This window comes from Argiope bruennichi, chromosome 6 (genome assembly GCF_947563725.1).
Source record: "Argiope bruennichi chromosome 6, qqArgBrue1.1, whole genome shotgun sequence".
NCBI lineage: Eukaryota > Metazoa > Arthropoda > Arachnida > Araneae > Araneidae > Argiope > Argiope bruennichi.
In genome coordinates this window covers 85,760,047-86,048,404 of record NC_079156.1, presented here as the reverse complement: position 1 = coordinate 86,048,404, position 288,358 = coordinate 85,760,047, and the positions used below count along the sequence as shown (strand labels likewise).

The 288,358-nt window shown below is 29.4% G+C and overlaps 5 protein-coding genes across 8 annotated transcripts; 4 read left to right on the top strand and 1 right to left on the bottom strand.

Moving 5' to 3' along the window:
• Positions 1-20,477: 20,477 nt before the first annotated feature.
• Positions 20,478-71,432, top strand: LOC129971204 (acetoacetyl-CoA synthetase-like). Of its 2 annotated transcripts, none has more exons than XM_056084775.1 (18): positions 20,478-20,774; positions 47,313-47,453; positions 49,560-49,663; positions 49,798-49,915; positions 51,033-51,143; positions 51,255-51,352; positions 51,666-51,780; positions 53,255-53,336; positions 55,695-55,848; positions 56,937-57,014; positions 57,283-57,475; positions 58,966-59,088; positions 60,512-60,625; positions 61,163-61,288; positions 62,355-62,424; positions 66,737-66,795; positions 67,506-67,708; positions 70,802-71,431. In XM_056084775.1, the coding sequence occupies exons 1-18, from the start codon at positions 20,660-20,662 to the stop codon at positions 70,946-70,948; spliced, it is 2,151 nt and encodes a 716-aa protein (XP_055940750.1). In that variant the 5' UTR covers positions 20,478-20,659; the 3' UTR covers positions 70,949-71,431. The 2 variants fall into 2 exon arrangements, with proteins under 2 accessions (XP_055940750.1, XP_055940751.1); XM_056084776.1 differs by lacking the exon at positions 20,478-20,774 and adding an exon at positions 40,606-40,770 and having other exon boundaries at positions 70,802-71,432.
• A 39,363-nt stretch (positions 71,433-110,795) lies between these two features.
• Positions 110,796-169,742, top strand: LOC129971205 (acetoacetyl-CoA synthetase-like). Of its 3 annotated transcripts, none has more exons than XM_056084777.1 (20): positions 110,796-110,940; positions 124,650-124,738; positions 127,186-127,305; positions 133,848-133,951; positions 134,664-134,784; positions 136,453-136,563; positions 138,074-138,171; positions 142,323-142,437; positions 143,216-143,297; positions 145,386-145,539; positions 146,675-146,752; positions 152,123-152,315; positions 153,707-153,829; positions 155,355-155,468; positions 156,854-156,979; positions 158,859-158,928; positions 161,421-161,479; positions 163,593-163,795; positions 166,030-166,192; positions 169,512-169,742. In XM_056084777.1, exons 2-19 carry the CDS (start codon positions 124,663-124,665, stop codon positions 166,180-166,182), a joined length of 2,100 nt encoding a protein of 699 aa, XP_055940752.1. In that variant the 5' UTR covers positions 110,796-110,940; positions 124,650-124,662; the 3' UTR covers positions 166,183-166,192; positions 169,512-169,742. The 3 variants fall into 3 exon arrangements, with proteins under 3 accessions (XP_055940752.1, XP_055940755.1, XP_055940754.1); XM_056084779.1 differs by lacking the exon at positions 110,796-110,940 and adding an exon at positions 123,074-123,212; XM_056084780.1 differs by lacking the exon at positions 124,650-124,738 and having other exon boundaries at positions 110,841-110,940.
• Positions 169,743-176,506: 6,764 nt separating this feature from the next.
• On the bottom strand, positions 176,507-178,056 carry LOC129971810 (piggyBac transposable element-derived protein 4-like). Its single transcript, XM_056085786.1, has 2 exons — positions 177,984-178,056; positions 176,507-177,903 (listed from the first exon to the last, which is right to left on the bottom strand). The coding sequence occupies exons 1-2, from the start codon at positions 178,054-178,056 to the stop codon at positions 176,507-176,509; spliced, it is 1,470 nt and encodes a 489-aa protein (XP_055941761.1).
• A 2,722-nt stretch (positions 178,057-180,778) lies between these two features.
• On the top strand, positions 180,779-196,275 carry LOC129972704 (XK-related protein 4-like). Its single transcript, XM_056086932.1, has 5 exons — positions 180,779-181,363; positions 182,423-182,640; positions 186,690-186,975; positions 189,498-189,729; positions 190,846-196,275. Exons 1-5 carry the CDS (start codon positions 180,912-180,914, stop codon positions 190,996-190,998), a joined length of 1,341 nt encoding a protein of 446 aa, XP_055942907.1. The 5' UTR covers positions 180,779-180,911; the 3' UTR covers positions 190,999-196,275.
• A 27,558-nt stretch (positions 196,276-223,833) lies between these two features.
• LOC129972459 (histidine-rich protein PFHRP-II-like) lies at positions 223,834-228,043 on the top strand. The gene is made up of 2 exons (XM_056086601.1): positions 223,834-223,915; positions 227,269-228,043. Exons 1-2 carry the CDS (start codon positions 223,904-223,906, stop codon positions 227,875-227,877), a joined length of 621 nt encoding a protein of 206 aa, XP_055942576.1. The 5' UTR covers positions 223,834-223,903; the 3' UTR covers positions 227,878-228,043.
• Positions 228,044-288,358: the final 60,315 nt, after the last annotated feature.

The following is a 288,358-nucleotide window of genomic DNA, read 5'->3' as shown; positions in this document are numbered from 1 at the left end:
TGGCAGCATTTTCATATTGTCATAGAAGTTGGTGCATCATAAAATTTGCCATCAAAATTTAAAAATAAACAGTGTAATCCCTTTTTAGGAATTACATAGTTCTTTTTTTTAAATTTTGAACACAATTTTTTTCATATTTATGACTACATGAAAATGTCGCCACTGCGCAATCACAAAGAATTGAAAAGGGTACAAAACATACTATAACACCATTTCATGTTCCTGTGACTATAATTTTTATGATTAAGTATATGTTAATTATATAATTTTTATGTTATAGACATAAAGTGAAAAAGACTACGGAAATTTGACCATCTGTTCAACAACCTGTCTGCTGCTTTTTTTTATAGGCAAAAGAAAGAGGGAGATTTTGGCATAGAATTTTCAAAAACAGAGAACTAAACTGATCAACAGAACTAAATTACTGAAAAAAATTAACACAATACTATTCTTAATTATTGGATTGAAATTGTAAAAATATTAATATAGCCTAAACTAATGTATAAAAAATGTACAAATAAAGAATATTCGACATGAGAATGAATATACAAAAATGCAAGAGATACAAAAGGAAGCAAATAAAAAATTTAAAAAAAAAACATCAACATTTTAACTATGAATGTTGATAAAATGTACTGCCAAACACAATCACATTTACAAAAATAATCAAGCAGATAAAAATGAGAACTAATTAAATGAGAAAAATTAACAACACGTAACAAAGAGCAGATAAAAAAAATATGCCCAAAGGGAAAAACAAGGAACTGTTTACATAACCATAAATCTTGCTGATGTTCAGGATTCTCAGCATCACTTGACAGCGCAGATGTCAGCTCTGGGCTGTTAAGGTCCAACTGAAGTTTTGCTTGGGTGTAGAATATTTATTAATTCTAATTAGCGATTTGATGATTAATATATGCAAGGCTAGGTCAAAAAATCGTATGACGAACATCATCAATCTCACCTGCATCGATAATGATTTACCACATTTGCAAGAACATGGATGACTAGACATACATATTTTCCTTTGACAGAATTAGTGCGCTATTTGACGTAAATCTTCTGTTTGGGTTCTGAAATTGCATACGAAATTTAATTCGTTTTCTTATTACGATTTTGAGTGACCGTATTTACTAACAGAACTATTATTCCAAAAAATGGAATTTTCGGGTTTAGGAACATCTACAATCTGAAGAACCATCATAATCCCGATTTAATATTTTATTATTAAAGCTGTATTTTTTATATTCGAAAAAGTCAAATTGTGCTAGTAAAACTTAGCAAACTAAAAAATAGTTATATAAGCATTTTTTTATTAAAAAACTCTTTGAACAAAATGATCTGAGACTTTCATGTTGGCGGAAATATTTTGGAGATAAATATATATTTGCCTTTCAGTTTCCTATCCCATTTTACCTCGTTCGATACGCATACGATTGCCACCCTTTACTACGACCTTGATTGTGATGAAAGCAATATTTAAATCCAATCATATCTCGAATCTATTTTGGTAAACGCCTTTGGATATTTTTAGCTGTATCAAGAACTTCATTTCTTTCCCACAAGGATAAATTATTCATTTTTGTTGTCATTTGTGACATTTTTACAACAGCATCTAGGCGTTTTTCTTTCAAGCTGATATAGCAAAGGGCTAAAATGCAATACTTCTTACAATATTTGAAACTCGTTTAGTATCTGTTTTTCAAAAGAATTCAATTTTAAACTTTGAAAAAAGTCAGCATAGACCACTGGTGGGGTAAGCAGGGCGCTTATCTTGTGAATAGTTTCCAAGGGCGCAAAATTAAAGAATGAATTCTTTGTATTTAAAATAAAATTAAACTTCTAATAAAATCTTATTCCCAAGATTTTTAAAAATTCAAATGATTTCAAATAAATGAGAGAAAATTGAAGATTTTCAAAGACGATGGTTTTTCCTTATTGAGTATAAAGATTTAATAAAAATTTGTGGTTATTTTATGTGTTAGACAGATAAATTATAACAAAACTCATGTTAGATAACTTCATTTTTTAAAAATAGTTTTTACATGAAAATTAAAGTGTCGAGGTTTTAAATCTGTCGGATTTATGAAAAAAGACTTGTGTTTATATACTTGCAAAGCGGGAGAGCACTCGACAATAGCACAAATAGAAACTGTATGCATTTCCAAATCATTCAAGAAGAGTATCATATGCATTTCAGAAAAACAGTCATTTTTTCAAATATTTCAAATATATCTAAAAAAAATAATGAATGAAAAAAGACACATAATAAAACTAACTTTTCCAGCTTTTTTTTTTATTTGGAGTATCGATGGAAGAAGGGGAAAACCCGTGGCACCAAACTAGATGTGTATAAGCCTGAAAGATTACACTTACTTTCATTCATTGAAACCTCTATAATTCAGTAAAAAAGTTTAATAGTATTCTGAATGACTAATTTTTTGGAATTTGAACTAATGTTGAAAATTATTCATTGGAATAATTAAAAGGACCTATAAAAAAAGTTAGTAATTTAATGTGTTCTTTTACACCTTAGAAAATTTAAATGTGCATAAGAGATTTAAAATCTAAATATATTCGATCTTCATTCGAAGAATATTAAAAGCATATCAAATATTTAAAAAAAATTAATACATAAAAAAGCTTTGAATTAACTGGAATTACATTTTAAGAACTTTACATTATCTGGAATTCAAAAACCGAATATAAACATTCTTAAAAACATTAATAACTCATTGGGAGTTAAGGAGTTAAATGCATCGAATCTTAATATTTTTATAAACACATTTTAAATTTAAAAATTGTAAATAAAAATTTGTAATAAAAATCTGTAAAATTTATAATAAAAATATCCAATTACATATAAAAAATATCAAATGCGCCAGAAAACTCATTGGATATTTTTTTAAATTTATCTAATGAGAATTTATTGAGATAATTAAATTTAATAAACTCATTATCAAATAAGCTGTTAATTTTAAAAGTTTTGGCTGGTACAGCGAAAGGAAATTACCTTTTTATAAACCTGGTTTCAAAGTAAAAGTTCGAATAATCGTTAACTGCATTCAATTTAATGCCGTTTAGAAATTCATATTTTCAGCCTTAATTTTTTAAAAAGCTAATTAAAATATCCTTTAAAAGGAATAAGATGGCAAAATTTTCCAAATAATAAATTTTGTAAATTCCTTTTCGATTAATTTTATTACTTCCCTTAATGTGACGAATCATTTCACGTTGCCAGTCGCAAAACCAAGACGGTTACAAAGATAAAGTATGTAGTAAAGCAACTATAGATAAAGATAAACTAATTTATTAGAGAAAGAAAGCATATAAATTTAAATTTTGAACTTTTTTAATTGGGAGGCTTTAGTTAGCTCTATTTTCATAACGCGGCTTTTTGAACTTTAATTAACAGTCATTGCTCTGGCTCTTTTGAATTCTTTATTTTTCTTTCTTAGTCTCTCCTATCAAATAATTGAAAATAAAGATTCTGAATTAATTAACTGAATACAAATGCGGTAAGAAACAAGTTAAAAGAACATCAGCTATATTCATTTCACGCTTAGTGCCCTTCTTCCATTACTTTATCAACTCCTTTAGAAAAATTCACTTACCTTTCTTTTATTTCTCAGTAATCAGTAGCATATAGAAATTTCAAACTGAAATTGTGAAAAATTAATGAAAAGTCATTTGATTTAATAATAAATTAAAGATGCTAAAATGAACTGTGAAAAAAAACGATTTCAAAAAGCTAAAGAGCAGACGATTTTCATTACAATAAAAAATTCAAAAATTATTTAATTAATAAAGAAAAAAGAAGAAAAAAAAATTCTTCTTGAAATTCATTTCAAAAAATAAAGATAAAATGTTTTTACAATTATTTAAAGTAATCGTATTTAAAAGAAATAAGATTGAGAATTAAATTTAATTTTTAAATCAATAATTATGTGTTAATGACTTTTAATTTTATGTTTTCTTAAAATTCGTGCAGTATGTATACAACTCAACAACGAAGAGCATTATCCGAAAAATTACTGTGGAATTACTCCACTTCATTATTTGGGTAATCAAAATGGCAACAAATCTAAAATTTAAAAGCAAAGCAAAAAGTAAATGTGTATCATCAAATTGTGCAATGTATAATTTGAATCTTGATGAGAAAATAATTCACGATACATAATTTACGAAACGAAATAAAAAATATCTTATTTTAATAAATGTGAATATAAAAACGAATTTTAATTGTATCAAAATGCATGCAAGTAAGAAGCTATTTTAATAAATCAAAGAAAACAAACTATATGATCTTGTTGATTTATAATTTAATCAAGCTGTCTGGAAAAGCATCAAAATGTGAAAAAAAAAATACATAACAGCAATTTTATTAGTTCGAACTATTGAGTAAACAGTGAAAAACAGGAAGAGGGGATTGAAATTGTGACAGCGGTTTTCTGTGTTTAAATGAAAAGCAATTATCTGAGAGGAAAACTTTGAATTGAAAATACATAAAAAGTATTTTGTTAAACGCCTTTCATTCCTGTAACACGCCAGGAGTAAACTAAAAACTGTAAATGTGTTTTCATGTTTTAAGAATTTTGGAATTCCACTAATACGCATGTTACATAAAAAGTAATAACTGTTAAAAAATTCAGATTGGTACTTGCATTCTTGTTTTTTTTTAAACATTTGTTGGAAAACTATTTATTTGCACTTTCCTGACAGTCTTAGCGGAAAATAAAGTAATGTTTTAAAACTGTTATTCTACAATTTCAAATAGTATCAAGTTTCTAAAATAATGGTGAAAATTAAATATCAAGCTCACATTTTGCCTAACTTATCAAACCTGAATTTATTTTCCCCGATTACCATTTTGCTTAGAATCTCTAGTTCTTAAATTTTTCGAAAATCAATTGCTACAAAGTAACGCTATTTTTCTTCTTCAAATTTAATTTTATCATTTTTTTTTTAAATTTACCCACAAGATACGATCTGAAATCGCAAAACAACACTTTTAGAATAGGAATATTTTTTTCAATGGGCGAATTTTTATGCATAAAAAAGTATTTAAAAGTATATTTCGACCACCTAATATTTTCCTACTGAATCGAATATTTGATCTGAAATTTTCAATAGTTATAACTTTCTTTATAACATGTAGTTGTAAAGTTTAATAATTTTTTTTTAATTTAAAAAGCAAAAATCTGGTGTTTCAACTTCCGTCCTTCATTCCGCTCTTAACCGGTAACATATCCGAGTGCAAAGTTACAGGCTTTCATTGAATAACCAATTCAACATCTTAATTCATTAAAATTTTTGTTATAGTTTTTCAATATCAAAATCTCAAATGGATTATTATCAACACTTTTAGATATCTACTCGCTACAGATTTTTTTTTACCAATAATTGTTCAAAATAAAAATAGTAATTTTCATAAGAAAAAACACACAGATTTTGATTTATATATAAAAATTTTAACGAAACCAAAAGTTCTGAAATACATTTTGCTACTTAATTTGATGATATAACCACGCATGACAAACTAAAATTTTGTTTAATTTTTACATTTTTTCAAATTTCATATGGTAACTTATTAAAAAGAAATTTAAAATGAACCAAGATACGGCAAGATAACGAATTCTTAAAACTACTTCCTGCAAATTTTAAACTTTTCTCTTAAAAACTTTTGAAAAAAAAAGTTGCAAGCAATTCGATGTTTGAAATAAGTTTTGAAAAAAAAATCATCAAATTCAGGAGACAAGATTTATATTTATTTTAATGATGACATTTCGGAATTCTTCTATCTCACATTTTGTATGATATATGTGTGTGTGTTGGGGGGGGGGTAAGATTATATATATATATATATATATATATATATATATATATATATATATATATATATATATATATATATATATATATATATATATATATATATATATATATATATATATATATATATATATATATATATATATATATATATATATATATATATATATATATATATATATATACAAAAGTATTAGAATCAAGTTAATAGGAAAAACAAAAATTCCAAAAAAATTATAAAAAATATAAAAAAAGAATCCGGCCTGAAGACTTTTTCAAGGGTCACCCTCAGGCAGGGATTCAAAGAAAGGGATTTTTTTTGTGAGGAAATACAGACATTGTCTAATAATGATTCCTCGTGACCCGAAAATCCCCTGAAATTATGCTCAAGAGATATACCATTTTAACAGAAAGGAAATATAAAACAACAAATAAGAAGAAATTAACCACAACAAAGTAAAAATACAACCACAAAAATAACAATAAAAACAAAAAATAGCACTATAATTAAAAATTAAAAACGAAAAGGCCAGTACATACCATCAACAGTCAAGAAAACTTTAAACTATTGATTGTGATTCCCTGTTTTTAAAAAACTAGCGGTAAATTATGTAAACAGATGTAGGCTCCCAGCGCCATCTATTGAGTGAACCAATATGCAAGGAAAGTTCTATTTTTATTTAAGCCAAAGGATTAATCCCAAACCATACCTTGTTTAATTAAAAAATTGACATTACAGTAATTTCTAGGAAATTCATTTTTAATTAAATTTTTAAGGAGGTTGTTTGATGCTTCAATATAAGAATTTTTATTATTGCAAACCCTTTTGATCCTGTTAACTTGTGAGAAAATTAGATTTTTGAAAATTTTAGAGTTTAGATTGGAATGGTAGTTACATAGTTTTGTTATTTTAAAGTTGAAATCATCCCTTTTATCGTATATACCAACTATTTTTATATATATATATATATATATATATATATAAATGCATAGCTTGATGAAACAGGAAAAAAAAGAATTACCTGACTTAACTATAGAATTAGACATAACAATAGGTGATAATTTCAAAATTATAGAATTAAAGTATGCAATTCTGAAAAGTGCAGCTTATGATAAGATGTTTACTAGAGAATTATTTACGGCTATAATTAACGAATGAAAGAAAGGGGTGGAAAGGATTGCAAAGGAAAAAGAAAGAATTGCGGAGGGAAGAGAAAGAAAGAGGTCATTTAAGTTAGAAAAGCTTAGATTGCAATACATGATTCAGAACAGTGAAAGTGTAAATGAATCACTTTACAGAAACTAAAAATGATTTTTCTAAATTAGAGCCCAAAATAATCGATCTATGATTTCAAAAAACCACATCCTTTCAAACACATTTTAATCCAGACAAATTGTCTCAAAAACAAAGTACAAATCGCCTTTCTCTTTATATAGCTAAGGAGAAAGCATTGTATGACTAACTTATAATTTAATGATATAACAAATTTATTTCCTATGGAAACTGGTTAAGGTACTTAAGATTATGAATATGTCAAAGAGTTGTTTTTGAAACGAAATAAAATAAGTGCAGATAAATTCTAGTTTTTTTTTCTATTTTTTTGCAAAATTGGAATAAAGTTGATATTGGTTTTTATTTTGAAAATAGCCGTCTTTGGCGTTCATCTGCTTTGTCATGGATATTGGTTGTGCTAAAATTTTAATTAAATCCTTTATGTCTAATTAAATCTGTGCTCATGTTTCTTCAAAAGTTATTTTTAAGCATAAAAACTGTGTTATATTAATAGACTTACACCTGTTGTGTTAGTTATGTATATAAAAAATTCTAAAAGACCCAGGTCGCAAGAAATTATACAGTATTAAAAACATAACTGTCCATACAGACAATCTTCCAACTTTGGAGGTCCTGTGGTCATAACTTTTTTTTCATACTCTTCGTAAATGTAGTTCAGTAAAATATTTTGCGCAACTATGTCTTAATAGATCCCTTATCAAAATATTTCTAAACTTCAAATTTTGGTAGACATATAATTCATATCATTTTAGCGATTTTACATCTTTCTATTCATTGCATTATGGATTTCCAAAATTTTCTCTCTAAATTTTTAGGCAATTAATAATATTACAGGGAAGAGCAGCATTACTTAAAAAGTGGAGGCATTAAAAAACCATTGCTTGTTTCTGAAGTTAAACCATAATTGTAAAAATAACATAATTTCCAAAATTTTATTAAAAATATACTTTGTATTGTAAGTTACTCACCATGGTTTAAAAAAAACTGTATCTTCACATCCTGTTCATCAACCATAGAAAATGCGCCAGTATGAATGAAATATTTGAAGAAGCAGTGAAATTGATTTCAATTTTATTTCAAGAATCAAATACTGTTTTAAAAAACATTTAAAATACTTTTTTAAATTTATTGAAAATGAAAAATAATTATTCATTGAAAAATATTTCTTTAATTTTAAAAAGATGCAAAAGACATTTCTGTGCTGCAACATTTTGCACAGATAAAAAAAACACCTGCCGAATTCCCGGCAGATTTTAGATTTAGAAAAAAACGCAGAATTTCTGTTTGATTTTTAATTAATTAAAATTTTCAAAAATTTGTTCGGACATGCACATTTTTACCTTCTAAAGTTATATATTCTAAGGTTGCTATTTTTAAGTCAAACGCTCTGTAAAGCGCCAACATACTCGGAATTACTCAATTACCATGTTTGCCCAATTTGCAGATTTAATAATGCGGATGAAATAAAGAACATATATCTCGTTTGTACAAAAAAAACATTTTCATGATATTTACCATTATTGACTTATGCCATTGGAGTTAGAATACATGACTTCAACCCTTAGTTCCTGTACGGATGTTGCAATCCAAAATGCTTAAATGTTATTTTTTATTATTGTTTTGCCTAAAGATGAATGTTAAAAGTATACAATTTGATAAAATTAATATGTCCTCGTGTTCTATGCAACCACATCGATTTTGAATTTTTATCTTTATGTGGTTCTGTGGAATAGCTAGTGCTGGCACAGGAATTAGTCACTCATTTGCCGGAAAGATGATATACACGTTTCATCCTATGAATGAAAAACTAAAACAAAGAGGAAGATAATTTATTAACGTGTATATTGCTAAAAGAAGACAGAAAATTATTCACGCCTTTGGTACAAACATAGAATCCTAAACGAAAGTTAATTTCTTGCTACTCCGTTAGTCGAATAATCTTTGGATTTCATTATTTTTGCGAGATAATGGAAACGCACATGACATTCCAAGAAAACATAGTATTTTAATGTTAATTTTCAAAAACATTCAATTTTGGTGTGATTCCGTTCAGGAAAAGGGGGCAATAAAATTCCATAGCTGATTTATTGAACTATTAATATAAAAAATATTGTAGAAAATATAAAGAATAATGAATAATATAATCACTAGAAGTGTCGATCCATTTGTAGTGTCTATCTAGAAGTGTCGATCCATAGGTACAAGAATATGGTGTTAATGAACCTGAAATGAACTCAAGTATTTTGACATAGAATTCGTTGGTTTCAAAAATGAACCGAGAAAGAAGTATTCAAAATATTCTTGAATATCCTATAGTTTTAAAACCCAAACTATCTGCCCTAAATGAGAACTTTTATGAAGACAATTGATCGAGACCCATTTCGATGAATACGCAGATAGGAAACGCACCACAGGATTTTACCCTGGTGATCGTTCTTGCGTAGCAACACGCCCAGTTAGTAACGCTCGACAGAAGCGAAAATGAGTCTTATTTAAAATCAAATTTTAAAAATATACCATTTCTGACACAAAATCTAATCTAATCAGGCTAAAAAATTTATATATTCGTCACGTTTTTACTCTATCTCCTAATTCCGATACTGTGTCTTGTGAATTCCCAATGTGGATTCACAAGACTCAGTAATTACCTATCGCCTACCAAAGCTTTGAAGTCATTTTAGGGTACAGAGTTTTTATAAATGCTAGAGTCTATCAGCCTGCGTGATAGAGGACAGCCAAGGACTAATCTAGGAGGAAGCTTTTCAAATTTTAAACTTTTTCCAGAACACAGGGAAATGTACAATGGATTTAAAGGCTTCTGCCTATGCATATACGTGTCATGCCTCTGCATTTCATATTAAATCACTATCATTTCACACGTTTAAATCTCTGCATTTTTGAGTCATCGTGCTTACATGATTATAAAGTTACCAAACGACAGAAGGACAGCTCCTTGATGTATTTGGTTCTAAATTTGATTAGTCCCTGCACTTTATATATTAAATCTGTATGCCAAATCTTATCCATCTAGCTCTCTTTGAGTTGTCGTTATAGTGTTAATTTACATTCGAATAGCCGGATAAACAGACTTCTTTTGGATGGATTTCGCTATAATTTGACAGAAATCTACAAATTCGGTTTTTAATGTTTTCAATGCTTTTTCTGAACTTCATATACGAGTACAGTCCTACTTGTGGCTTTTTAAAATTTATTTCCTTATCTTTTAAAAGATTGTCCTTTATTATAACAGCTCTTTCTTTCCCCCTCTTTGCAATATTGGTTCATGGATGCTTCCGTCTATTTCAATTGCAAATTTCATTTCATTTTGCATTCAGCGAATGGCTTGTTCACCAAAAATTCTGATTATGCTTAATTTCATTTTAATCAGTTATGAATTATTTGGTTACTTTAACTAATTTTAAAACCATATTGTGAAAGACATCTAATATGTAGATTTTTAGCAGATATACATCTGCTCGTTTCGTTATGTACAAAAAACATTCTTAATGTAATCAAGTAATTGTGTCTGTCGTCTGACTGCATGTTGTTGGCATGTCTTAATCTTCCTGAAAAACGTGCATTCGATTTCAGCAATGAAATAGCATGGTCCATTTTATGCCCAGCATCTTGTTCACTACATTAAAACGTGCTGATAAAATGGCGATCATAAACTTTGTTCTTAATGAATATATTTTCTAATATACTTACTATCTAACAACATTAATTTTACACATTTTACAAAAAAAAAATTGATGAAGTAAAATCCATTGAGGTATTACCATAGCTTTCAAATATTGAAAAGAAACATTCGATTAAGTATTTATATAAATAATGGTTTGAATTTCAATTTGACAATGAAAATAATTTCATTAAATCCCATTGATGTTCTAAAATGCATACAAATATTTAGAATAATTTATAAAAACTAAATGAAAAAAATGGAGTTACAAATCAATACCAAACACTTGCATTATATCTATACCGATATCAATTTAAAGAGAGTGTAAAAATTATAGTTGAGTAATTTGATTTTCTCGTGTTATGAACAAAAAATGCCGCATTCTGTTTAATTTTTAATCAATTAATGAAACTTCAAAGAAATCCTCCAAGGTTAACATTCCTAACCTCCAAAATATATCTATGTCAAATTTGATAGCTATAGATCTGATGGTTAGTCAAGTAGATCCAACAGACCCTTAGACACATACAAACATTCAGTTTTACTATCATAGACATTGGGAGAAATTCTTGGGAAACACCAAGACAGTCGTGAAAGAAGGTTGTTTGATTTCCGGTTGCTTTTTGATCTGATAAGCAATCGATATCTGATAAACTGAAGAAAAGTGCTTTTTCTCTACGCATTCAGTGTTATAAATAGCTACACGCCTTGAAGTTGTTTCAAGAATGGATGCGTAACCAATAATATTAATTTATAAAAGGTGAAAAAAATGTTATATAAGCAACGCTTTCTCTCCTAGCCAGTGGCGAAGATTACCCTTCATTTTTTGACGTGGCTTTTCCAGTGAAATGAAATGCGGCCTTCACGTTTCTCGTTCGTGATGGAAATACCAAATAAAAGTATAAACAGACAAGAAAATTAAAGGTCTCTCAACCGATAAAATTCGGATATATCATTGTAACGAACCCGCGAGGCTCATGTTAAATGGCAGCAATGCTCTACGATCGCAAGCCGCAGAATAAATAAATGCCAATCAAATTGAAAGAGGCATGCCCTTTGGCTTCGGATTCATATTAGCTTTATAATTATGCTTTGGTGATTATTAATTTCTGGTAATTAATTTTTAGGCAACTGATGAAAAAAACGTCTAACATTATTTGGTGAGGAAGCTTTTATCAATAAACCAACAAAATAATCTTTTATAAAAGTTAATGTAACAGCACATCGGCATTTGTTTAGGACTTTAATATTCATCCTCTGAAATGACAACCCAACATCAAATCAAAACGTTTATAAACATTCAGCGTGTCCACTCTTCATTCCGTTACAATTCACAGAACACATATTTCAAGATAATAATTATTTATAAGTTTAATGCATGCCCTTTGGCTTCGAATTCACATTAGCTTTATAATTATACTTTCATGATAATTAATTTGTGGTAATTAATTTTCAGGGAGATGATGAAAAAATGCCTAACATTATTTGGTAGGAAAGCTTTTATCAATAAATCAGCAAAATAATCTTTTATAAAAGTTAATGTAACAGCACATCGGCATTTGTTTAGGACTTTAATATTCATTCTCTGAAATGACATCCCAACATCAAATCAAAACGTTTATAAACATTCAACGTGTTTACTCTTCATTCAGTTACAACTCGCAGAACAGATATTTCCAAGATAATTATTTCTAAGGTTATTGCTTTTTCTGTATTCATTCCTTTCTTCCATTTAAGTTATCAGACCTGAAAGTTTTCAAAATAGAACTTTTTGAAATGCATTAAGACAGGATATCCTCCTTACATTTTAGAAAATAAATATAAAAAAAATGAACTAATATTCGAAAACAATTTCAAGGAGATTTTCGGGAAGCATCGTAGCATAATAATGTTTTCAACTTTATTTATCTATGTTTATTTTATTCTTAAAATATACTCTTAAATATACAGCAGTCATGACGTGTACACAAAAAAAAATGTGTTTATTATCGAAGCAACTTGCATTTATAGAAACCAGTAATTAAAACACTTAAAATATTGTTGTTAAATGTATTTAAATTATTTTTTATTTATTAAAATTAGAGTTAAAAGTTCTACAAGAATTAAATATATATCATTGAAAAGTTAATTTTCTGAATTTAAAAGTGATATAAAAAATTTTGATGCAATAATATGCTCTGAAGTTATTGAAGAAAAATGTAATTGGTAAAATGTACTTAGTAACATTATTTATATACAAAAGACTCAATTGAAATTTTATGAAACGAGTAATCCTGGTGAACAAACTGGTTAAAAGTAAGAATCTCATTTAATAACATTGGGTTTATTGCTATGTTCTTTCTTTTCAATTACTTCAATTTTTTACAAAAAAATTAAATGATTTCGTGGAGTAATCGTGGAAAAATTAATGATTTTCAATGATTTCGAGTTATTGTGGAAACGTTAAAAGATGATTAATATTTTCACTTAAAGAAATGCAAACATTCTTTTGATTTAATGGCACGAGCAGCGGAATCAAACATGTAGCATACCATTGATACAGTGAGAATCATACACCACCACATCAGAATTTGTTCCATTTAAATACAAATTTTAGTTTTATTTCAAATGAGATCGAAGGAAATGTAATTTATATTTGAAAAGGGGTTTTTCGAAAAGACAGTTTTGTATGAAAAGAGAAGACTTTTAGCATGAGAATTTTCACGAAATGAAAAGGTTATAAATCTGTAAAAGAAAATTATCCTCGTCCCGATGAGGGAAAGTAATCCTTCTTTTGAGGTAATGCTGATGAATAATTTATAATAATTTGAAGTTCGTGTAAATAATCGCTATGCAGCACGTTTTGAGCATACTGGAAATAATTTTTTTAAATCATTCAGATTTTGCAACTTTAGTATGAAGCGTCAGATCTTCTCTTAAATGATGGTGTGGTGAATAGCATATAAGCCAGTTAACAGCTCGGCTACCCGAGCAATTGTTTTGGTATCATGGTCATGTTACTGGACTGCAAACCACAAGGTCTCAGGTTCTATCCTCGCGCATCGCAATACCCTAAAATGGAAAATGATTGAATGAATGTTCCAAAAATGATGCCGACATTTTTGTTGCACTTCAGCTAATAAGATCATTTGCAGTGAAGAAGTTGAAGAAATATATTGATTGATTGAAGAAATTGGTTATGGATTTGATAAAGTTTTGGCATACATTTATCTTATTATTGAAGTATTTATGATACTTCCTAAATAGGTTCAATTTCAAGATTGCTATGCAAGACTTAATGTCTGATCTACTAAGCAGAATTTACGATTCGCTATAATGCTGGTTTAGAAACATTTACAATTCCCTTAATTTTGTGATTAATTCTACTAATGGGGAGATCATTGAGTAAGACTGGTCGGAGGATTTGTAAAGTTTGTTTTTGATTTCTAGTTCATTCACTTGTATTCAGCTAATATTTGATTCACTTGCTTCGAAATATGAGTTGACTAATCTATTGATCTTGAAAAAAAAACCAAACCTTGACTTTAACAAACAGCTTAAACTTTTTCCCAAGGAGACGTAAGTAAAAAATTCGTGTAATAACACAATATTCAAAAATATACTCCTTTTGCTTCAATATAATAACAACAAGTGAATATTTAAACGTGAATTATTTACGAATGCACCTATAAATTTTTTTGGCAAAATTGCGAAACCTTCACACAAAGTCAATGTTTTATAATATCTGTCATCTGTTTAGACACATCTTTCATTTTTAAATTAAGGTATCTGAGTAGATTCGAAGGAGATCCCCCCCCCAAAAAAAAAATATTTAAATGTTCATATGATGTTTTTATTATTATTATTATTATTAACATAAGGATAAAATGATGAATAAAACTGAAAGTATTTATCTATGTATGTAGCTTTTGAGGAAAAAGCATATTTTAATGTAAATTTTAACATTTATTTACAAAAGCTAGAATTTTTCTAGAAAAAAAAACTTACAGTTTTCCATTTTTCTTTGTAACATTTCATTTGTAACATGTCTTAGAGTGTAACTAACTATTATCTAAGAACTATATTCAAAATTAAAATTTTTGCGTGTAATATATGAAATTATGAATCAAATTTTACAATTTTTTCAACAATATTTACATTAAACAATTATAAATCCAATTTTAGATCATTCAATATCATATCCACAATTCATTACATTTTGCATAACATAACGAGCGCTAATTATAAATGTCATTAATATATCTTGATTATTATTTTTTTTTTTTGATACACGCACCGTAGAATTATGAAAAGACCCGTTCTTCAGAAAATGCGTTTAAAGTTCATTAATGCTTATAAATAAGCATCACTTACGTGCCAATAGTTTGCTATAACTTGGCTTTTAATTGAAATAGAGACAAAATAAAAATATCTCTGGAAACAGAAACGTACCTATTTTTTGGAACTGCAAAAAAGAAAATAATAATAAAGATGCGAATTTTCATCCAAATCCTTGTTTTTAACCTAGTTTGACCTAATTATTATGAACTGTAATTTTTTTTTCTTTGCTTCCATCCGTTGACTGAAATCAATTGTTTTATTTCTGTTGGATATCAACATTTTTTAAAAGAAGATGAAACAAGAGGAGTTTTCAAGCAAATAAATACCAAGTTACGATTGTTCAATTTTTGAGGCATAAAAAGAAAGACGAAAAGTTGCAGAAAACATACCATCAAAACAATTTAGGTGCAAAAAATTATTATATCAAGATTGCAATTATTTTCGGAAACCTGCTTCCGAAAATAATTGTAAAGATAGATCTTATGCTGATTTTGATTCTTTGAAATGTCAAAATTATGGATGTAAGTGTAAAGATTATGTAGAAAAAATTAGATGTAGCAGAAGAGGCACCATAACTTTGGCAGCTGACGCCACTGAATTTCCAAAATCTACATTATTCTGAATTTTGAAAAAAAAAACCCTTCAAAAGGATTTTCGAACATTATCAAACCATTCTTAATGAAAAGATTAAGAAAGCAAAGCTTCACAGCCAAGGATCAGATCTACAAGTTTAAAATATAGTAACAAAATTAATCAAATTATATGAAGAAAAATCAAGAAACTATATGAACACATAGAATAAAAATTAATTTATTCTAGTTATTTTATTTTAAAAAAATGTAGCTCTTTATAATTTTTTTCTGATGCTGCTATTATTATGGAGCAAATTAAATTCACCAACCGCAACTTATTATAGGGCAGATTTTAATTGGACGTGTGGGGCAATATATAATTGAAGACAATAATTAACCAGCAGGAGTGGTCTTCCGAAAACGTTTCTTGCATACTCCAATAAACTTGTTATGCCAGAGAACGCCTTGCATGGCAATGACGTACAGTAGTTACGAAATATTAATTTTTGGCGCGAATTTTGCATTTTTACTTAATCTATCAAGCCGTCATTTGAGAGTTATTAGGAAATTAATCATTGGCATATGTTAACGGTATCTAAAGTCGGCGTCCTGGCCTAGGGGTAGCGCGTCTTCCCCGTGAACTAGGCGTTCCGGGTTCGAATCCTGGTTCGGGCATGGTTGCTTTCTTCCTTGTGTTCTCCCTGTGAGATGCGTGAATGAGCCTCCCTATAAAAAGGGGTTGTGCAAGCGAGCGTGTGTGTGCTATCTTCATTTGAGCTAGGAGTCAGACTTCTGCCCTCGGTTGCTCAGGGGTCTTCACCCTCAGAAGCTACTGCGCGCTTTGACTTAAAATAGTCACACGACAAAAAAAAAAAAAAAAAAAAAAAAAAAAATGGTACCCGAAAATTGAATTTGTGTTCTAGACACGTTTTTCTCAATCGATTGAAAGAAAAATTTGATATAAAGCCGCACTTGTCACAAAAGCTCAAACCAAATTTGATACACTTAAGTTATCGCGCTTACATATTTCTGAAAGTACAGACCGACAGATGATCAACCCGTAGTTGGATTTGTCTCAAAATTTGACAGGTGTCTACACTATAGTTGTTAAATCTTTGTACTAAATTTTACCTATCTAGCTTTCCTCGTTTTGTAATTATCGTGTTAACGTATATTCGAGCAGCCGGGCAGATAGACTTCTTTTGAACAGATTTGACTCAGGATTTGACAGAAATTTGAAAATCTGGTGTAATGGCTGTATACCAAATTTCAACCGTCTGGCTCAAAGCGTTTTTGAGTTATTTTTTTCCCAGACAGACAGAGAGACATTTTTCCAGAAATGTGTTTTTCGAATTCAAAGTAGTCTAAAACTGGATATTCGTCAAGTTCGAATTTATTGAAGATTATTATATTTTCTTTATACTATGTATACGTGAAAGTAAAAATCAATAAGGTATTTTTTTACCATACATTTAACCATTCATAACAAAAATTATTTTTAAATACAAAAGCGGTTTTCTTATCTTTATATTCTTACAAGAAAAAAAAAATTAGAAAAAATAGCTATTCTTATTTATAGATTTTATAAATTTCAGCTAACTATTTTTTCACTATGTTCTTTGTCTACAAGCAAATAAATTCAACTCAGTAAATGTAAAAATATTTCTTCTGTGAAATTTTCCTGAAATAATGTTAATGGCGTATATTCTTAACTGAAGATATTTTATCCTATGTCCTTCGTATTTTGAGTGATCCGCTGAAAAGGTTACAATTATGCTATGAAGAGACAGGATGTTTAATAGCATAAAGCTTAACCAACACAACACTGAAAACAGATGTCAGAATCGAGATGCTGAAATAACTCGACGCGCGATAAGGAGGCGTGACAGCTACACGTGTGGCATTTGTTTTTCGCCACTGATTGGGCAGACACGTTTTAGTTCATGTAGCATGGAAATGTCAGGTCATATTAAGATCATTTTCACACGGTCTTAATAATTCATGCTTAAAGAAAGACTTCTCGGATTAACCCTAGGAAATTCCAAATTTTGACTGTTAGTTCAATAATTTATATAGTATCCAGATTACTTTATTTTAATTAAACATATCGCATTTCCAAAATTTTATTTATAAGTAAATAGAACAAATAATTAACGAGATTTAGTGATCTGAAAATTAAATAAGAAGTTAATTTAAACTTAATGATTCCTTTTTTCCGATTTTGCTAGTTATAGAAGGTAACCAGGTATTAAAATTGCGAATTCCATATTGCCTTAGATTAATGAGGAATAAAATTGCCACAGATTAATAAGGCAATCCTATTTTAGAATAATTTTTTTGTGAAACCGAAAAAAATATTCCTAGCTGGAATTAAATGCCTCGGATTGTCCCATTCCTTACATATTAATAAATTTTATATTAAATAGATTAGATGGATTTCGATTTTTTAAATATTAATTTCTGATTAATTCCCTTTTCCAACTCACACTACACATGAAACATAGCCACCATACTTTGAATAACCAGAAAGAATAGGCGTTTGTAGGCAAAATTGCAAAAATAATACAGAACATTTTATTTATATTTCTATATCCCTTTTTGTTGTTATCAATATTTTTACCAATTAAACATGTTATTATTTCAGGATCTTTAAAATTATTTATCTATTCACGTATTTTTTAAAAAAATTTTCAACTATCCATTTATTTGCGTTTCAGTCTGATGTTATGAAAATATGATCACTTCTTATGAAAGCGAAAAAAATTCATATTTATGAATCAAATTAAGAAGAATTATTGTTTTTCAGTTGTTAATATAAGAAAAGAAAAATGCACTCACTAATTCAGCATTACTTGAAAATTTGAGAATTAATAATGACCCTAACATAAGCTACTTCCAAATGTTTACTTCCCTAAAAATCATCCTTATTTTAAAACGACTGAGGGGAACTCTTTTGCTTCAAGTCTTATTACAATTTCGAGGTGAATCGAATTTCTTATCAATTTACACTTTATTCTTATTCTAAGTGGCTTTTATTAGCAGCTTTTTTGATTAATTTCCCAACTTTATCACAAGGAAATATTTTACTTATAAGTGAGAAAAAATGCGTCGATACTGGTACCTAAACAAATATCTAAGTCAAGTAAATGCATAAGCATAAAATAATAATCAGAATGAATTAATAATAATTAATAGGCATAAATAATTTTTAATTTGTTAAATGCTTAAAAGAAATGATTTGTACGGACAAATATTTTGATTGCATATACAGGAATGAATTTTACAAGAAACCGGCAATTATAAGTCTTTATTCCCACTTTATTTAAAACTGTAAACAGCTATGCACTATTCATTTAAATTAATGCTTATTAAAGATTTTCTTTATCTGAAGATTGTCCTGATATGATAGGCACCATATATTTAAATTGTTCGGCTTTTCCGCTATGCATAGCTAAGGAATGATTCATCAAGCACATATTATGAAAAATGGGGAAAATCTCCTTTTTAACTTTGTTAATATATGCGCGAGTTTTTTCATCATATATTCAGTACTTCAATACTACTGAAATAAGAAGATTCATAATAAATTAATCTTGCTTTATAATGCAAATTTTAATAATAGTATTTTTACATAAAAAAAGCAAATCGATTTCTTAATTTGATGGTAAGGATAATTATACAGCATATATGCTCACATGCGAGTCAGTTTTCCTTTAAAATCTTCTGAGAAAACACTTACTTTCACTCATACTTCTCTTTTTATCTTGAAACCTTCACTCGAAAAAATGTTTGTTCTAAGAAGAATTACAACCAACATCAGAACTAATCATGTATATTGAATACTGATAAATGCAAAATAAAGGTATTAATTTAAATAAATCGAAAATATTTTTAATAAATTTGAAAAAACAAATCAAAACCGTCACCAAATAAAATAAATTTTCTATCCATTACAATATAATAATAATAATAATTTGAATTTCACTACAAGCAATGTTACAAAAATATCAACTTTTATAACATGGTTTTTATGTATTTTATTGAATATCAAAATTAAATGTGCATTAATTCATATTTCCGAAAAAAAGTTCTAAAGATTTTCAAAAACATTACCTAAATTGTCCTATAATGAATTCAAGATTTATTTTAGCTGTAAAAAGAACATACATTTTGAAATATATTCTACTAGTTTTATATTATAAACTATTCCTGAAATTCTTGTATTGTTTAAAGTAAAACAGTGTAAATTATAAATTAATATTTTATCCTTAAATATTTTTAAATTAAAAATAATGGCATTTCAAAATATCAGTGCATGTGCTATATTCGAAGAAAAATAAACAACAAAGCACACAATGGTGTAGTATAAAGTAAACGAACAACATACCATTGTTATGAATGGTTAAAAATGTCTTTTTCTATGACCTCATAACACACCTTGAATCATGAAAAGTTCAAGAAAACTCAAGGAAAAGAATAAATTAAATCGATTTAATAAAAGAAAGGAAACGCAAACGATTATTAGTGCAAAAGTTTATTTTACAAAAATCCATTTCTTCTTCAAATCTCGCATCATATTTCGATTAATTGCGTCACCGTCGTATTCCATTAAAATTTTCCACAAATATCAATTGACCAACAGGTTCTGAGAACCGCCACCTTAAGTTTTGACTTTTTCAATTCCTAAGAGTTCTAGTTCTTTCGTATGCTTTCCTGTGGCCGTACGTATTCATTCGCTTTCGAAGGCAAACTCCTTTTTTTACGTGTTTGTTTAATTTATTGTGACATTTTTTTCACTGTCGATGATCGTGTTATTAGAAGCCTTGTCATGAGCGTTCTGAATCTAAAATTAGATGAAATTTGGCCTTTATATAAAGCTGCTTCTATAATTAAAACTCTTTTACTGTAGTTGGCGTTGGGAAAGTTTGGTAGAAGGAATACGCCTTAACTAAAAATACTATTATGTTGGGTATCAATAACTTTAAAGAAAATTTTGGAACTAATACAATGAATGAAGTCAACGGACAAAATATAGCGAAAGTTAAAAATTGCAACTGGAATATAGAATGTCCAAATGGTATGTTGAATTCTTCTTTTGAACAGCTTTATTTTTGAGATAGTGACAAAAATTAATTTAAAAATTTATATTCATGTCCACGATGATAAATTTAATCTACTTATCCTTTTAACATTTTTTTTTCACTTGATTTATTCTAAAGAACATTTTGTTAAAGTTTTCTTTATTCTAAAAGAACTTCTTTTATTAATTTATTCTAAAAGAACATTTTAATAAAATATTCTTTTCAGTAATTTATTCTAAAGAATATTTTTATGAAATATTCTTTTTATTAATTTATTCTAAATCATATCTTTGTGTACGTTAAAATTAATCAATGAACGCTTATTAAGAAAAAAAATCCACTGCTGTGTTCGAACAATTTAACAGCAGATGTCAGCCAGAATCAGTTCAATAAAAGTGTATTATTACTTTAGAAGAAAATTTAGAATATTTTTTCATAATTTTTAATTAATAAACTAACGTATGATTTATCTTTTTAAAATCATGGAAGCAAATATCACTAAAATTAGAACTGTGTAAAAGTTTTAGAAGATATACTAGAATGATATTTTTATAATGATTAATCGACAAATGAGCGCATAGTTTATTTTTCTTTATTTTGTCTTATTTTTTAAATTATAGCTGCAAATAGCAACAAAATTATTGTTTTCCGATAATTTCAGAAAATAAGAATAGTACTTTTCATAATAATCAGTGGATAAGCTAATACATCATTGATTAATTTTTACATTTTAATCATGTAATTATCATCTAATGTTTTTTCAAGGATAAATATATGCTAAATGATATATTGTAATTAAAGACATTTTGCTATATTTTGTAAATTCAATTTCTCAGTATTTATTTGATATTGAAAATCTAAAAATTTGAAAATTATTGAAAGAAAAAAAAATTATTATTGGCAAACAATTAAAAATGTTTAAGTAGATTGCGTTTTTAATTGTTCATTCATATTCAGAACTTTATAATAAATAAATTTTGATTGCATGTTTTATTTAAAATATCAAAGTGTCAAAGATATTTTATAAAACATGACTTATAAGAAAGGGAAACTGTATAAAAATCTTACAAATTAATAACAATAGATTTATTGATTAAAACAATCTAATTCTGTATGTCATTTAAATTGTTGTTCCGTTTAGAAATATATGCCTAAATCTAATGATTTAGGAATTAGGTATTTGAGCCTCGTTTAGAGACGAAACCTGAATAATGTAAAACAGTATTATGCTGAATACATAATTTCAAGATTAATATTTTTGTTTCAAAAGGTTTCAAATTTCTAAGAAGTGTTTTTCTTTCGATAAGCGATGATGTACGAAAATATTTATATTTACATTTAAGAATTTAAGAGGATAATTTTAAAAAAAAGATATCTAATTATTTTTCTATTTGATGCAAAAATTATTTTTCTATTTATACGCAATTTACATATATTATATCATCCTGTTAGAAAAAGCTTATGAATTACTTATTTACTGTCATGAGATGGAACACATAAAATTCATGTCTTAGTTTAGCCAAATCATATATACAACAAGTTTTTTAGAACGCTGCATACAAACAACGATTAGCTTCATTACCAGATTTGATTGCATTCGTCTGCATTGCATAGAAATAGAAATTAAAAATAACCTGCTAATATATTTCGTAAAAATTTCAATGTTCTTTATATTGAAGCTAATTTCTGTATTTTATTTTATTTTGCATTCGTTTGTATTTTCTTCCAGATAGAGTAATTTAAATATTAAAAACCATGCAAGATAGATTTAACGAACGGTACTTCAACAATGAATATTTTTAGCTTTGAAGCAAAGTAAATCATTCATGCATGCAATTTCTTAAGACTATAATAAATGAATGCTTTGCAAAAATTTAGTATGACTGCTTTTTCAATGAGTTCGTGCACTTTTCAACACAAGAAGTTTAATTTAAAGGAAAATATTTGAAATCAAAGCAAAAAAAAATTCAATTTTCAAAATTCCCAAATGTACAATGAATTTTAAACGAAAATTTCTTCTTTCACTTATCATAATTAAGTATTATTTTGCTTTTAGAATTTACGTATATCACTAAATATTGTAAAAATTTTGATTTTTCAAATTTTTTAATATATCCCCGCAAACATTAGCCAATTACTTGCAATTCCAGATTTTTCAGGAACTTTAAACAATTAATATCAGCAAATTTTATTGTGAATTGTCGGTCTTGACATTTATTTTACTAAAAAGTACTTTTTATTAAGAATTTATATTTCTAACCTACGAATGTTTTTATGCAATATTTACAATAGAAGCAATTGATATTTATTATATATTATTATTTCGTATTATTGCAGTTTAAGTACTTATTATTATTATACTAGTTTCAAATTTTTATTGATGTACACTTGTTCCAAGTAATCTTATTTTCACTGTGATTCATATTGATGGAATATATTTAGATAAATTTCAAAAAAGTGAGATCAAGTATTCTCATTTTTTAAAAGAAATCCAGGAGATCCATTTGTACTCCATTCAATGAAGAGCTCAATATCCAAAAGACAATTTTTTTTTCTAATATTTGCAAAGAAATTTCTGATATTAAAATGAAAAAAAAAGTTAACTTTTGAGAATTTTTTATGTTTCTCAAAAGGAAAATGTATTTGGTTTACAGTTCATTTGGTGCTAACTATGCATCTTATATTAACCCTACAATGTATTACTTTTTTTAAAAATATATGTGTATTTTGAATAGCTGTATGTAATTCAAGAAAATTATTTTTAAAGAAAATTTAAGATATTTTTTTCGAGAAATTAAAAAAATAATTAAATTGTACCAAAGGGTTACATTATAAATTAATCAATATCCAGTGGCACAAATCACATTATAATAATTCCGCAATAAAAATAAAACTCTCTTTTTATCACTGTATTTTTTACGTTGAAAAAAAAGTATTTTGATTATATTTTTAATAGTAAATCTATTGATACAACAGCCGTACTGGTATTTTTCCAAGTTTCCAGTTTAAATCTAATTCTGGTACCGCTATTATAATCTATCGGCCTTTTCTACAAATTCTTATCAAAAAGCATTTAAAAAAGAATTTCAAAACATTCATTGTTATCCTTTGAAACAATCATATGAAATTTATAAATGGAAATAAAAACGTGTAGCCAAACTTCTACATGATGCATTGAAGGGTTAAGAAATAAAACTATTTTAAAACTATTAAAGAAATAAGAATTTTCTTAAGAACATGGGACTAAAAGCTTTTTCCATGGGAATAAAGTTTTTGGAGCCATGGAAATTGTGGAGGCTCGATATTATCTCAATGACAAGATCACAGAGTCGCTAGTCTAAGACCATTCTCATTCAATCCTTCATCATAGATGAAATATCTTCACAGTGGTATGCAAAAGCTTGAAAAATCGGATACTCCTTCATATATAGTCCATATCGTTTAGAATTAATGAAATTCATTATAATATTGCTGAAACTACTGTTTTTCACAGTGGTATGCGAAAGCTTGAAAAATCGGATACTCTTTCATATATCGTCCATATCGTTTAGAATTAATGGAATTCATTATAACAGTGCTGCAACTGATGTTTTTGACAGTGGTGTGCGAAAGCTTGAAAAATCGGATACTCTTTCATATATAGTCCATATCGTTTAGAATTAATGAAATTCATTATAATAGTGCTGCAACTGCTGTTTTTCACAGTGGTATGCGAAAGCTTGAAAAATCGGATACTCTTTCATATATCGTCCATATCGTTTAGAATTAATGGAATTCATTATAATAGTGCTGCAACTGCTGTTTTTCACAGTGGTATGCAAAAGCTTGAAAAATCGGATACTCTTTCATATATCGTCCATATCGTTTAGAATTAATGGAATTCATTATAATAGTGCTGCAACTGCTGTTTTTCACAGTGGTATGCGAAAGCTTGAAAAATCGGATACTCTTTCATATATCGTCCATATCGTTTAGAATTAATGGAATTCATTATAACAGTGCTGCAACTGATGTTTTTGACAGTGGTGTGCGAAAGCTTGAAAAATCGGATACTCTTTCATATATAGTCCATATCGTTTAGAATTAATGAAATTCATTATAATATTGCTGAAACTACTGTTTTTCACAGTGGTATGCGAAAGCTTGAAAAATCGGATACTCTTTCATATATCGTCCATATCGTTTAGAATTAATGGAATTCATTATAACAGTGCTGCAACTGATGTTTTTGACAGTGGTGTGCGAAAGCTTGAGAAATCGGATACTCTTTCATATATAGTCCATATCGTTTAGAATTAATGAAATTCATTATAATAGTGCTGCAACTGCTGTTTTTCACAGTGGTATGCGAAAGCTTGAAAAATCGGATACTCTTTCATATATAGTCCATATCGTTTAGAATTAATGGAATTCATTATAATAGTGCTGCAACTGCTGTTTTTCACAGTGGTATGCAAAAGCTTGAAAAATCGGATACTCTTTCATATATCGTCCATATCATTTAGAATTAATAGAATTCATTATAATAGTGCTGCAAGTGCTGTTTTTCACAGTGGTATGCAAAAGCTTGAAAAATCGGATACTCTTTCATATATCGTCCATATCGTTTAGAATTAATGTAATTCATTATAATAGTTGTTGTAATTTATTATATATAGTAATAATTTATTATAATAGTTTTTATAACGTGGGATAGAATAAATGGCTATTGTATTGCTTCAAATAGAAACAATAATTTAACAAAACAAATCCCTTCAGGCTCGCATAATTGTAATATTCTAAGAGGAAAAATTCCAAAAATGTTCTGTAATAAAGCATGATAAAGTTTTAGGCCTTTTTCGTCAATCGTTATTTAATTTTCAAAATTTGCTTTTGATTACATAGTGGTGAAAACTGAAACGCATGCAAAAAAATATATTTAATATCATCACAACGCGTGTCAATATAAAACTAGTGACTAAAATAATGAAAAACGTTGCTATAAAGTAGGCGTTACAAATATTTTTTTTTTATTTATTAAAATCAGAGGAAGAAACTGTGCAAAAAATAAGTTACCACTAAACAATGATAAATATTATTTTTCCGAATATGTGAAGGTATGTAATTTTGTGTGATGATACTATTCAAAGTTATAAAGTTGAGAAAAATATAAAATTTTCAATTAATTTTTTATTAAAAAAAACCTAATGAAAAGTTTGAGAAATCCGTTATTAGTGGGCAACTGCTGTTTTATAAAGAATTGTATACCAAATTTGAATAGATCTATATTTAAAAAGCATTGCCCTGTAAAAGCATTTTAAATAATATTGTCATCATGAGTGCCTCTATTTTTATGTAATGGATAGTGGCATGAAGTGTTAAATGATGATAAAAATAAAATGGCTCTTTTATTAAAAATTGGTACATGACTCAAGTCTCAACAAAATTCTATGGCACACTATATAAAGTTTTATTTTAAATATTTGACTGTAATTAATTATAATTGGAGACAATTATTTTATACCTGATCTATTAGTAACGTGATATACATATATAATTTTGAAAATGTTCTTAAGCAAATTTCTAAAATTTGAATTGCTATTCTAAATTTTATGTCCAGTTTGATTTAATAAATTAGCTATTTTCATATTTATTCATCTGAATAATATTTTTTCGTGCATAAATGTATTTTTAAGGTTTCCTTGAAACGCCTTGTGTCAGAATTTTTTTTACTGCAAAATACCGGAACTTCTGAGATTAAAATTAAAAAAATAGAAATAAGTTATGACGACCTCCAAATCAAGTCTAACGCATTAGGTTCAGCATTAGAAATGCTTATCAATCATTATATGGAAGGAAAAACTTCTTTTTTCAAGCACCGCATGAAATAATATCAATGTTACAAAAAAATTTGTGAACTATCTAGAAAGTATTAATATGGAGCAGTCTGCGCATAACTGACCTCATTTCGATCATTTAAAAATCTGTCACGTACATGAGATCATGTACTGCTTTATAAAATATTTTTAAACATATAATTAATTTCGTATGTTCATGGTACATTGTTCAGATTATATCTTATTCGAATAAAAAAGTACATATATGGTATTTTAATAGTAAAAAAATAATAAGCTACTATTGAGGAACAAGTGTACGTTAGATTTTCCTCAGAAATTGCTGTTGGTAGCGGAGATTCAAATTAAACAATTACGAATAAAGTTTTAAAATTATAAATAAAATTATATCTAAGTTTAAATGAATTGCACACTATTTTTCAGTGGGTAACAAATAAATTAATTTCCTATCCCACAACATAAAAATTTTAAGGTTACATATTAAAAAAATTAAATTTTGTATTATTTTGCAGTCAGCTATTAATTAGCCTTTTGTTCTTGTTCTGTTGTTAATTATTAATTATTTATTACCAAGCAATATATTGCGTGATTCTAATGTTGCACTTTTTCTATCGTTTAACTATTTAGTAGCTTCTTATTAATTAAACTCCTGTTCTGTTGTCAGCCGTTGATAATTAATTTGTAATATCTAGAAGACCAAACTTCACTCTATAGTTTTTTCTATTTTATTTTTTATTTATTTATTTATTTTTAGTTAAAATCATGGGGTTGGGGGTTGGGGGGGGGGAGTTCCCTGAGAAAATATCTAGATACGAATCACATACTGATTATATATATATATATATGAATTTTTTTCAATGTTACCTATATATAAACTGGTCATTTATATAAAAAAAATCATGAATGCACTTAATTTAACATGTTATTCGAAACACTCTGTTATATTATAGTATTCATTTTACATTTTGTCTATCATCGCTTATTATTTTGAACTTACACTCAGTTTTATCATGATGAAATCGGACAAGCGATGACACTATATGACATTGTCAGCATGAGAACAGATAGGAAAAGGTTTTCTAATAGTTGGTTATAAAATAAATGGGTTTTTTTCTGTGTAAAAGATAAGATAAGATATGAGATATTGTGCTAGAATAGGTGAATTACTCCTGCTCATTTAACTGGATTTATTTATGTGACATCCAATAAATTGTCATTAAATTGTATTGATGTTTCTTAGTAAAAATTCAGTTTTAAATCGAAAATTTTGATACTATTCAATTACAAGTCGAAAATGATGACCTTTGACGAAAATGATGAAGAATCAGCATTTTGCAAAACTAACGGCTGTGTATTTATAACAGACCGGAACTTACCGACATAATAATTTTAATAATTATTATAAGTTATTCAAAATTATTAATACGATATCTTAATTTAATATTTTAACTAGCAAATTATAAGTCCGATATATTATTTAGTCTGATGAGATGAATTAATGTGAAGTTTTGCATAGTCTGTATATTAAATGTATGCTTTAATAATTTGTGTTGAAAAAAGATAAAAAATGTTCAAGATGCGACAGGATGAGGTTGAATTTAAAATGTTTTGATGTAAATGTATGCAAATATTAAAAGTATTCTTTTCAAATATCTATAAAATTGACTTTACACGAGATTCCAAAGACGCCGTTTAAACAAATTAAGACTATATGTTTATTTATTTCAACTCTGTAAGAATATACTCTGTAAGTATTTTACTTACAGAGTATATCCTCTGATGAAAGTTGACTGCTTAGTAGACCTTTAAAGTATATAAATAATTTCAACTAACCATTACTATAAATTCATTCAGGTTGAATAAATAGTTAAATAGAACTAGTAAATCCTAGTTAAACTGAAAAATAAACCATGCCTGACTAAAATTGTAAATACTTTCCTTGGAATTCTAATTCTTTTTTTGTGTGGCATACATTCAAATATCTAAATATTTAAATACTATTTTACTGTGCTTTTAAAATGGTGTATCTTGTTTAATGAAAAATGAAGAGCTTTAAAGCATTTAGCTGTATAGATAGGCATTCTATATGTGATAATTTCAGAATTAAAGAAATAAAGAATATAGCTTTGAAAAACACAGGCTATGGTGAGATATTAATGGAAGAATTATTTACGATTTTAATTTAAAAAAAGGGGGAGGGGAGGAAGAACTAAAAATAAAAAAAAATATTGCTAAAAAAGAAAAGAAAAAAAAAACTTGATGGTAAAAAAAAGTTTCATATTTATATATATTTACATCAAGCCATTTAAATTACCCTCACCTTCTATCTTCTACGTATTCTAATCTTTTTCACACGTTCCCAGTCCTTATCTTTAAAATTCGTACACGTGAGTTCATCGAATCTGAATGAGCGATATGTCGTACTTCGGTTCTTTGATTACAATGTGAGATATGTTAACAAAATGTTATTAAACATTTCTTTTAATTATATGATAAGAATTCGAAGATTAATTTTTTAAACAATTTTTTCCAACTAAATTGACTGTAACTATTTATATATTTTGTTCACTTTGGTTTTATGCTTTTTTATTATAATAAAAAGTTAAATAAATCATATTATGATCGAGTGAAAGCGGGCTTGTCAGGAATACATGAGCCGGAAAATCTTTACGAAAATTTGCAAAGAAAAATAAGCATTTTTTTGTGATACGCTACTATAGATAGTAATTTATCTAAAACCATCAGCACAAATATTATAATCTGATATTTCCACAGATATTTTACGTAGGAATATTTGATTTTTAAACTCCCTCTGCCTTATTTATCGCCTTAAATTACACGTAAATACTGTATTTAGATATCTCAAATTTCACTTATCATGTATCATGTATCAAATTTCACTTATTTAATTCACCTCTTTTGCGATGTCATCTTGTTCACATATAGACATTCGTAAAATAGTTGTTTCAAGTTTAGGAATGTCTAAGAAGTAAAGATTAGTAAAAAAAATCACGAGGCGGAATTTTATGAGGGTTACAATACTTAATAAGTATAATTTTTCATATTCACTAAAAAACAATATGTACAATTCTAAAAATTCAACCACCAACCATACTGTGAATAATTGATCAACTTCAACGTCAGAAAAAAAAATCAAGAAGTGAAATTTTATGACGGTTTATAATACTTACTGGCTAAATAACCGCCAACCATACTGCGTATAATTCTATATACATAACCGTCAACCATACTGTGCATAATTTTGTAAATAGTCGTCAACCATACTGTGTATAATTTTTTAAATTCGACATTCATAAAAAAAAATATCGAGGTGGAATTTTATGACGGTTTACAATACTCACAGTGTATAATTTTTCATAATACTAAATGGAATAATATGATATAATCTACAGGAAATAAACTTTGTTACAAACTTCGTCGTAAAGATGAACTTATTTAATTGCTTTTAGTACAAGAAGTATTTTTAAATTCTAGATTGAATGGTTTGTATTAAAAAGTAATGAATTAAGGCAAGCAGCTGCTACATTAAAACAGCATTGATTTTTATTTTTTTTTGCTTCTATTTATAACTAATTGCAAACCGAAAATAGATCCATGAAAAATTATCATTACTCAAATCAGCGAGACAGGAAACATCTAATGAAATAGTGACCTCTGTCGCAGATAACACGTCCTTTGCCGCTATTTCCCCAAAACATCAACATCAAAGGAAATGGGGGAAGAAATGGAACATGGAGAAAGAACATAAAAAGAAATGTTAAGTACCGCACTCAGTGTAAACAAAGGATTAATTCAGTACATTTTATGCTTTTCACCTTGAAAACTTGTGTTTATTAAATGGGTTGGGAAATGAAAAAAAAATCACCTCGATTAGGTAAATAAGGAAATAAAAAAAAAAATGCTTCGTTTTTCAGAAAAATATTTCGAAAACAGCGCGGTTATTTGACCTTAGCTGGAATTATCTTGCGGATTTTGATTTTTAGACGACACTTTCTCCGTCCTCGCATTTTGGGACTGTAATTATGTCTTAATCTCGATTATCCGTGGTTCCTTATAACCGGAATCTCTTATGCTTGGAGGACCTTAATTTTTGGAAGAGAACGAGCACCAAATTGGTCTATTTCTTCTAGAAATATAATTTATTGGGTTTTTATGTATGAAATAGAACATATATTCTAAATTTAAAATCTAAATTTTTCATAAATTTCTAATGAATAAAAGATGCATTTGTAAATATTTATTTTTTTATAAGTTTTTAAATGCATTTTCTTAATTTCAAAATTTTCTGAAACTTTTATTTAATAGCCATGTTATCGCTAAATATTTGTATTTTTTTTTTTTTTTTGAGAATTTTTTTCCCATTTTTATGAAATTAACAGACTGTGATATAAATGTATAACATTTTCTATGCATTATATAATATCTATTAATAAGGAATCATTATAATATCCAAGTAAAATATGTTAGGCCCAAACACTGCTCTATTTCTATGAATTTTTCTCTCTCTTTGTGATCTTAATTTGAGTAACTAACTGTAAGATTGTATTAAAAATCATGTATAATATTCAAGAAATTTTATTGATTACTTTTTGAGTTATCGCCAAACACTTATTTATAATTTTTATTAACTCTTTAGTTATTTATATGAAATTAATAAATACAGGGTGTTTATAAAGTCCCGGACCCATTTTGATGTTTAATAACTCATAAAATAATAAAGATAGATTTAAATTAATAACATAAATGGTTAAATAAACTCAAAAAGTTTCATGACCCTTGTCAATGAACTTCCACGTGTGCCCCCTTCGTCGCACGGAGAATATCAAGTCGATAGTCAATTTCACGTCAGGTAGCGACAAGCATGTCGGCATCCACAGAGCCATTTGCGCACATTATGGCGATTAACAATGCCAGAAACATGAAAGGATGCTTCATCGGAGAACATTATGCTCTTCAGAAAATCAGCAGCATCTTCTATCCTCCTTAGCATATCTGTTGCAAAGGCCATCCTCCTAGGCCTATCGTTCGGTTCCAAAACTTGAACAATTTGAACTTTGTATGCATGCAGTCTTAATTTTTTCTTAATAACCTTGTACACCGTCAAAATTGGGATATCCAATTCTGTTGCCGCTGATCTCACAGATATTCTAAGATTGTGTAAAAATGTCTCTTTGACACGCTCAACATCAAAATCACTTGTGCAAGGACGTCTGGAACGTTTCTTATCTTCGATACTTCCAATTTCTAGAAAATTCTTTTTCCACCGCAAGATGCTGTTTTTGGATGGAGGATCTTTTTGGTAAATTCTTCTGAAATTTCTCTGTGCCTGCACTATCGATTTCATTTCTATGAACCACCATAAAATCTGTTCTTTCTCTTGTGGTGTATGCATTCTCCTTAATATCCGCTAGAATAAAACATCACATACAAAAGTACTACATGGAACAAACACATCAAAAGTAAACATAACATTGCAATAGTTGCCAAAAACAAAAGAGAGAAAAATGCAATTAATAATCAGACAATATTTAGAAAAGTACAGATATTTAGACTGGAAAATGAAATTATCTGAAATTAACCACACGTGCAGACGATATTTACAAAAGTAAAAATATTCAAACCTGAAAAGGAAAATACATGAGTTATTCCATCAATAAATGCCATAAGTTTGTTTATATCTTTATTATTTTACGAGTTATTAAACATCAAAATGGGTCCGGGACTTTATAAACACCCTGTATTCTCAGTCTTTTGACATTTAGGATCTTGTATTTCATATCATTTTCGACTGACTTTTAATCTGGCAATTTCAATTTCCTATGTACCACTTTCCTATAAACTCTAGACTAATAACAATGCTTTGTTTGATCAATTGTATGATAAATATATTGGTCAACTGTTTAATAAAGGCATCTTTTTTTCATTTAAAAACAAATATAACGTTGCCTGCTATGAATATAATGATTAATTTCATCAATTTCTCCTTTTGTCCTAGCTAATTGTTATTATAAATCCAGAAATTTTCTTCAAAAGTTTAGGATTGCTAAAAATTGAAGATTTAAATTTGATGATATTTCGTGTATTTACACCAAAATGAATTTGTTAAAAACATGATACATAAAACATCTTTTTAACCGAATAGAGTCCATCATTGAATTTTAATATTATGATTTTTATTCTAAAACAATCCATATAAGAGATAAGTGTTTTATTTTGACGTAGCAAATACTTGATATCCGACTGTTCAACATTCTACATAGCAATTTGCACAATCAATCTGACAAAAAATTGAATCAAAATAGTTTTAAAAAATTGACCATGAAATTCGTATTTTTATCTTGAAAGAGGTTTATCTGTTTTAGCCATTATTTCTTATTATTCTGAAACAACCAGTTTTTATGTAATGTGTACAATATAATTGCTGCATCATTTCTGTTATTCTGCTACGGATAATAATAGATCATTCTAGACAGCGATTAAAAAGTGAGAGGATATTTTTTTTCTTCAAAATTTGATAAGAAAGAATATTTTTCGAAGTGTTATCAGGAAATCACTTTAATCTTAGATATGCTTTTATCATTTATCAAATTTTTATTGCACACGTTTTTGTCCATACAGTCATTTTTATTTTTTCTATATAAATATTGTTCAGTCTCTATTTATCGAATTTGAAGATTCCTGAAAAGAATAGAGAAATATAGAAATTTAATATAGGTATATAGAAATTTGAATAACACAAGTACATATTGTAAATTTTTCGAAATTTCTTAGTAAAAATATTTATACATACCCCAATAGAGTTAATGCAAATTTAATTGAATGAAATATCAAAGCAAGTTATTTAAAAATGTATCTAAATTTTCCTATATTTTTGAAGCCATACGTGTTGACAATTCATATTATTTTACTTCTTCTTTATTTTGTTATCCTTCTTTCTGTGTCTTTTATTCAGCTGAATTTATTTTTAAACTTAAATATTTCATTTATGGGCTATATTCGCTATAAGAATTGTAAAACTAAATTAAATTTAATATAAAGATCTCGTTCCAAGTTGGGACAAAGATTCATAGAACAAAAGTCAAGAAAGAGATGCGATTCACTGGCTGGAATTTAATCCTTTAAGCGATTAAGCGATTTTCGATCTTCTGAGAATTTGTATTGTAGTAAAAATCAGTGAAATAATTTATTTCGTTATTTGATGTATATTCTATACTCTGAATGGGATCAGCGACTAAATTACGTAGTTTTTTGGCTAAAAAACGTATTCTTAATTTAGTCGCGTTGGACTAAATGGCGAGAATTCTTGCACTCACAATAGTTTATTTGTACATTCAAGATGAGAATGGCACATAAATAAAAATACAAAAAATAATGCCTGCAGCATAGTAGGCCATGGATATCGAATTCTTATTACAACAACGTTGCCATTCATAAAGTGGTAAATTTGATGGCATCAGAATTAAAACTGGTTGCCAGAAACAATAGCATAATAAAATAATAACAAAATACAAAGGAATAATACAAAAATATAATGACGGTAAATATAATTAAAATACAAATTTTGTCAAAATACAAACACATTCAAACATAATTTGCAAAGAAAAAATTTTGTTCTATATATAGAAATTTTATACGATATAGAAAAATTGTGTTCATTTGAAAATCTAAGATTCCTGAAGAACGTTTGATTTATGGAGAATCCACTATATATTAAATTTATAAGGAACAATCCTGATAAATTTAATTTGTAAGATATAATCTTTCATCACGTGACCACATAATTCCATGCAGGAATAATAAATAAGGACTACAGGAATATGTATATATTCTATAAATATATTACTATTTTAAATACGAAATCTTCAGCCTTGACTGCACTTACCAAGAGGACACTTGGAAGAAATAGATGATTAGCTTTTGTTTCTAATCGAATGAATTAAACTATCACATTAATCTTTGATTAAAGGCGATAGTTTAATTCGTATTTATTATATATTAGAGAATGCAAATTTTCTATTTATTTATCTTATTTACAATTCATGAATAAAATCAGGGGACAGTGGATTCTATTAGGATCAATATAATTTTTTTCAAACTAGATTAAAATTTCAATTCTTGGCAATAATCCTTAAAAAGAGAAAACCCGAGAATGAGATACTTTTTCAGCAAACAATTATATCTTTTTGAATTTTTATCTATAATAATTTAATTAATAATCTAAATCTAAATATTTAGTTCAAACATTGCGAATAACATGGCGAATTGCATTATTATATATTTTGTAATGAGCATTCACTCATGGTAAACATATGAGTGTACTAATTTTTAAAAAAATCATTTACAATAAAAATGATGCAATTTTTCTCATCATTTATTTTTAAAAAAGAAGAAATTTTAAATTTTACTTAATATTATCTGAATTTATTTGATACATTATAAATGATTTGCCGTTTTAGCTCAAACTCTATTTAGGAATAGTTCCTCCTCATTTCTAATAATAAGATATTAAATAGTTTATTTTTGTATTATATTTTTGAATAGTATATTTTATTTTCTGATCCATATATATGCGATGCGAAATTATAATTAATTTTTCCAGTTACCATTAAATATTTGAGTGAAAAATAAATAATCGGTCATGGCCTTTTTCTATGGTAATCTAATTCTCATACTTAATATCAATATAAACTTTTAAAATTCCAATTCATGAAACTAACAGTTATGAAGAACTTAAATGAGGAAAATGTGACCTTCGATGTCAAGTTTTTTACGATTCATTTATTTTATCTACTGTGAAAAATGAAAATAGGAATATGTTTATATTCTATAAATATATTATCATTTTAAATTTATTAACTTCTTTTCAGTTGCCTGTTAAATTGGCTGGTAGAGCCAAGTTACTACATACGTTTGTCCTTCTGAATTCAAAAGAAATCCGAATAGAAAGTAGGAGTCTAAAAGATATTAAAACGTCAACTGATTGCCATTATCCTATTTTCGTATATATCAATGACCCTTTTACGTAAACTTTTCCCACAAAAAAAAACTAATATACATTTTATTTTAACCATGAAACTATATCAGGTGCAATAGTTTCCTTACATTTGTTCAATAACACCCACATATGGTGATTCATTTCATTATCTGTTTCAGCTATATTCATTGAAATTAATGAAATGCAAACATAAACTGTAAACACGTTTTGAATTTATATTAGAGCATCTCAAAAGGGTGTTGAATACTTTAAAAAAAAGATACAAATCCGAGACAACGCCTAGGAAAGCAATTTATAGAGATTATTTATTTTTAAATACTTTCTTGGAAACAACAACCGGTTTTCAGCTGAGTAACTGCGAGGAAACGAAGTCGATATGACCAACCCACAAGGAATTAAATACATATCAAAGAAAGTAAAGCAGCAAAAGGGTGAAACCTTGACAGCAAGAGTTTCCTTTTGGTTTCTATCTGTGAGATAAAGGATTTGGTTTTTTTTCCTGGGATTTGAAATCTGAGAAATCTAATAATGCTTGTTTTTCTTTGACATCATCAGATGACATTAACGCTTGATTTCTGCTTTTTCTGAAGAAAAAGTAATAAGTATTTTATGTGAATAAATAAAGTATTAAAAATAATCTTCGTCTGCGTATGAAAAATATGCAATTCCATGGAAATTATAAAATGTTTAAGAGTGACGCATGTATCGGTATATTAAAAAGAAGAAAAATAAAAGTCAGAAATGAATTCGCCTCTAAAAAAATTAAAATATTAATTCTCATCGGTGGCAACAAAATAGATATGACGTATAATAAATAAATGCAATTGCGTATTTCATTTTACTTCTATTTATCCAATACAAATGTAAAAAAAAAAAAAAAAATTATTTTAACTAACGGTGAAAATTTTTCTTTTGGCGAGCGAGTTTCAACTAGTTCTTCAAAATTTAAAAAATAAATACTTAATCGCTTTTTGCCAATTTGAAAAACGCATTATGTTTCTTTATTCCTAAAAATATATGTAATATTTTTTTCATTCATAATGGTTTTAGTTTCAAAGTAAATATATTTTTATGAAAACTAGCGGGAATTCCCCCCCGGGAATTTCCTTCATACTCTCCAATAAAATGCTCATCTTTGCCCCCCCCCCTCCTTCCCTATTTAAAATTGCGTGTTTTGGCTAAAATCACGAAAGCGTTTTCACAGCATTGGCAAAAAATATTAGGAAATATGGATTTTTAGCTTGAATCTAGCTTTTTCACTAAATTTTGTAAAAAATGTATTTTGAATGTCTTTTTTCGACCGATTGAAACCAAGATTTGATTCGGAAATACAGTTGCAGTTACGAGATAACATAACGAATTTCATTGATTTAAATTCTTACGTTTGAGTTATTAAGTTAAAATACATACGATTATACATATTGGCAGATGATCAACTCTTTGACAGATTTGATTCAAAAGTTGATAAAAATCAACATTTGAGATGCTAAACCTATGTACGAAACATAAAAATAATTCTAAATAATGCGGGGTTTACACTCGGCCAATTATAAGACGGCAAGTCGGCAGCGCATGCGTAGAAAGGGACTGATTTATGTTTTCCACAACTTCATAAGATAGATTCAAGTATTCCATGCATGGCTATAAATTGCCGTTATTTGCTGAATTTTTCTTTTTCACTGCGTATCGTATTAAAAGGATGGATATTTACACAAAGGAAGATTATAAAATAAAAAATAAAAGTCAACATACCTACATTTGGAAAACTATAGAAAAGAAATGGCGAATAAAATGAAAGAAAAACACAACCTCGCACCAGAAAGAACAAAAAATGTCGAAATTAATCTTCGATAAGTAATTAATTCTTTCACGCCAAAAAAAAAAAAAAAAAAAACGCCAAATTTAACAAATGGATGCGCAATAAGAAAAAATATAATATAGCGGCTTGTAGTTGTCCCGTCGGAACAATTATTTGCCATGGACAGAACAGTATTTTTCAGCCTTTCTACGCATGCGCTGCCTACTTGCCGTCTTATAACTGGCCGAATGTAAACCCGGCATAATTCTAAAATAATTTCTGTGTTTATATATCTAGATCTTTACGTTTTGTAATTACAACGTTCACCTCTACTCGTACAGCCAGACAAGTAGACTTCGTCTAAATATATTTCGTCCAAAATTTGAATAAAGATCTATAAATATGGTCAAACGTCAGCATACCAAATTTTATCCAACTAATTAAAGCATTTTTGAGTTCTTATAAATAGAAATAGTATTAGAATTATTTTTCCAGTAATCAATTTTTAAACCGTTAGAGATTGATATATATTTTCGATTTAAATCAGGATTTGTATGTGATGAAGAATTACTCTTATGTTTCAATCAATCAATGCACCACTGAAAAAAATTGAAATTATTAGTCATATTAAGTAAAATATCCATAGCATATAAATATATCAAACAAAAAAGTCCATTCTTTTATGACTAAGAATAAATGTTTTAGATTTTATAGATGTTTATTTTCATTTTCATATTTTTAACATGGATAATGTTTATCGGCGACAAACTTTCTTTAAATTGGTTCATGAGACACGTGTGATACAAAATGGCATAACAGTGATGAACAACGAAAAAAAATATAGCTTAATGGGATAAAACACTTTAAAGTACAGATATTTAAACATAAAGCTATCAAATCTGGCACGCGATTACTTTTTAATTCGTAAATGCTCAAAAAGCAAATATAACTCCAAATTTTAATTAAATTTTTAATCAATTAATCAAATTTTGACAATTTTTCTCAATTACTTACAGGTATATAACTGCACAAAAACCATTTTAACATCACTTTAAAAAAAATCAAAATATAAGCTTTTTAATGAGGCCAATTTTTTTTGTACACTTTTTCTCTCCAATTTTAATTCTAAAACGTAATTAGAAATATAGTTGAAATTTCACACAAATATTTTCCATTGTTTTAGTTATTGGATTTATAATTGGCTTTCATAATGGCGATATTATTTGTGTGAATATATTGTAGTGTATTGTATTGTTTGTGTTAAAATATTTTTGTTGCTATATAGGAATAAATTTAAAAATTGAATTTGAATAGACAAATCAAACATAAACATTATCGTGTTCAATATATCAGTCTTGAGGTTTAAATTTCTTTTTATTTATTTATTTTTCTACATTCAGAGAAATTTGAGCATCATATGCAAACTAAATCCAGAACTTCACTATCACTTTCTTCTTTTTTACTTCCCCTTTTAACTTCACCTCTTTTTCAGAAACACTTAGTCTAGAGATACCAGAAAGAATCGAAATACTCTTGAGTAGGTGTAGTGTAGTTTAACTAAACGATTAGAATTGCGTTCCACTCACAGAACAAATCCTAATTAATTCTAATCACTCAGCAGATAAATTAATTTTCCTACCGTATTTACTTAGTGAGATGGCATAAATCGAACATTAATGAAGAAAGTCGTGGATAGTAATCCCGGTGCTATGGAAAGGTGAGAAGGTTTTTAATTTCAAGTTATTCGAAATGAAAGAACGCATCTCCTTGTTTCTGGCAGTATTCTTTGTTTAATCAGAATGTGCCATATTTCTTTTTGCCTGTCATCTGAAGGATATTATTATATGCGGTCAGAAAAGCTTCAAAATTTAAAATTCTTCTTGAAAATTCCCATTTTACTAGAAGATTTCAAAATGTTTTAACCTCTCATTTAAAGAAAGTTGTTCTCGGACTAGGCTAAGCTCCTTTTCCGAAATCTCCTTTTTAATAGGATGTTCAGATTTCATTTAACTTCTCATTTAAAGAATGTTGTTCTCGAACTAGGCTAAGTACTTTTCCAAAATCTCCCTTTTAATATTAAGATATTCAAATTTCATTTACTTCTCATTTAAAGAATGTTGTTCTAGGACTAGGCTAAGCTCCTTTTCCGAAATCTTCTTTTTAATAGGATGTTCAGATTTCATTTAACTTCTCATTTAAAGAAAATTGTTCTAAACTCTTTTTCTGAAATTTTCCTTTCAACTGGATGTTCAGATTTGTTTAACCTCTCATTTAAAGAATGTTGTTCTCAGACTAGACTAAGCTTTTTTCCGAAATGTACTTTTTAACCCTATGAGCCTGATATCGCCTTGTTCGACAGGGGCCTGACTCAGGCACTTGGGGCGGTTAATTGAGTTTAAGAGGTGAAAGGTATTTCTCTACGAACGCTCATTTAACCGTCCAAAGCGCCTGAGTCAGCCCCTGTCGAACAAGGCGATATCGGGCTCATAGGGTTAACAAGGTGTTCAGATATCTTTTAACCTCTCATTTAAGGAATATTGTTCTCGGATAGGCTAAGCTTCTTTTCCGAAATCTCTCTTTTAATAGGACCTTCAGATTTCTTTTAGCCTGTCATGAAAAAGGCAGTTTGCTTGTACAAATCAAGCTTTAAATGCCTAAATCATTATTTTATTAAGATGCCTCGAATTTCTCTTTAATCTATTATCTAAAAGATATTATGTTCGATATAGATCAACCTCCAAACGTCGAACCTTTCGATTCCCAAAAAAACTAATCTAAATTCAGAGGCCATGAGTCAAAAAAGGCCAGAAAAATCATCCTGCGCACATGCGAATGAGCATTATATAAGCCGAATAAAAAACAATTTAAATCTCTCACTCCATGTTTGTATAATTACTGCTGGGGTGCATTACAATGCCATGCAGAAACACGTGCGATAATCTAACCTTTTCGCCGAAAAACAGACCATGTGGTAAAGAGGGTTTGTTGGAGCCGTGGCGATTTTCATTGCCGGTCTCACTCCAGTGGAACGGACCGTAACATTTTATACCGTTGCATTTCGCTGCGTAAGATAAAGAGAAATGGGAAATAAGATACGGTAATCACAATCAACAACAAAAATAAAAACAACAGATACAAGATTACAAAAAGTTTCGCGATTAGGAGTGAGTGGACACTTTTACCATCTTTATCCGCGGTGACTGGGTATAATAGATTCTTCGGACAGGTCGCACACGCTCACTTCCATTAGAAATTCAAGTCACAACACTACTCAAACATGCCTGGTGTCGCTGTACCTCATACCTATTCCACTAAGTTGGGTTCTCTGGGTGTACCCATGAAAGGTATTTTTTAGTTCTATAAAATTATTTTTCTACTTTAAGAAAAAAAAAGAAAACACTTGTGTAAAGGTCCATATTAAACTTTTGTATAAAATATTTACATAAATGTTTATATTTTCATACTTTTGCTTGTTATAACTCTAGTTATTAAATTTTATTCAAATTATTATTATATTTAAATGATGGTTTAGGAGCTGTTGTTGCAAACTCATATTGATTTGATACACATTTTTAAAGATGGAATTTTCTAATCTAATTTTCTTTTTGTTTGTAATATACTAAAGATCTGACATTTTTGTCAGCTTTGTATTCCCGATGACAACATAATATTTTAATGTAATTTTAGATATTTCTCAGATAGATATTTAAATATTTAGTTGGGTCTTCTGTGTGTACCCATGAGAGGAAAGGTATTTTTTTAGATCTATAAAATTATTTTTCTACTTTATGAAAAGAACAAACACACTTGTGTAAGGGTTCAAACTAAATTTTTATATAAAATATTTTCATAATAAATATTTTAATAATATAATAATTATTATAAATATAATTATAAAATAATAAATAATACATAATAAATATTTTCAAATAAATATACGTAATAAATGTTTTCATAATAAATAAATAAATATACTTTTAAATAAAATATTTTCATTTCATTCCATTTATTTTGCTTGTTAAAATTATATTTGTTAAATTTTATTTAATAAATGATACTTTTGGTGCTGTTGCAAACGCATATTAATTTGGTATAAGTTTTTAAAGACAGAATTTTGTATTCGATTTTTCGTTTTGTTGATATTATACCAATGTTCTGAAATTTTTTCCAGTTTTGTATTACAAATGACAACATAATATTTTAATGTAATTTCAAATATTTAATTTTAAATAAATTTTGATTCACAAATGAATTTGATAACGATTTTGAAGAAAAGTTTTTATTGTATTCCATAACAGTTAAAATAATGAATGCGAAATTCTGCATTAAAGGAGAATAATGTAGAACGTAGGGAAAAGAACCAATATTTAAAAATAAAGTAATAAAAAATTATTTAGGTTATCTTTTGAGGTTAAACTTTAATGCATAAGTAGAAATTTAATTTTTTGTTAAAGTTGCCTTAAATTAAAAATATTTGTCATGGGAAAATAAACCGAATCTTCTTTTCTTGGTCAACAGCAGTGATTTCAAAAAATAATTTGAATCTCCATAAATCGTTAAAAACAAACAGTCAAATTTTGAATCAAACGGGAATATTCAAAACAATTTTTTATTTAAAGAAACGTCCTCAATATAAATAATTAAAAACCCTTATCTGGATATTTTTCTTTCCCAGGTTATGAACATCTTAAACTTACTTTATTTAACAAATATTAGGCTTCGCCATGTTACTAGCTTGGTAATACAAAGCATGCCTTATGGAAGTACATTGTTTATTAATAACAATTAACCATTTATTTACTAATCCTGAAATCTTTGCAAAAAACTATTTTACATTTCTTTGTATTTGTAAATAAACTCTGAAAAAAATTAATTGAATAGTTCTTATTCTTATAAGTAACAAATAATTTCCGTTAGTTTTATACATATAAATTTTTTAATAAAGATAAATATAAAAGTTGATTTGATATCATAACAACACGCATGTGCATAATTAAACAAGGAAAACCTGATTATTAAAACAAGGAAAGTATTATTCTATAATATGTTTAAAAATATTTTCAAAGTTTATTAAAATTGGAGGATATAAATTTGTGGAAATTAAATTGGCATCACTTTTTGATTATTTCAATATTTATTCAAATATATCTAGCACTTTGAAGAAAATGAAACTATTTAATTCTTTTAATTCTTTTATAAGCAATCGAATAGAACAGTAAATAATCATTTTGAAAATCGCTATTCTTCCATTGTTTAATAATCAGAATCTGAATGGAAAGCTGAAAATGTTTTTTAGTACAATTGTAATTAAATAACTTTGAATCTTGTAACAAAACTTTTATAATTTTTTTTATCTAAATATACGATTTACAAAATAAATAATCCAAATGCCACTATTTTTGTTTTAATAAACTTTATTATTTATTATAAATTTTGATTAAACTTTATTATTTATTATAGCTTCATAATAGGAGATATTTATTAAATTTAACAGAAAACTTAAGAAAAATGGATCAGCTGGCATTAAATAGATAATGCAGAAATTGTTCTTCGAATTTATTTTCTCGCTCAATTAGCCGTATTTTCTAATTGAGAATTCTTGCATAAAAGCGATCTAATATACCTACAATAGTTATTAATTGAATGTTACAGCATCGATAGTAAATAATCTGCTATATTTTTAATTTGTTCCAAACTTTAAATATCGATGCATACACATGATAATTTTGATAACTACTTGAAAATGAAATTGCAGTTGGGCAAAAGAGTAGTTTTTAATTTTGCTTTTTCTTCTGCTTTTGTTTTGACTAATAAAAAAAATTGGTTTATATTTCTGGAATATGCGAATTAATTAAACATTTAGTTTTATTCGTAGAGCAATCCAAATGCCACTATTTTTGTTTGAATCTTAAATCTGGCAATAAAATTACAAACAATCTAATAAATTTTGAACCAAACGATTTAATTTATCTTACTTGAAAGAAAAAAAATAATTTTAATTGCAAAACAGAAATACAGAGGATAATAATTTCATTGAGATTATAATAAGTTAAAAACATTTGAAAGAGTTAATAGTTTAGATTATTTACATTAATATTTTTTAATTGTTGATATTATTATTATTATTGACTTCAAAAATTCCCAAAGATATATAATAAAACATATTCTTAATCTTTACGCAAAGTATTTTCGGTATCAGTAAAATACTGTAAAAACATTTTTCGTAATCATTATTAGACATTCAGATTTGAATATTTTTGCTAACAAAAATATTAATAATACAATAAAATAATTCATTAGTTATGCGTTTAAAAATGAGTTTATACTTTAATTATTAAGATGCATTTTTTTTCTTTCAATAAATGATACATTTTTTTTTTCCCAATTGCATATTTTTTACATTTTAGTTTTGTTATTTCATTTCCAATTATTTGTTATTTTATTTGCAATAAATTGCAGCATCACTTTACTAACAGAATTAAATTCTTTGTAGCAATTCTAAATCATTATAAAGCAGTTTAATTTGTTAAGTGAATTGATTAACTTTTATTTAGACATTGATTTAGTACCAAGAAATTTAACATTTTCATTCTTTTTTAAAACCGCATCAATTTCAATTGAAAGTTTGGATTATTTCTTGTTACCAGTTTCTTTAAAACGTCTTATTCTGGTATATATTCAGAACATGTCAGTTGTATATCGTTCTGAGATCAAGAAGCCAATGAGTGGGGGTAAAATGTCTTATTGTTTTATGTTTAGTAACCACTGCTGTTTATATCCCCCACTCCATAGAGATATGAAACTCATTTTTTTCTCGCTCTAAGAAAGGGATGATAAATTCCAAATGGATTTCCGGTGTCATTTTTGAATGCATATTCTTTTTCATCACCTATCTTTCTTTCCCTCTTGTTAAATTTTGAGGATCAGGGAAATGAAGAGAATTATTTTTTTTTAAATTGAATAAAGGAACAATTTAATAGTTTAGAGAGATTCTAGGACACTCTATAATAATAATAATACCAATTTATGCCTCTGCAATTAGACCCTTAAGGTTATTTAACCCTTAAATGCATGATTATTTGTTTTTAATTTTAAAGAAAAATAGTTTATAATAGCAAAATAGTCATAGGTTACTTAAAAAATAAAAAAAATCCAGGTAATAATATGGTATATTTATTTTGAAAAAAGTTGTATGTAGACTTTTTGCAACATACAGTTTTAACCAAATGTCAAGCTAATATCTAATACAATTTTCAAATACAACATCAAACATTGATAGCTTACCTGACGAGAGATGAGGAGTAATTTTGTAACAATTAGATAAATCATTCCTTCATAGGTAACTCGATAACAGAAACTATCTCATCAGGTAACACATTGAACTTCATCACCCACCACCTTCAAATAAAAAATATATATATATATATTATCCAGCCAAAAGTAATGTCTACTTTTTTTTCTTTCACACATGGTTTTTTGTCTATGGTTATCAATACGCGTTCGGAAATGAACAAACTCAATTTTTTTTTAATAAAATAAGTGAAAAGGGATGTAGGCAATTGGCAATAATATACATTTAAGGGTTAAGCAGTATCGTGAACATAAAATGAAAGACGTAGGATATTTTAAAAGCATATTCTATGAGCTAAAATAGTAGCTATTGAGAAAGCAGAGACCGTTATGCAAAGATGGCCACTTCAAGAAAAGGTACTTGGGTACTTTAATGTAATTGTAGAATAGATAAATCTTTGCAACATGGGTGGTCCTCGTCCATTACCATTTTTACTTTTGAAAAATCATCTACCTTTTATATTTTTTATGTAAATGCATTACAAACCATATATTATTAAATAACCATATCTTCAAACGTAAATGCATTCAACCATGCACTCTTTCATTAAAGAATAAGAGATTAAATTATTCTTGGTGCAGAGAGTACATTTATGTTGCAATAGAACAATGGAAGAGAGAGAAGGTTTTACGCCTCATAAATTTTGAAATTATACGTTGAATGCATGCGCATCTAAAGAGAAACTATTTCCCAGGAAAATAAAAGTTTTTATTTTTCATAAACACACCCTGAATTTGTTAAAAGGTATGATTTATTTTTTATGAATATGATAACATCATCGTAACGAGATTAAGAATTTGAAGTCTGGTCACGCTTAAATGATATTCTATTCCTTTTATTTTTCATATGTTTGGTTTTCAAAATAAAATTTGTATCGTAAGTGTTTTATGTTGAGAATATTTTAAAAATTTCTATTTTATCCAGCCTTTTTCAAAAATATTTACTTTTATTGATTTATTTGTTTGAGAATATGCACTATAGAAGAAATTTAACTGTAGTATTACATGGCAACACATACAAAAAGATATAATATACAAAGTACACACAGGTAAAAAAATATACAAAATAAGCTTATAAAAAATACATATACATCACAGAACAATATAAATATCAATTAACTAAGAATTTATGAACTTAAAATCTGAAAACATTTAATCTAAAATCATTCAGAGACATATAAACAAAGTTGAATATTTGTACCGAATCAATCCCGTTATTAATCCTTTTATAGAAAGCATATAATGAATATCTCTGCGGAATTTCAAACTATGAATTTAATAACTTTTACGCAAATAAAACTATGATATATGCATTTAAAAATTATTATTTGTCCTAAATAACAAGTAACGCAAGAATTCATTTTTTTCATGAATTCCATAACTGTTTTGATTCTGTATTCTATGAGTGTGATCTTCATACAAAATTGGTAGAACTGCGTAAGCTGTAGCAACCACTTTTCTAAAGGTGCTTGGATTGACTACTGCAGGTTTTCTACTAAGAGAAGGTCAATTAAATTTGAGCTGGGTCAGACTTTTGGTTCAGAAACGTCCTAGATGCTACAAAGTAACTTTGACTAATAGAAAATGCCACATTTTTTTACCATGAATTCTAAATTTTTCACTTGTTTAGATATGCTAAATTTACTGGGGTCAGAACCATCATCAGGTTAAAAAAAAAAATGATGAATGGTTGATTACATTCTTGTTGGAAACACCTAGAGTTCAATATTTTCTAAGTACATACTTTATAAAATGAATGTTTTTAATTAAGAACGCTGGACGATCCATGTTGATTTAAATAACACTGGTTTTGAAGCAAAACTAAAAAAAAACTGAGAGTTTTGTTTTTGAAGAAATTGATGCATTTTAAAAATCATTTCAAAAATAACATCTTTATGCTCAGATTTCTTTGAAAAATTCTAACAACTAAAACTAGTTCAAAATAAATTTACTGTGAGCTTGAAACTACATCGCAGGTTACTGAATAAAGTTTGTAGCCGTTCTTGTAACACATACCATAACTAACTATGATGACCTCAAAGACAGCGCCCTCTGTGGCACTATGACTCAGTTTAGATCTAGCGATGGCATGTGCTGTATGTTTTAATCCTTGCTCGTATATATTATCTTAAAATTTTTGAAAACTTTTATATGTAAATTGTCTGTGTGTAACGTAACCTGGAAATAAATAACTGTTAGACTAATTCGGACTTTTTACTGAACCTCTTAACGACCCCACAAATTCAATTTCGAACCATTTTCAAATAACGTTAGGGCACTTCAAGGAATAATCCATGCTTCAAATTTTCCAAGCTGTGTAAACAGATGTCATAAGAATCATTTGCGAAACACACAATTCTTCACTAATCAATCAAGAACTTTGCCACGAAACACCGTATCCAAGCAGCTAAGAAAATTAACAAATTAAGAGTATTTTCTATCAGTTCATTTTCAATTCAAATTTCATTAAAGTATTCAATACTAAAACTTTGAAACTATGAACCATCTTTATTTTATCTGAATGTTTATTTTTTAGGATGTGCAAAGAAAGCCAAGAACGCCAAAGAAAGCCAAGCTAAAAGCAACGTACCACCAATATTATGGAATAAGAAGGTTCCAAATACTGCATTAGAGAAATTCAGAAAGCATATCGAGGAAAAGTACCACACACGTCTTGGTGAGTTATTTTACTACTTTCTTGAATTCATCCAGAAGTATTTAACAGAAAACTTTTGATTCAATCTTTTAATGAAGCTCGCTTGGGGAAGCATAGATATCAATAACGCAAGATTGTAACTTAAGCGGTCGAGAGCAACAGGGCGTTTTTCTTCAGGTTCAGGTCCATCGAATAGTGGTGTAATTACTTGATCTTTCTCTTGTTTGTTAAGAGCTTAATGCATATAGACACTCCCGTCAATTCTGATAAGTATCTCGCTGATTCAGCTATCTCAAGAGAAACGCCTGGTTTCAAGTCTACTCAGATCAAAATTAATGGTGTGAAACCTGTGACGATATTAATTGCCGTAACGTTTCCCATCTTTACGATTTGCTGTAGAAACGTTGACTCTTAGATATATGTTTTTTTTTAATTATATTATTGTGATTCTTGTGTTTCATCACGGTAAGATACCGCGGTTTACAGCCAAATATTACAAAATTTTGCCAATTGTCCGAAAATTCGCCAAAAATCCACCATCTTGATTGACTAAACAAAACGAAAACAAATGCCTTTTAAGATTGCAATAAAAAGTGTCATAATTCCAAATTGAAAAAAATAATCGTCAAAATATTTCATCTTTGGTGAATAGGCTTTTTTTCTTAAGGTGAGCCTTCATTACTTCAAGACATAGAAACAACCTCCCCTAACGCTTCGCTACTTGGGTTATAACCACGCATTTTATGAAGATTTTTGCATATCTAGATGATTTTATAATTCCTTAAAATTTATACAAAGACTTTTAAAATGGTATATCGCTATAAAAATTGTTGACTGGAAATTTTTAGTTAAGGTTATGAGACATTTAACTCTTTTCCTTCCATATAATCTTTTGGACATTTGACATCAGTTTATACTATAGGTTTCATCTTAGTAAAATGTTATGACGAATCTTTGAATTAAAATTATTAATGCGATTAACTTCTTGAAGATTTTGAGTAACATAAAAGTACTAAACTAGTATTAAAATTAACTGAATGATTCATTTGTGAAAGTCTCATTTCGCATATAAAGATGTTTTTTTTAAAAAATTAAAATCGATTTGCTGAATTCTGTGATAATTTTCTATCACAGCCTTATAATGAGTTCGCAAATGAAAAATTCTTTACTAAATTTTTGACTAAGCTTTTAGTACCTATGCAAACATATTGATAGCTATACAGACTTGTGAATTTTGGTTCACGGTAGGTTTTCTTTAAACTTATTATTCGCTACTCTTTTCGGTGCAAAAAAAAAACAAATTTGTGATCCTGTTTTAACTCAAGATACCTCCATTGAGATACCAAAACTAGAAATTAAATTGTTTGAAAATTAACGATATTGGTGTAGAATAAAAAAATAAAATTCAAATTATAAATTAAATAATAAAATGAAGAGAATTAACTGAAAATTATTTTTAAACACGAGTTTAATTTAAGGGAGTAGCCGATGCAAATTTTGAAAAGTGGTATCAAAATAATAATAAATATTATTATAAAAGTTGAAATATTTTAAATAAATTTTAATAGTATTTAATATAACCAGAAATATGAAGAAAAGAGGAAAGTCATTCAAATTACATGCCCGTTTTTCTTCATGATACCACATGACACAAAACGTGCCACACTGCTGTTCATTTTGGAATTGCGAAACCCTCCTCGTTTTTGAGCATGCACTAGGGCGTGCTTATTTAGTTAAAATAGGGGTGAGTTGAAAGAAGAAAAGAGGAGACATTTACATTTAGAAAAAGGGTAAATTCAAATTACTAGCGGAATCAAGAGACATAATAACTGCTCATCCTCCTGCGAACGACCCCTTAGCAAAGTACAAGCATCGAAAAGTGCTAGTTTCAGGATCCTGAAACCTACAGTATATCAATGTGTACTGCTTGTTTATTAAGTTCCTTCTTTCGCAACGTAGTGATGCGCTTTGGGTCCTCTATATTCTTCCCCATATATTTAAAAATGTCGAGGTGAGTGTTCTTCTGCTTATTTGGTTCTAAAAAAATGGTTTTTACACTCATTTACAGTCAATGGAATGTAATATTTAATACTCTCTTTATAACGATGAAGTGTTTTTTCTGAATAGATTCTTACTGGGATCTTCACAAATGGAGTATCGAGAATTTTGTGAGTTTTTGGGAAGAAATCTGGCATCATCTGGAAATGATCTCCTCAAGTCCTTATGATCAAGTTAGTTTTTATTTTTAAACAGCTTTTCAATAAAATAAAAAATTATTTAAAATCAACTTGTTTCACTTGAATAACAATAAATTAACACTCATTTTAACAAGAGATTTTTTTTATTATTATTATTATTTTTGCAGGTATACCGAAAAACTGGCGATGGTTTCCTCGATTGTGATTGGTTTCCAGGTGCCAGATTTAACTTCGCTGAAAATATCATGCGCATTAGGGATGACAGAGTTGCAATTATATACGCAGGTATACAAATTATTTTACTTGTGTGATGAATGCTTGTTAGTATTTACAAATTATTATACCAGCTTATTACACTTAATTGTTATAACTGAAACATAATAAACAAATAAAGAGAAATAAAGGCATAAGTGGAAGGACTTAATGTCTAATTTCTTTCCTTGAATAGTTTAAAGCTTCGAAATTTCAACTTTTGCTAATGGTGGTGTGTCAAAGGAATAAGAATTTATATATATATATTTTTAAAAAGTATTGATTTTAATTTATAAGGCAAAATTCATTTATTTTTATTTAAACATTTTTATATTGAGCAGAAAGCTTTCTATTGCCTTTTGTGACAAGTATCCTGCATTAGGACTTCAACTATTATCATAGATTTAGTGGAGGGCCGTAGTGCCCTGGTGGTAAGGTCTCGGCTGTGTAACTAGAGGGTTTCAATTCGAGACTCGATTCCTCCAAAGAACCGTAAGCGGGGTTGGTGCACGGTAAATCCATTGGGCCCAAACGTCCTCCTGCTAGTGTGGTGGGGAAGCTTGTAGAGAGGATTTTCCAGCTCAGGTATCGTCCTCTTCATCTGATCGTGGTTCAAACTTACGAGGTCCATCCCAAAGTAGCTCCAGCGTTGCTTTAAAATGGGCCGTTTGTGTAACTGAACAGCACATAGATTTAGTGGTCAATATTCTTTTACAATTTGTTAATCATTAAGACCTCGAGAATAGATTTTTGGTTTCGTGATGAGTATTGTTTGGTAAACAAGGTAAAATTTCCAAGTTCTTTTTGTCAATTGTTATACAATCGAGAACAAATTTTAAACAAATAATATCTGGAGGAACATGTTCGTTACTTCAGTCTTACAGAAATGTTCAAAATAGCTGAGAAGACGCCGAGTTCCTTTTTAAAAAATCACTTTCTAAATTTCAAATAATTTTATAATACCAAAACGTTACACATAAAACGATTATTAGACCTTTTATTTCTTATTTGATCTTTAAACTTTTATTTCTTCAGATGTTTTTAAAGTGGCCTTTTTACAGAATAATATTAATCATTTCAAATTAATAGAAATTATAACCATATGAATAATCTCTCTTTTTTTAAATCAATTTTACCCTATTACTTTTAGATGAGTACGGTACTGAGGAAACTGTTACATTTGCCGAAATGTATGAAGAAGTGAAACTCTACGCCGCTGCTTTTAAGAAAAATGGTTTGAAAAAGGGAGATCGTGTTGCCTGTAAGTTTGGCATGCTATTTTTTGAAAAAAACTTGCCAAAAGTTGCCAAAACTTATGGTAACTGAAATCACTGATGCTACTAAAAACATTGACGTTGACATTGTCTTTCAGGTTATATGTCAAATAGAAAAGAAGCAGTCTTTACATTCCTTGCCACTGTTAGTATGGGTGCCATTTTTGGAGGTCCCCAACCCTACTTTGGCGCTCTTGTAAGTAAATTTAACTTTTCCTTATTATCATAAATCAGTTCTTTTTATGCTTCTTAAACCTCTTCTTCGACCAATAATTTTTCTTTGATACAATTTTATTCATTTTATTTTGAAGAGTTTAAGTCAAAATCATAAATATACTAGTTAATCATCTCAAATATATCAATATATTTTTTTTTTCAATATTTTAACAAATCCACTTAAAATACGACTTGTAACTTTTATATGGTATTTTATCGAAAAATATAATTAAAAGGGATATATTTTATAGTAAATTTTTAGTCGGATTTTTAATTCCTTCTTTCTGTTTTAGCCTGCTACAAATATTGTTCAAAAAATGGAACCAAAGTTTCTAATCGCCATCGATCACCACCTGGACTCTGGTGTTGAATATCACAATATCGATCATTTAGAGCACATTGTAGACAGTAAGTATTTCGTCTTACATCTTTTTATGACATAGTACACTAAGTATATTAAAAATATTAATTAAGAATATTTTCGTGGATATTCTAGATATTTTCTTATAAGAAAATTATAAAATCAACTCGGTCTTGTTTTAAGGGTTAGAAGTATTTTAACATCTTAATATCTGATTTCAGATTTTCTATGACTCATAATTATTTTGGTATGGATTATGGAAAATCATTGCAATATCGTAGCTACAAACTTTATAGAAATACTAGCCGCCCCTGGAGATCAACTTATTGGATTAGAATATTAAATTTAGTGGCTGTTAAAATAGGAATTATTTAAACTCTCGCATTATTATTTAATAAAACTGAAATTTTTAAATTAATTAATTATTTTTTTTAATTTTTTATCTTAGTTTTAACTGCCAAAAGCTTGATTATTCATGATTTGATGGAACAAAGATATTAGTGTGAATTCCATTATAACAGTAGAAACATTTTCACAAATTGTGCAGCCTAATTATTTTTTTTTAAATTATTGAAAGTGGAAAAAAAATTTTAGCTAGTAGAATTAATTTCATTAAAAAAAATTTTCAATTTTAAGATAGTGTAAAAATTATTTTCGCGAGTTTTTAATTAATTTGTATTTTAATAAACTCTTGTACTTTAAAAAGTTGATGGTGACTTTTTTTACTTTCTCTTATACGAAGTAGTAGAGTAATCGTCAAAAAATTCGAACTCGAGATTTTGGAGGATCGCTACTGTTTAGATCTCCTTGAGTTCGAAAACACATTTTTGAAAAATGTCTTTCTGTCTGTTGATCCATCTGTTATGTGACAAAAATGCTTTCAGCTGGATGGATGAAATTTGGTTCATAGATTTAATATCTATAGTGCAGTCGTCTGTCAAATTTTGAGACAAATTCAAAAAGGGGTTGATCGTCTGTTGGACTACAATTTCAAAAACATGTAAACGCGATAGCTCGAAAACGTAGTCATTTAAATATATGAAATTTGGTACGTGATTTTATAGTTACAAGTGTGCATTTGTGTAAAATTTTTATTTCAGTCAATAATTAAAAAATTGTCTGAAACAAAAATTCGATTTCCGTATATTATTAATCACATTCAGGAAAAAAATCCCCTCTCCCAAAAAAAAACTCGCCAAGGATAGATTCAGTAAAAATGAAATTCAAGCCAAAAAAACATTTCATAATTATTTTGCGCCAATGCGGTTCAAGGTATTCTCTGGGACAACAATTTATTAAAATATGCGTGAAAGTTTTGGGGAAACCACTCCCGCTGTTTGATTCCGCGCACAGCGCTGTCGCCAAATTTATTTAAATATATTTCCCTATTTTCTGTACAAATGCTGCAGAGATTTGTTGTTCATATGACCATTGGATTATTTTTACCATCAAATTCTTTATTAATAATTTACTTAAAATGTATAAGTCATTTCAGGAAATAACATTTTTCAATTATTTCAGGCACTCCATCCTTGGAAAAAGTCATAATCATTCCATCGAAGTCTGAAACCTTGTCTCGAGATATTTCAAATATCAGAAACAGGTAATATATATTTAAAAATGGTGCTTGTCGGTTGTAACGGCGACCAAAGAGCGCCAAGAAAAAGTTTTGCCAATTTGGCGATTTCGATCGTCAAACTATATAACATGTGAATCGCACGTTTAAAATTGTTCATTATGATTGTGATTTTGGGGAATTATGGATTTTATCGGACAGTCGCAGTGCACTACAAAATCTTAGTGCTCTGTGGGTGATAAATTCAGTGTGTCTGTCTATTCTGTTCAAATTGAGGAAGAACCACTACATCCACATCCAATGGATCCCATCATACATAAACATTAGTGATAATGAGGTAGCTGATAGATTGCCCAAAGAGGGTAGTGAGAATGAAACGGCCACTGGCTCTTTCCATGCTTATCAAGAATGCTCAAATGAAAGATGTAAGCTGAATTTCATATGACGTATTCCACCTACGCACCCATGGTACACGGGAACATCCCCTGGCACTCTGCTGTAAATCAAATGTGTCCGTGGCTTCCAGATTGCCCTGGCTAGACTAAAAATTGGTCACCTTAAGTGCCTTTCCTTTGAAAGTGGTAGAAAAATCCATCCCATTTGTAAAAAATGCTGTGACCATTCAACTTCACCGAATCCCATTCTGGGTTGCATCGACTTTCTAAGGGAGACTTAACAACATTTAATCCCCTTATTATTATGGATTTTTTTGGCGGTCAACAACCTACTGGAGCTGATTTGACCCATGTCAGATCTTTTGTAGATAAGCAACAACAAAAACAATTTTTTCATAATAGATAGAAATGCACCTGAATATATTTTTATAATTTGGCGCTTTTTGATCGCTGTTAATACCGAATTGTACCTTAAAAATTATATTTCTGTTATTTTTTTAATCATTGCAATTTGCATTCTATTTCTGTTCTTCTAAGAATATTATGATTTCTATTTCCCGGACTGTTAGCTTTACTGAAATAATTTAGCTGAATATTCCAGGAAACAATCCACTTTTTGAATATTAACAAGATATTAGTATTCAAAGTGAATTCGTGAATGATTTCGGTTTTATCAGAAAATCTTTACGTTTCAAGTACTGAGATAAATGCTACAATTATTTCTTTTATGCTGTGTGATTCTAAATTTCATCAATGAAATGAGTGCAATTTTTAGAAAATTATTCTTTTCTTTTGGTGAAGAAACGTCAAATTTCTTAAAAAAAAATAAAAGCATTCATGACAAAAATAAATTATCTGAATCCTAAAATTTCGTTAAATAGAGAATTATTTTTTAAAGAAATGATAATAATATCTTGACTTAGATTATTAACTTAGATTTTTTAAAATTTTATTTTAATAAATTTGAAAACTAATTCATGATTCGAGAGGTTAAGATTAAAAAAATAAAGCATAAAATCATTATTATCATTTAGAGTACGTAGAATTTATATGAATTAAATATTATTCAAATAAAGATTTTAAATAATCAATAAACTTTAAAAAACAAAATAGAATCAATTCCTGAAAATAAAACATTACTTTTTTATCCATATCTAATTAGGTTATCCTGTTATAAATCTTTAAGAGAGTTATTTTGGAAAATGAAATGTTTTTCTATTATAAAAAAAATATATTACCAATAGCTATTTACCGAACTTTAAATCCAGTTTAACATTAGAACGTCCCCTCCTCGATTGCAAAATGAACACATATTGGGAGTATATTTTCCCTAGGATTAAAATTTACACTAACAATCCTTTAATTCAGAAACCGAGACATTGTCGCCAGCTCTTTGATTACAATTTAAAATTCATTGTGTATTATCTCTTTCTCTAAATATCTCTTTTATTCTTTCCAAATTTTTTTCTAACGTAAACCAACTGATGAAAATTTTCAATGAAACTGATCCACAACAGTTAACTACTTTTCAACCTCTTAGTGTAAAACTTTAAAAATGTTCATGAGAAAATCTTTATAATATTTTGATGATCATTCACTCGCCAAATATCATTTGCACTTATCTGGTACTTAACTGTGCGTTGTCTTATGCTGTTTTATGACCTCATGAAACAGTACCTTTTTAATAATAACTTTACATACTTTTTTTTTCCTACTGAAAAAATAAGATACAAATGGCTAAAAAAAACGCGAGTTATTTTTTATACCTATCATGTAACCATAAATTGACTCCATTTTCACAGCTGATTAAAAGCATGCAATTTGAAATAACATTTAAATTTAAAGAAATTAATATTTTTTACTACAATCATAAATGTATAATTACAAAGCTATGTGCAATTATTTAGCAATTTGACTTCCAATCATGTTTTAATAATAACATGGAATTAGCTGATTTTAATTGTAAATATTTTCCAATCTTTTCAAACAGCTGCCTCTTGGAAGATTTTCTGAACACTGGAAGAACTGCCGATGGCAACGTTCCAGACTTGGAATTCGAACAACTTCCGTTCGATCATCCAATCGTCATCAATTTTACGTCTGGGACGACCGGTCTTCCAAAGGGCCCCGTGCATTCAGCTGGTGTAAGTGACTATTGATAATTTATTATAAATAAAAAAAAATGTTTTTGATCTTTTCCTTTTTGCGGTAAAGAAGAAATAATAGAATTTAAACCTCTCTGGACTTTTAAAGTTGTTATATTTTGAAGTCATTATGATTTTTCCTCTTCTCCGACAGAATTACTCTGAAGAAAATTTAATTCCCTTATAAATAGTTTCATTTTTCTATACTTCTGAATTATTCCTTTTACAGATGTTATATATTATAAAACCGTTATCATTTTTCAACTATTCCGACAGAATTATTCTGAAGAAAATTTAATTACCTTTTAAATAGTTTTGGTCTTCTGTACTTCTGAATTATCACCAATTCAGTCAATTAAAGTCAATTAGTCAATTCAATTGTCAGTTAAAAATAATAAAAAACAAGACTGAAAAAAAGAATATTAATTTTTTATATCCTGTTTGAAAAAAGAATATTAATTTTTTATATTCTGTTAATTGAAGAGAATGTTTTGCTTTTTTTTTCCCTATAATAATTTTCGTCATAAAAACCTATTTTCAGATTTTAGACAGCCGTTATCTAACAGTTTAAGATAAAGATATTTTCATATATATGCGTTACACTCATATTTTTTATTATATAAATAAATATAAAATATTCAAATGTTGTTTTTTTATTCAAAGAAAGAAATATAAAAGGATCTATTTTTTTCGGATGAGAATAAAATATTATACTATCTCAAAACATGATTAGTTGTTTACATAAGAAACAAAAGCTTTAAAAAATAAGGGATGAATTCTAGAGATGTTACTTTCAATTTTTGATTTTGATTAAATGAATTTAAAAGGTATAATTCATTGCCATTATATTCCGTCCGTAATATTCTTACCAGTACTGGATCATGACTGGTATTCTTGCTAGTGGCTTAAAGATCGTGACTGTATTCTTACTAGTGACTTAAAGATCGTCACCGATATTCTTACCGGTGGCTTAAAGTTCGTGTCTGGTATTCTTATTCATTAATATTTTGCCGCTTTTATTACTTCGTTGCTTTTTATTTTGCCAGTACTATCTTTATTACAATAAATGAATTTTTTTTTCTTATCAGTCTTTGCTGTCACATTTGTCAAGTGTTGTCTTCTACTGGAATCTAAAATGCGGTGATGTGATTCACACTTGCTATCCGGTGAGTAATTTATTGTACTTTGTTTATTTATATATTTTTAAATGCACAGTGTGAGCATATATTTTTCATCACTGCTAAAAGAAAGAATATTTTAAATAACGTTTAAATCATTAAGAGTTTGAGAACTAAATCTATTAATTTATTTTCAGCAAATAAACCCAAAACAAAATATCATAAGTTTAGATTTCAACTGTATTTTTGATTGATTAATTTTTTGTATTTCCAAAGATGAAATTTTAAATTTTCTAATTCGTAATTAATTTTGCAGGTTGGATGGACTCTTTGGGATACCTTTGTTGTGTGTCTGGCTTGGGGTGTGAAATTATGCTTGTACGCAGGGAATCCTGTTTATAACTGGAAAGGTTACAACTTTTGGGAAACTCTCTCTAAATTCAAAGTTACATACACATTTTTGGCAACAGCTTTGGTCGACAAACTCGAGAAACAAAATGTCGTCCCTGGTAAGTCCTGAATAAAAATCAATAAGTTTGATCCTTTTTTCCCTTATTAATAATTTAATATGGATAAAGAAATTTCAGAAATGAGTAAAAAATTTAAAGTAATCAGAAAAAAAATACAAAAAAAGTAAAGAAAAAGAATAAAAGCCGCTACAAAATGAAATGTTATGTATTAACATAATAATACAATTGGTCAGCAACTTTCTTTTCTTTCAAGTTTAGTAGAATATATTTTAAATGATAATTCTTCAAAAATCTTCTGTAGTTATTTATTTATTCTTCTAATGCCTCAATAAATATTAATGGTATTCTAAATTTCCTTTTCGAATTTTATTTATAATATTGCTCTTTTTGAATAACTCGTACGCAATATTATTCAATATTACATATTTTTCTAGTTATGGCTATTAGGATGCCATAATGCCTCTGTTGAAACAAGATGCTTATTCTTTCTTGTAAAGATGTGGGCACAAAAATGTTATTTTGCTCACTCTGACTTTATTTTCATCCAAAATTGACGAAATGATCTTTTAAAGTAATTCTAATTCTCCGTTATTACTCTGTCCACGTATGTTTTTATGTTTTTTAGGCTATGAAATATTGTTATCATTGTTCTACTTCAGAAAAATAGTTTGCTCATTGTGTAAACAGCTTGTGTGCAAAATAGCGTGATCAGTTAAACATTGTGCTGTTGTTCTAGAGTAATAATTCGTAAAAACTCTTAATTCACGCTCCTATTTCAGCCACAAAAAAAAAATTTTTCCATCCATCTCCACAATTTAGTATGCTTTAGTATTTTATTTGAGTTTATTAAACTTAAATTATCCTGTTCAGTTGATTAATTTATAGTAACTAATTTTAATTCAGTTAATATTTATCCGTCAGTTAAAAAGGAAAAAAAATTGGGTCATTTTTAGCTTTCAGTTTGAAAAAATATACCATTATATTATTATTCTAATTTGGTACCGCTTTGTGATGATCGTATGATATCATATTACGTCTTCAGTTGCAGAGTTTCCTGTAGTTAATTCCTGCGCCATATACAGCATGCAATGGAATGTTTGAATAGTTTTATTTACGCTCTCTTAATGTAAATCTTTCATAAAATAATTCCTGCAATAATTCTGAAATTTGAGTTTTGAGTGTCATTTTTAGCACACGATAAATCCAATATCCGTCTAATGAAAATAATTTTAATTTTCAAAAAGAAATATTAAGAAGAATATTTTTTTTTAGTTTTGTTCAATAGCAGTTTTGGAATTCTGATTTGCATTAAATGTTACATCCCTTTGATATGGTATATAAAATAGATTCACAAAAATTTCTTTTTATAAATGACCCTAAAATTTATGCATGTATATTTTTGTTACTTTTTATATTTTTGTATACATCGTGAAAGTGCATATTCTTTTTGGAGAAAAATGAGTGCTTTCTTTTTTGGGGATTGTTGCTTTTATAGACTTGTATTATGATATGTTATCTATATATTTCAGGTCCCGATACAAATTTGGACAGTTTGAAATTCGTTACCATGGGTGGCAGCCCTGTGAAAGCGCAGAATTATTTGTATATCCATAACAAAGTGAAAAAAGATTGTTTTGTCTGCAGTCAGTATGGTAAGAGCGTAAAATCTTCTGTGTTACTATTCACTTTTGCCCACAGAACACTCCTTCCCATAAATAATAACATATTTTGAATAGAACTTCATATAATTCTTTAAAATAAAATAACATTTGTACTTTTAAATACTTTAAATTCGTTTAAAGGAACAAATAATAAGCAAAAAGAATACTGGCATATATAAATATTTTGCCATTTATTAACTTTATCACATCAAAAATTTAATGTTTATTGAAGTCATTGCAATGGGGTAAGCTGCTAAAGAATATCTCACTAATTCAAACGATGCAAATAAAAAAATATCCCACAAATTTGTATACTATTGACGTTCTGCATCTGAACATCTATTTGTTCAGATGCAAAATGTCGATATGCATACATCGTTTTCAATATGTTTATGCATATGGCGTTCAAATGTCAATATGCATATGGCGTTCAAATGTCAATATGCATACATCGTTGTCAATATGTTTATGCATATGGCATTCAAATGTCGATATGTTTATGCATATGGCATTCAAATGTCAATATGTTTATGCATATGGCATTCAAATGTCAATATGTTTATGCATATGGCATTCAAATGTCAATATGTTTATGCATATGGCGTTCAAATGTCAATATGCATACATCGTTGTCAATATGTTTATGCATATGGCGTTCAAATGTCAATATGCATACATCGTTGTCAATATGTTTATGCATATGTCATTCAAATGTCAATATGCATACATCGTTGTCAATATGTTTATGCATATGGCATTCAAATGTCAATATGTTTATGCATATGGCGTTCAAATGTCAATATGCATACATCGTTGTCAATATGTTTATGCATATGGCGTTCAAATGTCAATATGCATACATCGTTGTCAATATGTTTATGCATATGGCGTTCAAATGTCAATATGCATACATCGTTGTCAATATGTTTATGCATATGGCGTTCAAATGTCAATATGCATACATCGTTGTCAATATGTTTATGCATATGGCGTTCAAATGTCAATATGCATACATCGTTGTCAATATGTTTATGCATATGGCGTTCAAATGTCAATATGCATACATCGTTGTCAATATGTTTATGCATATGGCGTTCAAATGTCAATATGCATACATCGTTGTCAATATGTTTATGCATATGGCGTTCAAATGTCAGTATGCATGCATCATTCTACATCTAGTTACATCACATTAACGGGAGAATTTGTATCTGAACATCTGAATCGTCGAAAGTAACATTTCCTTCTTTAAATTGCTTTTTCAAAATTTACCCCACATCTAAAATAAATTTCAACTTGAAATATGATTTACTGCAGAAAAAAGAAATCAAAAAAAAAATAACTGCAATGATATATAAAATTATATTATGCTTTCTTAATTACTTTATATTGATTAATTATTCCAATTTTATAGGATCCTCGGAAACTTTTGGAACCTTCTCCGGATTTGATTTGAACTTACCCGTTTATGCGGGAGAAATACAAGCCCCGGCTTTAGGAATGGATATCCATTGTTACGACCAAGAAGGTATGTTTCATTTTATTAATTTTCTAACGATTCAACAATGAAATTCTATGAAACAATGTAAAAGGTTCGAATTTCACTTTAAAATAAAAATTATTGTTCAATGTTTTAAAAATATTTTTAGAAAAAATTTCAAAATTCAAGAAAAAAAATTATATGATAATAAAATTAAAATCATAAAAAAAATCATTTTTTTAGTTAAAAAATTATTTTTTGTCTTATTAAAAAATTATTTTTAACTTATCACGGTGAAATGCTCAAATATTGTTTAAATTTTCAAAAATATCACTCTGAGCATCCTTTAAAGTATATCTGTGTCAAATTTGACAGCTTTAAATAAAATGGTTTGATGAATGAAATATATACACATAAGGATCACGTTCTCCTTTATAAATGGTGGAATTTACAACTTTACAATCTCTTCTTAATTCAAAATTTCAGTTTACTTAATTTCATATTCAGTTTTTTTTATATTTTCTATATTTATATGAAGTTTATATTATCATTTCTTAAGTCCTATATTTATTTATTCATTTACAGGAAATTCAGTTTTAAATAAAAGAGGAGAAATGATTTTAGGCACACCAACACCTGCCCTGCCAACTCACATCTGGAAAGATCATGATAACAGTATCATGAAAGAAACATATCTGACTAAATACCCAGGTGAGTAGAATTTTGAAAAATAATTCCTCGTCTGAAAAATATTTTACAATCTATAATTTAATAAAATAATGACTCGCACGTCATTGTTTAGTATTTTAAATTAATTCGATGATAATAAAGATTTATTTAAATTTTTCCATGATTTGAGAACAGTTTTCAAATTGGATTTTTTCATCGGCTTCTTCAGCAGTTATAGTAGAGAGTAAATTTTGGCGCAATAGACTCTTTTCTATCATTACGCATAATGCTAAATAGAGATTAAATGCGCCTAATACGGCAACTTGATGTTTAGAAGTTGATAAGTAACTGCTCCTTTTATCGCATTAAATTGTTGTACTTCTCCTTGGCTGACTCCTCTTTGACTATTACTGCTTAAACTAAAATTCACTGGAAAAATGTTCGTTCCTCAAAGTACATGAAATTTAAAACCAGAAACACTTTATTTTTAAAAAATAAATAAATTGTCTAAAATAGTAACTGAATGCGATGCCTTATTAATATAAATTATATTAGCCTAAGGTTTCATATCTGTTTCAAAATTTTTAGTACTCTTTCAAAAATTCTAGTCAAATTTTAATTTTCTTTTCTTATTTGTTTTTTTTTTTATTTCAAAATCTTTTGGAGTTCCACATTTTCAAATCTGGAAGCTTTCAGCTCCAAACTAGTTTTATTTTTATTAATAAATAACTATAATAAAAATTTTCGAGAGAAACTCTTAGCCTGTCAAGGTTTTCAGCTCAGATTTGTCTTAAATGACAATGTGTAACCCCTTTACTCTACATGAATATTATTTTTAAAGACTCTAGTTTTCTAACATCAAGCGTCTCTTTACTTTATAAAGACAAAGAAGACAGCAAATGCAAAATAGTAGAAGACCATCGCCACTACTTCTATATCATATATCGGCTGAACGTCCCACTGACCAAATTCTAGTATATATCATGTCCATCTTAAATTGTAATTCCTATATAATGACCAAAAACTTTGAATATAATATGAATAACTTGAAAAAAATATTCTTAAATATATCATATGCTTTTCTAAATTCTATTATTTATTTTTGTAGGCGTTTGGTGCCAAAATGATGAAATCTGGATCAATCCCGTGACCAGAGGTCTTGTCGTGATAGGCAGAAGGTAATGAAAGCTTTGATACATTCCGTTAATGCAGTAGCATTTACAATATTATTATTTAATGAAATTTGATTTGCAATTTTTTGGGGTGTTTTTAATTTTTTGCGGCACACTAACCTTTAAACTATAAAATCAAGCAAAAAAAAAGTTATATGTATCCTATTTAGGCCTAAAGGAGTACACAAATTTTGTGATGACTGTATGCACTGTTTTGTCACTGTTCCATCAGCTGGAACACTGCGCCATTCGAGCTCTGAAAAGTACGACTAAGTGAAAATGATTAAAATCCCTTGTATTTGAATAAAAAGTTGTCACTGTATACCTGCATAGCAGATTCAGAATGACCCATGATGCATCACAAGATAGAATACTATTCGAGGGCAGTATTTGGACGCATTTTTGGTGCTTCGGGAAAAATTAATTGATCTCTTCAATACAATTGATTACAATTTATTGCATTAAATCTTCAAATTTTAATACAATTAATTAGCAAAACAATAAACTACAATTATAAATAAAATAAAAAATAAGCTATAATATATATATATATATATATATATATATATATATATATATATATATATATATATATATATATATATATATATATATATATATGTTACCGTTAAAGTATATAATGCAGTTATTTCATAGAATACCTAGTTATTCCATGAATAACTAGGTATTCTAAAATGAAATTAAAATGAAAAAGAAGCAATTTATCCAATTTATGCAGCGTATAAATGGTATTTATGGAAACGTACCATAAAATCATTTGTTACAACAAGGATTACTAAAATGACACTTGGAATTACAAAGAACATTATTTCTAAAACAAAAATATTTTTTATTTCTAAAACAAACAAACAAAAACATAAATGCAGTAGGGGTGGAAGGTAAATGTATTTGTCGTGCGAGATATATGACATAGATTATTTTACACTTTAACAGGCTGCAGATCGTTATTCTATGAAATAACTAGTTAAACCATGAAATACAAGAAAGTTTTACACTTTAACGGGCACAATCAGTTATTTCATAGAATAACTAGGTATTCTATAAAATAACGGATTTCATACTTTAACGGTAACATATATATATATATAATATAACGAACGTTAGCAAAACAGAAATCAAAGCGCAGAAAAGACTATACTATGAAATAACTACAGATACTGATAAAAATGCGCAAAACTTCAGAGCCCCTGAAGTACGGGTTTGTCACTTCCAAAAATTCTAACCCTCCCCCAGGCAATGTTGAATTGAGTTAATTTTTCATGAAAAAGAGAGATGAAAGGAAATGAAGACACGTCTCCATCATAGCGTCCCTCCGCGTCACTAGAGATGCATAATACACGATTTTTTGAATAACAAATAATTTTGCTATTGTTATTTTTAAATATGCGTTCCAAATATCTGTTATTTCAATCATATTATTAATTAAAAATTATTACTTAATATTAAATATAAAATTTATTAATTGTAATTAATGCTTAATTTACTAATTTAATTAACGTGTGATTCAATTAATTTATCTGTTTCAGCTTACTTCTTAAATTTTTTTTTCTCAAAACTATTTATTTAATTTATTTATTAGAGTGAGCCATTTTCTGGAAAAGATGAGTTAAAAATATATGTCATTTCTTTAAAATGTTTACTTTAGTCCTATATTCTACCAATAGATGGCGCCAGCAGTAAACAGAGTACATGTAATCAAAGTCAATCATGTCACGAGCAATTCAAAATGATCTGTATGGAATAGTGCATCATCAAATACGAATATCGGTCACTCCTGTAAAGTGGAGTGGTGACTTCGCACTTTCCGGTGAAATCACCGCTCTGATAAATTTCAGTGATATGCAATTCAATGATACGATACGATAATTCCAATAACCGGTCCGTTCACTTTTCAATCCAATCACAGATTTCTTTCGAGAGCTTCCGTTGGAGAGATCGTATGGTCACCGCTTCGGCAAATTTCAGTGATATCGTATCAATTGTTAGTTTCTATCGTGATCCAAAACCTGTAATCGAAATATCATCAGTAAAATCGTATGAAGGATTTGAATCACACCCCTCTTTGAAAAGTATTGATCACTTGTATTTGTTACTTTTTGATATTGGTTACGTAATAACCGCTCTGAAAATATTCGTCATCCCTACGCGTCACACGATTGCCACAGTTTTTACAGGTGATGGAACATCCAACTTTATCCAACGATTATACGGCAGCTTTCTCTTACAAAGAATTTTAAAATACATAGAGTAAATGATGTAGGATACAGCCAACGAAATAAAGTTGAATTTTTTTCCGAACAATTATTTTTTACAAGGAAAAAATTAACAAAATTCCTTGAAAATATAGACTGAAAATGATGGATCTGCTCGTTTTAAGCTGCCATCTGTTATTAAATAAGAAAGTTAAAAGTGCAATTTGAATTTATTTTTTCCTGTTTATAATAGAATTTTAAGATTTTAGATACATGGGAAGTTAAGTTTTACTTGTACTGAAACATTGGGCCTCAAAGGATTGAAGATTAAACCGATAACAAATCATTAGTAAATTTAGAGCAGGAATTAATATATACTTAAAATTTAAGCTTAAATATGGAAGAACTCTCTTTTCCTGGAAGTTGAATCTTCAGGAGTTCCGATAATAATTCTAGTTAATCTCTAATTCAATACTAATATATTTACTATACAGAAAAATGTATTTCTTATGTTTAATTCTGGAATAGCAATTTCATAAGACATATCAAAAATAATTTTCTTCATTATACATTGTTTCACTCAAATGTGATCATCCACTATTAATTAGTGGCTCACATATAAAGTACAATATTGTATAGCATTGAACAATATTCATAATATTATTAAATAGTGAATAATATAATATGATAATGTGCAATATTGTATCATATAGTGCCGCAGACTGTGTTATTTTGATTGATGTATTTTCAAACAAACACCTCTAGGAGTTATTAAGCAATAAGACTTTTTGTATTTTTGAATGTAGAAAATTCATATTGAATAGTTGACTATATATAATATTTTAACAAAAGACTAGTTTTTATGCTTGCACAATGAAATTTATAAAGAGCTCCCAGATGAAAGTAAGCAATCTAAAGACTTAAAAAACTTTTTAAAATTAATTTTTTTTTAATTGTAAAATCAAAGTCAAGATAATCCAAGGAAAAGTTCAGAAGATGATGGTATTTTGTTGAAAAAAGGAAAAGCTTTTGATTAATAGGCTTTGTAATAATATTGCAAAACGTCATGAAATTTTTGAATAAATACCATAAAATATTTTAATTTTTTTTCAGACAGCTTCTATAAATATGTTTCTCCTTACTACAAAAAATATTATATTATAATGTTAATTTTTTTATTCATAAATCCTTCACATGTATATTTTTTTTCTTTCATAGAATCGGCTTCATTTAGGAGGGTGCTTTTTAAGGTGTATGTACACACTTGAAACTTCGAAAGTCGTTCAAAATATCGAATATTTTTTTATTGCTTAATAACATTCTCTGACCCTTTAGCTTTCAGATGATACCAAGATGTTGTCAATATTCGAAATATTTCTCGAGGCATAATTATTTTTCTTGAGGTGCTTTCATTAAAAACTCTAGTTACGGTGTTTTTAAAACTCATTTTATGAAGAATGATATTTTTCCACTATGTTGCTTCATTCAAACAATCATAACTCAACAAGAAATGAACCAAATACAATTATTTATATATCAAAATAATCTGTATGAAATAGTGGATGTTTTGTGCCTCAATCAAAGTTATATTTATAGAAATAAATTTTTAATAGCTGTTTAAAAGTTAAAATTAGAAAAAAAATCTCGCTTTTTCTATTCATCGTTGATGAAAAAATTGTTTTAAAAAAAAACTATACATTTTTATAACTTGTTTGAGGCAGACAACATGAAGACTCATATTAGGCATAATTTCCAACTAGAATTGTGTGTCTGTACAAATTAGTATTTAAGATATCATGTTTCAAAAAAATAACCTAATTAGCTCCTTAAATATTATTTAATTAATTAATAATTAGTGTAATGTGGTTTTTTTCTCGCTGAAATGAGTTTAAACATATATTAATAACCTACTGTGAAAAAACTGGATTTTTAAAGTTAAAATTAAAAAAAAATCTTCAAGTGTGAGGGGGAAACAGTCTTGAACAGGAATTGTTTGCAATTGAAAAAAAATGATTAATGCACATAGAATAACATTTTTACTTCTGCTCTCGTTTAAATCGAAAACAATGTTTATAAGATAATAAATGTATTTTATATCTGTTTAGTGACGATACTTTGATTCAGAATGGAGATCGATTTGGTGCAGGAGATGTTTACTACGCAAGTATGTGGATTTTCTTTTCTTTAATGCATGTTACTAAATTGCGCTCTTACTTTTTAAAAAAATGACCTGCTTTATTTTCGTTCTTTGACGAAATATTGTGCTTTTCTATGGTATTATACTGTGTAGGCCTCCTTCTGATGGCGTCAATAAAATAATGAGTATTTTACTAAAACTTTATTATTTTATAACAATATTCTTTTAATCCATTTTTCCCAGCATCCTCATTTGAGGATAATTACTGCTGCGTATCTGTTCCTAGAACGATCGCATTCAGTTTTCAGTTTGCTATACCAAATAAGTCAATATTCCCAAACTTTAAAAGAAGTTTTATAAATGAAATCTTATATCGCAGTTATCTTAATCTTGAACTTTTAAATTCAATTTAAAATAATTTTACTAAAATTTATGTTTTAATTTAATTTGTTCTAAAAAGTGAGAAGAATATTTATTCAAGTTTTAAAATCGAACAAATATGAAATCTTTCTAATAAGAAACACTCTTAAAATGAAACTCTGTAACAATGAAAGTTTAATGAAAATTCTTCTCAATGAAAAAAAATCTTAATGATGGAATTTTTTTTTAAAAATTTAATCGTCATCGGTAAAAAAAAAAGTTTATTTATTTAAAATGATTAATACAAAATAGAAGTGCAATTTTAAATAGCATTTTTATTTCATTATAACTAATTGTCCCTATTTATTTTTCTTTAGTCCACAACATAGAAGAGATCCAAGATAGCATTTGCGTGGGTCAGCAAAAAGATGCCGGTGACTCCAGGGCGATTCTTTTCATTAAAATGAAAGACGGTTATTCCTTCACCCCAGAGTTCAGAGACAAAGTAGCCCAAAAAATCAACAGTGAACTATGGTACGACTGCGTTCCCCAACTCATCCTCGAAACCAAAGGAATTCCGGTAAGTAGAAAACTGCACACACGGCTAAATTTCTTTTAAAGCATCTGTTAAGAAATCCTTATTTTGGAATGGAAATACCTCCAGTATGACTTTTTAGTTGAAATACTGAATTGTGAGGTCGTTAATGGGTTCAGTAAAAAATTCGAATTAGTTATTTATTTAGAGGTTACGTTACACACAAAGAATTTATATACAAAAGTTCGGAATAATTTTAAGATACATTTATAAGAGCATGAATTAAAACATCAGCATATGACATTGCCTAACCTGAACTGAGTCATAGCGCTACAAGTCACTAGAGGGCGCTATCTCTGATTCATCTGTCAATTATGGTTATTATTACAAGAGCGGCTACAGATTTAACTCAGCTCCAGCTCAAGGGCCAATTCATTTTAAAAGTCCTGACATATTTTATAAACACAGAAAGCATACAGGAATAACGGTTGTGCAAAATTTCAAATAAATACTTTATACAAATGTATTCTTAGTGGCTTCCTTGCTAATGATCAGTGTGTTTTTAAACTTCAAATTTTGATAGTCATGTATAATTAAAGTGTATATTTATAATTCCTACTATTTTAGAAGCATTAGAAAGTTATATTCATTGTGCTGTGCGCCTCGCAATTTACAGTCATTTCACATAAAATTTTATTTTAATTGAGAAATAATAAAAACTTCAATCATCCAATAACATACTTGCTGAATCAAAGCATGTTCATAACACAAATATAGGGATAGGAAACGATATCAGCATTGAAATTCTGTGTGTACTACAAAATATAATTAATGGTTTACGTAATATCTCAAAGGACTTTTCAATGAAAATATTTCTGTCTATTAAAAATTCAACGTACTATAATAAAAATTAATGATTTACGTAATATCTCAAAGGATTATTCAATTAAAATTTTTCTAAGTCTACTAAAAATTCAACGTACTGTAATAAAAATTAATGATTTACGTAATATCTCAAAGGATTATTCAATTAAAATATTTCTAAGTCTACTAAAAATTCAACGTACTATAATAAAAATTAATGATTTACCTAATTAAGGATTTACGTAATATCTCAAAGGATTATTCAATGAAAATATTTCTGTCTATTAAAAATTCAGCGTACTATAATAAAAATAAAAGGTTCAGCTAAAAGAGCAATAATGTATCTTTAAACACCAAATTATATTGTTGTAGGACCAACATTGTTTAGGTAGTAATTATTTTTAAAAAATTTTTATCACTGCTTATTTCGGAAATTAACCTTAACTGTAACTGCCACAGAATTTTAGAAGATTAACATTATATAATAAGTATGCTTCAACAAAAATTCATTTAGATGGAGAAATTATCCTCCAATCAATTGAATCATCAATAATCATCAATTTTAATCATTAAGAATAAATCATCAATTTTGATCATTAAGAAAGAAAATAAAACGAAATTAACTTATTGTTTGCAAAAAAGAAATTGATTTGACTATTATGCTAATAATGAAAGTATTGATGTAAAATATACTTAAAAACATCCTTAAAGATTAAATAAAATGTATTTTAACTTTATATCATTAAAAAGATTATATTTTGTATTTCAAAATGATATAGAAGTACATTTTATGCAATAATATGTTCGAGATTTACGACGAAAAAAACTCAAAAATTTCGCTCGGTTTTTATTTAATAAAAAAATTCAAAAAAAAAAAAAACTCTCCGAAATTTACATTGACATCTTTCAAAATATTTTTTTAACCATATTTGGTGGCTTTAATTCTAATGAACAGTGGAACACTTATACAATCTCTTTCATTTTTAATAGAATTTCAAAGGTTTTGTATTTTTAAATGTTGCGATAGATTTTGAAATAAGAAAAAAAATTGTTTAAAATGAAACTCAATTTATTTTTGGTGACAGTTAAAAACTATTAATAAGTACAAATAGCTTAAAGAACTGTATTTAAACATATCATAATTAGAAGACAAATAAAATATTTAAATGAAAATAATATTATTTTATATGGTTATCAACTTGTTCAGAAACTTTATTTTTAAAAGTAAAATGTAGTGCTTTTTTTATTTTATCAATAAATAGTTTTTTATATTCCAAATTTTATCTTTTTGTCGCTTTTGTAAAAATTCATTCCTTTGATAAGTCCATCACATTTTTTTAGATTCAGTTTGAATCTGACAATTTTTTTCATTCGATAAATTTCTAATTTTTTAAAAATATTTTGAGTATATGAGATCGTCAAATAACGAACAATCCATTGTCAAAAGTACCGATTAAATTGGATAGAAACGATTTCGTGGGAAATCAATTTTTATTCAAATAATAGATATCTCACAGAATAAGCATAAGAGACTCTGTATGAAAGCTCAGCGTCTTACAGGGTGTTCATTATTTATTGTCGGAGTTTCCGTACCTCATAACTTTCGAATAAGAAATATTACGCAAAAACCGATTACGTATTCGTAAATTACAACTCAAAGAATTTTATTAATGATATTAAAGTGTAAAGCTTGCACAATTTGCACTTTGTAGGTATTCAGCTGAAGGCGAGTCTTTGAGTTGTAATTTACGAATATATAATTCTTTGAGTTGTAATTTACGTATTCATAATTCGTTGAGTTGTAATTTACGAATACATAATCGCCTTCAACTGAATGCCTACAAAGTGCAAATTGTGCAAGCTTTACACTTTAATATCATTAATAAAATTCTTTGAGTTGTAATTTACGAATACGTAATCGGTTTTTGCGTAATATTTTTTATTCGAAAGTTATTAGGTACGGAAAACCCGACAATAATTAATGAACACCCTGTATTTCCTTTTGATACCACCTATACCACCAAGTAGATTAATAGATAGAATTTCGATACAAAAGGTTTGTCAAAGACAATGAAAAGTTCATATATATTAATAGTTAGGAAATGAAAGAAAAATAATATCGATAACTAACCCATGCTTTTATTAATTAATTTTTAGAAAGAATTTCTGACAAACTTGTAAAAATTCTTCTTTGTTACTTAGATGATTTCTGTATTTTGAAATTTTGTTAGTGCTTTATTTTACATCATGTTAAATTGTTTTTCTTTCATCTAGTATAATCTAAACAACAAGAAGATGGAAAGCGTCGTTCGAAAAATCATAGCCACAAATAAAGTACCACCGGTAAACAATATCAAGAATCCCGAATGTCTTCAGGACTACTGCGATATCCCAGAAGTGCTTGCTTATAACGAAAATTGAAAACCCCATCTTGTATCAAATGTTATTACTGGACACATCTGTTTATTTTATTATGGAATTTATTTTAAATTGTTGGTTATTTTTTTATTTCTGTATATAAAATCTACTTAATATATTTAGATTGTCAATGCACTTATATAATGCATATAAATATTTAATTACAGATATTATATTTTTATTAATATATCATTTTTTACAAAAGTTAAATAACTTCTAAAGAGGAAATATATGTTCATTTATGTCTTGAAACCAATACTTAACTAAGTTTCAAGACAAGTTTTATCCTCCATTTGTATATATACATGAAATCAGATTTTATTACAGAGATGACTTTTAAAATGCTTTTATTTTTGAATATTTTCATGTAAGAATTGGTAATACATTTTACATGCTGTGTACTTACATTACATGACAAAAAAAGATTCCTATAATCCTTGTGATTAAGTTTTGTGATATAAATTGTTTATATGGTAGTTATTTTTGTTAAATAAAGGAAGATTTTATCACTATCATGGATGCGATTTTTAGAATTCCTTATTTTTATATACATTATTAACAGATTATGTTAACTATGTCACATTTAAAATAATAAAATTTGCTAGAGTGCTTTAGAATTCATATAACACAGATACAGGGGACTTTAGAAGTAAGCATTTATATTATAAACTAAGCATTAGCAAAATTTTGGTCTATGGGTTTTGGGTAAATATTCACTGACTTGTGCCATAGTTATGACTGACCCTAGCTTATGCTCTAGTTAATGACTTTCAAAATGATAAATAATGAAATTTTATTTTATATGAAAGTTTATAGCCTCCAGATATGTCATCCAAGGTCATCTATCCTCCACTCACCTTGTATTTTCATGAGAAATCCAATAAATAATACTATGTATATTTTCTATGGAAAAAACATTTTGACAAAGTCCCACAACTATAAAACAGATTTTAGAAGTTTTTATTTCATATTAATAACTTGACTGTTTCATTTTCTTTACTATCTAATAAGATGACACCTTCTATTCTGGGAATATTTTCTTATTTTGATTCAAATGGAAAGCCATTGAATACTTGAATTATCTATGTATTCGAAGTAATTTTAATATTGAATTATAGTCGTTATGATTGGTTTATTTTTTGCTTACAACTATCAAAATTCGATAAATCGATGTACGTATGGCACTCGGACAAAACAGTTAAGCGGTTAAAACTTGACTCCTTGATATATCATCGATGATCGTTTGTCACCTGACCCAAGCTTTTCAATCTCAATTTTCAAGATAGGCCTACATGCCAAAATATTTAGAGCTGGAGTTTGGATTTTAATGGCACAAAAGCCAAACATCGCCAGGCTGCTCCAAACGTATGGTGAATATATGAACATATGATAATGTAAAATTACGGTGAAAAAGTTCTAACTTACGACTGAAAAAATGATCAACGTTGGAAGTTAAAAACTGAGTATTCGGATAAAATGTGTACAACTGAATAGTGTGTTTGACACGTACTACAAATGGGTGCGGTTTCACCAAAAAGTAAATACTTATGCGTAAAGCGTGTATACCCAATACGAAGACGAGTCAGCATAACGTCCTTTCTCCTAACTGAGGCACAAGACCATTCGTTTGGCACAAGACGTTTTAAGGAATGCAGTTTGTTGTTTTCCTACAGATTCCATTGTTGTTGTCACATTTTGCAAATATGCTTCTTTATGTAGCATTAAACATCAGCCAAAGGAACTAATCTGTTGATACAGATTTAGTGGCAGAATTAGCTCATTACCTTTAATGCCCACGTGACAGGGAACCCAACAAAACATTATGTTAAATCCTTCGCTTTTCATATCCTCCAAAAGAAGAAAAATATCACACATAATCGGATTAATGAGAAATCTGTTTATTGTAACTGCTGCAAAACACTCATACTATCAATGTATTTGCAAAAGTAACGGGTGCTTTCATTCGACATATATTGTAAAGTACAAAAGATTTTTATAGCATCAGCAGTAAATACAGAGAAGGCATCATTAAGCTTACAATAAAGGAAACACGGTATTTCCAAAAGCAATACCGTATACGATAGAATTAGTTGACTTCGAGCCATTTGTAAATATAGGGACATATTGCGAGTACAGACTTCGATGAAACTTGATGATAAATAATCGGCGCAGTAAAAGTTTTATGAAACCATGAAAATGGATTAGTATATTTAATGGATGGAATATTCCAAAGTGAAAAATTAAGAAAGTTACATTTTTCTACTTGCAGACTAATCATTGCCGATCCTTCGACGAATGATTTTGTTCGTTTCATAAATGGACGGATATTATATGGGCGGACACGATAAAGTCAGGCAAGGTAAGAACTAAGAAATGCATTCTGAAGTGGATGATTTGGTAAAGACATAACTTTGAAATACCTAATAATTAGCAGATGACTGCCTACGTTGCAATTCAAGAAAGGTTTGGCAGCAATTAACATATAACAGGTGATATAACAGACACTCTTAACAGGTGATGCCCGCAATGCTCTAGAACAAATGCGTAGAGCAGAGTGGTGAACAGGGGCAAGTGTCGGTAATGTAGAGTAATGTTCGGTAATGTAGAGTCACGAGTTGATCTGTACACCACACATCCGTAGTCAATGCGAGATAAGATAATTGGGGGATGATTAGAGAAGCAGCTGCCATGGAATCTCTTTACTTTAAGCTTACTATTCCGTAACATATCCTGTTAGTATTCAGCATCTACAATTTAATGTGTTTAATCCTTTCCGTCAAAAAGAAATTCTTTTGGTCTCTGAATTCAGGTGTTAAACGTTTCTCTTCTAAAACTCAACTATCTGCCACTGTGCTTCCAAATAGATATTTTGAAATCCATTTTGTTTCATCTGTATCAAAATTAATAGATTGTAAATATTAAATATGGAAGTATTAAATACAGCATCATGAATCAAATTTATGCTAGATTTTATTTTTCACTGCAGTTGTAACAAATAAAATAAAAAGTTTTCAGTGCAATTCATGGAGTTTTCAAAGGAAAAGGAAATATCTCCTTTATCATAGTTTAAATTATCCCTTGTCAATCTGAATTCTATTAATTCATCTATTGTAAATTAGTATTATCCAGGAAAAGCCAATTGAGAAACAATTCTTAATTAATAGGAACGGAGAAATAACAATAAAGGTTTAAAAAATGCGAATTTACAAAAAAGATGAAAACTATGCGTAACCGAAATTTAGCATCGTATAAACGAAGCACTTTATGATTACATGAATAGAGACGGCATATAAAAATGAGAGACGCATTAATGAAAAATTATTGACGGTGTTTTATTGCCGTTAAAATTATACAAGGTGTTGTTTTTAATTTCTTCATACAATAAGAGAATCGTATATGAATTTTGTAGCAGTATCTTTTCCCATTCACTTATTTCTTCTAAAATTTTCGTTTGATATTAGAATAAAATTTTAGTTCAAATATCACAAACTAAAATTTCTGAATATAGTTCATTATCGTTCCATTTTTATACAAACAGACAGACAATCATGACGATGGAAAAATTGCTAAAAAACTGAATACGCATCTATAATTCGGCTGTTAAAACATCATTCCAAATTTCATTCATCCAGTTTGGTCCGTTTTGAGTTATCATTTCCACGTGCATTCGGATTCACAAACAGAGGGGTTGGGGCAAAATTCGGTAGAAATGTAAAGTTTTTAATAAAACCTGTTGTCTAAATTCCATTCATCTGATTTATTATTATTTTAAATCCTCCTATTCATAGGCAAACTTAATTTTAAAAATTATTATAATAAAGAAAATTCAAACCTTTATTGTAAAATATCGTTGTATAATGATGTTTTAGGCTTTATTTGTCTGCCTTCATTTCATTTTAAAGAACTTTCTGGAAATAATATTTGTTATTTTCAAATCTACTTGATAATACATACATGAAAGATATGTATTTTATATCATTATAATCCACATGTGTATAAATCCAGCAACTATAACAATGAAAAGCACTGTTGTAAAATATGTTTCAAAATACTTTTTTAAATATAGTGTAAAAATAAAAGTAATAAAAAACACGGTAAAAGAGAGAAAAAGAAGAATATAATGGAAGGTCTTCGCTAATTAAAGAGGTCTCTGCATTTCATGCTTCTCAACGATAAGGGGGGCTCTTCACTTAGCAGAAAATTAATCTTTTTTTTTTGGGGGGGGGGGTTACTCGATGTTAGTCATCATGACCTTCTCCTCCATGAAGAGGGACTTATCTATATAAAGTGTGCGAGTCAAAGTGTATTAATCTTGATTTGAAACCTTTTCTTTGTATTTACTTAATAACACAGCTGACAAAATTAAAATAAACAATTCTAAAGTCGGTGCAGTATGCGTATGCTCGTAAGCTAGTGACGTCTCCCGCATATTACTTTAAGCATTGTTTATAAACCGTAATATTAAGAAATCTAGACAATTCTTATGACCACAAAACTTGGGGGAAAATGGCTGTATTATAAAGAAAAGCTAAATTATTACTATAGCAAAGTTCAAGATATGTTTTATATACAAAAACATGTAAAATATTCTGAATATTAACAATTCTGAATCCGTGTAATTATTTCTTTTCATCTGAGTTTTTGCTGCAAAATGTTTGCAGCAAAGAAAAGCAATGAAAAGAAAATTATATTAATAACTTTTATATTGCTGTGTTATTATCTTATAAAATTGTTTCTGCTTAAATATATATAAATGCCATGTGTATAATCAATTTGTTCGTGATAAAAATTTATTTTGTTTAAACACTTTTCATGTATTGACGATCTGAATCTGTATTTGTGTTAAGAGCCTCAAAATTGAAATGATAGCACTCATAATTGAACATCTTTTGAAGAAATTTCTATAAAATTTTTATTGCATTGTTTATCCGTTTTGTTTACAAAGGAAATTTTCGAAAAAAGAATGAAATATTTTATCATTTTTTCCAGTACTTTAGATCATTTTAACTTTTCTTTATAATAAATATAAAAGAATTTTAATATTTATTTACTAAGTTTAAAAGAATTTTTTTTTCTAAAAATCATTTCCTTTTAATCAATATTATTATAAAAAGAATTAAAGGCAGTCATTAAGCAGATGCGAAATTGACAAAACTTTTGGATTGAAATTCTTCAAAGTGGAAATAATTTGTCTTTAATATATTTAGAAAGGTTTGAAAGTCATTGATAATAACGTAATTTTTTTCTCCATTCACTACAATTGAAATTCTGAAAAGCCTTAATTTATTCATAGTTATAGTTAGTTCATAATTTTCGATCTATGTATTTATTTATATTTACTTCTCGAAGACATTCATTTCCCAATGATGTAAGAGGCTTGTGCTGCCATCTATTAGAAAAAGCAAGAACTGCAGTAAACTAAATGTGTGGAAATTTCATTCGTTTTTTCCTCATTATTTATCTATGTAAATGTGTTTCTTTTTTCCTTCACTCCCCATCCAGGTTGAATTATAATACTCTTTTAAATTCTTGAATGGACAATAAGAAACAGTTAATTTTTATTTTGAAATATAATATTTCTCTACGTTTTACATCTGGATAGTTCATTTAGATGAATGATAATATTCATCTTTGGCAAAAGAAAACCTTGTTCAAAGTGGGAAGGAATTTTAAATTTTAAATATTCTTAGAAAGAGAAAATCTCAAATTTTATTGTAGTATTCCTCAAGGCAAGAAGAAAAAATATTAAAAGATAACAGCAAGGAATTTTTAAGACCTCAAAATTTTTGCTAAACATGACTTTTATGATGGGCCCTATCTCAGTACAGGCAGTGAGTGCTCAGCCGAAACGAGTATTAAGAAACTATAAAATATGTCCTCTGTTTTACCCAGTAACTGAATGTAGAAAAATATTTCATAAATTTCGATTAAGGAAAGAGGATTTTGATTTCAGGAATTTTGATTAAAGACAAGGATACCTTTTAAGAAAGTTTTTAGTTATTTAAATCCTTTTTTAAAAGGTCATTTCGCTTTAATTTGCACTACTTCTGGAAACAAAAGCGACAATATGACAAATAAATAACATGTTTCATTTGGCCGTTATAATTTTTGGTCCGCCGACTAATAACTGAATGCAACGAACGTCGGTGATGTTGAGTCCGCAGGTTTTCAGACATCTGATTCAAGCTTCAGTTTCAAGCACATTCTGATTCTAGTTCATTCAGTTTTCCAATCAGCTTATAATTTGCACTATTTTTAATAGAATAATCGACAAGGTGGCGAGTGAATAAAATGCCAGATTTTCTCTGATTGTTCTTTGCATTTCGGTTAGGATACTAGTATCATTCATGAAAAATTCAGATTTATTTTTATGCACTATTTCAATCACCTGACAGTGGAAATATTAGGAAAATTGGAGCATTTGTATTATATGGGAATAAGGTGATTTGAGTTGTTTTTTCTTCTTCAGATTTCACTGAACAATTCGGCGGAAAAGAATCGCCATTTTATTCATCCAGTTGTTACTTCTTCAGCAAAGAATTTACAAATGTTTCTAATATATTATGCTTATTTCATTATGATAAATCTCTGACTAAAATCGCTAAAGTAAATTTGTCATTATTTTTTTGCAATATACATACTAAAAAAGAGTTGGGTTTTGCTATAGCCAAATTATGTGAATTCACTATAAATTACTGCTATAAGTAAATCGAGTAATTTGGGAATACTAATTTGTAATAGATCTCAGGCTAAAATTATTTAATAATGAGAACACGTGTCTTAAAATTAAGATACGGAAGTTCAAATTCAAGATCTATTTGTTTGCATGGGTTTTAAGTCTAAATACGCACATGTAAATAAGTACACGATGAATCTAATATTTAAATAGCTCATATTCTACTGATGCATTCTTCATATCTTACTAAGAAATTCATAAAAGAATGTTTGTACATATGTTTACAAAACATATGTATTTCCTCTTGCCTTCTTAAAAAAATAATATTATCCTATCATTTCCTCATTTTATATTTTTCGAGTTCGAGCAAAAGTAAATTTTTGCTTGTGCACGTGACCTTTCAAATCAGACTCGAAACACTTCTGCTCGTTGTTGAAATCTTTGCTTAAAAATGCTTTTAAATAGGTGAAGCTAAAAAAAATCCATTTATGGTGAAGATATGGAATTTTTTACATTATTTTTTGTAGAATCCTGATAAGCTTTTTTATAGAAATGTTTGAATTTATTTTCTATATTTATTTTATATAGTCTCCATTATAAGAGCATACATTAGTTCATTTAGCTTGATATATTATCCAAGCGCTATCAATACAATGGGGAATTAGTTTTTTTTTTGTCAAGAATGCTTTGAAAATGATTAACCTAAAAGGAGCCCGAGTATGAAACATCTAGGATTAATATAACAAAATCGTATTGCTCCAATCCCAGAAGTAGTAGTAACAAAAAGGAAGAATTCATGGGAAATTATGTCATCATAAGTTCCTCGCTTAAAGACGATTAGAGCTCTAATATTCTTCAGGGTACTGTTGCTAAAGAAAAGTTTTTTTTTCTTTGTTTCTGAATTATAAGAATAAACATAAGATTTATTTTCTTCGTGTTTTCGCCTGCATCAACGGTGTCTTATGCATTAATACTTTTCGTAAAATTATAAGTTGAAGACGTTTTGTTTACTTTCAAAATAATTAACCACTCAAGAAAACTTTTTAGGAATTTTTAAATTTAGTTATTTTTTTTATTAAATATTATTTTGCATATATTATCATTATGCAATATTATGTAGTTTGATTAATTCATTTTTTTTGTAATTGAAATATTTTATAACTATTTAAAATTCTAGAAAATTAAGATTTTTGTTAAATTCGAACAAAATTCTATGTAGCCGAAAACGCATTTCTCTCTAAATATTTCCATAACTATGCCATAATAAATTTAGGTAATATATTACTAAAACTTATATTTCTATCTATATACTAAAATCTAGAAAAAAAATAAAGCCGTATTTTTCTAGAATGGAATTTCAGTGCAATTAAATCCGAGAATAAATTCTCATAAAAAAGAGACTTAGCCTCATAAAAAATAAGTCAAATATTGAAAATTATTTGATGGTCAGTAAAAAAAAAAATAATAACTTTTTATTACAAATATTCCAGAACTTTCTAGTTTATTAAGACAAAAATAGAAAGCTGAGTACCTTTCAAGGTGCATTGAATTTTCAACCTACAGCAGAATACATCTAAAAAAGTACAAATAAGATATAAGTTGCCAAAAAAAATGATAACAATAATTTTTACCTTCTCGTATACATAGTATAGAGAAAATTTAGAATCCTTTAAAAATTCGAATTCGAGATTTTGACGCATCTCCACGTTTTAGAACTCCTTGAGTTCGAAAAACACATTTTTAGAAAATGTTTATCTGTCAGTCTGTGACAAAGATAACTCGAAAATCCCTTGAGTTAGATGGTTTGAATTTTGTATACAGTCTTTACGCCAAATTTGCAGATTTCTATCAGATTTTGAATAAAATTTGTTCTGGGGAAGTCCGGCTGTTCGAATATAAATTAACACGATAATTGGAAAACGGTGAGAATTAGGTAGATAAGATTTGGTACACAAATTCGACATCTATATGGTAGATACCTTTCAAATTTTCAGCCAAATCCAACAAGGGGTTGACTGTCTACTAGTTTGTACTTTCCGAAACAATTCAATTCGATAATACTAAAATGCAGTTACTTAAAAATATCAAATTTGGTACCTGGATTTTTTTTTCATTACAGTACAGTTTTGTGTCACATTTTTGTGTCACTTGGTGGAGAAAAATGCATCTAAAGCACAAATTCTATTTTAGGATATTATTGAAGAATGCCAGATATTAATCGCCAAATAACTCTCCAACAAAGTAAATAATCGCCAAGAAAGTCGCCAATAACTTTCCATATTATGTTAAATTCTCGCCAAAATTATATATGCGTTAAAGTTTTGCGTAGACCACTCACACTGGTTTTTCTTTTGATATAATAAAATTCTTCTGCTTGTTACAGAAATATATGCAATTTGTTTTTCCACGGAAAATCTACCGTTATAGTACAGTGTAATAATAATAGTACCGTGAAAAAGAAGAAGAAAAATGCATCTAAAACACAAATTCGATTTTAGGATATTATTGAAGAATGCCAGATATTAATCGCCAAATAACTCTCCAACAAAGTAAATAATCGCCAAGAAAGTCGCCAATAACTCTCCATATTATATTAATTCTCGCCAAAATTATATATGCGTTAAAGTTTTGGGTAGACCACTCACACTGGTTTTTCTTTTGATACAATAAAATTCTTCTGCTTGTTACAGAAATATATGCAATTTGTTTTTCCACGGAAAATCTACCGTTATAGTACAGTGTAATAATAATAGTACCGTGAAAAAGAAGAAGAAAAATGCATCTAAAACACAAATTCGATTTTAGGATATTATTGAAGAATGCCAGATATTAATCGCCAAATAACTCTCCAACAAAGTAAATAATCGCCAAGAAAGTCGCCAATAACTCTCCATATTATGTTAATTCTCGCCAAAATTATATATGCGTTAAAGTTTTGGGTAGACCACTCACACTGGTTTTTCTTTTGATACAATAAAATTCTTCTGCTTGTTACAGAAATATATGCAATTTGTTTTTCCACGGAAAATCTACCGTTATAGTACAGTGTAATAATAATAGTACCGTGAAAAAGAAGAAGAAAAATGCATCTAAAACACAAATTCGATTTTAGGATATTATTGAAGAATGCCAGATATTAATCGCCAAATAACTCTCCAACAAAGTAAATAATCGCCAAGAAAGTCGCCAATAACTCTCCATATTATGTTAAATTCTCGCCAAAATTATATATGCGTTAAAGTTTTGGGTAGACCACTCACACTGGTTTTTCTTTTGATACAATAAAATTCTTCTGCTTGTTACAGAAATATATGCAATTTGTTTTTCCACGGAAAATCTACCGTTATAGTACAGTGTAATAATAATAGTACCGTGAAAAAGAAGAAGAAAAATGCATCTAAAACACAAATTCGATTTTAGGATATTATTGAAGAATGCCAGATATTAATCGCCAAATAACTCTCCAACAAAGTAAATAATCGCCAAGAAAGTCGCCAATAACTCTCCATATTATGTTAAATTCTCGCCAAAATTATATATGCGGGAAAGTTTTGGGTAGACCACTCACACTGGTTTTTCTTTTGATACAATAAAATTCTTCTGCTTGTTACAGAAATATATGCAATTTTTTTTCCCACGGAAAATCTACCGTTATAGTACCTTGTAATAATAAAAGTACCGTGAAAAAGAAGAAGAAAAATGTATCTAAAACACAAATTCTATTTTAGGATATTATTGAAGAATGACAGATATTAATCGCCAAATAACTCTCCAACAAAGTAAATCATCGCCAAGAAAGTCGCCAATAACTCTCCATATTATGTTAAATTCTCGCCAAAATTATATATGCGGGAAAGTTTTGGGTAGACCACTCACACTGGTTTTTCTTTTGATACAATAAAATTCTTCTGCTTGTTACAGAAATATATGCAATTTTTTTTTCCACGGAAAATCTACCGTTATAGTACCTTGTAATAATAATAGTACCGTGAAAAAGAAGAAGAAAAATGTATCTAAAACACAAATTCTATTTTAGGATATTATTGAAGAATGCCAGATATTAATCGCCAAATAACTCTCCAACAAAGTAAATAATCGCCAAGAAAGTCGCCAATAACTCTCCATATTATGTTAATTCTCGCCAAAATTATATATGCGTTAAAGTTTTGGGTAGACCACTCACACTGGTTTTTATTTTGATACAATAAAATTCTTCTGCTTGTTACAGAAATATATGCAATTTGTTTTTCCACGGAAAATCTACCGTTATAGTACCTTGTAATAATAATAGTACCGTGAAAAAGAAGAAGAAAAATGTATCTAAAACACAAATTCTATTTTAGGATTTTATTGAAGAATGCCAGATATTAATCGCCAAATAACTCTCCAACAAAGTAAATCATTGCCAAGAAAGTCGCCAATAACTCTCCATATTATGTTAAATTCTCGCCAAAATTATATATGCGTTAAAGTTTTGGGTAGACCACTCACACTGGTTTTTCTTTTGATACAATAAAATTCTTCTGCTTGTTACAGAAATATATGCAATTTGTTTTTCCACGGAAAATCTACCGTTATAGTACAGTGTAATAATAATAGTACCGTGAAAAAGAAGAAGAAAAATGCATCTAAAACACAAATTCGATTTTAGGATATTATTGAAGAATGCCAGATATTAATCGCCAAATAACTCTCCAACAAAGTAAATCATCGCCAAGAAAGTCGCCAATAACTCTCCATATTATGTTAAATTCTCGCCAAAATTATATATGCGGGAAAGTTTTGGGTAGACCACTCACACTGGTTTTTCTTTTGATACAATAAAATTCTTCTGCTTGTTACAGAAATATATGCAATTTTTTTTTCCACGGAAAATCTACCGTTATAGTACCTTGTAATAATAATAGTACCGTGAAAAAGAAGAAGAAAAATGTATCTAAAACACAAATTCTATTTTAGGATATTATTGAAGAATGCCAGATATTAATCGCCAAACAACTCTCCAACAAAGTAAATAATCGCCAAGAAAGTCGCCAATAACTCTCCATATTATGTTAAATTCTCGCCAAAATTATATATGCGGGAAAGTTTTGGGTAGACCACTCACACTGGTTTTTCTTTTGATACAATAAAATTCTTCTGCTTGTTACAGAAATATATGCAATTTTTTTTTCCACGGAAAATCTACCGTTATAGTACAGTGTAATAATAATAGTACCGTGAAAAAGAAGAAGAAAAATGTATCTAAAACACAAATTCTATTTTAGGATATTATTGAAGAATGCCAGATATTAATCGCCAAATAACTCTCCAACAAAGTAAATAATCGCCAAGAAAGTCGCCAATAACTCTCCATATTATGTTAAATTCTCGCCAAAATTATATATGCGGGAAAGTTTTGGGTAGACCACTCACACTGGTTTTTCTTTTGATACAATAAAATTCTTCTGCTTGTTACAGAAATATATGCAATTTGTTTTTCCACGGAAAATCTACCGTTATAGTACAGTGTAATAATAATAGTACCGTGAAAAAGAAGAAGAAAAATGCATCTAAAACACAAATTCTATTTTAGGATATTATTGAAGAATGCCAGATATTAATCGCCAAATAACTCTCCAACAAAGTAAATCATCGCCAAGAAAGTCGCCAATAACTCTCCATATTATGTTAAATTCTCGCCAAAATTATATATGCGGGAAAGTTTTGGGTAGACCACTCACACTGGTTTTTCTTTTGATACAATAAAATTCTTCTGCTTGTTACAGAAATATATGCAATTTTTTTTTCCACGGAAAATCTACCGTTATAGTACCTTGTAATAATAATAGTACCGTGAAAAAGAAGAAGAAAAATGTATCTAAAACACAAATTCTATTTTAGGATATTATTGAAGAATGCCAGATATTAATCGCCAAACAACTCTCCAACAAAGTAAATAATCGCCAAGAAAGTCGCCAATAACTCTCCATATTATGTTAAATTCTCGCCAAAATTATATATGCGGGAAAGTTTTGGGTAGACCACTCACACTGGTTTTTCTTTTGATACAATAAAATTCTTCTGCTTGTTACAGAAATATATGCAATTTTTTTTTCCACGGAAAATCTACCGTTATAGTACCTTGTAATAATAATAGTACCGTGAAAAAGAAGAAGAAAAATGTATCTAATACACAAATTCTATTTTAGGATATTATTGAAGAATGCCAGATATTAATCGCCAAATAACTCTCCAACAAAGTAAATAATCGCCAAGAAAGTCGCCAATAACTCTCCATATTATGTTAAATTCTCGCCAAAATTATATATGCGGGAAAGTTTTGGGTAGACCACTCACACTGGTTTTTCTTTTGATACAATAAAATTCTTCTGCTTGTTACAGAAATATATGCAATTTGTTTTTCCACGGAAAATCTACCGTTATAGTACAGTGTAATAATAATAGTACCGTGAAAAAGAAGAAGAAAAATGCATCTAAAACACAAATTCGATTTTAGGATATTATTGAAGAATGCCAGATATTAATCGCCAAATAACTCTCCAACAAAGTAAATCATCGCCAAGAAAGTCGCCAATAACTCTCCATATTATGTTAAATTCTCGCCAAAATTATATATGCGGGAAAGTTTTGGGTAGACCACTCACACTGGTTTTTCTTTTGATACAATAAAATTCTTCTGCTTGTTACAGAAATATATGCAATTTTTTTTTCCACGGAAAATCTACCGTTATAGTACCTTGTAATAATAATAGTACCGTGAAAAAGAAGAAGAAAAATGTATCTAAAACACAAATTCTATTTTAGGATATTATTGAAGAATGCCAGATATTAATCGCCAAACAACTCTCCAACAAAGTAAATAATCGCCAAGAAAGTCGCCAATAACTCTCCATATTATGTTAAATTCTCGCCAAAATTATATATGCGGGAAAGTTTTGGGTAGACCACTCACACTGGTTTTTCTTTTGATACAATAAAATTCTTCTGCTTGTTACAGAAATATATGCAATTTGTTTTTCCACGGAAAATCTACCGTTATAGTACAGTGTAATAATAATAGTACCGTGAAAAAGAAGAAGAAAAATGCATCTAAAACACAAATTCTATTTTAGGATATTATTGAAGAATGCCAGATATTAATCGCCAAACAACTCTCCAACAAAGTAAATAATCGCCAAGAAAGTCGCCAATAACTCTCCATATTATGTTAAATTCTCGCCAAAATTATATATGCGGGAAAGTTTTGGGTAGACCACTCACACTGGTTTTTCTTTTGATACAATAAAATTCTTCTGCTTGTTACAGAAATATATGCAATTTGTTTTTCCACGGAAAATCTACCGTTATAGTACAGTGTAATAATAATAGTACCGTGAAAAAGAAGAAGAAAAATGCATCTAAAACACAAATTCTATTTTAGGATATTATTGAAGAATGCCAGATATTAATCGCCAAACAACTCTCCAACAAAGTAAATAATCGCCAAGAAAGTCGCCAATAACTCTCCATATTATGTTAAATTCTCGCCAAAATTATATATGCGGGAAAGTTTTGGGTAGACCACTCACACTGGTTTTTCTTTTGATACAATAAAATTCTTCTGCTTGTTACAGAAATATATGCAATTTGTTTTTCCACGGAAAATCTACTGTTAATAGTGCCGTGAAGCAAGTTAATTTCAGCGTGATTCATTTTATAAATCAAATGGATATTTCCGTAATAAATAATACTTTAATTGGTGACTAAATTTAAGCAGAAGTTGCAGCGCACATTTCAAAGAAATGATATCAAATAAGAAATGGTGGGTGTTTCACAAGGTCACTAATTCAAATAGAGGATGCTTGAGTTAAAATATTCCACTTACGCCATGAAACTTTCACTTTCACGCACTTTCTTAATAGAATAATATTGATCTCTAATCAGGATATAATGGTTGCGATATCCGGCTGAAATGTCTGAAGTTGGGAGAAAATTCTGAAATGTATATGTAGCTAATAAAATAATAACAATCCACCAAAACTTAAAACATAATTTTAGTAGTGTGCTAAAATGCATAAATAATTTTTATATAAAAAAATTGGCTCTTTTTCTTTGTGAACACCCAGGTATGCACTTTATTTTATCATCACACTCATTGTATGGAATATATAAAAATATAATTTGTTTGTATTATTTAAATGTATTGTTATATTTATTATTTATATTTATATTTGCCATATTGTTTATATTTTAATATATTACTAGCCACAATTGGGCTACCAGCTGGTTCGCGCTTAATATAGGTTTCGCTTATTACAATTAAATATTTAATTTTATAATTCCCTCAATAAAATATTTTTAGGCATAAAATTTTATTAGACATTAAAACCGCGTCATTTTAACATCCATACATCTACTCTGTTACCTTTTAAGTGCGTATTTTCTACAGTAGCGTAATTTCCCTTTATCATTTTAAAATGCGCAAATAATCAGTAGGATTTTCCTTTCTTTCTCGGTTTTCAATAATGAAAACAAAAATCAAGCGATTAAATATTGGATTGTTGTTGTGACTTAGGTATTTTATAAACCGCAGACAGTCAGCGATTTAAGCTCGTCTCTTGTTTTTTCAGTAGCGCCAACTAGGACCAAGAGTACGACTGAGCTACTTCATGCGTCACATTCGTTGCAGAACCCCTTTTATACAGGGGGCACATTCACACAACTCACAGGTAGAACACAGAAGAACAACCATGCCAGAACCGGAAGTCAAAGACGTGCTAGCCTATACCAGGACGCCGGCAAATACTTGACTAAACAATAAAACCAGTTTTAATTTCAGTGCAACAATAAGGTCTAGAGTTGAAAATTAAGCAATGAATACTTAATTTAAAAAGCATAAATATAATTGCATTTAATTAAATGAGTATCATTGTAAAGGCAATTTTTAATGTAATGTAATATTTTAAAAGAATGCAAAAATCTGTTTTGTTCTGTGATGAAAGAAATATTGAATTTAATTTTATCATTAGAATCGAGATAAATTTCTTTTTTTGGATTTAATCTAGAGTCACTCTGAAAATATGCATGCGTGTTAACATTTTCACTCAAAAACGGAAAGATATAAAATTGGGCAGTATCTTGAAACTGAAATTGATAATTTGCATCACATTTTTAACATAATCTATAAAAAGGAATCTACTCCAACTCCATTTTTGATTATCTTTTCTTTATTAAGAAGCATAAAGCACACCTTAGTATACGAGAGGCAAATGATTCTTCTGGTTTAAGTCACTATATACTTTTGAATCATCCTGTATCTTCAACTGCTTTTTAGTTCGAATTGAGCTAACGAACCAGAAAAGAATGAGCTAGAATAAAGAAACTACTTAACAGTGTAAATTCATTTTTATTTCAAATGATATGAAATTTGAGTAAATATTATAAACATTGTTAATGATACCATACTTTCATATCTCTGCTCAAATTCTGATTACTTTTGAAGTTCAGGAAGAGTTTTGAATATGCTGAATCGATAAAAATAAATGTTTTCCTTCTTGTCTAAGATAATCATTTGCATTCGTAATTCTATTTTAAACCCAATATGCTTTCTGGAAACTACTTAATTTCATGCAGGTGCAACCTTTCAGAAAGGTCAGATAAACAACACGTGGAGATATATTCACTTTAAATGTAACTAGCAAAACAGAAATCACAGCATCAATAATAGTTTTTTAAACTTAAAAGCCCGACATAAACGAACTATAAGGGAAAATATTACATTAAAGCTGATATCTTCACGTTATAAAATCCTTAATAAAATCTGACATGACTCAAATAATAAACTCAAACTTACGACATGTTTTCGGATACGATGAGATTTACAATCGAATAAAATTTATTCTGAGCCAAATGATAAGGAAAATCTCATATTTAGCTTTTCCAAAAGTGTGTCATACAGCTAGGAAATAGATAAATTTTTGATATCTGAAGAAATATAAGAAGATAAAATGATAACGTGCACAAAATTCGTTTACATTTCATAGAAAAAAATTGTTTAACAATCAGAAAAGAAAAGTTGTTTTACATTTTCGAAAATGAACTTGCTAAGCAAAATCTACCATGTACGTCGAAATTAGCACACATTTTATCTAAATCTCTATTAATAATAAAGATGAATGTATGTAAACACATAATTTTGAAGCAGTTTCGTGGCCTAAGACAGAGAAGACACTTTCGAATTTTAAACTTCGCTTTTAATCCATCCCGGAAGGCATAATTTATGTCCAAGCAGAAGCGACGAGCACATCAACACAGAACGACACAAGAGCGAAAAGAGAAAAAGCTAATGAAATATTTATCCCTGTGATTACATACTATGAGATTTTGATAGGGATTTCTTTACACGTGTCGATTTATGTTGGAGAATCCAGGTATCTTTTATAAAAAAATTCGTTTAGCTCGACAATTTTTATCCCTTCATTCAGAGTGTAGGAACTTGTTGACTTCAGCAATTTTAGAACTCGTGTTGAATTAATTAAATAAAAAAGGTGGAATTGGATCAGGAAATAAGAGAACATTTTAGAAAGAAGTTAATATGGGCTAAATTAAGCTAAAAATTAGGAAGATTTAAAAATATCATTACATGTATATGTATATACGTATTGCGTACGTGTATGTGCATTTGTTAGTGCTCAGCAGACCAGGCCGTTTGATCAAATATAGCACATATATACTTTGGAAGGTGAGAATATTCATCTTAGAGCAATTTCTTTGAGATTTCAATTTGAATTTTATTAAAATTTAGGCGAAATATTGTCATTTTACCGCAATAGCTTCCAAGAATATTAATACAAAAAATGCATTTTACATCGTTTCAATATTTTAAATAAAGATTTTTTTAATGATACCAATTCAATATTTGCCTATCTTTTGTCTGAATTTTGACGATTTTTTCTTTAAATTTTTATTGCTTATAAAAAATTTTAAATATATTTTATTGCAACAATAGATTAATTACATTGCTGCTATGAAATTCAACTGTTTTCATGGTTATATCAAATCTTTAACCCAGTAATTTGCTTTCGTTGTTGAAAAATGAAGGATTCTGCTTAATAAGTAAGACAGGTGGACAGCAAAACTTTCTCACCTGCTATCTAACAAAGGTGTTATGCCCACTTACAATTGTGGACATTAGGTAAGCTTGGTAAAATATTGCTATTGATTTTCCTATCGATTATTTCTACATTTATATTTACTAATTTGATAATTAATATTTTTTGTTTTCATTTGGATGTAAAAAAATATGAGAAATAGATTCTTTCAGTTAATTCATATGCAAACTGAGCGTCTCTATAATTTACTTTAAATTACGTTCTGATTAGTTTTAACTCATATATGTCTGTGGTTAATTATTCATATTCAAGATTGTCAAAATGAAGGAACTCCAATTAAATTAGACTTATAAGGAGAGGGCACGGGGTTGAAAATTGAGTTCGGGATGAGATTTAGTATAATGGTTGTATACATTTAGAATGCTTATTCATGAAAATATTAAAGCGAAATAACCAAACTTTCAGAATAGCTTATATACTAATACTGTGACACTGCTGCCAAGGCGCGAATCGTATAGTGGGTAAAGCGCTGGCATGGTATTCACGAGACCGGAGTTTGGTTTTGGGCTATAATCTTCTGCTTTTTTTTTCTCTGAATTATTTCAGATTAATTTAACAATTTACAAACAGTTTTAATTCATATATTTTTCATTTTTGTGCAAAAATAAATATTTATTTTCCTAATCATTGGTTTATTATTTAATTTTTAGAAGAAAAATAATTATAAATATGAATGCGATTTTTTTGGATATTCAGAATTACTTAAATTAAATTTTAAGATAGGTTTACAATTAATTATAATATATATATATATATATATATATATATATATATATATATATATATATATATATATATATATATATATATATATATATATATGTAATGATATTTTAACTCTAATTTCAATTTAATTAATTTTCATAATAACTTCATCTTAATTTAGCCCATAGTAACTTCATTCTAAAATATTCTCTTATTTCGTGATCCAATTCCACTGTCTCTACTTAATTAATTCAAGAGAAGCTTTGTTAAATTGTTGAATCAGCTAAAATCTAACTTTCCCACACTACGCGTGAAGAGATAACATACCGCTGATCAAGCAAATTCTTTTTTAAAATCTTCCTTTGTTTCCCCTACCTTCTCGGCGCCTGTAATGAAAATCCCTATCGAAATCTCATAATATATTAGCACTGTGAAGAAATGTTTTCCCTATCAAAATCATAGGTTATATAAGACCAGGGATAAAATGTCCGAGAGCTCTTCCCTCATTCCTTTCTGTGTCGTTCTGTGTGCTCGTCGCTTGTACATATGCTTGCTTCTTCAAAATGAAATAAAACGACGTCACGAAATTAAAAGTATCTTCATTGTCTTCAAACTGCATCATGCTTCGCAACAAATAATATTACATATTAAAAAGTCGACAGGATTCGAACCTGTGCGGGGAAACCCCAATGGATTTCGAATGTTCCAATAACAGCCAATTCGACTTCCCCGTGCACAGAAGTTCCTCTTGGCTGTTCTCAACATCCTGGAACGAGACAAAATTCTCCTAATGAGGTCCCTAGCCCAGCATGTTGACAATTATTAGTGTCCGGACACATCTTAACTTTACCAAGTCTAGCTAACTTGGACAATGTTTATAATTTAATTACTCCTCAGTTTTAATTTAATTACTCCTCAGTATTATTGGCCCCATATTACTAAAGATATTGCACTTTTTGTTAAACATTGTGATATTTGTCAATTAAATAAAAAGAAAAAGCAAAAAAGATTTGGTCTTTTACAGGCTGTGCCCCCCACAGATCGTCCTTTTGAATGTCTTTCTGTCGATACTGTTGGTGGATTTAACTATTACAATTCAACTAAAAAATTTCTTCATATAGTAATTGATCATGCGACTAGATATGTTTGGGCCTTTCCTTCGAAAAATGAAAATTCTGAAACTTATATTAATATATTAAAGCAAGTTTTCCAAATTCAGGTTCCTTCCAAATTATTAACTGATAGAAATGGTGCTTTTACCTCATCTAAATTCAAACATTTCCTCAGAAATTACAGTGTCAAGCATCTGTTAACATCTTCACATCATCCACAAACTAATGGGAAATGTGAAAGAGTTAACCAGTCAATAGTAACTAAATTAAAGTGCAAAGTCAATTCTTCTCCTACTAAAATTCCTTGGACTAAACTTTTAGAACAAGTAATCAATGAATATAATTTAACACCGCATTCAGTCACAAAATTTCCTCCTGCATATTTGTTATTTGGCACTTTACCTTATCCTCCTCCCTTAACTCAAAATCAATTCTATCCTCCAGTAGAAGAAGCAAGAAAATTAGCTAAAGATAATACAATAAAATATCATGATAAAAATAAAATAAGATATGAGGCTAGATTTATAGATTCTCCATTCAAACCTGGTGACATTGTAATGTATGAGGAATTTAATTATCCAAATCGTAGAAAATTATCTCCAGTATTTTCAGGTCCATATGAAATAGTAACTAAAATTTCAGATGTAAATTATGAAATAACTAAACCAAACGCATTAACAAACAAAGCTACTGATATTGTCCATGTATCAAAATTAAGAATATATTATCCACCAGAAAAATTAAAATTAAGTCATGAATAATAATTTAAAATTTTTTTTTTTAAATCCTTTTATTTTTCATGTTTCTTCCACATAACCCCACTTAGGTTGGCCCGTTGTCTCCACTCGTAAGAGTTAGTTTTTCTTTCTTCATGATGATGATGTGATAGGCGCCATCACAACATAAATTCAAATACCTCAGTCTTATTGAGATGTGAGTATAGGGTCAACCTTACAATTAATTTCTATCTCTTTCTATTTTTATCCTGGATATGTTGTTCTCCACTTTGGAAATAAATATTCCTGGATGAGAGTAGAGAGAGAATAAGAATTACGTCCCCTTTTCTTGATGTCCTACTTTTGGGCCATTAAGTTTCACCCACTACTAGAAATTGGTGGACAAGGTTTTACTATTCACCACTAATTGGCTAACTAGTGGGTTAAAGTTTTTCTTTCATAAATACACATTTTTATGTCATTTGTTTTAAATATTTATATTATAAGAGTATTTTGAATCTCATATTATTTTCAGATTCAAGTGTTATATACAAAAATTAGAACTGTATTGATATATTACTATTATATAAATTCAATTTGTTATTCCATTATTTTACATTCAATTTGATAATTTTGGTGAGCCTTCTACTATTTAAAGGACACTGTGTACAAACATTCTTTAGAGACATTCATCATCAAATAGAGACAATCTTACAGATTGAGAGACAATACACTGAGTTTCTGCAGAAAATCATTTGTATATTGCATATTTTAATATTATTTTTGGTGTTGAATATTTATCCAATATATTCACAGATTCATATTATCTTTTTTGTGCTTTATATAATCTTGTTAAAAATCATTTTTATATTATTGTAAAGGTAAGGGAAACTCGGGTATCACTTTTAATATGGTTTTAAATTTTAGTTTCTTGCTTGACCAATTTTTGATTTTGACTTTTAAATTTTAGTTTCTTACTTGACCACCACTGTAAGGTAAGGCTGTATGTCGAGGGCCCCGGCATACTTCTGCGTCTTGCAGTGGGGGGAAAATTGTAATGATATTTTAACTCTAATTTCAATTTAATTAATTTTCATAATAACTTCATCTTAATTTAGCCCATAGTAACTTCATTCTAAAATATTCTCTTATTTCGTGATCCAATTCCACTGTCTCTACTTAATTAATTCAAGAGAAGCTTTGTTAAATTGTTGAATCAGCTAAAATCTAACTTTCCCACACTACGCGTGAAGAGATAACATACCGCTGATCAAGCAAATTCTTTTTTAAAATCTTCCTTTGTTTCCCCTACCTTCTCGGCGCCTGTAATGAAAATCCCTATCGAAATCTCATAATATATTAGCACTGTGAAGAAATGTTTTCCCTATCAAAATCATAGGTTATATAAGACCAGGGATAAAATGTCCGAGAGCTCTTCCCTCATTCCTTTCTGTGTCGTTCTGTGTGCTCGTCGCTTGTACATATGCTTGCTTCTTCAAAATGAAATAAAACGACGTCACGAAATTAAAAGTATCTTCATTGTCTTCAAACTGCATCATGCTTCGCAACAAATAATATTACATATTAAAAAGTCGACAGGATTCGAACCTGTGCGGGGAAACCCCAATGGATTTCGAATGTTCCAATAACAGCCAATTCGACTTCCCCGTGCACAGAAGTTCCTCTTGGCTGTTCTCAACATCCTGGAACGAGACAAAATTCTCCTAATGAGGTCCCTAGCCCAGCATGTTGACAATTATTAGTGTCCGGACACATCTTAACTTTACCAAGTCTAGCTAACTTGGACAATGTTTATAATTTAATTACTCCTCAGTTTTAATTTAATTACTCCTCAGTATTATTGGCCCCATATTACTAAAGATATTGCACTTTTTGTTAAACATTGTGATATTTGTCAATTAAATAAAAAGAAAAAGCAAAAAAGATTTGGTCTTTTACAGGCTGTGCCCCCCACAGATCGTCCTTTTGAATGTCTTTCTGTCGATACTGTTGGTGGATTTAACTATTACAATTCAACTAAAAAATTTCTTCATATAGTAATTGATCATGCGACTAGATATGTTTGGGCCTTTCCTTCGAAAAATGAAAATTCTGAAACTTATATTAATATATTAAAGCAAGTTTTCCAAATTCAGGTTCCTTCCAAATTATTAACTGATAGAAATGGTGCTTTTACCTCATCTAAATTCAAACATTTCCTCAGAAATTACAGTGTCAAGCATCTGTTAACATCTTCACATCATCCACAAACTAATGGGAAATGTGAAAGAGTTAACCAGTCAATAGTAACTAAATTAAAGTGCAAAGTCAATTCTTCTCCTACTAAAATTCCTTGGACTAAACTTTTAGAACAAGTAATCAATGAATATAATTTAACACCGCATTCAGTCACAAAATTTCCTCCTGCATATTTGTTATTTGGCACTTTACCTTATCCTCCTCCCTTAACTCAAAATCAATTCTATCCTCCAGTAGAAGAAGCAAGAAAATTAGCTAAAGATAATACAATAAAATATCATGATAAAAATAAAATAAGATATGAGGCTAGATTTATAGATTCTCCATTCAAACCTGGTGACATTGTAATGTATGAGGAATTTAATTATCCAAATCGTAGAAAATTATCTCCAGTATTTTCAGGTCCATATGAAATAGTAACTAAAATTTCAGATGTAAATTATGAAATAACTAAACCAAACGCATTAACAAACAAAGCTACTGATATTGTCCATGTATCAAAATTAAGAATATATTATCCACCAGAAAAATTAAAATTAAGTCATGAATAATAATTTAAAATTTTTTTTTTAAAATCCTTTTATTTTTCATGTTTCTTCCACATAACCCCACTTAGGTTGGCCCGTTGTCTCCACTCGTAAGAGTTAGTTTTTCTTTCTTCATGATGATGATGTGATAGGCGCCATCACAACATAAATTCAAATACCTCAGTCTTATTGAGATGTGAGTATAGGGTCAACCTTACAATTAATTTCTATCTCTTTCTATTTTTATCCTGGATATGTTGTTCTCCACTTTGGAAATAAATATTCCTGGATGAGAGTAGAGAGAGAATAAGAATTACGTCCCCTTTTCTTGATGTCCTACTTTTGGGCCATTAAGTTTCACCCACTACTAGAAATTGGTGGACAAGGTTTTACTATTCACCACTAATTGGCTAACTAGTGGGTTAAAGTTTTTCTTTCATAAATACACATTTTTATGTCATTTGTTTTAAATATTTATATTATAAGAGTATTTTGAATCTCATATTATTTTCAGATTCAAGTGTTATATACAAAAATTAGAACTGTATTGATATATTACTATTATATAAATTCAATTTGTTATTCCATTATTTTACATTCAATTTGATAATTTTGGTGAGCCTTCTACTATTTAAAGGACACTGTGTACAAACATTCTTTAGAGACATTCATCATCAAATAGAGACAATCTTACAGATTGAGAGACAATACACTGAGTTTCTGCAGAAAATCATTTGCATATTGCATATTTTAATATTATTTTTGGTGTTGAATATTTATCCAATATATTCACAGATTCATATTATCTTTTTTGTGCTTTATATAATCTTGTTAAAAATCATTTTTATATTATTGTAAAGGTAAGGGAAACTCGGGTATCACTTTTAATATGGTTTTAAATTTTAGTTTCTTGCTTGACCAATTTTTGATTTTGACTTTTAAATTTTAGTTTCTTACTTGACCACCACTGTAAGGTAAGGCTGTATGTCGAGGGCCCCGGCATACTTCTTCGTCTTGCAGTGGGGGGAAAATTGTAATGATATTTTAACTCTAATTTCAATTTAATTAATTTTCATAATAACTTCATCTTAATTTAGCCCATAGTAACTTCATTCTAAAATATTCTCTTATTTCGTGATCCAATTCCACTGTCTCTACTTAATTAATTCAAGAGAAGCTTTGTTAAATTGTTGAATCAGCTAAAATCTAACTTTCCCACACTACGCGTGAAGAGATAACATACCGCTGATCAAGCAAATTCTTTTTTAAAATCTTCCTTTGTTTCCCCTACCTTCTCGGCGCCTGTAATGAAAATCCCTATCGAAATCTCATAATATATTAGCACTGTGAAGAAATGTTTTCCCTATCAAAATCATAGGTTATATAAGACCAGGGATAAAATGTCCGAGAGCTCTTCCCTCATTCCTTTCTGTGTCGTTCTGTGTGCTCGTCGCTTGTACATATGCTTGCTTCTTCAAAATGAAATAAAACGACGTCACGAAATTAAAAGTATCTTCATTGTCTTCAAACTGCATCATGCTTCGCAACAAATAATATTACATATTAAAAAGTCGACAGGATTCGAACCTGTGCGGGGAAACCCCAATGGATTTCGAATGTTCCAATAACAGCCAATTCGACTTCCCCGTGCACAGAAGTTCCTCTTGGCTGTTCTCAACATCCTGGAACGAGACAAAATTCTCCTAATGAGGTCCCTAGCCCAGCATGTTGACAATTATTAGTGTCCGGACACATCTCAACTTTACCAAGTCTAGCTAACTTGGACAATGTTTATAACCATCACAGTAATATAAATATTGTTATTGACACAGGATCCACTCTTTCAATTATATCTGCAGATACTGTAAAAAAACTTAACTTGACAAGAAAAAATGTAAACCCTATTAGAGTCAAACAAGCTCATGGAACGTTCCAATTAACCCAAATTTGTGACATATATTTAAAAATTGGCCAAATAAATAAGAAAATCAAATTATATATTATGGACAATCCTTTACCATATATTATTTTAGGATTACCAGATTGTAGTTTATATAAATTAATTATAGATTGTGACAAAAATAAAATATTTCAAAATGGAAAAATTATTACCAATTTGCATACCAATAATAATTATATGTCTTTACATATTGTTGAAAATGATAACACTAGTGATAATAAGGTCAGGGTAGTGAATACCTCAGAGGAAATTTTCCCACCTCTGACTGTAAATAAACTATCTGAACCTGTATTATCTCTGGTGTCAGAATATTCTCATGTGTTTGCAAAAAATAAATATGATGTTGGTAAAATAAGAATGGAACCTCCTAGAATAAATTTAACATCTGATTTGCCAGTTTCACAAAGGGCTTATAGAACCTCTGCTACTGATGAAATTGAAATAAACAAGCAAATTAAAAATTTGTTAGATGCAGGTTTAATAAAAGAATCTACTAGTAATTATTCCTCCCCTGTAACATTAGCATATAAAAGAGATGAAAATAGAAAAAGTAGACTTTGTATTGATTATCGTAAAATTAATTCCCTTTGTAAATCTGAGGCAGAGCCTCTCCCTAGAATAGATACCTTATTAGATAAATTAAGTACTGCTAAAGTTTTTTCAACTTTGGATCTTGCATCTGGATATTGGCACATACCCTTGCATGAACAAGATAAACATAAATTGGCATTTGTAACTACTGAAGGTTTATATGAATTTCAAGTCCTACCTTTTGGCTTTAAAAATGCACCTGCAATATTCAATAGAACTATTCGTAGAATTTTAAATAAACATAAATTTTCCAATTTTGCATGTCACTATTTTGATGACATAGTAGTTTTCTCTAACTCATTAGAGGAACACCATGATCATTTAAAACAGATTTTTCAAATGTGTGAAAAAGAAAACATTAAATTAAAATTTTCTAAATGTGTGTTTGCTCAAGATAAAATTAATTTCTTGGGGTATGAAGTCAAAGAAGGATGCATTTCTCCTGATAATCATAATATTGAAAGTATTAAAAAATTACAACCTCCAAAAAATGTCAAGCAACTTCAAGGTTTTCTTGGCTCTGTAAATGTTTATAATAAGTTTATTGATTCTTACGCTAAAATAAGAGAACCCTTAAATACCCTTCTTAAAAAAGATACATCATGGCAATGGACAGAAGACTGTCAAAAAGCTTTTGAAATGTTAAAAAATAAATTGATAACTAAACCAGTGCTACAACTATATAACCCTAATTTACCTCTTCATGTTTTTTGTGATGCATCTCAGGTAGCCATTGGAGCTGTTCTAAAACAGCCTGACTGTTCTGGTAAATTACATCCTGTATCTTATCATTCAAGAACTGAAGTGAAGAAAAAGTGAAGAAAATTTTCCCTTCAGTGATTTTACTGTTAGTCTCTGATAAGGATTTCTTCGACACATGTAGCTTTAGGCATGGGAATCTCAAGCATCTTTGTATAGAAATGATAGAATCAGAATTTTGTTAAGCGCATATTAGAAATAATGAAATAAAAAAAATGGAAATGGATAAGGAAATAAAAGAATATTTCAGAATAAAAGTTATATATATATAAATATATATTTCCAACCAACCAATATATATTTCCAACAGTTCTTTATAATTTCTGTAAATATTTTTAGTTGAAACCCAGCGCTAGTCATTGTGAAAAAAAGTATGAAAACAAAGAAAACTCTTTGTATAGGAATTTGTGCTGTCCTCTTGATTTCGAAACTATGTAGCTCATACGAATACTTGGACTCTGCAATTTTCTAGTTTAACGTAAACGCTTTACGTAACACTTAAATATTACTTACGTAAATTACGAGATTCAAAAAAGTATACAAAATAAAAAATACAAGAGCGTGACACAAGTTGGAAGACGTTTTTAAATGGTGTAACTGTTATCATTTCAAGGCTATATCATCTATGAAACAATGAAATGAATACAATAATATCCAGTTTCCCAGTGAAATCCTATACACGCCCGGCTTCTTAAACACAAAACTTGACACACCAAAATCAGTTTTTTAAAAAATTGAACCTTCATTAGAGATAATCATTCAAGAAATTTCCTCGAGACTCTCATTCTTCTGTAACCTTGAAGACGACTCGGTTTTCAAAGGCTTTGAAAGATGCTCAATTATGTACGAACATGGTGATTTAATGATCCTCTCTTCATTTAAAGGCAATTTTTCTACATGCGAAGTATTTGAAAGAGGGAGTTTAGTATATTCTTATAATGCTTCAATGATTTTTGGAAAAATCTTCTAGTTGTACACATTATTAAGCACGAATATTTCATTTTTGAAGTGATCCTTCTGTTTCTATGGAGATATAGTAATTAAAAATGAAATGAGTAAGACAAATGACGTTTCATGAAATTTTTACTTTTTTATGTACAATGCATAGAGCAAGTATAGTTATCACCAAAAATTTCAAACTCGAGATTTTGATGAATCTTCAAGATTTAATTCTGACCTTGAGTGCCCTCAGTTCGAAAAACGTATTTTTGGAAAATATCCGTCTGTCTGCCTGTGACAAAGATAACTGAAAAATGCTTTGAGCTAGACGGATGAAATTTGGTATATTGTTTTTATACCGAATTCGTAGATTTATGTCAAATTTTGAGGAAGTCTGTCTGTCCGGTTGTTCAAATATAAGTCAACACGATAACAGTAAAACGTAGATAACTAGATAGACGAAATTCGATACGTAAAATTATGCATAAATTAAATTTTGAATAAAATCCTTCTGTATAAAGTTTGCTTGCTCATTTTCCGGAGCATAATACCGACTTAGTATCATAAAAACGCAATCAGCTAATTAGGAGAAATTTGATAAATGGATTTATCAACAAAATTGGAGACATGTATCAAATTTTGTATTGAACTTCTTAAACGAATTTATTGTAAGTCGATAGGTCTATTCATATGCAAATAAAAGAAATAATTTAGAAGTGCACGATAGATAATGGAAATTTGATATGATGTATTAAATTTATTGATAAAAATTAATATTACACTAAAATTATTGATGTGTTAAATTTTAAATTCAATCATTTAAAAAAATTGGTTGAAGATGTATGCTCGATGTTTTTGACAAAAGTAAAAAAAAACTGTAAAAATGCACTTTATAAATATATAAATGAAAATTGGAGAAACGAGAAAGAGCCGATTTCGCCTATTAATTTCACCACTTTGATACATTGTAACTAATGAATCAGAATGTTCGATCAGTATTGTGCAGATATAATTTTAATTTGTTGTAATAAGACGTAGATCGTCAAAGCTGACTGATGTGACAAAATTAATCATAAATCCTAGCTGCCTTCATTGATCATATTATTAAATTAAAAATAGTCATTTCAATCGATTTCGATGAAATACATTCTATCAAAACAATAGGTAGTACAATTTTAAATTATATTTTTTCAATAAACTTAGAACACATTCTGTTTAGTTACCCATGCTTGTAAACTGTCCGTATAAATTGACGAAATTGACCCAGTTGTGGATGTCAGTTTTCCTTTGCAGTATCTCTCAAAAACAGAGGCATAAGGAACAGACGACTTTTAATGGCGCATCTGGGTACCATAAGTATCTGGGTATCTGGTAAATCTTGGTATCAAATGAAACAGAAACTGCTGAAATCATTGAATTAGATATTGCATTTAGTGATTAAGAGAAAGGAACTCTGCCAAGGTATAGTAAGTACTGAATATATAATTAAGTAATGTCTTTAAGATTCCTTTTGGAAAAAAAACGTTTCTGAATGGGGGAGGGGTAGTAACGATGTATCTAAGTATCATTAACTTCTATGTGAAATATAATCTGGATAGGAGACTGGTGTTTTTTGTTTTGCCTATTATTTTAAATATATAGAAGATGAATAAACAGCTGGTCGCCGGATGCGGCTATTTCTATATAAAAATAATTTAAGAAAAGTAAACTGTGAAAAGAAAGTATAACAGAAAATTATAACAAATCCTGAGCAGTTACTCATAAATGCCTTAACAGATACGTCTATCGAAGCAATTGTCTTTTAGCCTTCATAGCAATGTTCCAATGACAACAATGCCATTATCGTTCAAGTAGTACCAAATTGTGTATTTTAATTAATGTATAACATGATGTACAGAAATTTATTATCTTGCATACTATTATTAATACTAATTAATTAATTATTAACAGAAAATTATTTTTTTAAATTCCTTGAAATCGATAATGAAGTAGTGAATTATATCTGTACTATGCGTATATCAATGTCACAGTTTAAAAATGCAACAAACCAAATAGAAGAAATTTAGCATATGTTCTTTACAACACAATTGTAATTATGTATTACATTTTGAATAAAATCCTTCGTTGAGAAGAAATATTAATATCAGCATGTATTATATTTCCATCGTCGTAAAATATAAATTTAAAAATAAAAAGATCGTATTTCAGATGATTTTTGACGCAAAGTTATAGCGTAAATATTAAGATCTGAGATATAATAAAAAAGTACTGAAATATAATTAAATTATGTTAATAATTCCCATAACGAAAAAAGTTGTTCTATAAATTCTTGTACTGAATCCGTTCTTTTTTCAATATCTAAATCTAAGTAGATGGCAGGTTCGTCTTACCAAAAACTTTAAATACAAAAATTGTTCGCTTTAATAAGGCGCTAATTTGGCAACTTGGATTCATTCTTCCACCTTCAATATTAAGAATGTTCAATTTAATATTCGTAAAATTCATCTTAAAAAAGTTCCCACCCCCACCCCCACCCACCTTTTTCAGCCTCTTTAAGCTAGATGAACCATTTACGAACTCGTCCAAGTTTTTTATATTTCTAACGACATATTCAAAAAAATTATATATATATATATATATATATATATATATATATATATATATATATATATATATATATATATATATATATATATATATATAACTCGATTTATTCCATCTTTTGAGGCATAATTTATGTGCAAGAATAAGTGATAAGAAATATGTCAGTTCACAACGCGATACAAAAGCAAAAGAGAAAAAAAAAAGACCGAAATTTTTTCCTCAGTGATTATATACTATGACATTCTGTTAGGGATTTCTTCAACACTTGTCAAATTAGGTAAAGGAACTTTTGATATCTTTAAAAGAATATTGCAACCATTATGGATTTTTATCCCTTCACTCCGAATATGAGAACTTGCAAAAGTAAGTATTTTTATAACGCGTGTGTAGCATTAATTAAATAAAAAAAGTGGATTTGGATCAGGATATAAGTGACTAATTTAGAATGAAGTTAATATGGGTTAAATTAAGAAAAAAAATTGGGAAATTAGTTAGAATTTAAATTGGATTTTAAAATATTTAATATAATAATATATTAAATTTATATATTGATTTCATAAATATATAAATTTTTGAACGAAGGGTGGTTTTGGGTTCTAGGAACCATGACCGGTGAAATACTGAAGAAATTTCCCCGAAGTCTTGTCATGAGAACCATTGTAGTATGTAATCTTCCTATAGAAATCTATCTAAAAAAGGAACACTCATTAACTAAAAATTCATTTATTCGTTAGTTCCAATTGCCATTCCCATCAGTTTAATTATTTATATAATTGTAGAAAAGTAGTTCCACTTTTGTGCTTAAAATATTTTTTTAATGACTCTTAGGATATTTTTAACTTCACCATCTGTTTCAATATTTTTACCTACAGAGTATCATGACTCACTGAAATGAAGAAAAAGATACCGAAAATAAACAACTTATATAAAATAAAAGCCATCCATTTCCAACTGCTGTTTTTGAAAGATCAAAAGAAGATGAACTATTATTGATAAATCATATTTTCAACGTCGGTATATCCTTTTTCCTAGTATAAAATACTGCGATTCTTTTGATACTGATAGGGAAATAAATCGATGTAATAAATTATGAATGACAGCATAACCTCAATATATCTTGTTCAAAGGACACTTCTAAAATAATTTTTAAAGATTTTAATCTCTTATTCGAAACATCAAAGCAAAATGAATTTCTTAGGCTTCTATTTTAATCTTGTCTTTATTTTATGTTTAATTTACCCTCCTGCTCATATAACAATAATAAATTGTACCCAAAAAATGTATTTAATATTGCCGCAAAGAACTAGAATATAAATTCGGAAATTAAAAAAAAATGGAAAATATTTTAAATATTTTTAAAAATACCTTAAGAAATTTATTAAAAATTAGAAAAAGCTTCAAAAAAATAGAATTATTTGCAATCATTATTTTTTGTGTAAATTTAGAAATGATGTGACAGTATATTTAATATTACCACAACTCACTAGAATATAAATTCAGAATTTTTCTTAAAAAAAATGGAAAGTATTGCTCTAAAATATTTTTAAAAATACTTTTAAAAAAATTATTAAAAATAGAAAAAAAGTTTTCACGGAAAAAAAATTGGAATCATTTGTTATCATCATTTTTATATGAATTTAGAAATGATGCGACAATGTACTTAATATTACAGCAACGAACTTGAATATAAATTGAGAAATTTAAAAAAAATTGAAAAGTATTGTTGTAAAATATTTCTAAAAATTCTCTACGTATTTTTAAAAATAAAGAAATATTAGAAAGAAGTTGCATGGAAAAAAAATTTGAATCATTTGAAATCATCATTTAGAATCATTATACTCATTATTTTTTTTCTGTGTGAATTTAGAAATGATATTCTAATGATTATAGAGTAACAATATGCTTTGACGTTATTGAGAGAAACATCAAACTGCTGATTAACTTTTAATTATAATGATTAATTTTTAATTAATTAAATTTTGGAAGCATTTTCTCTTAATGAGTGTCTGCTGCCAAAAAGTAAGATTTTGTATCTCCAGATGCATATAGAGCATTTTGAACAATTTTTTTCGCAACATGCATATAATATAATGTAATTTACAGAAAATTATGAGCCTATAAATGTTATCATATTAAAACTAATTAACTGTGATAAACTACTTAATTCTTTAGTATATTAGTATAAGCTTACTTTTTAAGGGTATTTCATAAAAAGTTTAATATAGTGCTTATTATTTCAAATGATATTAATAGAATAAAAAATTAATAAAATATTTGTCAATTCAAATTATTTTTAATAATAGAAGAGTACTTAATGATATTTAAGACACTTTATTGCAATAATTTTCCTGGTATTTCCTATATATATATTGTTACAAATCTGTGATGTTGCTTCCCAGCATGGTTAGTTCAATCACTAGTAAGACCGTTTTACGATCAGCTCTGTTGGATGCTGATCGGATGCCGAATCGGTGACCTCAAAGCTTGGCGACAAGCCTGATGACCATTTGGTTACGACGAATTTGGCTACTTTGGCGACAAAATAGATAGATTCCAGAATTTTGGTGATAGAGCCAGTAGGAACCGAGATAGGCCTGATTGTTCCAGAACCTTCTTTGCCCGGTTCCGGGAACTATAAAAAGCCTGCAGTCTCAAGCCAAAGTCAGTCGTGTATTGAATAATGAAAAGAGTCAACGGCGAATAGTTGGATCAGTTCAGAGAAGAGCAAGAGCTCAAACGATTACTGAATTGAGCTGTGTGACGAGTCCTTGTTTTTATTGTAGAAGCAGCATCGAGTCGTGTGTGGATTAGCCAGTCGTGTGGTAGTGAGTTGGCAGTTGAATACATCTAAAGCGAGGAGGCAATGGAGAATTGCAGTTGTTTGGAAAAACCTATAGAGTATCTACAAAGATTCTCTCCTCCTGTTGAATTCTGTCTGGCCGCTTTGTGTGCTGTGGTTGTTATTACTACCGATTGATACTTATGGGCTACTGTGTTTTGTACTGTGCTTCTGTGGGTTGTTTGAGCTCGTCTCAGATATATATTTGTTGTCTGCGTATTCTTGTCTTCTTGTTTAATAAAAGTCATCGTTCGTTATTGAGGCTTGCTGAGCGTTTTCACACCGTACATCCACTACACGCGAACCCGCTAACTTTACGGAATTTCGTGGAATTGAAGTTCCTTAAACAATATAAACATATTTGCTACTAATTGAATATATGGTAATACTTTAGGCCATTTTATAACGCTTGATAAAGATTAAAACGATTATTTTAATTGCAATATTCCTTTTTTTTTTTACATCTGTTTACCAAGAAAGGCTTCAATATCTGCTTCATTTCGTTAAAAATTCTATTTGTGCTGATATCTTAATATCTGATTTTAGTTTTAAATTATATCTTTGAGAATTAAAGTTACTAATCTAATTTTTTTTCATTTATCATTTTAAAAAACATACTACACCATATTTGAATATTAATATACCGCATATTAGAATTATAAAGAATATATTGAACGTTGAACTAACTTACAATGTATCAAAATTACCAATTTAGAGATGTGCGAATGGGAGCGGCGTGTTTAAAAATTCATGCTAAATTAGAACAATACGCAATCTTCAAAACCACTCGTTGCGAAAACTTTTTTACTTTCTCATGTACAAAGTGTATAAATAAAAAGCATTGTAATTTCCAAACCACTCGCTTTATCAAAAATTTGAATATTTCGTTACTTTGCTAAATTTTAGACCAATCATCTCTATATGCCAGATTGAAACAATACTCAAAACATATAAACAGCGGAGTTGCATAGGTGTGCATTCAAATGGTAACTAACATTCTGTGAACAGTAACACGGCGCTGCTCAACATCAGCGTTCTGGAATTCTCCAAAAAATTGTTTTATGAGAATTCTAGCCGCTGTACTGCACCTTTCCTTGGTTTATTGTTCAATGTATGTGTAAGAACCAGCAAGAGGATCTCTCCAAAGCTTTCTCGGGTTCTTTCAAACAAAAGTGTTTTTTTTTTCAGAAAACGCCTTTCCATTGACGTTTAACAATTACAAAATGTCACCATTTTTATTGAATGTATCTTGGCATTTTTGGCGAATATTTTTTGCACTTATTTCCAGATTCCCTTTCTCGTAATCTCTTAAATAAAAGTGTTTTTCCAGAAAACTTCATGCATGGATTGGCGTTTAATAGTGACAAAATATCGCCATTTGGCTTGTATTTAACATTTTTATTAAATGTATCTTGGCTAGGGATTGCAATACCGGTATACCGGGATACCGAATACCGGTATTTTGAGCCATTTGTACAATTTCGTAATACCGGTATTCACAAGTTTAAATACCGGTTTTTCGGTATTTACTAGAAATTTTTAAAATGGTCTCCACTATATGATGAGGGATAGCCAACATAGCAAAATAGTATACTTTTTTGTTTTTATGTCTTCCTAACCTTCGAAATTAATTAGCTAATTAATGGCTTAATTAATTGCTTAAATCTAAATTAGCGAAACATGGATTATCCTTGAAAGAAGATATTGTATCCATAACGACTAATGGAGCAACAGTTATGAAAAAAATTTGGAAAGATTTATTGGTGCAAATCAGCAATTGTGCAATCAGAACAGAAGAATCCAAATACTGTGGATATAGAAACTTCGGATTCCGACATTAAAGAGAGTAAGAGTGAGAGTGATATTGACAATGAAAATAATGACAATGTAATTGTTGAAGAAGATATTGCTAATAAGGTTGAAATATTAACCCATCAAGAATTGCTTCCTATAATTTATAAAGTTCGAAAAATTGTTAAGATATTTGAACGTTCTCTTACAAAAAATGCCATATTACAAAAATATATACTAACTGAAAATAAAACAGAATATATGTTAATAATAGATTCTAAGACACTTTGGAACAGTTTACTCCTAATGATGGAACGATTTTGGAAATTTAGAAAACCAATCCAAAAAGCAATAATCGACTTAAACATGTAAATTAATTTTTCAGATAGTGAATTCGACTTAATATCCAGAACTATATCAGCTCTACTTCCAATAAAACTGACTATAGAGGCATTATGTCGGAGAGATTTTAATTTATTAACAGCTAATACAACAATAAATTTCATGTTGCAATCATTAAAGAACAGCGCACATCACTATCTGAAGAATTATATATTACATTGAAAAATCGCACAGAAGAAAGGCATACCGAAATAGAAAATGTCTTATGGTATTTACATAATTATAATGATTTTAAAGATGAAAATGAAAAAGAAGAAAAGAAAATAACCAATTCAAATCTGGTTCAGTTTATAGTAAATTTTCTTAAAATTTTTTACCCACAAACCTATCCACATTCAGAAGAATGCGGTTCAGTTATCGAAGATTATGATGACACAAATGTTGATAGTGAAAAGGAATTGTCTCTTGAACAAAAATTAGTAATAGCGGTAAATAAAAAAATTTCAACGAACCGAAATTCAATACCGAAATCAGCTATATCCAAAACCCTCCGACGAGAAATTGATTTATTTAAAGATGAGGGATTTAGAGGTAGATACTGGGGAAAAGTATATCGCGAATTGCTAACAGTATTACCAACTAGCGTAGATAGCGTTTTCGACAGCTGGTCATTTTTACACAAAATTACTTTTCAGGCTTAATGACAGTACAATTCATGCATTATGTTTTTTAGGATTACTTTTCAAAAATTTGTAATAGTACCACAGACTGAATAGTGATTTACACTTTTTTTGTGATTTAAATAAATAAGTTGTTCCTTTACTTTTTTGTGATTCTTTATATACTGGTATAAATTTATAAGTTACATATTATTTTTTGTGATATTTCACTCTCTTATATAAATGGCAAATAAAACAAAGAAACACCTGTGTTTTCTTTCTTTTTCTATAATTTCTAATACCGGTATTAATACCGGTATCCCGGTATTAAGATCTAAAAAATACCGAATACCGGTATTGAAATTATGGTCCGGTATTGCAATCCCTAATCTTGGCATTTTTGGCGAATATTTTTCATGATTATTCTCTTTCTAGCATTTTCTTAAATAAAAGTATTTTTCCAGAAAATGCCATGCATGGCATTGGCGTTTAATAGTTACAAAATATCACCATTTGGTTCATATTTAGCATTTTTAATGAATGTATCTTGGCATTTTTGGTAAATATTTTTTACGATTACTCCCTGACATGAGGTTAATAGTATCCGATGTTCGAATTTTTGCTTTAAACGCGTTTTCCCCAATCGATTGAATAAAAAATTTGCCTCAAAATTGCACTTGTAATCGCAAACCCCTATATATAATTTGATATATTTAAATCACTGCCCTTTTTATTTAGTGTTTACATGTTTCTGAAGGTACATACCAACAAATAGTCAACTCGTAGTTGGATTTGGTTCAAAATTTAATTGGTGTCTATGCTACAGATGTTAAATCTGTATATCAAATTTTATCTATCTAGCTATCCCCGTTTTGTAGTTATTGTGTTAAATTATATTCGAACAGCCGAACAGACAGACATAAGGACATTTTCCAAAAGTACGTTTTTCGAACTCAGAGAGGTCTAAAACGTGGAGATTCGTCAAAATCTCGAATTAGAATTCTTTGAAGATTCCTATGTTTTCTTCATACTATGCATAAGAAAGTAAAAATCAAAACTTATACACTTCTACGTCCCACAGTTTATAGTCATAGAAAAAAAATGGAATTTATAAAAGTTGCATTTAAATTAATTTTAAAAATTGATTGAGACCCAGATATTCGATAATGATGATGACGTACCAAAAACTGTCCGTCAATGGAACTGATGTCGCTACACAATGTAAAACAATAGAAATAATATTTGGGCTGTTGTTTATTCAAAACTTATGGCGGAAAAAACCAAAATCATTTAAAACGCATTTCACACATATATACTAGAGGGTCACAGGAACTTTGTGTTAGCTCTTTGTTAATTCTCTTAGGTATTAAGTAACACGTGCGCTTTCATTTGATTCTGTGAAAGTGTATGCAATTGTAAAAGGTTCAAACAAGCAATAAAAAGGACATTCTATTTTATGTAAAAACTACAAAGAGTTGATCCATAAACTTTTATGGAAGTTTTTTTTCTTTGTCTTAGTGACATAATCTGACATAAAACACAATAAAAGTTTATTTTATTCTTTTTCTAACACCGGACAAAAGAAAACAATCGAATGTTTTCATAAGAAGTATTATCCCAAGTCTTAATTAACATATTTACAAGAGGCCTAATATTAAAAAGGATCTAAATACCATTAAGAGATTTGGGTCATTGAAATATTTAGACACCAAAATGGGTGAAAACCTTATTAAGCTATTAAACAAATATCGACAAAATGTTAGGACATAGCAGGAGCGTAACCAAAGCTTCAGACATAGGCTTTAATCTGCTGCCATTCAAAGACTGGATTTGCAAGGTGCGGCAGTTAATATATCTTTCTTTACGGCTAGCTCTTCAATATTATTCAGAGAGAATGCTTCCTCAAAATCTAAGAAGCCTATAATACCATATTTATGATTGCTTTATAAGTAATAGAAGACCCACCCCTTCTTCCTTTTATGGTTAATTTGCAAGAAATAGAGGAACACCTCCCGTTCACATATTAGAGTCCCAGAGTAGAGTCTTCATCGTAGATCTGAAACTCAACAAAGCCAGTGTCCATTTCAGTCCTGATGAATATGAACATGGATAACTGTACTATTTTTTCATGTTGCCTTTCTTCAAGTTCAATTATTACTTCAATTGCAATAGAAGAGTTAAATACTAGAACTCGAGTAAAACATCCAAATTATCAGTAATTCGTTGCCATGTCATCAATAATCATCCAACCTGATTTAACCTTTTGGGCAGAATAAGTATGGATGAGCCAAAGGGCATTTGTCCACTTTTACAAATGCATCATTAACTCAAGAGCGTACAGGATTCATTATTGCTGTATTAAACCCCAACAATAAGAATGCTGTCTTCTAAGCCGAGCATATCACTCATCAAAAACAGTAAAATGAACAGAACATGTCTAATTCCTCAATAACCATCGAACTCATTTTGACCTGGAGGACAAAATAACTGTAGATAAATATGAGTAAATTGGACATTTTTCCTTTTTATAGATATATCAAAAACAGAAGAGCATACAAGATTCTAAAACCCTATATATTAAACTCCAACAACAAGAATATTATCTTGTAGGCCAAACATATCACTCATTAGAACGAAGCATAGTTATTTCATCAATAACCATCGTATTCCATTCTGACTCCATCGGACATCCTGGAGAGTAAAATAACTACACAAATATGATCCAATTGGACACTTATCCGCTTTTACAGATGTATCAGAAACAGAAGATCAGATTTGACGATTAATGGAGCACCCGCCTCTATTCTGAGGCTATCTTGGCATCTCGATTCTTGGCATAATGAGGCCTGGCTTCTAAAATGGACCTGAACTGTTGGCGTCCTGGAGATCATACAGGATTCAGAAGCTTTATATTAAATTCCTATAACAAGAATACTATTTTCTAAACCGAGCATATCACTCATCAAAAACAGTAGAATAGACGGACTACCAAACAAATAAGAATTTTGAAGTGATCTATTTGCTAATTAATCTGCATTTGACTGTCTGTCTGTGTACACTATAACTCTACATCGGAAAGATGCTGCAAATGAAATTTGGAATTCTTTTTATATACCACCCAAAATTGTAGATCAAACCGAATTGGAATCAATATTTATTAAAATTTTATAAAACTTTTGTCTACAGGAAGTGTTCTGTTCGTGTACGAACATTTACGATAGCTCAAAACCGCAGCTGGTTGATTGAAGGAAATTTAAAACAGTCGAACAAAAAATATATGTAGGTATCAAATTCGGGATCAAAATCATTTACAGATTTTTGGATCAAAATCACTGCTTAATCATTTCACTTCTCTATGTGTTGAGTTTTTCTATTTATGTACATGTGCGTATCATTTTTCTTTTCACAAAAAGTGAGAGCATAAATAAAATTTGGAACATAATAGTTTAAAGTGGAAAATCTGAATTCCACACTCATTTTCTTTCATCAACTCTTTAATTTAAAAAAACTGCTTTATTCTCAGTTAAATGATAAGCATTTGACGCCTGAAACAGCCCAAACCTTAGCTAAACTTCGAAGCACAAAATACTTCACATTGCTATTGCTATATTAATGTTAGTCTATGAGAAAGTTTAGAGGAAATCATTATTGATGCTATTTGAAATCAATATGTTTTTATTCAAGCAATTTTATTGAATTTCAAGAGCTTTTAGTTCCTTCCTTATATTTTTATCTACATTATTTGTTTACCGGAAGAGTCACTGTTGACGTTCCAGAAAAATTATTGAAAAGATTATGTTACAATTTGTTCAGCGATGCACAACTGACTATATAAGTAAATGATGCTCTCATTTTTCCAATAAAATGGCCGTAAAATTACTAATAAAAGTATCTATTTGTAGCTGAATACGTCATCTAATGAAAAGGTGTACATTTAGTCATAATTTTTACCTAGAACTTTCTCCAATTACTATGTTATTTTTTTTATATACATTTTTAAAAAAACCTGCATGGTGTCTCATATTTTAATATTTTTTTAAGTTAAATCTTATATTTGAAAAACTGTAATAAATTTATGATATAAATATGCTTTCGATGATATTTAATTCATACATAAAAAAATGTTTAGCATTTATTTTTCTCACATGACATTGAAACATGTCTGCACAAACACCATTAAAGCACATGGTAAAAGGGTAGCTATAAAATTCATTTTACTGTCACATATAGGCTGGATTTCTTTTGTGTTTCTCAGTTGCTACTTTGTTTTAGGAAGTCTCGCAACGTTAACTACTTGACTCCATTCAATTACTCTGTTGTTCATGATAGAACATTTTAGAAAGAAATCAATATAAAACACAAAGTAAGTTTTATTTCATTAAATCGTCTCTCTCTTTTATTGTATTATACTAATTTTTTATTTGAATTTTACCAGAAGAATGATTTCTTTTCTAAACTGTGCTTATTAAAAGTTCTTGTCCTAAACTCTTATTTATTTAACATTTTCTTGCTTTAGACTAGCTGTTTCGCTGGGGATATTGGTTATATGTGATTTGAAAAATTGTTTAGATGTGACTTCATGTCCATGAGTTGTCTGACATGAAAGTCGTGGTTATTTTAATTGTAGAAGTTAAGCTCTGTTTATTGCATACATAAACTTTTCTAATGAAGACCAGCCCTCTAACATTATAGTAGTATTGAAAACTTAAATATCTGGTTCATCTATTTTCAGAATTTCGCGATGTTGTAGCCTCGCTTTTTTTATTTGTATTGTAAAATACAAAAATATAAATAGGATTCCTCTTTTTTAGCTTTCAAAATTGTAAGAAAATCACGCCTTTTGGCATTAAAAGAAACGGTTTGAATTTCAAGACCACAAAGTAATCTATTGTTGAGCTTGAGGCAAAAAAAGTATTTTTTAACAATCGCAAAAATTTTGTAAAAATTCGCACGGCTATTGAATTGGTATTATTAAAAAATACCAAATTTTAAATTTTGAAATGGTGTGAACATTCTTTGTACAATAATATTTCTCTCACTTTCTACAAAAAATCTCTCTCACATATTCCCACCTCTAAATTATATATGGTTAATATAACTAGTTCTAAAACTGATTTTTTTTCTATTTGTGTAATGTCGTCTTTTATTTACCCAGTTTATGTATAACTGTGAACTTCTGCTGCGGTAGTATTCTAATTTTCATGATCCCGATGTATATATATGTCCTTTATAGCTCGTTTATATTCCGTTGTTGTTTATACGGTTCTCTCTGAACATTTTTCCTTTTCAGGATATCGATTCTGTTCAATTTGACTATTTACTTTACATAATTCAATCTAATATCGAAATTCTCATAAACTGAGTCAATTCCGATTTTCAGATAAAATATCCTTGTCAATTTCTATCCTACAGAAAGTAAACTTTTAGTGTTATATTCGTCAGAATATGAGTAAATTGTTACCAAATATAACTATAGTGAACGGTGGACAGCATAAAAAATTCAAGTGTATAATTTTCTATAAAATTTGATGGGGTTTTTTTTTTCAAAATTATTGCATTCTGAATATATACCTCATTTGAAAAGCCTCTGCAACTGGAAGAATCCACTTACAAACAATAGTTGATAAAATAAAGACCGGATAAAAAAAATAACTCTTATAATTTTATCCTGTATAATTAAAACAACTTATAAAATCAAATTTTAACTTCAAAGAAAAATATTTTTTGTTATTTTAAATCTGAAATATTTTTTCTTATGAATATGTATGTGTGTGTGTGTGTAATAGTACTTCATAATCTAATTTACATTTTAATTGATTTATTAATTTTTATCTTAAATTAACTCACTTCATTCTGAAATTTTCTCTTATTTAGAGATCCAAATCCCATTTTTTATTTAATTATTTCTAACACGAGCTCTAAAAACTTTCATAACCGTTGCAATTTCTCATGTTCCAAGCAAAGAAATAAAAATCTCTAGCAGCTACGCATTTTTTTCAAAGATACCTAAAATTCCTTTTCCTATGTCAATTCTTATCAAAATATCTTATTAAAATTACTAAAGGTAAAATTTTTTTGTCATTTTCCTCTTGTGCCGAAGTATAAACAGATGCGTTTCATGTTTATCGATTTTCTCCGGTTAGTTTAATTTAGATTTATTAACGACCCGTTTTAAAGCAACATTAGGGACATTCTGGAACGGATCTCGTCATTTTGAACCGCGGTCAGATGACAGACAACACCTGAGCTGGCATCCCCTTCTCCACGCCACGCAACACCAGTTAGAATACGTATGGCCAGGACGTTTAATGTGCATCAGACACGCTTACACGACGTTTCTTCAGTGGAATCGTGTGTCGAACCTAAAATCATTCAGTTCCGAAGCCAAGACCTTATCACCAGGCCATCGCGAACCTCACGATCTTCTCCGAATTTAATCCTTTAACAATTTGAAAATTTAGCACAAATAACTGTTCTGTCGACTGATAGAATGTAAATATTTTTTTCAGCAGTTATGTGGCCGTAGAGAAGGCACTTTTGAAATTGGATCAGGAAATAAAAGACCATTTTCGAAAGTTCATATGGGTAAAATTAAGACAGGAAATTAATTAGATTTAAATTAGATTAAGAAATATAATTATATATGTATGTGTGTGTGTGTATATATATATACTAAACTTTCATTAATCATGATGTTTCCTTTATACATCAAAATTTGGGCTTAGAATGTAATTTGATATAAATAGAAATGAATGAAATCTAAGTATATATAAAAGGTTAGCATATGAGGCACAGAAATTACTCTTATTACTTAATGTAGAAAAGCCATATAAAAGCGATCGTTGTAAACAATTCGATACACGAGAAAGTTACAAATTGTTTGATAAATTGAATTGTTAAGCAAGTTGAAGTTTCGCTTAGCCTAATCAACGGAAATGCAAAATATCATAAAAAACGGTCGGAAATGAGCTTGTTGGAAATTCCATTTATTAATCGGAGGAAAGGATATGTAAATGAAATTGAGAAGTAAGAGTCAAATAGAAAGTCGAATAGCAAGTCTAATCGAGTTCGAAAATAGCCTTAACCGTCGCCAACTGAGTCATTTCAATGACTTACCTATGGAATTGATGACAATATATTTTAAACTAATCTTATAAAAATGGTTTTTGCTATAGCTTAAATTTAAATAATTGCCTTTTTATTTTTAATAATATCAATTTCATGTCTGTACAATATTAATTTTTATTCTTTAATTATTCCTTTATTACTACTTAATATCTTATTTTTTAATTTATCAATTTCATTTGTATACAATTTTTATTTTTATTTTTTAAATGTACTTTAGAAATTATTACACTGTTTTTGATGTTATGATGAAATTCAAACTCATTCATAAAAGCCTGCAATCGCATGCTTTTGCCAATGTTAAAAATAAGATTTAAAAATTGATTTCTTTAAATTTTCATTCACTTTCACTTTTATTTTTTAAATTTTTAAATTTGCAAATTAATTCAATTTATATTTTTTAGTCGCATCAAATAAATTGAAATTTAAAAGAATGTATTCCATATATATCATTCAGTAGCCTAAAAAAAATCGATAATCTAGACAAACAAGCTGGTCACCAAAGGCGGCTAGAATGAATAAAATCTCCCAACATTCCCCAACTTCTGCGAGATTTTCTGATACTTGTTTGTAGAGTTTTTTCTTACTTCGGTATTTCTGCAATGCTGACAGAACTATTAAAAGAAAGTTTCAACGCCTTGTTATTTTTATTCTACAAGCAAAACCTCAGAATCAGTAAGATCTCCAACTTAAAATAAAATCTAATGTATTCTGCTAATTAATTAAGCACTGGTAAATATTCTTCGTAGGAAATTTAATATTTCAATGAATCATTTTAGTGAATCAGACGACACTATTGACAAGCATGCACTTGTTCTTAGAAGAAATGTCTAGTGTCTAATATACAAGGACGCCTATCCTCACTCAATATAATTACTTAGTGTTGAGTATTCTATTTCTTAGAAATCATTCCAGTAAAAGCTAGCCAACTTTATCCATTCATATTTTTAAGATAAATAAATTAACATTATATTTATGATTTGATCTATTAAGTGTTAACAAAATTTTATTCTTATTGCTGTATCTAAATTTTGCGGTTATTTTTATTTGCTATTTCTTAAGTTCACAATTTTTATTATCCTTATTTTGATTTTACACTTTTGAAATTAACTAATCCGCTTATTTTAATATGGCAATGCTGTGGGGATAGCGTATTTTGTGAAAAGTGCATAATAAAAAAATACGTAAAGTGCAACTTTCTACAAGGCGAAAAATTAGACCTGGAGTTTTTATTTTCACTCATAATTACTTCTTAGTAATAGGTGCTTATCAAACAGTGTTCTTAAAAATTTTTAATATATTTTTGATTAGTTAAAAGTTGATAGAAATTTCGGCACTTTTTTCCCAATAATTTCAAAATATTTTATGTAGCAAAAAGTTATTTTTATATTGTTAATTAATTATTAATTATTATTTTTTTTTTAATTTGTCTTTACACAAAAATTTTATTTTCGTACAATTCTTAATTTTTTTAATTTTATTATTTTTTTTCAAAATTAATTGTAAGCACAAATCTGTAACAATGCATTTATTAATATAAAGAAATTCAAATATTTTTTTCAGATATTAATTAAAAGACAGAATTTTCACTTTCCCTTTTATTAACATGGGAATGATTTTAGGGCGACATTTCTTTCATTTTATTATGTGTTGTAAAATTTGTTGCGCACACAATGCAATGAAAAATTAAAGCTTGTTACACAAATTTGCTACTTAGTTTTAGATGAATAAATAATTAATTTCTTTATTATCTTTTGCTCTTTCATAAATAATTCAATTAATTATTGCTTAATTTAGGAAATTGCTATTTTAACACAAAATATAAATGAGTTTGGTTTGTGTATCGAATTCGATATAAGTATGTTAAAAAGTTAAACTCAAAGTGATAATAAATAATTATTGCTTTGAGTTGTGAATTATCGTTATTGAAAAGGATAAAGAAACTTTAAATTATTAATCCAAAAACAATTGTAATTAATATTTTTATCTGAAAGTCCAGAAGTTTGAAAAGAAGATATTCCATCTTATTTTCAGCATTTTTTTTCAAAATATTATAATATTATTTGCCAAAGTTATAAAAAAAGTGTGAAGCTTTTTTTTTCATGGAATTTAATTGTAGATTTTTTTTCAATATTTCCAACTGTCATTCAGATAAACATCATCATTAGGAATACTGCAATTTTTTTTAATTTCATAGTTAATCATGTATAATCTTTAAAGAACGTGAAGATAGTAAGCAGATGACTTGAACAGTTACGGTTCTAATGATACTATGACGCAATGAAATTGACTTTATTAGAAAGGTTCATGTATATAATAAACAAACTAGGTGTAAGTCTATTAAAATAACACGGTCTTAGTGATTATCACAATTTGATGCATTAAAATAATTTTTGAAGGAATAATGACAGGGTTAGGGATGAGAAATTTAATTAAATTAAAAATAACAATATTTTCAGCTAACAATTTGGTCGACAAAGGCGGCTAGTAGTTAAAAGATGATGGATCTTCACTTTCTTTCAAATATTTTCGATGCTTCGCTGTGAGAGCAATAAAGTTTTTTTGTTAGTTGCTCTTGAATTTCTGGCATCATCATTTATTACCATCTCTCTCTTTTAAACATAATTCATGTCATCATATAATAAAAGAACTATTAAAATACTACAAAAGACTTTCATTGTTCATCTTGATCCCATTATTTCATTGTCTATTAAAATAAAAATAGAAATCAATGACAATATCGCTATTTTTACTCGTTTTTCCCAATTAAACTGTTCTATTCAATTACACATTTGTCAAATATGCTATCTATAAGATCATTTCTATTCAAATTTATGGTTGAAAATGAAAGCTAAAATCTATTCTAAATTATTATCTTTTCGCGTTTCATAATTAACATGAAGGATAAATGCTTTGAAGTACCTTGTACATTTTATCTTTTATCAATATTTACCTGATGATAAAAAAAAGAATACGTCAGAGTAAAAAATGGAGTAAAATTTAACGTCACGAATTTAACAGCTGTTTTATCAGAGAGACACAAAAGTTTTTCTAAAAATATCGTTTGATGCAAAATTGCTGAACTCAATAAAAAAAATGAAACTTTTAGTCACGTGTTCATAAGCTCAAAGAATGTTCAAGAAGTAGAAAAAAAATTGTTCGAAGAGTTTGATAATTTTATTTAAAAAAAATCGTTTAAGCATATTTTTTTCACATTATATACTCTCAATTAAGATATGTACGTTCGGAATGATTTTTTTTTGAAAAATAGTAGTTATATTTTTGAATATTTGCATAAAAATATTATAAGAACATCTTTGAAGCCTAAATATATTAATTAAGCGGTAGTAGTTTTTAAAAAAATAAGAAAGAAAGCTCTTTTCTTTCTTTGAAAAGAGGCATAAAGAAAAAAATCTTCTAATTTAGAAGTTTATCAAATAATTTGCGTAACATTTTGCACAAAGTTTAAGAAATATATTATCTAGTTTCAGAGTTAAAAAATAAGCTGCATTTCCATCCATTTTTTAAATATGGATGTTAAACTAATAAATAACATGATTTTTTTTATTTTTTGCATTGTGAAACATTAAAATAGCCATAAAATATTTCTAAATGAATAGATGGCTTATTCTCTAATTCAGGAACTGTATAACATATAAAGAGACTATTATACCAAATTGGAACAAAAAAATATATATTAAATTTTAATTTATAAGGTGATTTTTAAGAAAATTCTATAAAAGATTAGAATTTGAGGAAATAGTATCTAAAAATGTAAAATAGCATTAAAATGTATGAAATGCAAACAAAAAACAGCGTAATTTCTAAAACATAGACTTTTCTAAACAAAATTCTTATGGTTTCATAAACAAACATGAAGAATATTTTTAAAAAAATCGTAATTTTGCAAGAAAATCGATTTAAATCAGTCCCCTACAATTAATAAAATATTTTGCTTCAAAATTCCCAATGTTTTTAATAATAAGAAGAAATGAACACTATATTTTTAAAGTGACTATTAAATAAGATATGAATATTTACTTTCTCAAAAAATGTAAGATTCAGTTCCATGATCATGACGGTTCGTAAACTTTTATGTAAGCTTTTTTATGAAAGAATAATTTTACGGAAGCATTTCTAAAACTATCGTCTGCTGATATGAAACTTCTGATCACATGAACACGACTTTAGAGAGTGATCGAATTGAATAAAAAATTATCAGTAAAAAGGATTTTGATTATTTCATAAAACGTTTACTTGTATATCTCATTCTTACGCTTACACCACTTTAATAGGTATATACTCTCATTCAAAGATTGCATTTTTAATTATTAAAAAAAATTATACTACATTCTTAAAATTCTATTTTTAAATAAAATATTAAAATTTACTACAAAAATTATAAGATTCAGCAATATATTTTCTGGTTTTATGAAGGCTGTTTTGTTTGAAAGAATGGCTCCATGGAAGCATCTCTAAAATTGTCGTCTGCTAAAACATTTAGTCTCTTGAACATGATTTTAGAGAGCGATCAAATAGTAGAACAAAAAAAAGAATTATTTAGGGAGAATAAGATTTTTACTGTTTCATAAAAATGCCCAACTTGTACACCACAATTTATTACTAAATTATTATTCTTAAGTTTACATTTTAATTCAAATTCCCTGTGGTTCAAATAAATAAAAAAATAAACCGTGTCAGATTCTTAAAATATGGATATAAAATAAATTATGAAAACTATACCCCTTTATAAAAAATATTTTTGATATTTACATATGCTTACAAAATATTAGCTTGTACCATTTTACAAATTATCATCATCTTCGCAACTTTTTTTGCATTCCATAGTCTTTTTCACACACGTTGCCACCCTGTAATCTCAAATATATCAATAAAGCAAAATTTTTATTCGTACACACGAACTTATTAATATCGTGTTCAAAAAACATCAAACTTCCGGGGTTTTTTTTTTTTTTTCAAAATTTATTTTCCAAGTCTTAATTTATAATAAGAAGAAAATATCAATTTAATAAAAGTGCGTTTTTGATGAATATGAAAAAAAATAATTTTCAGTTATAGAGGTAGTTTATTTGACCATAATATTATGCATTATTTCTTAATTCGAATGAATTGTCTTTTATATCCTATCCAACCTTTCGCTTACATATATTTCATCAGTTGTATATATTTAAAACACGGTTGTTTCTTTCTAATTTTTGTTCATGAAGATGCACTGAAAACGCATATATTATTAAGTGTGTATCTCATCCCAGCTTGCTGTTCTCAGAAACTGAAAGCCTTGACTGAAACTCACACTTAACTTTTATCAACACCAGATGCCTTGCTCTTAAAGATCTCTAAGCCAAGGACAATTTTTTACTGAGTTTGCAATTTCGAGTCGGCTGATTCTTTCCTAAACTCAATTTGAACATGTTTAAAAATAACATTTTTGCTAAATTTCGATTATAGTAAAAAAAAAAAAAAAAAAATCCTAAATTTTTTCAGTAACAGTTTTATATAGTGGACGCTGGCGAGATATTCTAGATATTCTGATTTCAAATTTTATATTTAAAAAAAGAATCTAGGTCTATAAAGAAAGAAAGAAAGAAAGAAGATTCAACATTATTTAAATTACATTAATTCATCTAATTTATTTTAAATTAAACAGCAATCTTAAATTTTTGTCTTATTTATATGAAAAATTTGTGCCGTACAAATTTACCTTTGATATACAAATCGACCTCGGAAATTCTTATAGATATATGTAAAGTCAGAGAACTGTAAATACTCGTATCTCTCTAATCATTTTATTTTATTGTTCTTTTTACAGAATATTGACTTTTTATTGGTTGTTAAACTATTAATATGGAATTCATTTATTTAAAATTTCACCTTCTTTATTAAGAGTGAAAAATATAAATTTATCATGATCTTTCTACTAAAAATTATTATCTGTGCAAATTGATTAGAGCATACGCAACGAAATTAAAGCCGGAGTTAAAATCCAGCAAAAGAATTAACTTCCAATAATAGAAATTTTTAACCTTAATTTAAACATTGTCAAAAGCAGACGATTGAATGATTTGGTGGAACGATGAAATTAGTTTGAATTTCAACATAACAAGAAAAATATTGTTTCGAATTATGTATCAAATAAAATTTTGTGAATTTTAAAACGATGTAAAAATTACTTTTGTTCAGATAATATTTTCAGAAGATATAGTTGAAAGACCTCAGAAACATTTTTAATTTTTTAATTAAGAATTAATTTTAATTTTTTAATAAACTTTCGGACTTGGACAGCGATCCTCCTCTTGTTTTAAAAATCACGCGTGCCAAATTTTTCCAAAATCGGTATATTATAGATTTATATAAAATATGTGCGATAAATATTTACACACAGAAATCAAATTAAGCAACTATTTTTTGTATTATGAGAATGTGCTGTCCCATAATAATGTAAAAAACTGCTCATGTGAGCTAACTGTGCCTTCTCTTATTATAAATCGTGACATCACGCTCTTTCGAATGCGGCTGGGTTACACAGTAGATTTCAAACTTTAAAAAGAATGATTCATAAAAAATGGTATTTGTGAAAATGCTGAGGAATTACTGTAGAATCCTCTGCTCATAAAAGAGTAGGAAATGCATTATGATATAAAATGACATGCACAATATAATGTTCATGAAACTGTATTATCATATACATTATTTATCGCATATAATATGAACAGGAATAGTAGTTATGATTCCAAAGCTGTATGTCTGAAAAATTTTGAAATCAAATGTTCTGTAATTCATTTTACTGTAGGAATATATAGATGGGTCAAGTTAAAAGAGACTTTTAAAAAAAGATCGTTACTGAAATATCACTTGACAAAATGATAATAATGTTATTTTTCTATATATATAATAAAATCTCAATTAGTCGAATCTAACCGAAACTCATGTTACGCAAAATATCCCAGAACCCCCCTCCCCCCCAAAAAAGCCGGCACTATAATACATGGGAATAGTGGCCTAAGTCCATAGCGCTATAGCTGGCAGAGAAGTGAATGCCGGTTTTGAATAGTTTCCCACGCCACTCATTTCCCACGCTAAATATAGCTATATTGCCATTCCTTCACTTCTTTTCGTGACCGCATCAATTTCTAGCTGTCATACACAAGACCTAAAAATGTATTTCTTACTTTAATATAGAACTTAAGTGCAGCCAAAAAAGAGCGTCTTGAACTCGTTTCACACTGAAAACATTTAAGAACTGTGATTAGATAGAAAAAAGCAATGAGTATTAATGACTTGACTTGAAAGTTATTTATCCAAAATGGCTACCAACCTTCGCTCTCTTTATTTCAGTTAATCAAAGCTTAATTATATTTTGTTTTAGTATCTTTAAATATCTTGGAAGTTCTCTAGGTTATTATTATTATTAATTGCCTTTTGTGAAAAGTGGATTCGCAGGGAATATTGGTAATTTTTAATTTCAATTTAATCGTTTGGTTGTAATTCCATGGTTTCAAGCTGTCTGACATTAAAACGGTGTTCTATTAATATACGCATGTTCTAGTCATTATATGCATAAACTTTCCTAAAGAAGACCAGTTCCATGACATCGCAGAGTTCTTAAAAATGCGGATTGCTCAGTTCACTTGGCAGTATTGAAAATTTACTTTTATCTCGTCTTGTAAACGATGCAGATATGAAACAATATTCTTCTTCCAACTTTCAGCAATGGAAAAAATCCTGTCATTTCGTATTTGATGAAACAACGAAAACAGATTTAAATTTCAGGTCAGCAACATAACCTAATGCTGGAAATTACGCAAAAAAAAAAAAAAAAATAACAATTGCCAAAAAAAAAAAATTATACGGCTATTAAAAAGCTAATTTTTGAAACAATGTAAATACCATTTTTGAGCAGTATTATTTTCAGAAATTAATGTGAAAGAAACTCAACTTAATTCTTATTAACTAAAATTTTAATTAAAAGTTCAAAAAAATGCCTGAAGTGCATATTCTCATTCTCGAGAACATAACTTTGTCAAATTTGGTAGCCCTAAAGCAAGTAGTCTAGCCTATAAAGCACCAACGCACACGTTTGAAGCATGTTGCTCAAAAATTCTTTACTTTATCATCTGAAGAAAATCATTCATCCCATCGCTTACTTGAGCAATTCACTCAAAAAGCAATTCGTATGTTCGAAATTCGGACAATGAAAGGATTACAAATGTTTTCCAGTAAATTTTCTGAAATTTTTCTTGAGTTCTATCTGTTATGGAGTCTTATATTGTCCTCGAATCTGAGAAAATTTGCGAATCAAAAAAAAAAAACGATTCAAGGGCCGATATTCTGTTGTTTTCGCTTTGAAAAGCTTTGTTATCTTTCGCTTTGTTATCTATTATTCGATGTTAATCTAGAATAATGCCAGAATTTTTTTAATTTTCACTCCACTTACATTTTGTCGCAGGTCCCCATTCAGAAAGTCTTGTATATAATTATATTATAAGGTAAATTTTAAAATTATTTTCTCCCATTTTTATACACCTACCTATTGTTTGCCAACGGATTCTAAAACCTTACGTGCTTTTACGCATGCGTTAGGAAGGATTTATTTCGTCAAAATAGGGGTGAGAAGAAAGATGAAAGGAGGAGATGTTTACATTTAACAATAAAATACTCAGATTACTCATGAATTGGATTTTTAAAAATACAATCAGAAACGATACGATACTTACATGCACGTGAAAACAAATTGAGCGATAAAGTATCTTATAGGGTGGAAATCAGGGTCAAAGAATCATGAAGAATTCCGGAAATGTACTCATCCTTCCACGTGAGAAATAGTGAGATAGAATCGACGAAAAGTGATCGTCTCAGACTACTGAAACGAAGAATAGTGCCATTTGCATATTTGAGATACCATTAGCAAACAAATTTTAAGATTTTTGTTAAAAAAATTAATAACAATTCACATCGTTCACTCAGCCTCCTGACGAATAAATAAATGAACATATGAAGACTAAGTTGATGCCAAACGATTATTTAAACGTTAAACAATTTATTGTACTCACTGAAACAATAATATAATAAAATCGTCTGTCGCTGGGAAAAAAAGTATCGTTTATAATTGATTTATTCTCTTACAATATTAGTATTTTACACTCGACCTTGTTTTAAAGCTAGCGATCAGCAAGAAATTTTAGAATTTATCAATTTACTAACGTAATCTAAAACTCGTGTGTAAAAACACACTTGCCCTATATTATATTCACGTGATAGGGACGCTGAGTGCTAAATTTCGAAAAAATTATCTTGATATCTCTGAACGCTTGCGTTTTATCGTATCCTTCGATAACATTTAAGCATGAAGATTAAGCAGATGGTATTTATTTTGTTACAATTTGAAAATTTTATCTGTTCTCTCATGCATAAAAATTCCCATAATTAAGGCGCATTAGCATAAAATATTCTGAGCTGCAAAGAGATAATTTGAGATTGGCACTATCGTAGGTATGTTGTTATGAAATTACTTTTTTATAATTTTTAATATTATAAAATTACTTTTTTATAATTTTTAATATTATAAAATTACTTTTTTTATAATTTTTAATATTATAAAATTACTTTTTTTATAATTTTTAATATTATAAAATTAAATAATAAATAAATCATGGACTTTATTTTTTAAATGCTTATCACATAAAAATCAATTTTTAATTGAATGCAAATAAATTATTAACTTTTTGAATGCATTTAGTGTGCTGACTTATAATTATTACGTTACTAGCCGGCTTAGGTGACTAGCTAATTCGCCAGGAATCTTTTCCATTGTTTCCTCAAATATTTAAATTGTGTGTTTTATGTCCATTGTTGAGAGCTAAAGAGAAATGCTACTGTTTATTATTTACTGAATTTATATGAAGAATAAGAGAATGAAGTTGCATACCCAAGTACCTCTTATAGTACATACCCCAAGTATGAGGATGAGAAGTTTGGGTCAGGTGATTTGTTTTCGCTTTACTGGAATAAATCGAGGAACTGCACGGTAAATTTATTATTTTGTGGGATAGAGTTGCTTTCACTTCCATGAAGGTGCGCACCTACTAAAGGAAGTATTGTATCATAGCCAGTGTCAGCCATTAGAAATCAACCTTAATTCCCGCCTCCTTGTTGTTGCGCTTAGGGCCATTTAGTTCACTCCAAATGTCTAAACAAGGTGAGGGTGATTACTACGGGGTTATAGTATAGTGATAGAACAATGTGCAATTAACAGTCAGATTTCCAAGACAGTCCTACATTATTATCTTTGTAATGGCATTATGATGTCATGGGATTTGACTCCATTAGAAAGATTCATTAAGACAATGTGCAAAACAGATTATCAAAATAACAGGCTTTAATGTCTGAAGATATGCAATTCTTTGAAGTAGTTTGTTGACATCAAGGTATCAGAAATTTGAAGTGTGTACAATGTTATCAAGTTATTGGAGTTGAACTTTGTCGACATCATAATATATAAGAAAATTTTATTGATATTAAAAACAGCCGATTATTTCCTGAAAATCACTTAGTAGCTAAATTTTTCTACTTATAGACTAAAGAGAGACAATAATTACAATAAATTGAATTCCTACGTAACAATGAAAATGTGGATTATAAACCGCTTTTTGTATGCATATTTTCCTTTTCGTTCATTCTAAGCAAGTACATGCAAATTTTCATAACAATGTCATATATGCCAGCGAAATTTATTAAAATTAATGACTCCGACGATTTTCATCTAATAAAAATGTATAACATTTTTGACTCTCCGATTACGCTTTTTTAATAATAAAGGTAAATGTTTCGAAGATAATATATAAATGCCTTCAAGATTTTTTTTCTATAATGGAATTATTAATAAATGAAATATATTAATAAAAATGGAATTTTTTTTATATTTTTTAGCACAGTATTCACAATGTCAAACGGAATGATTCTCGAGGAAGAAATCCTTAACCACGTTTCTGAGAATAAGAAGATACAGTCATGTAAAGGTAACTAGAATTTCTGGATAACAATACGATACAATAATACGATACTTTTATATTTAACTTAGGCAAACACCCCCCCCCCTCCCTCTCCTCCATTTTTTTTTTTTATATTTATTTTATCCTTTTTTAAATTCTCGTATACGAAGTACAGAGAAAGTATAGTAATTGTTAAAAAATTCGAATTCGAAATTTTGTCGAAACTTTAGGTTTTCCTGAGTTAACGTTTCATCTGATATTGTAAAATGCAATGTGTTCGGTAAATATCATAATGTAAATCTGTTAATAGACATTCAGCAGACGATTCCTTTTCAGACATTTTATAACTGCTACTATTTTTATTTTGTTAAAATATTATTAATAAGTAAAAGCAAACGATTTTTTCTTTGATAAACATATTTTCTTAATATTATTTCGTTTATTTTTTGTATAATAGCTGATGGTCAGTTGTAAATCTTTTGGAATCTGGCAATATTTGTAAGATACGCTGTTAAGTCGAAAGAATAAACAAGCCGATGGAATTCTAAATTGCTTTTAGTATTATTTTATTTTTAAGAATTTATGATGCTCTGCAAGCTATAGTTTGAAGCTTAAGATAACGGGTAGTTTTCTAGAAAGCATGCAAAACAATGAATCGTTGAATTAATAATTGAAGAATTATAATTCATTCTATAATAAAAAAAATTAAAATTCTCACCACAAAAATCCCAATTTTTTCATTTTACTTTACTTTAACGCTTTTTTTAAAAAAATATATTACACCAGATTAAGAATTTAGAGGTTTATGGCTTAATATTGTAATGTACGAACAATTTCACGAAGTTTCAAATACAAGAAAATTATTCTTTTTTACTGCGTACACTACAGAAGAGCAAAAATTTTGTAACTTCTACTCCCCCGTGACACCTGATTAGCTTTCTTCCCAACATCTGTACAGTTAAATATATGGATCAATTCTCTGTAAAATTTCTAACAATCTTAGAAAACCTTGGATAACGAACTTATTTCTGAATACAGATGATGTAATTCATCTATGGCTACAGTTGCTATGGCTACAGCACGCAGTCTGTGCAAAAATCATCCAATTAGCATATCAATTAGAAAATGATTTGCATTTATGATTAAATGATGAATCATTTAAATAAATTTCGGTTTCTATTGTGCATACGTATAAAGAAGTGTAATAAAAAAAAGAATATTTCGACACTAAGCATGATATTGCATACTATAAATTAAACCCAAGTGAACTTTCCGTTTATTCTTAATCATTTAGAGCTGGGATTTCCACTCTTTCTGATAAATTTAATAGTGCTGTGGTTAAAAGGATTGTGTTACAAATTTTTTTTCATACAATTTACGTTCTTTCGATACAGGTATGATAAGAATGTTAAAATCGTGGGTGTCTTTTATTTACAAAATATGCTAGTTTTTATATTTTGATATATTTAATTTAATTAATATTTTTACATTAATTGATATATTTAATTTGATATAATTAGTTTATTAATTTTAGAAATTGCATACAAAGTATTGCTTATGTTCTGTTTATAATTTAAAAAAAAAGGATTACTTCAGGAAATAGGTAGTTCATTTTGTTCTAATTGTGAAGAAAGTAGTTTTATGAAATACTTTCATGAAAATGTTTAACTTTACAGTAATATTTATTTGTAAGAAATTTAATTGTACTAAAATGAAAAATAATGAGTCTTATTAGGGTATGTTGTTCTTTAAAATGTGTGTCACTTTTACAGATAATCAAAAACGAATAAGCAATTCTTTAGCAAATCACTGGAATAATTAATATTATATTTCTCTTCTTCATTTAAGGCATGGCAAAACTACATGTTAGCACCAGCTTGGTAACAGAGTCTGGCTTCAGGCCATGCTGATTGCTATTTCGAGCATCAGTTAAATGCATCCAGTATGTACCTGATCTATTTGCACATTGATCGTTATGTTATTGCAACGTTTTTTGCTGGAAGTGTCACCTTTACAAGAAATTAGAAACGAATGATCAATTTTATTGTAAAGCAGTGGAATAACTAACCATTTATAATTTTCGGTTTCATTTAAGACATTGTATTGTTGATTGGTCGCCCCGGTCTGATAGCAAGGTTTGGCTTTAAGCCAAAAGGTTGAGGTTTCGAGATTGTTTAAATATATCCACTGTTTGTCCCTGTCTGGTACGTGTTAATATGTCGGTGCAACTTCTTTATGCTAACATAGTATTTAAATCTGAAGACTAGGAGCAATCATTAGGTACAGTCAACATTATCTAAACACGAATCAAAATTTTTAAAAAATCATCTCAAGATAATTCTCCTTCCACTTATATTGCATAATCAAATCTTAAATTTGCAAAAAAAAAAAAAAAAATATTCTAGTAAAGTATTATTGAGGTTTTTTTTCTGTACAACAATATATGTTAATAATCTATTATGATATTTGTACAGAGAGAACTGTAATGGATACAAGGAAGAAGCAACCATTCCTGGCGTGGAACAAGAAGGTTACTGACACAAACACAGAAAAATTTAGGAAGCTAATAGAAGAAAAGTATCAGATACGTTTGGGTAAGTAATAAAATAAAAATGAAAGTCAAATTGCAGACTATTATTTCAGCAAAGAATAAGTAATGGGATCAACTCCATAGAATCCAAGATAAAACCTTCAGCAACTCAATTAATTAATTGCTTTTAACATTTCTGTGGTAATAATAAAATTCTAAAAGTCTTAAACCCTGAGGAATTTTTTGAAGGAATTTTAAACCTTAAGGAACTTTTTAAATCTTAAACCTTAAGGAATTTTAAAAAGAACTTAAAGAGTTTTTTTGAATCCTTGGAAAAAATTTGAAAATGAACATAGTAAAGATTTGTACTTCAGAATATAATGAAATTAATTTTCCACAACATAAGCTATATGCGGAAACCTATCAATTATTTTCAAAACAATGCTCGTTTTATTTCTAAATGTCAATAGAAATTTTCATATATGTGTTACAAATTAAAACAGAATTCTCAAATAATTATGTAAATTAGTAAATTAGTAAAGCTGTTGTTAATAATACATAAATAAAGACAAAAAGTGGAAATAATTATATATTTTTAAATATGAAGAAAACGTTTTAAATAATATAAAAGTAAAATAAGAAATCGTATAATATTGAAATGAACAATCTCAGAATATTTCTTTGAACCAACTGAGTTCTTTTCCTCTCTATGTCCTCATTAATTCATAAAATATGGTGTATTTTGTATTCAATTTAGCTTAAAGAAAGTTCAATGCACCTGTCAAACCTTCACCCTTTCACCGTTTGAATCCAAAAATACTAGGATTCTATAAAATGTGAGACATTACAGCCACATACCAAATTTCATTTGTCTAATTTATTTTTCTCTTAGTAATCCTATTTGCAGAGAATTCCATTCTTGACATTTATGGATTTAAGTGGGCTGGCTCGAAACGCAGAAATACAGAAACCTCTCCAAATCGAATTGTCTTAACAAGTGTGATAATAATTTCTTATACGAAAATTAAAAAAGACATAGATTACTCAGTGATGAAGTCACAGCTTCGGGATCGAGGATATGGTATTAGTCACAATTCCATTAAAGTTCCGCAATTATGACGTACTCTGTCATCGGAAGCTAGTATCCTAATATTCATATGACATCAAACAGAACACACATGCTATGGTTTAGCTATCGAGAATTTGAATGCCGTTACAGGTTCTAAAACGGATGTAAAAAAAATGAGTGATAGGAAATCAGATATCATTTTATGGATCGCTGTTTTACCATTGATTACTGTTCCTATGTGTTGCACATGTGTATGTGCGGGCTCGAGAGCGCACTTGCGTGTGAAACACATTAAACTAACTCCAACCTACAGCTTATTAATCTTCTCATAGTAATGGTTATTTTTATTGTTTTATTGTAAATATTTCACAAAAAATTTATGTATCAAATTATAATGATGCGGCACTGCACCAACTCGGTACCTCTTTTAATTCAACGTTTTTAGAAGGTCGAGTGAAGAACATTAAAAAAAAATCACTGTATTCCGATTGCAGTGACCTTGATTTGAAAGAAAGATTAGCATTTTAAATCCTGTATATAATAAATATTATATTCTATACATAATAATGGTTATATATAGGATAGTGGCCTATATTTGTAAATTGTACAATATTTTGAACTATAAGCATTTTGCTTTTAAAATGAATTTTTAAATGACTTTTCATCTGATATGACGCTTTTATTAAACCAATAGCTATGTGCTAGATTTACTACTCTATGCAATTTCGAATTTGTCTATCCAACTACATAACTGAGTCTAAATAATCATTGTTTAGTATCATCATGAGATCTAAAGCCAAGAAACAACTGGATTAAGAATATAGGGGGATTAAGACTTCATGCATCTCTCCTTAAATTGAATTTATTAATTCACGTTTTTTAACTTAATTAGCATGTTAAAGTGCAGGTGCAGGTTCGAAGCAGTGAAGAGACTTTGTATTTTTAATTTCGTTTGATTCTCTCTTTAATATCCATCTTGGGAAAGCAATTTATTTACAAGCAGACGCATCGCGGCAAAAAAGCAGAAATAAGAAAAAGGAATGAAGCAAATGATCACTAGTCTTATATAACATGGGACTTCCGGCCACGCGCCAATTCAATACACGTGGTGACCTTTGACACTTTTTCAAGGGCACCGAAGGGATCACTTTCATTTCAGATGTAGTACTGATGACGCATTAGTTTTACAGAGGAATTAATTAAACCAAAAGTGAAATTGGATCACGAAATAAGAGAATATTTTAGAATGAAGTTACTATAGGCTAAATTAAGATAAAATTTTGGAAATTAATTAAATTGAAATTAGAAAATATATATATATAAAAAGTAGTTAAGTTATAATAAACTAATTTACTAAAATAAATAAACCCCAAAGTATTTAGGATTTGTTTTAGATTCTGAACTTACAAGTAATAAGCACATTGATTACATCGTCTCAAACGCAAGAAAACGATTAAACATCCTTAAATATATTGCAGGTAGAGACTGGGAAACTGACGCGACTACCCTTAGAACTACCTATCTAGCTATCATCAGACCTTTACTTGAATATGGATTCTCAATTTATTGCTGTGCCTCTGTTTCCAACTTGAAGAAACTTGAACAGGTTCAGCTGAGTGCAGCTCGTATTATAACTGGTCTGAAACGAAGTTGCCTCTCAGATATTGTCCTTTATGAAGCCGACCTTAAACCTCTCCATGTTAGAAGACCTGCTAACCTTATCAAATATTACAACAAACTTTCCAGTTATGGCATTCAAAACAACACCTCAAAATACCTAATAAATTGGACTAACCTCCAGAGACTCAAGAGAAATAGTCCCTTTAGTCAAGTCTTGTCTCAGAATATAATTCCTAAAAATGTGGAGCCACATTCTTTTCACTCCTGTATGAATCCTACTGAAGAAATTACCAGGATTCACTTTCATTTCAACCTTCCTGTTCCCATTAAATAAACTCCAAACTAATTTAACATAAGAGAACTCATTTTGCGGAACTTCTCAGAAGAAATAAAACAAAATAGTTAATTAATGATGAATAGCTTTATACATTATAAATAAGCAATTAGTTATACACTTCTTAATGATTTTAATAGATTTCTGTGAATAAATATACTTTGTAGACTTAATATTTTATAATTCACAAGACTGTAATTTTTACAAATTCATTTACTGGACAACCAAGCCAATACATTAAAAAAAAAAGCTGTTGGCTCCTGAGCCTATCGGTCCTAAGAAATTACTTAGAGCCTAATAAAGTCTTTTAGATATCCATTCAGTGCTTTTAAAAATATAGGAGGAACGGCAAACAGAGTTCAAGTATTGCTGTACTTAATTTGTAAAAACTTCTTTTCTTTTTCAGAGATAGATTAGATGAAAATCGAAGCGTCGTATCTAATCAAATTTAAGACTCAACTCTTTTAACACACCGAGTTTATCTTACCCTTTTACATTAACCTTGAAAGCTGCTATCAATATTTCCGTTTCGAACATGCTGATCTGGCAGGAAATTCGTGAGCTTTCTGCGTATCAGAGAAAGTAGACTTTCACAAATTTAGAATCAACCGGGATTGCTCAATGAGTTATTTTGTTCTATTTCCTCATCTATTTGTTTTACTTGTTTCAATATCTCTTTAAAGCATAATAGTAGTGCAGCTGTAACAGTGTCCTAATTCATTTTCACAAAAGAGCATTTCCAGAAAAGTCATCCGAACAGACATATCATGACTTCTCAAAATAATTTCAAAATTAATGAATAAATAAAATATCATAAGATTTTATAAAAATAATATAAAAGAATAAAACTGAAGTTTTTTGAATAATTATGTTAAGGGATGCTATGCTTTTATTAATATTTTTCAGCATTTTTAAACACAATGGAATTACATTCTTCTATTTTTCAAAAAACCTTTTCTATGATAAATAAGGATAAAGATATAAAAATTATACAAATAAAAAATAAAATTCATATTATAAATTATATTTATATTAGTTTTGGAGATATCACTTTAAAGAATAAAGATTGGTTCGGTATTATATATATTGGACGTGCATAGTTTAAACATAATTAAATATTAGTAAAGATGACATGAAATTTTTATTTATCTGTGTTATCGAAGATTTGAATTTAAAGTTCATTTCTGATCAGTTAAAATTACAAAAATGAAATCAGAAAGAGAATTTATTTTAAATTTTAAAGCATATAATTATTCTGATTTGTTATAATACAATGTTGTGAATTTAATATTGAAATTTGTGAATGATAGATTCCTGAAATTTGGATAGATAGATATTTCCTGTCAAATTGTTTTTTATAGAAAATTGATAAATAAAAAAATGAAATTTCGGAATTATTTCGTCATGAAAAAGAAAGATTGTTAAACATGATAATGTAGCTAATTAATAATGTAGTTCATTTAATATGTTGATAACATAGTGAATTAATAAAATTCAATAATAAGAATAAAGAATTTTATAAAAATAATGGTGTATTAGAAGATATTTTAAATATTAAACACAATTAAAAGATGTTTCATTTTCCAATAGAGCAGATTTCCAAATTTAAAATTTACTGTTCCTGTCGAATTATTAAATTTTCATTTTGGAATGAATATTTGTGTTATTGTTTTAAAATGCCTAAGAGAGGCTAAATTATTCTATTTTATTAATTGTTAAAATTATTAATTAAATTATTTATTAATTAAAATGTAATTATTATCTTAATAAAATAATGTATTTCTTATTCTTGTAATAATTATTAAAAAAATTGCAGTTCAATAAATAAACGCATTATATTCTTTTTATTCTCAGATTATTTTGAGTAATGATAATACGTCTATTCTGGTCGCTTTACAAAAAATTCGATGGGAAAATTAGTTCAGAATAGAACACTTTAACATTATTCAAGGCAACAAAAAATAAATATTTATTTAACTGCCTTTTAATTTTCACTTTCTGTTTTTTTAAAATTTAATTTAATAATGAGACGCAGTTATGCAACTGAGAACTAAAAACAAATCTTCACATATTATAATTTTTACAAAAATTTATTAAAGGAAATAGAATGCTAAATTTTTCCAAAATTAATAATGGCATCAACTATATAGTGTTCTGAAACGACTCAAAAATTGAATCAACGGGATCATTTTTGTTGACATATAGCTGCTTATTTCCGCTAACGAGAGGATTGCATACTGTTATTCATCGCTGTGTTGTCACGTTACTTTGTTTTTCGTCTTTCAAGTCCCGTAACAGATTCTAAAATTACATTCCTCACATTAGTATGAATCAACTCTTATACACAGCAAATTATATATTCTTGCGTTCAATTTCAACTAGAGGGCGTAGTTTTTCCAAAATTTTCTCACATATTCTCTAATAAAGGTGTTATCCCACAGAACGCCTTGTTTGGCATTGGCGTTAGATAATTATGAAATATTAACCTTTAGCATGGAATTTAGAATTTTACTAAATCTATCCTGTGATCTTTGGCGAGAATTTTGGCGAATAATCCCTGACATATTGCTAATAGTATCGGAAAAACGAATCGTGTTTTAAACACATTTTTCCGAACCCATTGAAGCCAAAATTTGATACAGAATGACACTTGTAGTAATAAAATTGTCTGCCAAATTTGAAATATTTTAGTCATTATATTTTTGAGTTAGTGTGTTTATATTTTTCTGAAAGTACAGACTAATAGATGGTCAACCCCTTGATGGTTTTTCGCAAAATTTTATAGATGTCTACACTACAGATGTTAAATCTGTGTACGTAATTTTATCAGTTCAGTTCTCTTCGTTTTGTAGTTATGGTGTAATACTTATTTTCGAACAGCTGAACAAACAGAAGTCCTCCGAATGGATTTTGCACAAAATGTAATAAAAATCTACAAATTTGATGTAAACGGTGAAAACATTTTTAAATGTGTTTTTTTAACTTAGTGAGGTCTAAAACATGGAGTTTTTTCAAAATTTCGAGTTCGAATTTTTCAACGATTTCAATACTTTCTCTATACTTCCAATACGAGAAAATAAAATGAACATAAACCTATAAAGTAGTAATGGATTTCAGATGAAATGTTTCATCTAATTGATGAAACATTTGTAAAAATAGTTCACAAAGAAATTTCTTTCGTATTGTATCCACTTGGATATTAAATATTATTAAATTAGGTAATAATGTAATTATAACATAAGTTTATTTTTAATGTAATTAACATATTAAGTTTATTGCTTGTTCAGTTAGAAATGGTTCGAACGAAATGAAATGTCATATAGCATATTTAATTTTACATTACAGTTCAAAGGCTTCACTCAGATTCAATAAAAGCTGAAAAGTTCAAAGATAATTATTCCCTTTTTTAATTTTTCTTATTGATTTATCAAAATTCAAATTTTTTTTCGATGAAACTGTTTATCTACATTTTTTCTCGGATAAAACTATTTTCAAAACATTATTAGTGTTATGTTGAATCAAATTCTTTTGTTCTTGAATCTCTAAAATAATATAAAAATTAATAATAATTGTTTTTTTACAGAGAATTATTGGGATCTTCATAAATGGTCTGTCGACAACACGGAAAAATTTTGGGAAGAAATTTGGGATTACTTCAAAGTCATTGCATCCCAGCCATATGAAAAAGTAATTAATTCCTAAATTTTCCATAAGTATTCATATTTATAATCTATTGTTGTAGTATCTGTTACATATATGGACATAACATTCAATATGTAGGAAAAGTAACAGATAAAAACTGTATAAATATTTAAAAAGGAAAGTTTTTAGTGCATGTATTTAGTGTTTTTAGTGTTTTTTAAAGGAATGCTTAAGTGTTTTCAGAAAGGCAAGTAGATAAAAAAATTCTGGAGAAAATTAAATAAAGCAAAGGAGAAACATTTCCACTGCAAAGATTGTGCTTCCAATTTTAATGCAAATCGCAAATTCACGGAAAGCAAAAATTTTTAAGAAATAACAATAATTTTTTTGAAATTCTTTTGAGTTGTGAGTGTATAAAAAAGTTATTAAAATATTTATTGAATAGTATAGAATTCTTCTTCCTTGGTTGCGCTTTTTGATATCTCTCGTGGCACTTGAAGTTGAGGCTTTAATCAAATGTTTGGTAATATAATCGTCATCTTAGAATATTTTCCTTAATTTTCTAAACACTTATTTTTTATTTCCTGAGGTTATTTTGCATCTAAATTTATCTAATGATGCAAAAATTCAACAACAAAATTAATGATTAATTAATTCAGCATATATGGAGTTAAAAACATTCTATGAATATATTGATTTTCTGATAGCTTTAGGCAATTATATGAGCTTTAAACATTTTTTCCTTTTCTAATTTTAGGCCTTTGTGAAAACGGGTCCTGGATTCTTAGACAACAAATGGTTTACTGGTGCGAAACTCAATTATGCCGAAAATCTTATGAGAATGAGAGGAAGTGATACCATTGCTCTCGCTTGCCTTGGTAAGGAAAAGTTACATTACATGCATGTTTGTGGATGTTGGTTCTAGAGAGCAGCCCGATGGTCATTCGAATGTTTCTTACGCCATTGTTCTATTCTAAAGTAGGGTTTACATTCAGCTAGCTAAAATCCATTCAGTAAGACAGCACATGCACAGAAATTGTATAGTAGGAAGTACTTGTCCCGTCGACAAGAACTTGCTATTGCCCACTCTCTCAGCGCATGCGCATTCTTTCTTCTGCGCATGCTTGATCTTACTGCAATCTTATAAATGGCTCAGTATAAAATCTTCAGAATTTGCTTTCACTAGGTTAAGGGCTAGAATAAACAGGAAAAAACATGATACAACAAACTCCCGTTATCGGCAATGAATTAATGTTACTATTACAGAATCTGAAATCAAAAATATATTTCAGAAAGCGGGGGATGGAGCGATAACAGACAAAATCAGACAGCGACAAGCCTGGGCGCAATATATTGTTCTGATGACCATTGTCCCAAATCTACATATGCCCATAAGCAGCGTTCACACGAGGCCAACTATTGCGTGCATTGCAACTATTGCTCATTTAGTCACGCCTACTTCAGGAAAATCACATGACAGCAATGGGACAATGCCAAGTAGTTATCCCGAAGAAACAACCATTTGCCATTGTGCCTTTGAGTCACGTGATGATCCTGATGTATGCATGATCTTCTGTTGTACGCAATAGTTGGCCTCGCACGAATGCTACTGTATTCTTGATATCACATTGTTTACTGGTGAGGCCTAGCCTTGTATGAACAGCAACTAATTTTGAATGTCTTCTGTTTCTTTCGCCAACTTCTTAAAATATTCATTTAGCCTCAAATGCCTGAAGCAAATTCCCAACCTTTCAAAATATTTTTGGTTATTTCGGGAATATTTAGTATCATTCAAAAATATTAGTATCATGCAAATGCTATTTTTCCGGTAAATTCATCAAATTTGTCCCAATATCCATGAATTTAAGATATTAGTCGCTTTTGGAGCATTATTTAGTTCTTATTAAATAAGCAGGAAAAGTAGCACCATACCTTTATTGGAGGACTTGGGATCAAGTTTTAAGAGACACGCAAAAACATGGATTCGATGGTTAATGCGGAACGATTGTCCGCTTTACCATCAAAAAATTAGCATATTCTTTATCAATCGGTGAAAAAAATCTTTTGATTGTTTCTATTTTAATTAATAGATCAAATTTAAATGCTCTTCACCAGGCGCTTTCTTCTTGCCGAAAAACAAAAGGTAAAAAACTGTGATAATAGCAATGTATAATAGCTATGTACAATGTACAATAGAACTATGATAATAGCAATAGTAACAAAAATGAAATAATCTAACAATAATAATGAATCTAGAAATAAAATATTGTCTGACCTAAAATAAATATAATAAAATTGCATGCGCATTTTAAAACAAGTTTTGATTATTTTTTTTCATTACTTAATTTAAGATAAGTGAAATGATATAACTCAAAATCGAACCTCCAAACCCTATAAACATGAATAGTATACAACTGCTAATATTAAATTAATACTTCAAATCATAAAATATTAACTTTCAAATTATATATGTGTTCGTGCAGCATTTAAAGGTAATATGTACATGCACAATTGAACTGATTTCATAACCATATATTTTTCCATAGACGAGGAAGATAATTTTGAGGAATTAACGCATGCTCAACTGTATGAGGAAGTGAAATTATATGCTGCAGCTTTTCGAAAGCACGGTCTCAAGAGCGGAGACGTAGTAGCAGGTAAATATTTACTGTTTTACATCCATTATTTCACCAAATATAGGATTTTTTTTCTTTTCTTGAATGTGTTAAAATATATTACAGTGATATGATCCAAAAAAGCTTAAAAATTCAATTCAGTAAAAAGGGATAATCCAAAGTTTTTATACCCAAACAGATGAAAAAATTTAAAGAATTTAATCTTATAATATAATTTGCTATCTCTGCTTGTGAAGCTATGGGATAGCAGTATCTTTTATCCAATTAGTGTTGAAAAGAGAACGGAAAACCCTTGAAGGTCTCGGATGCCAACAAGTAGGAATACCCTACACAACTTCCGCCTTTAGTAGCGCACTGAGACGCGTTTTATTTTCGTTGTTACTTATGGCACTTGCCATGTACAAGTCCGCTGTTCGAAGACAGCCGATTTAAGCCTAAGGGGAAGAGCCTCTTGTTTTTATCGTAGAGCCAACTTGGGCCAAAAGTACGACTTAACTACACACACGTCACGACCCTTTTTGCGGGGCGGACTTCATTCAAGCATTTCATTCACTCATCCACAAATCGTAATTTAGACCTGAATCAGAGAACGATTATTCCTGATCCAGTACCTCCAGTGGTATTACTCTCAATCTGGAGGACTTTGTGACCACGACAGATTTATACGTGCGCCAGCCACCAAGCACGCGGGGAATCTTCGGCCGTTGTGGTTCGAACTCTCAATCTAAGGCACGCGAATCCAACACTCCAGCAACCAGGCTATCCCGGCCCGGTTTATTCGTCGTAATGTAATGGTGAAAACTGAGATTGAATTATTTTCAACCTTTTTTCATCGACTGTATCCAAAATTTGAGATAGAATACTGGTCACAACACCGCATGCAAAATTTCATTTATTTAAATAGTTGTAGGTTAGAGTACTCGTGCCCATGTGCATACCATTATATAGGCCAACAAATGTTCACCACTCCTTTGGCATATTAAGTCCATTTTTGAAATGCTTCGACATTTCTGATGATAAACCTGTACACCAAATTTAACCCATCTAGTTCTTTGCGTTATGGATTATCGTATTCACTTGCAAGTATACAAACAGGTTTATCTTTGATGGATTTATTTCAAATTTTGATAAAAACATCACACCAAATCCCTCTCCTTGAGCTCAATGCATTATTTAATTATCCTGTTAATTAATAGACAGATATAAATCCAAAAATACCTTTTTGCGAACTCTAAAAATCGGTGATTCGTCAAAATCTCAAATTTTCTGACAATACCAATGCTTTCTCTTTGTATCTTTCATATGCGAGACAAAGATAAAATAAGTATTGTAAATTAAATTTTTATAAAAAAAAATTTGTTGCACCACTTCCCATTATAGTTCATGTGCATTTTCAGGGTAAATCTACTTAACCTCTGTCTGTTTGTAGCAGAATTATTTCGAAACTTAGTATTCTTCTAATTCCAAAGAATACTAAGGCATTTTTCTGAAAGTGTGAAAGATGATTGTTCATTGCTGAAAATCCTTTTAGGTTTTATAAACAATAGGAAAGATGCAGTCATTGGATGCTTGGCTGCAGCTAGTATAGGTGCTATATGGAGTGGAATACAAGTGTACAGTGGAGGAAAAGTAAGTTTTCTTAGAATATATATATATATATATATATATATATATATATATATATATATATATATATATATATATATATATATATACACTTATGTTCAAAATTAAGGTCACAAAATTAAAATCTGAGAAAAATTAAAAACTATTCACAGTGTTGCCATGACAATTTGGCACAGAGGTACACTACAATGGAAGAAAGAACATAGACACATCACAACATGGAAAAGATTTTAATTGGGAATTAAGAAACTGGGTATATCAAAAAGTGTTACATTATGAATCAGAGATAAAGCATTTATCTCGGGGTAAGCCTGTCTAATATAGAGTGTGACCAACGTGCACTGCTATACAGGCTTCACAACGAGCTTTCATGCTGTTTGTGAGATTGTCAATAAATGCTTGGGGCAACAAAGCCCATTCTTCCAAAAGCGCGGCTTTTAACTCTTCTAGGGTATTAGGAGGGGGGTTACGCTGTGAAATGGCTCTTCAGAGACCATCCCAAACATGTTCGATAGGATTGATATCCGGAGACCTCGAGGACCAGTCCATACGTCGAATATACTCTTCCTCAGGAAAATCATCAACGATCTGGGCTCTGTGTGGACGCACGTTATCGTCCATATATATGAAGTCTCGGCCAAAAGTACCCCGGAACAACCTCACATAGGCTTCAAGGATCTCATCTCTATAGAGATGTGCATTGACAGTACCCGCATCGAAGACGTGAAGTGGTGTACGACTGAACAACATTATGCCACCCCAGACAAGGATTCCTCTGCCATCAAATCTGTCGATTTCTTTTACATAGGAGGGATGATAGCGAGCTCCTCGCTCTCTCCAGGTGAAGATTCAATGAGTGTCACTCTGTGTGGTAAATCTAGACTCATCACTGAAAAGAACACGCCCCCATTCTTGCTGTGCCTAATACTGTTGTGTTAGGCACTACAAGAACCGGGCTTTTCAATTGGATGCAGTCAAAGGGACGCACTCAACTGGTTGTCGGGCATAAAGGGCCCTCTCTGCTAGACGTCTGCATACTGTTTGTCTGGAAATTCTTATTCCAGACGCAGCAGCAAGGTCACGAGCAAGTTGAGGAGCCGTTGTCAGCCTATGCCGTCGGGCGCTTAATGCCTAATAGCGATCCTGTGCAGGCGTCTTTGTCCTGTGACTGCCTTGGCCGGCATTCCTGGTTGCAGTACCACTTTTTTGGAATTGATTCCGCAACCTGGATACCACTTTCGGTACCACTTGTAATCATCGAGCCACCTCCGCTTGAGACTGCCCAGCTTCAAGCCTGCCAACGGCTCTCCATCTCAATGAATCGTCTAAACCATTATGAGAACTCATTCTCACTGGAAACATGATAAATTTTTTGTTTAAATTCACTATTCACAAAATTGCAGACAAAAATCCCAAATGCCTAAACGGTCTAATTTCAGTGTTTCCTCAAAAACTAATGCTCAACAGCATTTTTTCCCACAACAAAGGTTAATATCGTGTTGCCGGTCTTTCACAATATATAAAATATAATTTGTTTAAATTTTACTGGTAGCCATTTAGAATTACTTTGAAAAACATCTTTGTGACCTTAATTTTGGACATGAGTATATATATATATATATATATATATATATATATATATATATATATATATATATATATATATATATATATATATATATATATATATATATATATATATATATATATATTAAAATCGTGCACATACATAACTCCCGTAATTGCAATTTACATAAAGAGTACCAACCTTTAAACATGATCTTGTTTACAGGGGTGTTTGTGCTCCGGGGAAACCCCGGAATTCCGGGGATTTTGAACTTCGATACCCGGAAATTCCGGGGATCGTCGTTCAAAAGGAAGTAGGAATAATAATGAATTATTTATTTTGATCTGGGTAATTTTGTTTGCTTTGAAAGCAGAAAACACAAAGTCAGTGTGTGTGGTGAAAACTTTTCCTTTCTTTCTCCAAAGGCAGTGATAATGCGTGAAAAGGGGGAAAAAACTTCTTTTTTGTTCTTTCCTTATTGCGAGTTATGACTCATTCCCCCGGTTCTCGGACATTCTCTTCTGGATTCTTTTCGGCAAGTAGGCGCGGCAGAAAAAAAAGGGAGAGACTTCGTTCGACCAGATGTGCGATCACGTGACCTGGGTTCAAAGGTCTTAATTTTGCAAAATTAATGGTTATTAATTTTGCAAAAAAAGTAATTCATTGAACTTTTATAATTAGGTCATTCAATACTTCATAATCGTAATTTTTCATTTCTCCCCCCCCCCCTTCTTGAAACTCCAAAATGTCGGTAGTAAGTCCGTAAAAGTTTCAGGGGATTTTTTGGGGTCCCACAAACACCCCTGTGTTTAAATAATTACATAATTTTTAAGTGCCGTTTATCGCATCGAAATCTCTTCCTACACATAGGCAAACATTCATCTTTCTCTTACAAATAGTAAATATTCCTGTAAATAGAGAAATATTTTAAATATCGCCAACTGTAGTCAAGTACGCAAAAGAAGAAATGAATATCCGTTTGTTATTATTTTGATTTTTATATTTAATTATATGTAAATCTATGTATATAACTTTATATAATTTAAATTTAAATACTTTTTTGTGTGTGTGTGTTCTAATTTGATGGTAGAGAAAACTAAACTGTTAGATTCTTAAGAAAACTATTCTTGGATGTAAAAACAGCAAGATTTTGCAAATTGCACCTGCATTATATTTTACAATTATTTTTATTTCCATAAACTTATTTACTTACTTTGAAGCATTGAATTTCATTTATGTAAAACATTCATCAGTCAGATTGACGGATTTAAAGGTCGAGGATCCGATACTTGATTTCATTAAGTAGTCGCTAGGTACTCGAGTGTAAAACAAGTCGAATACATCCAACATATTATCCTTTCAAGTCCTTCATGTGTCCTGTTCGCCATCGCACAGGCAATATTATATTTATTGCAGTTTAATCATTTCCACTTTAATTTAAAGCATAAATTCTACGGGAGCTAATAGAAAATGAGAGAGATACATATTACGTTATGGCTGAAGGCCTTTATAATATTATGAGTGAATTATATGACTATTAAAATAAGTTTTAAAATATTTTAATGAAGAAGCAATTAAAATGAGAGTTCTGTAAAATATTTAATTATTAAAATTTTAACGTGCATTAAGATTGGCGAACCGACTGGTCGCCAAAGGTGGCTAGTATAAAATAAATTCTGTATCATTAAACCATTAAACAACTCAGAGATGATATAAATTTAAATATAAAAGGTATATTTTAGTGAATTGAACCAAAAGTTATATTGTATTTCCAGAATAAACCATGGATTTTGTCTGGGCTTTCTTTTCTGTTTACCACATTGATAATAAAAAAAAGATTAATGAATAAGGTCCATGTAATAAAAAAGAACCTTGGATAAGAAAGCAGCTTCTTGCTTTTTTGAAGAGTACATAAATGGCAGGATAAACACCATTTATGAATAATGCCTCTTGAAGGAGATGTTGGTGCGTTAACCGGTGACGACTAGCTTGCAGTTATACGAAAAATACATATTCTCGATCTCCCTGAATTTACAATAATGGCGCTGAAGCCGATTAACCACATTATTCGCCAATAATATGACATGTCTTTTTATCAAGCTTCAGCGTATGAAACACTCATAACGGGAATTACATATAGTGAAATTATTTTATATGCTTCGCAATTTCCATATTGTTGACTAAGGTAATCTTATTATTCAAATTCTTGTATACCCACAAATATCCTTAGGGATAGCTTTTAGATAATGTTGGTTACGATCAAATTCCCTCCATTCCTATGACGAGATATATCTCCTACGGGAAAGATTGTGCCGTAGCCGATGATGTCTCCTAGGTTTTCAATCCCAATGCTTATGTTGATACAGCGACGATTATCTTTCAAATATGTTGGATATAAAAACAAGTTGAGAATAGCATACTTGTGGTAATTGTTAACCTATAGGGCATATGTTTGTAACAAATTTTATCATTTGGTTGCAGAAGATTAATTTTTATTAGCAAAATATACGAACCAAAAACGAATGAAATATTTTATTAAAATGTACTGAAAGGAAACTTGATGTTTTTCAAACATTTTTTTTTCCAGGCAGGCACTAAAATTGCTCAACGAATGGAACCGAAATTCTTAATCGCGGTGGATCGCTTCCAAATAGAAGGAGCTGAGTTTCCAGTCATGGACAAAGTACCGGGAATAGTTGATTGTAAGTAGTGAAATTTTTACCACGACAGCTATAATTTCGCAACGATAAGCATCCAAAATATGGTGTTTCTGCACGTCTTAGGGATGCAAAAAAATCTCTGTAAAATTAAAATATTCTTTAGTCATAATATATATCATATTTTAAAATACAGAATATATCTATTTCTATATCTTACAGTACAGAAATACATGTATGATTATTTAGAAAGCATTTCCGTTCCAATTTTCAAATTAATTTTAAATGCATTCAGATTGTTGAGAATGTACTAATATTTAAAAATTTAAGTTATTTTTATGATATAAAACAATATTTAGTTTTTCAGATATGCTGGAGAAAGATTATAAAGTCATCATTTTTAATTTCCATTAGAGAACTGATAGTCGTAATGGATTTCCCCCATTTTTTTTATCTTTAATATTTATTGTATGTTTTAAAAGTTGACACAGTGATACCGATTAACTTATTTTGAATTTAAAAATTTTTAATTAAATTAATTTTTTTTAACTTTTTGTAAAAATAAACTGTAATTTTTTTAAACCAAAAAAAAAAGTTTCTTCCTGATATGACTAGTACCCTATGTGCATTTATCTAATATTTAATCCTTTGTTTTCATATTGTCGAGCATAAAATTAAAACTGAATTACTGGAGTTTTTATAACAAAAACTTTTAAAAAATTGGGAAGAACTAAATTTTCTTATTTTATTTAACTTAACTTTATTAATATATATATATATATATATATAGTTGCCTAATTATATAAACTTAATTTTTTTTCAGCCACCCCTTCCATAGAAAAGGTCGTCATTATTCCAACTAGACAAGAAACTCTATCCATAGACACCTCAAACATAAGGAATTGGTATGTAATTATTTCATGTAAAAATTTCCAACGAGGTTTTATCAAGAGTATTTATTTAAATACTTTTGATAAATAAATTAATATGTGAATACTATTATAACATGTAGTCACATTTTTTTCATTATTAAATATCGAGATCATTCTTTTCCCCCATTGCATTTTGTATTTATCACAACATGGTGTATTTTGTGTCATATAAAAGTCGTAAAACATTATTGGCAAGATACTCTCTTCCAGTGATATGTTATGGATCTAAATTTGCTGACGCAATAGAGTTTTTATTATATATATAATAAGCCCAATTTTATCCAATATAATTATAATAAATCAATTATAATAAACAATGTCGACATGTTCTAGAAATAATTATGTAAACTCAGAAAATTATTACATAATATCATGGACTTAAGGGAACCAATAACGAGATAGCAAATTAACAAAATGATCGCTTGCTTTATTTACTTTAAAAATTTATTATTCACATTGGATTCAAAATCACCTGAAAAGCCAGAAATACTGAAAGAAAGAGCGATTTAATACAAGATCTTTTTGTCGCATTCCTTTAACCTTTTCTGTTTTTGTACATTGGCCCTGAGAGGTCAGTAACAATAGAAAATAGAACTGCATTTCATTTAAAATTGTAGGTAGAAAAAAAATTAGAAGTTTCATTTAAATTACGTACAAATCACTTACTGAAGGACTACTTTAACCCTTTAAAGGCCATTTTTTTCTAGTCATATTATGTTAAAATATTTTTAGGCTTGAAATTAGAATAAGAAAAGGGATTCATTTATCTTATTAGATAAATTAAATTTGATTAATTAATTTATTTGGTTAATTAATAATTAAGTAACAAATCAAGACACATCTTTTTGTGTGAGATAAAGAACTGAAGCATTTAATTTTCTGTCTTTCTAAAATAATTTGTCAGAACTGATGCCAAACTACATAATTTCATACAAAGATTGATAAATTTGGTGAGAAGCATACATACTTCCCACGGCCCTAGAAAGGGTTAATTCACTGCACGCTACTTCTCTCTCTGTTGATCACTTAAACTAAAATTTTCCCAGATCTGATTTTTTATAAGAGGATTAACAATGCTCTACTTTACCATACGGATGGCGCAGTATGGCCAAAAATAACCCATGTGCCAAAAAACCCAAATCAATCAATCCATCGTGATAAGATAATCAATCACCCGGCGAACTTCCATTCAGCTTTCAATTCAAGGCTAGCAGTGCTTTAAAATTATTGCGTGTGCATACTTACGGATAAATAGACAGACAGTCAGCCTATTGCTTAAAGAATCTGAATTTTATATACGTTAACAATGTTTTGTAAAGACCATGTACCAAGTTTTAGCCACCTAGTTTGTTATATTTCTCTCATATAAATTCTTTTTTTTCTCAAATAGCGTTCAAAGTTAAAGTTATAGAGTATGATGCACAATGATTGATACTACATCTCAGAGATCAACATTAAAGATTAAAAAAGAAAAGATATTCTTAAGAGAAATTTTATACTTATTTTATGAAGTGACAAACAAAAATATTTTGCAGATCTTATAAAGTGACTTTGCTAAATCTGTAATAGTCTTTTATTTTGTGATTTTATTTCAAAGCCCTAGATATATTTGAATATTTAATTATTTATTTAAAAAGTGCATTAGAGTTCACAGAACCAAAGTATCAAAAAAGTATTGTGAGAATTTAAGAGAATTTCAATTTAAAAAAAATTCGGTGCACTGATTTAAGTTTTTTGGGGCGAAATACTACTAAACTTAAAAATATAGCATGTTGTTAAATTTTTAACTGAAGATGAATTTTCCAAAATTAATTTGAGAAAAGTGATAATAAATATTAAGTAAATACGTAGTTTTCAAACTTTCGATCGTTCTAAGTAAATTATGAGACGAGAAAAAGAAACAACGAAAAAAAACTTTCTGAAGCTTTTCATTCTGGTTGTGTCTTAGAAATATTCTCAAAATTATGTATTAAAATTGTACCAATATATGTCAATATGGGCTTGAAGAATTATTGAGATCACATTTCAGTTGCTAATTAAAATTAATTTTAAATTTTTCAGTTGCTTCCTACCAGAATTTTTGGAAAGTGGCAAAAACCCCGATGGTTCTGTGCCTGAAATCGTATTCGAGCAGTTACCATTTGATCATCCTCTCTTTCTAGTTTTCACATCAGGAACAACAGGTTTACCAAAAGCTCCAGTCCATGGAGGAGGCGTAAGTTTACATTACATGCTGAAGAATATTTTGTAATAAGAATTTGAAAATATGCTGAGGAAATATTTTTTGATACATTGTGCCCTAAAATTTAAGAAAACATTTAAAGAAATAAAATTAGGTTTACATATAATGATATTTTAAAATCTAATTTCAATTCTAATTAAATTCCAAAGTTTTGTCTCAATTTTGCCCATATTAACTTCATTCTGAAATATTCTCTTATTTCCTGATCCCATTCCACTTTTTCTATTTAATTAATGCAACAGAAAAACTCTGTAAAAAGGCTTTATTCAGCGGGTCACACACCCCGAGTGAAGGGTTAAAAAAATTGCTCACCTAAACGAATTCTTTTAAAAGATCCCTAAGATTCCCAAGATATATTCCCTAAGATATATATATATATAATTGTTAAATTTTATCGATAGAAATTACTTTAAATTTTTTACAGAAGTACTAAAAAGTGTGTTTTTTAAATATTGCAAAATATCAAAATATAAACACTACTATCAAATTCCTCCTATTTCATCCAAAATAAAAACTAGAACTGAAACACTTACGACTTAAAAATGCGGCTAATGAATAATTTATATTCGATAAAAAATAATAAGTTTTGAAAAATATATTGATTCCCTAAATAAAGCAAAAAAGAAACTATGAAATGTCTCCGGTTTAGCCAAGCAAGTGAAATGTTTTATAAATAAAAAATTAGGCATTAATGGTTTAAACTTATAGGTCTTGCATATATTTTTTTAATAATATGTTTAAGACATTTTTCAAAATGTATATATACATTTTATACAATTTTAATTATTACTTTTAAATTCACGAAACTCACTTATTTAAATGCGTTGATTATTGACATACAAAATAATTCGATAACCTCACTCAACTGTTATTTTTGGTCGGTAAAACAAATTTAACACGGCAATATAGTTATTAATACACTTTTAATATATGTATATCATCTTCAGTTTATATCCATTATTTGTACGGATCATAACTGGAAATATTTTATTTCCTATAGAATCTAAAATTACAATAGAAATTTTATGGTTTATATTTTCTAATTACTTCTTTCGATATTCCTGTGTGATCGAGAAAATCATGCATTTTTCTATGTTTTCTTTTTCAGACATTCTTGCCATTGCTCATTGACATTGCCTTTCATTGGAATTTAAAACCTGGCGACACACTCTTCAGTTTCATTCCGGTAAGTTTATTTCATAAATTTTCAACACTTTATAAAAAAATTTCGAACTAATAATCCTTCAGCGAATCGCTTCATAGCACTTGCTTCACGACTTCGATTCGCTTTCAAATTCGAAGACTTTTAGGACATCAACAATCATCAGAATTTGGCAATAATCTTCACGTTCAAACTCGAAGACTTTTAGGACATCAACAATCATCAGAATCTTGTAATAATCTTCGCGTTCAAACTCGAAGACTTTTAGATTATCAGCAATCATCAGAATCTTGTAATAATCTTCGCGTTCAAACTCGAAGACTTTTAGATTATCAGCAATCATCAGAATCTTGCAATAATCTTCACGTTCAAATTCGAAGATTTTTAGGACATTAACAATCATCAGAATCTTCGAACACTCTTCACGTTCTAATTCGAAGACTTTTAGGACATCAACAATCATCAGAATCTTGCAATAATCTTCACGTTCAAACTCGAAGACTTTTAGGACATCAAAAATCATCAGAATCTTGCAATAAGAAGGATGGCCATTATAAAAAGATTACAAGAAGTATTAAGCCAAAATAAATCGCTCTAAACGGATTTTTTTTCTTTTTTAAGGCAATCAATTAATGACAGCATACAGTTCATAAAACTGCAAGCCTATGAAGTCGCTGTAATAACGAATATTGTTGTAGTGTTTTGCGTTGTAATCAGTTAAAATTTCATTTGCGTTTCACTATAACAGTTATATCCTCGTAACTATATGAGAAAGTACATTTGTATGAATTATGCGATTAAAAAATACCCAAAGATATCAGTGAAATTAAAATTAATCTTGAAAATATATTAAATGCTATGGAGACGATCTTAAAATGTTTCGCATCATAAGAAAAACTCAAGTACAGATGCAATGTTTTTCAGTAAAATGGAACAATACACCAAGTAGAAAACGTCGATATTCAAGTAGTTATTGTAAAAAATGTTCCTCATCATAGATTCATTTTTTGCCGGCGTCCTGGCATAGGGGTAGCGCGTCTTCCCCGTGATCTGGGCCTTCCCGGGTTCGAGTCCCGGTTTGGGCATGGTTGTTCTTCTGTTGTTCTATCTGTGAGATGTGTGAATGTGCCCTCCTGTAAAAAGGGGTTGTGCAAGCGAATGAATGATGCGTGAGTGGCAAAGTCGTACTCTTGGCCCTAGTTGGCGCTGCTATAAAAAAAAAGAGACGTCCCCCTCAGGCTTAAATCGCTGTCTTCGTAACAGCGGGCTTGTCAGTGGCAAGTGCCATAAGAAACAAACAAAACAAAACAGATTCATTTTTATTGAATTTTACATTTTAACATGATATTATTTAGTGATTAAATATTATCTCTAAATTATACGATAAGACATACATAACTGCCAAAGTCGTTCAAAACACTCTACAGGGTAAATTGTTAGGTTTAGAATTATTAAATTTGGTACGTAGTAAGTTCATGGATTTTTAAGCTCATTAAGAAAATGCTTACCAAAATTCTAATTAGAATTTTAATAAAAAAATAATTTTAATATTAATATTTTTCCATAATAACTTCGAAACTTATTATTACCTCAAAAAATCATATTTTTTTTCGTAGCTTTAAAATTCAAAAATTGTACTTTTTTTTATAAAAACCCAATTTTGTTTCTTTCAATTTTTTTATAATCTTAATTGATTTTTAAAACCTTTTTTAAGCAGATTTCACAATTTTTAAAGTTTTTTTCGTTACGTTTATTTGTAGGCGCGTTGCACCCATATTAAAAGAAGGTTGTTTTTTTTTTTTTATGTATACACAATATCGTTGCTATAATTAAGTTTTTTAAATAATGTAGAGAACGATGAACAAAGTGTAAAATAATATCACACTATGATATTTCAGATTAAAAATTCAAATCTCCTTTATTTATTTTTTATAAAGATATAAAACTATTTGGATCGTTTGTTGAATACATAAATTAACCTTTCAGAAATATATACGTTTTTAGATATGTAGATGACTCAAGACTTTTTTTATGCTCCTAGAAATTGTACACAGTGGCCTTTTCTATTTTAAAATGTAGTTATATTGGTTAAATGACAAAAAGCCTTTTCCTTTCTTCCTCTTCCTAGTTGTAACTGTAGTTTTAATTTCATGAAATTTGACGACAAATCTCTAACACCAAACAAGGAAGTCAAAACCACAGCAGTTCTATTTTCTACTGAACATGTTTTGTCGAGAATACAGCTGTTTTCCTGCCAAATAATTGCTGTAAATTATTCTCATTTTTTTCTATTATAGAAAAAAAAATTCACTATTCTTCTCAAAAATATCTCCGCTGGCTATCTGTTAAAAAAGGTCGATGTGAAAATATTAAAATAACTTCTCATTCTGGTAATTTCTTTATTTATGGAGAAAGTAGTAATTCTCAAATATAGATGCTCTATGAGAAAAAATATCTCAATCAACTATGAACCAGAGGGAATGGCTCCCCCAAACTTTCTCGCATTTTCTCTAATAAACTTGTCATGCCAGAGAACGCCTTACTTGGCATTGGCGCACAATAATTACAAAATATTAGGTTTTTTGGAGTGAATTTAGCATTACTGAAGCCGTTGTGTCATCCTTGGTGAGTTATTTGGCGATGAATCATTGGCATGCGATTAATAATATCAGAAAATCGAATTTATGTTTTAATCGCGTTTTTCCTAAACGATTGAGACAAAAATTTAACACAGAACTACACTTGCAGCCATGAAAATCCCATACTAAATACGATATATTTAATTCATTACATTTTAGAATTGCTGCATTTAAATTTTTCGGAAAGTACAAACCGACAGACAATCAACCCGTTGTTGGAATTGGCTCAAAATTTGATAGGTGTCAACACCATAGATGTTAAATCTGTGTACCGAATTTCCCTATCAAGCTGTCTTCGTTTTATGATTATCGTGTTAACTTATATTCGAGCAGTCGGACAGACGGACTTTCTATGAACAGATTTCACTCAAAATTTGATAAGAGTCAGAAAATTTGATGTAAAGACAGAATACCAAATTTCAATCGTCTAGCTCAAAACGTTTTTGGGTTATCTTTGTCACAGACAGACAGACGGACATTTTCCAAAAATGTGTTTTTCGAACTCCAAGATGATCTTAAACGTGCAGATTCGTCAAAATCTCGTGTTCGAATTTTTTTGACTACTTTCTCTATACTACGTATATGGGAAAGTAAAAAAAAAGGAAAGTAAAAATAACTAAAATAAAGTTTTAATCTATGACTTATCTTCTACAATAATGTAACTACACATTTAAATATTTATTAATATTTTATTGCCTTTTTAAAAGCTTGCTATTTCCAGTTTTTGCTTGTAAATGATCTAATGTATCTTTTAAAAACTTAGCATTTAACGAAAAAAAATATGTTCCAATTCCAATGGCACTGTTTTGGACAAACTGCATTAATTCAAAATTTTTATTCATTTATTAAAAAAAAATGAATTACTGCATTTTTCAGCTAACATATGCTTTTAAAAAAGAAATAACGAAGCCAAAGTGGAAATAACTTTATTCGCTTACTCCAGTAATAAAATAAATCATTACAAAAGTGATAAATAATGTATCACTTGATCACTATTATCAGAATTAAAAAATTGTCTGTTCATTTGCTTCTTCATTGCTCTCGCCTTCTCATTTAATCCATTATCAAGGTAGCATTATTAAAAGCATGAGGAATAGCAATGAATTCTCATTTTTAGCATAATTTCATTAGTCAACTGCAAATATTTTGCGCATTCATCTTACATTACATTCTAATTCATATTTTTAACGCCAATAAACTGACTTTTTTTAAACTAATATGTACAATCCAACATTTAATCAATAAAATAATTTAGCTTTAAACTATAGTATTAAAATTTTGAAAAATTTAATGAATAAAATGTGCTTTTTAAAACATTTTTTTAAACCGCCACAAACATTATATAGGTAGATTTTTTTCCGTGTATGGTTTTGTACCGATTTTGTACCAAAAAACGATTTTGATTTTTACTCTCCTTACAGCAGCAGCATCCGTATTAGCACAAGATATTGTACGATATTCCGATATTCCCACGATATTGTTCGATGTTCTGAATTCCGGCCAATGTCGGAGAGATATTGTAACAATGTTGTTGGTAATTTTGTGCTAATAGGGTTACCTCTCCTATAACCATCCCAAATATAATTTAACTTTCCGTCTTTCCAATCAAACTGCTTAGATGCGATGGGTAAATTGATTCTTAATAGAGGTTGATAAAATTAATCTGGTTGAAAGACATCCTAGATCTTATTTTTGAATGGCGTGAAATATGGAAAACGCTTTTAATTGTTTCTTTATTAAAATCATTCATTTAAACTAATTTTAATTTACCATAATATAAAAGGGGATGCATCCAACAATAGCCTACTGACTAAAAGAACATCATAACTGAAAAGCAGGAAACGGAATAGGGAAGTTATAGGTTCAATCTTTGACTGTACTCTTAATAAGAGCAGATTAAAAGATGTACTACTCTGTAAGGAATTGCTCACTGTGGGTTTATTGACTTTTAAATCTGTTGTATGTAATCTTGTTATAAATCTGTAATTTTGCTACCCGTCACGAATAGTGTCATCCTGGAAAAACCGTTAAAACCTTTGTAAGATCTTTCCTGTGCGTGCTGAGCTTGGCGACGAATTTGGCGAGTTTCGCGACTAAATGGATAATACTAGAAAATACAAGAACTTTCACGATACATCCACTAAGAGCCGAGATACACACAGATACGCCCTGATTGGTCTGGAAGATTCTAGCCCCGCCTACCGGAACTATAAAAGACAGGCACTCTGAAAGTGCTGGGAAGTCGTGTGTGAGAGTAGTCGGAGTCGCCGACAAATAAGAGATTAGAGGATTAGACAGCAAGCAAGCTGCTGAATTAACGATTAAATGTCCTGCGTTATTACAATTGATTGGCAGTATTTGTATAAAAAAAATTGTAACAATATTATCAAGTTTCTCTCCAAGCTAAATTCGAATGTGGAGACAATTTCCCATGAAAAAGGGGATTCATCACTTTATCTTTCTTAGGTGCTTTAAGACTGCTTTGACAAAAGGTTCCGTTTCCAGTTTATCACGAATCTTTGACTCGTGGAATTTCGCTAGACATGCTAAACAAAAAGTGGCATTAGTACCACCATAAAGACTGATTAATGTTTGTATGTTTGTTATGTTTTGTATGTTTGTTATTGTAGCTATAATCAAAAGCAAATTTTTAAAAATATTATAAATACAGATGAGTAAAGCACATAAAACATTGTGATGCTACAGACCAGAGGTTCGAATTTGCTTTAAATTATATGTTCGTATTTTGTTTCAGATGGGCTGGGCCGTGTGGAATTGGTTCCTCCCAGCTATGGCTTTGGGCGTGAGATTGATGTTATACAGCGGCTCCTCCTCTTACATCAGAAATGGTCTGAACATGTGGGACACATTAGCTAAATACAAAGCCACGTGGTGGTTTGTGGAACCTTGCTCGCTAGATAAAATAGAGAAAAAAGAAATGTTTCCAAGTAAAGTGATAAAACTATTCTCATTTCTTCAGAGAATGCAATCGCATTCAGACATGTGTACATTAAAATGTAAATTTTGTGAATAACGTAGCTTTTGTTCATATATTCAATTCTAATTATGCGGAACATATTCAAAACTGCTAATCCTATCAGACACGTCTATCATTGTTTTAACACATATATTATACCTTTTCACGTTCTTCTTCGGCTGATATAACACGGTAATTTTATAAAAGGATTGCTGTTTACTCCGATTAGTGTACTGTCCTCGCTATCTGAGCACGATTCAAAATTCTCACGGGTCTGTCCCAAAATATTACTTCAAATTTAGTTTTGTTACGTTAAAATCTGGTTTAAAGCAATACGAAAGATATTTTGAGAGGAGCCTAGTAATTTTGAGTCATAATCAGATGACGAGGACGATATTTTAATTAGCATTCAAACTTCCGTGAGAGGATATTTGGCCCTCGGTATTAGATTTAACGTGTACTAATCCCTCATACATGACGTATCTTTGAAGATATTGGGTTTATAATTTGGAACATTCAGCCTCGAAACTGTAATCACATCCTCAGGGCACCATGGCCTAATAGATTATTTTAAAATGAAACTTTAACGCATAGAAGATGCCCTTTCTTCGACTTCCGCAAAAATACTAAAGTGGAGCCATTTAAGAATAGTAATTACTTACAGAGTAAAAATAGGTATCCTGATACAGCAATTTTACCATTCATATGTAAAAGCTTAAATATATCATAAACGATATATACAAGTGTCTGCAAAGTTTCATAAATCACTATATTCCTTCAGCGACTAATTAATTCGCATTTCATATAAATCGTGTTAATTTATTTAATCCAACCTATTCCATTTTTCGCAAACTGAATAAGGTAAAAATACCGAATTCTACCTACTTGTTCTGTTTATATAGCATACGAACTCTGTTTCATTTAGAACTAGCTTTGAGAATAAAATAAATTAACAAAATAAATTAAATTGCGAAATATGTCTAATTATTGAATTTGATCTGTCCACTTCTGTAAAAATGTGTAATATCTCTCGAAAACGGAGGTTGTGGAGGAGACAGTCGATGGTTGATGATGTATCTAAGAATCGAGAGTTTTAACATGGCATAAAAATTGGCCAAATCGAACTAGTGGTTGAGACTGGGGAAGTGATTCTAATATTTTTCTAATATATAGATTTTTATTTGTTATTTTATTTCTCTAATCCTCTGTTGAAGCAATTTTTTTTCTAAGCCTGAGCATGATAAGGATAATTTTTTTTAAATCAATTGAGAATATCTTTGACTTCTATCTATCGTCGCATGTGTAAGTTTTATGTGTTCTCTGTAAATATTGCATTCTAATGCAAACCTTTCTTTTTAACAGAACCGGAATCAAATCTTGATCATCTGAAAGCTGTATGCATTTGTGGAAGTCCTGTCAAAGTTCAAAACATCGCCTACATTCAAAGCAAAATTAAAAAGGACGTATTTGCTGCAAGTTTATATGGTGAGAGACATTTACATTTCAATGAAATGACAATTAATATTTTATTATTGTTCATAGTTTAATTCAAAATCAAATCATTCAGTATAAACATCAAAGTATGCGGATAAAAATAATGTATGTTTCTTGTTATGAATATAAATAACATAGAATTTAAGGATATATTAATAAAATAATATATTATACGAAAGATATCGTAATTCAATATTTTAAAAAAGCGTCGCTATATTTGTTATACATTGTTATATTGTAACCATATTGTTATAATGCCCTATTGAAGATTTTTCATTAATTTTGCCCCTTGTTATACAGGTGCTAGTAAGATTTGCAGTTTCGTAATTTTGGAGTTAGCGTAAATGATCATGTTGAAAGAATGACAACACAAACTTCGATTCTCGCGCAAGATACCAATATCCCACATGACTGTTTTATGCTTCATATCTTAATTTAAACTGTGTTTTATTACAGTTTAAAAGCTGGTAAATGCACTTTCAACTTGAAGGATTTTGGAAATCTTTTTTTATTACGGGCAATCGAATCGATTCTGCGAAACTGGTAGCATAGAGCACAAATCAGTTCTAAATTAGAAATTCATCAAAGAAAAGTGCCATTTAAGAAAAACAACGGCCATCTATGAAATGATTTGTCAAAAATGTCCTTATCACTCTCTAATGATGCAGTTGAAATACTGCTAGGGAAAATTCTTCCGGTGTGTATGCTGTGAGAAACCCAATAGACTCGATATTAGACTGATTGTAAAACTCAGCCGAAGCGTGCTCGAAAACAGCACTTGCACAAATCAACTACAAATAAGAAAACAACAATTCCTTTTTAATCAACCGCAATAACACTCAGTGCTCATAGTATGGCCAGAAAATTAGATCCGAGACCAATAACCCAAAGAGAAAATTCGCTCGACTTACTTTACCGCTTTATATTGGTTTTCCGACAGAGCGTCGAAAAATCTTGAAAGATCTACGGAACTAGCCTCCTATTAGAGATGCCGCCATAATTCTTGTATTTTCACAAACCTTCCTTTTTCTCACCAAATTTGTTGCCATTTCAGGGATTATTGAACCGGCATCCATTAAAACATCTGTAAATCGTCCTTACCATGTATAGGGAATAAATATTATAAATTAGTAACAATATTTATCGTTCTTTTTTTAAAAAAATCTTACAAATGAAAGATAAGATAACTTATTTAAAGCTGAAATACTTTCAGAATGATTATATGAAAGAAAACGTATTAATCAGAAAAACCATATCAAATACATTAAATAATCTTGCAACGTCATTATCATTTCAATCATCAGCATCTAATTGTATAAAGAATAGTATTAACATTAAAAAGATGGCAGCTTGCTTGTTTGGGCGGTATTCATAAATGCAAGTTAAAATTTCAACCGTTGTAACTATTTAATTGTAATTAACTCTTTTTATATATTTGAAAAGTATATTTTGTACTTAATAAATCTGTATCAAACAATTAATCAATTAGCTTTTTAATCTTACCGTTTAATTTTAGGAACAACTGAATCTCATGGATTTCTGTCAGGATACGACTGGAATTTGCCATCTTATGCTGGAGAAGTTCAGGTTCCAGCTCTTGGAAAAGATATTCACTGTTTCGATAGTCAAGGTTTGCGAATTTTGTGATCATTATAAAATAGTCGCATGTCTATCAATTCTGTAATTTGTGTCAATAATTTAAAAATTAATTCAGATGAAATTTCTAAAAATATTTGCTGATTATATGATATGGAATAGGGAAAAATTACCGTATTTGTACTACATTAAAATTTTTTAATATTCTAATTTTATTTCTAAAAAGAATTTTGGGCAGTTTTTTCATATTCAAAAATGCATTTGATTTTCTTCATTAATTTTTTTAAGATAGAAAGTAATAGCTATACATACATATAATACAGGGTGTTCATTAATTATTGTCGGGGTTTCCATATCTCATAACTTTCGAATAAAAAATATTACGCAAAAACCGATTACGTATTCGTAAATTACAACTCAAAGAATTTTATTAATGATATTAAAGTGTAAAACTTGCACAATTTACACTTTGTATGCATTCAGCTGAAGTCGATTATGTATTCGTGAATTACAACTCAAAGAATTATGTATTCGTAAATTACAACTCAAAGAATTATGAATACGTAAATTACAACTCAAAGAATTATGTATTCGTAAAGTACAACTCAAAGAATCGCCTTCAGCTGAATGCCTACAAAGTGCAAATTGTGCAAGCTTTACACTTTAATATCATTAATAAAATTCTTTGAGTTGTAATTTGCGAATACGTAATCGGTTTTTGCGTAATATTTTTTATTCGAAAGTTATGAGGTACGGAAACCCCGACAATAATTAATGAACACCCTGTATATAATATATAAAAATGAATTTTTGTTTAATCGTATTTTATGCGTTGCCGTACCATTCATCCAATTGTGATAAAACTTTGCCAACTTATTGCTTTGAACCTAGAAAATCCATGTTTTCCACATGGCCAATTGAATGTTGGAAGCTCACGAGTCAGACAGCCACGAAATTTGTTTGTTTTTGCTGAAGACGGGAAAAAATACTGTCTACCCTAAAGTATATTTGAATAATAATGTCAAAAAATAGAACAAATATTATTAATATTTTTTCCTTTATTTATCATTCAACTTCTTTGAATGTGTTCGTTGGCTACAAGACAATAAATACCATTCTTTCTACCATTCCTAAATAAACAAGATAGATACGATATTTCCAAAATTATTTCTTCTGCTGCAGTAATTGATGATGTCGTCGAAGAGCAACCCTACCTAGCACGAAGGAACAAACTACACTTGATGACATTAGATCCTTGCATATAATAAAGAAATCTCTAGAGAAAACGCATATTGGTACAGAAAAGGAATAGTGAAAAACCTTTACATTGAAAACATTGTATCAAGTTGTGAAGTAATAAAAATGCATAAAATTCATTATACATAGTAATAATATTTCTCCCTTTTGAAATCGTTTCAGGACGGTCAGTAGTTGGCAAACTAGGTGAACTCGTCATCACCACCCGATCACCCTCCTTTCCCCTCTATCTATGGAAGGACGAAGACGGCAGTGTGGTCCACAAAGCATATCTCGACCTCTATCCAGGTAACAATGACTTCACTATCAATCACATTTTAAAGTACCTTGAAAAATTTCATAAACCAGATACAAAGATATTTTTCATTTTGTATTGTAAATGCTTATATGATATGAAATATCAATCCAAGAATCTATCCTTAAAATAAAGTTTCAGAATATAAAAGGCATATACGAGGGGTGACCCCAAAAAAAAGTTTACAAGCAGCAGTATTTGGTAAGTAGAAATTGTGAATTGGAATATTCTTACCCAGAGTGGAGACAAATGGTGTTAGTTTTCTTAGACCGGTCAATCGAGCAGATAGTGTTAGTATTGAGACCTGAAACAGCGACAGTAATGGCAAGACGTCTACAGGAGTGGTCTCTCACAGAGGGGCGAGCTGTGATACGATTGGTATGGACCACTAATGTGTCCCCATCGGACTTTCACAGACAAATCGTTTAAGTGTACTTAAGTATCGTTAAGAGAGCAAGTGGGAAACCACTATATGGAAACGAGCGGACGTCCAACTTCTGAAACATCCGAACTGAACACAGCGCGTGTTGAAGAAATGGTCCAAGGGGATCGACGAGTAACCGTGCCTGAGATCGCAGCACAACTTGGAATGAGCTATGGTACCATTCAGTGTATCGTTACGAATGAGTTGCGGTATTCCAAAGTTTGTGCCCGTTGGGTTCCACGTGCGTTATCTGAGGAGCATAAAGCCACACGAATGATATGCAGCCTCACATTTCCTCAGTGATATCACTCACACGGCCAACAATTCATTGATCCCATCGTTACTGGGGGCTTCATAATTTCACCCCCACATCCAAAACAGCCATAATGGAGTGGAGGCACGCTGGATCACCGACGAGGAAGAAGTTTACAGTGACATTCTCTGTCGGCAAAATTAAGGCAACCATTTTCTGGGTTGGTTATGAACCGCCGAGTGATATTGTCCTAATTGAGTGTCTGGTGTGTGGCCATACCATTAATGTTAACCCTTATTGTGGCACCTTAACGAAATTGCATCAAGCCATCCGACACAAACGTCCTGGATTGCTGACAGAAGGTATCATTCTGCTGCATGATAATGCCCGGCCCCATACAGCTCGCCAGACTCAGCGATTGCTGGAAATGTTTAGGTGGGAGGTCTGAAGCCAACTCCATACAGTTTCGATTTGGCTCCCAGTGACTATTTCCTTTCCCCGGCATTGAAGAAACACTTATCCGAAACAAGGTACACATTAGACGATAATGTTCAAAAAAGTCCCCAGAACTGGCTCAAAAGCCAGGAACCTGATTATTACCAAGGCAGGTTAAACAAATTGCTCCAGCGGTGTAATAAATGCCTCAACAGGTTTGGTGATTATGTAGAGAGGTGACCGCCACATATGTCTCTTAATTACCATTTGTATCCTGTGTCTATTGTTAATAAAGCATTTTTCCTTTGCTTTGTAAACTTTTTTGATCACCCCTTGTAAATACGAGACTGATTGTTTGTATTAAAAATTAATATTGTCAATTAGTTTTGTTAGCTAAGTGAGCAGAAAATAATATTATGTTCATTTGAATTAACATAAACATTACCTTTAAACAGCATCATTTATCAAATTGGTAGATTAAATGTGTAATTTAACTGATTTTTCTGTAGTTATATAAAAGAACCTTCCTGATTTTCCATCTCAATCATTCAATTCATTTAACTCATAAATTGGTTTAAATGTCTTCAAAAACTAGGCAGAAGGAACTCCTTTTTTTCTCTTTATTTAATGGCTTCACTATCAAAACTTATGTCTCAAAATATATTTCTGAGATAGAATATAGCCCAGTGCCATTAGAAGTTCTTTCGTGAAAATTATCAAAATTAAATTAATCACTTGAGATTTTTTGATTTTTTAATAGGTACCTGGTGTCCACACGACGAATGCTGGATAAATCCTAAGTCAAGAGGCATTGTAATAGTTGGAAGGAGGTACGATATTAATAGATTTTCTATTATTCTATCACAGATTATTTAGTAGATAAAACATTTTTAACAACCCTATAAAAATATCAGAAGATTACTTCTTCGATAATAACAATATTTTTTCATGGCGTGTTCGCAATATTTATGTCATCACATTCAGCCTATTGTTTAAAAATAAATTATAGTTTATTATAAATAGTCTGAAGGAAAACGTTTTTAATATCCCGTTTCCTTAATGATTTTGAGATAAAACGATGCGTAATTTCCATAGAAATGTCCGATTATTATTGAAATCGTCACTAATTACCTTAAAGACTTCATGCCTTGATAGTGTCAAAAAAGTCGCAATCAGAAACTAATATTTAAAAAGTTTATAATGATAGCTAATTGCATTTTCCTTGTTCACTCTGAAATATCTTTTCCTTCTAACTTATAAAATATATAAGAGAAAGAATTGTAATCGTCAAAACATTTTAGTGATTTTAAAATCTGATAAATCTCTGCATCACAGATTTTTGGAGATTTAAAAGAAAATCGAATTATATCTCCTGTTGTCCGTGTACATATAAACATAATAACTCAGAAACTTGTCGAGATATATAGATAAAAACTGATATAAAAATGTATCTTTTAGACAAATTTCATCCATATAGATCTTTATCTTATCTCGAAGTTCGGACAGAATTTTGGACCAATTTTGCCAAAAGAAAAAAAAATTTTCCCCTTTATATACACTGTATTTGAACGGAATAACTCTGAATGCAAGTTAGATAAATAAAATTTCTCATGCAGTCTTGTTGCCAAAATTTCAGATTTGTATCAGATTTTAGATTTTATAGGTGCAAAGGAAGGTATCCAAAATCAATATTCAGTATGCTTCTTTATATTTCAAAATACGAAACTACTATACAACTTTGCTGTACGCGAATGTCCAAGATGAGAGGAAGTACTCACGTTTATGGAATGCCATTATCTCTGTTTTTACACAATACCAATTCTGCTACACGTTCAGAGCATGCAGTAGAGGATAGAAAGAGTACAGATAAGAAAATGCTGATCGTCTATATATACTATGTATATGAGAAAGTCGAGAGAAGAATACTCCCTCTGCTTTAGATTTAAACAATTGCAATAGTCGATTGGGTATACTTGTTTATTTCGAGATTTTCAGATTATGTCAAGAACTCGAATCTAATGGGTTTACTCTTCATTCTCGGTTTCGAAAACTTTCCGTACTTTTGAGTATGCACCAGAAGGCATTTATTTAGTAAATATTATTGGGATCCTTAAACAAACAGTACTTGGTTATTTTCAAATCACAACAAGATCGCCAACGCCGAACTTTCCAATCACCAAATTGACAACGGTTTGCATTTTTAGGCGATTTACCACGAGACCTGTAAAAATAAATAAGCACCCAATTCTGTAAATATTCGGAAAGAGTTAAACTAATAAATCCAAATAAGAATAATTATTAGAAATAAATATTAAGTTTACAGCCAAAGAATCAAAAAGAAAGATATAATGAATCCGGCCTGGAGACTTTCTCAAGGGTCACCCTCAGGCAAGGATTCCGGGGATTTTTTTCTGTGAGGGATCTGACTTTCGTCTAACAAACTGACCCCTCGTGACCCGAAAATCCCAGGAAATTGAGGTTTTGGAGATAAAATTAGTATCACAAAATTAAAGATAATTATATAATTATTATTAGTATCATAAAATTAAAGATAAAGAAAAAAAAAGCTGCAATGTTCGATTTTTATAGCTATAACGTGAAAAGAAAGACGACGCACAAACAAATGTCCTTTAAGTTCTCACTTGTCAATAAAAGTCTTTTAAATCTGCATCATACTGTTGTTTACTGTGCTCATTTTGTCATTAAGGACTTACCTAATTATTAATATACATAGTCATGAACTAAATCATAAAAAATTATAACGGAATTAATGAATAATTTAAGTTAACCTGAATAAATACATCATGAAATAAACAAATTCAGATGAGATTTAGATTAGACTAATTATGCTAACGAGCATGAAAAAAATTCAAGTGTATATTGAACACGATATTACAAAAAGTTTAAGAGCTAATAAAGAAAAAAATATTAATAACGAGAGTTAGCTTAGCAAAATAGATATAAATCAAAATTAAGCCATTATTTTCGACTGCAATTTTGTAATTTAACGTGCAGCAAGTACAAGATGTAAATTAATTTAAAATTTAAATTGTCAAAGTACACTTGATATATATAATATATCATTAAACTAATTTTATAAATATGAATGGTATAAATAAATTTTTATTTAATATAATCGAAATTTAATACATATTTTTTCAATACACTTTTTAAAAATAAGTTCCCAACGCTTCAATAAGTTAATTAAAATATTGAAATCCTTTTTTTTTATTTTACCTCACTTTAAAATATAGAGCTTTAAAATTTGATCATTCATTTTTTTTTCTATTATAATTAAATTAAATTTTTTTACCCCTTTTAGTGACGACACGCTGATTCAAAATGGGGAGTGCTTTGGCTCAGCAGACATCTATTTCGCTAGTAAGTATGTCCTTCAAAAAATACTACAAAATACAATTTTTAGCATGAAAATTAAACATTTATGAATACAAACTTTTAATTACAATAATTACTTTCAAAATAAAATACTTTAAATGAATATTTATATTTGAGGTGTCCCATAATTTAATGCGTATACATTGTTTAAAAAGGCATTTTTTAAATTTTGAAAAAGTGCAAAAGGCGTTTTTATATGCTAACTACATTCATTTAGTGGTCAGATTGTTTCCTCAGATTATTAATTTTCCTGATTGATAAATTATTAATATTAAATAAAATTTAAAATTCTATAGTTTTATTCAATAAAACTTTAAAAAAAGATATGCATTTAATCAAATAAGTCTAATAAGAATTACTCATACATTCGCTTTATTATTAGAAAAAAATTTATTTTCTTTTAAGTTTTTTACTAAGGAAATACATTTAAAACGGTTGAATGCTGTTATTTTCCCTTCAAAACAGAATATTACGTGTGATTGCGATAAAAGATATTGTGATTTAATTTCTAGCAACCCATACAACGTGAGTATTTACGCGTGTATTCATATTTATTGTATGAATTTACACTTTTTTAAAGATACAAAATAATTTATTTTTATCGTATATGAATTTTATAAAGAGGATGAATCATAATCATCGAAAAATTCAAACTCGAGACATTATCGACTCTCTATATTTCTGACCTCCCAAAATTTGAAAAACATTTTTTTGAAATTATGCGTCTGCCTGTAAATCATGAACACTTTGATCTAGATGGGTGAAATTTAGTATATAAACTTTACACCAAAGAAAGTGTTTTATAAAATTTTGTAGAGTATATAGATTGTTGATGAAAATTTTATAAAGTTTGTAGATTGTTGTTGTTTAAAGTTGTAGATTTTATAAAATTTTGAATAAAATGCATTCTAAGGAAATCTGTTAATCTAGTTATATGTGAACACAATAACTGCAACACTCAAAGAGCTAAAGAAATAAAACTGGACCACGGATTACCAAGTTTCTCAAATTTTGAACATTATTTGTTGAATGATTGACCGTCAGTCGGTCTGTACTTCCACAAGCATGCAAACGCGACAGCTCAAACACGCAAGGACTAAAATAATGAAATTTGGTATGTGATTTTATGACTGCTGTTGTATACCAAATTTTGGTCTTATTTGTTTGGAGAAAAGCGGTCAAAATATATATTCAATTTTTGGTGCTTATGTATTAACCGCATACCAGAGAATAATTAACAGAAGGTCTCATGCTAACAAGCTTTTTCATACTCTTAGTTCGTCAATGGCAAGGGGTAGATAATATACAGTTAACCCTGCAATGCACGACTTTTTACTTTTTTTATTTAAAAAATATATGTTTTTGTATAACTGCATATAATTAAAAGAAATTTATTGAAGAAGATTTAAGTTTTTTTTCTTGTGAATTTTTTTTAAAAATTTAAATGTACAAAATGGTTACATTATAAATTTAACAATAGCCCATTGACAAAAATCACATTAAAACAATTATGCATTAAAAATAAAAGCCCCTTTTTACCAATATATATTTATATATAATAGAAAAAAGTATTTTGATTGTATTTTTAATGGTAGAACTATTCATATAACAGTCATCCTGGTATTTTTGCAAGTTTCTAGTTTAAATCTAATTCTAGTACCGTTACTATAATCAATTGGCCTTTCCTACAAATTTTTATCAAAAAGTGATGAAAAAGGGATTTCTAAACAAACATTGTTACTCTTTGGAACAGTCATGTGACATTTATAAATGGAAATAAAAATATAAATCCGAATGGCTACATCATGCATTGAAGAGTTAATAGAGTAAGCGAGAAAATTTCGGGAAGAATGCTCCCAATAATTTAAATTTTAAGGTCTTGCATAAAAATTATTTTATCTCTTCTAAAAAGCATCTTAATTATTTAATTGGTACATATTTATTTTTTACTAAAAAATTAATTTCGAAAACATGATAATATGAGGAAAATAGTGGTCAAAATTTTTGTTTAAGGAGGGACGAAATGGAATAAACTCTATATCGGCAAACTGTGCATACTAAGATAAAAAAAATCGAATAACCAATTTCCTCGTTTCAGTCCATGACATGGAAGAAATAATAGACTATATCTGTGTTGGTCAGACGAGTCCTGATGGTGATGTCCGAGTTGTCCTCTTCGTGAAATTGGCTGAAGGCGTGAGATTTTCACCAGAATTAAATACGAAGATCTGTCAAAAAATTGAAGTGGAGTTGTGGAGAGAACTAGTTCCTGAGCTGGTTCTAGATGTCAAAGATATTCCAGTAAGTTTATAACTTTTTAGAAGTTAAATTTTTAAAGTAGAATTTTTAATTTGCAAAATGGACGAATTTTTGTTCCTAAACAGTTACACGGACTTAACGAACTGCAAATGTTTTATCAAAGATCCTTTATCTTCCTTCGCTCTGTTAATAATCATTAGTGTCCAGAAAATAAGTTTCAGGCGTCCCGTAGAAAGAAACAGAACATATTTATCTGGAAAGATTTATTGCAAAAAATACAGCAATATAAACATAATAACCACCGGAATTGTAACATTTGTCACACCATTAGATAAATTTTTGTAGTTCAGTGTGATAGAAGTCTGCCACCTAATAATGGAGTAACCGTATAAGTTGTTTCTAAGTCTTCGGACCCACCAAGGAAGCACCTCAGAAATGAGTGTGAGAAGCTTCCATTATTGTGGTTGGTTCTCGCCTCCTTGGTGGGTACAGAGATGATGGGATTAGACTACCTCCTACTGATGACGGGAAGTGCTTCCCACGGGAAACGTTGTACCGGAGCCGGTGATGGCCTTTAGGACTCAGACATAGTTCCAGCCAGTGTTGCAATCACAGCGGTCAGATCAGTTTATCCGTGTGCCTTAGTGACAGGTCGGAGTGGCCCTTAATGGTTTCCAAATCTTCGTCTTTGGGATAGCGAAGTCCTGATGAGAATTTCCTCAAGTGCAAGAACAAGAAGTCGCCGAGAGTAAGATAGAAACTATAGGGTTGTTAGACAAGGAATTCTCAATGGATTTTCAAAAGTGATTTCTTTTTGTGGAATTTGCCGTATGCGGGCGATCATTGTTATGGATCAGCGCAACACCTCTTTAAGCATTTCCAGCCTCTTGTTTTAAATGGCTCATCACAACTTTTCAGTTGCACAGTAGCATTCAATGTTCAAGACAGAATCTCTCGGCTCTCATTTCGTCTCAAAGCATCGCCATCTTTGGAAACTTATTTTCTGGATGACCCTCATATATATAAAAAAAAACTTAAGATTTGATTTCTATGTTTATGCTATATACATTATAACTTGATCAGTTTTGCCCTCTCAAAATGTCAGCCATATTTGTTTTCCTCTTATTTTACCGAGATACGGTTTAATAAACAATATGATTTTTATCAGATTCATAACGTTTTACATCTCATCCTCTGTATGAAAGAGTGATGAATCCAATTTTTGGTCAGTTCTATGAGATTTCTAAAAGTTTCATTTATTCCATCTTTTAATTTTAAAATGAGTTCCCTTTTAACTAATTATGTTTTTCATCATGTTTCTCGCAATTTACCACTAATACACTTTTCTATGAACATTACATTACCATATTAAAAAAATGGTGTGGGTGAGAGGTAAAAAAATAATCTTCCAGCATTTTTTAGCACTACAGCATTTTTTTTTAATTAATGAAATTACACAATGAGTATTATTCAAAATTCTTTGTTAATACTTTCAAGTCAATTTAACTATACATACAATAACAGTTCATGTATAATTAGAAAGATAAAGGGGTTGAAAAATATTAATATTATGTGTCAAAATGACAACAATTTGCATAGATGATTTGCATAATTCCTAGTATGATTTTAGTCGACTGCTTTCTATGAAACTAATTTAAACTTCGAGATTTCGATTCATACATTAAATAAATATGTTGACAGCAAATAATGGTTAAGAAGTATTTCGCTGCATTATTAATGCGATATATAATATAAAATAACTATTATATGAATACAATAATTCACAAGAAAATGCAAGTTAGAAGCATGAAATCTGTCATATTGCTTTTATCACTACAGTATTTATCTGTGAAAAATGTAAGCGGGTGTGGTGCTCATTAAATCTATCGGTGTCCCTCTGGCGTGGTGTGGAAGCTTTGAGAGGGGGTGGAAGCTCAGGTGTCGTCCTCGTCACCTGACAGCGATTCAAAATAACGAGGTCCGTCCCAAAATAGCCCTAGTGTTGCTTTAAACGGGACGTTAATATAAGTAAACTTAACTCTGAAAAATGCTGCAGCAAATCCATTAGTAGGTTGTTTATGTAGTAAAGCTAGTTATGTAAAGCTTTAGTAAATGTAAAGTTAGATAGATAGGCTTTAGTAAATCACCTTTACTTTAAAACATCTTTAACTTATGATTATTTCACATCATATACGCTTTACATTTACTAAAAGAAAAAGACATATGGAATGCTATGATTTAAAAAACTAATCATTAACTCTTTGTTTAAATTTCAGTACAACTTAAATGGGAAGAGGATGGAAAGCACAGTCAAGAAAATCATCCACACCAACAAAATCCCTGAAGTGAATAATATACGAAATCCTGAAAGTTTGCAGAGTTTCTGTAATAGACCGGAAGTTATCAGTTTCATGATACCAGCATCATAAGCAAGCAAAGGTAATGTCTTCCATTCTCTTAAAAGACTTATAAATGTCAGAATAATTATGTTTCTTTCGAATTTTTATAACACATGTATCAAAATAAAAATGTAAAGAAATATACAATAGTAGAATATGGCAAATATCAAATCATGATAAATCCACTTTAGCGGAGAATTGTTTAAATAACGCATGAAATCTATTTTTGTTAAACAATGTACAGATTTTCTATTCTCATCATAGCCCAAGAGTTATTTCTAAACTGCTGGAGATAGACAGTTCTAATTGGAGAAAATGCTTTAGGTTATTGGAAGAATTATATTTTATGTTCCTTAAATCTATAATTCTATTTCTAAATACTGAGAGTATATAACGTTCTATCCAGTCCTCTGACCCTGTTAGTCATATTTAGTAAAAAATTGTAAGCAGTCTAAAACATGAATCTAAAAAAAATCTCATTTATGAGCAATTTGTTCATAAATGAGAAGGCGACACATACAAACTTATTTTAAGGAGCGATTTGTAAAAAAGAACGGAATGTTAGATAATTTCAGTTTCAATTGATGGCTTAAGATCTCTCTAGGAGCCCAAAACTTATGTATAAAATTTGTCTAAAATAGTAATTTTCAAGTTTCATAAATTGATCAGTTTTAGTCGCAGAAAAATGAGTTTTTAATTGGTTTAAAATTTGATAGTACCAAGAATATTTTTCTAAATATGATTGATAGAACCGGAGGACTATATAAAAGGTTAGATTTCGTAATTTTTTTAAGAAAAATATTTACTGACTCAAACAATATATAATTCTACCCATAATATAAAGCATTTTTTTCAATTGAAACTTCATATAAATATATATATTTTTAGAGGTTTAAAAATTTACTATTATGCCATGATAAGAGTAGAATCCTAATTTATAAAACTAATAGAACTCTTTCGACATTTCCATGATGATTGCCAACGAAATCAAAACATAGTGATGTTAAAAATCTCTGAAAATGGAGGAAAAAATAATACTATTTTTCACGTTTATTCATTTATTTTTTCATTGTTACAATGATATCACCTCGTAAACTGCAGCTTATAAAAATCGAAGCAATTATTTAAAAATGCTGATGCACTAGAATAAAAAAAAAAAAAAGAAAAAAAGAAACAAGAAAATTAGAAAGTTTGCTACAAAAGAATTTAAGTTATGTGAAAATAAATTTCACGATTTTTAATTTCCGAATTTATATTTTTGCCAAATCTGCAAAGAAGTAAAATTTCTACTCCCGAATCAGCGAAAAAATCTCTTAACTCAACAGTAAAAAAATTGAATCAAATAAATGAAAAAGAAAAGTATTTTGTTCGTTCTTGTTTTAAATTATCAAAAAGGGGCCGAATAACGGACCTCAAGAAATTGAAATAATTGAATCAGTATGACGATTAAAGAAATTTAATTTCAAATCTAAAATTTTTCAGAGAAAAATATTTTTTTTTTATTTATTTATTTCTCAAACTTTTCTATCCAAAACAAATTTCTTCAAGAAGACAACTTTTTGTTCCCTTTGATGGTGCTTTATTTTTCTACAACCATTTGGAGTGCTATTTTTGTGTAAATGTATAAGAAAAATCATCCAATACAGCTAAAAATCAAGTAAAAAATTTTTTAATTCAATTTTATAACGCAGCCTTTGATGATCATTGAATCATCATTAATTTACTTGTGTGCTCATTTCATGACTGTAAGTGCGGTAGACGTGCCTGAAGACTGAAGACGCACATGCACACATATAAAATATCTCCTTTCATAAGTGCATTGTAAGGTCCTGATCTAGATTGATCAAATAACGAAGCAGAATTTCCAGACAATTCTTTATTTTACAGCCCTATATATACAAAGAACAACGTGTTCTAATCTTGGTTAAATAAATAGTTATTTACAGTAGGAGTAGGAGATACAACAGTTAAATTCGAAGGTTTTTCTTGGAACTCAGTTCTCCATCATGTCAACACACAACTCCAGGGGTAGTTTCTCAGACTCCGAACTCGTGGGCGTAGTCCAACCGCCCTTTGCAATTCGTTTCTCCTCTCCTGACTAAAAAAAATCTCCGCGCTTTATTTCGGCGACAATCTCCGCCTCTTAATTTACATTGGTCATTTGAGCTCTCCTTCGGCCAATCGGGGTTCAGCCATATGCTCTCTCAGCGGCGCCAGTGGGTCGTGGGAAGGTCCTTTCACAAAGAGAAACATCTAGCATCCAGATGTTTAGACAACCCTTTCTCTTTGAACATACTATCAATACCTCTGGGACGAGGAATTCCATATGTGGTCTTCCATTGTAGTCGCTAGTGAACAGATGCGAGACCACCCAGATGAAAAGAGCCACCATCTGGCTATCCCGAGGAGTTTAGTAAGTAACAGCGACGACACAATGAATCAGTACAACACAATGTCTTATCAGTACTGGGAAACGGGGAATGTTACAGCATATTATGCAGAAAATTGTAGCGTATATAAAATATATTATGATAGATAATTCAAAATCTTTGCTGCAGCCTAATATTTACATCGCGTCAGGGTCATTGACATAAAAATGCTGTGACTTATTTTCTCTGTAACATTTGCCACTCGGCCTTCTGAAATTGGAGGACAATTGAAATTGACGAAATGATGAAGAACCAGATTATTGGGAGGCAATTGTAATAATAGTCGGAAAAAAGATACCTGACATACTTGTTGTGGGGTACTGTAATAGATTAATAAATATGGCGATAAATCGCTATGAAAATAAATATCTGAGCACTCGTGGCGCTTATGGCCCTGTCAAGGGTCTGCAATTGTATGCAAAAGTGAGGAAAAAGATATTAGAAGACATTAGAAGACATTGTCTGCATTAGAAGACAGACCTGCATTAGAAGACATGTCAGAAAGCTTCAAAGACACCACTCCCTTTGCTTTCTTATCCAAAAGAAACTCAAAATTATTCTGGAAATAAGGCGAAAAAAGGCTTTTATCCTGCTCCCTCAGAGTTACGTTGCCTTTAGGCAAGTGCCTTTTTTACGTATTTGATAATATGGTCCTGGGCCGCCACACGTGACACATCGTCATGAAATCGAGTCTCAAACCTGTAATGCTTCGATTTCAGTTCGAATTGCAATCAATAACCCTTTTAGGAATAAGCGATTTTTTTTCAGTAATGGATAAAATTTTCAGTTCTGTTATCTTTAATGAGGTAATGCGTGATCAATCTTAAGCCATTGTTTATTTAGTTGTATTAGAAGGTCCCTTTTTTAATAAGAAAAATATCTTTCATTATATGCTAAATAATGTATAACATTTGCATTTGTATTTTTCAGATCATTACTGCAGCAAATGTGACACGAGTCCTACCAACAGATGGAGGAAAGTTTTTTTTTTTTTCATGCAACATTTATATAAGGACTTAAGTAAGTTCTTTCTCGGAAGAAGCAATTTTATTTGACTCATCAAGGAAAGGATATTTACATCGAACTGACGGAATAAAATATTTATTGTGTTCCTCATTGTTTATGTTTATGTGATATCGTAAATAAAGAGTCCTTTCCATAGTTACATTGTTTCATTCTTACATTTAATTCTGAAAAAAAAATGAAAATGCTCTATGCTTTGCTTTTCACAAGTTTTTTATTGAACTTCTTAAGTATATGTAATAACTAGCTTTTACCCGCGACTTCATACGCGTGGAAATAGATTGGAATTTATAGCCTCAATGGCTTTATCTTTTGTTACTCCTGCGCATGCGTGAATTTTCAACGCCAATTGGGGAAACACAAATGTATGAATTTTCTACGCCAGTTAGAGTAACGCAATATAGATTATAAATTTTTAATTTCCTTTATTATGTTTTATTTTAATTCAAAGGTACTTCAGAATGAATCCGAAAGATCGATTAATTAACATTGTTTAATTTTAAATGTATCGAACACTAAGAAAATAAACAGAATCGTTTGAAATAATAGTAAAAATCATGTTAAGTCTAATATCATTGGCGTGGGGGGGGTAACCCTGAAGCTTTACTCATTTGGCGATTTTTGGCGGTAAAGTTATTTTTTAATTAATAAACAATTAACCACTCAATTAAACGGAGTAAATAGTAGCCTATGTCCTATTCCAGACTATAATCTATCTCTCAGCTAAGTTTCATCCAATTCTGTTCAGCCGTCCTGTCGTGATTGACTAACAAACATCCATCCATCCATTCAAACTTTCACATTTATAATAGTAGTATAGATTAAACTTTATAATCAATCTCTTACGCTCGCTGCTTGATGAATTAGAAGTCTGCAATTTCCTACAATTCTACAGTGTGCAATTCGGTACTTATGAATAATTTATTAAAATTATTACTAAGTTAAAATTGCGTCTAATACTCTGCTTTCAATATTTTATTAATGTTAGTTCAATTTTGTTTCTACATGAAAAGCATCATTTGATAGAATATTGAAAAAAAATGTTTTACATAGTTTTAGTTATATTAACGTCCCGAATTTTTAAAGCAACGCTAGGGCTATTTTTGGACGGACCTCGTAATTTTGTACCATGGTTAGACGACGAGGACGACACCTGAGAAGGTACCCCCTCTCCAAATTTCCACACCATATCAGCGGGAGGACGTTTAGCCCCAACGGATTTAGCGTATACCAGACCCGCTTACACGATGGTTCTTTGGAAGAATCGGGTCTCTGACCTGAATCTCTCAGGTTCTGAAGCCGAGACCTTACCACCATTCCACCGCGGCCCTGTGGTGTTGCATAATCACGGAATTAACACATTTACAGAATTATGTACCAAAATTATTTATTTAAAATAATTAAAAAATACAAATCTTGAAAGTTTTATTATTATTATTATTTAATCATTTCTTTTTTTATAAATATAAATATAAAATTATCAAAAACAATTATTAAAAGAAAATCGCGCAAATATAACACTAAAATATCACTATTTTATAAGGCTTTCAAATGAAATATTACTTAATTAGTTAATGAGTAATTAATATTCCAATGCATTATAAAAAACACTTATATATATAATATATAATTATTTTAATAATTCAACACATATTTTAATAATAATATTCACAATTCAAATTTTTTTATTTGACAGTCAGGCAAATAATATTTTTTATCTGACCTACCTTTTAACTGATCCTTTTCATTTTTGAACCAAACCTGTCGTGGGGTTAACAATCTATCTGTCTATACTTTCATACGCAGGCATACACAATAGCTCAAAACGAAATGCTTTGGATAAATAAAATTTGGTATTTGATCTTGTTACAAAAATTGCAGTTCTGTGACAAATTTTAATTTCAGTTGGTTTGAGAAAAAAAACTGCTCAAAGTGCTTTTTTTTTTTTTTTTTTACCATACAATCCCGCGCATAAGCATATATCTTTCATGTAAAAACTCTGGAAGTAAAAATCTGAGTACTTGTGGGGTCAATGATTTTACATTCGCCTAAGGTTAACAATTTAATATGGAGGGAGTAGGGAGTTTATTAGAAATATGATAGAAAGTTTAAAAGAAACCACTTGCGCTGGATATTTTTTTTTTTTTATGTTTATTTGCCTTCCAACGTCTACGAACGTCACAGTAATTTGACTCTTTATTTAAAGTTGTCGAATCAATGGATACTTTAGTCTCGTAAAGAGCTGCGCTGCATCGAAGCAATTATTGAAAATTAGTTTGTCAGCTCATAAAGAAATTGATACATTTGTCACCCCGTTACAGGCATGATAAACGCGCAGATATATTTAGATGAAAATGTTCCTTCATTTCAGTTGCCTCAGATCTATGAACGTAAAGTAAAGTAGGTTCTCACTAAACTGAGAGATTCGTAATCACCAGGTGCCCTCTTTTGTTTTCATGAAAATTGTATATGAATTTGCAACGCAAAATGAAGCAAAAAAAAAATCCACTCTTTTGTGAATAAAATCTGACTGATCTATGAAGCTCTGAGTGTCAATACTTGAGGGCAATCAACGGCCGTTACTTTTTCATGAAATCCATTGATTCCTTTATTTTCCAGTAAACGACAACTGAACTAGTATACTTTATCAATGTTAGTGATACTCTTAGAGTTTTTATTTATTGTTTCAAAGTTTCTAAATACATTTCTTTACATTTAAAATTTTTAAAATTCTCGAAATGCGAAAATTTATTCCCGTATAATAAATAAATAAAGACACGAGTATCATGTCGTCAAAAAATTCTATTAGTTGAATTTCCATCCTTTATATCTTCTGAATTCAAAAAAAAAAATATATGATAAGTGAAATTACGTTACATTGACAATCTGAATATGAATAATAAAACTTAAAAAAGCAATGACCTAGATAATAGATCCCCAATGGAAGCTATACCACCCCCCCAGTTGACGATGTAGCTTTCCATGGGCAGCAGCAGCAAGTCCAGAGGCAACAATACTTTGATATTCGATATGATTGACTATTATGAAAACTATTGAAGAGCTTGACTATTGGAACTATTGATTGACTATTGGAAAGCTTTTTTTTTTTTAATAAAGGGGGCAGTAGACCAAAAAAAATCGGAAACATCTGATTTAGATGGATGAGATTTGGAATCGTACATTTCTACCAGATTTTGATCGAAATCCATCGTTAAAAATATTTGATTTCTATCTGCACCCGAACTCAATTTAACGCTAGTACAAACTAGATAAATAAAATGTTGTATTTGGTCTTGACACCAAAATGTAGATCTATACAAAACTTTGAACTTATGAATCAAAGATAAGGGATTCCTAATTCATAATCAGTTCACACGAAGCGTTTTGTGTAATATAGGTAGGTATAAGAGACTCTCCCTGATTAATATGCAGGATTTATTTTAAGAATTAGTAGGCGCCTTCGGTGATCAGAAATTCGCCTACAATATTGTTACGAACCTGTAATGCTGCTTCCCAGCATGGTTGGTTCCATAGGAGGTCCCAGAGCTTGGCGACAAACTTGGCGACCATTTGGCGACTTGGTGACGAATTTGGCGACTTTGGCGCCAAAATGGATTATACCCGAAACATCGAGAATTTTCCCGATCCGTCCAGTAGGAACGGAGATACGCCTCGAACGTTCCTGATTGGTTGAGAGGCTTCTAGCCCCGCCTCCTGAGAGCTATAAAAGGAGATACAGCTGCCGGGGAGTAGTCGTGAACCAGTGAAGTGCGAGAATAGTCGGAAGGACAGAGAGGAGAGTAGTCGGAATCGATGGTAAAGAACTGTCCTTCCAGAGATAAGCGGAGCAGCGACGGAGTGAAGCTAGTGCTGAACTAAGCTGTGCGCTACTGTCTGCAGTAGAGAGTCTTGTTGTATGCTGCACGTCTCTGCTGAAGATAATCGTCTCCTATGTTGTATATAATTGTCGTCTTTGTGCTATCCTGTGTGTCTTCGTGTAAATAAACGTCATTGTTTTATTTCCTACTGTCGCCTGTTGATTGAACGTTCTCCACACCATATAACTCCCATTATCCAAACGGACCCGGAAATTTCGTAACAATATTAATAAGTTCCATATTAGCATGCAATGCCCAACAATATTGTTTTGATATTTTTATGACATTGGAATTCAGAATATCGGACAAACTCGTGGAAATATCGAACAGTATTTTATGCTAATAAGGTTGACGCAGTAATGTCAAACAACATATGACCTGCAGCTTATTACTTCACGCGAAAGTATTGTTTTAAATTATACTTTCACAATAACATAGACAATTCTGATTGCTTAGCTACGTAAGCGGCGAAACACTTAGCTTTGGAAAGTAGAGAAATCGTTCGAATTGTGGTGACACATTCGAATCAATGACCGATGATGACACATATAGAAACCATACACCTTCCTATAAAATAAAAATTGGCAAAATCGATGTATTGGTTTGAGCTGGCGAACTATGTCGTGGTTTTCACACCAATGTTGTAATGTCTTTCGATTTCTCTAAAAAAAATATTGGGTGATGGGGCGAGGGAGTCAAAAATTGATGGCTTACCTAGATGTCAAGAATTTTCATATAAAACAAAAACAGACGAAATCAGGTCAATGTCGGGAACCAAGGAACTGATTCTTTGATTTTGCTAATCATTTTCAATTTATAAATTTGTATTTTTCATATCTCTGAATACTGAAAATCTGTACTCGATCATCTTATGCCGATTTTTTTAAAAATATTTCTAAATAATATCGCAGTATTTTTTTTTATTTGGAAATAACTCTAAATGCAACGTATCAAATGAAGTTCATTCATACTCTCGTGATACACATCAAATATCCGCCATTATTAAATATCAGCCGATCAAATTTTATGAAATAAGCGGGACAAGAATTCTATGCTACTTGGAATATAATGGCTCAGGAAACTTCGAAAATTCCTCTACTTATTTACTGAAGTTTCGTAATTCATCCACTTTTTACAGATCTAAATTTTAAGGGTTTAATACTTATTTTTTAGAAAAAATAATTTCACTTACAAAAAATATTAATTCCATACATAGACCTAATAAAAACTTTATTGAGAATCGATATCTCTATCCATGAAAAGACATCAATCACACTGTAGATAAATTCATTATAGAATCGTGTTATCTCTATTGTTTACTATGAAGACTTTTACAATTGTTTTTAAATGCTTGATATCTATTAAACAATCTGTTATCCGTGAAACTACTTTTTTTGTGTGTGATTTTAGAAGATCCATTAGGAGATAAGTTTCTTTATTCCATCTATTAGTTCACATTCTTCCTATATATATTTATATATCTTGTTCAAATTTTCAGTCGTTAATAAAATACTTTCCATTCATCCACTCAAATACAAATACATTTTTTTAAACTTGTAGTGGATGACACTTGATGTAAAACAGTTTTTTTTTTCAAATATTAATTAAACAATTAAATTTGTCCAGTAATTTGTATTTGGTCACCAAAGTCGCTAATCCGTCGCCAAGCTGTGGGATTACTGATGCGACACCTAGTATCATAAATCATCATAAATAATATAAGATATATATAAATAATGTACGGAAATAAGTAGTAATTCAATTAAATTTTTTTATATATATTACTTGAAATAATTCTTCATTCATTATGTAATTTCAAATATTAATTCATTAATTAAATTTAATTAATTTTTAATACTTTAAATGGAGTCGCCAAATGGCCTCGAAATCTGTCGCCAAGTTTACCTAATGAACCATATACAGAAAGGAAAATGGAAAATTGCAAGGAAATTCGCTTTCTATTTTCACACTTAATATTGTAATTCTGTCATATGTATATACATATTTATATTAATTGAAATTATTTAATAAAAAAAAATTGTTGACCTAAGTAGGAATTGACTTAAAAAACTTTTATATATTTATTACTTGTTTACACACTGAACTCATAATTTATAGATGATAGCTAATAACGCTAGAAAACTTTGAGAATTAGTGGATTATTAAAATTTGATAAAACCAATAACTTAATCGGACTTTTATTATTATTTGCATTTTTGTATATTTTATAGAAATTTGAAATTTTTAACTAAAATTCTCTTTCGGAATTTGTTTACCGAAAATATTATAAATGCCTGCAAATAATTACTATAAAAGTAATAAAGATAAATGGTACTATTTTTTAATAATTTTTTTAACTATTCTTTCGAGCTATATAATGAATGAAATAATTCATGACTAATTTTGATTTTTATCCCGCGAAGACGCGCGCTTCTATTGTGACTCGAAGACGCGCATCGGGCTTCGCAGGCCCGGAAACGTTTTTCGTGAGAAAAACGCAAATAAAATTACATTTACGTTACCGAAAATCTAAGTTTCACAAAAGCATACTACTGAAAATATAAAATAATGTTTTTCAGATAAATGCCACTTTCAATTTACACAATTACAACTAGTTTAAGTACAAAATATTTAAAATTGTTTAAAGGTTCTTTTCTCTTTAAAACTGAAAATTACAAAACATACATGAGACATAAATTATTACTAGTATTTATTAATAAAAATTATTTCTACATTAGTAAATTAAAATAAAACTTACATTTTAGAGACATTTGCAGCAAACAACGCTGCTATGTTCCCCGCATACATTTTTTTTACACGCGGAACAACACATTTGGGATTTTCTGTCCTTTGTACTGGGACATACATGGCATCTTTTTCTAGAAATTTTTTGCTTTTTTTGCGGGGGAGTATCACAATTTTCACTGCGGTTACAATTCAATTGGTCACGCAATTGACGGGGAAGAGTAGCCTGCATACTTCTTTCTTGAAGGTGGTCCTTCAATAATTCTAAAGAAAGATTTTTTATTTATTTCTTTTCTTATACTGAACGGGTGGCGTATTTGACGACAGTAATACGATACGAGAATTTACAGTAGCAATATTCAGCATGCTGAAAAATATGACCATAGGCCATCTTTTACTTATCCTCGCAGTAGAATATGTAGCTGACATTTCATCCACTACATCAACTGCGCCCTTTGTAAGGTTATAAAATGTTATAATCTCTGGTTTCTTTGCTTCTCCTGTAGAAGCGTCAATTGTACCACCATTATGCATTGAGGATAAAAGAACAACACATTTGTTTTTTTTCGGTACGTAAGAAACCAGTGTCAAATTTTTTTGGAATCCAAATAATGTTGAATATTGTTCTCGTTTTTTTCCAGAAATGAATTCCTTTGGAAGCTCCCTTTTATTTTTTCGGACTGTTCCCACAAGTGTAATTTTTTTCTTCAAGAGGTCTTTTGCTAAATCATAGCTAGTGTACCAATTGTCAACAGTTAGGTTGCTTCCTGAATTGAAAATAGGTTCTAGTAATCTCTTTACAATTTTGTCTGGGCCATTTTCAACGTTATATGGTCCTGCTGGTTGAGTTCCTGCATAAATCTCTAGGTTCCATGTATAAAATGTTCTCGCATCTACCAAGGCAAAAAATTTTATTCCGTACTTGGCTGGTTTATTTGGCATGTACTGTCGAAATGAACACCTTCCTCTGAACGGTTCTAATTTTTCGTCGATTGTCACATATTCTCCAAGAGTTTGAACTTTTTGACAATTTGCGACGAACATTTCAAAAATATTTCTGATGGGAGCAAGTTTATCCACTTCTCTTCTAGAAGAACGATCTCTTATATCATCAAATCTGACACACCTCATCAGAAATAAAAAACGTTTATATGACATAGTACGGTGGAATATGTCAATTCCTGTTCCATCAGTAGCCCAGAGGTCCTTTACATTTACATGGGAAGATTTGTGCAGTCCACCAAAATAGAGAAGTCCTATAAATGCCTTTATTTCAGAAATTTTTGTAGGATGAGCGTCTCTTTCTCTTCCAAATTTACATGCAATTGATCGAATAAAAATATTCGTGCACTCGACAATAATTGATATCATACTTTCATCAATCAGAAATGTCCAAGAATTTATTGGCGAGGATACATTTTTTGTTTCGCCAATATTTCCAGGCAGTTTTGAAATGATATTGTGAGCAGGAGTTCTCACATTTTTCCTTGGCTCCTTTTTATGCCATATCGTTTTACCGTCTTTCCCAACGTAATCATCGGTGGATTCACAAGCGTACACTTCACTATCTGAATCTAGCTCCTCTTCTGAATTCGATAAATGATCACTAATTAATACTTCATCAACAATTTCTTCATCTTCCTCATTAAGAGATTCTTCATCTGTTGAAACTTCCGCTAATAATTTTTGTAATCTTTCGCATTCCTCTTTATAACTCAAGTATCGAGACGTTATTGCGACCGTCTCCACTGCTTACAAAAATAGCTATGCGAACGCTCGCATCGGGCTTTCGAGGCCCGCGCAGCTGTTTCTGACAGCAGGTGTTCCATTTTCCAAGAAACGAGAGGGGTGAAATTCCTAGAATGACTGGGGTCAGGTGGCAAATGACCATGAACGCAGCTACTGGGGAACTTGAGTTTCTACGCTGAAAAACCGATTTTCTGTAGAATTTTTTTCAAGCGCTCGGGCCTCTGAGGCCCGACGCGCGCGCTCGCGGGTTAAGACCTTTTTGAGTGAAATAAATTATTGATTATAGTTGAAAACATAGACTTATATAAAAGTTTTCCCCCTCTTCTATTGTATTTTCATTCAACATTTTAAAAAATATTTCTAAAATATACTTCATCGATTACGGAAACTAATTATTAATATGAATATTCGGAAATATATACAATTGGATTATACTTGCACATACAATATATATTAACTAAAATCCCTTTTGTAATTTATTTTCTGAAATTTATAGATTCCTGTGGATAAGTAATGCAAAATTAATTTTAAAAAAATTATCTTCATTTTTTTTATTTATGCTTTCGCGCTACATAATAAATGAAACGATTCTGATTTAATTTTCATTTTAAGGCCTTTTTGTGTGAAATTAATTATTAATTACAGTAAACAATACGGACTTGTGTAAAGGTTTTGTCTCTATATTCTTTCCTTCTGACATTTTAAAAATTATTTTTAAAATATACGTCATGGATAATGGAAGCTAATTATTTATTTATGCATTTGAAAATATATATTTGATTACTCAATTAATAATTTATGAAAATGTAGATTTGTTCTGAAATTTAAAATTTTATTCCGGGTGCAAGCAATTCGTGGGATCCATTGAGCCGTGTTCATTGACCTCTCTAAGTAATGAAAGAATGACACATCAATAGAATTTATGCATTTTACAAATAAATGTGTAGCGCAACGAACCGCCCACCTTGTTTTACTTTTTAATAAATCTTTAATGTTTGCTGCTTTGTTATCAAAAATCGAGGCTTTATCTTGCTATACGATAAGCGAAATGTAGTAGTTTATCTCATTAACTTCACATGTTCTGAGATCTTAAGCCCTCTTCAAATCAGCTATCTTTAATGACGCCTGTTTCAATACTCCTAGAAAATCTTTGGAAGTGATACTCTGTGCTCAATTTTCGAATTGATTGTGCATCCGACAATTGGCAAAATACCTTGATTTCTCAGGACAGTGTACGATGGCATGCACTTAGATACTTGGTACATGCAATGCGTATTATGTTTTTCCTGTGATTATAATATTACATAGGCTTATGGGTAAATTTATGAATAGGAGAAAATATCTGAAAAAGATCTCCAACTAAATGCTCTTCGAAATATCATTTTCATGAGCAAAATTCAAGGAGTAATGCTTGCTTTCAGATACTAAATCCTTTTAGTAATAATTGCTAGATTTAAATGAAGTTGCTGACCAATTAGCTCAATGAGTAGTTATTAGAGTAGATATATCCGCAATGTCGTTTGATAATCTGAATGTCACACTGTATGTGAAAATGTCATAATAATATCATGGAGCATTTGATGATACTAATTAATCAGAAGGAGTGTTCTCGTCAAAACATTTTTGCTCTCTATTAAAATACCTTTCTACTCTCTCATGAAAATGCTATCTCGCTTCTCCCCGTAAAATTATGGACCTTGGTGCAAACCACAAACACCATGAATACTCAGATTTTTATTGTTACGTATGATAATTGTGTGCCTCGTGTTATAGAAAAGTGGATCAGTTCTTGTGCATTAAAAGCATATAATTGGGGAGTAATAATTGCGAAAAGTCGATCTTTGGCATGAATTTGGCATTTTTTATCGAAGCTTGCTTGTGATTTTTGGTGACTGATAGCTAGCATGCAGTTATTGCAAAAGTACCCGAAAACAAAAAATGTATATGGGGCCCCTTTAATTCGAAGGATTCAAATTAAATTTTCACATATAATTACAATTATATACATAAGATCTGGCACCAAATTTAATTTATTTCATTGGATCTTTGCGTTATCTCGTTTATATTCTATGAGAAAGCACGGACAGATAGACATTGAACTCCTTGACGTATTTGGCTTCAAATTCTTTTACCAGTATGCATTTTAGATGCTAAACTTGGATATCAAATTTTATTTATTTAGCCCTTTATATATTAGAAGCTACTGTTCACTTGCACTTGGAGAATTGCACAAACTGATTTCTGAATAATGGATTTCATTCAAACTTTGACAGGAATCTACAAATTTGGTACAAAGACTATATTTCAATTTATCTGTCTAGCTCAGATCTTTTTAAAAGCTATCATGTGTTTATAAACAGACAGACACAGAACGTAATTCCAAAAATGCGTTTTTCAGATTTAGGAAGGTCTGAAATGAGAAGATTCGTGAAAAACTCGTGTTCGAATTTTTTTAATTTTAATTTTTTGATGATTACAAAACTTATAGTTTGAATATTTCGTTACAAGAAATCAAAATGAGTGAGTAAGAATAATCCAAAAATATCACTTTTTTTTTCTTCATAAGCATGATAGTTTGTAGAAATAAAACATCGGATACTTTATTTAACAACAATTTAGAAGTGTCTATCTGAAACTGAATTTTGATATTTGAAAATTGTATAGCATATTAATATATTTGTATTGTGTGCATGGTTTTTCTGTAGCCTCCATTCATTAAATTCACAACAATGAAATTTTGAAAACAACTCATAGAATATAAACAACTCATCTCTACTTTGTGTTTACATTTTAATTTCCTGTGTGTATTTCCCCATTTACTTTCGCTTTCCCCTTATGTTGTCACTTTTATCTCCCTTGTTTCCCTTCCTAAACTTTTCAGTCATGTTACGTCTTCACTAAATGTTTTTTCTCAAGTTTCTAACGAAGTTTAACTATGCCGGTAACAAAAAACAAGCCTCGAGGTGATGATTCTGCAACTGACTCTCCAGACGACTCTGACTTGGATGGACGAAATCCAAAACTGGGCCGAAATTCAGGTCCCATTTTAAAGAAAATCAAAATCAAAGGTTACGACACCACAGATGCCTTACCAAAAAATTTAAACTTTTCATTGTTGGATATCTTGGGCATTATTATCTCAATATGCAGCTTCTTTTTGGATGTAGCGTTTGATGTACTCGTTGCTGTTGTACATTATAATAATGGGAACGAATGGTGGTTTGCTCTAACGGTGTGTTTTATTGCTGTGCCTTCTCTATCGATGACAGGTTTTAGTCTTCGATGGTACCTTGTAGATGCAGATGAAAAGAGGTTACCTCCAGTTTCTACAACACGATGGATTTTAAGAATTGTTTTCTTGGTGCTACAAATGGGTCCCCTATTAAGGTATGTAATTGTATTAGTGTACATTTTTTTGTTTATTTTCAGAATGATTGTTAAAAATTATTTCTAAAAACAGGACGTATTTAAATATGCATAGTTTGAATTGTAATAATTGTGTAGAGATTTTTCAAACAAATGGACATTCTTTTTTAGTCGCAAATAATTCTTCTGTAATAATTATTAAATAAGTGCTAATCTCTATTGATTTTAGAAAAAGAGAATACTGTTAAAAATGCATTGAATAGTACTTTTTGCTCATCCTACTAATTCTAATAGACTTTATCCATGCGTCCATTAATTTTCCTGATTCAATTTTATATTCTGTATACTTCTTATTCATTGCTTATTTACTCAAATCTTAAATTCTGCCTTCTATAAATAGATTATTATGATTAAATTTGTTGAATTTGGAGGAGTAATAGATGAAAGTTTTGACTTTTTAAAGTACTTGTTATATTTTTCAGTAAACATTGCAATGTCTGGTTATTATATGTCTTTTAATTAATCAGTATATAATTTATATGATCTAATAGCAAATAAATAATTTAGAATGCATATATAAGCACAATTAACTAAAGAATAGCATTTACTAATTAACAAATTAAAATCATGTATTGTTCATTATTGCATCTGAAATATATATATATATATATATATAAAATGGTCACTAAGAAATATTGGGCATTATGATTGAAAGAGTCATCTGAATCATAACAAATCACTGCTCAAAGTCCAGTATATTCTTCAGTATTATGATTCATTTATGTTATTAAAAAAAAGTCATTTCATTATGCTGTTCATTTTTTATGCTAATATTTGTAAAAACAATTATGAATGATTTCATATGAATGTAGTTAAATGACATTGATCTCCTTTATAAAAATTTCAACATAATTCTTCATTAATCATAATTTGAAAGTTAAATGATAATATTTGTTTAAAAGTTTTTTTTTTTATTACTCCAGATGGTTTTGTTCTTTTATTATGATTTTTTTAAATATATTATTATTATATTAAATATTGTTTATCATTGTATTAAATATCTTTTCTCTTATCTTTCAGGTATATAGATTCTCTTTACTTTGGATTAAAAAGTAACCGCAGCAGATCAAAAGTTCAAGATCAAGTAGATTTTTATAAGCAAATGATATATGAAGATGCAGATGCCACTCTGCTGCGTCTTTTCGAGTGTTTTATGGAAGCTGCACCTCAACTTGTTCTTCAGTTGTATATATATGCTATAGCCCAAGCTGATTCACCTGATTTTTATACCTGGACAGGTAATTTTTTATTTATGTTAACCTTATCAATATTTAGACTGAAAAAAATTGATAAATAAAAAGAAAATGTTAAGATTTTTCTTTGGAATTAATTAGAATGTTCTAAAAATGTACACACACTTACACGAACAATTAATAAAATACATCTAATTTACGTTTAGAAACTTCTAAACTATTTATTATTATCAGAAGTGATGTATTAATTCATCTGTCTTAAAAAATAATTGAAAACTTATATTTTTAAATTTAATTGAAAAAACATGATTAGATTGAAGTAAGAGCATTGAATTCTCAATAATCTATCAAGTTTTACTCTCAATGGATTTCTGATTATAGAAATACTGGAAATATAATATTTATAATTCAGCTACAGTCAGTGAACTGAGAACAATAGGCCTATTGTATCAGTATCTAATAATTATTTACCTATATTTTGAGTACTGGCTAGATTTTACATGTATTATATAACCATACAAGTGCTGAAATATTTTTCATCTAATAGCGTTAAGGTTTGAAAGTAGCTTTTAAGGGTGGGGGGGTACTTTTTTTTTTATTTAATCAAATTTTGAGAATATTTTATCATTAGAATTTTTTTATTTGTATATAAATACTTTCAAATTGAATTTAAAAACAGAAAACGCTGATTTGACTGTTTAGAGAATTTGAATTGTGAAACTTTGTACTATATTATTTTATACTGGCCTTTGACTATCAGCTAGCTGATTTGGTAGGATTAATGGTAGCTTGAATTTTTAGTTTTATTTTATGTAGCTTGCTCTTAATTGATTTCTTAACAAATTATTTTTAAACTTCACATTTTGATAGACAAGTACTATTTTAGAAACCTTATACATTTTGTTCATTGTCTATACATCATTTTAATTTTCTGTCATTTGACTCAAAATTTGAATTTAATTTTAACTGGAAGTGATTAAACTTTAACAAATGAAAAAACTTACTTTCTGAAAGTAATTTTTTTTATTTATTTAAAATATAAAGACAGAAAGCAAAATTGTATAGCATTGAAGTTTTATATATATTATGGAATATTTTTCTTAATTTTGGTAATATCTCAGAAAATTGTTCAATAAAAATTGCTCTGATTCAACAAAACAAAAAGAAATTCAATGCATGACAATAAAAAAGCAATTTTTAGGTGAAGAAGAATGATAATATATTTTATGCTACCAGTTGTATGATGCTAAAAAGCCACAATGTTTAAAAATTGACTTTAAAAAAATAAATCACGATACCTTAATTGTGAATTTTGTAGCCTTAGTTGCAAGTACAACAAAAAAGTTTTAAAAATATAAATTGTAGTCATATTTTTAATAGAAACCTAGCCATCATGTAAAAATATTATCAAAAGCCATATCTTCATTTTAAATAATAGAAGAAAAATCACTGGTAAAATTGCAAGCAACAATAAAAACAGTTTAAATTTCTTTTCAACATTGAATATATTGTTGTTTAATATATTTCAAATATTTTTTTAAGTAAACTGAAATAGATTTTAAAAAGTTATGCTCTAAATAAATGGGTATTGTTGAAATGATAATTTGAGTTTTAACATGATGGAAAAATCATTTTTGTGCTATAATAATTTCAGAATTATGGTGAAAAAATGTCAAAATTTTTTTTAAATTATTAATAAATAGAATTTCAAAAAGATCACTCTGATGGACACATTCCTACAATCCAAATTATATTTGAGCCAAATTTGGTAGTTCTGTAGACTAGGTCTAAGAGTCTGACTGAACTGTGGCAACACACACAAAGATGGACATACATTCATCTTCATTATTATTAATGATTATATGTACATATTTACTGAAAGTTTATTTGGAAAGGAAACTCCCAGTATTACTTTTTTTATATCAGTGTTGGCAATTGCTTTGCTAAAATTTTATTTCTTTTCCAACATTTTCAAAGAACAAATATTTTGGGTAGAGAGAAGAATACCTTATTCTGATCAGGTTATTATATTCTTATCATAAAACTACATATAAAAAAAAACTCTAAATTTATTTTTCATTATAAAATCTCTTTTACCTATGTCTATATTATAGAATATTTTGTTTTTGAATATATTTTAGATTTAAAATAGTTGTTTGGAATATTAGTCAGTTACAAATAAATTTAGAAAAGATAAATGAAAAGGTCATATCACACAAATATATTTTCTAATGTATTTAAAAACTGATTTTTTTATGATTTGATTTAACATAATTAATATTAAAATACATATAAAATGTTTTAATTATTAATTTATGGCATCAAGAGCAGCTAGTTTCTGTCACTATGAATTTATTTAGAAAGGAAAGTAATGCTTATTTACCATTTACTGGACTAAAAAAAATACTTGTTTCAAGCATATTATTATAATCATCAAGTCACTGTCCATAAAAAGTTTGGGTAAGCAGTAAATAATGCTTTAAGATTTATTGTATTTCAATTATTGTCATTATTTTTCATATGAATTATTGCTTCATTTGGATTCATTTAATTATTTTTTATTTATTCTAAACTCAGAGTATTTCAATTCTGTATTCATAATGAAGCAAGCATTATTTACTTAGTAATTGTTGATTGTCTAATTAAGGTATTAGATCTTTTTTCAGCAGCAATAATTATATTTAATTTTTGGTGACATGCACAAATATAATAAATAAATGTACCAAATTTCTTAAGGAAATAAAAAAGTTCATTATCTAAAATCAATCATAGAACAAGATTCTTTATATGTAAGTTTACTAAAATCTGATTCTAAATAAAAATGTCTTTTTTATGACTTTCAATTTTCATTTTTAATCAAATAATTTAATTACTTTTTTCCTTCAATATATTATTTCTAATGTTTATTGGTCATTTTGTTTTTAAAACAACTTCCGCTGTATAACACTCTTTTTATATTTTAATAAATTCATTGCTGTTTGTTTTATTTTTAAATTAGTGGTATTATTCTAATACATTTTTTTAAAATTTCTTTGTTATATTATATGTATATTATTCCAGTGAAGAACAAATTAGTTTATTGTAATACAAATAAATGAATAGATGTAAATATACGTTTCTCTTAAAAGTCAAATATTTTAAATTAATGCTTTTTTAACTGAATATCATACTTTAATATAATTCAATATTATAATTTGTTAATGTTCTCTTGAGTATTTAATCAATTTTTAACACTTTATCTTTTTGAAATGTGGGAAATCAAACTGCATTGTAAGTTTAATAATGCAAAGCTGCAGCATAAAACTGATTCAATTATTTTTTAAATTTTGACTTGTTGATAAGGATTTGTTTCCTTTTAATTATCTTTGCAAAATGTTAAGTTTTCTTTCATAATCAATATATGTATACTGTTTGAGATTAATCTACTTTATACTGACTTAATTTAAAGCAAAGATTTTAGTAAATCAAATCCCCTTTAATTAAAATAACATTTAAAATTATTATCATTATTAGATAACATTTAAAGGAACTAAATTAAGGCAACTCTGAAATAAAATAAAATTTTAAAGAAAAAAAATTGAGATGTGGGAGCGGTTATAGAAAAGTTATTTAAAAAGTCAGCTAAAAGTGATTTTTTAAAACAAGCTTTTTGTTAAATAATAATTTTAAATGTTATAAAATGTCAAAAAAATAAAGATTACTTCCAAATTTGTTCCAGCACATCAAAAATAAATAAATGTAAAAAAAAAAAAATGACAATTTGATTTTAAAGTTTGACTGATGGATAATTTAAGAGTTTGAAAAAAAAACATACAATTTCTTAAAGCAAAAAAAAAAAAAAAAGGAATATATTAGATGCAGGTAAAATTTATAAGTAAGAATAAAATAGAAAGTTATTGTAACTTTACATTCTTGTTATACTTATTTTTAATTGTACTTTCATTATTTAATGTTACATTTTTATATATACTTTCTAATTTCAAATATAGCAAAAAATTTTCCCTTGAAAAATTCTCTTCATTGGAAAAATTTTAAAATTCCAGATGTAAATAAATTCTGGTTTAATTAAATTACATAAATTTATACTCTTGCAGAGGTGATTCAACTGATATCAATGTTTTCATCTCTTCTGTCCATGGCTTGGGCTTTGGCTTCTTATCAACGTGCCTTACGTTATTCACTGGAAGAAAAGAAGAACATGACTTTATGTGGATCCATTGTCCAGGTCATATGGAGATTTTTTGACATTGCATCTCGAGTGCTTGCTCTTGGTCTTTTTGCATCAATTTTCCCAAATTACTTTTTTATTGTTTGTGCCGTCCGCTATGGAGTTATGTTTGTTTGGATACGTTTCATGGACACAGAATTCTGTGATAATAAGTGAGTATCATCATTCTGTTAGTTTGCTTATACAAAATTTATTTTGTTAATTAATTTAGTGTTATTATTTGATATTTTAGTGTGTATTCTTTACTTTCATGAAATTACTTAGAATGTTCTTTATAAAGTATGTTATTAAAATACCTCTTTACTACTATTGAAGATGAATGTGTGTGTATTGGCACTCTACAGGCCAGACCGTATGACCTACAATTACTAAAATTGAGGCTATATACTTGGAGGGTAAAAGTATTCACTTAGGATTTTTTTTAAACTTAAATTAATTGAAAATTAAGCTGAATTTTGGCATTTTTCTGTGATATTTTCCAAAAATATTTTTTCATAGAAATTAATTTTGCATCTTTCCAAAATTTTAAAAATTGCCTTTCAAAATTTTTATTGCCTTTTATTTTACATAATAAATATTTATTGTCTTTTACTTTATTTCATTTTCATATTTATTTTTTCTGAAATTTAGCAATTTTTAAAAAATATTTTTATTTTCTAATTTTCAAAAATAGTTATACTATACCATAAAAACTATATTCATTTTTTATGTACTATTTGATCACATGATTTTATTCCATTATTGAAAGCTAAAGAAGAAAGTTTCTGTTTAATAATAATGTAATTTACAAAATAAATAAAAAAAAATGAATTTATAATATGAAATTTAGAAGCTAGATGAACCAGATATTTGTTTTTTAGTGCTGTTTTGGGACTATCGTCATTAGAAATAGTCATGTATACAATAAACGGAACTTAAGTAAGACAAAATAATGCAGCTTTATGTCACATAATTTAATGCTATAATTTAATGTCAGATAATTTATGTCAGATATATTTAAGCTATTTATTTGAAATCAAATTAAATCAATATTCCTGGCAAACCAGTTGGTTTCCTTAAGGCAATAAGTAGGAAATAAATGAAAAATTTTGTGCTTGTTACAAATAATGAATGCATTGCCATTTTTTGAATTCATGCTCAATATTGAAAGCTGTATCAAATATGTACAGTCAGCAATGAAAAACTAAACATGTTCTGATTTAACAAACTATATGTTATATTAAGCATATGGCAACCAGCGTCCTTGCATAGGGGTAATGCATCTTCTCCGTAATCTGGGCATCCCGGTTTGGACATGGTTGTTCTTCATCTGTGAGGTGTGTGAATGTGCCCTCCTGTGGAAAGGGGTTTGCAAGTGAATGTGTGAGTTTCATCTTCAGACTTCTGTCAGAAGTCAGACTTCTGCACTCGAGTGCTCAGAGGTCTTTACCGTCAGAAGCTACTGCACCCCCTTTCCGTGGTAACGCGAACACGGCATCATCATCAAGTCTATGGCTAAAATATAACAGTATTTATTTTGTTTGTGTGTGTTCCTTTTTACAGTAGCATCTATTTCTAAAAATGTTTAATTTTAGATTGTTCCTAGTTTTATAAAGGAGTCTGATGTACCACTAATAACAATATTGTTTACTATGCCATGCTGATAATATTTATTCATTATTTGAAATAAAATTTATAGCATAACAAAGTAGTTTTATAGAAAATAATTGCTAATTTTAAAGTATCCATTGATTGCTGTGGCTGATATAACCAAATGAAAATAATATATACTCTTTAGACCTTGTGTTTACTTTATTTGTATCTATTTTGATATACTGTATTTAAAATGTTTTGTCTACCTTTAAAAATAGTCATTCTTTTAGATGAATTTTCTATTCAGTTTATGCATTTTTAATAGCCACAATATACGTTTAATATTAGATTGATTCATATTGATCATAAGTCTTTTTTTAAAAAATAAAATCCATTTTTTATTTGAAATTACTTTGAGTTAATTTTAGTTTATTTGCAAGACAAACTACTTAGTTTGTTGAAAAATTAAGAGAATTCTTCTCTCTAAACAACAACACACACCTTTTACTTGAAATAAATGATAGAACCTTCTTGAGTTCTTATATATTGAAAATATCATTTGTTAAAGATGACGGTCTCAATATATTCACATTTTTTTTAATTCATTTTATAAGAAAGATGTTTTAAACTTTTCAATTTTATTTCCATTTATTTAACATACATGGTCATTTCAATTGAATGTTAGTTATTAAAGTAACCCATCCAAGAAATGTCCAGAAAAATAAGTATACAAAATATAAAAGGCTGAAATTATAGAAGTTTCAACAAAAGCTGATTGAGGTATATATTTGTTTGTTATGTTATAGTATTAAAAATCAATATATATTTATTAAAGGTATTCATTCACATATTTAAAATTTTATATCATAAATTCAGAAATATGTCAGATTGTTGTATTCTGTATATTAAAATTACACCTATATAATGCATATGTAAAATATTCATTAATTTATTTCATATTACTTGTAAAAGATTGTTTTTTTTTTTTTTAGACTTCATTAAAGTATGTGATTAAAATAAAATTTTTCCTTTTGGCATATTGTTTGTTTAGATAATTTCAGTATTTTTTTAACTTATATCTTTCCTTATGTTTCTTTTGTAGATGTGGAGAATTTTTTTACAATGTTGTGCTTGGGATAATTTTTATATTTTGCTACTTCAATCCCAAAGATAGTCCAACTCGCCGCAGATTCACATTTTACTATACAGTGACCTTCTTAGAAAACTCTGCCTTAATGTGTGCCTGGTTTATTTACTGTCCAGCCCATGTTGCTTACAAATATCCTGCCATGTTTATGCAATTTTTAAGTTTTGTCTTAGGTTTAGTTATTATGGTATGTATACATTTTCACTGTTTTGTTTTTGTGACAATTTTCTTTGTCTAATTTAAACATTACAGGATAATGAACTTGAATTTAAAAAATTGTCTTAATGAGATGATTTTTAACTATTTATAGCTTCTAATTTCTTTTTTGGGGGCAACTGTGCAGTCAGGAGTGAATTTTAAAAGAAGCAATTTAAGATATATGAAAATATAAAAAAAAATAATAATTTGTTAAATTTTTACATATTTAAATATTACATCATGATTTAATACTACTATACTATATTGTGATGATTACTATATTGTGCATTAAAATGTCTTCAGATTTTTCATAACTAGTTTCATACACTTTGGTGTAATTTCCAGTCCTAAACCAGAACTCTTATTTACTTGTGGATTTCATGTTCCCATTCATGAAATTTAAAATCAGTATATTTAAATGCACTTAAAGATTAAAAGCTACTACTGTTAATAATACCAACAGAAATCAAACTTATAATATTAACCTTCATGAATTGGTGTTTTACTTTTGAATTATTGGGATTCAATTATTTCCTCTTTAATATGCAATATATCTTGAACACAATGGCAAAGTATGATTAAGAAAACACTGTTAAACCTCTAAATAACCTATCTCATTGATACACTTAAAAGCTTTGTTATACAGAAAATTTATATTATAGAAATTTGTAAATTAACAGATAAAAATAAAGAGAATAAAACAAAATCAGAAACTTAGCTATCCGCTTTATTGGCTTATTATATATATTGTATATTTTAACACATAGCGTATAAAAAGTCGATAATTTTGCTTTATAACTGCTGATTACAATGAATGCATTTGAAATGAAAACTTTCAAACTCTTAGATATTTCTTACCTACTTCAGCAAATTCATTTTGTTATTGAATTTATTTTGTAAAATATACTAAAAATTCATGAAAATGATTTTAAACAAAATTTATTATTTCATTTGAAACATTCATAATAACATCCAGTGAGATTCTGAGAATTTACCTTAATTCAAACTTATAGATTGATTAAAACTTATCCTTAATTCAAGGCTTTTGGTTTATAAAATATTTGCATAGTCCTGTTAGTGTAAATTATATATTTGTCTTTTGCAGATTATATATTATCTTCTCTTGCATCCTACCAAAAATATATCTGTGTGGGACCATTGGATAAAAACTAAACCAACTGCTATCCAAATGTGTGGTGGAATTACAAACACAGTGAATGGGGCACCGCCAAATGAGGTTCAAGAACATAAACTTTAAGGTGTTCAATTTATCTTAATATATTGTGAAAAACTATTTGCTTAAATTTTTGTATTGTTTTTCTTACATGGGAATTTATATTTTGCTATCTGTTTATTTTGCTACATAGATTCTTTAAATTACAGAGTGAACTAGTGCAGTTGTTTATAAATGTTTGTCCATTATCGTAGCACATAATAATGTTTTTAAAATTTATCATTGTAGTTAGTACTTTTTATTTGAGCTGTGTTTGAGGTACGTGTACACTAATTTTATAATCAAGAGCAGTTGATTACATTCTTGCACGTGCATTTTGAGCATGATTATAAAGTCCCTCTTTTATGTCTGAAAAACTTTAACACAACAAATGTCAAATTTTATGTTGTAGAATATCTGTTAAACTTCAGTATTCAGCCTCAGTTATGTGTTTTGTTTGTTTAATCATTTTTTTTTTTTTTTTTTGCTCATTTCATTTTAACTTTATAAAAGTGAGATACATTATAATAAACTATTGTCAATGATAACTGTAGTTAGTAGTGTCTAAAAAGAACTATAGCTGACCTTTAATAACCACCTCTATTTTCTCCTGTACTTCATGAATACTTTTTGAATACCACCTTCTTTTATATTGCCTCTTGCAATCATAATTTAAAGTTTTATTAATAATGTTAAAGGTTTGAGTTAATGTGGCAATCAAATATCTCAGCTTCTCTTTTGAAACATTTTTAGGCTTTATTTTTTTATTGTATTCTATCATTATCAATTCTCCATCCTAACATATTATCAGCATTAAAAAATGTTTTGCATTAACTATGGTGGAAAGCTAATAATAATCAGCTGTTCTAAAGGAGGACAATTTCAATGCAGTCCATGAACTTGTTTTATAGTGATAAAACAAGTCCATGTTTTCAAATCATAGTTTTATAAAATTACATTCAAGTAAAGACAGGTATATAATATAATATAATATCTGATGCTGTCTCAAGATTACTGTGATACTTGTTATTAATATATATCCATATAAGATAAAAATATTATCTTTTTACAAGTTCTATATTTGTTAAAAGTATTTTATTGAACATTGATTTTTTTTAAAAATACTCTTACTGCTAACCAGTAGATTTTTGTAGGGCATATATGACTTTCAAATGAACTTAGGGAAACAAAATTCTGTAATTATTTCCTCTTTTTCTAATATTTTAATTGCTTATTGTTTTGATGTTTACTATTGTCAGTATTACTTTTGCTTACCCCTAACTTGGTACCCTGTTTAACCCCTTCCACACTCATACATACTCTAACCACAGAATGAAAACTTCGAATATACTGTAACAACTCCTTCGAGTTAAACAACTATATGTTTATCACTCTTCATTACTCAGAATATCAATTATTAACACTATAAATTAGATTCTCTTCATTTATTGTGATTATTTCATGTTACATTTATAGTATATTCAGAATTATTTAACTGGGCATAACAATATGTTACTATTTAACTGAAGTTATCATTGATGATAGTAGTATTTTAAAAAAAATAAAAAACTGTCTGACAGAAATTTCATCTAATTAAATGATGAATCCTTGTATAAATACTCAAGAGCTTTGTTTTTTTTAAATACTACAAGTGCCATTTTTGCTGCTAGTAAATGGGTTAACGAAGTTACAGCCAACTTTGTTCAATTTAATTATTGTTGAGTAACACATTAACATATAATTAAATAAATATTTGAGAGAGCATAAAAAATGCACAGTAGAAATTGAATTTTTAATTTAATTTTAAGAATACAATTTTACATATTACCTTTTTGTATATATATTATCAAAAGATATCCATATAAAATTAGGCTGAAGTACTTTTTAAACTCTGTTCCATTCAGATATTTTGCAAATTTTGATGTTATTGTCATGTGTTTAAGAAATTAAGTAAAAACTACTTAGAAATTAAGTTTAAAGTAGACTAAATCAAAGTATAGATAAAAATTATTTTAATTCTGAAACTACTTTAATTTGATCTGTTTCGTAAAACCAGTAAAAATACTTTTTTTTTCTTCTAATTTTTGCCAAGTTGACAAATTTTAGGTTTAAGTATATTAAGCACAGCATAAATAAAAAATGTCATCCTTTGATTTTGAGTTTTGTAAATGATAAGTTTTATAAATGCTGTAATATTTTGTTATATAGATAAAAAGGAATTCTATAAAATTCAAATGCATAATAATAGTAGGTCATTATCTTTTATTTTTGAACAGAGCTTTTTAAACTGTGAGTTCTGATTCTAAGTGGAATCATAAAAGTATTGACAACAAAATATTAGAAAACAAAAGTAATTAAAAAAATCAGTTCAATTCATTAATATATTGTATATTCATCAATATTGGTATTCAATGATTTGGTGCAATTTATTAACTTATTATATTCCTTAATATATTGATTTGAGGCAATTCATTAACAGATTGTAAATAAGTTTGTATAAATAATACTTTTATAATTAGTTAATGAATGCTGTGTTAGAATATTGTTTTCATATATGTATGCCTGAGGTTGCATGCAATTTTTTTGTGTGTAAATAAAGTGGAATTCTTTCACAATAAAGAGAAGATTTAATTATAAATGTTTAAAAAGCTCTGTTATTGATCATTCTAAACTCCTACAATGTGCTTTGTTTTATGCTATATCATATGTAAGATTGTTTAAAAGCACTTTCTACTGAAAATTTTTAAATGCAATGAATAATTTAATTATTTATTGCCTAGGAAAATGTATTTTTACTGATATATTTTGAAAATCAGTGATATGTATAGTTTATTATATCTTGGCACATGTGTATTACACAAATGTCTGTTAACACAAATGTGTTACATATATTTTGTTTATGTAAATATTTGAATAAGATATCTTAATATTGTAAGCTATTATATATATATTTAACATTAGATATTACTAAAAATGATGTATGTTGCCTGCCAGAAATAAGAAATATAAATGAAAATTATTTATATATATACCTTTAGCTGCCAAATTGTTTTTAAAAAAATTATATTTTTGGTCAGTATAGTTACTAGAAAAATATATTTTTCTATAATAAAGTGGTAGTTCCTAAAACTATACATTAAGCATCATAATAACTAATTCAGAAATATTTCTTTTATTTCCTCTGGTCAATGTAAAACATAGCTTATCAAACTATTCTCACTTCAGAATTTTAAATGCTGTGATTTACCTCATTTTTTATCATCATTCCTCACCAAGCACTTATGAGTAGTTGGAACTCGTAATGAAAAATTCTGTGATTGATTTGATAGAATGTTTGTTAGTAATAAATGTAAATAGTGTTTTCTCAAAAGAAACTGTTAGTATTCCATGATCAAAATCAAAAGTTGTATAAAATATTTATATCTTATAAAAAATTTTGTTAAAGTGTTAAATGTTTATTATCAGTCTTTGTGAGGTTAACTTATGAGTGGTTGAAGAAATGGTATGATTAATGTACCCAAGATGACAAAATTTCATTTCTTTCATATGTTTGTTAAAACTTCAATTATTGAATGAATTCAATTATTGAACATGCAGTAATTAATTTATAATGTTATGGCAATAAACTGCATTTATTCTAAAAATATATTAGTAATATAATTTGCCTTATAATTGCCTTTCTTCCATGGTTAGAGATTTTTATATATTTCAGATTTAATTTCTAAAAGCATTGATAAAGATTAATTTATTTATAAAAATTGCATTATAAGCATTAATTATAACAAGTATAAACATAATGAATATGCTTAAAAATTATATAAAATATTTCTTAGAAATATCAGTTTCTTAAATAAAAACTGTGTATATATTATACTCAGTATTTTTGAAATTATTCAATTTCTGCCCTATTTTTATATTAAATGCTTATATTTTTTCCAGTAGTGTATAAGTACTGATAAAAATTATACATTATCTTATAATACTTACTACTAACCCATACTTATTTCAAAATATATTAATTTTATTATAAGTAGATTTTAACATATTGATCCTTGAGTTAGAAATATATGAAATCTTTAGAAAGAGTGCATTCAATTAAAATAAATTTTAGTTTCATATTATATTCTTGATATACATCAAGAGTATAATATGAATCTTAATATATATTTCAAGAGTATAAGTTACATCTTGATATATATTTCAAGAGTATAAGTTACATCTTGATATACATTCAGTGATGTGATTACAAATAAAACATCAGGGATAATTCTTAGCCATAAATAATTATAAAACAAAATAATATATACAAAAAGAATAATGTAACTATTGAAAGGTATCTTTCAAGGGGAAGAACCTTTCTTTTAATAACAAAACTAAAACTGATTAGCAATAAAAAATTTAAAAAAAAACAAACTTGCATGAGCATGCATTATATCAGCATTATTAAAGTAGTGATATTATAAATATTAAGTTTAATATTGATTAATTTCATTTATATTTCAGATGATTGTGTTGGCATTTTTATATTACATTTTGATGATTATATATTTTTCTTAAACCATAAATCAAAAACCTGTAATAACAAGTTTTTTTTTTATCTCGTGGTTATTAATTTTCTGTTGAGTATCTGAGAATCGGAAAATTTTGTACTTAATATATCCATTTTGTTATTTGATAATTCATATAAATTGTCCATTTTATGGAAGAAAATGTGTTATTTCTGTGTCTGTAGTATTGTAGAGATCTGATATTTTTATCCTTTACCCTTATTTCATTTGTGACTTGTAAATATACTTGAATACCATTGTGTAAGCTGAAGTTCATTATTATTATGAATTTGTATATCATTATTACTTGAGCTGTATACATTTTCTCTACATTTTGTAAAGCACTGACAATCTGTAGTGTTATTTTTTTGTGAAAGAATTATGTATTCTTGTGTTATTTAATTACTTAAGAATCTTGATGCACTTGTTTCAACTTCCTTAAGGATACTGGCACATGTATGTATATTCAATTTTTCTTTAAATTAAAATTATTTTAGGTGGGGAAAAAATTAATCTACAGGAAAAATTTATTTATCCTGTATTATTCAAAAATTTAAGGAAAATGAATTCAATTTTATTTTATAAAATAAAAATATATAATCAAATAATAATTTGAAACAGTAATGCTCCTGTAGAGTTTAAGATATTTATTTAATTCAAGAAATTTAATCTTTTGAAGGTTAAAATAGTTAAGTATACATATTATATTCTGAGATTATTAAAGAATTGGAAGAAACAAAATTTTGTATGTAGCTTAATGATTTTTAACTAAACATTTCCATTATTTCAACTCTGACTATATTTTAGTTTGTTATATATATATTCACATTTTTTTTTCTTTATTTTCAATGAAAATTAAAGATATATGCTGAATTATATTATTTTAAATCAATAAACAATTTCCATTGCAGAGATACTAATTTTGAAATTTAGTTTTAATTGAATATATTTCCACATTTCATTTTTAAATGTTTCTAACTGAAAATATAATCATTTTTAAAATAGTATAAATACATTATTCATTTTCCATTCATTTTAGTTTTAATGCATTATATAACTCAATTGTTTTAAATTCTCTGTTGCATTATTTCTTACTAAAACACTTTATTATTTCTGCTTTGCTATATTGATTTAGCCATTTCATTACTGTATATGTTTGAAAATATTAGAATCTTTGCTAAAAATTATTTTTTAAACTATGAACCATATTAAACATTAAAATTAAATATAATGAATTGTGACATTAGATATGTTATTGTTACCAAAAATTTAATTATTATATACTTCTTTATTTTTGTTTTATTACATTATCAACTGTTTTTGAAAAATTGTCACTAATTTCTTCTTATTAGTTTTTGAGTTTACACCATATTATTATTTTATTTTTTTTCAATTTGCACATAAATTTTTTGAGAAAGTTATTATTTTAATATGCTTAAATTTTTGTCATTTTATTCTGATGCTGAGATATGACTTAAATTCATTTCATTTTTTGTATGTATCCCATTATTAAGCATCTCATTGAAGTTTTTATGTTTAACAAATTCTGTGATGTATCATAAGAAGTGATAAATATGAAGTAAAAATTAAAAAAAAAAAATCTCTTTAAGCACCATTTATATGTATTTGTATAATCTTTATGATAATGATTAAAAAACAAAACAAATATAAATTGCAAGTTTTATGCATAACTACTTTAAATTATTTATAGATAATCACTTATTATTATGTTCATCTTGAAAGTTTCATGGATATTACAATTAATGTCCCATTTAAAAAAAAAAATCTTTCTATTTTATATGCAGTGGACCCACTTTTCCAAAACATTTGAACAAATGCTGAATATATATATATATTTAAAGGTAAGGAAAAATATCATAAGATTGGTTGATTGAACAAAGGAAGCATTCTACTGTCGGTTCAATATTTTTGCAGTCTTACTTTATATGCAACATACCTTTTGCTAATTTGAGCATATAAAAGAAAATGAAATTTTCATATTTTTGAAGATCATTTATGTAACTGCTAGTATGAGCAAAAGGAAATTTTATTCCTGATGAATTAGATAATTCTCACTGCCAATTAGAGATCTGGAAAGTATACATCTTGTCAGACTACATAAAGAAATCAATTTTGCAAAAAATAGCACTGTTTTCGAATGTGCCACCTCAGAACATTACCCAAAGGGATATCATAGAGACAAATTTATGCTGGTTGATTAATCCTACTATTGCTGTTTTTTGTTTGTTTGTTTTTCTAAAATTGAGTTCTATTGTCCTAGGTAAATTTATAGATTAAAGTCTTTCTATCAGGAATAGATAATCGATCTTGGAACAGATGTTTCATATAATTTGATAATATGTATGTAATTTGTTGTTATTGTTTAGCAGCAATTAAATTCATACATCTTTTGTATTCTGTCTTTCAACTATGATAGATAAAATTGCTGCATTTTTCCCAGTAGGACCAAAGTGCTGTGATAATTTTGTGATTAAACCATCAGCCTTTAAGATAGACAATTTCACAGTGTCTGTCATAACAGACAGAATGTGTTGGGATCATTAAAGAGATTAAAAAAGGAAAAATGTCATTAAATCCATTTGTCTGTGATATTGTTATTTAAGTTGGTAGTTGCTATCATTTGTTGTTTTTGTATTCCAGATATAAATTTGATTCAGTTTCATTTTGAAGATTATTTACTTAACCATAAGATATTTTACATTACACTTTTCCTATATTTATTAGGACAGTGGTTGATAATTCCTGACTTAAATGCTTGGAAAATTGGTGATGGAATCTTTTTTTTTTTTTTTTAAAGGAAAAGTTATATCATTGATTTCCTTTTAGAACAGCAACTTATTTATTGTGTATTTTGAAATTACTAAAATCTTCTTTTATTGGATATTCTATATTTATAAAATTTTATATTTATAAGATTTTTTTAATCTGTTTAAAATTAAAGAAAACTTTATATCCTGTCCTTTTCAAAACAAATATCTCATAATATAAATGCCCTTTCATTATTTCCAGTTTCTAGATGAATTATGCAACACATGGTATGAATTATTAAATGTTGTTGTTAAATTTATAAATCAAGTAAAATTATGCAGTATACTCTTGAAAAAACTCACTTGTTTTAATGTTCTATTTATTTTTAAATGCATATATAAATGGTGCTTCCACATTTTCTTAATTTATTTTTGATAATATGAACAAAGATTGTTCAAAAATAAAAGTGTGTGCAAATGATAGTGATACAACATATAAATACACTATGTGAATCACTTTAAACTGTTTTATATGAAAACTGATGAGTCCATTTATATTTAGAAGAGTGTTTAGAAGAAAGAAGAATTGTAATTTTTACGCACCATTATAAAGTACTTAAATTTGTATTTAAACGCCATTTATAATCTTGAATTATATTTTGAAAATGAAAGCCATTTTATAAATTTACTAATGAAAAGTTTTTAATTTCTTATTTACTTGACCTTTCCCTCAGAGTAATGTATCAATGTTCTATGCGAAATCTTTTATAAATGCAGCTACTTAAAATTAAAGAAGCGTTCCTTGTGAAATGTCATGATACATTTCCTAAAGAAATCTTTTCTATACTCTTCTGTTTCTTGTTGTTAGTAAAACTATTTTATGGTATCAGTGCATTTTTAGTTAATAAAGATTATTTTTGTAGCTGGTGAATTTGTGATGTTTTGAGGTTTAATAGGCATGTAGATAGCTTTGTATTGTTATGGATGCTTGTTACAAGTTGTTCCTAATATGACAAACAAAATGTATAAAGCTTGTTTTCCTTAAAAGAATATATTGTTATTGTAAATTTTCATGAACATAAAAGAATATTTTTGCTTTTTAATGTTTTTGAAATAAAATATTTTTGTAGCAATTAAAATGATCTCTTTTATTGAAAATACATCATATTTGTATCTATATTGAGATACAGATATAGCTGTATCTAGATACAGTTCTGTACAGCTGTAGTTGTATCGAGATACGGATATAACTGCAGATATATCATATATTCCACCCGGTGCATGTTAAATCTTATATCGGAGGTTAGATATCCTCCCACAAGTGTTGAATGAAAGCTTCGATAAGGAATGGTGGTTCAGGTATGGTTTACGTCATTTGATCGCGGTTCAAGTCCAAATTGACTTCTCTAGATTCATCCCAAAATAATTCTTTGTTGTTTCAAAACAATATGGTAATGTAAATAAACGTACCATGAGTCATGTGCTACTATGACTATCTCTATACTGTGATTCATGTTCTAACTACTATGATAAACTCTATACCATGATTCATGTACTAACTACTATGATAAACTCTATACCATGATTCATGTACTAACTACTATGATAAACTCTATACCATGATTCATGTACTAACTACTATGATAAACTCTATACCATGATTCATGTTCTACTGTGACAATCATTATAAATGTATACTATAAACAATGCTTAAAAAAAATATTCTACTAATCACTTCTTTTTTCTCCTTTTCATTTAGAACTGTTTTTATAAAAATTTATTGTTTGTAGATTGCTTTGGCACCACTTTGGCTATTGATGGGCAAAACTCTGCAATACAGCATTTTTTTTTAAAACTGAGGTTTTTGAGGAACCAAAAATCCCATTGCTGTAAAATATTTCCAACAAATCTTTTTACTGAGAAACTATTCTTGATATTTTCATTTATGCCGTCTTTTTCTGTTGAAGCCCCTTTGTTAAGCTCAATGGCATATTTCTGAAAAGCAAATGTGTGTGTGTGTGTGTGTGTCACCACGGCATAATTTACGTACAAAGGATAAGTGGTAAAAAAATACATCAATCTAAATCGCAGCACAAGAGCAGAAGAAAGCAAAATTTTTCCCTTCAGTGACTTTACTATGAGATTTTCATAGGAATTTCTTTGACGCATGTCGACTTAGGAAAGGGAATCTTAGGTATCTGAAAGAATATTGTACGTATTAAGGATTTTTATCCCTTCACTTGAGCGTGAGAAAATGTTTGAGATCAGCCTTTTATAGAGAGCGTGTAGAATTAATTAAATAAAAAGTGAAAATTGGATTAGAAAATAAGAGAACATTTTAGAATGAAGTTAATATGAGCTAAATTAAAATAAAAATGAAGAAATTAATTAGATTTTGAGATATCATTACACACACACATATATATATTCCCCATTAATATTTTTTGTTTTTGTTTTTACAGCAAAAAATATTTAATTTTTATTCATTGTAAACATAGTAGATATTTTGTATCTTTAACATAAACTCGTTGACATTGCAAAAATATTCGCAATTGCAAAATCTTCGTTATATTGGAATTGGTCAGTGACCATTTTAATTATGGTCCAATAACTAATTTTTAAACCACTAGACATAGACATATATTTCCTAGTTAGAAGACATGAAATTACAGAATCGCTCTTTTAAGTTCTACAAAAAGTACTACAAAAGTAATAATGAAAAAAATTGCAAAATCTAAATTTCTATATTGTTTTCCGGTTCAATAACACATATTTATAAAAATATTCTTCGTGCACATTTTAGACAATCTTACTAGTGTCTAAAATGTGTGTGAAACACTTGGCTTCTCTCTTTTACGATTGAAACTCACTCAACTCAAAGTTATTAAGTTTTAAATATCGCCATTTTTGATGATTTTAGCAGGTGATTTCCACGTTTTCAAGAATAAATCGTCTGCAAATGAATCGCTTTTAATGAATCGTTTGCACACTGATTAAGCTTATATTGTGTTCGACTGTCTAACATGAGGAAGTATTACTACTGCTTCCGAAAGAATTTAATATTAAATTATTTGTTTCGAACAGATTAATATGTCTTATTTTTAGTCATTTACTTCAGCCCAATTCCTATAAAATCACGATATTTCCAAATTATTTGTTTGGTTTTTAATTGTGACAGACTTATTTTTTAAAACAAGAAAATATCAAAATTTTGGTAAGTATTTTTTTAATTTGTTTAGTAATATAATTTATATTCAACAAGAATGGGGATGGATAATTTTTGTTTGCTGAAATTTTTATATCCATTTGCCATATGTTCAATATCATACATAGCAAAGCATACGAAAATTTGATATACCAACAGCAACCATTAGTGATAAAGCATTTTGTACAACGTAAGGCAGTCAAAGAGTAATGCATAATTAAAGTTGTATATAAGTGTTTTTTTTTTTTTATTAATAAGATGTTTTGTCGAATTTACACGACATTCGACGTTTTCGTATTTTAAATTTGTAATATGGATTATTGTAGGATTATCTTTTTAATTTGGTTATTTCATTTGATAAGTTACTTGGCAAACAGAACTGAACTGAATTAAGCCTTACGGGCTCTATTAGGCAGTGAAGTTTTGGACTCTTATTCTTCGAAAAGAAGTTTTAATTTCTAAAGCTAAAAAAAAAAAAAAAAAAAAAAAAAAATTCATTTCATTTTTATATAAGCAGTTAAGAAACAACTATTACAATAAGTAAGTCTTAATTAATTATTTAATAACACTTTAAACATTTAATTGGATTCAGTAACTCGCATACCAAAAATTTCAATGTTAAAGTAATTTTACATTTAAATTAAAATTTTAGCCTTAAAGAAAATGCTAAAAAAATTATAGAACTTTCTTTTAACATAATCTACATATTCTAATACACAATTTGCCAAGTCCAGACAGCTAATTGCAAAAAAAAAAAAAAAAAAAAAAATGTATTATACTATTGATTTGTAAACGAATTTGGACACAAAAACATTTCTTTAAAAATTGTTTTGAAATTTAAACGGGCCTTGATTTGAATAAGTTCGAGTACATAGCCATTGATATTAGTTAGTTATATTAGCATCCCGTTTTAAAGCAACACTAGGGCTATTTTGGGACGAAACTCGTAATTTTGAAGCATGGTCAGATGACAAGGATGACACCTGAGCTGGCATAACCTCTCCGAACTTTCGCACCGCACCAGCGGTATGACGTGTTTCCCCGACGTTATTTAACGTGCACCGGACCCGATTAAACGAGAGTCCTGCGGTGGAATTGCGTTTGAACCTGAAGCCTTCCAGCTTCGAAGCTGAGATTTTACCATCAGGTCACTGCGGCCCTGAATTATTTTTTAAATTCAAAGTAAAGTATAAAATAAGATTAATATAAACTTTCCTCAAGAAAATCTTGATGAATTCGAGGCCCTAGATAGTTATTAATTAATAATTCTTCTTTGCTTACAGGAATATTTAGATAATAATAATAATAAATACTCCGGATTTGATGTGCTTCGTATTCAAGTAAGATAAGTCTTCCAATGTGTTCGAAATTCACATCTTTCTCTTTTTAACAAAGAAACAAAAATTATTACCAGGGCAACGAACTTAATTCCACTCCAAGCTATACACCTGTCTGAAGGATCTTTAGGCTTCTTGCCAATTTGGAAAGTTGAAAGTTATAAAAAAAAAAAAGATAAGAAAAATTGTTCAGCGTTACTCGAAATAAAAAGGTAAAGCGTTATAGAGGTAATTTTTAGAAAGACAAAAGTTGGAAAAATAAAGAACACAACATATATTCTTACTAATAAGTGAAATTTCAAATTTTGTTAAGCGTGAGAAATGATCTCAAGTAAGAATTTCAAAATGAAAAAAAAATATTTTAAAAAATCGCATAGTGAAATAAATGAATAAATAAATATTAACAATTAGGTCTTGACAACAAAATAATTGAGCAGTATCAAAATTTGAAAGTGATTGGCCTAAGAGAAGAGGTTCAAACTATATTAAAGGCTAGCCGCCTTTGGCGACCAGCCGGTTCGCCAGTTTTAAGGCTCTTTAAAGTTTTCAATTTTTACTGAAACCGAATATTTTTTTAAAAATATGAGTATTAAAAAGAGAGCCGTTCAACATTTAATTCTTATGTGCACTACAGAATAATTTTCATAATTTATGTAATATCTCAAGAATGATTCAACAAAAATTTCTCAGACCTATCATAAAATTCAGTTTTTAGTTTTACTTTCAAAAGAATGGAATTGATGTGAATTACAATATTTTTTTTTCGGTCTATTAAATATAATTTGGCCTGTCGGTCTTCAAAAAATTATGAAGTCTAAATTTTATGCAGTCTTTTGATCCTAAGGAATCATATTCTACGAAATATTTTTGACACTTCAACTTTTAAATAAATAAATGAACTTTTCTCTCTTTTGATATCAAATCTGACTGATTTATGAAGTTTTGAATAGAATACCTCAGAACAATCAGCATTTTCATAAACTTAGGCTAATCAATCTTGAGAAAATCCGGGCGCTAATAGGGGTATCAACTTTGAAATAATCGATGAAGTGATGTAAAATCGCCGGTTTTTATTGAATAGTGATATTCAAATTATTAATATGTAAGCAATTTATTAAAGCATTTATTTAAAAAAAAAGGGAATCTAATTTATAGATTTAAACTGTGCATCATTAAAAGGATAATTTTTTTTAAACTTTAACTTGATGTAAAAATTGTTTTTGTGCGATAATATTTTCGGAAGTTATAGCTAAAAAACGTAGAAATTTCTTTTCATTTTTATTTAATTAAAATTTTAATTAAAAATTCAAAGAAATTAGATCTGAAGTGCACATTTCTGATCCCAAGGTGTACGTTTGCCAAATTTGGAAACTATAGGTCGAACGGTCTGACCTGTAAAGTGCCAACGGAGACGCACACATTTATCTTTATTCTAAGTATAGATTTAGATATAAATATAAATTATTTAGATTTTTTAAGATCAGTACCAAATTTACGAAACAGGTAAACTTTTTAGGTTCAGTTATTTGCACATTAAAGATTCGACGATTTGATTTAAAATACCTATTTCAGATGAATGTTCACTTCAGTTGCTTTACCTGAAATTGTTTACTGATATGTTGCCAAAACATTCAAAATGTTTATTTATTTATTTTTAGTATGAGAAAAAAATCGAAAAAATAAAAAAATGGGTAAAGCACGAAAAAATATGAAAAGTGTATAAATTTAACACTAGTGCGAAGAAAGAATTTCATATTAATGGTTCATATCTTATTAGCTTCGGCCTAGAGACCAGAGTGGATAATCTGCATATAGTAAGCTCTGTATGCTTTAAATAAAACTGATATAGCTGTTTTAGGCGCCACAGAAAACTTTTCCTCACATTCATTTCTTTTTTTAAAAAATATCACATTTCAGATTTATTCTATTTCATATAGACACGTGCTGAAAATTAAACTTTACTGTATTTAATTTGCAGCAATATTTAACTCCTTTTTTTTTTTAATTTTAGCTTTTGCCAATTTAATGGCACTATATTGATAAAAGCTATTTTTTTCCATCGCACGCGTAATGAGCTTGTGTAACTTAAATTTTATTTTTATTTTGTGTAAAATAAATGATAAAAATTATAATTAAATTATTTTTAAAAAATTCATTAAAAATAAAAATTTAATTTAGAGGTTAAAACATTATTATCATTGAAAAGATTATTTTTGAACTTCAATATGATGTAAAATTCAATTTTGTGCTGCACTATTTTCTGAAGTTATAGCGAAAAAACACCAATCGCTTAATTTTTAATTAATTAAAATTCTAATAAAAATTCAGGAAAATAGCTTCAACGTGCACTGTCCCGACCTCCAAGGTATGCGTGTGCCAAATTTAGTAGCTGTAGGTCAAACGGTCTGTCCTGTGGAGCGCCAACACACACACACACACACACACACATTGAGTTTTATGAATAAGTATAGGTATAGATAATATCGATATTATAAAAGATCATAGAAAACTTTTCCTCCTTTTACTTTTTAGAGAATATCATATTTCAAATTTTTTTCACTTCATACAGACACGTGCTGAAAATTACACTTTTATTTATTGAATTTCCAATAATAATTGATTATTTTTTAATTTAATTTCTGCTAATGTGATGGCAATACGGTAATAAAATCTAATTTTTTCCCATTGACTTGCTCGTGTAGATTAAATTTTATTTTTATTTTATCCGAAATATATTGTTAAAAAATATAGTTAAAATAGTTCTTTAAAAAATTCGTTAAAATTCGAAATTTAACTTATAGGTTAAAGTATTGGTATCATTAAAAAGATAATATTTTGAACTTTAACTTGATGTAAAAATTATTTTTGTTTGATAATATTTTCGGAAATTATAGCGGAAAAACGCAGACATTTCGTTTCATTTTTATTTAATTAAAATTCTAATTAAAAAATTTTAAAAAACGGCTCCGAGGTGCACAATCCCGGCTTCCAAGGTATATACATGCCAAATTTGGTAGCTGTAGGTCAAACGGTCTAGTCTGTAGAGCGCCAACACACACACATTGAGCTTTATTATAAGTATAGATAAATATAGAGGAGCGATATTTTATAAGCAATAGTCGATGAAACAATATTTCTTCTGGTTTCCCCGTATTAAACTAATTTAAAAAAAATCTCGGATCGAATTACATGTGGTTTATGAGATAACCGCATGATGGTTTATGGGTTCTATAAGTATATTCAGATACTTATAGAAAAAATATTACATAGGCAATTTAGACAACTGGATTGCCGGATTATTGATGATGATGTCGTGTTCGCGTTACCATGGAAAGGGGGTGCAGTAGCTTCTGAGGGCAAAGACTCCTGAGCACCCGAGGACAGAAGTCTGACTTCTAGCTCATATGAAGATGAGACTCACACATTCGCTTGCACAACCCCCTTTTACAGTGGGGCTCATTCACGCATCTCTCAGAGAGAACACAAGGAAGAGAACAACCATGCCCGAACCAGGATTCAAACCCGGAACGCCTAAATCACCGGGAAGACGCGCTACCCCTAGGCCAGGACGCCGGCGCCGGATCATTAAATAGACAAAGTAGACAACTGTTTAGTGGGAAAGCAATATTAAGCTACAACCTGAAATTTCTATTTATTCTTTTATATATAAATATATTAATTTTATACTTCATTTAATTTAGAAGATTTATTCCCAGGAGTAAATAAACACACATTGCAAAAACATTATTCTAATAATCTTAATTAATTATCTTTTATGAATTTTTGTTCAAAAATTTAAAAAAAATATTTTAATTTTTTTTAATAATATATGATTCTGTAAGCAAATAGCATATAAATTTTTTATAAGAATTTCTTTTTTTTTTACTACTTTGTATAAAATTTGAATTTTCTTACGAAAAAAAAATAATAATAAAGCTAATTTTACCGAAAGCGCCTTGTAATGAAATATTTTGTCAACTTTATGCAAATAATTAAGATCAATAACGATTAGCTGGAACAGGAAATTAATGACTGGAAGAGGGAACCCCTCAGACGTATTGTGCGAAGCCTTAATCCGGTCTTAAGTATATTGTGTGGGTCAGAAGAACTTACCAATGATCCATGATTAGAACACATGTTCTAGACTCTTAATGTGCTGAAAGGAAATAAAAACTCATGCAGAAATGCACAAGCATAAAATCCAACTCTCATTACAATCACCATTAAAATTACTAAAAATTTAAAACAAAAAGTGCAATTATGACACCGAACTCAACAAAGAGAGAATTTTTAAGTATAATAAATATTATCTTCTTCGACCGCTTTCTGGCGAATGCAACGACTACTAATCATACATTTCAAATCCCTTATGATCCCTTAAAATTTTAGAGGTCCCTTAATTAATGCAAATTTCTAAGCATTTTTCTTCCCCAAACTTTCAAAGTCAAATAATTTTTTTGTTTCGATTTTAATTTAATCTTTATATAAGCAGTTTCAAGCAGAAAATTTTAACAAAATGAAACAGTACATCGCTTACAGATCATTTTTTAAAAAAGTTTGTTTCTATATATTGCGTTTAAAACCAGAAGGAGTTGGTCTCACCAAAACTTTCTCGCATACTCTCTAATGAAAAACAGTAATAATTGTGCCAGAAAACGCCTTGTACAACACTGTCGTACAATAGGTGCGAAGTATTAACCTTGAGCGTGAATGGAGCATTTTTATTGAATCTATCTTGTGTCCTTGGCGAGTTTTTTGACAATCAATGTGTTGCATGTGGTTTATAGTAATCGAAAATCTAATTAGTATTTTAGCTGCGTTTTTCCTAGCCGAATGAAACAAAAATTTTACTTATAACTACACTTGTGGTCATAAAATCACAAACCATATTTGATCTATTTAAATCAATGCTTTATTGTGCCATTACGTTTACCTGTTTCTGAAAGTACGAACCAACAGATAGTCAAATCCTCGTTGAATTTGGGTCGAAATTTGACTGGTACCTGAACTATAGATGATATTAAATCTGTGTACCGAATTTTATCCATCTAGCTCTCTTCGTTATATGGTTACCATGTTAACTTATATTCGAATAATCGGACAGAAAAACCTCCTGCATAGGTATTGAATAAAATTTGATATAAAGACCTTAAACTTTGGTATAAAGACCTTATACCAAATATCAAACCGATTTTGAGTTATGTTTGTCGCATATGCTGAATCAGATTTACAAAGGATGCACCATACAAAATGTTCTACAAAACTTCGATAGAACGAGATGCTGAATTTAAAATTATCGATTTACCACCACAACGAGGAAGACCAAGTGATTTCAGAAATATAAAATTATCTTTTATGTATGAAAAAAGAAGATCTATTACATCTGGAAAATGCAAGGAAAGGATGGATTTATGAAAATGTATAACTCCATTGAAATTCTTAATAAAACTGAATCGTTTTTTGTTTTTTTTTTGTTGTGTTATATGAGCCGTTTATTTTGAAAGTGGGGCATTTTTGAAAAAAATGGAGATAATGGTAGTATAGATAAAACTTGTTATGATCTTTTTATGTGTAAACAATTTAAAGTAAAAAAAAAAAAAATAAGATTTCAGTATTTTGGAGATGGAAGTTTTAGCTCTTAACAGTATCGAAAATATGTTTATTTTGAAAGTGGTGCAAGTCCATCTTAGATTGAAATTATTTTTATTACGGCAAAATTGTTGCTGTATGGTGAAGCAAATGTGACCGTTTGATATCATGTCTGAAATCTAGGGAGTTTCTATCTGTCTATCTCTGATAATGAAAATCGATGGTTGCACAGTATTTCATAAATAATAAAAATGTATCTTAATTTTGTGTTTCGATAATAATACAGCATCATGTGTGCATCTTTGATCAGATTTGCATCAAAATATAACTGCATCCAGTTAGGCCCGCATCTAATTATATCTGAATTAGGTATCCATCTAATTAAGCCCGCATCAGACCTGCTCTAATTACATCTGCATCTATTTAGACCTGCAAGTAACTAGATATATTTAAATCTGCATCTAATAAGGCCCGCATAAGATCTGCATCAAATTAGATCCGCTTCTAAATACAACTGCATCCAATTAGGCCTGCATCAAGTCTGCATCAAATTAGATCCGCTTGTAAATACAACTGCATCCAATTAGGCCTGCATCAATTCTGCATCTATTTAGGCCTGCATCAATTCTGCATTTGATTAGATCCATATCTAAACAGATCTGCATCAGGTGTGCGTCTAATTAGATCTGAATCAGGTCTGAATTTTATTAGGCCCGCATCAAATCTGCATCTAAATAGAACTGCATCTAATTAGGACCACATCTAATTAGATCTGAATCAAGTCTGTGTCTAATTATACCAGCACCAAGTCTGCATCTAATTAGGCCTGCATCAGATCTGCATCTAACTCGGCCTTCGTAAGATCTGCATCTAATTAGATCCATATCCAAATACATTTGCATCAGGTCTGCATCTAATTAGATCTGAATCAGGTCTGCATCTAATTAGGACCGCATCAGACATGCATCCAATTAGACCTGCATCAAATTTGAACTGTATGTAACTACATCTAATTAGATCTGCATCTAATTAGGCCCGCATCAGATCTATCTATTTAGATCCGCATCTAAATAGAACTGCATCTAATTAGGAATGCATCTAGTCTGCATCTAATTAGGCTCCAATCAGTTTTACATCTACTTAGATCGGAATAAGGTTTGCATCTAATTAGGCCAGTATCAGTCTGCATCTAATTAAGCACGCATGAGATTCGCATCTAAATAGATCTGCATCTAATTATATCTGAATCAGGTCTGCATCTAATTATATCTGAATCAGGTCTGCATCTTATTAGGCCCGCATCAGAACTGCATCTAATTACATTTGCATCTATTTAGAGCTGTAAATAACTAGATATATTCAAATCTGCATCTAATAAGGGCCACATCAGATCTGCATCTAATTAGATCCGCATCTAAATAGAGCTGCATCTAATTAGATCCGCATCTAAATAGAGCTGCATCTAATTATGTCTGCATCAGATCTGCATATAATTAGATCCGCATCTAATTATGTCTGCATCAGATCTGCATCTAATTAGATCCGCATCTAAATAGAGCTGCATCTAATTATGTCTGCATCAGATCTGCATCTAATTAGATCCATATGAGCAGTTTATTTTAAAAGTGGGGCAAGTCCATTTTTGAAAAAAAAATTACATAATTTTAGTTATAGATAAAACTTGTTATGATCTTTTTATGCGTAAACAATTTAAAGTAAAAAAAAATCAGATTCTAGAATTTTGAAGATGGAAGTTTTAGCTCTTAACGGTATCGAAAATATGTTTAGTTTGAAATTGGTGCAAAATGCAGCTCCGGTCGCTGTATGGTGAAGCAAATGCGGCCGTTTGATATCATTTCTGAAATCTGGGGTGTTTCTATCTATCTATCTTTGATAATGAAAATCAGTGGTTGTAGAGTGCTTCATAAATAATAAAAAGTATATCTTAATTTTGTGTGGAGCCGTTTAATTGTACCGGAGCTAAATTTGGCCGTAATATATTCGGTCAAAAATAATTTCAATCTAAGATGAACTTGCACCACTTTCAAAATAAACATATTTTCAATTCTGTAAAGAGCTAAAATTCAATCTCCAAAATACTAGAATCTGATTTTTTTTTAACTTTAAATTGTTTATGCATAAAAAGATTATAACAAGTTTTATCTATAACTACCATTATCTGCATTTTTTTCAAAAATGGGTTTGCCCCACTTTCAAAATAAACGGCTCATATAGAGAAACAGAAACACGTTTTTACAAAAACGTCGAAATCAGGGAGATATAAAACATGGAAAATCCAAAAAATCTCGAGTTTGTATTGTTTAACAATTATAATGTTTTCCCTTTACTTCCTATACGAAAAAATAAAAATGCATAGCTATTTTTTTTTTTCATTTTAAACAATAAGTAAAAAAATGCTAAAAGCTTCTTTAACTTAGTTTAAATAATATTTGATAATAGGATTGCATATATTTTAAAATTACATAGTGTTTTTTTATTATATATCGCGTTTTTTTTAGAATTATAAAATAATATAAAATTTGAAAATGGTAATTAATTAGGAATTTTACTAGAACAATATTCAAAAATTAAGTTCTATGGTACTGGATTCTATCTTAAATACGTTCGACTGCATTGCTTTTATAGTTAAATGAAAGCACAAAATTAAATAACTTTCAAAATAACGCAAAAAATGCTGATTTTTTTGGGGGGGGGAGGTTGGCTAAAATGGAGGGGGTTCTAGACAATTGCCCACTTTGCCTACTTAATATTCTGGCCCTGCAGTAAACAAAAATCCGATTACTAAACTCCAGAAAATTGCCGAGACTGGGTTTTTAGTGCAGACAATTACTTGCTTCTACAGTACTGTGCAAATTAATTGGGACAAGCATATTTTTTAAGAAAATTGTTCCTTTCTTGGAGATTTTCTGCCTCAGACCGGTTTCAACTGCATTTTCTTACAGCGTTCGACTGCCCTTGACTAGTCTAAACCGATTTGACCACGTGATCAGGACATGTCAAAATTTTTTCTCGTCAGTTGCTGTAAGAAGTGATAGCTTGTGTGAATTGTCTCCTTCTGACGTATATTTAAAACAATGGATGTCGCTCCCAGGAAAAGAACTAGAATTGTTACCCTTAATCAGCATACTTCTATGACTGTGGGGGATATTGCTGCAGCAGTTGGAGTTGGAAAATCTAGTGTTTCTAGGGTTATTAATCAGCAAAAGAATTTTGGACCGTGTCTCCAAAACGAAAGAGTAAATGTGGACGCAAACGCAAGATCACACCTCGAACAGACAAATTTCTTGTACGAAATAGTACAATGCATCCTTGCAAGACAAGTAGAGACCTTCAGAGAGAATTATTAGCTACTAGTGTGAATGTAGATTCATCTACAGTTCGACGAAGGCTTAGTGAAGCTGGGAGATTTGCAAGAAAACTAATAGAAAAACAGTTATTCACACCTGCAATGAAGAAAATACGTTTGGATTGGGCCAGGAAATATCAATCCTGGACTGCACAAAATTGGAAGAAGGTTGTATTCAGCGATGAAATGTATTTTCTTGTGCAAGGGTTTTGACCAAGATTTGTCAGGTGGAACAGTAGCGAAGCCATCAGGGAACAACATCTTATTCAAACAGTTAAGCACCCACAGAAGCAGATGTTTTGGGGTTATTTTACTTCTGGAGAACCTGGAAGCTTAGTACCAGTTGAAGGGATGATGAACTCTAAACAATGCATTTCTATTATAGAAAGTAAATTTGTGCCTTTGATGCAAACGTTCGCTGGTTGTGTTGGTTGCTTTCAACAAGATCTTTCTCCATGCCATACTTCTAAGCTAACAACGAATTTTTTTTTTCGAAAACAGAAAATAACGGTTTTGGATTGGCCTAGTAATTCTCCTGATGTAAATCCCATCGAAAATTTGTGGAGCATTGTAAAGACTGCTTAACAAAGAAAACAATGATTGAGAATGCTATAAAAGTTTAGTTTCGTGATGACGAGATCAAACATTTATGTTCTAATTTAGTGGAATACATGCCAAATCGTATACAGGATTTCATTCAAGCTAGAAGAAGACATATTTTGTATTAGATTGCTACACCGTGCATGTAAGTTAACCTATACTAATTAAACAACATTTGTGAAAATTCTTGTGTTTGTCCCAATTAATTTGCACAGTACTGTATTAGCAATCCCTTCTGATAGAAGGAATTGTGTTAATCAGATTCAAAGAGATAAGTGTCTCTACACTCATGTCCATAAATTAAGGATAATTCAGAGTCACGCTGAAATCGAACTCTAAAATGCATATATCACTCGTAAAATGACTACACACATCTTCAAAAATCATATACAAATTGCAGGAAGCCAGCAGATGACACCGATAGTACGTCACAATGACGAGAGTGTAAGAGAGTCATGTATAAGGAATACAGGCAAAGAAGTAAAATTGTTCGCAAGTGCTTTATAAGCCTTTCAGTGCAATAACCGCATAGTTATGACACAAAGGACGCATTTGGATGATTTTTTACGTGGTAGAATTATCGCGTGTCTGGAATGTGGGCGTACCCAGCTGGAAATATCTGAGGAACTTGGAATCGTCCAGAGTGTCATCTCCAGGCTTTGGCAACGATTCCAAGATGATGGTAATGTGAGTAGACGATACAGCACAGGTCGCCCCTGAATTAAAACGCCGAATGAGGACCGGTATTTGGCAGTTACTGCCAAAAGAAACAGACGGAGCACAGCATCAGACCTGTCTCGTCAGCTCTTTTCAGCCACTGGTGCTACAGTTTCAAGGCAGACCATGTACAGACGCTTAAGGCAGATTGGTCTATATGCTCGTTGGCCTGTAAGATGTGTTCCACTTACTGCAACTGACTGTCGCCTGCTGTTAGCCTGGAGTAAAAAGCATGCATTGAGAACATTGCAACAGTGAGCTTGTGTGATGTTTTCCGACGAGTCCAGGTTTAGCTTGCAGTCTGATTCCCGCTGGACTTTCATACGGAGAGCGTCAGGTACCCGTTACCACCAAGAGAACATCACTGAACGACACCGTTACGGTGGTGCAGGATTGCTCGTTTGGGGAGGAATTATTCTGGGTTCTAGAACTGACCTACATGTTCAAATTGCAATTCCAAATCTATAGGGACGTCATTCTGGAACAACATGTACGCTTGTTTCGAGATGCCATGGGCGCAGAATTCGTGTTTATGGATGACAACGCCCGTCCTCTCCGTGCAAACATTCTAAACAAATGCCTTCGATCGGAGGATATCACCCGTATGTACTGGCCAGCATTCTCATCGGACTTGAATTCAGCAGAGCATGTGTGGGACATGCTTGGCCGACGAGTTGCAGCCCATTAACCACCTCTCACATGTCTACCGGAACTTCGGAGAGCATTGCTTGATGAGTGGTGCAATATTCCCCAAGATCAGATCGATAATTTGATACTCAGCATGCCTAGGCGTTGTACGGACTGTATTGCATCGTCTAGGAAACATACTATGTATTAACCATCATATAAACCATGTAATATTGGTTTTTGTAAATAGGGTTTTTTTTTTTTTTTGTAACGTGCTCCAGGGAGCAAAATATCACAATTTTTATTAATAATATCAAACAAATAGTATCTATTTTGCTCTTTACCTTTTGTTTAATAAATAGGCTTTACAAATAAGTCATATTTCTTTTGCTTCTGACTTTTTCTTTTCCTGAACTTGCATTATCCTTAATTTATGGACATGAATGCAGATAGTTTCTAATACTCCCTGTGCCAAAATTATAAGCACAGGTCAAAAATGGCATCCAAGCTAAAATACCTCTCATGTATTTTCAGAAATGATTCAGATATTTTGAAAACATTTATTAGGTTTTATTGTAAAAAAAAAATTAGAAAATAAGCAAAAACTGTATAAAAAATTTTAAAAATTAAAAATCGTCTGTCCTATAAATATAGACATCTTCTGACTTTACTTAGAAATATTATTAATTAAATATTTTTTTTTCAGCAGACGATTACTTCTTTACATTTCTTGAAAATATTTATCGCTTGCATTTCAGGCTTTTTTTTGGCTTGGAATAATTTTTCGGCTTGTTTTGAATTATTAAATCGATGCTTTTATGTATTCGACAAAATGCCTAGAGGTAAAGAGATTTAGAAAGAGAAAATCATCAAAATTTTAGATTTAAAATTTAAAGGTAATCATCCCAAAGATATATAAGATTTTAAACAGATCTTTAAATAATGTTTACAGAATTTTGCATAATGGAGACGAGTGGTCTAACAAAACAAAAAAAAAAAAACCCTGGTCGATAAAGAATAGCATGTATGCGCAGTGGCAGAATCATTTTAAGCATGGCATCTAGAAAAAAAAATGTCATTACGACAAATTGCATCCAAATTTGGAGTATCAAAAAATACCATTTACAGAAGAATACTGCAATGTAAATGAATAACTTTCAAGAAAATATTAAAGAAACCATGCTTAAAGGTACACCACAAAACTAGTAATTTAAACTGGCCAAAGAAAATGATATTTTATAGTGACAGGTGGCTGTCAATAATATTTAGTAATGAGAAAAAGTGGCGAAAGTGTGCACTTTCTAGAATCTCAAAACGCCTAAAGGTAGATTTACACTCGACCAGTTATAAGACAGCCAGTAAGACAACGACTGCGCAGAAAGGGACTGATTTATGTTTGCCACATTTTCATAAGGTAGATTCAGGTATTCTATGTTTATCTATAAATTGCCGTTTTGGGGTCCCTGAATTTTTCTTTTCACAGCGTATCGTATTAAAATAATGGATATTTACACAAAGAAACATGGCAAAATAAAAAAAAAAGGCAAACATACCTAAATTTGGAAAACTATAAAAAAATGGCAAATAAAATGAAAAAACTCACATACACAACCTCGCATTAGAAAAAACAAAGAGGAATTAATATATGCTAAGTGATCGATTTTTTCACGCCAAAACCCCCGCCAAATTCTACAAACACATGCGCAGTAAGAAAAAAGAAATACAATGCAGCGGCATGTTGTTATTCTGTTGGGCCAATTACTCACCATCGACCGAATAGTATTTTTCAGTCTTTCTACGCATGCGCTGCCTACTAGCCGCGTTATAAATGGAAGAGTGTAAACCCACTTTAAATCTGCCTCCGATTCGAGTCTCTACTCTATGCTACAAATCAAAGTTCGTAATGAAAAAGAAAAAGAGAAAGTCTAAGTGTAAATACCTTACCACTGTTTTACCTTCGTTTTAGATAGTCTGAAAAATATTCTTCAAAATATCGAGTTCCAAATATCTATTTCCAAAGGTTTTTATGGGTATACTTTTTATGCGAAAGAAAGTAAAACATGCAAAGTACGCGTGCATACGAATTCATTCATTATAATGCTTGGCAGTGCTTTCAGTAAGTGTGTTTCGTATATGAAAAAGAAATAAATATTCATACCAAGTACGTGAATAGAAAATAAAGCACTCATTTAATGCATGCCGCAACCCGGAAAGATAAAACAAAAGCTGCTTTTATGATATAAAATTTGATCACAAACTATTTAAATATGAAAACTGTTCAATGGTTATGGCATCAGACTATAGTGTCCTTCTGAAGGCTACACTATTTGACAAATCGCATGGTCCAAGTCTCTTATAAACTGGTGAAAGTAATGGATTTGCTAGTGATTTTCAAAGAGAAAATAAATCGGTCTAGAAAAACATTAATTACCTACAAGTTAATTAAGTTCCGCACACTTGAAGTGATTGACCTTGCGCCTTGTTGGTGATCATCGAGAATGCAAGTCGAATGGGGAACTGCAGTCGTTTGAAATCAAAAGGCATATCGGTGGGAATAATGGGAATGCGTGAAATGAGCACATCTTCTCCATTCGACTTTCCCTTAAGAATAGTTGCCACGATTCTTACCGCATGTTGGTCTTTTGATTCTGATGCGTGTGATCGGTTAGAACATAAATGTTGTCATTCGATTCTTCCCGCATGTTGCTCTTGTGATTCTGAAGCACGTGAATTAGCAATTCGTAAACGATCTGCTTCATTTCTCACTTGTCGATTCTCGTTTGTTTGAGAAGCTCAAATTCGTTTATTTCTACGTGCTGCCCTAGTAGATGTACTAAGTAACAAACGTTTAGGAGAACACGAAATACGCTTGTATAACCAAAATATCTTTTACCGATTCACTGAATAAACAGAAAATTTACTGTTTGCGCTAGAAAATTTCAATTATATATAACTTACCTTGATCGGCATCGATAATAATAATTCTGTTGTATACGTGCGAGATAAACTCTGAATAATATGGGCGATTCATCGCATCAAAAATATTGTGCACGCTAAATGAAAATGGTTATTCATCAATAAAAAGAAAAAATTAGAGATTGCACTAAATATTTTCGATTTCATTTCACTCATATTTAATGACATTGGCGAAAATAATTTTATTTTGCTAGATAAATGTCCGATTAACTCTAAATGACATGTGCGTTTGTTGTTTATTGTTTGTCGATTGTCAATTTAAAAATAATATTGGCTCATAAAAACGTATGAAATTATTTGTTTGTAAATTTTATTGTATTCAAAATAAATGCTTATAATTATACTATGCCTATTATCTTCACGCAACTGCAAGCAATAAGTTGGCAAAGTTTTTTCTCGATCGGATTAACGGTACGGCAGCGCATAAAATACGGACAAACAAGAATTCATTTTTATATGTTAGATAGTTACATTTTGAAGAATTAAAGAACACTGTAGTTTTTGAAATTTTTTTAGTTGGCTATTTTTATATAATGTTGCCAATAAATAATTCTACTCTTTTGTTTTTTATTTAACTAGTTTTTTTCCTAAATATTAAAAGTTTAATCCTCATGCATTAAAACAAAATTCGAACCAAAGAAAGAAAGAATAGTTGGGCTATTTTTTTATAACATATCAAGTTTCATTAAGATATTTATTAATTTTTCTTCCAGGCAACATTCGAGGAAAAACATGAATGGAATATTTTAAAAATGAAGAGAGAACGATTTTTTCAAAAAATTGCACAACGAAACACTTTTGATGATTTCCAAAGGTGTGTCTTCTAAAAATCGAGAGTGGGGGAAGAGTCACTTGTCCGAATGAATATCCTCGGGTTATAGGCTAACTACAAGCAGATGGAACAAGGTTTTGCTATCAAACAATGAAAAAGATAACTTTCGATTGCAACATTAGCGCCCTAGTTTTGTTTCACTTTCTCGCAGACGATATTTATTTTCTTCTTTCCTTCATATTTAAAAGTATGCTTGATAAAGTGTTCTTTAAAAAAAATCCAAAAGGAATGTGGAAAAAATCGCGATTAAATCTAATGCGTTGGCCATCGACTACATTGCTCCAGGCGGTCAATTTAATATATAAAAAAGTCTATTAGCAACTAATAATAATATCTTGTTTATCGCAGCATCGACCCTGAACTTAGGAGGAAATTAAGCCCCCGGGGTGTCCCACAGTTTTACTCCAAACCAAAGGAATTTGCTCTACCTCCCCTCCCAATAATAATAATAATAATAAACTGTTTATGTTTCATAGAAACATTAACATTTTTTTCATGTGCAATTTTTTAAGATGTATAAAATTTTATCATGTACATGTTATCATCAATTATATACAAAATTCAAATTATGTACAAAATCAATTATGTACAATATTGAAATTGTATATAAAATTAATTATGTACAAAATTTAAATTATGTACAAAATCAATTATCTACAATTACATCATGTACATGTTATCATCAAATTCATGTACAAAATGTAAATTATGTACAAAATCAATTATATACGATTACATCATGTACATGTTATTATCAAATTCATGCATAAAATTTTATCATGTACAATTGATATTGTTGATTAAAGTAGAGAATCGATAATCTCAGCAAAAAATTCTAACATTTCCAAGTTAATTAAACGTTGGAATGTCTGGAAAATAAATCGCATTTCTTTTTATAAACTCGATTTATTTCATGTTTGTATCGAATTATTTCACATTTTTATAGATGGAGTTTTATAATCGATTTTCACTCAATTCCTGATGTGCTAAAAATTCCAAATTTTATATGAGTCTTGATGAGAATTAGCTATTGCAACATTTTCAGAATTTTGTAATCAGTGAGCGTTTTGTGCTTCGCAATATGGAGAAGAATCCGAGTATGCAATCTAAGCGTAATTTTTTTTTTCTCGACCAAATCATACATGTCTGAAATTTTACTAACAAGATCACGTACTAAATTTCATTTATCTAAGATGATATATATAAAGTGTATGCGTTATATATATATATATATATATATATATATATATATATATTTGTGAAGCCTTCTCTTTCTGAATTTCCATGCCCACCGGTAGAAAGATATTTCACCCTTGGTAGATTTAGCGTGCACTAAGACCGGCTTATAATCTCATATATTTCCCCCAGGGGGGCACCTCGTATTTGAGGATGAGAAGTTTCCGATATGGTGATTGGTTCTCTCCACCCTTGTGGGTACATGAAGAGGTGGGGGTCTGACTTCTCCCATCGATGATGGGCACCCTTCCTTAGGGAACCCTTAGAGAACCTTCCTTAGGGGCGCAACCCTTCCCTAGGGAAGAGTTGCGCCATGGCCGGTGATGGCCCTTAGGACTTAACCACAATTCCAGCCAGTGCTGTTGTCACGGTCGGAGTAGTCATGACTATGAATTATAATCTCGTATCTGCAAACCTCCAATCAATGGGTCGACATTTGGCTACAAAATCGCAGGACCCTTTAAGAAAGTAAAGATATCAGACACTGCAAAAAATATAAACTGAATCAAGATGATTTTAAATTGAAGACTATTTTTCAAATTTTAACTCGCTATCTCCAGAATTAGAAAGGGAAATAGTGGTGAGATGACTGGATACATAATAACATACATTTCTTAGATCAGAAATGTGGTTCAAGCACAAGAAAAAGACATAAACAAAATTTTAATTGTTTTCTCATATAGCACTGTTGACAGCTATTTTTGCTTTCTAAAAGTACTGTAATCGTCAGAAAATTCGAACTCGGAAAATTCTCCACGTTTTAGACCTCCCTGAGATCGAAAAACGCACTTTTGGAAAAAGTGTGTCTGTCTGGCCGTAATAAAGATAACTCAAAAATGTTTAGAGCTATACGGATGAAATTTTGAAAAGGTCTTCTCTCCAAATGTGAAGGTCTCTGTAAAATTTTGAACAAAATCGGTTTAAAATAACATTGTTGTCTGGCTATTCGAATATAAGTTAACACGATAATTGCAAAACGAAGAGAGCTAGATGGATAAAATTCGGTACACAGATTTAATTGCTATATATTGGACAGATAGCAAATTTTGAGCCAAATCTAACAAGGAACTGACCTGTCAGTCGGTCTGTACTTTCAGAAACTGGTAAATGCGATAGTTCAAAAATGCAATGATTTTAATATATCAAATTTGGTATGGAAATTTATGACTACAAATGTAATTTTGTGTCAAATTTTTATTTTAATTTGCTAGGGAAAATGAATCTAACACAGAAATTCGATTTTCGGATACTATTAACGTTTGCCAGGGATTAATCGCCAAATAACTCGCCAAGGATCACACGATAGATTCAGTAAAAATGCTAAATCCACATCAAAGGTGAATATTTCGTAACTATTGTACGCCAATAACATGCAAGGCGTTTCTGTGGGACAACAGCTTTATTAAAGAGTATGCGAGAAAGTTTTAGGGAGACCACTACTGATGGTTTCAAATCAATTAATTTATCAGGTATCTTATACTTGAAGGTTTTTTTCATTTGCTATCAATTTAAAATAAATGGGTCGTTTTTTTCTTCTGATCCCTAAAAATAGCTCTGATCACTACTGAAAGAAGAAATAAATATTTCATTTTTTAAATTCAAAAGCTGCTTTTGCCTGTTTTTTGTTTCTGGTGGACTACATTTTTTGACAAATTGTTAATGAGCAATAGGATTCTCACAATTATCACAATAGAGAAATTTCTCAATAAATTATTGCGAAAATTACTTGATGATGATGATGTTGTGTCCGCGTTACCACGGAAAGTAGGCGCAGCAGCTTCTGATGGTAAAGAACCCTGAGCAACCGAGGGCAGAAGTCTGACTTCTAGCTCATATGAAGATGAAACTCTCTTTTTCTTGCACAACCCCTTTTTACAGGGGGCGCATTCACACACCTCACAGATAGAACATAGATGAAGAACAACCATGCCCGAACCCGGATTCGAACACAGAATGACCAGATCACGGGGAAGATGCGCTACCCCTATGCAAGGACCCCGGCGAAAATTACTTTAAAAAATTGTTTGATTGTCTAGTGTCCCCCCCCCCTCCTTAATGAAATACATTCTTAATTTGTGTCCTCAAGGATTTTCAAAGAATACGTTTTTAATGTTCTTACCGCTGTACAATGTACTAAATCAGTTAATAACAACCTAACTTTAAAAAAAAACTTTCAAAATATTATATATTGATTTTTATCAAACCTGTTTAATTGTTAATGAAATTATATTTTTAAATTATTCAGTTTTTAATTAGAATTATTTTTTAATTATTAGGTATTTATATATTTAAAACAGTTCTCAAAATCAATGATCCAGTTCCCCAACCACATAATTATACTGTTTTCGCCAATTTTTTTAATTCACTTGAAAACTTATGATTTCTAAATATGTCATTATTGGTTGCCTGCCCAGACTCAAACATACTATTTTCGAAGAATATAGTTTCTATAAATAGAAATGGAGCCATTAAAATATATTTGTTTTCCAAAAATAAGCATTTTTTTCTGATTCACAAGCCAAATTACATTCTTTTATAAATATTTGAATTTTCTTTAAAGTTAATTTTTATACAAAAAAGTTTAAAATTATTCGATTCTTGAATTGTGGTAATCAATCGTTTTTATTATAAAATTTGCACTCCAGATTTTTTTGCGTGTCGAAAACATTGAACCAAAAACTAAAGCACTTTCTACTCACTTTTTAAAAAATTATAGCGATTTTCCACCAAATTTTAATTTTGGAATTTACGCCATTCTTTTCATCTCTTTTTAATTTCGGATAAAATAAATACAATGTCTAGGAAAATTTCTTGAATTTGTTTCAGATTACTTCTTCAAAATTATTCGATTCTTGAATTGTGGTGATCAATCGTTTTTATTATAAAATTTGCACTCCAGATTTTTTTGCGTGTCGAAAACATTGGACCAAAAACAATAGCACTTTCTACTCACTTTTTAAAAAATTATAGCGATTTTCCACCAAATTTTAATTTTGGAATTTACGCCATTCTTTTCATCTCTTTTTAATTTCGGATAAAATAAATACAATGTCTAGGAAAATTTCTCGAATTTGTTTCAGATTACTTCTTCAAAATTATTCGATTCTTGAATTGTGGTGATCAATCGTTTTTATTATAAAATTTGCACTCCAGATTTTTTTGCGTGTCGAAAACATTGGACCAAAAACAATAGCACTTTCTACTCACTTTTAAAAAAATTATAGCGATTTTCCACCAAATTTTAATTTTGGAATTTACGCCATTCTTTTCATCTCTTTTTAATTTCGGATAAAATAAATACAATGTCTAGGAAAATTTCTTGAATTTGTTTCAGATTAACTTTTCAGGGAAAATAGAGATCTTTTCTTGCCTCCCTAGCTCTCAACATCAAGTGTCATAAGAGGAGGGGGGGGGGAGGTGAGCACCACAATTTCTTCACATACATTTGCATTCATAAAAATCAATCATAAATATCAATTTTTTCTTACCATCAACCAAATGATTTTCTACTTGATTTTTATAACTGCATCCTCATCTATAAAGTCACGTGAACAAGTGAACACAGAAATCACGTGTTTTTCACACATTCTATCTTTCTGCATATTATTTTTCCAAACAAATTTTCTTTAATTTTTCAAAGTTCAAAATCTTTGTTAAATTTTATTAAATAATTATTAATTTTATTAGTCTTTGTTAAATTTTATTAAATTTAATCTTTGTTTTATTTTATTATCTTATATGCTTGTAAATTCTGTGTATAAATATTTTTGTTTCATCCACAGTAAATATTTTGGTATTCAATAAAATTCCCATTACATGCCCGCGAAACCGTTCAGTGACCAGAATGGTTTTACGGATACAGGGGTATGAGGCGGCGTTCTGTTCTGTATTGGCAGCAAAACTGCTCGAGAAACTGTGTTTTTTTTTATGATAATGCTACAGCTGTTAATATTTTAACCCTTTAAAGGGCCATTTTTTTCTAGCCATATTATGTTAAAATATTTTCTGGCTTGAAATTAGAATAAGAAAAGGGATTCATTTAGCTTATTAGATAAATTTAATTTGATTCATTAATTAATTAGGTTAATTAATAATTAAGTGACAAATCAAGACACATCATTTTGTGTAAGATAAAGAACTGAAGCCTCTAAGTTTCTGTCTTTCTAAAAAAATTCGTCAGAACTTATGCCAACCTACATAAATTCATGCAAAGATTGACAAATTTGGTGGGAAGCATACCTCCCACGGCACTAGAAAGGGTTAAATGCAATATTTTGAAGTAAATTACTCCATTAACTTTGAAATGAATTTCTCAGCTTCAAAATTCACTCGGGGGATGATACTCAAGAAATAATGACAGAAATATTAACGAATGCTCTCGAAATTCACAGTTTGACTTGGAGCAAAATCGGGTGTAATTGTAGGAATTGATACATGGGAATGAAATCTCGCTAATCTGAAACATTATACAAGGTTAGAATTGAAATCGATAATTTGAGGTTAATTCTTCTCGAAAGCGATTTTCATGTATTGATATTTTACACAGGTACCTTTTTTTTTTTTCGATTGAGCTTTAATACGTTTGTCATTACTTTTTCTATTCTCAAAGATGTATTTATTTATTAATTCTTCCAGACACGCCTTGCAACCTTCGAGTCTGAACATTCTTCCTCATTTCGCCAAAGGCACAGATGTCTTGGTAAAAGAGAAAGAAAGAAAAATAAATAAATAAAATATAAAACAAAAATTTTTAAACCGCCTTCAAAGTCCCTCTCGAATGAAAGAGAAATTAGAGTGAAGATAAAGCGACCTTAATAATTAACAATGCTTCCGCCAATGCCAGTGAAAAACCACAGGTGTGGTTTAAAGAAAAAAAAATGAAAAAAAAGTAACCACGTTTCAACAAGCTCTAGATTTCGACCTTTCCCTTCTAAAGTAATTAAACTGCCCCTCACAAACTGGAATAAGGAGTGAAAGTCCCGCGCAAAGTACTTGACCTACATTGAAAAAAAATGAAGAAGAAAAAAAAACGGCGTGTTTTCCAGTCATTGTACTTCGGCTCAGAACCAGGTATAAAAGGGATTCGATTTCCGACCAGGAATATAATCCTTCTGACAAACCATTGTCAAACACTTCCAAAGCTCCCAAGATGATCCAATTGGTAAGTTGTGGCTTTAGAAAAAGCTCTTTAACCACCCTTTGACTACTAACAGGACATATACTTCTCAGTAACTATTTAAAATTAATTAAAATAATTCTGAGTAAAAATAGTTTTTATTTTGGTGGCCTGAGGGTGTATTTAATCAGCACGTCCCAGTCACAGAGTCTTAACTCTTTCAATATTAATTTTTTTCTTTTCCAAAATTAAGATAGTTTAGGGCCCTAATGGGTCAAATAAAGTATAAATAGCTATATTCTGCTAAAATAAAAAGAAAAATTAACTACAGATGCAATTTTTGAGGTGGTTCGTATGTGTCCCAGAGGTCTTTTTAAATGGGGCACATGTATCCCATTGGGGTTGAAGTGACCATATAAAATACAGTGAAAAGTTGAGTCTCTAATTTTTATAATATTTGAAAATAATTTGATTGAAAGAAAACACTTACTAATTACATATCCAAAATTATTCATGGCATTTCTATGTATGATATATTGCAAAATAGTTTTTGAAGAGTGCAACTTTACTCATAGCAATACAGTTTTTGTACGGATTTCTTTATTACCAAGATGTAGTCAAAAATTACACTAACTTATGGATGTAATCACAAAAAAACCCATTGGGACATGCACTTCAATAAATTCCCCATTTACTTATCCCTTTGGATGATTTAAAAATATCAGCGGGACATATATGTCCCACTGGGGCTCAAAAGGTTAAAAGCATTTTTTTAAAAAAATCTAACAGTTTTGTCTAATACAGGAGCTATTATATTCATTTTCTACGCGATTGCAAAGTAAAAGATTTTAAAAAATTCCCAGTCAGAGGGTTAAAGAATCATCGAGTCAATGTAAGTTTTAACTCTTCCAAGATTTTCATAACCATGATATTTTTATTTAAGTAAATTTCAAAAGATTCAAAGAGAATATACTCTTCTTTCTTTTTAAAAATCAAATCTTGAAACTCAAAAATCTTGAAATTTAAGGAAATAACGAAATCACTGAAGAACAAACGCACTGAAAAACTTTATTTATCGGAGATTTTATGAAGAAGAGAAGTTTTAAAAAAATGAAGTAGAATCTAGCCTTTAATTATTCTTGTATTTTAAATAAACCTTCAGAAATTTAGGATAATATTATTTCATACTAGGAATGAATTCTTTCAGAATTGTCTTATAATAGTATTTTTTATGAAGTAATATTTGCAAAACTTAAAAAATAGAATCTAATCTTTAATTTAAACTTTAAAGTAATAACAAATCTATCTAGGAATACATATATCAGGGATTTTATGGAATAAAAATCCCTGATATATTTATTCCATATCATTCTTATAAATTATTGCTTAAAAATTTAAGAAAAAGCAATTGATTCTAACTACTTTAAATTCAACAGATTTCCGAAAGGTATGAAAAATTGTTAAACATTTTTTAAATAAATAATTAAATAAAAGCAAGGAAGTCAAAAATTTTCAGAAAAATTTTATACAAACATAAAAAAAAAAAAATTAATTTATGTAGTTTTCTCGATTTTAAATAAAATCGTTATAAAGACAAATACATGGAATATACTAAGCATAAGAAAGGAAATTTTGTTAATTCATCTGGCATGTACAGGATGTCTTCTAGATATTTTAGAATAATTTTAAAAAATATTTTAAACTAGCCACCTGTTCGCCAATCTTAATGCTAATTAAAATTTTCAATTAAATATTTTATGTAATTTTTTTTTCAAAAGCTTCTTCTTCAAAATATTTTCTTTTCTTAAGTTTCAAATTTTGATAGTCATACTATTATAAAGGCCTTAAGTCACGATGAACTGTTTATCTCTCTAGTTTTCCGTCAACTCTCGTAAAATTTCAACTTTAAATTAAAATGGAAATAATTAAACTTCAATTAAAATTAAAAGGCTTTTTTTTTTCTTTTTTTTTTTTTTTTTTACTGAAACTAAGAATTTTTTTAAAAAATACGAGTACTGAAAACAGAGCCGTTCAACATTTAATTTTTATGTGCACTACAGAATCATTTTCATAATTTATGTACTCTCTAAAGAATGATTCAACAAAAATTTCTCAGATTCATCATAACATTCAGTTACCTTCAAAAGGATTTAACTGACATGAATAACAGTATTTTATTTTGTTCGGTATGCAAATATACTTAAATAATATATTTTAAGTATATTAAGAATAAATTTTAATTAAAGAATAAATTTTATATAGGCCTTTGGTCCTAAGAAATCATATTCATCATCATTAGGCCTTTGGTCCTAAGAAATCATCTGTGTAATATTCTTGACATATCAATTTTTAAATAAATAAACGAACGCTTCTATCTTCTGTTATGAAATCTGATCGATTTAGGAAATTTTGAATGGTATAGTTTAGAAAAATCAACATTTCCATAATCTTAGGCCAATCAGTCTTGAGAAACATTAGACACTGATTGGGATATCATCTTTGAAGCAGTCAATGAAGTGTTCTGAATAACTAACAAAACAGGCAGCTGAATAAATCCGGAACACGCAGCTGAATAAATAATAGAGCACAATTCATTTTTAAACAAAAAATAGATATTCAAATCCATAAATTCAGTATTTATTTCTTATAAATGCCCAGAAGATTGGCTACGACGCCATTAAATCTCCAGACTTCCGATATTTCTGAACTTCACATTTTAAAAACACAAGCACAGAGCACGAGTCAAGATGAGTAACATCAAAAATTTGTTGTTGTCTGCACAGAAGACATAAGGGAAAGTCACAAAGCCCAAGCAAATACAAGAATGCGGACAAGCAGTCATGGTCTGTAGTAGGGCGGAAAAGTGCCACAGCTGCACTTTTAAGCATATATGGGATCAACTATGTATCCTCAAGCAGTGAGGCCCATGACTTACCATCAGAGTCATACAGTGCTCTCTGCTTTATCCTGGAAGCATATCTCTTTTTATCAGAAGTTTGACTGAGTGGAATAAGAGGCTTTTCAAAGGTGTCTGGAGGACTCTTGCAGCCCTTTTGGCCAAAACTTTCCCAGGAATCCTGCAGTGAGCTGGGATCCACTGGAAAGAAACATATATTGGCATTGAGAGCTCTCTGAACTCCAGTATGCGGGAATTATCTGCATATTGTCTATTCTGTATATAAGTGAAAATTTTGTAATTTTATAGAGCTCTTTCTAAAATCCAAAGGTGCGTAGAAACACACATCATGCCATTTAATGGCGATGAGGTCGTTCATAGCTTTCTGTACAACTGTCGATTTGAATTTCAACTGACTATAAAAAGAAGTAACAATGAAATTAATATAATATTTTCTTGTATTCTTTTAGAAAACCAATTTATATTTCAATTACTCTTTCAGGTATCCATCCTCCTCCTTGCAGCAGCTTGCTCTGCTACTCCAGTAGGCCTCTACCATGGAGCTGTCGTTGCAGGTCCAGCAGTAAAGGGACATGCTTACTCCACCCAAATCCAGCACGGAGCTGCTTTCCATGCCGCTCCCGTTGCCCATGCAGCTCCTCTCTTGGCCGCCCCAGTCGCACACCACTCTGCTGTGCTCCCAGCTGCACCTCTTGCCGTACATGCCGCAGCCCCAGCTCTGACCTACGCCACTAAATACAGCCATGTAGCTGCTGCACCAGCTGTCGTAGCCCACCATGCCGCCCCAGCAGTCTATTCTGCCCCAGTTGCACACCATAGCGCCGTCATTGCTGCCCCAACTTTTACCTCATCTTCTTATTCCACCAAGATCAACCATGCTGCCCCAGCCCATGCTGCTGTTGTGGCCCACGCTGCTCCAGTCGCCTACGCCGCCCCTGTTCACCATGCTGCACCAGTTGCCTATGCCACTTCTGTCCACCACGCTGCTCCAGTTGCCTATGCAGCCCCTGTCCACACCGCGAGATACGCTTATGCCGCCCCTGCACATCACGTCGCTGTTAACTATAAGGGTACCCCCTACGTCCACTAAGAACTTTCTTTCATCTTAAGGATTGCCGAATTGGACTTTGGAAAATGAATGTGTGACCTATGAAGTTGTTAAGCAACTTTATTAATTAAGGTACACACATGACATAACCTCATAATTTCATGTATTTAAGTACAATAATGATTTGATAAGTTACTATTAAAATTTATTTATGGTTTCATATCATATCTTGGTGTTTTTGTGTTTTTATGCCACACAAAAAAAATAATATGTACATTTTTTTAACACATTTTACAACTTTTTGAATAAAAAAAAATTGCAGTTTCAGGATATTATAAAACAAAAACAAAAAAAACAGCGATATCATTAAAATCTTTTCATATTTCCATTCAACAATCCCAATTTTGTTAAATGTATAGATTGTGAAAATTCGAAGATAAGTTTTTAAATCTTCATCCTATTGTTTTCAATTAGACATAACATTTTTTTAAGATAATTGTTCACATACTTATTAAGCAATATAAAAAATATATGACACAAGTAATTTAAATAAAGCTAAATAAATATAAGTTTAAAAGAAACACCAACATAATTTAAATTAGACTTTTATAATGCTAACGATACGAGTCATTCCGATTTAAATAACAAATTATATATATATATATTTAAAAAAATAAGACATATAAAGCTTAAAAATTAATTTAATAATGTAGGTTTATGTAGCAAAAGAATATGTAAAATTGTTTCAAATGGCCGAAGAATCATTTATTTGTCCTTCATTTTATGAGCAATAAATGTAGGCATTAAAATATTGGCTAATGATTCGTAGAGTATTTTCATTATTTAAAAATAAAAAAAGATTTTTCAACATTGTTTGTTTTTAAATTTAAACCTTAACTATAGTGCAAAAGAATTAAAGCAGAAAACTACTCAATAATTAAAATCCCTTATATCTGCCGCGCGTGCATGCAATAAACATAGACAACAAATTTAAGCAAAATAAATAAATAAATAAATAAGAAATAACAATTGGAGATTTGATTTATGCGTTCAAATCAATAATTCGATAATTTTATCCCACTGAGTAGATCGGTTCAATAAAACTTCATTTATTCACAAATTCCTTGTATTATTTCAATAAATTTCCAAAAAAATTTATCTTTTTGGTTTCCTACTTTTTCCTATACGAAGTACAGAGAAAATATTGTAATCGTCAAAAAATTCAAACCTCAAATTCTGACTGATGTCCACGTTTAGTCCATGAGTTCGAGAAACGAATGTTTGGAAAATGTCCATCTGTCCATCTGTGACAAAGATAACTCAAAACTGCTTAGAGCTATAGGAATGAAATTTGATATACGGTATTTAATCCAAATGAGCAAAATCCGTTCTCAGGAAGTCTATCTGTGCGGTTGTCCAAATATACGTTAACACAATGACTACAAAACGAAGAGAGCCAGATAGATAAAAATTGGTACACAGATTTAACCTCTATGGTATAGACTATAAAATTTTGAGCCAATCCAACATAAGTCAGTACTTTCAAAAACACGTAAACATGATATCTCAAAAAAGTAATTATTTAAATATATAAAATTTGATATGTGATTTTGTGACAACTAGTATAATTTTGTGTCAAATTTTTATTTCAATCTATTGGGAAAAACGTGCTTAAAAAACACACTAGAATAATACTAGAAATGAATCGCCGAAATCACCAAAGATCACACGATAGATTCGGTAAAAATGCTAAACGTTAATATTTCCTAATTATCATACGTCAGTGCCATGTAAGCTTTCCTCTTGTGTGACAAGTTTATTAGAGAGTATGCGAGAACGTTTTAGGGAGATCACTTCCTCTGGTTTAGAAAAAAAAGCAGGCATTATAAATAATAAATTAGTTTAAATTTGTTTGAATGCTTTTTTTTCCAGAAAGGAAAGCTTTGTCCTATTTTAATGGATTCCTATGAAAAAAATTGTTCCTCTTAGGAAGTGCTTCTTACTTTGAGTAAGGCCGCTGTGGTCGGGTGGAAAGATTTTGGCATTGAAACCGGAGGGTTTCAGGTTCGAGACCCGATTCCATCGAAAAATCGTCGTGTAAACCGGTCGGATGCACGTTAAATTCATTGGGCCAACGCCTTCCCGTGGGTGTGGGAGTTTGGAGAAGGAGGTGCCAGCTGAGGTATCGTCCTCGTCATCTGACCACGGTTCAAAATTAAGAGGTACGTCCCAAAATAACTCTAGTGTTGCTTTAAAACGGGACGTTAATATAACTAAACCAAATCTTATTACGAGGAAAATTCGGGAGCTATTATTAAGCTATTTTCCATTATATTTCTAGTTTTTATAAACTTATTTATTTGACAACTGGGAAAATAAGATTTTTGATCGACTTATTTAATTAAAATTTCTTAGCTTAGTGGCTTAGGCAGTTGCCTAGTTTGAAATCCATCAATGAATCGGATGACATGAGCAGTTATTTTTTTATTCTATTACTATGACATTATGCGAAGTGACATCGCTATGTCTTCCCTATATATTAAAAATTTTGACTCCTGAAACAAAATTTATTTATTACCACTTCAAATATCTACAAAAAAAAATAAATTAAAACAAAAAATATTGACAACTTTTTGTAATATAAAAGAGGTTTCGTATCATTATGAATTCGTACTATTACTTAAATGATCAATAATGCCGGGTTTACACTTGGCCAGTAGACAGCGCATGCGGAGAAAGGGACTGATTTATGTTTGCCACAATTTCATAACTTAGATTCAGGCTTCCTTGCTTTGCTATAAATTGCCGTTTTGGGGTCCCTGAATTTTTCTTTTTCACTACGTATCCTATTAAAATTATGGATATTTACGCAAGAAAACATGGTAAAAAAATTAGGTCTACATTCCTAAATTTAGGAAGCTAAAGAAAAAAAAAATGGCAGATAAAATGAAAAAAAAGCACAACTTCGCACCAGAAAGAACAAAGAGCAAAAAATGTCGGAATGAATCTATGACATGTGAACAATTTTTTCCACGCCTATAGATCGCCAAATTCTACAAACGCATGCGTAGTAAGAAAAAAATACAATACAACGGCATGTTGTTGTCCCGTCGGGACAATTACTTGCCATCATCCGAAGGGCATTTTTTCAGCCTTTCTTCGCATGCGCTGTCTTATATCTGGCCTACTGTAAACCCGGCTTAAGTTCTCTGATAAAGTGGATAATTTTACAGATTTAATAAAGGGTGCTGAATAGATGCCGAGTCAACGATCGTTAGTCTAAGTTTCAAACATTGGTGGCGATCAATTGGCGGCTTGGCAACAAATTTAATCATTTTAACTACATAAAAGAAAGTTATGGTGGCTGCTAAATTTTGGCAGAGTATCAATTACGAAGGAAGATACGATAAGTTTCTAAAACATTCGATGCCTGTAACATGAGCCATGAAACACGGAGAGCACTGACAAGAAAAATCAGTAGAGAAGTCGAGAGGTGTGAATTGTAGAACTGAGCTCGAGTGAGTAATTGAGCGAATCTTATATCTGGTGCTAATATTTTGTGAGTTTTCTGAGCGCTTCGTGCTGCTGCGGTTGTTTAATAACGATTAGCAGCTCGTTCGCTGCTGTTCACTGTAAATGTGCTCTTTTATACACTTTGCCTGTGTTTTGCTATTCAATATTTGTGTTTTCATAAAAAATTTGCACGTTATTGAGCCTACAATCCATGTATTATAAGCCAATGACGGATTCTAGATTTTTCCGTAACAGTATTTCAGCCACAGAAATGTTTTCTACGACATTTTGCTAAAATCGAACTCGATAGCTTTTGGAAACTCAAAAAGTATAGATGGTCAAACCTTCGACAGATTTGGCTCAACATCGCATCATTTTTTCGTTTCTCTCACTAGCTGCCATCATAAACGGTAATTTATGACTGTAGCTAAGCGATTCGAACTGACGATTGTTCTATGGGGGCTCAGGACGTCGATGGCTTTTCTAACTCGCTTCAGTCGTAGATTAAATCTGATTTTAATACCAGCCTCTTAGAATATACTGGGACTCATGATAAATACCAGGATCTCATAATTGAAATAGGAGCACTCACTGGAGAGTTAAACGATTCTCCTTCTTGTATTGACTGTCTAAATAAAGCAAAGGTTGAGTCCCCAATTAAAATAATGCAATCGCCGACTAAGAGAAAGAAGACAAATCTAACAAATAATAATATAAGCTCTCCTACAACTTTAACAAAACTATCAAAACTATCGAACAAGAATTAAATTTTTCTCTTTAGATTATCTAAACAATGTGAAAAATAATGAAAATCAAACTATCCCCCCCCTTGTAATATCTTAATACAGACCTATCAATAGGAGAATAGAGTAAAAAAAAATTATTTTATTTACAGCCTTATATACGTACAGAAACAACTTGTTCTCGTCTAAATTAATAGTATTTACAAATCTCAAATAACAGTTCAATCCCGAAATAGTTCCTCGATCAAACTTTAGTATAAGTCACCAAAAAAAAACAACGCTAACAGGCTGTTAGTTCTAAACGGCTACTCCAGAGGCCGTTACAAAATTAGTCCACCCAATAAATCACCGATATTTATTGGGTGGATCCTAACACAGAAACACGAATCACACGGAGCTTATCAAAAAATCAGTAGCAACTTCTCCAGACACCGACGTATCTCCAAATTCCTCACTGCTTTCCTCTCTAACCAAAAACAAACAAAAATGCCACATTTTATTTCCGTCAGATATTCACCTCCAATTTTCTCATCGGTGAACTTGAATTTTCTTATCTCCCAATAGCTACTCAGCAATGCTTCTTCAATGGTCTACTCTCGATCGTGGGAGTGTCTATTAAGGACCCATCTTTGTAGCTGACCCCTCTCGAACACAGGTTAATTATAATCAATTCACGGATAACATTGGCTGAAGTCCACTGGGTCCGACACTTAATGACAATGGTTACTGGTGATTGATCGTTCCCTGATGGTTTGAGGAGTGTCTTCACAAGGAAAAAAGTCTGGACATCTAACATTTAGATGTCTTGACGTTCTTATTTCTTGAAGACATGATGGATCTATTTGAAATGACGAGACACACACCTGTGTACCCTCACCTGAACATAACAAATGACCAGACATAATGACTCTAGTAGTGGAAAGGATCCCCCTCTGGAGGTCCGTATTCACTTAACTATGTGGGGGAAAATGTGTTACATTAAATTTGGCAGGAATGCCGATTACCATGTGAGGAAAAAGAGGATTCTACAAAGAAAATTCTGCTACTAATGTTGAAATTTTAAATCAAACTAGAAAAGAATATGGACCAACAGACAATAAACTAGCTAGTGGTTACGTAAAAAATTTTCCTTTTAATGCTGAACAGCACAGAAAAATAACTCATTTTTGTTAAACACAAGAATATAATTTTTATATAATTAGGCCAAGAGATGAAAAGCTTCTTAAAGTAATTATCAAAGGTTTACCGCACGACATAGCCATGAAAAACTTAAAAATTATCTAACTAAAGAACATAATTTCCCAATACATAAAGTTATGCAACTCACACTACTTAGAACTGGAAGACCACCACCCTTTTTTCTGATACAGCTACGTCGCACTCAAGAAGGACAAAATATCTTCGACATCCCCGGTAGCACATCCTATTGCACAATATTGTACAATAGTGTTCGATATTATATGATATTAAACAATATTCAACAATATTGCGAATATTGATCATTGTCATACAATAGTTGTGTGCTTTTAGAAGTAAATCATGTCAGTTATCGGTAAGTTAGTATTAAATCATTCAGATGCCGTAGAACAGTTAATCAGTGCTACAAATGTAATCTTTTTCAACACACCACGGACCATTGTGAAATGAAGCAGCGATGTCTTTAATCAATAAGAATCCCTTAACAAATCAATATCCCATTAAAGAAAAGTTACCTGAACCACAATACATTAACTACAATAAAGTAGGTCGTGTAGCTTCATACAGAGGTTGTGAAGCCTCTCTTAAATTTCAAAATAATAACCCATTTAAGATAACTACTATAACCAACACAGAAGAACTTTCAATCCGGATCAGGCATCAATTCAAAGAAATAAAACTTTTGCTGTACTTTTTATTTCTAATAAAACTCAACAGATGGAGCCACGTCACAACCAAAACAATCACCCAGGTAATCAAACACCTGTCAACCCTTTAGACTCCTTAGGCTCTACATTCCTTAGGGATATAGAGAATCCATACAAGAATTGAAGAAACTCCTTACAGCCTATCCAAATCTTTTTCAAGCTTTAAAACAACTTAAATAGGCAAAAACCATCGGAGACAAACTTCAAATTTTAATCAAGACATCCGATAGTCTTGTTTGTAATAACAACGGCTAATTCAATTTAAATAGTCTTCGGATTATATATTGGAACGGAAGTGGAATTAAAAATAAAATTAATAATTTTAAACTGTTAGTAAATTAGTATAACTCTGACAATATTTTACTTCAGGAAACCCATCTGAGACCACAAAAGATCTTTCTGTCTAATTTCGTCGCTTACTATAATTATAGAATTGACTATAATCCGAATGCTAACACTGCAGGTGGTATCGCAATTTTAATTAAAAATATTATCCAAATTATGAATTAACTCTCCCAACTCTCCACTATATAGACGCCATAGTAGTTGTATTAATTTTAAATATAAAGACTCTACAACGCTCATAGCAATTTATATCCCTCCAGTACAAATTTAACTTTATTTACTTTCGACCTTGAAACATTAATTCAGTTAACTTTAGTTATATTAACATCCCGTTTTAAAGCAACACTAGGGCTACTTTGGGATGGACCTCGTAATTTTGAACTGCGGCCAGATGACGAGAAAGACGCTTGAGCTGGCACCAATCTCTCCAAACTTCCATACCACACTAGCTGGAGCACGTTTGGCCCCGATGGATGTAAGAAACATTAATTAAATCAGTCCCAATCAAATAATAACCGGAGATTACAATGCGCATCATAAAAACTGGAGTTGTCAATATAATACAACCAGAGGTAATTCTTTAAATTCTTTTTACACTCGCGTCGGTATTGACATTTTGGCCCTTAATTCTCCCACAAGATTTGAAAATTTTTCAGTAAGTACTATTGATCTAGTGCTAGTCAAAGACTTTTTCTACCTCTACAAAATAAATTCCATTCCTGAATTAAACTCAGATCATAACCCCGTAACGCTTAACTTCTTTATTAAATATTAACTCCCTGACGACCTCGAGAAAAATAAAATCAATTGGAACCTATTCTTGTCTTATCTATGTCTTCTACTAACTATAACTATAAGAACTAACTTTAGATGAAAATGATTTATTTTTTAATGCATTTTGAATTGCTTCATATTAAATGCATCATTTGGTATTACTATATTTGTGATTATTATTATTATGTTTGTATCTTGCTATTATTATTATGTTTGTAGTTATATAGATAAATACATATTCCATATTTATTATTAAGTTGTAATAAATATTGTAGATCTTTTTTCAGATCAGCACACCTATGCCACTGAGTGGACGGACCGCAATACTTTGAAAAAATTAGAAGTATCCGGTACCCTGGACAAGTCTGTCCACCCCTGATATAGAGTAACTGAATATATTGAAGAAGCATTTCAAAATAAACAATAAGCAGCTGCAATTTTTCTAGATGTTCAGAAAGCATTTGATAGAGTATATCAAAACAGACTAATTTATAAATTAATTCAAATTATCATTTCATATATGAAAAATCGCAAATTTAAAGTAAGAATTAAAAATTAATTTTCAACGGAAAAAAAATATCCTAGCAGGTGTAACCAAAGGTTCAAAAACTGGACCGGTTCTGTTTTCCATCTTCATTAATGACATTAGAAACAATTTAATACGATGCTATGTAAAAGGTGTCCCACAAGGTATGCAGCGTCTAATTTTTACAGATTCGGGTGGAACAAGGCGAGTATTTTGATGTATAACATGTGGGGTCCCCGAATATAGCGTCATAGTTTAATTACACGAAGAGCGTTAATTATGAATCCGACAGTTGGTATTCCAAATTACGATACAATACGACGACTGCGCAACATGGAAGCTTTCCTAGGTGACTATGCAAATTTGTGGCAACAGATGAGAGAAAAAGCTAGTCTGCAAGTGAATATTAAAATTCCCGCCTCGGCATATAAGACTAGAAAATAGCTTTGATGCGAATGAGGCACGCGTTACTCACTGAGAAATTATTTAGTATTGTACGCAATGATTCTGGTTCTGAATTGAACAAATATTCGCAATATCAGCAATAATTCTTATTCTTTACATGGTATAGACAAGAAAAACGATTATGAGTTTATACAAGTTGATGATAGACCTCACCGAACTCATCGAAGCTCCGATCTCTTAGCGGAAAATTCTCATGATAGAGTCGATCAGGTTCAATTCTGCTACGAGAACAGGCAATGGGTATAGACTGGCCACCTTACTCTCCGGGTCTTAACCCATGCGGCTTTTATATGAATAAGTCTGAAAGACAGTGTATCTCATACAGCCCTCAACATTGGACGATTTGAGAGCAGCAATTGAAACCGAGGTCAAGGAAATTGGAACAGATTTTTGCAGAAAACAATTGAGAACTTCGATTCCAGGTTTCGCCATGTCATTTGTTCGAGCGGCCGACATTTTAAAAATCTGACTCTTTGAAAATTCTCAATAAATATTGATTTTCACTTCCCCCCCCCCTCATTTGTTGTTTGTTTGTTGCAACACAAGCTTCACTACTTAATTAGACTATGAACGTTATATTCGGAGACTTCAAACTTTATACATCAAAATACTCATCTTGGCCTGTTCATCCGAATCTGTAAATATTAGACATTGCACACCTTGTGGGACCCCACTATACACCTGTATTTTTGTTGATGATACTACTATTCTCACCAAAAATAAAAACCCAAAAATTATCCAAATTTTCCTTAATCGCATTTGAAAAAGCTTGAAGGTTGGTTTGAAAAATGGAAAATTGGAATTAATATCAATAAAACCGAAGCCATAATATTTTATAAGACACCCGTTGATGTCGCATACCCCTTAAGCTAAATGACAAAATTATCCCGTGGTCTCAGAATTGTTAATACCTTGGCGTTAATTTAGACAGAAAACACATGGAAACCCAACTTTAACTACATCAAAAATAAGTTCCGAGAATAAACTAGAATTTTTTTTTCTTTTACTATCAAGAAACTCCAATAGGGAAAATAAATTACTTATTTATACAGCCTATTTGCGTCCAGTACTTAACTACGCCTTTCTTGTGTGGAGGTACGCTGCCAAAAGTAATTTTAAATTAATCGACCAAGAGCAAAATCAAATAATTAAAAATATCATGGAAATCAGCCAATAAATCATAGTATTGAAAATCAGCAAATAAATAATAGTATGAAAATCGGCCAATATAATCTGCCAATATTTTTTTTGGCGTATATATATATATATATATATATAATTATATTTTAGAAATTTTTCAAAATATCTTATCAATAAAAAAAGCAATTGCATTTGAACATACATTTTCTTCTCAAATTATATGCTACAACAAATAATATTCTTGAAAAAACGTATTACTTTTTACTTTTTAAATCATATTTATTTTTCCAGTATATAAAGGTATATAGAAAACATTATAAGGAAAAATTCAACAATTATATGAAAAAATTTTTAGGTAAATTTGACTCTTTTTTTTTTTTTTATCGGCATTATTTCTACGCAGAAACTTATGAACAGTCATAGCATGGTTTTCGAGAGCATTTTAAACATACAGGTTAAGTACTAGTATAAAAATCAGCCTGTAAATTCTGTAAATATTTCTCTTGGTATATTAATATATTTTAGAAATTTTTCAGACTACATTATCATTAGAAAAAGTAATTATATTTGAACATACATATTAGAATCAGTCGAATGCGAACTTTCATCGAAAAAAATCTTCTGTACATTTATCCTCATTTCTAAAATCATTTTCTGCTTCATTTAAAAGTCTCTGGAACTCTGCTTCAAAACGCGGATCAGTAGGTTGGAGGATATTTCGAGGACTATGTTTCAGAGCTATCTGCTAAGCCTTGTATAATACTGGAACAATAAAAGAGGTTTGTGGTCTCACAGACGGCGCGCATGGGTTTCATTCAAAATTTCATAAAAATCTACAAATTTGGTCCATATACCAAATTTTATCCATCTAGCGCGAAGCATTTTTTTTTAGCTGTCGTGTTTTCAGAAAGACATGATACCAAATATATATATATGTGTGTATGTAATGATATTTTAAACTCTTAATTTCAATTTAATTAATTTCCAAGGTTTTATGTTAATTTAGCCCATAGTAACTTCATTCTAAAATATTCTCTTATTTCGTGATCCAATTCCACTTTCTCTACTTAATTAATTCAAGAGAAGCTTTATAAAATTGCTGAATCGGCTAAACGCCGACACTTTCACACGCTCGGGGTGAAGAGGTTAAAACTGTCTAGTAAGCACATTCTTTTTAAAAGGTCCCTGTGTTTCCCTCACATGTGATTGACATGCGTCAGAAATCCCTGTCAGAATCTTAATAATATATTAGCACTGTAAAGAAATATTTTTCCTATTAAAATCTCAGGTTATATAAGACGAGGGATAATTTATTTCTTGCATCTTCCTCACTTCTGCTTTTGTGTCGCGCTGTGGCGGACGTGCTTTGTCCGTGTCTCTGCTTATAAATAATTATGCTTTCCCGATGGATTAAAAAGAATTAAAAAATGTAAAATGTCTCATTTATGTCTTTAAACCTGGCTTCTGCTTCAAACAAAAAAAAAAATGCTTATATATATATTTAACTCTGGGTAGTCGGAATTGTTATAATATCCAACTTGAATTTTTTGACGATTACAATATTCTCTCTACATTTCGTATTCGAGAAAGTAAAGAAAAAAAAATGCAATGAGTAATAAACAAAAGGAAATAAGTCGAAGGTCGATATGCGATTTTTTTCACAATAATCAAATATTTCAATAAATAATATTGAAAGCAAAGCTCTAATTCCACCACACATCAACATAAATGTTGCATGTACATTCCTTTAAAAATAACTTCTTAGCGTGCATAACTATCAACCGGTGGTTGAGATTTCCTGTCATAACAAAGTAATAAAAATATCGCGGCTGAAACTGTCATACGATTATTAAGACACAGCCGGCAATCTGTCACCTGGAATCAAGATATGACGTCACACTGACGTCATTCATCTACCTCATCTTCCGGTACAAAATGAGTCAACGACTGGCGCGCTTGTTTGGCTGCAGACAAAGCTTTCCGAGTGCGATTTTCCCAAGGTTAATCGCGCATTGATGATGAGGTTATATTTTATGGGACTAGGCCAAACACATTTGTTTCACAGCTTGTAAGTCGACGTGACATTGAAAGAAGGAAAAAAAATTAGTTAGTGTTAAACTTATAACAAGGTTTCATACTCAGTTTGGCACCGTACAGTGTTTTGTACAGTTGTTTTCCTTTTACTTGTGTGCGGCACGATGTGTCAAAAATTGTTTTCGAAAGTTTGTTTATACGAACTGAATTGATTACTCATGCTTTTCCTGAGTTGTTTTGATCGCCAAAGTTCCTGCTTTATTTTACTGCCGGAAATAGTTCGTCGGATAGCGTGGTTTTTCATTTAATCAACAAAATGATGTTAATGTTAAGTTAATAATAAGGGTTGATGGAGGATATAGGCAAATAGCAAGGTTTTCGAAAATTATGTTCTTTCTCGAACAACTTTAAAACAGTTTGAATACCTTGGTCATGGTTTAAATAAAATCAAATAAATTAAAATAATTGATTTCCTGCACTGTATTTTTATTCGTATAGTTATTTATAATTTATTCTTTCAAAGCTAAATTTAATATTTCGTCAGTTTGTTAAAAAAAATAATAAAGACGCAAATCAAAAATGGATCATCAGAAGACCAATCAGGCAACTGCCTAGAAGCATTCAGACTATTTATTTTGTAGTATTTTTAATATAATTTAGTTTTATGATTTTATTTGATTAACAAAAGCACGTAATCAAACTTTATTCAAATTAAAATCAAATATAATCGTTTAAAGATAGACAGATACGCTTCCCGTCTGTAAAAGACCTAGAATTTCTAAATTCTTTACCAATCTGGAGGATTTAAGTTTTCAACACTATTTCTGTTTCGATCTTAGATAGCTAGGATGAGCTAGCTACATGCGTGAAATTTTTCTGAAGTTGTTTCGAAAATAATTAACTTATTCAATAACAGTTAATTAAATCAATCCTCATTGTAAGGCGCGTACAAAGTAAATCCATTAAAGTTCTGTATTTACCCATAAATAAGCAAAATATTATTTCATTATTAATAATTCGATCATCACAATTAATTAAATAACTATACTTTATTTCCTGACGCCTACAGTTTTATGCGCTCGGCTAAACTAGTTCATTTAATTTTAATTTTTCCCTTAAACTTTCAAAGTATAATTGCTATTCCAAATTATGATGTGGAGGTGCTCGTGACCACTTTGTCACACCGCGGAACTCCAAAACATCACGACGTTGCCGTTGCCGTCTCTAGACAAGATTATGAGGCTAGAAGTGGATAGCAACAACTATTGTTCTATTTTACATGGATTCTGATGGAAAAAAGTGTTTCACATTGCGAATTATATTCGGGTACGAATTATGCTCATTAAAAGAGGTTTCACTATACACTTCTTTTATAATTATTATTTAAATATATATTAAATTTTAATTTTGTATAAGTGAAATACTAAAAGCTTGATAGTGACCCGCAATGAAATATCTTGGTATTAAAACTTGTCGTATTTGCAACTTCAAAACAGCTTATAAAAAATTAAATTAAAACTAATAAAAGAAATCAGGTTGTTTAAATTTAGGGAAAAAGAGGTCATGTACAGGTCTTTATCCGATCCTATCCAGACTGTATATACAGTGGCTCAAAAAATTGAGAATACACCTTACTTTTACTTGATAAATCTGACTTTTCAATATAAATAACACATTACCGAGAAAAGCAAATTTGTTTTTATTTTGACACATAACAAATAGTTTAATTTAGAGTAAAAATAAAGAAAAATCAACGAAAATCCTCTTAACTAAAACTTTTCAGTAGCATTTTAAATAAACATATGCAGAATTTTGCTTCAAAAAATTGAGAATACACCAATGAAATTTTTGCAATATCACGCATAGAAACAAAGTGTTACTATTATGTTTCATTTCTTTTGGCTCTTATAATGGCCTCTAAATGTCATGGTACCGATTCGACCCATTTTTGGTGTAACTGAAGATATTTACCCATTCTTCTTGCACCACTTGTTTTAAATGGGTTTTATTTCTAATATTGTGTTTTTGAACCAATTTTTCGAGTATGACCTGCGAATATTCAATGGCATTAATGTTGGAGTACTATGGTGGTGTGTGTAACTGCTCTTTACAATGAAAAAGACACCATATTTTCACGTTACGTGCATTTTGTTTGGGGTCGTTGTCCTGCTGGAAAATGGAATTTCCATCTAAATCCAAATTTTTAACATTTTTCTTTAGATTGCTGCGACTATATGGTTCATTCAACTTGTTGCAGAAACTTTTCAAATCATAGACAGAAGTGTAAGTTCTTAAACTGTGCGAAATGCCATTAGAAAGCTGGATACAAAAGTCGCATTGTTAGAGAGAAACCGTTCATCAGCTTGCAAATTCAGAACAAGCATTTGAAATTTGCAAAAACTCATCAATTGAAGACCAATAACCTTTGAAAGAAAGCTATATTTACTAATGAAAGAAAACTCAACATTTTTGGCAGTGACAGCCATCGTACTGTATGGAGAAAGCCTAATGCTGCTTCGGATCCAAAAAATTTACGCCCTACAGTTAAACATGTTGGTGACTCCGTCATTATTTGAGGCTGCATGACTTCATCCGGGGTAGGAAATTTAATTTTTATAGATGGCATTATAAACTATATGGTTTACTTCGATATAATTCGCAGCAATCTAAAGGAAAGTGCTAAAGATTTGGGTTTAGATGGAAATTTCATTTTCCAGTAGGACAACGACCCAAAAAGAATGCACGTAACGTCAAAATATGATGTCTTTTTCATTGTAAACAGCAGTTATACACACCACCACAGTACCCCAACATCTGAATATCTGTCCCATTGAATATCTGTGGGCCACACTCGAAGCTATCGTCCAAAAACACAAAATTAGAAACAAAACCCATTTAAAACAAGTGGTGCAAGAAGAATGGGGTAAAATATCTTCAGATATCACCAAAAATGGGTCGAATCGGTACCATGACGTTTAGAGAGCAGTATAAAAGCCAAAAGACATGCAACTAAATACTGACACGTTCTTTCTATGCGAGATATTACAACAATTTCATTGGTGTATTCTCAATTTTTTGAGGCAAAATTCTACATATGTTTATTTAAACTGCTTCTGAAACTTTTCCAGTTGGAAGAATTTCGTTGATTTTTCTTTATTTTTACTCTAAATTAAATCATTTGTTATGTGTAAAAATAAAATCCTCTTTGCACTTCCCGGTAATGTGTTATTTATATTGAAAGTCGGATTTATCAAGTAAAAGTAAGGTGTACCCTCAATTTTTTGAGCCACTGTTTTTCAATTGAATTTCTTATTTTCTTTTTTTTATTTTAATCTTACGGTTATATGATTAGATTATTAGGTAGTACTAATTTAAATTCGGTATTTAAAAATATTTGAACACTATTTTCAATATTTGGAATGATATTTATCGTGCTTTATAAATTTATAAATAAAAAAACGATATATATTTATAAATATATATCGTTTTAACAGATTCCACATAGATTCTTCTATGGAAAATCGTTTAGTAAAGTTTTCTGTTAATGCATGCGATATGAAAAAAAAGGGTTTTTTTTATATTATTTATACGAGTTATTTATTTATTTTTTCAAGTCGAACTCTTTTAAAAAGATTACTGATTTATATTTTTAAATTAAACTGATTTTTTTTATTTATATATTTAATTAATCATTGATATAATGATTGCTTTTCTCCCAGTCCTTGGCTTACTTTGTCCAAACTTTCATCTTCTTGCTCAGTGATTAAATGACCAGAGAGAGATTCCCCTTTGACATTTAAATTTCCAGACTGAAGCCTTTTAAACTATTATCCTCTTAATGTAATTGCATTGTATCAAGAGATATCAAAGAATTTTTAAAGCAATTTGTATCACATTCTTCCTTTAAGAAATAAATCGAAATTTTTGTTTCAAAACAGTTGTTTCTTTTTATTTTTAAGAGGCAATATCTTTGTTCTCAATAAACTAATTTTACTATTTTTAAAAAAAAATTCTTATGGAATTAAAATGTCAAATTGCATTTGTCTTTGTTAAATTGTTGCAACTATATATTTGTATGGCTAGAGATATACAACCATAAACCAGCTTACAAGTAAAAAGTGGAAAAGAAAATATTTTTCTTCTTCTCAATATTTAAATTCAGTTCTCAAGAACTGTTACAAAATATTGAATTCTGCTTATTCAATTAGGTTTTTAGTCAATAAATTATTGGTTAATATGCCTCATGAATTAAGAATATTTTACTGGTTTCTGAAATATATAATGTAAATGATTAAAAAGCCGAAATTCATAAATTAACTATTAGGAATATAAGAAACAGGGTCCTATGTAATAAAAATATACTTTTTTACATTTTTCTCAAATGATATTTTGTTTAAAATTTCAGTAAGCATAGTACAAATTCTTTTCTACAGAAATTTCATCATATTCATTAATATATCTATTAAATAATCATAGATATATATCAATAATTATATATCAATATATCTTTATTTATTTCCAAGCAAAACAATATTCATTTTTTTATTCTAACTATAGTAAAAATAATAAGTTAACAAAAATTGAATTGTTGTATTCACAAGCAGGCGTACACAGTTCCATAATTTCATTTTTCGTATTTGGTTAAATCTAGAACGCAGATATCTGGCAGAATCGTTTGGTTGAAATTCATAATAAAAATAATATTTTATCTTAATACACGAGAAAGTAAAAAAGCCTTCATCAATAAAATAAATTTAACAGATTGCTCTGAAAGAAAATTTTATTCTTTATTATTATTATTTATATTCTTTTTTTAAATATAAACTTTCATTTATCGTTCGTGCTTTAATAATTAATAAAATAAATTCTTTTGAATAGTTCACAAAAAAATTGTTTACAATCAAAGATTCTCATATTTAATTCCATTTATCTTGTACATTTAAAGGGAAAGCTATGATTATTTGAAAGTTATTAGTACAAAAAAATAAAACATTAAAAAATAGACACAATTGTGAGTGTTCTTTAATTTATTTACGAATTTATTGTCCCGCCTTATATTGAAAAATGTTATAATAACAATTATCAACATGATGAATATTATAAATTTACTATTAACAGAATAAATATTATGAATTGTGAAAACGTATACACTCAATACGTATACATTAATGTCAGTTTTGATTGCTAGAAGATATCAGGAAACATCTGCATAAACAGATGATTCGTACGTGCCAGTTTTATCTTGCCTATTAGAAAATGTTAAACACAAATAGGTCAATTTGTTTATTGGTAGGACGAAAACGACATCTGTCCTACAAGAAGCGTTATATTCAAGTTATACTTTATTTGAAATAAATACATTCGACTGCTGCAGCTGCAAATTCGCTTTTGAAATTGAAAACAAAATTTTTCATCATAATTATAGGCGAGGTTTCCATATTCTGCAAAAAAATCCATTGCCTTCTTCTATATCTATGCCAAAGTATTTCATTTACCTTCAAATGAACAAAAAATTTATAGATTTGAATTTTTTAAATTTAATATTGTTTAATATAATGAACAAGCTGAGTTTTAATTGTTTTTCAATGCCAAAATAGACAGAGTTCATTAAATTTTATTTAAATCATGCTAAAAACGACAATATAATTGTGACATAAAATTAGAATTATTTTGATAAAAATTATTGAAAAAAAAACGAAACTTTTTATCTGTATCTATTTTTTAAAAAAATTTTAGTATAATTGCATTAAAAAATAAAAATTACTTTCGATTTCTTTGCAATACTTCGAAAATAAATAAATGAAAATAAAAAACAAACATTTCAAAACGTCGATATTTTGGCTTCAAAATTTGGTTTATGCCAGAATAATCCAGATGGAAATTGTTTTGGAGTTTGGGGATATATATTGACTTATTAGACAAGACAAAAATAACATTGGCATGCGTTTGACTTAACCATAGAAATGAAACAATCCTATAAACGCTATAATTATCTTATAAAGGAAATAATTAGTATTTTAAACGAAATAATTATTATTTAAATGCGGAGTAATATTAATAATTATTAGGACGGACATTAGCTAATTAACTTACATCTCTGAATTGAAGTGAAAGGTAATCATATCCTTTCCCAGATTATAAGAAATTATTGCAATTGAATCTTAGAATATAAAGCTGCAATTTTTTTTTTTATTAAAAATAGTTTTTTTTTTAAATTGGGGTTAGCGAACAGATAGCGTGTACTAATGAGAAATAGTAAGATATTAGGTTGTTTTAAAATGGTTTTAACGAAGAACAAAGATCAGTGAATTCTTTGATTCTATGAATTCATCGGTAATTCAAAGTCAATTATGGCGTTACATGAAGGGCAAAGAATTTGTTCATTTTTAAAGTTAGTCAGCAACTTTGCAGCAGGGAACGTTAATGCGACAATTTAAAAATTTGTTTGTATGATAGATTAAATAGCATGGCTTTATTGTATGGCTGTATTGGTCATGGGACAAGACCAATGAAATAGCATTGATTAGAAAATAAAATAAAGTATTTTCTAGAGAAAAAAACCAGGAAAAAATTATTTTGATTTCCTAATTTATTAATAATTAATTTATTAGCACTTGCAATAATTTTTCTTTGTAGCATTGTGCCTTAGTTTTATATAATTCTAAACAATATTATCATTTAACATCACTTTCAACTGAATGTTTCAAAAACTGAAAAATAATTTTTGTATTAGTTATAACCAATAAATTATTCTAATCATTTTAAATGTAGTAGAGTATCCTGATAATTATTAAATGAAATAGACAAAGGCTTGGAGCTTATGTCCTTATAAAACAAAATTCAATTTTATTTATTAGGTTTTATTCAAATAGTTCTTTGAGACAAATTTTAAGGTCAATATTTTAGATATATGAAAAGTGTTAATTTATCATGATTAGTTGAACAAATAATCTAGTTTCACTTTTTTTTTTGGTAATAATCTGTGTAAATTTCTAAATCATCTGAATTTGTTTTCAGTTTCTGATTTATTTTAAAGTACTTTTATGAATTATTTTTTCGAAAACTTGTACACAATTTCATACCCCCAAAATTTCTAAATAATTAAAAAGAAGAAAAAAACGAAAAGATTTATAATAAATTGTGGAACTTTAAGAAGAACAACGAAGGGAAAAAGGAAAATACACATGAATTGCACCGGAATGAAAATTTATATCATTCTTATAATTATTATTACTTTTTCGTAAATCAATATTTAGAATTAAATTAAATATTATTTTTATGATAATTATTGGATGAATATAATATTTATTTGTTCAACAGTTATAATCAAAATAACCTTGTTAGGATAGCTATTTTGTACGGCCCTTTCTTTTACACAATTGATAAATCGTTTCGCTGGCGTCCTGGCATAGGGATAGCACGTCTTCCCGGTGATCTGGCCTCAGGGCCGGCCATTTGGGGAATGTGGTGGATGCTATGTACCGGGGCCTCGCTGTGATCAAGAATTAAAATAGTGTTCTGAACAATAATAGCGTTTACACATACTGATACGTTTGCTTCCACGTGGCTGGCTGAGCTTCGACTTACGCTGTTATTGGGCTACGATCGCAGTGATACCTATAGGGGGGGGGGGTTCATTTATGAATAAGGAGATTCCATTCAGACATGTTAAGACAGAGCGGCGCGACTTCTGGGCGCATGCGGCTCCCAGAAGTCGAGAATGAGGCTGGGTTCAAATGGACTTGTAAATCATCAACTTATCTATTTTTTTCTACATCTAATGTAATATATTTTATGTGTGCATCTGTGCTTATTTGTTTATATTTAGTTGTTGAAACAAAAAATGAAACGAAGATAAATTAAACGATCAACTCCTAGCAATGCACACTGCATTACTTCTTCACCGGCCACGACCGGAATAAGAAGAATTAAGGAAGAAGTTTAAACGGAGCAAGCGGCGGATTTGGAAATATACAATGTTTACAGTATATATTATAGTCTAGTGCAAGTGTACAAATATTATTAATATAAGGTAAGTAGATTTACGGTCACTTGTAATAGCGTAAAGAATAGCATATCTATACTTATATAAAGCTCAATGTGTGCGTGTGCGCGTGTGTGTGTTGGTGCTCTACAGGCCAGATTGTTCGACCTACAGCTACCAAATTTCGCACATACATACCTTGGAGGTCGGGAATGTGCGCCTGGGGTCCCTTTTTTTGAATTTTTAATTAGAATTTTAATTATTAATTAAAATTTAACTTTCCCGCCAAAAAAATCTTTATTTCCCCACCGCCAATAAGTAAGGCTTCAGTATTTTTTGCCCACGCTAACAAGGATAGGCTTAACATATATTCGGTCGGTTATTTCAAACGATTCTGTTTATTTTCTTAGTGTTTGATGCATTTAAAATTAAACATTGTTAAATAATCTGTCTTTCAGATTCATTCTGAAGTACTTTTGAATTAAAAAAAAGTAAAATAAAGGAAATTAAAAATTTCTAATCTGCGTAACGTTACCCCAACTGGTGTTGAAAATTCAAGCATACGCATTGTGTTCTGGTTGTTGACAATTATTTTCAACGGATGCGTACTTGATTTAAATTATCTTTAGGTTAGTTTTATGCTTTTGTAATTAAATTACATTTTTGTTAGTCATATATTTTTTTATATATGCTTATAGTTTTAAGTACATTGTTTTTTAAGTAGTTTTTTTAACCTGTTTCCGACCGATTATTTTAAACGATTCTGTTTATTTTCTTAGTATTTGATGCATTTGAAATCAAACATTGTTAATTAATCGATCTGCTCATGATGAATCTGAGAAAATTTTGTTGACAAATTCTTGAGATATTACATAAATTAAGAAATATATTATTTAGTGCCCATAAGTTTTAAATGCTCAGTGACTCTGTTTTCAGTAATCATATTATTAAAAAAAATGCTTTGCTTCAGTAAAAAAATATTGTTATATTAATTGCAGATTAACCATTTCCACTTCAATAAAGCATAAATTCTACGGGAGCTAACAGAAAATGAGAGAGATACATATTACGTTATGACTGAAGGCCTTTATAATATTATGATTGAATTATATGACTATCAAAATTTGAAGTTTTGAAATAATTTAATGAAGAAGCTATTAATTAGGAATTACATAAAATATTTAATTATTAAAATTTTAACGAGCATTAAGATTGGCGAACCGGTTGGTCGCTAAAGGCGGCTAGTATTAGCATATAGTTAGATATAATCATGTCCATGCCAGTGAAATATCGCTCTGGGCGTCAAAAAAAGAAAATTATCAGAAAAGAAAAAAGAAAAGCTAAACTTCACAAGAAGTCACAAGTAAATCAGTTTTCTTGGCTTCGAAGTAATTCTGGAAAAGAAATTACTTCAACTTCAGAAATTACAATTCAAACTTAAACTGGGGAAGAAATTTCTACTCCAACTACTCAGTCTTGCAATAAAAAGGTTGAAACGGTGAAATTTGTTGAAGAACTGTGTGTTTATATAAATATGACCGAATCAGAAAATAATGACGAAAATGACAATAACAAATACGATCAAGAGAGTATAAATAACCCTGGTTTATGACCAAATATTATAACTGATAAATTTAGAATTTTTTGCTAAAAATGCTAAGGTAGATCATTTTCCACTACTTACTAATTTAAAAAATGCCAAAGGTGAAACCCAACTTCACAGATGGTTAATTTATACAAAAACACAATACTCCGTGTTTTGTTTTTGTTGTATGCTGTTTTCCAAAAGAAGAAATGACCAAACTACACGATTTATAGGTGGCTATAATAACTGGAGAAAGCTGTCAACTGTAATCCAAGATCATGAGCGTTCTAGTTGTCATTTTAATTCGTTTATTGCTTGGGAAAAATTACTAAAACGACTAAATTTACGTTCAACTATTGATAAAACAAATCAAGTTAAATTATTCTATTTTTCTAATCTTCCACTTCGAGAAAATCGCGAAATAAAAGGATAGCCTAATAGTGGAAATTGTTTTATGTTTGATCGAATTATTAAGTAAATGTGACCCTGGTGCTAACAGATCATATAAACAAAATAATAAATTCGAAAAATAGAATTGTGCATCATTTAGCACATAGTTCAAAAGAACAAATTATTTTTGCGTTAAAAAATGAAGTTCTTAACAAAATTAAACATGATATAAAAGCAGCCCTGTACTATAGTATTCAAAGGGATTGTACTCCTGATTTTTTCTCATAAGGAACAAACTTCAATTATTATTAGGTATGTAAAATTTGAAGAGAAAAGGTTAAATATAAACGAGTTATTTATACGGATTTTTGAAGTAACTGATGTGACTTGAGAAGGACTAACAAAAACTCTATTGAAAAGATTTACTGAGCTTGATTTATATATTATTAATTGTAGAGGACAAGCATATAACAACGGTAGTAACATGAAAGGGAAATATAAAGGAGTGCAATCTAGAATACTTTCTCCAAATCCGCATGCAATTTATGTTTCTTGCATATCTTATTCCTCTAATTTATAAATTTGTGATGCCACTTCCAGCAGTATATATAGCAAAAACACTTTTTGGGATATTACAAAGTATATAATGCTTATTTCTGCAAAGGGAAAAGATGGGAAATTCTGCAAAGCATTTAAATATTACTCTTAAACCATAATGTGACACTCGTTGGGAAGCCAAAATAGATTAGGTGAAAGCAGTGCATACACAGTTCGAAAGAACTTGTGATGCCCTAGAAGAAATTGTTGGTGTTTAAATGATGTAAGTAACGATAATACAGCGGTATCCGAAGCTCAAAGTTTATTAGGGGCAAGAAATGTCATTTATTTTATGTTTAATAATATTGTTTGCAATATTTTCAAAATTAACACTATCAATAAACTATTTCAAGCAGAAACAATTGTTCTTGACTCGACTTTCAATTAAATCAATAAAATTAAAACGGAAATTCAAAATTTAAGAACAAACTTTAACACATTTTTCGAAGAAGTAACAGTGCTAGCACATAATTTGAACATTTTCCTGCAAAATGAATTCGAAAAAGGAAAAGATTATGTTCCGAAGTTATAAAAAAAAAAACAAAGTAGAGGAATTTAGATGTTAATTTTTTAGCACTGTAATTGGTACTGTTATTGTACAAATAGAAGATGGGTTTAAAAGTATATCAAATAGCATTTCTGATTTCATATTAATCACTGATATAACAACTTCAGAAAAATATGAACTAGAGAAATGTTCCAAAAAAATTTGTAAAGTTTTATAAGACAGATGTAGATGAAAACCCAATCCAAGAAATTTATTTAATACGGGATTTGATTTTGAATGAAAGAGATGCAAATAACGTACAAGACATATTGCAATGCATACTAAATAATAATTATAATGAGTAATTTCTAAATGTATTAACTGTGTTAAAATTTTTCTTTACTTACTTTTCAGCAAGTGCTGAGCGTTCTTTCAGCAAATTAAAATTAATAAAGAATTATCTTTGGGCAAGCATGTATTCAGAACGCTTGCTGCATTAAGCATCGAAAAAGAAATTGCAAAAAAATTGTAATTTTTCTGATGTATTAGAAAAAAAATCACGCATTAAATAAATATGCATTAATAATATATGTTCAGATTTTTTTTTTTACAAAAATTTAGAGCCCTAAATCTAAGCCCCTTTGAAGAGAAGGCCGGCTCTGACCATAAGGCCTTTAATCTATTTTGTCATAACCGGCTATAAATATATGGCGACGAATTATGTTAGGAATTTATAAATTTTTGTCACTATAATTTATCAAATTTAAATCATTATAAGATTCCTCCATCAGATTTGTGATTGCCAACGCTACTGAATTTCTGTATGTGTGAGTTCTACAACAATTCTTTGTCAAAAACATATTTTAAATTCTTTTTTATATTTCTAGGATTAAAAATATATAATTCTTACGTATATCTAAAAAACATTGCAGTTGTTGCTAGCGTAAATACACGTTCTGCATGTTCTGAATTCGATGTTTGTAATGAAATTTTGTGGCAGTAAAATGCAAAATCAAAAATTAGATGTGTGGTTTTGTCAAACTAAATAAAAAGTTCATTATTTGGTTCATACTTGAGTAGCCTCTTAGCCGATGCAGTTCCAAAGAACTGCACCGTTGCCCAGGGAACACCACGTGGAGGTGGGCTACTTTTGTTCCCCGCCCACCCACCCTCCATTGCTGCATCCGAAGACAGTTCTGATCTGAAAACTGCATCGGGCAGCCGACGACAGTTTTGATGTTAAACTGCGTCCTTCTGCGACCGGTATCTCACTGGAATATCCAAGGCTAAACAGAACTGGTAGATCTCGAAGGATTCTACCACTGGCACTCCGACAGGAGCCATCCGTGCAGGCAAACCCAGAGCAGAACACAGCTTGTAGACCGTATAGGATTCTACAACAGGGATATCTGACTTCTGGATTGCAGATGGAGCCAGTTTCGCTGAAAGTTCTAATGCCTGGCATATCCTAAATACCGTGTAGGAGCGAACCACTGGGACGGATTCTACTCTAGTCGCAGGTGGATCAGATGGTGTATTAACATCTTGATCCAAATCGGGATCGAAAAACAGATCTCCGATTGAGGGTAAGTGAGGGAACATGTAATATTTCAACAGTTCCAAGATCGTCCATAGGACGATCCATCCAACGATGGCCGTAGCCTCATTGAAATGTTCACAAAACGCACCAAGCATAGCTCAGCAAAAAAAAAAAAAAAAGTCACACAACGATCAGTTGCAAAAAGAGAAATGATTTTTAACAGAGCAGCAGAAGGTGGATTCATTGTTTCATCTATTATATTGTTTGTATTTTGTGCCTTTGTTTAACATTAAACAGTAATATTTCTGTTAACAACAATAATAAGAGTGATTGTTGAAACCTTCTACATCCAATAACAACTGAAATATAACCAATGATTATTACTAAGTTAACAATGGAATAAATCTAATAAGGATAGAATACTAGAAGGGGGGAAAGAGGGGAGTTAATATTGAATTAAATTATGTGGATTTTAATTTATATATTTTTTTTCGAATATTAGCTAGATTTTTCATGAGGGATTTAAAACGAATACTATCGATCGAGATTGAAATTGATTAAAATTTGTAAAAAATGTGTTGAGTAAAATTTGAGAACAAATTTCCTTTTCACTTAATATGTTAAGAAATAAGTTTCTGCCCTGTGTTGTATTTGAAGTAAATTGCCATCTCACATTAGTGTAGTAATTAGTTAAACAAAGAAAGTGAAAGATAAAAGAAAAGTGAAAGAAAAAGCGAAGAAACGCGCAAAAAGATAAAATCCACGTGGACTAATGCAGAAAAAAACATCAATTCAAGAAGCACCAATTTTCAAAATTTCTTGCATGAGCGTTTAGTGCTTCGTAGAATAATGAAGAAAACCGAATATGCATTTTCGAAGCTCATTCGTCAACCAAATGAAACTCACAATTCCATATCAAACTATTTTAATGATAAGATCAATTATCAGATTAAGTCGCTGTTACTACTTTTACACGCTTGTGAACGAGCAGATCGACAGACAGTCAATTCAAATTTGAAATACTTTATATGTTCCTGACTCCTGGCCTAGGGGATAGAGCGTGTTTCTTGTGATCTGGGTGTCCCTGATTCGGACATGGCTGTTCTTCCCCATGTGTTCTATCTGTGAGGCGCGTGAAAGAGCCCCCTGGAAAAAGGGGTTGTGCACGTGAGTGTGTGAGTGCCATCTTCATATGAGCTGGAAGATTTCTGCCCTCGAGTGCTCAGGAGTCTTTACCCTCAGAAGCTACTGGACCCCTCTTTCCGTTGTAAAGCGGACACGACATCATCAGATGTTAAATCTGTACATCAAATATTACTCATTTATCGTTCTTCGTTTTGTTGCTATTGTGTTAAATTATTTTTGGATCACCTAAATAACAAATTTCCTCTGAATGCACTTTGTTCAAAATTTGATAGAAATTTAAAAATTTGAAGTAGAGACCATATACAAAATTTCATCCATCAAGCTGAAAATGCTTTTGAATAATTGTGTTCACTCATAGACATGATTTTATTTAAAAAAAGAAGTTTCTCAGGTTCTGGGAGATCTAAAACGTGCTGATTCGTCAAAATATGGAGTTCGTATTTTTTTAAAACTATTATAAGTGCAAACTATAAAACTATATTTTAACTATTATGTATAAACTATATTTTTTAACTATTGTAAATACTGGCTAGGCAGACCGTCAACCCATTCTTATTTGATTGACTGTTGACGAGTTTTCAGAAAGTTGTCTTGATTTTGTCATGTTTTGCAAGTAACTGGACATTAATCTTAGGTCTTACCAAACCTTTAATTACTATAAAAGTGTCTTACTATAAAAAGTATCCAGAAACTGAATTGAAGCTTCAAGAGGCACAAATAATGCTCAAAACATGGAAAGTAAAATGCAGTCATTCATTTTGTTAAAATTTAATAATATGGAATGTATAACATAAAATTAGTGTTTTGTAGCTTTTTTCACTTTCTGTTAAACTCATCTCTAATTAGGAATCTGTTTTATACATTAAAAAACTTCATATTTTGAAAAATGATGATATAAATAATTTATATACCTTCTTACTACATTTATTATTTAAGCTTTATGCATGATTTCAGTCTTACACCCTTAGAAACCATAAAGACGAAAAAAATTGAAATTTATTCTTACAGAGACACACATTAAGCTCTTATATATACTCTCATTCAATAGCTCTTACACATTAAGAGCTATTGAAAGTGTTTGCGTAGCTGTCGTCAGGCTTTGTCACAAGACACAAAATATAAATTAGAGAAATGTTCCAAAAACTTTGTAACGTTTTGTAACACAGATGTAGATGAAAACCTAATCCAAGAAATTCGTTTGTTGAGGGATTTGATTTGAAGGAAAAAGATGTAAATAACGCACAAGACATATTGTAATGCATACTAAATAATAATTATAATTAGTTATTTCTAAATGTATTAACTATGTTAAAACTTTACGTTGCCAGTTACTACAGCAAATGCTGGGAGCTCTTTCAGCAAATTAAAATTAATAATGAATTATATTCAGTCAAACATGTGTTCGGAACGCTTAAATGCATTTGCTGTATTAAGCATCGAAAAAGAAATTGCAATTTTTCTAAAGTAATTGATGTATTAGAAAAAAATAAAGCATTAAATAAATATGCATTAATAATATATGTTCAGATTTTTTTTACAAAAATTTAGGTCTTCAAATGACTTTTTGCACCCAGGCCCCTTTGAAGAAAAGGCCGGCTCTGTCTGGGCTTCCCGGGTTCGAGTTCCGGTTCGGTCATGGTTGTTTTCACTTAACACAGTATTGTTGGCTTAAAAATACTACGTCATATTCTTTCTGAAAAACAACTAATTTTGCCTATAGGAATGGAGAAGTAGAGAAAAACATTTAGTAATACTCAGCATGAATTTTTTTTTTTCTCCACTCTAATATTGAAACGAAATGACTGAAAAATATTGTTTTTACTCCTATTGTGTCAATAGCTGAATTTTACTCATCACACACACACACACTCAAATACTAAGTGTCTTGGAATATAACTTTATTTTGGAATTCAAGGGATAAGAGATCACATATCTCCGTTCCGCTCATAGCACATAACACACTCAATGGAGGTACTATTTTCATGTACAGACTGGGCCTCTCGCAACACAATAGACAAAAGGCTCACTAGATGGCGTTGGCGTTAGCTCAGAACAAGTATAGTGGGGGGAAAAGTAGATGACTTGATGATTCCCATTTCATCATGGGAGAAAAATGATGAAATCAAAGGAGAGGAGGAGAGAGTAAAAGAATGGATGAATGACATTTTCTGATTTTTCATCATGTTAGAGTAATATAATCGCACCTTATATCTTTCACCTTCTGAAATGCAAAGTCATTTTAAATGCAACTGATTGGTTTTCTTAACACTAATTCCTATTGGTTGGTTCATTATGTATTCTTATTGGCTGTTTTTCACTCCTGTATGAAGTTTACTCATATACGAGTGAATTTCATTTTTATCTTTGCTGTGGTTCTACTTCTCAAATATGCTAGATCTGCTGTAAATAAAGTGTTCTAATGCGATCGAACAGATTCTGGAACTTAACTTTAAAAATGATTCTGGAATATAATTTTTAAAAGTTATATTTAAGAATCGGCTGTTAGCCTGCAGATGCGATAGGGACAAAGAAAAGCAATTTCATGTCTTCATGCGCCATTATGTCACGCATGCTGAGTATTCTAAAAGCAGATTGAATCTATTATAAGTTGTATGGAGGAACTACTCTCAATGTTTTGTGACGTGTGTTAAGAATTGATAGATAACAGGTTTTTGCAACTTAATTGCATTTGCAGAATGTGAATAATAAATGGATTTTATCTTTCATCAGATGGTCATTTAAGTTGCTATGAGTTTACAAATAGTACGGAAAAAAACTTTTTGAAAAAATAACTGCCGCTTCTAAAACTCTGAACCAAAAAGTTGAAATCTCTTGCAACTTCCTAAATAGATCTTTTCTTTCTGTTGAAGTCATTCTAAATAATTTTATTGATATTTAAACTCTATACTTATAAAAGGACATGTATGTGTGGGTGTCTATGGAGCATCCCCACCATTAGTTCTAAAACTACCAAATATGGCCCAGATATGCTTTAAGGGTCACAATATGACCCTCGCAAAGATTTTTGAAAAAATTTAATTAGAATTTTAATTAGTGAAGAATCAAGAGAAATTTTGAAGTTTTCCCATTTCCGCAGATATTATTCCAAAATTTCCATTCTTAAACCATTCTAAAATTTAAAGATGAACGACACGTTTAACTTCTAGGCAATTTTTTTTCCTGAATGTTCTCAATTTTATTTAAGAAAAATAGTTTTTGTATGATTTTTTACAATACATTTCATTAATGGAATGAAATTCAGACCGTTTTCTCTCTTTCAGCTAATATTTTATGGCATAATTTGCTTCCACTGTTGAAAATTAAAAAAGAATTCTACTATTAAGGAGTTTAATTATATTAACATCCCGTTTTAAAGCAACACTGGGACTATTTTGGGATAGACTCCACAATTCTGAAGCGCTCTGAGATGACGGTGATGACACCTGTTGGCACCCTCTCTCCATGCTTCTATGCCATACCAGCCAAAAGGTGTTTGTCCCAAGCGGTTTTAGCGTGCAACCGGAGCCCCTTACATTGCGGTTCTTTGGCTGTATCGCGTCCCGAAGTTGAAACCCTCCGGTTCCGAATCAAAGATCTTATCACCAGGACATCGCGATCTTGCTTGTTTACGAGGATTCAGAAAGTGAAAATACAATACATTGCTACGAAAAATGTGAAATTGAAATAAATTACCCCAGTAAGTTTTTAATACCATTACGTCACGAGATTTGACTTCGTTAAGCATTCATATTTCACGTTTTTCGTAATTCCTTTGCCGAGATAATCATAAACACCCTGCATCCAAGTTCAATCCAAATTGAGCCCAACTAATAGGACCGGCTGGTCAAAAAAAGGAGGTCATGTACATACAATTATTCTATTTTTCGTCATGATGAATGCAGTATGGAGTACATGCGTATAGTATATGCTTTTATTTTTGTAATATCATGAAATACTTAAAAATATATAAGGATAACCAAATGAAAAGAAAGCTACAGTTATATGCAAAGAAATTTTAATGCCAATATTATAATTATAGTTTATGTAGTACAGTATAACTATAAATAATTGCACATGTTAACGTTGAATCACTGATTCTAGAGTGTAGGAAGGGAATGAATGGTTTCAGTGTAAAAAATTCTTCTCAGCAAGCTGAAGACAAAGGTATATCGATTCCTTTACATCTAAGTTACGCATCTGGCAATATAAATTGTTGATGCTAGAAACAGTCAAAATTAGGGAGTAAAAATCACTTTTCAATCCCCAACTTCTAAGAAATTGCAGTTATTGAAAAACTTCAAATACGAGTATTGTCCCTCTTAATGAAGTGCTAATTTGGCTGATGGAATTAATTTTTCTATCTTTCTTGGTCACAAAGTCCTCCATGTCGTGAGTAATACCACTGGGGGTACTAAATCAAGGGTGATCGTTCGCTGATTCAGGTCTAAATTACGATCTGTGGATAAGTGAATGAAATGCGTGAATGAAGTTCGCCCCGTAAAAAGGCTTGTGACGTGTGTGTAGCTAAGTCGTTCTCTTGGCCCTAGATGGTGCTACTATAAAGCCAAGAGAGGCTCCTCCACCGGCTTAAAATCGCTGTCTTCGTAACAGCGGGCTTGTCCATGGCAAGTGCCATAAGAAACAACAACATCTCTAACAACATATTCCAAGCTAGTTAAAATCCAAGCAAAATTAATTTAATTATCCTGTTCACAAAATAACTAGGGAGTATAATCGACTAGGGAGTTCTAGGGAGTATAATCGGTAAAGAATCCGAATTTTCCAAAAGTCTTGTCAAGAGAACCATTGCAATAGGTTGTCATCCTACAGGAATTAACCTAAAGCTCCAGGGTTACTGCGGAATCCTGATGCCTGGACACTATTCTGCACTAACTTTAGTTTTTTAAACTTAAACAAATTAAGCTTTTTGTGAATTATGCTATCCATTGCTCCTTTATTTATAGATAATTCATTCAGCAGCAATTTCATGTGTGGTGGTGATGCTGTATGAGCACCTCCATATCCGAAATTGTGGCACTGTTGGTCACGACCTGGCCTTTCCAGGATGTAGCGTTGATGTTTACCAGCTCTTAATGTTTACATATCCTTGATGCTTCTTCCCTTGATGTTTACCTGTCCCACCACATAACGTTGACACTACTGGAGCATGATGCATCATGCGAGACGCTGCTCTCTTCACACCTCTTTCAGTCTGCGATGAATTTGTGAAACATGCTTTCCGGTTGCACGAAGAAATTGGATAAGTTCTCCTTTTTGCTGTTCTGGAAGAATCAATCATGCAACGAACTATGGAAACAATTCTCCAGAAATGAGGATTTTGATACAAAACCGTTAACAACGCATGCGTAATTGGGAATACTACCGCCATCTATCGGCTAATACATTAACTAACTAAAATTTCATTCAACGTCGCTACAGCTAGTGTCTCCTATTCATTTCAACACACCTTATATTAATTATATTTCTAACGTTATGGAAGCTACTAATTTTCTTAAATTTAGCAATCAATCGCTTTCCACTTAAGACCGATAGAGGGATACAGAATAAAACTATACGAATCCGAATTGCCATTCTTTTTGTTCAGTGTTTTGCGAGTACTTTTTATAATCATTTTTTTTTCTCTTTCGAACTTAATATCAATAGCCAAATAAATCTTCAGTTTTATCTGCTCCGAAATAGCGCGTTTTATCTATTTCACTTTCACGTTTTCTATTCTCTATTGTACTTTAGCACATGTTCCGACCGAGTAATTCTTTACCTTTGCTGATACTGAAGAAACTGGTAATGTAAAAAACGCTCATAATCACAGTGGTGTAAGTCGAACTTCCGAAATATATTTATCTCTGTCAAATAAATGTATAAATTTAACTCTAGCACGCAATACTACAAGCTAAAGATGTCTTATGTCTACCATAAATTAACTTTCATGTCTTCAAAGGGCTGTACATGCGGAGTTTATCATGATCTCCTGTGGTCTCTGCCTTTTTGTATTTTAATTTATTGAAACGAAAGTGGATGACATACGCCACTATTCTTAGTAACTCTTCCTTTATTTGATTTAAGTATAAGACCTTCGAAATAATTTTATATGTTCAAATCTGGTATTGTTTTTTCTGAGGAATTACTATAACGACCTTGTACCTGCGTCAGGACTTTCTTGGCATACATTTGCTTTATCAAATGGGCATTTACAAAAAAAAAAAAAAAAAAAAAAGAAAGAAAGAAAGAAAAAAAAGATGTAAATACTTTCTGCTGATGCTTAAGCTAAGAATTTCATCAACATTAGGTGATTTGAAATTTCACCATAATGATATTTAAGGAGAATGTTAAATATGAATCAATTTTCACTTTCTTGCATTTAAAGTATAAAAGAGAAATATTGTAATCATTAAAAAATTTAAACTAGAGATTTTTAACGAATCTTCACATTTTACATCTCCTTGAGCCTGGAAAAGACATTTGGAAACATGTTTATATATCTGTAATCATGATACTTAAACATGCTTTCAGCAAGATGGATAAAATGTGGTTTTTGGCCTCTGATCCATTCAGATTTCTGTCAAATTTTGAAAGAAATTCATTCAGAGAAAATGTATCTGCCCGGCTGTTAGGGTGTAAGTTAACACAGCATTAATAACCACCGCAGCATTAATAACCACCCACACACACTCGCTACTCAACTGGGTACAGGCCCATTAGACAACAGCTCAATATATCACCACTCAACAGTCATATCGTTCGTCTCACCTCCGACTCACTGGAGGGAGAGTCTGGGGTGAATAGCATATAAGCGAGTTAACAACTACGCTACTCGAGCATATGCTTTTGTATCCTGGTTATGTTACTGGACTGCTAACCACAAGGTCCCAGGTTCTATCCTCGCACGTCACATATCGCTACAATTTCAATCATGGCGTTTATGAGTTTTTGGATTTACATGTATGCGAAAGGACAATCCGATAGACATCAACCCTTTACCGGATTTGGTTCAAGATTTGATTAGACTCTATATTTTAAATGCTAAATCTTTATACCAAATGTTATCTGTCTAGCTCTTTTCGTTTTGTAGTTATAAGTTCCCTTGTTCTTAAATTATAGACTCAGTAATTTACTTTCAGTAAATAGATTTCGTTCAAAATTTGACAGATATCTACAGATTTAATCTTAATTCCATATACCAAATTTCAGCCATATAGCTCAAATCATTTTTTTTAGTCAACATATTCACAGAGAGACAAAAAATACGTATATTTAAATATATGGATATATGTGGATTTTAGTGACGCAAGACCCAACCTTGGCTAAACTGCGCCAGCCGCATGGTTAAAATATTGGAAATCGTGGGTAAGAAACGACGTTATAATAATTGTACCAAAGGATATTTAAAAACTACATTGAAAAACTGAATTTTTCTTGGATCTTTTGGATTCAGAGAGGTATGATATGTGGAGATTCGTTACAATCTCGAATTAGACAATTATAATACGTCCTTTATACTTCGTATATGTGAAAGTAACTATTAGAATTAACTGTTAGAATTCTCTGAGCCTGAACCAGTAAGAGAACAGTTTGTAATTTGATTAAACTAACTTCGAAAACTATTTTTCGATTTTCAATAGTTAGAAACACTATAAGGACCAAGAAAAAAAAAATAACGGGTTTCAAATGTACACTTACAATAGTCTGTCTATATTGGACGGAAGCCAGAGGTTTCGATCAATGGTGATTTGGCTTCGATGTCCGTTTGCATTTCTATACGGTAAGAAATAATTTGTATCTATGCCAGTTAACGATTATCATATAGGGTGTCTAGAGATTTTTTAAATTTGGTTACTTTGTAGTCTGGCGGACAATAAAATCCATTCTCTTGACTTCATAGCAATAGGTATGACGCCACAGCCTTAAACATAACTGTGCCCTTTATCTTACTGTCAGTTGTCTTACACATGCCATGACGTCATATTCTATTTACTTTTGTAATACATGTGTAAAATTCCAAAATAAAATTGTTGCAACATAAATCATGTATCAACGTACCAGGATTCGTTCAAAACCTACTTAAAAATTTTAAAATTTTTTGAAAGTATATATATATATATATATATATATATATATATATATATATATATATATATATATATATATATATATATATATATATATATATATATATATATATATATATATATATATATATATATATATATATATATATATATATATATATATATTGAGTTTCCTAAATTATCTATTGTTTCCTTTCTTCGATGATCGGAATAAAAAAAATTTGCGGCATTTTAGTTAGTAGAGATTAAAAGATGAAAGTGATACCGCAAACAATAGATAAGGAAACATTTTTATTGTTTATAGTTTAAGTTATATTTAATATCCTTTGTCGTATAAGATATATTATTTCCGAATATTGTCATGTGGAATAATTCTGTTGTTCATGCCATTGTCCCAAATTTAAGTGGTCTTTGATCAACTAAATATCTTAATTTTCCATTAATGATATAATTTTTGATAGCAAATGCATAGAAAGGGTATCTGGAACACATATTGTTTCCTGTTAATTAATATACATTCTTAAATTAACTGACCTAAGAATTACATAAATATATCAATGCAAGTTGAATAACAGATCATAACAAAGATTATTACCATTAAAAATTAACAGCAAAGGGAAAAAAATTCAGTAAACTTAAAAATTAAAAGAAGAAGAATGGATTTAGTTAGAGAAAAAGAAGGAACAACTTACAAATTTGAGATACGCTGAAGAGAAATCTTTTATGCAAATTAAAAATTTTAATTCCTATTTTCCTTTTTCATGAAATATGACTTTTTTTCATGTTCAAACATAAAAGTAAATTTAGGAAAAAAAATCTACTTGAAATTTGGCATAATTTGAATTCACTATTTATAAGACTATCCAGAGAATGAAACAACGAATTTGTAAAATTAAGTAACTGTTGAAATTTAGAGGAAGATGACGATCTTGTTATCATCGCTTCTTCCCGTGAAGAATAACCAATATCAAATCATCCATCCTTTGTTTTCTTGTATGTTGTTACAATATGATGCACTCTGCTTCATTTCTCCTTTTAAGTTTATGCACGCTAGGATGACTTATAGCAGAAACAACAGAAGAAACACATGGATGATTCGACATGCCATGATGAGGATACAGATACCTAGTGCAAACTGACGATATATGATGCTTTTTATGCTTAGTATATCGTCATTTTATTTTATGCTTCATATTCTTGTATTGAAGAATGGGACACCGTTTTTTTTATCAATTAGATCTGAATTTCGATTTAAACATTTCTACCATTTGGTCATAAGACCATTAACAGATACACGTCATTATAACATTCATTAAACATTTTTCATTCATTATAGCATTCATTTCATTATAACATTCATTAAACATTTTTCATTCATTATAGCATTCATTTCATTATAACATTCATTAAACATTTTTCATTCATTATAGCATTCATTTCATTATAATATTCATTAAACATTTTTCATTCATTATAGCATTCATTTCATTATAACATTCATTAAACATTTTTCATTCATCATAGCATTCATTTCATTATAACATTCATTAAAATATTTTCATTCATTATAGCATTCATTTCATTATAACATTCATTAAACATTTTCCATTCATTATAGCATTCATTTCATTATAACATTCATTATATGTTTTTCAATCATTATAGCATTCATTTCATTATAACATTCATTATATATTTTTCAATCATTATAGCATTCATTTCATTATAACATTCATTATACATTTTTCATTCATTATACCATTCATTTTATTACAACATTCATTAAACATTTTTCATTCATTTCATTATAACATTCATTATACATTTTTCATTCATTATAACTTTCATTTCATTAAATATTCATTATGCATTTCATTCATCTAAATCATTGCACTGTTGAGTTTTCGCTCATAGCGTAATTAAGTCAATCGATAGTCGGTACAGTGGATATATCCCGGATTAGTAGTTCAAAGTTTGATAATGATTTATAAGTGTAGTCCTAAACCCACAAGCCAAATTTCATATATCTAGTCTGTCGTATTCCTGAGTTATCTTCTTCAGATACAAAATAAGGAATAGACAGATTTTCCAGTTCATGGATTTCTAGAAACAACATCTTTACATCAAAATTTTATTAAAATCTATAATTTTGATGTAAAGATCATTTACTAAATTTCATTTTCTAATTCTTTGTGTTTTTGCGCTATTACATTTATAGACAGATGGTTGTCATTTCAAAATTGCCTTCTTTGGACTTTGGGAACTCTAAAATAGGCAGATTCGTCATTTTCACGAAGTCGGAATTTTTTACGATTGCAATACTTTCATTTATATTAAAGTAAAACAAGTAATATAAACAAAAAATTTTAAGTTAATTCCTACTTTCGCAAGAATTGAACTCGCATTCTTCACCTTCACGCGAAAAGTACTGAAATCCTTGCATTTTACCGACTGAGCCTGCTGACTTCAATCCTTATTACAAACTACTAAAACTCTATTTAAAGTATTAAAATTAATTAAATTTAATAATTAATGAATTAATATTTGAAAAAAAAAACTGTATTAACATCAAGTGTCATCCACTACAAGTTAAAAAAATGCATTTGAACTTGAGTGGATGAATAAAAAGTATTTTATTAACGATTGAAAATTTGAACAAGATATATAAATATATATAGGGAGAGTGTGAACTAATAGTAGGAATTGAAAGAGAGAGAGAGAGAAAATTAGGAGCAATGAAATACACTACAACTAATTTAATTAGTTTCGTTCAGTTTATTTCATGATTTATTTATGATCTCTTAATTTAAATGTGAAATTAGTTTTATTATTTGCAAAATTAAATAGTAAACATATAAATAATTTTTTCTGAGAATAAATTGGACGCAATTAGAAAACTTCAAAATACTAAACTTGAGAAAATATTTCAGAAATATCTTGCCAATCGTATTTTATAAGAATCCTACAGTGAAACGAAATAGAATTGGGTCAATATTATATATCAAGCAACAACCAAATAAATTTTAAAAGTGAGCACGCAATCTGCAAAAAGATTACTCTATTCACGATTACGCAACAGCGACCAAATTTAGTTTCAGCAACATTTTATCTAACTTCTCCTGACCTTCGTTTGCTTCAGTTGCATAATCCTTTATTATCAATAATTTTATTTTCATCAAAAATAAAATTAAAAGTCAAATAATTTTATTTTCATCAAAAAAATAATCAGACCCTATCAATTAGGTTCAATTATATTGGAATAAATATTAAATAAAATAGATTAATTAAATCAAAAAATTTTCAATAATAATCCAACGAAAATTTTCACCTTTTAATATTTGTAATTACTTTTATAAAATTTGCATTTAACGATGTAATGAGGTGAACAGTATAGAGTTTGCATTTTGAGCCTCTTTCCTTAGATTCATTGGACTGTAAATTTAACACAAATCTACAATTTCGATGATAAGAACACAAACTAAATTTCATTATCTAGCTAGTTACGTTTTAGAGTTATAATGTTCATCACGGGTTCAAGAACAAAATAGTCTGATTACCTGTTGAAAGATTTCGAACAAATTTATACAAATTTACAATTCTATGATTAAAAAAAATATAATTTTGTCTATTTAGTTCATTACTTTTCTGAATTTCCACATTCATACTGACGGATAAATAGGTTGGCTACTGGTTAATTTGATACATTTTATTATATTTATATAACAGAACATTTCATTCGTCTAGCTCGTTCCACTTTTCATATATTCAGTTCATGGACAGACCGACTGATAAAAATGATATGATTCTGGGAGCTCTAATATGAGAGTTCCTCAAATTTTCGAGGTTGAATTTTTCGACAATTACTACACATTTTGTCTCTCTACCTTTCATAAAGAAAAAAGGGAAAAATAGATTTAAAAAAAATTTATAAAATTACGAAATAGCATTTTTTAAAACAGTTTATTGAAATACTATTAAGAGAAAAGTAAACTCTATTTAAATTATTTTATTGCTTAAATTAATAATATACTTCCAAACAAAACTTTCCATACACAAGAATATGCTTTAAATAGTGCATCGGTCGAAACCATTTCAAACCAGTTTGCCCAAATTTGACTTTAACAAAAAAAACCCTGCTGTATGTAAAAAAAAAAAAAAAAAAAAAAAAATCGAACATTTTTTGCATTTCCTATAAATGCTTGCTAAAATTTAAATCAGCTCAAAGTACAGTCCGAATTTTCCTATGAGAATAATGAAAATCAAATATTGACAAATCTATCAAAGCTTAATAAAATGAAATATACAATAATTATTCATTAAGTTTATTCATTTTACTTACTGTTGATAAAAGTATTCGACTTTTCAATTCCAAAATATTTTGCTGTTTCGAAATTACTGATGCGCTTACTTATAAAAATCCGTCTCAGAAGTGTATATTACTTCCCACCAATTTCATAAATCGCTAATTTCATTCAAAATTCCCACCAATTTCATAAATTTATATTGAATCCTGCCGATTTCATAAATTCGTACTATATCCCGCCAATTTCATAAATCGCCAGTTTCATTCAAAATTCCCGCCAATTTCATAAATTCATAGTGATTCATTTACGCCAATTTCATTTCGTAACAAAAGGAGAAACCAATCGCGTTTTCACTTTAACCTTCATAAGCAACCTGTGCCTTCATTGCACGATGATTCGTCAGATTTTTACAACATGTATTATGGAAGAAGGTCGGCATTTATTGATTACCTACCAAGAGAGTTGTGGAACGCTTATCTCTGCGCTCTTCGAAGGTGACTCACGTGATCTGATCATGGTATTCCTCCGATTAGTAAGTGGCGTTTCACGTGCTGGAGATACAAGTTGATTGCACTCCCTCACTGTTAAGTGCGCCGCATTTATCTACAAGCTATACCTAAAACGGTGTCAATTGGCGCAAACGTCGGAATTAAAAAATAAAGGTCGTCTTTTATTTACCAAACAATTCTTCAAAATCGAACAAAAAACATTGGAGATCTGGAAGAATTCGGCGCATGTTTGAGTTTTCTTTTTCAGGCTTCTCTTACTTTGGTGATAAGAAGATCGAAGTCCGTCACGTGAGACTTACTAAATGCGGTTAACAATTCTTGGGCGACCTTCAGAAGTCTTCCAAACAAAAGCTAATGAACTACGTCATGTGAACAAAGTCCGTACAGACGTACTGAAGAGAGATCGAAAGATGAGCTATTTTTAACACTTAAAAATACATTATTCGAATAGAAAGTTTTTTAAATATAGATATAGACATTCTATTTAGAAGTGCTTGAAACTTCAAAATTTTCAATATAACTTATTAATATAGTATGCGTGAAAATTATATTTGCCAAAGTATATACTATAAAAAAGAAAATATGTCGGAACACTATTTTTCAGAATGAATAAAACATATTTGTTAAATCACTAAGTCAGAATGGGGGACTGGAGATTCTAATTTGATAATACTAATAATGTGAGCCAAAATGATGTCATTACCATGACGTCACAATTGCATTATTAAAAAATATATACAATTTAAAATCTAATTATTGTTTTATTCTGTGTGGTATTTTTACGTGTATTTTTTTCACATGCAAAATGCACAATAAATGCCAAAATTAGATGAATTTCGAGCATTTAATGTATATCACGTGAATATGGATTTCATTCTTAAAGAAACATATATCAGACAGAAAAAAAATTCGTCAAGTGATGAAGCTACAACATTTCGGTAACAATTAATGGATATTTTGAAAATTATTCCATAAGTATTTAACGCACTGTATGAAATTTTATGTATTTAAGATATTAAATGCATTAAAAAAGATATTAGATGAAGGGCTAATTATTAAATGAAAACATAACATTATTTTTCAAATCCAATCAAATATGAGCATTTAATATTGAAACAATCTTCAGAAAAAAGGATTAGCAGCTCTCTTTATTTGACCACTTATATTGTTCTTCAAGTTCAATCAAATATGAATATTTAATATTGAAACAATCTACAAAATATGATTAACAACTCTCTTTATTTGACCACTTTTTAAGTGGATTACATTCAGTTTAGAATTTTCAATAAAGAGCAATGTAGTCGTTCAAAAATTGAGTTACCATATAAGTGAAAAGAAATATAATGCTTTTCAAGATTTTTTTAAAAGACATGAATACATCACGCTTGTCAGCTAGAGAATTTCTTTCTTTTTTTTTTCCGATCCTTCTAGTCATCTGAGTCAGCAAATAAGTCTCCAAGGAAGAAACATAAGGATTAGAAAAACAACACAGTTCACGTGATCAAGTGAGACCTTACTGAGTAACCTTAACAATTTGTAGTTGACTTTGGAAAGACATCCAAACAAAAGTTAATGAACTAGTTGGTGCCATGTACTCAAGGCAACAAACACACTTAATATTTTTTTTATTTTTTTTTACATTAAGGATCTTCTTCGTGATTAAATTCAGAAGGAATGCTCAATTTTAAAATTATATTACATTTTAAAAGATTAGATTTTAAAATTAGATAAGTGAGTTTGTTATTAATCGGATAAAAAATATTTTAATTTTTAGATAAATTATTTAAAAATTTCTACCGAAGAAAAATTTTCGATATAATTTTTAATTTATCGAAAATAAAGAATCTAAAATATAACAAAATAAATGTTATATTCTGGTTAAAGAAAGGAAACGAAATGTAATGCTAAATTTTAATTTTAACAGCACAGTTTAATGCGCAGAGAAGAAAAAAAAATCATTCCCTTTTTTTAGTCACATGAATAAACAACCGAAAATAAAGAATCTAGAATATAACAATATTAATGTTATATTCTACTTAAAGAAAGAAAAGGAGATGGAATGCTAACTTTTATTTTTAACATCACAATTGAATGCGCATGTCAGAAAAGCAAAATTCATTTCCTTTCTTTTAGTCACATGAATAAACAACCGAAAATGAAGAATCTAGAATATAATAATATGAGAATATAATAATATGAATATAATAATAGAATAGAATAATATGAATATAAGAAAGGAAACGAAATGCAATACTAACTTTTAACACTACAATTTAATGCGCATGTCAGAAAAGCGGAATTTATTTCCTTTCTTTTAGTCAGAAGAGTAAACAAAAGATTTCTCGTGAAAAGTAAAAAATTAAGCAATAATTTTTAATTTAGAATTTCTAAAGAGTATTAAATAAGTATTAATATAAATATTTAATATTTTTTGTGTTTTCTGTATAATAAATTGAAACTCGAATTTAATTAGGTGAAAATTCATCATGTATTTAAAAAGTATTCGAGTAATATCTTTTTCATTTAAGAAAACAACAAATTGGATTTAATAATTGGCAATAAAATAAACGTTATTGCATAAATATCGTCTGCCATACTGGAAACTGGAAATGGAATTTTTATCTTATTTATTGTTAATGTAATGTAAAGTCATGGTAAAAATATAATTCAGGAAATTTCTTCGAAATATCTTGTTTTCTGTTGTTTTAGATACCAACTCGAAGATTCCAAAATTTTACAGAGAAATGTTCCATTTATAAGTAAGTATGGCGATAAAGTTGTTATTTTACTAGCACTTTCACTTCCTGTCACGTTTTTCTCAAAGCATGATTTGGATAAAATATCGACCATGGTTTGGATAAAAATATGTTGTTATTCGAGAACATTTTAATCAAATTTCAAGAAGCCTTAGAAGTGTGTTTCAACACGAAATGAATTCACAATTTTTGTTCCTCCATATTCAGAGACCGAAGTGTGTCCGAACTTTGTGATGCAGTATTATTGAAATACATTAAAAGTTTGCAGATCAAAAAAGAAAATAAAAACAAATTATGATAATTTCGAAAAAATATTTCTTAAGAATATTTTTTTTTAACAAAAAACTATTCTTGTTCTTGATTAATAAGAAAAATTATAGAATTCGCTTTAGTTTTATGTAAAAAACATTTACGAACCTAGAAAATAATAATTAAAAAAGGATTTATTTAAATACATTTTGTTAAATATTTGTTTATATATTGTTTTCATATTCGTTAAGATTTTTTTGAAATATAGATTGATATTATTAGACAAATTGGAAATATAAGATTTCAGGATCTGTAAAAATGAAATATTTATAGATTTGTGCGATCCTCATACAAAATGGAGCCGAAATGAAAATATGTCTATCATGACAGTGTTTGCAGGCTGGCAAACTATTTACTGAGACATGTATAATTTAAAATGCATGATCAAAAAATCATTTAAAACTCTTCAATCATTTAAACACTTTTTATTATATATAAATAAAAATATATAATATATATAAAAATATGTAAATTCGGCACTTAAATAATTTATTAGTAGAAATTCATTAAGAAAAAGAATGGGTTTCCTGAAATTGTAATTAGATTTTTAATTAAAAAAGTAATGAATACTGAAAAATTTTCCTTCGATAAAATTAGAACATATTATTGCTAAATAAACATTTTTATGTAAATTTAAAAATCAAACCAGTGAAAGTATTCTCCCTGCCATCATGTTTATGAGTTATTGTGTTTACATACATGTGAAAGAACAGAATGACGGATGGTCAATCCTTTTACAGATTTCATCGCCATTTATTAAGAAGTTAAATTTTAGATATCAAATCTGTTATAATTTTATCTAACTCTTTCCTTTTTATAATTATCGAATTCAGTTGTTTATGAACAGCTGGATAGACAGAGTTCTTTTGAATGGATTCTCTTCAAAATTTGATAGAAATCTACAAATTTAGTCGTAATTCCATATACCAAATTTCATCTGTCCAGCTCAAAGCCTTTTTAAGTTATCGTGTTCGCAGACAGATATAATGCCAATTATGTGTTTTTCGGATTCAGAGAGGTCTGGTTATTCGTTAAAATCACGTTCGAATTTTTTCACATTTACAATATTTTCTCGGTACTTCGCATATAAGAAAATAAAAATTATCTTTTTAATGGTACCATTTTTATTTCTAGCAATATTTCATTAGTAAATTTTTATAAACTTTTTAAATGGTAACATTTAAACATTCACTAGATTTATTTCATGCTCATTACTTTACCATGTATTAAAACAATTTTTATGTGCACATTATCTATAGTATATAATTAAGAATTAATTTTAAAGACAAAAATTTGGCGAATCAAGCCTTATTGTTAGAAAATCATGCTACGATGTTTCGGATTAGAGCTTCTAATCTCTTTCAAATTTTTGCAACAAAAAATGTTTTTTTTAATTAAATGGACGTTAATAAGAACCTGACAAATTAAAAGGACAAACAATAGCGAAAAAAGATAAAACAAGATTTTCAGAATGATATTCATCTCTAACATAAACGGAAGGTTTTATTATCATGTGAGAACATGATGCTGGTTTAGTTATGGCGTTTTGAATATCGAAATCGCGTAGGTAATAAATAAAGCATAAATGGCAATTTTCATCATCATCTTTTAATCGCATATATTTTTTTACCTGCTTTTACCAGTATTGCTTAATTATTACGTATGCTTCTTTGACAGCAGATGCGTTTTTAAAAGGTTGACGTAGAACTATGACATCGTAGCTGTTATTTCATCTCAAAATCGATCGAACTTCAAATCTTTGTTTGTCAGCTAGAAAAATTGAAAATGAAAGTTTAAAAAAATTATATATATATATATAAAGAGAGAGAGGGGGGGGGATAGAAATCGATAGAGAAGTCTCGTGATTGTTTCAAACCGGTTTAAACTGGCCAATGACTTAAATTAACTAAGACAAATAATGACTTAAAAATAATGTTCTGACATCATAACTTGAAATTTGCGATCGTAGATTTCATTTAAATTTTTTTATTTATTTTTATTAGAAACATCTTACGTTTTGTAAAAGAAAGCATATAAAGAAAGAAATTGATATATGAAAAATGATAATTCAAGTGAGTTTTTTAATTGAAAATAAGCACTTTCTTATATAGCCAACTTCTAATATTCTCAAAAATTGTTAACAAAAACTAATAAATAATATAAAGAAAAAAAAACATGTAACGCTGCTCAATATGTAACGCTGTCGTATTCATGCAAAACATTCATATAAGGGATGCACAAATACATTTTAATTATTATGTACTGGAAGAAATATGCAAATTGTAGAACAATGATCTAATAAAATAAAATTTTATTATTTTATGGTTAACTGCATCATGCTTTTATATTAATCTCATAATTCTATGATTCAGAGTTGTTTTTAAATAAATTTTTGATACAATGACACATAAGCAATATTATTATTTTCATTTTTAACTTGTAAAAATTGTTTTTAAAATTATATCAGTATCAAGAATGTTTCCCGGAGAGATGCTGTAGAATTGTTTACAGCATTATCTACTTAACGGAACTGAACAATCAATAAAATGAATCATTCCTCTGGAAATTATTTTTGCTGTTATGTTTATTTGTTTCTAGATCTCTTTTATATCCTTTATCATTTGTAATATCTTATATAACTACTATTTTCTGCCTGAAGCAAATATAGTTAATCGCTGATGGACCATTTGGATTGTCTGGGTTTACTATAAATGAATTTCGACAAGAAAACAGATGATATCATTTACCAAAATAAATAAATAAATAAAGAGAGAGGGAGAGAGAATATTTCTTGTGTAATAAATCAGCATCTTAGGGTTAATTAACCTAATGATTTCTCTTTAGATGAGTGGTTTATCTTTGAATGGAATGTCACTTTCCATTAAAGAGAGAATTCTTTGACAGTGACGATTTCTTACATGACTTAGCTCGCGTCATCTTTTGGTTATACCAGCGTATGAATGAACTTTCATTCTTGGAAATACGGGTGTGTTTTACCAAACCAACAGAATGAGCATCAGACAGACAGCATCCATTGACGTCATCACACTGCTCACAAATGGGAGGAGTATTTATAAATCATCTCTTTTGTCACACTGTTCATAATGGTGTCAACCCGGTCCTTTTTTTAAACAGTGTCTGAAGCATTTTTTTTTCCGACAGTCCAATTTGTAACTTCATTCATTTCTTATTACCAACACTAAGAGTGATATTCTTTTTCTTAATAACTCGATAGTTAAATACATCTAAATTATGAGTTTCCTGTAGTTTTAACTGATTTAATGAAGCTTTTATCAATGGATGACTTTGGAAGTATGTCAAAAGATTATTAGTAACGGCACTTGGGAAAATGAGGCTTCTTTATTACAGTTGTTTATACGTTAAAAGAACAATGGACATGATGAAATTTTTTTTCCAATCACAAAACATCACAAAATTAAACATTTTCCGAAATAATGAAGCAATACTAATTCGTATACTTTATTTAATAATTTTTAAGTGCTCATAGGGATTTTGTATTAATATAAAATAAAAAGATTTCATCAGAGTGCATTAAATTTCTGTAATAGAGTCTATTCACTTAATGTCATAATCATGTAAAGAACGTAATATCGTATGCCATTAAACATATATATGTATGTATGTGTGTAATGATATCTCTAAATCTAAATTAAATCCTAATTAATTTCCTAATTTTTTATCTTAATTTAGCCCATATTAGCTTCATTCTAAAATGTTCTCTTATGTCCTGATCCGATTCCACCTTTTTTATTTAATTAATGCTACAAGAATTCTGTAAAAATGCTTAAATCAACGGTTCTCACGCTCCCAGTGAAGGGATAAAAAACTGTCAAGATAATCGAATTCTTTTAAAAGATACCTATAATTCCCTTACCTAAATCGACACGTGTGAAGAAATCCCTATCAGAATCTCAAAATATAAGACCACCGGGAAAATATTTCTGTCGCTCTTTGCCCTTTTTGCTCTTGTGTCGTGCTGCAAATTGACGTACCTCGTCGCTTCTTGCTCCTACACAAATTATGCCTCCCGGGATGGAATAAAATTGAGTGGTAGACTTTTCCAAGACAAAATATTCGAAAAAGTAATGAACCTTTGAATGGTATTTTATGTATCGTATTTTAGGGAACAGAAGTTTCAGACATGCTGTTTAATTAAAACTAAATGTAGTACTCACTGTCTAATAGTGTAAAAATATGTAAACTCAACCCATATGTAAACTCAACTTGTTTCTGTGCATGTTTCGTTCATTGTAAATAAATAATTTATGCTTTTGTCCCAGTTTAAACAAAAATTTCTACATTCGAATAAAAGAGTAAATTATATATTTAATTAGAATATTTTCTTTACAGTGGACGTTAAAAGCAAAAGATTTCTTTTTCTGAGATATTTTTTTTTTTAATTTACATGGCAATTTCATTATATCAGTGTAATGCTGTAAAAAAACTTTTCATCACAATTCAACGGTAGCTTTTTGATTTTTTTTTGATAAAAAATCAAAAAATGTTATAAATATTACAAAACTTAAATTGTTTCTTGCGCAATAAAATAGAGCATAAATCTTTTTCTTCAGATTTTTTTAGATAGATATTTTGATTTTACACAATATTTTCAAATTTATATATTGAAAATATAATCTGCACTTCAAAACTTAAATTATTTTACATCTTTTGAAGTTTTAAAAAAATCATTACAGTAATATTATACCTTTGCATTGTACCCTTAAAAAAACAGGAAAGAAAATGCATCTAAGGCTAATTTAAAAAATAACTGAAATATGCTTGTTATAATCTTACGAAAATATTTGCATTGATTTCTCCATAATATATTACGATTTAAAATATCTAAAATTTAAATGAGAGCTTAGTTCAAAAAAATAAATGGAAACTAAATAGGCAACAGATTATTTGATCATTTTTATGTAAAAAAATATATGCTTATAAAGAGTTTGGGATACTGTAGTTTTGATTGCGATACTTAAAATTAAATTAGTTTGGCGGGCAGACGATAGTTTAATAAATGACTGAATTTGAAACTATATTTACTTATTTTTTAAAAATAAGGATTGTTTTATTTTATTTTGATGCTTTCATTTGAAGTGCCAGGCTAAATTATGCACATAATCATTCAGTTTAGCAACAAAACATGGAAGGGGAGGAGCTTATTTTCTTGTTGCATGTAAATTGTGTTATTTTAATTTGGATGAAATATTTAGTTCCCCAGTGACTATATATTTTATGCAGAATTGTGCTATTACGTAATATTGAGCTAAAATAATTTCCTATGCCACATGCACTAGTGAAAGGAACCTAATTTTAAATCAGGGGAAAGTAACAGGTAATGTTTTTACTTCAATAGTCAACTCAGTTTTATTCACAGTGAAATTTATAAGTACCTGAAAAGCCGAGCTTCGTTCAGCGGGGGTTTGTGTGTGTGTTTGTGTGTGTGTGTGTGTGTGTGTGTGTGTGTGTGTGTGTGTGTGTGTGTGTGTGTGTGTGTGTGTGTGTGTGTGTGTGTGTGTGTGTGTGTGTGTGTGTGTGTTGAGAAAATATTTAGATTCGACAATGTTACTGCTATTGCATGCGAGCTGAACGCATTCGTATTCGGACAATGCCACATAGAGCCATTTCACAAAATTTTGAGGTACCTGTAGGTTATCATCAAATGACAACAATGCAAGGTACCACAAAAATTTACGAGATGGTTCTATATGACATTGTGAGCAGAAGAGCAGGAAAAAAAAAGGCTCTAATAGTTAATTATAAAATAGTGTTTTTTGTACGTATAAAATTACGTTTTTTCGAGAAAGACACCTATATAGATAAACTTAAAAAGCAAAACTTTATCTAAATATAAAATTTGATCTGAGATACACGAAAACTACGCCTTTGATCCGAGATACGCCATTTCCGAGATACCCGAAATAAATTTGGGCCGCGGTGGCCTGGTGGTAAGGTCTCGGCTTCGGAACCGAAGGGTTTCAGGTTCGTGACCCGATTCCTTCGAAGAACCGTCGTGTAAGGGGGTCAGTTGCACGTTAAATCCGTCATGACCAAACGTCCTCCCGCTGGTGTGGTGTGGTGTGGAGATGGGGGTGCCAGCTCAGGTGTCGTCCTCGTCATCTGACCGCGGTTCAAAATTACGAGGTCCGTCCCAAAATAGCCCTAGTGTTGCTTCAAACGGGACGTTAATATAACCAAACCAAACCAAACCGAAATAAATTTATATATATTAGCATTTAATACTAATTGACTTAATAACTATTTATTGCAAACTTAAATAAGCTACTGTCATCCAGGATCAAAAACAATTTTTATTTGTTGAATATTAAATTATTCTTCAATATGAATTTATTAAAACATACAAGATTGTATTGAGTAAAAAAATGTAGAATTTAATACTTTTACGGCTTTTTAAATTAAGATACACTATTCTAACGGTCTGGCATTATAGATGTTTGATCATTGAAAGAATTCTCAAATAAGGAATCACTAAAGTATATAATTTAAAATTCAAAGTTGTTTCCAAACCAAAAAGTGATGTTTATTTAAAGGAAAAAAATATACTTCCCAACATCTAGCTTCCTAGAGTCTCATATTTTTCCTCTTGCGTGGTATATGACAAATTCCAAAAATAAACTGCCGGCAGAGGATATGAATTTATCACTTGAATATGAATTGTTTTTGTATTAACAGCTAAAGTTATAATTTATCGTGTATTTTAAGAGAAGTTATTTAGTTGCAAAACTGAAAATTTTTTATGAGTCTTCACTGTTTATTGAGAAAACGATGTGCTCAACTTGACGAACATTTGCAGTTAATTGTATTTTTAAAAGTGAAATTAGATGTAAAATACAGGGATGATTCTGGAACGATTATGACACTATATTTATAAACGTAAGAAATCCATCAAAGAAACTCTTGAAGCTAGCCAAAAAATTTTATTTCATAATCTTCTTCTCAGAAAGAAAAAGAAAAAAAATTGGCTTCGTTCCTGCTGTAACTGTACTGAAGACATTTATAAAAAAATCTTAAATTCCGAAAATGTCTTTGGTAGTCAGGTATTTCGGGTAATATCGCAGCATGAAAGTAATTTGTTGTTACACTTTTATTATTTTTAGCATAAGGCATGTTGTAATGAAAATGGATAATTGATAAGAAGAAAGATATGAGAGTTTTTAATTTCGCCTATTAAATATATTCTAAATTGAATATTTTTTTTTACTTTAGAGACAAACTTCTGACTTATTTTTTAAGAATAATTAAAAGAAAGAAATCGATCAAAGTAATCCAGTCTTACGAAATTTTTCCATTAACTTATAGATTTGATATAACAAATAAAGCCAACTTAAATTGTGCTCCTTGAACTAATGTAATTGATCATTCTATTAGAATCGAAATTAGTAATTTGAGCTCTTATGTTGCCAACGATATTAGATTTTATAACTCGGAATCTGTATTATATGAACTCAAAATGTTAATAATATAACCATTATTTTGGTTTATAAAATAAATACACTGCACTTTACAAATCGTTATATAACACATCATATTCCATAATATAGTGGCTCTATTAATGTCATTAAAAAATCAAATCTGTACTACCATGATATTATGCAAAAGTATGAAGTTACCTTTTTTATCATTGAAAGTATAGTTTATTTCTATAAAACATTTTTCTTAGCTTTCTCATTGATTGAATATATATATTTTTTGGTATGTAACACAAGTTTATGTAACATTACAAAATAAAATAAAAACTATGTAGTAACAAGATCTAATTATATTTTTGATATATTTTTAATTCTAATTATATAAACTTTTGTTCCAAAAGTAAAGAAAAATTGGCTCTTTTAAGACGCTCTTGTATTAATTATATACGTGAGATACATCCCAAGTAATTTGAAATAGTTATCAGTGCCATCATATTCAATAACTATAATAATTACTAATTATTGAAAATGATGGCACCGTTAATATGATGGCTATTTTTTAAGATGAAATTCTTAATCAATTCTTGAAGATTATGTATATAAATTTTTACAACAATTATCTGTACTTCCAAACACAGAATCAATGGAATTATAAAATCTTTTACAAGAAAAAAGATAAACACAACACTAGGAATAAAATACTAACCATACTTGTGGGTTTGCAATTTCTCGAGTAAAAAAAAAATCGTCTACAAAGTTAAGCTGAATGAAAAGAATGGAATTGGAAAAATAGAATATTTAATTTTTGAAATCCATGTTAATTTTGTTGAAGTATTAAGAGCACTTTTTTTTTGCAACTAGTGCGTTTGCATTTGAGATACTGTGTATCATGTGAATATACTACTATAAAGATTTATTCTGAACAAAAATGACCCAATTTTCTGAACAGGAAACTTAAGAATCTCAGCATACAAACCGGGATGATGGCTAGGTGAAGGAAAAGAAGGTCATTGTGAAAAATCCATAATAATAATAATAATACAAAACAAAGAAACAATTGATGATAAATACATATTTTCAAAAAAAAAAAAAAAAGGGAGGCTCAACAAATATAAAATATGTTGCTAGTTCGTAGCATTTTTTTTCTACAAGATGATTTACATATATTAGCCATACTAAGAAAATCCAAATTTTTGTATAGTACAGTTGCAAATAAAAAAGTATAATTTTTCAGAAGCTAATTTTTTTTAAAGTTAAATGAAGATCATTTGCTTTCATGTGAATTATTTATTAATAAGTATTAAATGGGACAATTTAGACATCTAACTCAAATACGAGTCACATTTTGAATTCGAGACATTTTTCTGATTAGAGATGTCAATATATAAAGCAAAAGTTGCAAAGGAGAACTTACTTTTATTTAGACTTAAATCAAATGCTTTAGCTTTCTTTTAAAAATTATGTTTAATTAGTTCTTTTTGGTATGCTATTTAATTATATACAAACTCAGAGACATTTAATTAGTCCGACTTATTTGGGTCATCTGGTCACTTAATCTAAACTTAACTGTGCAGGATTAAGAGCTATTTCGGACCAAAACCTGACTGTTTCGTAATAATTCTCAATTTTGAATAATAAATCTATTCTGATAAGCGCGATGATATTTAATTAACGATTTAATAAAAAGATTCAGGATGAATCGTTTATTTGTTCTTTTCTGGAACAAACTGACGGAATAAAATATAAATTACTAAGCAGTATTACATAAGCGATTTAAAAGTCGGAGCAGTGAAAATTTGCGAAGAAAAGAGAATAAAGAATCTGTACCGAAACAAAGGGCGATTTACTCGTGACAATAGTTGGCCTTTCATCATCAAAGCTAGAAACTTTCTATTTATATTTCCCATTCTTATCACATCCATTGTGCTACAAAGTTATTCTATTTCTGATTCTCCGAACGATATCAAGGAGGGAAAAAGAGAAGACTCTACTTGGAAGTTACGTGACTGTTAGTAAATTCCCAATATTAAAAAAAAAAGAAAAGAAAAAAGAAGATTGCTCTTGTTTTGCAGTTATCGTTTAGAGCTCTGATATAAAAGTAAGCAAAGCACTGAGCAAATAAGCAAATGATGAGTCACAAGAATAAAAAATGTCTGTCATATAGTCTTTATTTTAATTATTATTTGACAAAATAAAATTGTATTTATATTTTTAAACAATTGATTTCTATAAACATAACTTTTAAATAAAATATTGTTCTATAACTTTATTTGGAAAATTGAAAACTAAAAACAGTTTACGTTTAACCTTCCAGCTGCTTATGCCGCTAAACAGTTGTGTATGGTTGACAATCAGTCCATTTTCTATTAAATTCCGCGTTTTTCACAGTTTAGAGTGTTTATTTTTACGATTTTATATATCATATTATTACATCATATTTGTTTTATATTGTATTATATTATATTATATTATATATATATATATATATATATATATATATATATATATATATATATATATATATATATATATATATATATATATATATATATATATATATATATATATATATCATGTCATTTGTATTATATCATATCGTTTTATTATGTCATATTATTATCGTGTAGCATATAGTATCAGTTCACTTTCTTTGAAAAATATTTGAACATATTTGCAAACCTCGCATCTAAATAGTGATTTTTAAAAATTACGCAGTCAGAGTGTTATTTTATTTTAGAGATATTACCGGCCCGTTTTGAAGCAACACGAAGGGTATTTTGAAATAGACTCCATATTTTTAAAATACTTCAACATTCGTATGCAATCTCAGCTGGCATTCTCTTCACCATTGTAAGACGTTTGATCCATGCGATTCTATTTAATGTGTACCTATCCTATTTACAGGGAGGATTGTTGGTGTAATAGGTATTCGAATCTGAAACCCTCTGATAACGAAACCTGCCTCGGCCCGTAAATATATGTACTTAGTATTTTAACATATCAAGTACCACATGGTACTAAATGTAATAATTCCCTTGATAATTATCGATGTTTTCTAATGCATTTGTGCTGATAAAGTGGGAAAAAAATGGTATCCTTTGACACACTTGCACACATACACAAGGGGAAAAAAAAACCCACCAGCTGGAATGGTCTCTCCGAAACTTTCTCGCATACTCCCTAATAAAGGTGTTCTTCTGCATTCCCTACACCAGTATAAAATTGTGGACCTTGGGTAAAACAACGAATATCTTGCATGGCATTAGAGAAAATATTTTAGAAAAAAAAGCATATTAATGTTTGACTAAAATGGGGTTATTCAAGACTGTTTTGTGAAGGACTTTAAAACAATATAAATATAAGGCTTTTAAATGAAGTTGCAAGCTTCGATTTTAATTTAGGAAGTTTAAGTATCGTGTTATTTTACTTAACTCTTTCTAGGGCCGTGGGAATTCCACCAAATTTATCAATCTTTGTATGAATTTATGTAGGTTAGCATAAAATCTGACAAATTTTTTTAGAAAGACAGAAACTTAGATGCTTTAGTTCTTTATTTTACACAAAATGATGTCTTGGTTTGATACTTAATTATTAATTAACCAAATTAATTAATTAATCAAATTAAACTTATCTAATAAGCTAAATGGATCTCTTTTCTTATTCTAATTTGAAGCCTAAAAATATTTTAACACAATATGACTAGAAAAAAATGGTCCTTTAAAGGGTTAAACTACGGTATAAAATATTCTAAATGCATTTAATAATAGTGCTTTGAATTTAAATTTTCTTGACCTCTCTTTCTGCTAATTAATGTTAATATTTCATCAAGATATGATGACGTGATCTTGAATTATATTAAGTTAGAAATTTAATCTAAAAGGATTCTTTTGTATAAAATAAAACGATAAATAATTCCAATTCAATAATGGTTTTTAAATTTTTTTGAAAGGAATTGGAAAAAAAATGAAAGTATAAAATATTTAGAAATTGCAGTAGTCATAATTCTTAACAGTATGAGAAACTTCAAAAGGTAAGTTTCTAAAAAGAATGAATGAAACGATTTTGAAAATTTTAATATTTTCAATCACTTTTCAATTTTATCTTTTATTATATTTCATTGCCAATGAGAATCCGTAAATTAAAAAAAAAAAATGGGATAGTCAAACATTATCGTATTGTATAATAAGACCTTTAACGTAATTTTAAACATACAGTTACCGTTCAAAAATGTTAGCAGCTATAATACATGGCTGTTCCAATGGATATCTTCCAGCAATGAAAATTAGATTTTTTCTCTATAATTGATTATGTCACTTCCCCAAAGTTCTTTTGTTAACTAATTCTAGCAGAATGACCTTACTTTTCTTTCTGTTGTTTTTCAGTGTCCTTTCTCCATGGCACCACACAAGGTTAATGACATTAAGTGACCCAATTCTGTTCGAAATTCCTTTCGTCTGTCTCGTCAAATGTTATAATAGAATCTTTACAATCGATTTTCTAGACACGGTTTTTTTTTGTTTTTTTTTGTCTCTTGTCATAGTAATATATTAACACACAATAGCAGGAATAATTTTTTTTATTAAAATTATACCATTTCTAGGTATTTAGAGATTTTACACCTTTTTCGGCGATGGAAATTAATATTTCAGTAATAATCGTTTTAAATTTTCTAAGTATAGCAAGAACATCCTATAAATAAAAAGGGATAAATACAAAATTTTATTTATTTGTTATTTTCCACGTTGAACAAGATTCTTATAACAATAAAATATTACGAAATTAAATTGTCTTTTTATTTTATATTTTCCCTAAGTTCTATCAATGCAAATTTAAACGAATCCTAGAAATCGTTTATTTATGAATGGTATTTAAAATGTCAATAAAAATATTCTTACCCCATAATTCATTATGTGCTATCCAGAACACAAAATATGAACATTTATTAAATAATGTAAAATAATGATTAGAAAAATAATGAAATTAGTGAATAATAAAGATTGCCAGAACAATATTATGAAGCATTATCTTGTGATAATATCATAATCTGAATGAATTTGAAGAGAATTTCATGTCCTTGATTCTGATGTGAATGTAATAATAGTCCAAAAACACCAATATCGAAGATGTTTTTTTTTAAACTTTCCAAAATTACTTAATTCATCTTTCTTGTGATATATTAAATAAATCAGAAACCAAAAAACAGAAATCAAATATATTATTGTTTCGAAACAAATATAAAATTGCAGAATTGGCAGTCCAAACTTTCCTAAAAAAGCAGTAAAAGTTAAGGTCTTTTTTATAAATAAATTTTAAGAATTTTAGTTTCTTTTTTTGTAATAAATTGACCTGAAATACCGCAACACGTATATTAGTGAGAATTACATTTAACGTAAAATATTCTGTGAAAAAAATTCAATAAATGAATAATATAATTATTAAAAAAAGGGATTATTGAAACAAAGAATTATTTAGCAATTTAAAGCTTGAATATTTAAAATTTACAATAGTTTAAATTTTATCAATATTATCTAACATTTTAAACATAATGTCGTTTAAAAAGCAACAACATATATCTCCGTTTTGCAAATTTAAAAAAAAGAGAACATTGAATTTTTGGCAACCAAATGGTTAATAACAAAATGGCTATGGCAAATGGCAAATATGGTTAATAACAAAATAATTTTCTAAGTTTTTTTGCGTTGATGCTTCACGCTTATACTAATTATAAAAAAAATTCGTTCATATTTGCTGCAATTTTTTTTTCTTTTCTTCCTTTTGTGCAAGTTAGATAAATGGAGTTGTTTATTGAACGACGATATGCAATAAGCCCATTTTAAGCCCAACCCAATAGTGGATTTCCAAACTATTATAGATAGGCATATGCTTCTGGTTGAAAAAATATTCTAAATAATGTAAAGAAATACATGAAAAGATAAAGAACACTATAAGAACGATTTTGGGCTTGATTGATTAATGTTTAAAAAGCAACGTCTTTAAATGTCCAATCTGTTAACGTTTTTTTTTTTTTTTTTTTTTTTTTTTTTTTTTTTGAACTATAAGTCGGCATCGTGATCTCCATGATAAAAAAGCTTTTCGAAAAAATTTCAAAGGATCTTGACTTTTATTCCTATTTTACAACTTTCAAGAGTCCGTCAAACGTGGAGACTTGCCCTTAGAAAGAGCTCTTTTTCAACAGACCAAAGGTACAATACTCCATAGGTGAAACGTCAGGGGACTTCGCAGGAAAAGATGCATATTCAACACCTATACCAGACTTGGTACTTTTTGAAGGTACCAATGGTACTTTTTGAAGTATGACTTACAATATACTTTTTGCCTTGATAAAGTTTCGTTATTTAAAAATAATTAGAGTAAAGAAATGGCATTTCTTCTGTCAGGTTCGGATGCAAAACCTTTGCTTGATAGTACGTTAAGTTGATTTTAACATTTTTTTTAACCTTTCTTATCTTTAATTTCTTATTGTAAGAGAACTTTACGAAAAGCTTAAACAACCCCTTACTGAAACTTTCTTTGCATTGACGGGATTAAGTTTGTACATTTTCTTTCTCGTCTTTTTATAGTAAACAGATCTATATTTGTTTCTCTCATTTAAGTGAACCTATGCTTCATAAAAGAACCACAATGTATTTCCTTTTATCTTCTGCTAAATACATTTCATACCAAATTCTAAAAATCTGCTTTGAGTCACATACTTCGGTAAAAGCTGTTGAATATTGTATTTTTTTAGCATTTTTAAGTTGTAAATATTGATTTATTATATTATTAATTGTTGCTACAGATGTATTTGAAGATTTTTTGTTAATGATTTCAGCATTGATGAAATTTCTCTTGTTAACAATTATTTTCCCGTGGAAATATTTAAAACAGTACCAACGATTATTCTTTATTGTCTATTCGTTTGGGGTCTTCTTTCTATTCTGAAATAAAGTCTGATAATTTTTTCCATTGAAATTAACAATGTTGCTTATTTGGCATTTAGAAATTTTAATACTCCATGTATTTCACAACGTTTTTGAATTAAAAAATGGAAATATTTCTCTTTGGAAACCAAAAAAAAAAAAGAATAATAATAATAATCTTCAATTTACAATTGGCTTATGTGCAACATTTTAAAAATAAGGATAAATTTTAAAGTAATGGACGTTATTTTTTATTTCAAATAATAAATTGTTGCCAAGAACTTTTATTCTAAGCTATTTGATTTCCTAAAATTCTTTAACGAAATCGGTCTAAAAATATGCGAATACAATCTATATTTCATGTTGTTTAAGTCAATAAATATACTACTGAAAAAATTGAAAATTCTAATGCAGATTCATGGATTTATTAATGACATTCAATAAAAATATTCTTGATACATTAAAATTAAAAAAGAATGCATTCTTCTGCGATCAAAATTAATCGGAATATGATCTTTGAATTTTCGTATGTTAGACCAATCAACTTAGCAAATGATGTAAGTGGATTGATAGATCCTTTATGGATTTGAAACCAATCCATCAAGGGTTTGACTGTCTGTAAATCTGTACTTTGGCACGCATGTAAACACAATAACTTAAAAATGTAAAGAATTAAATGAAATTCGAAGTATGTCCTTGCGACTACAACTATAATTTTATATTAAATATTGGTTTCAAATGGTTGAAAAAAAAGCGTTCAAAATGAATTTTTGATTTTCTGGTACTTGTGAATTAAAGTATGCCAATGGATTAATTGCCAGAGATCGCTCGATAGATTCACAGCAAAGACCGAACTTTAACAACTACTGTCCACCAATCAAATTCATTTAGAACACAGGTACTAGTTTTCTTTATCACGAAGTACATAATTCTCACTTGGGAGCATGAAAATTTGAGTATTTGTTGAACAAGGCTTTCCTGGTTCACAATTTTACGTGGAGAAAGAGGAATTAATTAGAGACTAAGCGAAAAAGTCTGGGAGAAACCACTCCCATTGGTTTTGTTATACATTTATTCTTGTTTTATAACTATACATTACATCTTATATCTTTGGATGAATTATAATGTAAAGCAGTAGAATATCTAAATGAACTATGTACAATATTTATTTTACTATTTATTGAGCAGAGATGTTTTTTAAAGTTGTTATTTCTTGGAAATAAAATAATAACATTAGAGAGGGTGACGGGGTAATAATCTTTTTAAGAAACAGCCTCTCTGATATTGATTTCAAGTTCATGTCATGTCATTCACTCATTAGCGATGACAGATAAAAGAATAATGAAGAATCTTATCGCATCGATATGATGAGTAATCATGAACCAAAACAATAAATGAAAAGAAAAACTTAAAAAAGTTTTTAGAAAATGGTTAATGGATTGAAGTCTTGATGATATAAAGTAAACAAATCAGAAGTTCAGTCATTTATAAAAATGTATTTGTTTTTAATCAAGTGCCTGTTTTTTCTGTTAATTTTTAGGCGAAATTTTTTTTTATTTTATTTATTTATTTATTTATTTTTTTGTAGATTGTGAATGACTGAATTTGAAAATTTTCATAGGATTTAGATTAGAGATGCAGCTAAACATATTTTTACCTGGACGAAACAAGAGGCAAAAGGATAATTTGCGCGCTTCTAGTTAGAAATTTTACCTGTACATTTCTCTTAACTTTTACAACATAAAGAGGTGGATTTTTGACAGTTTGAAACCATTTTTTGTTAACCATAAACATTGTTTTGATACCCCTGCCGCTTCTCACTATCTAAATTCGCCTTCGAATCAGCACCGTTATACCAAATTCTCCAGCTGTTTTCGTTACTTCTATAATATAAAATGGTGGATTTTCAAAATATAAGATTACAAGTTAAAAATTGTTTTGATACCTCTGCTACTATTTTGTGTCGTAAATTTGCTGTCGAAGCACTGCGATACTAGTTTTCCCCGCTGTTCTTGTAATAATAATTGACGGATTTTCAAAATACAGGGTGTTCCAGAATTATCTTTACAACTTCAAAAATTCATAACTTCGAAAATAAACAAGATATTTATATTCTGTCTTTTTCATGTATTACTGCAACTAATAAAGTTTTTTTTCCAATAGGCTGAACAGTTATAAGTGAAGATGTAGACACCACAACAGAAAGCTCAATGCGTGTCATGGTTCATAGAGACGAAATCAGATACACATGTTCAACGGAACTTCAGGACAAAATTCCAAAGAGACCCACCATCCAGACCCTCCATCCGTGCATGGCACACAAGCTTCATGAGCACCGGATCAGTATTGCATAAAAGTGGAACTGGACTACCCAGCAGAAGTCCAGAAAATGTGGAGCGAATACGGCAAACATTCCAGCACAATCCGAAAACTTCAATTCGTCAGGCTTCATGGCAACTCCAAATGCCTACAACCACAATCCACAGGGTTCTTCATAAACAGTTGCATCTGTATGCCTATAAGGTACAGTTGCTGCACGCACTGTTACCAACAGATCAACCAAAACGTGTGGAATTTGCCGTAGACATGTGACAACGTATTCAGCATGATGAAGATTTCTTGAAAAAGGTTTGTTTCAGTGATGAGGCCACGTTCCATGTGTCTGGTACAATAAACCGCCACAACGTACGAATTTGGGGTTCTGAAACCCCACATGCAGTAGTCGAGCTTCAACGAGACAGCCCAAAGGTTAATGTGTGATGTGGGCTTATGCACAACAAAATCATTGGTCCTTTCTTCTTCATAGAAACCACAGTTACTGGCTGCGTGTACCTGGATATGCTTCAAAACTTTGCTCTTCCTCAGTTGGAAGAGTTACAGCCGATTGTTTACTTCCAACAGGATGGTGCGCCACCACACTGGTTGACAACAGTTCGGGAATACCTGAACTAAACTTTTCCCAACCAATGGATTGGACGGGGTGGCCTAATTCCATGGCCACCAAGGTCTCCGGACATAACACCCCTCGACTTCTTCTTGTGGGGTTATTTAAAGGACATTGTTTACCGGACACCGGTTAATGACATTGATGACTTGAAACGCCGCATTACACAAGCTTTTAGTACAATCACAGGCGACATGTTACAGCGTACCTGGCTTGAAATTGATTACAGACTGGAAGTGCTTAGGGCCACCAATGGTGCGCATGTTGAAGTGTACTAAAAAAACTTTATTAGTTTCAGTAATACATGCAAAAGACAGAATATAAATATCTTGTTTATTTTCGAAGTTATGAATTTTTGAAGTTGTAAAGATAATTCTGGAACACCCTGTATAATACTACAAGCTGAAAATTGTTTTGATATCTCTGGCGCTACTCAGTGTCGTAAATTCGTCGACGAATTAACACTGCGATACTGGAATCCTCGCTGTTCTCGTTATTTTTATAATATATAGTGGCGGATTTTCGAAATATAATATTAGAAGCTAAAAAGTGTTTTTTTGAGACTCCAGGCCTTACTTAGTGCCACTGCGATTTGCGTCCAATAAATTTTCAGCTCACCTTTTCCTCTTCAGGTGTGAGTAGGTTACGGTGGTCTAGTGATTACGTCTCTGCTTCGGAACAGGATGGTTCCTCATTTGAGGCCCGATTCTACCAAAGAACCCTGTGTAAACGAGTCTGGTGCTTATTAAATCCGTCGGAGCCAAATGTCTCCCCGTTAGTGTGGTGCGGAAGTTTGGAGGGAGAATACCAGCTCAAGTGTTATCCTCATCATGTGACTGAGATTCAAGATTTTGAGATCCGACCTAAAATAGCATTGCATTGCTTTAAAACGAGAAAATATAAATAATTAACCTTCCATTGGGCGCAACTAATCTGTGAGATGAAGTCACATAAATTGAATACTCATATATACTCAAATACTCATACTAATATACACAAATGTAAGTGAAAAGTTCTGTTTAATATGTTTTTTTAACATACATTCAAAAATTGCATTAATTGAGTACATTAATCTCTTAGATGAATTGCGCCCGATCGTGTTAGGATTTGCATTGCGCCCTACGGAAGGTTAATTAAACTTTTCCGCTATAAATGCTGTTGACAATTTGATACGATATTGAAGACATCCAATTTGCATTTTGAATCAGTACCTGCTCCCCTTGATGGATTTCGTCCAAAATCTTTTACTGATCAATAATTTGGGTGTAAAAAGCATATGTCAAATTTCATCCATCTAGCTTGGTGCTAGATAGATGATAAATTCTCCTGTGTTTTAGAGTTAGCATGCACAGAAGAATTAATATGTTTCACTGCCTTAGAGTTTCAGAGCTTATAAAACTTTTTTTTTCACTCGGAAACCGTGGACCCCCAAAGTAGTTCGAGTATGTACGCGAAATATATACGTACATAAAGCAGTAGATTTCAAACTTTTCCAATTCGTGGCACTCTTGGTGAAAATAATTTTTTTCTAAAGCCTAATGAAAAATTAAAATAAGTCTTTTTGTAAAATAGTCGATGTTTTGTTTTAGTAGATTAAGCGAAAATTCAATAAACACATCGTAGGTTATATAAAAACTTACAGAACAAATCTGAACTGCTCATCATAAGACCTTTTCACAAATCATGAAATAAATCTAGGCTCAACTACCTTTTATGGCAGCAGCTAACAAATAATCGACTTCATGCATAAAAAAATATCAAATGGTTGTTAATTTCTCTTAGGCTTTAATATTAAGTAGTGGATATTCATATTTTTACTGAGATTCGAAACCCAGCTTACTCCAATAATTGATTTATTTTCATGAACTGTCATGAGATAACTCAGTTGGTAAATACTGATAGAGCATTGACATTAATTGTAAATTGAATTCATGAAAAATTATTAATATTGCCATTTTGAAAACATATTTCTCAATCCAAATGATAAGCCGTGATTAAAGTTCAACGAAAGTATCACGATGTTGACATTGATACAAAAATATAAATATAATATCCAGAAACGTCTCAATC

Coding starts and splice junctions, on each gene's coding strand:
- LOC129971204 (XM_056084775.1), top strand. CDS start 20,660: ATGTTGGGTATCAATAACTTTAAAGAAAATTTTGGAACTAATACAATG. Junction 51,781..53,254: donor TTTAGAGCACATTGTAGACA/GTAAGTATTTCG, acceptor CAATTATTTCAG/GCACTCCATCCTTGGAAAAA. Junction 55,849..56,936: donor GCCCCGTGCATTCAGCTGGT/GTAAGTGACTAT, acceptor TTTTCTTATCAG/TCTTTGCTGTCACATTTGTC.
- LOC129971205 (XM_056084777.1), top strand. CDS start 124,663: ATGTCAAACGGAATGATTCTCGAGGAAGAAATCCTTAACCACGTTTCT. Junction 134,785..136,452: donor CATTGCTCTCGCTTGCCTTG/GTAAGGAAAAGT, acceptor ATTTTTCCATAG/ACGAGGAAGATAATTTTGAG. Junction 138,172..142,322: donor AAGTGTACAGTGGAGGAAAA/GTAAGTTTTCTT, acceptor TTTTTTTTCCAG/GCAGGCACTAAAATTGCTCA.
- LOC129971810 (XM_056085786.1), bottom strand. CDS start 178,056: ATGGAACACCTGCTGTCAGAAACAGCTGCGCGGGCCTCGAAAGCCCGA. Junction 177,904..177,983: donor GCGTTCGCATAGCTATTTTT/GTAAGCAGTGGA, acceptor AAAAATTATTAG/CGGAAGTTTCAACAGATGAA.
- LOC129972704 (XM_056086932.1), top strand. CDS start 180,912: ATGCCGGTAACAAAAAACAAGCCTCGAGGTGATGATTCTGCAACTGAC. Junction 182,641..186,689: donor TGATTTTTATACCTGGACAG/GTAATTTTTTAT, acceptor ATACTCTTGCAG/AGGTGATTCAACTGATATCA. Junction 186,976..189,497: donor ACAGAATTCTGTGATAATAA/GTGAGTATCATC, acceptor TTTCTTTTGTAG/ATGTGGAGAATTTTTTTACA.